Source organism: Melanostigma gelatinosum (genome assembly GCF_949748355.1).
Source record: "Melanostigma gelatinosum genome assembly, chromosome: 4".
In the NCBI taxonomy this organism is placed as follows: Eukaryota; Metazoa; Chordata; class Actinopteri; order Perciformes; family Zoarcidae; genus Melanostigma; species Melanostigma gelatinosum.
In genome coordinates, this window is record NC_136637.1 from 11833293 (window position 1) to 12121650 (window position 288358).

General features: G+C 42.4%; 10 protein-coding genes across 14 annotated transcripts in view; 4 read left to right on the forward strand and 6 right to left on the reverse strand.

Moving 5' to 3' along the window:
* Window positions 1-12460: 12460 nt before the first annotated feature.
* On the forward strand, window positions 12461-18259 carry LOC306776410 (interferon-induced protein 44-like). 3 transcript variants are annotated; one of them, XM_079267085.1, is made up of 9 exons: window positions 12461-12794; window positions 13851-13999; window positions 14522-14617; window positions 14928-14979; window positions 15848-16043; window positions 16205-16357; window positions 16901-17072; window positions 17410-17510; window positions 17824-18259. In XM_079267085.1, exons 1-9 carry the CDS (start codon window positions 12766-12768, stop codon window positions 18013-18015), a joined length of 1140 nt encoding a protein of 379 aa, XP_079123211.1. In that variant the 5' UTR covers window positions 12461-12765; the 3' UTR covers window positions 18016-18259. The 3 variants fall into 3 exon arrangements, with proteins under 3 accessions (XP_079123211.1, XP_079123212.1, XP_079123213.1); XM_079267086.1 differs by having other exon boundaries at window positions 13854-13999; XM_079267087.1 differs by lacking the exon at window positions 14522-14617.
* Window positions 18260-21418: 3159 nt separating this feature from the next.
* On the forward strand, window positions 21419-27368 carry LOC306776407 (interferon-induced protein 44-like). Its single transcript, XM_079267082.1, has 7 exons — window positions 21419-21952; window positions 22298-22346; window positions 22896-23091; window positions 23182-23334; window positions 23441-23612; window positions 26049-26149; window positions 26542-27368. The coding sequence occupies exons 1-7, from the start codon at window positions 21481-21483 to the stop codon at window positions 26734-26736; spliced, it is 1338 nt and encodes a 445-aa protein (XP_079123208.1). The 5' UTR covers window positions 21419-21480; the 3' UTR covers window positions 26737-27368.
* Window positions 27369-28190: 822 nt separating this feature from the next.
* On the forward strand, window positions 28191-33991 carry LOC306776408 (interferon-induced protein 44-like). The gene is made up of 8 exons (XM_079267083.1): window positions 28191-28250; window positions 29018-29560; window positions 29910-29958; window positions 30327-30522; window positions 31291-31443; window positions 31532-31703; window positions 32372-32472; window positions 32845-33991. The coding sequence occupies exons 2-8, from the start codon at window positions 29089-29091 to the stop codon at window positions 33037-33039; spliced, it is 1338 nt and encodes a 445-aa protein (XP_079123209.1). The 5' UTR covers window positions 28191-28250; window positions 29018-29088; the 3' UTR covers window positions 33040-33991.
* Window positions 33992-152320, reverse strand: rabgap1l (RAB GTPase activating protein 1-like). 3 transcript variants are annotated; one of them, XM_079267079.1, is made up of 26 exons: window positions 152256-152320; window positions 148000-148219; window positions 147264-147417; window positions 145276-145480; window positions 144820-144994; window positions 144246-144403; window positions 143383-143493; window positions 141640-141706; window positions 140975-141077; window positions 119202-119368; window positions 115038-115158; window positions 110645-110738; window positions 108685-108835; window positions 71505-71618; window positions 64648-64722; window positions 62933-63058; window positions 60765-60908; window positions 56267-56308; window positions 51250-51378; window positions 41866-41958; window positions 40214-40324; window positions 39633-39737; window positions 39054-39137; window positions 38572-38643; window positions 37719-37919; window positions 33992-37216 (listed from the first exon to the last, which is right to left on the reverse strand). In XM_079267079.1, the coding sequence occupies exons 2-26, from the start codon at window positions 148135-148137 to the stop codon at window positions 37061-37063; spliced, it is 3096 nt and encodes a 1031-aa protein (XP_079123205.1). In that variant the 5' UTR covers window positions 148138-148219; window positions 152256-152320; the 3' UTR covers window positions 33992-37060. The 3 variants fall into 3 exon arrangements, with proteins under 3 accessions (XP_079123205.1, XP_079123204.1, XP_079123206.1); XM_079267078.1 differs by having other exon boundaries at window positions 115038-115161; XM_079267080.1 differs by lacking the exons at window positions 140975-141077; window positions 141640-141706; window positions 143383-143493; ... (4 more) ...; window positions 148000-148219; window positions 152256-152320 and adding an exon at window positions 120853-122636 and having other exon boundaries at window positions 115038-115161.
* gpr52 (G protein-coupled receptor 52) lies at window positions 93082-94248 on the reverse strand (the record flags this gene model as incomplete). Its single annotated transcript, XM_079266956.1, is given in 2 exon segments — window positions 93082-94224; window positions 94228-94248. Coding segments are annotated over 2 exon segments (1164 nt in total).
* A 2335-nt stretch (window positions 152321-154655) lies between the features above and the next one.
* LOC306775989 (protein FAM163A-like) lies at window positions 154656-173976 on the reverse strand (the record flags this gene model as incomplete). The annotated part of the gene is made up of 4 exons (XM_079266582.1): window positions 173931-173976; window positions 156327-156348; window positions 155608-155760; window positions 154656-155054 (listed from the first exon to the last, which is right to left on the reverse strand). Exons 3-4 carry the CDS (start codon window positions 155698-155700, stop codon window positions 154656-154658), a joined length of 492 nt encoding a protein of 163 aa, XP_079122708.1. The 5' UTR covers window positions 155701-155760; window positions 156327-156348; window positions 173931-173976.
* A 13224-nt stretch (window positions 173977-187200) lies between these two features.
* tdrd5 (tudor domain containing 5) lies at window positions 187201-199004 on the reverse strand (the record flags this gene model as incomplete). Its single annotated transcript, XM_079266629.1, has 16 exons — window positions 187201-187383; window positions 187489-187668; window positions 188816-188875; window positions 190871-191005; window positions 191323-191523; window positions 191664-191730; window positions 191843-192052; window positions 194195-194409; window positions 195282-195400; window positions 195728-195890; window positions 196185-196241; window positions 197331-197414; window positions 197557-197726; window positions 197996-198239; window positions 198427-198635; window positions 198761-199004. The coding sequence occupies 16 exons, from the start codon at window positions 199002-199004 to the stop codon at window positions 187201-187203; spliced, it is 2541 nt and encodes an 846-aa protein (XP_079122755.1).
* Window positions 199005-202148: 3144 nt separating this feature from the next.
* On the reverse strand, window positions 202149-212203 carry axdnd1 (axonemal dynein light chain domain containing 1; the record flags this gene model as incomplete). Its single annotated transcript, XM_079266630.1, is given in 23 exon segments — window positions 202149-202280; window positions 202284-202344; window positions 202913-202989; window positions 203989-204167; window positions 206002-206067; window positions 206178-206317; window positions 206690-206781; window positions 207187-207288; window positions 207559-207600; window positions 207919-207993; window positions 208364-208420; window positions 208422-208517; window positions 208771-208824; window positions 209026-209030; window positions 209208-209442; window positions 209734-209803; window positions 210007-210173; window positions 210281-210382; window positions 210616-210688; window positions 210767-210861; window positions 211222-211299; window positions 211372-211529; window positions 212182-212203. Coding segments are annotated over 23 exon segments (2178 nt in total).
* A 266-nt stretch (window positions 212204-212469) lies between these two features.
* Window positions 212470-228838, forward strand: crb1 (crumbs cell polarity complex component 1; the record flags this gene model as incomplete). Its single annotated transcript, XM_079266807.1, has 13 exons — window positions 212470-212545; window positions 215119-215355; window positions 216225-216420; window positions 216548-216687; window positions 216949-217131; window positions 218541-219506; window positions 220123-220673; window positions 221070-221235; window positions 222037-222970; window positions 223586-223630; window positions 224313-224435; window positions 224648-224774; window positions 228620-228838. 13 exons carry the CDS (start codon window positions 212470-212472, stop codon window positions 228836-228838), a joined length of 3963 nt encoding a protein of 1320 aa, XP_079122933.1.
* Window positions 228839-233788: 4950 nt separating this feature from the next.
* The window catches only part of dennd1b (DENN/MADD domain containing 1B), a 97177-nt gene continuing 42607 nt past the window's right edge, over window positions 233789-288358 (reverse strand). Inside the window, exons 6-22 of the mRNA XM_079267040.1 lie at window positions 286365-286434; window positions 284572-284652; window positions 279308-279361; window positions 278657-278767; window positions 271169-271269; window positions 268773-268818; window positions 267063-267164; window positions 258204-258329; window positions 254829-254930; window positions 249207-249297; window positions 247887-247927; window positions 246502-246537; window positions 246019-246075; window positions 243858-243947; window positions 236040-236125; window positions 235430-235646; window positions 233789-235133 (exon numbers count right to left, since the gene is read on the reverse strand). Of these exons, the coding sequence (XP_079123166.1) occupies window positions 234273-235133; window positions 235430-235646; window positions 236040-236125; window positions 243858-243947; window positions 246019-246075; window positions 246502-246537; window positions 247887-247927; window positions 249207-249297; window positions 254829-254930; window positions 258204-258329; window positions 267063-267164; window positions 268773-268818; window positions 271169-271269; window positions 278657-278767; window positions 279308-279361; window positions 284572-284652; window positions 286365-286434 (2272 nt within the window). The 3' untranslated portion in view covers window positions 233789-234272. The remainder of the gene's footprint in view (window positions 235134-235429; window positions 235647-236039; window positions 236126-243857; window positions 243948-246018; window positions 246076-246501; window positions 246538-247886; window positions 247928-249206; window positions 249298-254828; window positions 254931-258203; window positions 258330-267062; window positions 267165-268772; window positions 268819-271168; window positions 271270-278656; window positions 278768-279307; window positions 279362-284571; window positions 284653-286364; window positions 286435-288358) is intronic.

Genomic DNA, 288358 nt, shown 5'->3' on the forward strand with positions numbered 1-288358 from the left:
ATGAAGCTTAGGTAACAAAATCAGTTAGGTTTAGAAAAACCTTCATGAATGCATCACCTCAGAACAACACTTTGTGACGCGCGGTGTCGAACACCAGCCTCTCACTGTGTATTTTGGACCCATCCACCTGCCCCCCCCCCCCATGGTCTTTCTCAATATGCATTGTCACGAGCTCTGACCATAGTCACATGGATGCGTTTAATTTGTGTGTCCACCACGTAAAAGGATCCTAGTTGACTTTCCTTTGGCATTGTTTTTGTGCTAAGCGGCACAAAAATAAAAAAGGACAATATGTCACCCTGTACATTAAATCAAAAGATTTATTTTGTGACTATTTTACAAAATGGCATGAGACTGGGCTGTATATAATGCTAATATTCATCTTATAGTTATTATAACTTGTTTTCAGCATCGGTCTATAACAGAACTGGCTGTGATTCCGTGTTTGCTCTGATGAGGAAAGATATGAATGTAATGTCTATTAATAGAAGGTGTCTGCTCTCCAGTGCAGACAACAGCCAGAATTAACTGTTCCAGGTCAGTCGGTTTAGGACTTGGCGGCTGAGCCGAGCAGTGGGTTCAGTTCGGAAGAGTCCTGTGATCTTAGCTTACATCAAGTGACGCTGATCCCAGAGACGGTGACGCCACTGCCTCTGACCTCGCCGCCCTTCTCTTATCAAGGTTTTCTAACAGCTCTCATCTTCTAAAGAACAAACCCAAATGGCAGAACAACTGCGAGGCCCCTCACATTTCTTTTAATTTTTTTTTTCACAACCAGTCTTTTCTACATTCCTGCCTTGATTCATTTGCTGCATATACACCTTCTACGCCCATTATTTAGAACATAATCATCATCTTTATCAGCTTCTTCTTCTTCTTCTTCTTCTTCTTCTTCTCATAAGCACCAAAGGCAGCCAAATCATTCCATGTTATTACAGTAGAGAAAGTAAAGACAAATCACTTATTTTAGGCAGTAATTGTCTGTGGATCCTCTATGGATCCTCTTACACTTTTTGGGAATGTGTATCCAAATTGTTCCTGGTGACAAGTACATGACGGCACACTTAAAGTTCAGCCAGCCTGAGTCAGAGGAAAGACGAGGAGGAGGGAGGGAAGTGAGAAAGGGTATAAAGCCCAGAGTCAGCCTACGCTGGTTCAGACCGGTTCCTCGCCCCCTTCCCCTTCTTGTCTCTTGCTTCACTCCCTCCTCCTTTCCTCTACTCTACTCATCTTATTGCCTGTTCTGTTTCTTTTCCTCTCCTAAGTTAATTTTCTTCCTCATCTTTTCCTTTTCTTTCCTGTGTTCCCTCTGATCTCTTCTTTACTTTTCTCGTATTTCCCTTTTACAGATGTTTGGCTGCATACTTTAGTCACTACTCCGTGATGATGCACTGCAAAATAGAATAATTCATCAAAATGGTTTCAATGTGTGAAATCCAGATTTTTTAAATGTTCATTTTGTAAACACCGTTAGCAACGCATAGAGCATATTTTTAAGATAAACTTCCGTCTTCACAGGAAATCAGGTTTAGGTGAAAAAACGACTTTGTTAAGTTTAGAAAAAGAGCGTGTTTGACTTTAAGTTGACTGACAAACTCATCACAGGGAGTTCGATTTAGGCAAAATAAAATCTTCGTTTTAGGGAAACTGCGTGGTTGACTTAACGACACGAACAATTCAACTGACTAATGATGGCGTGACAAAATGTTTACTTTTGGTTTTGCAGGAAACTAAACAAAAGTCCTGTTTTGTTGGATCCACGTCATTATTAGACGGTCAGAGCAACTGACGTAGTAGAAAGAGTAAGAACCAGAGCGGGTAGGATGGGAGATGGATGAGTAAAACAAACACAGGACTTACGTCCAGGAGACGCTGTTTGTGTCCGAGGCAAAACTAAAAGGAAACGTTGACATTTTGTCACATGAGTCACTAGTCCCGTGAGTCGTTAGTCGGGGTGATTGTTGCCTAAACCTAACTTCCTGTAAAGATGGAAGTTTATTTTGAAAGGACATTATGCCTGTAACCCTGCCACGTCAAAAACTAACGCAAGAGGGGTACCTAGAGCGTCATAGCTGGAAGCGTATGGCGACTGATCAACAACAGTATTTAATGAGTTGGGATTGAGAATGTGTTGGCAAAGTACTCAAAACCGTAGGTGTAGAATGAGGAAAATAAACTTTGTGTAGAGGCCAATCAGAGAGGAAATAGTAATGTCTGGATGTTGCTATTCAAGAGATTGTTTGGTATTTCTCAGCAAAACTGCAGACACTCGCCTTTCCTTTGTTCAGCCAGAGGAGTCTGGAGATGTAAACACCGTTTCCTCCTCCAGGCTACCGGCCAGACGGATTAGAGACTGTCAGCGGCGATATCTCACACAGAGCTAGAGCTCAGCCAGCTGAGATGAGAGACTGAAGGAAGATTCTTGAACCAAATATGTACTGGTGTATCTTCTGATTTTAGTACAGCATGTTCAAGTATTACAATTAAGTGCACTATAAGATTAAAGTTATATTAATTTCCTGACAGCATGTCTACAAGTGGATGCAGTGCAGAGACACCACAGCGACAGGTACCAACAATGGAGAACAGAAACAAGTTGTAGATTATCACTTTAAAAATCATGACACAGACGACATTCAGACAGACATTTTGAGTTCTACTTTGCTCCGTAAAGAAGTTTGTGCAGATGCTGAAATGAACGCACAACACCAACTAGCGACACATTCGTGCCCAGTTATCTTTGGCTCTTCTCATATATATTCTTAACAACTCTCTTAAAGATATATTCGTTCCAAAAGCTGTTTATGAAAGGATGTTGTGCCAAAGTCCCGTGCTCAAACAAGCGGCTCTGGTGACATGGAGACACTTGATAGTTTGACTCTCCAATTAAGGCTTGTTTACAGTCTGCTTGAGGCGGATTTGCTGAGCATGCAGACCAGCAGTGCGAGGCCTTCCTGTTATACAAGTCACAGTTAATCTTTGTATGTCTAAATGCTTGCAACCATCATTGTTATTTGGCAGTGGGAATCCAGTCACACTCTTCGTCCTCATGGACAAATTCAGTAATTTTGAAGAAGTTAATATTTCTTCTTTCAAAAGTTTACAAAGTTTTCCAAATTGCTGAACACAAGGTGTCTGCTTCTTCACTTAAAAAGTACATTTCCGTGAATGGGTGCTGCGGGTGTTGTGGCAGAAACACCACCATTATGTTGTGGCGGAAATTAAGAGAAGAGACGCAGTTGTTGGAGTTGCAACCAGCGGAGATACGTTTATTCTTGTGCGCACAAGGACATGTTTACAACGAATCCGAAGTGTCAGACTTCCAACGTCTGACTTTATACCTTTGGTGGACTGTACTTTACGTCACAGTCCACCAATCAACATTGGATATTGGACCATGATTGGCTTCCAAACTAGCTGTGACGTCTCAAGATTTTACTTGTACATACACGTCTTAAACGAAGATTTAAGGTGAGCAAAGAAAAACTGTCCACCCACCTTTTCCCCCCTCAGCAAAACAGCCTCCTCGTGTCAAACTGCACATCATTCTGCACAGTGAAGGCCAAACATCCAAGTGGAGCAACATTAACACATTTTTAGCGAAGGGAGACATCAAGGATAAAAACCTTTTAATGCCATTGCTGTAATTTTTGATTTGTCTGGGTAAAAACATCAACTAAATAAGGGGTTGAAAGTGTAAACTGATGTCATGGGAGACATTACCTGTTGAGAGCCTGAGATATTTGAATAAATAACACTCATCTAAACTCTTATTCAGGGGAAGGCGAGGTGCGGAGGTTGAGACTGTTAAACCGTGTATTGGTAATCTTAACGAATTTGTAAGAGTTTGCTAGATTTAAAAAATGACCCAACTTAAAGACTTATTTGGGCCAAATTAAATGATTGGATGGGCTTAACAGCCACAGCCAGGCATTTAATTAATTGATTGCTGTCGGGTCGTAATGACAATTTCAAAAAATATAACTCAACGTTTTTTTTTTTTAAAGATTACCAACCCTATATTTAGATTTATTCAAAATCTGTTCATATGGACTTGTTCATGATAGGGTTCCATATCTATTGTGGAAATCTTATAAATTGGACTTTACTGCAAGATTTTTAATGTCCTGGAATAACAAGAATCTCTGGACCTTCAGACTTTACAGCGAACAAATGGATGCAGGTAAAGTAATAGACATAAACTTCATTTTGCAAACCATGTTTGGTAAAAATGCTAACGGCAAAAGTAGAAATGATCTCTTGCTTTGCATGTATATTTCTTCCATAACACACACTACTCAGCCACATAAATCCCAGTCTGTGTCACACGTTTCTGTAACTGGTGAATGCTTTTGTCCTGTTCAGCACACAGCTGTCATCACTGGTCGCACGAGTAGATATTTAATCTCTAACCCTGGCAGCAACCTGTTGAACTACATGTCCGCCAGCACTCTGCAGCTACATGTTTACTCGACAAACACTGATCTTCTTTGCCACGGCCATCTGTGGCTTTTAAATTGCTATGACAGGTGTAAATATATATTTTCGTCCATTGTGACAAACCCCAGGTATCGACTATAATGACACAAGGTGAGTCACGGGCAGCTGTCTGTCTGAGACCACAACAACCGAGAGACAATCGAGTGACATCATCAAGCACTTCCTGTCTAAATGCATGAACATGATTAACCGTCTCGTCACACCCGTCAATTTAGATTCTCCACCCATAAGCAGACTGGGGAGAACCGATGATTATACTTGCATTTGAATAACACTTTCTGAAAGTAACCACAAAGTGTAAAAATACAAAACAAACATCACATTATTCGTCCATTATCTTCCACTTATCGGGGGCCGGGTCACAGGGGGCAGCAGGCTTAGCAGGGTGTTCCAGACGTCTCTCTCCCCAGTAACTTTTCTCAACTCTTCATGAGGAACCCTAAGGCATTGCAGGCCAACAAGATATATAATCCCTCCAGTGTGTTCTGGGCCTACCCCGTGGCCTCGTACCAGTTGGACGTGCCTAGAAAACCTCTAAAGGGAGGCATCCTGACCAGATGCCCGAACTACCTCAGCTGGCCTCTTTCAAGGCAAAGGAGCAGCGAGTTCAATCCGGACGGACGCTCATTTTGGACACTATCTGCGACCTCATTCTTTCGGTCACTACCCAAAGCTCATGACCATAGATGAGGGTGGGAACATAGATGGACTGATAAATCGAGAGCTTTGTCTTCTGGCTCAGCAACCTCTTCAACACATTGGTCCTGTACATTGCCCTCATCACTGCTGATGCCACACCTCACACTCCATTTTACCCCCACTTGACCCCTGAAATGATTGAACTCCCTCACTTGGGGGACTCACTCCCAAACTACAGGGCGCAATTCTTTTCCAGCAGAGAAGCATGGCCTCAGACTTGGAGGTTACGACTTTATCCCGACTGCTACACACTCGGCTGCAAACCGGCCCAGTGTGTGCAGGTCACAGTCTGATCAACCACATCATCTGCAAAGAGCACGGACTAAGATCCCCCACCCCCAGAGAGTTCTCTTTCCACCGCTCAACTGTGGTTCTCCCCTGTAAACAAAACTACATGTAATTAAACAATCCCTTTGTCATATGGAGATCTCAGCAGATCACTGAGTGTAAACAGCTGATAACAAAGTCAGACATATTCATGTTACTGTGTACTGTAACTTTCAGGGAGAACAGCACAGTCATGTTTACCCATATTACTCATTCTAAGAGAGGAGGAGGATCAAAGTGCCTTTAACTAATGTTTTTACTCAAAGCATTATTCAGCAAAAAAAGGAGGTTGAGGTGTCCGTGTTTTTGTTCAAGGACACTTTGACTGAGGGAAGAATCGTGCCTAAGACCTTTGCATCGGCCCTTTGCCATTCCAGTAGTAAGCCACCCACTTAAGATGATTCAATTACTGCAACACATATGTTGTAAAATGGATCACCCTGAGTGACAGCCATGTAAATAATCTGCAGCAGTCCATAGAGTAGAAGTCATCAAAACACCCTGAAAGTATCACTGCAACAGAACAGACAGTACCGGATCAAGGAGAGCAAATATGTACCGGTATATACACTACTGTATAAGGATGTTGTATAATATACAGGTTTTACTTGCTCCAGACATGGAGCAGGCTTCAGTAAAACATGCAGCAAGGCAAACACACAGTCAGGCTTGTACCTGCAGTGGCCCTCAGGGACACTTTACCTTTAAGCCGTTACTTCTTAGAAAGTGCCTTAAATAAACAGGAAATACTGACAGCTCCACAGTGGACATTGTGATGGGGAATTGTTAATTGTATGCAGGTAATCAAAAATGGGCCATCACTACTTAAAGCTCATTAGTGGGAGATGTCAATAAATCTAACTGCTTGCTCAATAAACTTTACCTCACAAAGTGATAAATATACTTTTTAAGTAGTTTTAAGGTAGGATTTCCTCACTCTCTTTTTTGCTGAAGAAAGTTGTTGCTAAAGAAGAACAGGGGATGATGCATCTCTTTCTTAACCCACAGTAGCTTCCAAAGCCATGCGCCTGCAACCTTACAATCATAAACCACATTTTCATCACATTACATGACTCGATTCCGGGTTCGATTCCGGAGAGGGAGCCTGATCTTAAGCTATCCGCTCTCCATTCAAATGAACGAATTCGACGGCTCACGTTACGCTTACACTTAGGTGTGGTGACTGCCTCTAGCCGGCGGCTCTCTACTGTGAACATGATCAGAGGCTGTCTGTACAGCATTTCCTATCCAACCTGTAGCTGTCTAAACCCAAATGTCACAGAGTTTAGCAGAAAAATAAATCGGAGAAGAACAGAAAAACAAAACTGGATGTATTGAAAAAAAAAATAATGAAAAAGACATTTTGCCATCAGTGATCATCTACGTACAGGAGACAGGAAAACACTTATTTACTGTTGCGTATCACATCCCAATTCCTCTATCCATGATATAAATCATCTATCATTTTGTTTACTAGAGGCATGCATAATTGTTTTAATGTTCCTTGAAGCAATGTGATCCGGACAGCACAGGCACAATAACTGCAAAAGCAAACAGCATCCAATGTGTTTTCCAGTTTTTGTTTTTCCTTGCCCTCTCTTCAACTCTAACCTGTTTACCCAGATCATGGCAGCGCTTTCATTTCAACCCTCAGTGTACTTTAGGGAAGGGTTGCCAGCAGAGAGAGAGAGACAGAAGTTCAGGCTATGTGTGTCACCCAGGGTGGATTCGCTCAGTGGTGGTGGTGTGGGTGCTCCTTTCAAACAGACTGCTGTGTCACACGGCTACATAGTCAGCATAGCTCCCTGTTTAGACGGCGCATGTCCCTCCTCCCATCCCACCTGCAGCTCTCTGCTCCACTGATATCAGCTGGAGCTGCTGAGTCAGAGCGGGATCTGTCTGAACTTCCTAAACTCACAGCCCCAGATTGATGACGATGATGAGAAGGAGCTGCTGTAAAGGTGTTAACAATTAATAAATCATTACTTCTCTACATTAATAATGAGACATATGATCATTGTAAACAAAACACGACTACCACAGCTGAGAGGACAGTAAGCTTCTGCACCTGCCACTGCTTCTATTTTGAAATCTAAAACTCCAGTATGCAAGGTTCTGTGGTATTTATGACCTGATATGATGACGTTTAACATCGTCTAGCTTACGTCATTATTGAATTAGCTTAAAATGTGCCTGCTCTCTACACTTCTATGCTTGCTTGCACATTATACATAAAACAATTATATAACATTATATAACCAGAAGACTACTGAACCAGACTAACTGCAAAGAAACATTTATTATCCATAAAAGTCACGTGCAAGACTCTTGACCTCATTACTTCTAAAGGTCTGGCTACAAGTCATTTCAGAGTACATTACACATATTTATAAATACATTTCACCAGTTTCTGGTGGCAGGACCGTTAAATCATGTGGTCTGTTTTGAACAGTTGCCGTGTTTTGGTTTGTTTCAGAGCAACATCCTCCATCCACAGATAACAACCTAGAGATAGTGTTTACTGTCAAGCCATCAACGGTACAATCACTTTTAATGACACCCAATCATGACCTCAAGGCCGCAGGAAGTTGTATTTTTGATTCGGGTGTTGCAGTCTAATAACCAGGAAGCTCCAACTGATCTCAGGCTCCTCGAATGTTGCATGTTACTGTTTGGGAACATTAAAGGTCAACTTCATCCCATTTCTGGGTTTTTCCAATGGAAATGCCCACTCAAGCGTAAGCAACAAGCAGTGACGGACAATGCTGATGCGCAGAAGCTAAGCAAAGTACAGCTGTCTTTTGGGGCAGCAGCAAAACATATTATGGCCAACTTTACATAGGACCACCTAAAAAGTGTACGCTATATTTAAAATATTTTTCACAGCTTTACCTTTCCATCAGAAAGGTAAAGCTTTCTAGATGGGGAACTGAAGCCGTTGTATCGCTCTCTTCAAAGCCACAAGACTTCTTTGACAAAACCAGTCATTTTACCTCTCATAACGCTGGAGTTGCTGGTTGACGGCTACCTCGATTGGTTAGTTACTGAGTGGTATTGTGTGATTTTCGGAACATGGCGTACATCGCTTAGCTTTGGTGCCAGTATTCCCGTCTGCTTCTCCAAACTGGGAGCGTGCTGACTGCCATCTAAGTTTCTATAATACACTGACTATGAATTTGTACCGTATACAACCACATTAGCCGGGTACATTTACCATGAACTCTACGTTGGAAGACCTTTCTAGAAGGGCTTGGGGGAAAAAGCCACTTGACGCTAAAATGTATTTAATTTCTTATTTACATACATAAGGAACACTCCTGAAAAACCACAGAATTATATAAAAAATAATGGATCCAGCCTTTAAGTATGCAAGGTGTTCCTGCTTGTTTTAACCCTCATGTCTTCATCCAAAACGCAGCTCAACGTCTCCCAGTCTTTCTACATGGGGCTCTGGAAATAGAAACTGTTTTGCTTTCACAGCAAAAGTTTGGCATGGCCACAAGGTCATAATAGATAGCTGTGCCTTGTTGTGGGCTGCTATTACGCCTGATTAGTCGCAGGCGGCTAGCCAAAATAGCCCTGATAAAGCCGTGCTGAATGACAGACAACTGACCTGAAGGTTCCTGCTTACTAGTTTAAAATGTTCATTTAGCTTTGATGACTGAGCATCCTCCTCTCAGCCTCACTATCATCACCTCCGAAAGAGAAACGTGAGGAGAGTTACAACAATAAATATGATTTCATTTGTTATTTAGACCTCATGAAGCCTGCATTACATTTTTCCTCAATGAAGTCTATTTTGGGGGCATAAACGTGGAGATGATTTGGTGATATTTTAACGCATGAAGACCTGATAGATGGGATCTCTTGCAGGATTCCTAAAGGGCTCACTGTAGCTGGAGGCTGCTTTGATGAACACCAGAGATCATGGGGAAATAAGAAGTGAACAAGTGAAAACAACCAAAGTCTGCTGACTGTGCTGAAAACATGGGAAATATGCATAAATATGAAGAATACATGTAGGAGAAGTAGTCCTCCTGAATGAACTTCAGCCAAGCTTCATTTCCTTTCATTCACAGTATAAGCTGCAAAATGAACCCTCTCTCAAACAAGCCAACACACACAGCAAGTTTTCTTATCCAAGGAATAGCAATCACCGCCATCAATTAGAGAGTAATATTCAGGTCAAAACATTCAGTTATGAAAAGCTACTGAGTGATGCCACTGACTGTGTGTCAGGACATGTGTAGGAGTTTTGGATATCAGGCTGTGTGTTCTCTGGAGGAAAGAGAATGAAGGGTGGCCACAGGTGGACCCCTGCTGTCAGATAGCAGGTCAGCATCAAGCTTCAAACACAAGGCTAGAGCTCCCACTAGTGGATAAGATGAGTAGAAACACTACAAACATGTGTCAGGCTGTGTTGTCATGAATCTACTGGGCCCTCTGACAGGCTACATTGTACCTACTTGGGCTAAACTACTGTGGCTGGCCCCTCTGGCTTGATTAGGCATATTCATCTTGATGCCATGGCCCGCTCAGTAGTCCAGCTGTCAATCACTGCTTATCTAGCTTACAAATAGTTACTAGTTATATCAGAAACTTATGAATGCTATTCTCTGACCTAATGTACCTCTAAGACAATTAAAATGCATGCACGTCTTCTTTTGGCACGTTGAAATCATCCCCTGCATGTCTCTGCTGTGATATCCTCGTCCCAATGTCCACCAACACAGTCAGTCTCCCTTCACATATGAGCAACTTGTTGTCCCTCTTTGAAGACAGTCTGCTCCATATGAGCCTACTTATAAGCTGTTCTATTGTAAACGCAGTGTCACTTCCTGCTGCATAAATGTGTTGGAGGAATGAAAGGGCATGTGTTGGGCATGTAAGCTGAAATTGAAGAACATCATTTGCACCAAAATGTGAGGATGTTACTAATTCCTTCGTGAAACCCACCTCCCCCTTCTGTAGGAAGTTTGCTGCTGCCTTTAATTGAACCACATTCAATTCATATATTAATCAATTTCCTGCATTTCTGCATTTTACAACTGTATTTTATTTCTTACACTGTTTTTTTTAAATCTCCTTTTCTTTTGCCTTGTGTTTTGATGCTTTTAATGGTTTTATGTGAAGCACTTTGAATTACCTTGTTGTTGAAATGTGCTCTACAAATAAACGTGCCTTGCAGAGTAGAATAGACACAAAGCAACCATCCATAGAAAGGGGAGGCGTTTGAATTCACGAGGCTACTCAACGAATACTCATAGCACTTTGTCCACCGTTGTCACTTCTATACAAACATATCCAGCTGTTATTCTTTACAGTTTGCAAAAGCCCTTGTCGTAAAACGAAACTGTAGTGTTGTAAATCTTTTCATTCAGCAATTAAGGTAATCAGTCGTTAAATAGCCTACATTGATACTCGGTATGCAAACTTAATCATAAGTGCCCCAAAAGCATTGCGTCGTTTGGAGAGAGCAGCAAGTAGTGATGGCGAGATGAAGCCTCATGAGGCCTCGCAACACTTCAGCCAATTGGTTCGAGAAAGGGTTCATTACTCGATGCTTCATGTGCACACGATACCACCTACTGGCCAAGTGTATAATCACAGGCAGCTGTATCTGAACCACATAATGTGATGCATTGAATTGTTGTGTCTGTTATGGCTGTTGGGAATGACTGAATTACAAAAATGTATGACCAAATAATTTCTGTACATAAATGATCACATATGTGCATAATAAAATATTTTTATATATTTTTTTAATGTATTCTGTGTGTGAATTTTCCCAAAATGGGAGTATCATATGATATGGCAGGTTGTGTAATGATGTTATTATGTCACTTTAGGAAAATGGCATGGGCTTAAGCAGGCAGAGGACAGTGAAAGTGCTTGTGGAACTAGGAAGAGGGGACTGAATATGCTTGTGTAACTTGGACAGTGATGTACAGGACACGGGACATTTGATTCATTTTTATTCAGAAATAACAGTTTCTCAACAGTGTTTGGTTTTAAACGATTCCTTTTTTTTGACACGACCTCTCCGGCCTTTGAAAACACCCTTTCACAGGCTACAGAAGATGCTGGCGTGCACAAAAACGCAAACACATATGCCCTGAATCCAACATCATCCACAAGACTGAAGGGCTGTGTGTCCGTCACTATCATGGAGACGAGGGCTTCATCCAGCTCTTGTTTTCTGGTGGCTGGTTAAAAGAGAATAAATACAGTGTCTGTTACCTGTCTTAATTTGCACAATACACAAAAGTGAACAGGGAAAAATTGTGATGGTGCATTTGTAATATTGTAATGACTTACAATGGCTGGCTGAAGCTCCAGTTTCCTCCTTATTCTCATGCAAGGCACGGTAATGCCTTAGCATGGATGAGGTGTTGTTATTGTACCCCAGCTCCTTGGAGCACAATAAACACCTCACCTTTGAATAAAAGAAGAAACTGTGAAAAATACAGTTCTTGATAAGCAAACCTAATGTGTCTGAAATAGAGTTAGCTTTAGCTTACCTTATTAGGAGTTATCAAATCAAAGTGTTCCCACACAGGGGAAATCCTCCTCTTCCTAGCTGGCTCCATCACCTATCCTTCTCTCCTCACTCTCCTAACTCTCCAAACTATCTCTCTCTCTCTAAACTCTCCAAACTATATAAACGCTATCCAAACTATCTCTCTCTCTCCAAACTATCCAAACTCTCAACTGACCGCAACTCTCCACCAACAACCCACATTTTGAATGGAGCCTGAGTGGTTTATATTGCTGTCGAACCTCCCGGCAAACTCTGAACCACTTCCCGAAGCAGTCACGTGGTACAGCCGGGCAGCGAGGCTTCGGACGTCATCATTTTTGGCTCCTCCCCTACATGAAGCAAGCCTCGATACGCGCTTCAAGGAAACGCCCCCTCCATTACTCGACACACGCTTCGAAGCGTCGGCACATCTCGTAACATCACTAGCAGCAAGCTTTGCCTGATATCCGACAGCGAGCTCAGTGACAGCTGTCACTGAGCTCGGAGGTGGGCGGGTTCTCGGGTCTGGACCGTCTGAAACAACAACAACAGGCTCGCTGTGTGCACAGAACTCGCACAGTGCTGATTGTCTCGGTCACCGTTGACACTGATCGTTAAGTTTCACTTTCCTTTCCTCAGAAAGGGAGTCGCCTCTTCTGTGTCGTCCCGTCTGTCCTCTTCTCGGCTGTTGGTGTTCACGTCTACATGCAGCGGTTATCATGGAGAAACCAACCGCAGTAAAACTCGGGTAATGTACAGTTAATGTTAAATCAGTTAATGTTAAAAAGCAAGGTAATGTTTACCATGCAACGCTACGTTACGCAGGTGAACTCAACGCTAGTTAGGTTTCACGAAGGGTGTGAGAGAAAGTTGGACTGTAAAGTTATCCACTGTGTTGTAGACTTTATCTCATGCTCATCATTGTTCGCCATGCGAAATCTCCGTCTTGTATCAGTCTTTGTAGTGTCGTAATGGATTCAGCTTAACAATAAACGTAACACCAATCAAAAGAGGCAGTTTGATGTGAAGTGGGGAGTGCGTATTGTCCTGTAGTCAAGAGACGTCACATGACGTCCTGAGCTATCTGTAAGGTTGTGAAAAGGGACTAATGTCCTCCAGTAATAGTTCAATCAGGAGTTTCATATCAAAGGCACCAGTCTTCCAGAGGACGAGAGAGCAAAGTCAAAAGAGCCTTTGTCCCAGTTCTGTGACTAATTGGCAGACTTCCAATTTGTGTGGCTTGTTTGGAGTTAGTATTTACTCCATGTCTATGTCAGTTTGATTCTTACAGCAACACTTATATTGACTCAGGTGTTTGCACATTTATAGGCTGTAACATAGTTTTGTAGTGTACGTGTGCAAAGCCTCACCTTTGTTTGGTCATTTTTTGAGATGCATATGGATAAATTCGCTAACATGGTTGTATTAGTTGGCCTACAAAGTTGGTGTCGATGACCTGCCAGAATCCTGGTTGACGTAGTTTTAATTCGTTAATGTAGTTCTAATAATGCAAATATAGAAATAAGCCTACAGTTAGTGGTGGAGGCATATGTGATTGCACAGCATTGGTTTACAAATTGTTAAAAGTAGATTTATGAACATTTTATGCCTCCCAGACATTGGAGTGCACTTCATAACTTTATCAACTTCAGTTATGGGTCAAAGGTTTCAGCTGCATTTTGTCTATTTCCATGTGTTATTTCTGTTGAGCTCTATTACAGATGTATTTCCATCATTAGTGCTCAACTCAAATTTATTCACAAAACTATTTGGGAAACTCACTTTGATTTCTCTGTCTCAACAGCAGCAATTTCAATTTCTGTCTCGGAGCAGCATCTGCTCTGGCTGTACCTGCTATCGTCAAGGTAGCGGGCACCAAAGATTCTTCCAGCATAGCTACAGATGTCAGTTCAACAGAGACAAGGGAGAACAATCATTTGTTTACATTCCCAGGTAAGTTACTTAACAGTTCCACACCAAGACAACTGTCAAATACCAGCACTGCCATTGAATATGTAGGCTACTCTTGTAGTTTTCCTCCATTGTCTGAATGCGTTTTTAATAAACAGTAGACTCAGTGGAAATAGTCCCCAACAGTACTCATACTTGTCTGTCTGTCTACACTTGTGTTAAATGTTGTGCAAACTTTGTGTGAATAGATGTTGTTTCTGGAAATATCTGGATGTGACATTTCAATTCAATTCAAATCATTTTTGTATAGCCCAAAATCACAAATTTGCCTCGGAGGGCTTTACAATCTGTACACATACGACATCTTCTTGTTCCGGAACCCTCACATTGGAACAGGAAGAACTCCCCCAAAAAAACCCTTTAACGAGCAGAAAAGAGGAAGAGACCTGTGGGAGAGCAACAGAGGAGGGATCCCTCTCCCAGGATGGACAGAAGTGCAATAGATGTCATGTGTACAGAATGAACAACATAACAGAGTTACAACACATTCAATGCATATGACAGAATCATGGCAGGAGGCAAGACCAGGGTCCAGGTATAACCAGGATCCACGGAAACCTGCGGGGCGAGAAAGCAAAAAGACTCCGGTGAAGAAGCAAAGTCAGTAATGGGCATTGATGGTATCGGTAATAGGATTAATAATGTTAATAATAAAAAATGGTAGTAGCAGTACGTGTCAGCAGGGCCATGGCGGGAAGGACCACGGTCCAGATAAAACCACGATCCATGGAAACCCGCATTTATCCACAGAAAAATAAAAAGTAAAAAAATGTCAATGTAGAAAAAATACATTGAAATAACAAATGCGAGGTACATTTTGATTCTTAGATTTATTTTCATGTATTTCACTCAGAAGAGGTGAAACATAGCAAACTGAATATTTGATTGAACCATATCATCTTCTCCTCAGGAGCTCGACCAAATTTGGAATGTCAATGGAGACACATGGAGTGGACAGAAGAGTGAGTAAAAAAAAATGGCATTCAAGTCAAGTTTGCAACTATTTTAATCACTGGCAGTCAAATTAATATATTTCCTTTCATTTAAAGCGAAAAGTAAACCTATTTTAAACACTATCAACATATTACCTTTATTCCTTTCAACTCATTCAGATAAAAACACTCTTCCCATGCCTTTATTCTATTACTGTAACGGTGTGTTTACAGGTCTCTGTAAAAAGTCCGTCAGAAAGCTGCAGCTGATTCAGAACGCTGCAGCTCGAGTCCTCACTAAGACCAGGAGGGTGGACCACATCACTCCAGTTATGATGTCTTTGCACTGGCTTCCTGTCCAACAAAGAATTGACTTTAAAATCCTGCTGTTGGTTTACAAAGCACTGAATGGTTTAGGGCCAAAATACATCTCTGATCTGCTGCTACCTTATGAACCATCCCGACCCCTCAGGTCGTCTGGGACCGGTCTACTTTCTGTTCCCAGAGTCAGAACTAAACATGGAGAAGCAGCGTTCAGTTTTTCTGCTCCACATATCTGGAACAAAGTCCCAGAAAGCTGCAGGTCTGCTGAGACCCTCAGCTCATTTAAATCAAGACTGAAGACCTTTCTGTTTGCTGCTGCCTTTAATTGAACCACGTTCAATTAATATATGAATCAATTTCCTGCATTTCTGCATTTTACTACTGCATTTCATTTCTTACACTGTTTTTTAATTGTTTTTAAATCTCCTTTTCTTTTGCCTTATGTTTTGATGCTTTTAATGGTTTTATGTGAAGCACTTTGAATTACCTTGTTGTTGAAATGTGCTGTACAAATAAACTTGCCTTGCCTTATGCAAATGATGCTGAACAGCGAGTATCTTAAATTTGAATCTAGGCAAAAGACGAGCCTGATGAAGACCGTCAGCTCCTACAAACCAAGCAGTGGCGAGGTGACTCAGGCTCAGGTTCTCCTCCTGGGTCCGGTCGGTTCTGGAAAGTCCAGCTTCATCAGTTCAGTCCAGTCGGTGTTTAATGGAAGAGTCACCAACCGAGCCATGGTGGGCTCCTCCTCCACCAGCTTCACCAAGAAGGTACAAGTAGAGCAGTAACATGTAACTGAGAGAATTCACTAAAATAATTCACATTTATTTTGAGAGTGGGGACCAAATGAGCTGAAAGACCAGTTTAAGTTTATTTGTAAATGGTTTAGGCGTCCATCCCATTAACTTTTTGTTGTGTGTGTGTGTGTCAGCTGCAGTCCTTCAACATCCAAGGTCAGAGTGGAGAGGATCCTACTGGACTGGTATTGTGCGATATGGTGGGCCTGGGAGGTGGAGAGATGACCGGACCGACCCTCCATGACATCATGTCCATCATTAAAGGTCATGCGCCTGAGGGACACAAGGTAAGCAGGGTCGGTATAGTCATGCTGTAGTTTGTCAAAAAGAGTTGAGATCCCAGGAGAGCTGCCTTAAATGAGGAATATATGGTCGGCCTGTAAATTCGGCTAAAGGGACACAAAGCGTAAAATTAAGAGTTAAAAGATCAAATCTAATAATCATTTTAAAGCAAGCATGTATTACATAACAAATGTAAAGTGATTTTAACAAATGTCAACCTGATAATAATAATAATACCGGTAATAGGTGTATCTGAGTAGAGTGCCGTCTGTGTGTGTGTAGTTTTATTGACTTTGGTGGTCCTCTGACGTTTCTTCTAGCGCCATCTTGAGGTTAACATTTGTGGTTTTGAGTGAAATGTCTCGACCACCATTGGATGGATTGCCATGAAATTTGGTACAGACGTTCATGTTCCCCTGAGGATAGATTGCAAGAGCTTTAGTGAACCTCTTACTTTTTATCTAGCACCATCATTAGGTCAGAATTAGTTTAGTGCTAATTGCCAACACTCAACATGAGTTGTGTTGCTCTTCATTTCTCTCTCTCAGTTTAGCCCAGATCAGCCAGTGAGGTCAGAGACTGTGGGCTATGTGAAGAGGCCAAGCCTCAAAGACAAGATCCACTGTGTGGCCTTTGTGGTGGACGCCTCTAAAATCCTGAGCTACCCTAAAGGCCTCAGCACCACCTTCCAGCAGCTCCGGGAGCACATCAGTGACCTGGGTAAGAAAAGGAAAAACAAGCAGTGAAACACAAAGACATTCTCACGAACAGATTGAAGTTCCTTGTCAGACAAAATGGGCTTTGACTTTTGAAACCAAAGTGGAAAAGCAGTACTTTGTCAGTTTTTACCTTCATTTAGTTTTCAGACCTGTTTATTTTTGTTGGATTTAGCTGTGGTTAGAACTGTAGAAGGGCAAAACAACTTTGGCTTTAAAACCTTTAGAAATCAACTGAACGCAAACACTGTTGACATCTTGAGTGATGTATTTCTCCGGAATGTAACGAGCTGTTTTATTGCAAAGAAACCTTCATGAAAGCCTTGCATTCTGTCTGTTAGGTGTTCACCAGGTGGCTCTGCTGACCCACATTGACCAAGTTTGTTCACAAACGTACAAAGATGTCACCGAGGTTTACAAGAGCCACATCATTCGGGACATGGTAGGTTGAAATGAACCTCATGCGGTTTGAGAAGTGTTCCATGTATTGTAATACAACTCTCCAGACCGTGAGACTTTTCCTCTAAATTTTCTGTAAATGAGAAATGGAAATGCACTAACCACCATTAATGTATTGCATAATACAGACACTAAGGTTGTCATTTAGTCAACATGCCTTATGAACATGCCTGTGAGGACACAGTGCTGAATAAGTACTTACAATGTATTTTGTAAATTACTTTAAGATGTTGTTTTGATAATGTATTTCCAGTAATGTAACCTTTTAATCATTTGACATGTTTGTGTGTTTGCAGATGGTTAAAGCTGCATCTCTGTTGGGTATGTCCACGTCCTACATCATCCCGGTGAGGAACTACTCATCAGAGCTGGACCTGGATGTGAACACTGATGTGCTTCTGCTGAGTGCCGTCGACCACATACTGCAGTATGCTGACCTGTATTTCCAGGACAATACACGGCAAAACACAGGGCCAAAGACAGACTAAAACATTCATTTGTTTATAAAAGTCATCATTCACATTTAATTAATTGTTAAATCACAACAGTTAAAAAGCAACCTCAGGGATAAGGGGTTTTGTGTACAGGATTTGATCAAAGCTACAGTTAAATCACATGAAATGTTACACATAGTGGCTTCAAACTACCTTGTAAACCTTTACTCTTATGTCTTTTACAAAATTATAATGGAAAAAATGTTATAATTGAGAATAAAACCAGAACTTTGATGTCTTATTTGTAAGCGTAAACTATTCTCTTTATATCAGTGGGCAGTGAGCCTCATGTAAGAACCATTCGTACAAACAGAAGTGTTTGAGTGGCAGTTTTCTCGCACTGTATTTAGCTTTATGTAGGAATGTAGTTTAGAAGTGGTCTGGACCTGTTCTACTATGTCTGCCTTTCTCCAAAGGGGGGGAGATACCTTGTTTGACACAAAAATCACAATACATTTTGAAGTTTACAAATGTCACCAAAATCAAATAAATACGCAACTACTTATCTTCAAATCAATATGCTCTTCACAATAGTATCATCATCATCATCATGGCTGGGCAATTGGCTGTGAGGTTCAACAGCTTTATGTTAGATTGTATGGTTTTATTGGCGTCTCTCACTCTGACAGTAGCTTCTTGGTTTTTATGAGAGATAATTCATTTGAAGGCAAAATTATTTCAGTCTGGTCCAGTTTCATTTCTGCCAGCTGTGGGCAATTGCACATGAGCAGTCTGGCAGACCTCCTGTACGAACATCCATCTACAGTAACTACTGTGAAAGCTGGTCACCTTCCTCAGCTGTCTAGAAGACAACCCGGTAAGGATGAATAGAAGAATATTTATGTATTATTATACATTTAATTAAGGGTTTCGTATTTGGCCTAATTTTAATTGAAAGTTAGTTAATGGGACTTTTAATGCTTTATTATTTTCTGTGACTGAAGGTGTGGCAAGGTTGTGTTGTAGAACAAACTATCATGTCGCCAAGGGTACTGTGTTATTCTTAAACTTGGAATATAGTTTTTTGAGAGTTTGTCCAGATTAATACCCATCCAAAACTGACTGGCCTTGAGCCCCTCTCGATTTTAACCTGGATTGAGAAGTAGTTACATGGATTAAACAAACAGATATTACAGTTCACATATTTCTATCCAGTGAAGGCCATGTTTGTAATTGATTTGATATAATATTCTAAAAGAAATTGGCTACTAGTGTAAAACAATGGGATGATGTGGGGGAAACATTTGGTGTCAGTATTCTGGCTGCAGTCTGTCATGATGAGGGTGTGGCAAACCATGTCTTTGTCAGTCCGAGAGGAAATCAAAAGTAATTGTTCTGACTCAACATGTATCAAGCTGTGGGAAACTTCTGTTTTGTCTGTCTGAGGGGGAATAAATGTCTATATTATTAAAAAGTTTCTCCCTGAGTCTGCGCAGAGATACCGGTAACTGGAAAAAGATGCTGAACTTCCAGTGTTTGAAATAAAAGTTTGATACAGTGAAGAATATTTGTTACTGTGGAAATATAAAATACATTTAATATAACGATATGTGTTAACACAATACAATCACAATATTCACATACTAATATAAAGTAATTCACGTTTCCTCTGATTCACCCACTAACACTCCAGAATTACGTGAGGAGGAAGTGATCTCTGATTCTAAGTAGTTTGTCATGTTATTGATTGAATGGTTCATTTTGCTACAGTATTTGATGTTTGTTGTAAATTCCCAGTTTCTCAGATGTTTGTAGACATATTTACTGATGTCTATTGTTATTCTGCATGTTATTTACATTGAGCAGTGGTGGAAGAAGTACTCAGATATTTTACTTCAGTAAAAATAGCAATACTACAGTGAAGAAATACTCTGCTACAAGTAAAAGTCCTGCATTCAAAGTTTTGCTTTAGTAAAAGTAATAACGTATGAGCATTAAAAAAATACTTAAAGGACCAAAAGTAAAAGTACTCATGTAGAGTGGCACATTTCAGAGTGAGTTTTAGTACTGAATTTGAATTATTGATGCAGTAATGTGTTCATAACTTTCATGTTGCTGGTAAAAGGTGAAAGTCATTTTGATTTCTTCATATATTGCTGGGTTGCTTTATCTATAATAATACATCATAATGTATTAGTTAATTAAAATGTGTATTGCTAATCTAAATCTGCAAAGTAACTCAAGCAGTCTGATGAATGTAGTGAAGTAAAAAGTACAATATTTACCTTTGGGATGTAGTGGAGTAGAAGTCCAAGTAGAAAGTAGCATAGCAGGGCAGACGGACCAGCTGAGGAGCAGTCCCTCTGCGTCAGCAGGTCTTCTGTCAGCAATACGACGTATAGGCTACAAGGTCCATTGTGTGCCTAATATTGGTTGGTAGAATGGCATTAGCATCTAAACTGGCTACTGATTCACTCTGACTTTGTTTTAATCTAAAATGATGTGTTCAGAATACAGTTGGTTATTTAGAGACAAACTTTATTTTGAAGGCAAGATTATTGCAGTCCCGACACTTTCAGTTTCATTTCTGGAACAAGTGCGTGTCACCGTGTCTGCAGAGGTAACGTTACTGTTAACGTTAGAGCTGGTCGATCACCATCCTCGACTACTTGGGGAGAAGGTAAGGCTGAAAACGTTCATGTAGTCATATTATATTAAAGGGTTTCATATCTTGCCAAACTTTTACGTAAATTAGTCAGTGAGATTTTCAACACTCGGTTGACTTTTGTGATTGTGACTGCTGTATCCGGGTTGGGACGTAAAATAGTTAACAAGTTAAAATGAAGTTCCCTTCCGATTGAAGCCACATGTGAAATTATTTACAATTTTAAAATGATTTTAAAAGAAAGTGGAAACCAGTGAAAAGCTGTCCTCGCAGATGCCGTCGGTAATAATTGGGGTGTGGCAAACTATTTCTTTCTGATGTTTGTTCAAACTGTGGCCATGTTAGTCAGTCTGAGAGGAAACATTTACACTTTATATTATTCTGGGCCAGGGAAGCAAAAGAACAAGCAGGACTTCCAGTGTTTTAGGTAAAACTCTCTTTAAGTCTTAACTGTGATACAATGAGGAAGAATATGTTTGAAAAACCATTTGATGTGTGTATTATGTTTTAGCACAATTCATCAATCACAACAGTAATAGACAATATTTTGAAATGTTATTGTTTCAATGTCATGTTATTTTGAATTCTTGAGTTCTTTGATGTTTTTGTTGAAAGTAGTTTTAAAATGATTTCATCAATGGTTTTATTTGAGTGATATTCATTTCTTGAAACCTTGAACATGGGGTGCTACCCACATGCATCTAGTTTATCCAGGGGGATTAAAAGAAGTACATTTTTCTGGATATGCTGCATTTTAATGCAACTGTTTCTTTTTGTATTTAGACACCAAAGTGAGAAAACGTCAAAGGATCATTCACCGTACTTTACACACCTCAGCAGTCCAACGGTCCACTATGAGCTCCAAGCTAACCAGCAGCCAGCAGAAAACCATCTGCTCCCAGCTGGGAAGAGTCAAGCTCCAGCTGCTGTACAAGGCCAGCATCCATGGCTTCACAGGCGCAGCCTTCCACCAGCGATGTGACACCCACTCTCCCACAGTGTCTGTGGGCTATAACGCTTCCGGCTATGTGTTTGGAGGCTACACCCAACAACCCTTCAGTCAGTCAGGGCAGTACGTGCATGATGACCAGGCCTTTCTTTTCACCTTCGATGAAGAAAAGCTCCTCAAATATCCGGTTACTACCCCCGCTAATGCAGTGAAAATGATAAGTAACTCTGGTCCATATTTTGGAGAAGCGTTGGTTCTTGCACATGGAGGCAAAGCAATAGTCTATAGCAATCCAGGGCAGCATTACACCTTCACTGCTGCAGAGATGCATGGCAATGACCTCAACCTGACCGAGTGTGAAGTCTATGAAGTGGAGGGTAAGTTCACTATAAATATTATTATAAATTATAAAATGATTTGGTGGTGGGGGTGGGTTTGGGGCTGAGGGGTTGAACCTTTCGTCATTGTAGTGCAGTCCAGATAAAGAACTTCCCTTCCAACTTAATGCTGCAACTCCGGTAGTATTGTTGAACTCATTGGGTGATATAAAATATTTAATCTGCAGACATCAATGAAAAATAACAGGCAAAAGAATATCATTAATGTCATAAAATATGCTGTGTGATATTGATACTATGTTCTGTTAAAGAAAAGAAGTTGCATAGGTGGGTAATATGTTTATAAAACTTGATAAGATCATCGTTGTTTTTGCTCTTCAACAGAACACACACAACTTGAGAGGCCTTGGAGAACTATCACCTGGGAGTCGGAGTAAGATGGATACCGTCCTGCACGGAATAATATTAACATGCTTTAGTACAATATATGATACAGTATGACTCAAGTTCATGTGTTCCACATGCCATGACATGCAACGCTGCTGCGCTTGACTTACTATACCAACTATTTTAGATTACAATGGACTCAGTGTCTCTGCATAATACTATGCAATGATACTGTTGGCCATTCATACTGTGCTATTCAATTTTTAAAAGCACAATTATTGACTTATTTTCTTATTAGTTTGTTGCACTTATTGTATTAGTTTGTTCCTGCACTGTACTTTTGCTCTGGTTTATGCTCTTAGATGCTTGTTTAGAAAAGGAGATGCACTTCTGGTGACTAGCAGTTCTCTCGAAAACCGATGTTGAATACACTTATTGTAAGTCGCTTTGGATAAAAGCGTCTGCTAAATGACTGTAATGTAATGTAATGTAATTGTATCTGCAACCATGACTACCATCACAGAGGTCAACTGGTTGTGCACAAAATATCTCTATAATAACCAGGCTAATCTTTAATCTTTTCTTGTTTCTACAGGAAGAGGAAGGAGCTGATTGAGAGTATTAAGATGTACAAACCCACAGTTAGCTCTGTGTCCCAGGTCCGGGTCCTGCTTATTGGACCAGTTGGAGCTGGAAAGTCCAGCTTCTTCAATTCTATCAACTCTGTATTCAGAGGCCACGTCACCAGTCAGGCCATCGCTGGCTGCTCTACCACCAGCCTCACCACACAGGTTGGTTCCTTCCACTGATTGATTTCAACATGAAAACCCTGCTCGGCCCCCATTCTGTGGTTTGTAACTCCATCGTATTGTTCTGGACAGTTTCGCACCTACTCTTTGAAAGCCGGGCGAGAAGGAAAACCTCTGCCAATCATCTTTTGTGATACCATGGGACTGGAGGAAAGCACTGGGGCGGGGCTTGATATCGATGACATCAGCAGCATCCTTAAAGGTCATCTACCAGACCGTTATCAGGTACAGCTTTTTGTGACATTGAGCAGGATATTGAATGTGTGAGTCATTGATTTTGTTGTAGTTAACTCAAACTGTCCCTGTCTTTCCCCTCACCTGTATGACTCAGTTCAACCCGTCCGCTCCTCTGCATTCGGAGGTCCACAGCTATCGTAAATCTCCAGCTCTGAAGGACAAGATCCACTGTGTGGCCTACGTCACTGATTCCTGCAAGGTGTCCATCATGCCCAAAAAGCTGGAGGAGAAGCTGGATGCTATCCGCAGAAAGGTCAACCTAATGGGTCAGTAACATGTAGTCTCACATCAATACAATGAAGGCAAGGCAAGGCAAGGCAAGGCAAGTTTATTTGTATAGCACATTTCAACAACAAGGTAATTCAAAGTGCTTCACATAAAACCATTAAAAGCATCAAAACATAAGGCAAAAGAAAAGGAGATTTAAAAACAATTAAGAACATTCATTAAAACATTAAAAAAAACAGTGCAAGAAATAAAATGCAGTAGTAAAATGCAGAAATGCAGGAAATTGATTAATATATGAATTGAATGTGGTTAAATTAAAGGCAGCAGCAAACAGAAAAGTCTTCAATCTTGATTTAAATGAGCTGAGGGTCTCAGCAGACCTGCAGCTTTCTGGGACTTTGTTCCAGATATGTGGAGCAGAAAAACTGAACGCTGCTTCTCCATGTTTAGTTCTGACTCTGGGAACAGAAAGTAGACCGGCCCCAGACGACCTGAGGGGTCGGGATGGTTCATAAGGTAGCAGCAGATCAGAGATGTATTTTGGCCCGAAACCATTCAGTGCTTTGTAAACCAACAGCAGGATTTTAAAGTCAATTCTTTGTTGGACAGGAAGCCAGTGCAAAGACCTCCGAACTGGAGCGATGTGATCCACCCTCCTGGTCTTAGTGAGGACTCGAGCTGCAGCGTTCTGAATCAGCTGCAGCTTTCTGACGGACTTTTTACAGAGACCTGTAAACACACCGTTACAGTAGTCCAGTCTGCTGAAGATAAATGCGTGGACAAGTTTTTCCAAATCCTGTTGAGACATAAGTCCTCTAATCCTTGATATATTCTTCAGGTGATAGTAGGCTGATTTTGTAATTGTCTTGATATGGCTGTTCAGGTTGAGGTCTGAATCCATAACTACACCTAGATTTCTGGCTTGGTTTGTGGGTTTTAACATCAGTGATTGAAGCTGAGCGGTGATTTTCAATTGTTCGTCCTTGGTACCAAAAACAATTACTTCTGTTTTATCTTTGTTTAATTGAAGAAAATTCTGGCACATCCAGTTGTTGATTTGTTCAATGCAGTTACCCAGCCCTTGTATGGGATTATAGTCCCCTGGTGACATAGTTATGTAGATTTGTGTGTCGTCTGCATAATTATGATAACACACTTTGTTGTTTTCCATAATCTGAGCTAGTGGAAGCATGTATATGTTGAACAGAAGAGGCCCCAGTATTGAACCTTGGGGAACACCACGTGTCATTTTAGTCAGCTCTGATGTGTAATCAGCCACAGACACAAAGTATTCTCGGCCCTTCAAGTAGGATTCAAACCAGTTAAGTGCTGTGCTAGAGAGTCCCACCCAGATTTTTATTCTTTCTAGGAGTATGGCATGGTCGACCGTGTCGAATGCAGCACTGAGATCCAGTAAGACGAAGACTGAACTTCTGCCATTGTCTATGTTTAAGTGGATGTCGTTGAAAACCTTAACAAGAGCAGTTTCAGTGCTGTGGTGCTGTCGAAAGCCTGACTGGAAAACATCAAAGCAGTTATTTACGGTCAAGAAGTCGGTCAGCTGTTGGAAAACCGCTTTTTCAATTATTTTACTCAAAAATGGGAGGTTTGATATTGGCCTATAATTTTTCATCGTTGCGGAGTCTAAACTAACCTTCTTTAGGAGCGGTTTAATAACTGCAGTTTTTATGGCTTGTGGGAAGACACCTGAGAGAAGGGATGTGTTTACAATTTGTAAAAGATCAGTGGTCATGCAGTTTGAAATATTTTTGAAAAAGTGTGTTGGTAGAATATCCAAGCAGCAGGAGGATGACTTCAGATGTTGTATAATGTCTTCTAGGCTTCTACGGTCGATTGAATGAAATTGTGTCATGATATTTGAATGGATGTTATTCAGAGATCGGGACAACACATATCCTGTGGTTGATGTGGAGGCACTGACTGCTTGTCTAATTTTCTGAATTTTGTCAGTAAAAAAGGAGGCAAATTGATTGCATGCCCAGGTGGATTGGAGTTCAGCAGCTACCGACAATGGAGGGTTTGTTAGCCTGTCAACAGTAGCAAATAAGGCGCGTGTGTTGTTCTTGTTTTTGGTTATGATGTCAGAGAAGAATGACTGCCTTAATATGAAAGACATATTGTACTGTATACAAAGAAATGCCCCGTATTTTATCAGTGCGAAAATGAGTCACGTGACAACACAAGATGACTAGTAAACGACACAGCGTCTGTTATATCGGGAAGAGTGAATGAGAAAACGAGGGAATGAGTGCAGACAAAGACATAGTAGCCAAGTAAACGTTTCAAGAAAAGTCAGTTTAAGAAATCCTTTTTTTTTTTTACGCTTCAGTTTTAGAAGAAACATTTAAATTGCAACAGAAAAGTAAAGTATTTAAGAAGTGCTAGAATTGACAGCCTGATACGCGGAAATCAACAGCATTTTGGAAATGTTCTTCCTGCTCTGTTGTTTCCAGGGATTCCTCAGCTGGTCCTGCTCACTAGAGTTGATGAAGCCTGCCCTCTGGTGACCGAGGATGTGAGAAACGTTTACCAGAGTGTCTACATTAAGGAAATGGTGAGGATTTTAGACTTTTATACAGAAGGAAAACACTCTAATGTGTTTTTATGTGATTTATCTAGTTCAGATATGTTCAATGTACTTGATGGTGTTGAATTGAAGATGTATCAACTCTAATTTGAGAGTTTTAATATTTTCTGCTTAAAGGCCCGAAATTGTGGGAAATCCAGTATTTTTGTACTTGAGAGAGATGACAGGTAATCAAACCGGTATATTTAATATTTTATGTCATCTGGTTTTTGTTTAAAAGTTATTTTCCTTTTAATGGGTAGCCAACCAAAACAAACACCATCAATATAGCATCAACTTTTCCAATGTTGAACTTACAAATTTAAACAAAATGTAGTTGTTACATCACAAACAACTCTTTGTTGTTTTTTGTGATTCAGGTGCAGGAGGTCAGCGCTCGGCTCGGTGTGCCGGTGTCCTGTGTCGTTCCAGTGAAGAATTACAGCGAGGAGTTGGAGCTGGATCAGAACTGCGACATCCTGCTGCTTAGTGCCGTCAACCAGATGCTTCGTTTCGCTGATAATTACTTTGATGAAATCAGTGACCGATTCAGCAACACTGAAACCAAAGAATAGGAAGTATTTATGCATCGGATGTATTCGACTTTGTCCAACTGGAATATAATGTCCATCACAATGATCCATCTATTTACCGGCAGGTGATTCCTTGTTCTAGTTCGCTGTGCACTTCCTCCTCTTGAGTTTCCCCAGCACCCCTTGGAATGCTGGGAGATGTAGTGCCTGCAGTATGTCCTGCAGCAGCACCTCCAGTTTCTTGTTTCAGAAACTCAGTGAGCTGATCCTCATATTGATCGTAATTATATTTTTAGAAAATCATTACTTTATAAAGGTGCTTCTTTAATTTTTACAATATATACTATAATTTACTTAATATCGTGTAATTTACAGTTTGTTTTTTCCAAACCACTTACAGGTTTTACAAATGACATAACTGCAGCTAAAACTATCGTCTACTAATGTGATGATTTCCACAAAAACATTTACACATATTTTTGATTTCCCAAACACTTAAAACACTTCAGTCTGTTGAGTCATGAAAGTATCATTACTGTTCCAAAGGTTTTTAAGAGTGAAATAAAGTATTCCTGTAGAGACCGACTCCACAACCAACACTGTGTCATCATACTGTTGCATCAAGCGTTGGAGTAATATGTTAATTTTGCTACAGTATTTGATGTTTGTTGGAACTTCCCAGTTTCTCAGATGTTTGTAGACATATTTACTGATGTCTATTGTTATTCTGCATGTTATTTACATTGAGCAGTGGTGGAAGAAGTACTCATATTTTACTTAAGTAAAAATAGCAATACTACAGTGAATAAATACTATGTTACAAGTAAAAGTCCTGCATTCAAAGTTTTACTTTAGTAAAAGTAATAACGTATGAGCATTAAAAAATACTTAAAGGACCAAAAGTAAAAGTACTCATGTAGAGTGGCACATTTCAGAGTGAGTTTTAGTCCTGAATTTGAATTATTGATGCAGTAATGTGTTCATAACTTTCATGTTGCTGGTAAAAGGTGAAAGTAATTTTGATTTCTTCATATATTGTTGGGTTGCTTTATCTATAATAATACATCATAATGTATTAGTTAATTAAAATGTGTATTGCTAATCTAAATCTGCAAAGTAACTCAAGCAGTCTGATGAATGTAGTGAAGTAAAAAGTACAATATTTACCTTTGGGATGTAGTGGAGTAGAAGTCCAAGTAGAAAGTAGCATAGCAGGGCAGACGGACCAGCTGAGGAGCAGTCCCTCTGCGTCAGCAGGTCTTCTGTCAACAATACGACGTATAGGCTACAAGGTCCATTGTGTGCCTAATATTGGTTGGTAGAATGGCATTAGCATCTAAACTGGCTACTGATTCACTCTGACTTTGTTTTAATCTAAAATGATGTGTTCAGAATACAGTTGGTTATTTAGAGACACACTTTATTTTGAAGGCAAGATTATTGCAGTCCCGACACTTTCAGTTTTATTTCTGGAACAACTGCGTGTGTCTGCAGAGGTAACGTTACTGTTAACGTTAGAGCTGGTCGATCACCATCCTCGACTACTTGGGGAGAAGGTAAGGCTGAAAACGTTCATGTAGTCATATTATATTAAAGGGTTTCATATCTTGCCAAACTTTTACGTAAATTAGTCAGTGAGATTTTCAACACTCGGTTGACTTTTGTGATTGTGACTGCTGTATCCGGGTTGGGACGTAAGATAGTTAACAAGTTAAAATGAAGTTCCCTTCCGATTGAAGCCACATGTGAAATTACTTACAATTTTAAAATGATTTTAAAAGAAAGTGGAAACCAGTGAAAAGCTGTCCTCGCAGATGCAGTCGGTAATAATTGGGATGTGGCAAACTATTTCTTTCTGATGTTTGTTCAAACTGTGGCCATGTTAGTCAGTCTGAGAGGAAACATTTACACTTTATATTATTCTGGGCCAGGGAAGCAAAAGAACAAGCAGGACTTCCAGTGTTTTAGGTAAAACTCTCTTTAAGTCTTAACTGTGATACAATGAGGAAGAATATGTTTGAAAAACCATTTGATGTGTGTATTATGTTTTAGCACAATTCATCAATCACAACAGTAATAGACAATATTTTGTCATGTTATTGTTTCAATGTCATGTTATTTTGAATTCTTGAGTTCTTTGATGTTTTGTTGAAAGTAGTTTTAAAATGATTTCATCAATGGTTTTATTTGAGTGATATTCATTTCTTGAAACCTTGAACATGGGGTGCTACCCACATGCATCTAGTTTATCCAGGGGGATTAAAAGAAGTACATTTTTCTGGATATGCTGCATTTTAATGCAACTGTTTCTTTTTGTATTTAGACACCAAAGTGAGAAAACGTCAAAGGATCATTCACCGTACTTTACACACCTCAGCAGTCCAACGGTCCACTATGAGCTCCAAGCTAACCAGCAGCCAGCAGAAAACCATCTGCTCCCAGCTGGGAACAGTGAACCTCCAGCTGCTGTACAAGGCCAGCATCCATGGCTTCACAGGCGCAGCCTTCCACCAGCGATGTGACACCCACTCTCCCACAGTGTCTGTGGGCTATAACGCTTCCGGCTATGTGTTTGGAGGCTACACCCAACAACCCTTCAGTCAGTCAGGGCAGTACGTGCATGATGACCAGGCCTTTCTTTTCACCTTCAGTGGAGAAAAGCTCCTCAAATATCCGGTTACTACCCCCGCTAATGCAGTGAGAATGATAAGTACCACTGGTCCATATTTTGGAGAAGCGTTGGTTCTTGCACCTGGAAGCAAAGCAGTAGTCCATAGCAATCCAGGGCAGCATTACACCTTCACTGCTGCAGAGATGCATGGCAATGACCTCAACCTGACCGAGTGTGAAGTCTATGAAGTGGAGGGTAAGTTCACTATAAATATTATTATAAATTATAAAATGATTTGGTGGTGGGGGTGGGTTTGGGGCTGAGGGGTTGAACCTTTCGTCATTGTAGTGCAGTCCAGATAAAGAACTTCCCTTCCAACTTAATGCTGCAACTCCGGTAGTATTGTTGAACTCATTGGGTGATATTAATAAAATATTTAATCTGCAGACATCAATGAAAAATAACAGGCAAAAGAATATCATTAATGTCATAAAATATGCTGTGTGATATTGATACTATGTTCTGTTACAGAAAAGAAGTTGCATAGGTGGGTAATATGTTTATAAAACTTGATAAGATCATCGTTGTTTTTGCTCTTCAACAGAACACACACAACTTGAGAGGCCTTGGAGAACTATCACCTGGGAGTCGGAGTAAGATGGATACCGTCCTGCACAGAATAATATTAACATGCTTTAGTACAATATATGATACAGTATGACTCAAGTTCATGTGTTCCACATGCCATGACATGCAACGCTGCTGCGCTTGACTTACTATACAAACTACTTTAGATTACAATGGACTCAGTGTCTCTGCATAATACTATGCAATGATACTGTGCTATTCAATTTAAAGCACAATTATTGACTTATTTTCTTAATTGCATCTGCAACCATGACTGCTACCATCACAGAGGTCAACTGTCTGTGCACAACATATCTCTTTAACAACCAGGCTAAAAAAAACAACCTTTTCTCTCAATGGAAAGTTTAAAAAAAATCTTTTCTTGTTTCTACAGGAAGAGGAAGGAGCTGATTGAGAGTATTAAGATGTACAAACCCACAGTTAGCTCTGTGTCCCAGGTCCGGGTCCTGCTTATTGGACCGGTTGGAGCTGGAAAGTCCAGCTTCTTCAATTCTATCAACTCTGTATTCAGAGGCCACGTCAGCAACCAGGCCATCGCCGGCTGCTCTACTAACAGCGTCACCACACAGGTTAGGCTGGTTTCAGCTACTGCATCAACAATCACTGCATCAACATGTATATAGTTCATGTCATTGTAACACACATATCTGATCTTTCAACCACACATAAGCAACATAATATACACCATTACTACTGTGATAATACGAGAAAGTCATAATATTTTTAATGCTAGCGGCGCACAGGGTTTATATTTGTTGTTTTTAATGAACCGTCTCATCAACTATTGGATGGATGAGGTGGAATTCTGTAAAGACCTCCTCAGTATGAATTGTAATAATTGACTCTCTGCTCTAGTCTAGTGCCATCATGGAGTCAGAATTTCTTTTTGATTAATAACAATAAGTAATACATTTCAGCATAACTAATGTCATCCCATCAGCTTTAAAATGTACTTATTTATTGTTAAAGCGTGGTAACACGCTGTCCCGAGATGCTGAACACGAGCATTGCCATTGTGAGCATGTTAGCACGCTGCCATTAGCATGGCTGTAGACTTGTTGAGGCAGGTCTTTAATCTGGCCTGAGATCTGCCCTTAAAGAAAATGGAGGAAAAGTTGGTATTGTGTTCTCCGCTCAGCTTGTTTCACCAACATAAAGCATAACAAGTGCGGTCTTTAGTGCTAATGACAGAGATAGCGGCTGTCTTTGTGGTTGCTGGTCAAGTATGCTTTCCCAGTCCTGCTTATGCATGCTTGAAAAGGCGTGAACGCGTCTTCGTGCTGAATAAGTTTCACCATCCACAATCTTGTGTGATAACCTCGATTATTATCCGACAGTTTCGCACCTACTCAGTGAAAGATGGACGAGGAGGAAAACCACTGCCAATCATCTTGTGTGATACCATGGGATTGGAGGAAAGCACGGGGGCGGGCCTTGATGTCGATGACATCATCAGCATCCTCAAAGGTCATCTGCCAGACACCTATCAGGTACAGCTTCTATTATAATAGATAATAAACACAATAAGCGTTTGTTCTGTGACTCAAACCGTCCTTTTCTTTCACCTGTATGACTCAGTTCAACCCCTCAGCTCCTCTGCATTCGGAGGCCAGCGGCTATCGCAAGTCTCCAGGCCCGGAGGATCAAATCCACTGTGTGGCCTACGTCATTGATGCCTGCAAGGTCTCCATCATGCCTGCAAAGCTGGAGCAGAAGCTGGAAGCTATTCGCAAAAAAGTCAATTTGATGGGTCAGTAAAATTCGGAGCAGATTTTTAAATCGGCTGAATCTTGACAAACCGACCACAGATTTGATGCTTAAACAACTAACTTCTCGCCTAAAATTACTTTCTGTGACTTAACAATAGTAGTATTTCGAAAGTTTCAACAAAATGCATTCTGGGATATTTGGCTGTCCCAAGTACAGACAAGTCACCTCCGATGCATCCCCGGTAAAATGGGCGGAGCCACATCCGGACATTAGGGCCGTGCGTGGCTTGATGTGAACTTTGAATTGGAACAGTACTTGGGCTGAGACTGATGACGTTTCACAAGTCCACGAGTTTACAAGTACAGAGAAGTACGCATGTTGAGAAAGGCCCTCAGAGTGACAAGAGAGAATGGAAGCTGAACTGTGATATGAACTATACAAAAAATAATTCTCTATACACATATTTTGTTTGTTCACAAGCCGTTAAAACATGTCAGGACATAGAACATATGATACTAATGTCCAGAGATCACCTGTCACAAAATGATAGAAAAGCTCAAATAAAACAAAATATAAATGTGGTTTCTAACAGTATAACACAGTAGAGACACAGCATTTTAGAGATAGAGACAGGATGTCTTACCTTTTTGTTTTTTTTTCAAAGTAAAACATGATACACTATTTGAACACGTTTCTTTTTCTTTCCAGGTATTCCTCAGCTGGTCCTGCTGACTAAAGTGGATGAAGCCTGCCCTTTGGTTTCACAGGACATCAGGAACATTTATAGGAGCGGCTACATTGAGGAAATGGTGAGATCCACTTTAAATTGAGAAAGAAAGAAAATGTGAAGAGGCTTGTTTGCAGTTTAATGTTTTTGATCTGTGTTCCACACGGTAACATATCAGAAAATCATATTATTTAACATTTCATGTTCTTATATTAAGTTCTCTTGTCTTGTGTACAGTAACGGCTCAAATATACAATAACATTGTCGATGAATTGTAATCGGTGTCAACTAATAACCTACAGAAACGCATACATGGAACACAATCAACCTCTAATGTGGTAGTAGTAGAAAAAACAACACAACATAAGACTTTACTTAAATGAATGTAATTATTTGTCTTGTGGTGTAAACAACTTCCCTCATTGGCATCTTTTGTGTTGCTTTTGTGATTCAGATGCAGGAGGTCACCGCTCGGCTCGGCGTGCCGGTCTCCTGTGTTGTTCCGGTGAAGAACTACAGCAAAGAGTTTGAGTTGGACCAGAACTGTGACATCCTACTTCTCACCGCTGTCATCCAGATGCTTCGCTCCGCTGATGGTTACTTTGATGACGTCAGTGACCGACTCGGCAGCATTGAAACCAAAGAATGACCCATCGTCCAGCAGGCCAAGATGGCTACCCCCATTCATAGCTTTGTCTGATAACAATGAGCTGTTGTTAATATGAAGAAAAACATCAATATAACAGGTGATTCCAAACGGTAGTGTGCATTGCCCAGATTTAGCTTTAGCTGCTTTACATTGAACAATCTTTTTCTTAAGAGCATTTGATGCCATGGAAACAACTTCCCAGTGTTAGCAGATAAAATCATGCATATTAGTTTGTGCTTCTAGTTTTCAGTGATAAAATGTCATGTAGTTTGGACACTTCCTTTGTAGACCCTTTATCATTCATCATGTACTTCTTTGCATGCTGCAATAGGCAAAACAACTTCTATCACGCCTTCAGTTGGTGCAGAACTCAGCAGCGAGACTTTTAACTGGTACACGCGGGCGTGAACACATTTCACCGATTTTAAAATCCCTTCAATGGCTACCTGTAGAGTACAGAATTCATTTTTAAATTGTGTGATTTGTTTTTAAGTGTTTAAATGGCGCCGCCCCAGTCTATCTGTATGAGCTGCTGCAGCCCTATACCCCACCTCGCTCACTAAGATCTCTCAGCCAACAGCTTTTAGTTGTTCCGAAAACAAAAATGACAACCCGGGCCGACCCGTCCTTCTCTGTTGCTGCCCGGAACAACCTTTCCCTTCATGTTAGGTTGTCATTCACCTTACCAATGTTTAAAAGTCGTTTAAAAATCGATTTATTTTCCCTTTATTTCACCTTTGATTTTAACATGGCACTTTTGTGTGATTTGTGTCAGTTAGTCTTGATTTTAATGTCACTTACAGTTATTAATCCAGTCTTTGTTTGTATGACTGTGTATCTACTGTATGTGCAGCACTTTGGGCAACTTTTGTTGTATTTTAAAATGTGCTATACATTTTGATTGATTGATTGATTGTCAGTATTTTGTTATTCAATAAAAGCTCAAAGTGCATGAATGAACAGAAAAACTGAAATTTATTAATGTCAGAGAGTTATTGTACAGCAGACAGTGTTGAGTCGGACCAGCTGAGGAGCAATCCCTCTCTGTGTATCAGGCCTGTCACACGTCACACCTCTTGTCAGACTTTTGCATCATTGAAATCAATTGAATCAGAGTGGATGATACATTGGCAGCTGTCCTCTCAGTGACAATAAGTTGAAAAATAACTATGCTCTGTGCTCAGGATAACTTTTGAACAAACGCACATTTTGAAATAGTGTTTAAAATACAGTTGTGTCAGTGCACATAAAAGACGAGGAGCTTTCTCCAGCTTGGCAACATCTTACATTAAACTGGTTGTACGACTTTGTACTGCAACGGTCACAGGTGTGACCAACAAGAATGATGAACAACAGGTAAGCAGGAATGTCCTGGAAATACAAAAGCCTCCTGGGATTCAATGAATCCTTCCTCTCCCGTTGCATCATATTGATGCATTTCCTTCCACAGAGCTGCTCAGTGGCCATTGAGAGAGCAGTGGTTGTACTGGGAGGCCCCGGGTTAGAAATGATAATGAGCACATCTGTCAATAGATCAGATGACATGGTTGTTGGTGAGGTTGGTTCAGGTCGTTGGGAGCAGAGGGGAAGCTCTTATGGCACAGCTGGAACTCAAACTGTCAGATGGCTTCCCTCTCATCAGCCAACAGCTTCCGGCATCAACAGAAAAGGCAGCCATGTGAAGAAGAAACCATTTCAACTTCAACCACTTGAGTTACAGCGCAAAACACACTTGTACATACACACATCGAAAAACACACTCGCACACAAACGAGTACACATGCGCTCGGTCAGAGTCCAAAGGCTGAGTTCAGTGACAACCAGAGGAGAATGAAGCGGGACATTTGGCACCTACACTGCAGCTCTCTGCTAACGCAGCACTAGCACGCATTCATGTTAAAGCAAAACACAGACTTTTGGCTAATTGTTGTATTTGTCAACGTAGACAGAAAAACCATCCTTGTGTCCTTTATCACTGGCTGTGGTCCTCACATGTACTGTAGCTAATAGCAACCAGCAATGTAATGTTTGTAGTTTTTGAATTTTATTTATTTTCTTTCAAAGTCAATCAAGCTCACGTGTTCAGTTAGATCTTTTTAACTACATAGTACTAGTTAAAGTACTACTAGGAACCAGTAACTATACGCGTAACTGAGATGTGCACTTGTCAAGCATACACACATTAAAGTGTTAGCACTGAGCCACACAGCCCACTGTCCACCATGGACACAGGGAAGATATGCTGTTCTCATTGCGTAAAGAGTTAATTAAAAAGTGTGTTGTGTCAACCTGACAACGGGAAAAGAAGGTGTTTGGACAGCTGTGCAAAAGGCTTTCGAACTGTTTGGCAATGACGGGGAACACAACTTAATCTTGTTTATTAATGCTATGCTCGGCTTTTACTTGCTGAATTGTGCTATGAAACGGATACTTTAGATCATACACTGTACTATAGAGTTACCTAATTTATTGTGCATGTCACATGTGTGTGAGTAAGCGAGTGAGTGTGCAAAACTGCATTACAGATTGGGTGCTCACTTATGCTCAAATGACACACACTTTCTCAGTGCAGACACACCTGGTGGAGCTCTGCACTCTACTGAGTCTCTAGTTTTCAGTCTGTAAAGAACAAATGCCAGAAACTCACAAGCCCGGATATCTCCAACTATACTGACCGTTTGCAGACACCAGAGACAACTTGGTCACTTTAAAACAACTGGATTAACGGACACATTTAAAAACATTTTCAAAACTGAACATTTACAACTGAGGTCAATATGTAGCTGGTACATACGCACCTCACATTATCACAGAAGATGTGTGGCATTGTTTTATAGTAATTACAACTGAATCATCATCAAAAATATGAAAAGACGGAACGGACTCAAAGGGAAAAGAGACACTTTCTGTTGCGATCATAGCTGTTAAAACAAAAAGATGACGTTAGATGACGTTAGAAATCTGCATGTAGTGAAACACAAAGCGAATTAAAGACGGACAGGCAAGAGCTGGAACTGCGATTAAAGTTTTTTTTTAGAGTGCTCTTGCACACTGAGTCATTTCAACCCAGATAAAGACAGGAGGGACATTAGCATCTCTGCAGGTTGTCACTTTGGTTCGTCAGCATTTAGATTCGACCGACTCGATCACACACTGTGCTTACGTCAACATCTAGAGAGATGACATTCAAAATCCAAACGGTAAAAAATAAAAAAAATGAACAAAAGAACTTCTCATTGTGTTTTTTTTCTTCTCTTAAAGAACTGTACAAGATTATTACAAAAATCAATAATTAGTTATACATATTTATATGACAACATTGTTTACGTTATATTACTATAAAGAAATACAACTTTTTGTGTCGACCTTTAAGACTGAATGCAGTATTCCTTTTTTCAGAGTTTTTGCTGCGATGAAGACGGTGAACGTAGATCACTAATATTTCTATTCGGCAAACTTATAATATCTCTGCGTCTGGAGCTCTATCACTATCACTGAAATATTGTTCAAATTGTGAGACTGAACGTCGCTACCTAAAACATAATCTCATACATATAAATCGACTATAACTCTGCAGTAGCATTATCTGGTCACAAGGTGGAGCTAAAGTATTCACCTGCATGAAGGACGCCATGTATGTGTTAATTGAGCTCTCCTATAATGAGAGCTCAACAAGAACAGTGTCAGCAACGACTGAACATAAAATAAAATAAAAAACAACAACACTGAACTTTGAATTCAGTGTTCGTCAAGCCTCACTGATTAATGCACCGTCTCCCGTCACATTACCAGTGAAGCAGAAGCGTAAACAGTTTGGGAAAGACGGGTGGCAGGTCCAGTCCTCCGCCCGTTTCCTCCTCATGCGTTCAGATATATGCAGTCCAAGGAGCTGGTGAGCTCTGCTGTGCCAGCGGCTGGGGAAAAAGGAATACTGCATTTCTCTGCTGCTTGTTTCTTCAACTTGTGTTCCTCAGCTCTAATGTGCATCCTGCAGGGGAAGGAGCGATGGAGGGAGGGTCCTCTAGGCAGGGCCGTCCTTTGGAGAGGAGGGGGTCTGGGATGTGGAGCTGGAGGAAGAGGAGGTAGAGCTCTTCAGGGAGCCCAGAGTCTTGCTGAACCACGAGTTCTTGGCCGCCTGGATCTCGTTCATCAGTACTCCCCGCTGGTGCTCGAGCTCCTGCAAATACACAAGAGGACCAGAGAGGAGTTGGCAGGAGGCGGACTGAGGAGCTCATCTAAGTCACTGACTTTTGTCATGTGGCTCTGTCTTCTAGCGCTTTATCCAGCGACTGAACATATCTCCAATCACACATGAGCACTTTACGACAACTGCCGATTCAAATTAGCAGTCAAATTAGCAACGGTCTTTTCAACGCACCTGTGTGCTCCAATACACTATCTTCTTACAGGGACAATGTTAACATGCCGATGTCCATCAGATGCAGTAAACATCAGCATGTTAACATTGTCACTGTCAGCATGTTGACGTGAGCATGGCTTTAGACTCGTTTGTGTTTGGTGTCTTTGTTTTGTTATTATAAGTAAACTACAGTTTTATTCTTTGTGATATCTACTGAGATCTTAATGTTAGTTTTATTCATTTTATCTATTCCCTAAAGCTCTCTGCAGCGGTTATTATGATTGTTTTTGATATCACTGTCCCTCCCGGTGCTGCTGACCTGCATGCGACACTTGGCCTCCACCAGCTGCAGTTTGGTCTGTGCCAGCTCCAGCTCCAGGTGCCTCAGCTGCTCCTTCAGCCCGTCCTTCTCCTCGTCCAACGGCTCGGTGGACGTCCTGTCTCTGCCAGGGGACGAAGCCTGAAGGGACCCCAGCGTTGTGAACAGGCCCCTACAGTGGTCACAGCCATTCACTTTACTCTGCACGGGGAACACAAACAAGCGGGCGCATTAGCAGAGGTTGGTGGGTGAAAATACTGTACAGACATACGAGTTCAGATCAATCAAAGCTAACATGCTACAACAGTCAAGAATAGCACATTCATACATTTACAATGCTTATCTATGAATTAGGTTTCCCTTTTGGTCCTTTCAGCTTCAATCTCTTGCAAGTCCTCATTAGTTTCTCACGACGATGTAAATGACAGTAAATCTTTACAATAACTGCTGAAGTGTCATGTCACCATGTGCAGGGTCCTGTGGTGAACCGACCAACACCGAGACATAAGAGGAAGTAATACATAAACACTTACTACAGTATCACTCTCCTGAAGACTCTCGATTATTCCCTTCCTGTGTTATGTCCCACTACAACTTCCTGTTTCAACTGAAGAATGTCCAGATGTCTTTCTTTGATACACTGTCACACACACAAGGGCTAAACGAGCGGTGCTGGATCATTTCTTTATAGGTGTGATAATGTACCAAGCTGGGCTTCTCTTAAGTGAACTAAAAACATAGTCTTGGTCATTCATTTGTTCTTTTGATGCAACATTATGTTTTTAGTTAAGAGTTTGCAAGTCTCCTAACTTGCATCTGCTGCAGTAGCTGTGGATTAACAGTGGGATCTCACCCGGACAATGTCCAGCTCTTCTTTTGTTGCCGCCTGCTGTTTTTCCAGCCTGGTGCTCAGCTGGGAGCAGATCTGTAACAAGTTGAAGATTTTGGGGTGTATAAGAGACGACACATGCGAACTACAAGATAACGGACACACTTTAGATTTATAAACTTGAGTTTCTCGAGGAAAACTCAACTGAGCATTATGATTTTTTCCATCAAAACTGTTTTCACAGTCACACATCTCCTCATATTCAAGAAACAAAAAACATTGTTCTTTGGTATGTAGTTCAATCTTCAATAACATGACCTTTATTTACAAAACACTTACAGAAACAGTGTGAATAAAAACAAAAAAATCTAATCTGTGCAGTTAACAGTTTTGTAAAACCTAAAGTCCAATGCACTGACTGTAAAAGAGCAAATGAGTGAGATGTTTATTTATTTATGTTCATTTAAAATACGGCAGATGGTTTTAAATAATTCAAACGTTCCAACCTGTTTGTATTCAACTATGATCGCCGTGGTTTTCTTGATCTCCAGCTCTGCTTTTTCTAGCTCCCTCCGGAACACTTCCTTCAGCTGAGAGAAAAACAAAACAAGATGACAAAAACAATAAATTGTACAGAAGGGTGAGCTGACATAGCACTGTGACACAATGCTTGTACATATGCAAATGTCAGAGAGATAAATTAGCTGTGGCAAGGATTTATAACAACCGCACATCCGCTGTGCAGACATACAAGTTATTATCTGACTGTGGTTAAATAGCACACTGTAAGAGTCTCTCTTTAAGCATAATAATAAAATATACGTGCATCCCGCTCTCATGCCCGTTTACTGAATTGGACTTTCAGTGGAGTTTAAAATAATCAAAGCCAAACACAGTGAAGTCATTAAGCTAACTTCACAAGGGACACATACCTTGTTGACTCATAAACAGTTATCAATAAATAAAGTACAATAATATAAACATAGCTGTCACTCTACTACCTCAAGATCATTGAGGTCGTAGACCAATTAGGGTTGCAGTTAAGGAGCTCAACGAGGTGACGGTGAACAGATTGCAAATGTTACCTGAGCGGTCTCCTCCTCCTGTCGTCTCTTCTCCTCCTCCGTCTCCACCAGACGTTGCTTGGTGCTCAGCAGCTCTTTGTTCAAAACATCGGCCTTGTCTTCTGCCTGAGTGCACACACACACACACAAACACACAAACACACACACAATCCCTCCAATTGGTCCCAAATATGCAACCTTCGCACATTCAAAACACTTGATAATCTGTACTATTAACTCATGAATACAGTTCTAGAGATTCACACCGACACCTTCCCACTACAGCCGCATTCCTCCAGTGGTGTGACGAGTTGTTAAGTTAAAGCTCATATCAGGAAAGGCGAGGAAACGTTTTTCTGCGTACATTTGATGTTTACGTTGCTGTCAAAGAAAGGACAATTGAATCGCTAGTTGCAGCGCACTTCAAATATGCATTTGGAGCATATTATCCTTCTCATTCAGCTCTATGCATAAAACAACCAATGTTGGCAGTTAGCAACAAATACCACATGTAAACACATACGGACTCAACGAACAAATGAATTCAGCTTTGACACAAAGTAAGCAGACTGTATTGTGGGTGTTAAAACGTGCCGGGTTACCTGGTCCAGGTCGTTCCGAAGGGCTATCTTGCTGGTGACCAGTTCATGGGCCAAGTCGTCATTCTCCTGTTCCAGTCGCATACTGGCCTCCTGGAGACGACGGTTCTCCCTCTGGACAAACACATACACGCAGTTGGACAATGCATCAGTGCCTGTGGTGTTAATGCAAAGCCGTAAACGGATCACATATTCGATGCACTCTAGAGCACACGCCTCTTTTTGATGAACGTCTCTGAGAAGTGACTGTTTAGTTACAGGAGCTGTCAATGAAACAAACATTTAGCATCTACAAAGTATTCTGATAACAGAAGACAAACACACTCACTATACCCTTGACAATGTGTTTTAAGGTAGTTCATTTAATCAGGTTTGTAAGAACAATACGACATGTCCAAAGGTTTGAGGTTTGTAATTCTGAAATTTAATAAACAGCTTTCTATCTGAAACAAAGAGAAGCTTTCATTGATCAGGTAAAGGCAGCGGTCCTTGTTCTATTCGTCTCAATTTATTGTTGCAGCCCTGTAAACCTAATAAGACACACACACACACACACACCATCTTAAAGTCTGCATTGTAGATCATTAGTGGAGTCTCATGACTACTGGTCTGCCTGTAAACAGTCTCACATGACGGCCATGCCTCAATGGGACAGTTGACACGATTACGAGCTGTCACCTGACCCCGATATCCTGTCCCCCTAACAATGACCTCCTCTACCCCCCCACACACACACACAAACCTAAGTAATATCAATAAACATGTATCACGATGACGGTATAACTAAGCAGATCAAAAAGTACAAATACACGTTCCCCTGAACAGCTATACACAACAGACACACACTCAATCACATGTTCTGGAGACAGTTTGTTTGACGCTCTTCAGATTAAATGAATCACTTCCTGTGAGCAGAGAGGTGATGGGTTTCATTTGGGCAAACAGAGGAAAGACCTACAACATCTTCGTTGGTGTGGGAGTGTTTTTTTTTTTTTTGTAAAAACAAAAATGACTGATTTAAAGAGGACCAAGAGGAAAGGACAGAAATCCTGATGCAATAGAGCAGATGAGAGCAAAAGATGCCGTCTGTTGGCAGTTTGTGTGAATGTCTAACTATCTGCCTCACCTCTCCTGCTTTTACCCTCTGAAGATAAAGTCACTCTCAGCAGACAAAAACACTCCGGCAGCTTCGCCCAAAAATAAATGTTATCGATGTTTGATAATGAGAAAAAGCCTGTGATGTGTGAGAAGTCTTTTTTTTCCAGCCAGAACAGTGTCACACATGAGATGTCTAATATTAGAAACATGGCTAATTTTAGCAAATACTTACTCCATGACAAACTTTGAAATATATCAAAGAGCCAAGCGCTTTCTTCTTTCTTACCATCTCTAGAGCTGAACACTACCTGAGAAGTAATCTCATGAACGTACAGGTAACGAGGTAGCTCGCACATGAATACACTGTATGTGCTCTTGTAATGTGGTACAAAACAGGGCATGGGTGCATTTAACTTCTCCACCTGTTAGGCAGATACAAGAATGTATTACAAGTAACTCATGGAAGAAAAGTAAGATATCTTATATCTTAACGTGTGTGTGTGTGTGTGTGTGTGTGTGTGTGTGTGTGTGTGTGTGTGTGTGTGTGTGTGTCCTACCTGGAAACGGTCGATGGGGTCTTCTTGTTGCAGCTGGCTCTCTCTCAGTGTCAGATATTCTTTCTCAAACTTCTTCAGCTTTTTCGTTGGAACCTAAAAAAAACAACAGAAAAGATGTGATTAATTCAAGTCTCATGCACTCAAAGCTGCCTGAAAAAATCTCGGCACCGTCCATTATTTTGAGAGAAAAGTCTGAATTAAAAATCAACATTTTGGCTTTTAATCTTGATCAGTGAAGCTGTAACTTATGCTCAGTTGCTGCCCCTGAGATGTCTCCTTTCTGGCTTAAAGTGTGATTCGAACTAGCAACTGTCTAACAACCTACTTCTCTCACCAATAATGTGACTTTCCTGACTTCTCCTCGACACAAATGCACCAATTTAATTCACTAAGTAGGAGTCAATGCTCACGGACACTTGGACATGATTCTAAAGTTCCAGTGTCACTCATGTATTTATATTACAGTACGAATTCAATCGGGCTCGTCACAAAAATGTACTAATGCAGGTCGACTTTACTCAATGTTGGAAAAAAAGCTTCAGTTTTGATTAATAACCAACACTAAAACAAACTGAAAGGGTCAGAAGTTAAAACACAGACAGATATCCTTGAAACACAAACTCAAAACTAATAACTAACTCTGAATATTGCTGCTCAAACATTGTGGTTTTGTGGTTCGTGCTGCTCAGTTTCTATTTTGTATCTGCTCTATATACGTTTATGACCAGTACATGTTGTTCTGTACATTTCACACTAGATAAGGTTCGGAAGATCAAGAGACCCAATAGCACAGGGGTCTCAAACTCCCGGCCCGCGGGCCGAATTCGGCCCGCCACGTCATTTTAAGTGGCCCGCGAATCCGCCAGCAAAAAAAACAATTTTCATTTTTTTTTATTTTTTTTTAAAGTAAGACTAATAATAATAAAAATATCCCTATTGTCGAAATTATGAGATATAAATTCGAAGTTATTCGATAGAAAGTCATAGCTATGATAGAAAGTCATAATTCTGGGATAGAAAGTCAAAAGTATGAGATTGACAGTCAAAATGATGAGATACTTAAACACAGTCATAGAAGCAGCTCTTTGACTGGTTACTGTACATTTAACATGGAAATGTATTGTGAGCACATTGAAGACTACTTTAAACTGTGAATGCAGAGAGTTATCAATATGTTACGAGTAGTTACATTTACAACCGACCCTTTGCGGGCGACCATGATGCTGATGTGGCCCGGAGTGAAAATGAGTTTGAGACCCCTGCAATAGCACATTCACAGTACTCAGGTCACACTGCACGGACACGTTTCATTTGCTAGTGAAAGCCAACAAGATGAGCAATTTGCCCCACTGTGATGCTACCGATGCAGATTCTTTCAGTAGACACTACGCCGCCCTTCCTGGAAAGTGCAAAACAGTGCAAACTGTGTAAACGATGCAAACAGAAAATCTAAATCTGCATCTTGGAAGTAAAATTCACGTCAACATACCACATAATGCATCTGTCAAAACAGGAAATTTTGTAAGCAAAACATTTTCTGTTTGTTGTAACTGTCTCTGAAAGTAACTTTTAAACAAGCAGCGACTTATGAGGCAACATAGATGACCGACTGAACTGCATCTCTGTGCGTGTGTGTGTGTGTGTGTGTGTGTGTGTGTGTGTGTGTGTGTGTGTGCTTCAGGTGGGTGGTAATGTTATCTCCCCTGTGTGGAAACAGCATTGCCATAGCACCCACCAGTAGGGCTGAGGATTCCAAGTCAGTCTCAGTCACATGATTGAAATCTACAGTGTTTTGACTATACACACACTTTCCGCACATACTGCATTTTGTTGTCTCAGTACTCTGTGTGCAATGACAATGAAGTTAAATCTAATCTAAAATAAAAAACGTCATGGTGATAAATGAAGAACATCCTGGAGAATGAGTAAATAAAAAAACGCCCCGATAACCAAGTTAATAAGATAAGAATTGTCCAACAGATTTCCTCCATTAATAAACAAATAGATGAGGGAAACTGAACACGCTGCTTATTCACACCAGCAGTCATTACTTGTCCTCCTCAGTGACCTGTTGGTTGACTCGTGACGTCTCCCACCCAGGAACCACGGTGGTGGATGAACGCCCCGCTGTAATCTATGCGACACACCAGCAGATACCAGACCTCAGACTCATTCTGTTGTTATCTGTGCACAAAGAAAGAGCAGCCTGGTCTCTGCAGACTGGTTAGTAAAAGATGTTTTATTGTAACAACACCATTGAATGTGGTGTTCCCCTTCAGGCACCAACACATCCACTTACACAGCCAGCAACCTATTAATGAATTCAACTTCACTCATCATGTTTCATCTTCAGCTGTAGATTTCGAAGTGACCCAGCGAGCTGCTGGGAATTTGAGTTTTTCCTACTTCTTGGTGGTTCGTAGGAGTTGATATTCAGTAGATAAGAACATTTGTAACATACAACACAACCAGCGCAGGCCTTAAACGATTATTTGATTCAGCAGATGTGGTCTCTTTTGTTCGCTTCTCTGACACATTTACTTGTGATACACAACAAAACAAAATTCAAGGACCAGCTTCCCTCTCAGCCCACTTGTGTGTGTTGAGACATGTGTGCATGAAACAGTCCCACATTAATACCCAAAAGTAATGCACAAGAGACGAAGAGACGTGAGATTTTAAACACCTCCAGATTTTGTGACTGGAACACACCCACACGTTCCTCAAACCCACCTCCTCTCACACACTCATTCATGGCCTTTAAGCATTCTTCTAAAACAATCTACCCCACCAATTAAACCCACTGGTTGTGTTGTATTTTCCAAGCTTCCTGTCTGTGATGTGATGCTTTGACACTTGCAGCTTACAAACCCAAACTGCCAGTAAGTACGAATTCTTTCAATTTTCCACTTAAACACGTGGAATTAAGTTTTAAGAAAACCACTTGGTTGCTTATATTAGGTGAAAATGGCCGTCCGTGTGAGTGTGTCTTGAATTGACAATATGTAAAAACAAACCACACTTGATGTCATTTTGTATTTTACATGTAAAACCAGTCGTGTTTCAGTGTTGTTACCTTAGAGTTGCACATTAAAACAGGAATCATCGATAGAGAAGCTGAAGTCTAGCGCCTGATTATGCAACTCTCCAACACCCCTAAAACACACAAACACTAAAGCATGCCTGTGTAATGAAACGCAATGCAGAACAAGGCTACCTGATAGAGGCGAGGCCTTTATTCAAGCATACAGACCCACTACAGCGTCAATCACACAGGATCCCCAACACCCTGAGCTTCCTTTCCCCCCCCCCCCCCCCCCCAGGTTGTTGATGCTTTTTAGTCTGGTTGTCATTCTAGTTGAAAAGCATCTGACGCAATGAATATATAAAGATGTTGCGAAATATATTCTACAAAAGGACACGATTACAAAACTCCCTGACTTTAGACCTGCCTTCAGAGAGACTGCTGCCCTCTACATTGATATTTTATGATGATATATTTATCCAAAGTGTCAAACGCCCCCTAATATATTAAGGCATTCCTGGTGACTTTCCCCTTCAGGAAAAAACCTCAAACGTCATGCTCTACTGAGTTACAACTAGTGAGCATGGGTGCAGGGCTCAGCATCACGCTCAAGGCCACTTCAGACAGAAAGCTCAAATGGTTGCTGATAAACACATGCATGCTTGCAGTTACAGGGTTTAAACCTGCTGATGCATCCTCATACGTGCTACGCTTTCAGTGTAAATATTGAAGGCCAGTAGTTTGAGGACAGAGGAGCCACTCTGATTCAGGTAATGCGATTAAAGACGCCTGGTGCTGCAGGAAGTGGTACCAGGCCCACTTATAGATTCCTGACCTGAATCCCTGCAGCAGAAAATGGAATTGGTCCCAAACCTCCAAGCCGAGATCACACGCTGTAAAGTTATATTGGGTATTAAACTACTTGGACAAGACTGTATGCGTGCGTGTGTGTGTGTGTGTGTGTGTGTGTGTGTGTGTGTGTGTGTGGATGGAAATAGAAACACACACACACACATAAAGGTCTCGATTGATTCCAAAGTTGTATCAGTCATTGAAACAAACTGACAGCCGCAAACGAGTGACTGACAAAACTCCGTAACCTCAAACATCACTCTCAGTAGGAACACACCACACACCCACACAAACATACATACGTCTACTCTACATCATCGACCTCATGGAAAGAAACACGTCGTTAGATTCTGTGAAATCTAACTTTTGCCCGTTTATGAATAATTGCAAAGAAATGCCAAAATAAAAAAAGAGAAAAATAATAAATCGAGAAAATGAGACTACAAAAACTACCAACTGAAAAGAATGATGCAGGTGAATTCCTCTTTCCATTTCTCTTATCTAAAAACTACAAAAGATAACGGTCAGAGGGAAAAGTTGGGAAAGTCTCCCATCAGAGTTAAATAGGAATACACCCAATACACAGAGAGGGATGTACGAAGGAACAAAAGAGAGAGAGAGAGAGAATGACAACGACGGCAAAAGAAAGACAAACGTAATGACCAAAGGACAGACCTACCACCGGTCTGGGAGCTCTTAGAGGTCGGGAGTGGGCGATCAAGCGAGTCAGTGTGTCCTCCTCACCCGGTCGGTCGACTACATGAGCGTCGTATGCCACCATTATGGACACCTCCTGCATCATCTTGACGTCCTCTTGCTCCCAACAATAACAAGGAGGTAGAGGATGAAGAAGAAGAAGACGAGAAAGGAGGAAAAGTGGCAGAGAAGGAAGGAGGGGAGTGCAGCTGACAGGTTTGGGTTTCTCTCTGAGAGTGAAGGAGGCGACTGGCTGATTTCAAGAGTCCCTCAGGAGCCGAGCCCCGCCCACTGAGAGCAGGGGGGGGGGGGGGGGGGGGGGAGCCAGAGCGTAGTACAACACACCTGTTTGTTTTCTCCCTCTCCCTCTCTGTAACGCTAGACGTGTGCGACAAAGGATGATGAGTTCGCTTTTTCTTCCTTTCCACTGAGTGAGTCCCCCCCTCTCGCTCTCTCTCTTAACGTCTCTCATAACATCTCTCTGCCTCCCTCCCTCTCTTAAGGTTGTACTCAGGGGGTTTTGTTTTTTTTCTGTTTCCTGCTGCTGATAAAAATAAAGATAAAGGCTTGCTTACACATCTACACTAAGTGTGTGTGTGTGTGTGTTTGAGTTAAAGAGAGATAGGAAGGAAGTTGTGAGATCAACCACAGTGACGAATCGTTCATAGTTCCACATCGTTCCAACAGTAAAACCCAGGAAGTGAAAGCAACTTCAAGGCTGTCCTCGACTGTGCCTGAATACTGTCCTATCCTCCCATAAGAGCCCACGGCTAAAAACTACCTGACGACCTCTCTGTGGATGGCAACAGATTCCCCTGTTGGAGGAGATGCATCAACAACAACGCGTCTCTGTATTTCTCTCACCGTGTGCCTTTTTATGCCCCTGTGTTTTTCCCTGGATCCTAATCCCATCTTGCTGCACCATAGAGGTCCATGTGTTGATGAATGCGACTGTGACAGAGTAAAGAGACACAATAACTGATTTACAAAGGTTCACGCAATTTGTGATGGGCACTATTGTGTGGAATATTCTACTCCACTAAAGATTTGCACATAGGTCAGGTGCATTACATGAGGAAAGTAGTCGTAGTACCAAGTAACCGTTCTAGAGAAATGTCAATGGCAGCAAAGAGTGACCCGATAAAAAAAACGACCCACACTGAATTATTTAACTAAAATACATAAATAATATAAGGGACATATTAATAAAACATTTCTTAAATAATAAAAACCACGATTTAATTACCGTAGCTCAAAAGATAAGGGAGTGGAAATGATAAAATCAATCAGCTATTTTGTGAGCTCTCAGCTTCATTTATTGAACGGTGAAATCACTCTAGACGAGGAGTTTACTCTTTTATTATGACACTTAAAGTGTTAATTTAGCAGAATTTACTTCCTCTGTAAATCTGCCCCTCTCTGTTGCAGCTGAATAAAAGTCAGCTTCGATGACATCATCAAACTGTTTTTCCAATTAGCAAGCAGGTTCATTAAACACCCGAGGCCGGTTTCACCAAATGGTCTGTGGTCTGTGTGAGTCTTCATCCATCCATAGCTCTCTCTCCTGGACTCTACATCTTTACGTCTCTGTACATTATTCTGTCGGCCTCTCTGCTCTCATCCGTCTATCTTCTTTCTCCTCAGTCTATTAAAGTTTAGCTTCTCTGGATTTATCAGTCAAACCCTGAGCGGCAAATGAATGTACGAGATCTCTCGCTCCTTTTTTCTTAAAGTCCCGAAAAGTCATCACTCCGGCTGCGCGGTCGGGCGGATGTTAAAGAAGGCTGAGAAATTCAAATTCTTCCCATAATCCCCAGAAGGGCTAAGCCATCCTACTGCCCGTTGTGTTAATCAAGCCAAGGTGCCAGTGAATTCTTTCGATGTTTTAAGCAGCTTACAGAGTTCAGCTGATCGGATTTAGACGTTGACAGAGAAAAATATGTTAAGAGAAAGAGGGTGACTTGGACAGGCTGGTCTCCCCCTTTTTCTGTGATGGTGTTTGAACATGGCCGGTCTTCCAAGACTCTTCCAGAGAGAGTACTGTCTCTACTGTGGCGAGTCTCACGCTGGTGCGACATGCTGGGATCTGTTGGTGTATTCGTCTGGGTCGGTTAGATGGTCAGTGGAAACGTTGGGGGAAAGTGAGAAGTGGAAGGAACGGCAGACTCTTTCTTCTGTTCTTTTTCCTTCTCATCCACTTCAGTCTTTTATTATTTTCCTCCCTCTGGCTGACTTATATATTTATATCCACAGGGAATATTCTACTTTGAAAGTTAAGAGTAATTGGCTTAAAAACACGGCAGAAGAAAGATGTATTTGAGGGAAAGTAGTGAAAGATCTCAGACTCCAACACACAGTTTTGATGTGTAAACCTTGGCTATTAGGATGTGTTCAGTATTTTCTCTCTAGAGAGAATAATGTTTAAGGTAGTGCCAAGAGAAGAGTGACCAGGCTCGTCTAGAGAAAGAAAAGGGGGAATAGGTACGCCGAACACGAGAAGAAACTGAGGAACAGCAGGGGAATGAAAGATCAGCTGGGGAGAGAAACACAAAGCGTTCCTCTCTGTCCTGAGGCGAAGTCATCCTACGAGACAGACTACCTGTTCTAGTTCAGTTCACCCACATGAGCACAGTCTCTATTCGTCTTTTCATTTGGTATTTGTGTTTTGATGACACTTTAGTCAGTTGCTTGTTGTGTGTGTGTGTGAGTTTCTATAATCCTGTGAATGTGTTTACCCATGCAGACGGGTGACAAATAGAAGGGGAAAAGGGTTTGATGCATATGGCCTTCACATTCACCAGATTAAAATCCAGTTGAACATCTACGGGACATGTTTGGATCAATGTGTTAAATAGCTTCATCGGCATAATCATAATAATAACAACACAGAACAAGGGAATATGTTGAGGAAGAATGCTGGGGATTGAGGTTCATGAATCTGTGTGTGTATGCCTGGAAAGTGTGTGTATTTCAGTTTGTGAGCATGTACAGTACATTACATGTTTGGGTGTGTGTGTGCTCTTGTACAACACAAGGCCTGACATGATGCTTTGCATTTCAACAGGATTGTGCAAGAGTGCCAAAATGCCACCAAACCACGAGCGATAAAGAGTGAGCAACAGTGCAGGATATCCTGTATGTAGAAAAACACAGAATCATACCAAACATGGGGGATCTTAAGCACTTAAAGACATGTGTCTGGCCAATACGCCCTTGAACACAACACACCATATCACAACCTGCGTACTCACTGAAAGTTATTTTCGATAATACAGATGAAAAAGGCCTAAAATGTAAAATATTAGTTGTATGTAGATAAAGAGAGCCATGGAGAGAGAAAGAGAGCGAGCAGGCGAGTGAAAGAGAGGAGGGTGGTGGTAGGAGGATGATTATCTCTTCCATCTTTCTCAGTCGACTCTTTCCTTCCTCTATCACAACACACTCTGCTGACACTGACTGACTGACTGACTGACTGTGTGTCTCTCTCGCTCTCTCTCACACACACACACACACACACACACACACACACACACACACACACACACACACACACACACACACACACACACACACACACACACACACACACACACACACACAGTGTACTGCTTTTGGTCTCTAGTGACCTCGGCAAATTCCCGAAATGCCAGCAGCCTCATTAAGGTCAAATGGAGAATGATAACGAGATGTGTGTGTGTGCGCATGTAAGGACATTTTTGTGACCACACAACCTGGTAACATTTGAAGAAAACTATGGAAGCCATCTTTTATCTGCTGTTGTCAGTCCATACCAATAAACAGAAGAGAAGAAAGACTGATAAAAACAGAGCAAACAAACAGCAAGAACAAATATAAAAAACACAACGAAAATATACGTTAAACTGCAAAACTACTGAGCGAGTAGTGTGCAGTGCAAATACCATTCTGCAGCCAAAAACAACGCTGTGAGAGCAGTGAGAGTGAATCAACACAGTAGATATATACAGTATATAGCTGAATAATGAGCTCTCTAAAGACAAGTGGTTTATACCCTTTCACAGTGTTTTTACATTGTCATTTGATACATTGTTGTGGTAAATTACTGTTTATATGCAGTACTTATAAGAGACATTTTCCTCCCCTCTCCAACATAGCAGAGGTCCAACCAGCATAAATGTTTTTCTTGTTCTAAACATTCGCTGTGTGATAGCTCCTTTTCCGTTGCACAGAAATTCATGTTTTTGCATTTTAATGCTTTTTGGAATAAACTGAATAAGATAGCACAGAGCAGCATCTCCATGCCTGAAGAGACAAAGAAATGACTTAAGGCAAAAGACAGAAGATATCACAGTCCCTCCCCCTGTATTCCTTTAAACTGACAGCTAATATCTCTGTAAAATACAAGGCAATTTAACATAATAATCCAAATTCACAGACAGAAAAGAGATAGAAACAATCATAGAGGATACCAATTAACAGCTCAACCATTACACCTGAGATTTAGTGTTTCATGGACAAATCAGGGATGTCACTGTGGTAGACAGTACAACCATTTAATAGCCACAACAGACAAAACTGTACTTGACCTCTCCCCCTTCTGGTTAAAGGTATTTGTGTCTCAGTGGGAGATGTCAAGACAGGAATTCCTCATTGTGTTTGTTGGACTCATATAATAAACTCATAGTCACTCCAGGAATAATGGGTTTGTGTGTGTGTGTGTGTGTGTGTGTGCGTTTGAACACACATTAACAACAGTTTGTATTTGATTTTTTCACGCATGTGTTCACATATGGTGTAAGTAAGGAATAAAGGGCTTGGGGATAGGTCCTTACCTTGATGTTGCAGGCCTGCTCCATAAGCCTGCGGGCGTTTTCTGCAGCTCTGTAGCGCTTTGGAAGCTGGACTCTGAAGAACTTGAGAGCCCCTTCAAAGTCCGCCTGCAAGAGGTCCTCTTTAGACGTCTGGAGCAAGACATGAGGAGTTGGGAGAAGAGAAGAAGTGGTGGAGAAGAGAGATAGACATAGGACGGTTATTTCAATATATATCACTCGAGGTTATTCTAATGTTGACCTTGTATATAGAGAGCAAAAGCTTGGTGCCTTAAATACAGAACAATAAAACAACAGTCCACCTAGAATTATTGAATTACATTACTCTTGCAAGATACAGAGGTTAGAGCAGAGAGCATTGACGGGAAAGTGCGTTGTTTGGAAACGCGTGTAAAGATGCCACACACAAAACACTCAAGGGGCGGCTCAGTGGCTGAACATGAATCAGAGTCAACAACAATCAATAACACCATTGTGTGGTGTAAGGATGAACTGTAGAATCTAACCAGAGACACCACTATACGTAATGTGCACGGCTGATAAACTGTTACTCAAAGGCCACGTCTGCATGCATGTTTTCCAAAGTGAAACAGAGTAGATCATGTTCGGGCTGTTTCCTTTGTGATGGTAAATTATGAAATATAAAACTTCTTGGCAGCATCAATGCCAGTGATGCCAAGGAGACAGTGAGGACAAATGTCTCTTTATCTCACATGAGATTTCCATATGAATCTTTTCATGTATTTTTTAGCAGAAAGCTAACAGGTTAGCCATCTCTATAAAATAAGTCTTTAGAACAATTGGCTGGCACATTTATCCAGTGTGACGTTCAGAAAAGTCCACATCAGAAGTAGCTCTTTCCATTATCACCACAAGTCAAGCCAACAACCATGCCTTTTCTATCTCTAAACCCGATCATCACTGCATGCTCAGTTTCTTTCATCCAGTGTCCGTTTCCCAGTCCCCTTCTCTCACCGCCAGCAGCTTAGGGACGAAGAGCCGGTGTCCCATCCCAAGGAGATCCATCACCTTGCAGTACGAGTCTTCTGAGGCATGACTGCTTTGGGCCCCCTCATCCGACTTTCCCTCTCCGTCCTCCACCGCCCTGCGCACTGCTGGAAGCGTGGTCAAGGCAGGTATGGGGGAAGGGGAGGGAGGAGGGGATGGAGGCGGGGTGGGGCAGGGTGAGGGAGAGGGGCGGTCCCGCTCCGGGGCCAGGGCGGCAGATGACTCCAGCGTGTCGTCCGAACGTCCCAGTGGGTTTCTTGGAGTTTGAGGACAGCTGCACTGGGAGCAGACTGTGTTCAACTTAGGGGAGCCGAGATCCATCTCGAGTTCGCCGTCTTCTTCTCCCGTCTTAGAAGAGATGCCGATAATGTCAGTGTCACAACAGACTGATGTTCAGGAGGCCAGCTCGGAAAGAAGAGACGAGACGATCACAGGAACACACACAGCGACTCAGGAGAGACAGCACCAGGCATCCAAGGCATACATCCAGTCAGATCCAGTTCAAAGAGGCAACACAGAATTTAGTGGACAAGGAGTCAGTGGAGGCCACTCAGCTTGTACCACTGTCAGAGCCCGGTAACGAGGTGCCACGAAATAACAGTCAGAAAATGATGTGTTGACGCTGCTTTCGGCATAATGCTGAGTCTTCCAGCTACCTGATGCCAGATTCCCTTTGAAATCCAGTCACACTACCCACTCTCATCGTCCCGTGCCAAACTCCCCCAGCCAATTCCAATCCAGTACGCTGTTGCCAAGCAACAAAGCTGCTCAACACGTGGACCGCTGCTCAGGTGAACAGCAGCGATGGCCGAGTACTCCACCTTTTTTTTATTTTTCCTTCGTTGGTAAGACTTCAAAGATGGAGAGAAAATCTCTGTCTGTCTGCGCAACCGAGTGGCCTTAATGCTCAAGGCTCGGCGTGTGTGAGACGACACATCAAAGCGCAGGATTTTAGCTTTCTTTGAAATGCAGAAAGGTCTGAAATAACAGTATGAATCCTTTTATCTGAGGAGACCCAGTCTAAGCCTGAGCCAGCGGTCCTGATGACGAGGCAGAGGCAGACGAGATGTGGTCTGTTTGCATGGGTGGATGGCACTGTTCTGCCTTCAGGAGATGATGATGCATTTGTGTTCGTTTATGGCTCAGTGGATGCTGAACTCGTTGCGTCAGATGTAAGCCAATGATGCATGAAAGTGTATCACGATAGCCTCCCTGTGTCTTTGCTCTTCCTCTTCACTGAAATAACCCTCTGATCTGAACTCTGACCAGATCCAAACCACACAGAGCAGTAAAAGCACAGTCCAGTCAACAGCTCCAGCATGGACCCCGATGTCTGTCCCTCCGGCAGATTTTCATCAGCAGCAGCAGCAGCCAGGCATCCGGTCTGTATCGGTCAGTAGATCCTTTAGATGGGAGTCAGCTCCTTCAAAATGGAAAGTCACTTCTGCCTCTCAACTGTGAGGCTGAGTGTGTATGTTGTGCTATCGAGAGTGATGGTCCTGGCCAGCAGCTGGGGTGAGGCGATGCAAAGAAACCACACAGTGTTTCCTGGCCACGGCTTCCCTCGTTTTCTCTCTCTCAGCCTTCCTTGCTTGCTCTACCTCTCACTTTCTCTTTGTTATGCTAACAGCTAGCAGCTAACAGGGGCGGCTCCATTGCAGAGGTCTGGGTGGTGGACAGAGGTAGCGTGTTGAAGAAATGCATAGCCAGTGAGGTAGAGCAATAGGAGGTAAAGAAGACAAAGAATGAAGAGCTGTGGGTGAGAAGCTCTAGGAAAGCATCCATGGGAGGTACAGATGAAGAGGAAGAAAATGGTAAAAAAACAGGTCCAGATTGCTAACGCTATAGCTTATGCTCCTGTTGTGATGTGGATAGCGACTGCTAAGCAGGAGGGAGGGAGTTGCACACAGATGGAGGGAGGGGGGATGAGAGCGGAGAGGAGAACAGGATGGATGGAGGAGGGAGTCTCGGGGGAGAATGCCGTCATGCCTGGCCAATGACAGGCAGGCAGTGGAAGCCCCTTCCACCACCCTCCTCAAATCCTCATTTGTTCTCCATTCCCGACCATCGCATGCACCACATCTTTCCGTCTGACACACAGAGTACATTATCGCTAAGCTATAGAGCAAGAGGATGTTTTAAAAACCAACCACGGATGATTTATTTAGAGTGGAAAGCCTGAGTGTCGCTGCATATCTACGTAAAACACTTAGTACATTTACTTTTGTTATAAACATCATGAGCCAATCTGCAAACATTGGATTGGCTTAATCAGTCTTTATGTAGTTCTGTTTAATAATATGCTGGTGTGTTTGTTTACCGTGAGGCTATTTTTCCATCTACTGATTTTTTTAGCCTCCTATTTGTTAATCAGCATCTGTACAGAAGCAAAATACTTGAGGATCTGACAAATATAAAACTTATATTAATAAATAAAATAAATAAATTGACTGGACATATTATTGCTTATGAGCTGATTGGGGGACCAAGAATATCTAACGATATCTAATTGTGGTTGAACATGGTTTTACAAGTAGCCATGTTTTTGGGGAAGTGACGCAGCAGAGTGAGTTGTAAAACACTTGATCGTATGATTACTGTTGCAAACTACTCAAAATCTTTTTCTACCTGAGAATTACACTTCAGCATGATATTACCCGTGTTTTGCCTGATTTCCATTCGCTATATGAGTAAGAAAATATTATTTTTCTAAAAGAAGAAGATAGTTTATGTCGAACATATTCTGTAAAAAAAAAGTAATATAAAACAAACATGACGCTAAATTATTTGTTTATTTTATTTCAGTAAAAAAGACGTGGACTACAATACGAGTTTCAGCATAACTTCCACAAGCACTGTCCCATCAAATCAATGACCCCATTGACCAAGCAGACACCAATCCATCCGGCCACAAACGGATCTGATAACACAACGAGTAATTCTAAACCATTCTGCTCTGACAGCAACAACATGCACGTTTAATTCATATATCTATTTAAAAACTCAAGGAGATATTTTCTTTAGATTTCTTTAACTAGACTAAACGTTTATTTGTTGCAACACGTTTCATTCTGGAGTTTTCTTTGTTTTGTTTCTTATTGAAAGTGCAACTAAAATCAATAAAAATGATAGATGCTCTTTTTTAGTATTGTGTGTTTAATGTCTGTATATTGTTTAGTGTGTGTGCCTATATGTTTCCATTTTACTGCACCACCAATGTTTTTTTTTATGGAAAATTACCTTTTCTGAATCTAAATGATACATTACTTTATCAACCTCTGAGGGAAACTGCATGGAAACCCTGTATGCATCAATAACTGTATAGAATGCTATAAATAATGCTATCAGTTTGCGTGCATGTATAAATACATTAGAAACTTTAGCTGAGGGCAGTGTGGGTGCATATTAAAAACATTATTACAATAGAGCCAGTTCGTATAGTACTCAAAACATAAACTACAAAATAATAGTGAAATTAAACATTGAAAGGTTTCCCTTGCTGTTGTGCTGCTTCAGATTAAACACGATATTTAACACATTGAGTCTTTACCTACAAATGAGCCTCCTCACTTCCAGATGCAGTTTCTGATTTGAGCACTAGGGGGCAAGAAATGCCAACAAACTAACTATCGCTTCTCTTCCAATCTCTTCAGACCTAAAGGACTTAACGCACCTCCTCATACACAATGCCTCTTCTGCACAATCATGCTTCGCCACACTTTGATCAGTGCTTTGTGGTAACATTTTCACCAATAACAGCTCCAATAAACTGCTCAGAAAATATGTGTAACTACCGTCTTGATCGTTTTACTTGCAAATAATGTAAAAACAAACGTCAAGACCTTTTTTTTCTTAAAGCCCCATGGGTTTATCTTTGGTACACAAAATAAAATTAATATATAATTGTTCTCTTTTTAAAGCAAAGGGGATCCAGTACTAAACACGATTGAAATTGTGTTTTTGACATGAAAACTGGTAACAGATGAATAAATGAATGAAAGTGAGAACTAACCTTGAGAAGGGCCAGCGCTACATTGAAGATGATGCTCAGACCCTGGAAGATAGAAGAGGATTCGATTTAAATTCAGACACAAGAAGTAGCAAAACTATCATGTTGATGTGTATCGGCAGGTCTTCAACAGTATAAATGTATTTTATTCAGGAACTGAAGATTTTATTCAGGAACTGAACTTGACATGCTGTCAAGTATGTTGATTGTATTGTACCGAATATCTTCCTTGCTTTAATTGTTTATTGCTTTATCGCTTAAGCCATATATTTTACAACTAGATGAAGCCAAAAGTTTACTTTCTTTTATTCATTACATCTATAATGTTTCTATGTGAATCCCAGATTATTGTGTTCAGACATTTTGTTCTCGCTGCACAATAATGCTGTGACAGCGTGTTTCTTCCTTCCCCTCCTGTCGACACAATGCTTCCGACTTTGACACAGAAAGAAGGAAAATGTGAAACTGATGTCAGCGCTGTATGGGAACACCCGTCTCCTTGGTCTCCGTGACAACCAGTTCACATGGCAACACAGAGCTAAAAATATCTGGACAGCTCTAAAAATAACCGGAGGAAGAGAAAAGAGAGGCGGAGCGCTGCCTTCACACGTCTATCTTTGTGGGCCTCAAGATGGTGCTACAGTGCTGAGGCAGGATCAAAGGATAATATCAGTGTGTGTGTCCCAGTGAGACAGATTCATGGGGAGAAAGAGAGATAAACATGCAGAGAGGGGAGACATGACACATCATGAGACATGACATTAGGAGACATGACATCATGACACAGACGGGGGGAAGGTGATGGGGCAATGGGCCATGGGAGGAGTGAAGGTTCAGGATTACATGATGAGCACAAACTAACATTAAGATGCATGTCGAGCAGAGTTAAGTGGAGCGGTAGGATCGACTTACAGTTCAAAGAGGAAATCCTTTGTTAGAAACAATGCTGGACAATACTAAATAGTTATAGACCGATGGCTCTACAGCGACCCACATTTAACCGAAAAAACTCTCCACCAATCAGTAGAACTTAAGTTGTTTTGGATCCGTGGGAAAACAGCCACAAAAAAGTCCAGCCGCTTTTTATTATTTCTACTTATGAGGTAAAGAGATGCTGAATGAGATAATAAAGAAATAACAACAAATAATATTATGATAAATGACAAATAATAATAATAAAAGACATTTGGGTAAGACGTAGTAGAAATGTAAAGAGTAAAATAACTGTTATGGGGACTTCATTAAGGAAACTGCTGACTGAGGGAGTGATGAATAAAAAGTGATGGGAAAAAAGCTAGAGAAAGGGAACACTAACTGAGAGGAGATGCAGGAATGAACAGGACAGAAAGGAAGACGACAAGTACACATAAATAAGAATAAAGAGCAAATAAGTAAAGCTAGTGACGAGGTGAAGCAATGACAGAGTGCCGTACAAAGAGAAAAAATAAAGGATAGACTCACTACTGTTTGAACATTAGATTGAGTCAATAAACACAGAATGAAAGACAGCAGAAGAAGGGAAACAAAGCAAAAATAGTTGTTAAACAAATGTCAGGAAAGAGGGAAATAACAGCAACAGTAAACAAGGAAAGAGAAAGATGATAAAGACAGAAAGCAATGAAGGAATGGGAGAAGATGATGGAGAGAGCCAAGACGAGGACAGCAGACAGAGAGAGAGATGCAGGAGATGAGGATTCTAGTTTAACGAGCAGATTCTCATCATGCGGCTCATTGGGTGAGAAAGACCTGGGAAACTTTTAATTGTTCTGCCTGGGGCCAATAGGAAGACAGAGAGGGAGGGAGGGAGGGAGGGAGGGAGGGAGGGAGGGAGGGAGGGCGGGAGGGAGGATGTGACGGAGGGGAAAGAAAGAGCATTTCACTTTTTATGTTTCATGAAATGAAACTTTCAGAACAACTCAAAATGATCAATAACACGAATAATTCATCACCTTTCTTTCTATTACACACAAACATAAAACGCATAATGGTGTGATGGTGGTGGATAACAAGTTCTGGATCAAGGTCAGAATTTGATACAGTGGATTAGACTATTTTGCTGAGTCACCTGGAGAAATGGGTCAGAGTGATTCTGCCCTTGAACTCAAGCTGCTGTTTGGGTTAACACCTCTTCTTCATCTGCTCATGTTGGACGCGGTGTTCTGCAGGGCTTTGTTCTAGGCCCCTTGATACTTTAAGTTTCTACACTCAAAACAAAATACTTATTTTCCAGAAGGACGCAGCTGCATGGTTCCACCTCCAAATAGGGCCTCAGTCAGACCCTCCTAAGACATTCTAATTACACATTTGGCTTCACCAGGTCTGTCTGGCAGCCTTACCGGCCACCTGATCTAACTCACCAGCTGGTCGTGATCATCTAAAAGCCCCGTTTCACTCTTCACCTGAGTTGGCAAATCATATGGTCGCAGATCAGATGATGCAGCCAAAGACATACAAACTCAGGCGTATACTCCCGGTACTGGAGGTGAGTATACAGTACCGGGTAATGTACTATGTAATGTACTTATGAACTACCATATGCTTGAATTTAGTGTTTGTTACATACAGTCAGTGACAAAACCCAAAAAAACATTGATTAAATGTGGTAAATACAAGATTGGGTACATTTCTATTGCCTCTCACAGGTTCTCAACATAGCGACGGCTGAGCCAGCGGCTCAAAGCTAACGGTGCTAACAGTGCAAAATACAAAACAGTGCTAAAAGAGCCAACAGCGTTTACATGAGGGGGAAAAAAGGGGTGGGTGCTACGCTTTTGCAACGACCGTCTGCTGTAAGAGCCCCAGAGCGTCGGCTGTGAGCTAGCGTGTGGGGCCACGCTCACAGATACGAACAAGCACTAAAAGCCTGCGCTGCCTGCCGACAATGTCAACAAAGTAGGGAGAAATTTGGATTACAACACACACATGGTGGGAGAGCACCTTCATTCTGCCATGACCACGGAGGAACATGTACAACCACTGTTTTAAAAGAGTTTCATGTGGTTTTTCAAAAATTGGTGACCTGTGTGGTCTCAGCGGAAATGCACTTATGTTCAATCTATCGTTATCATATTTTGAAATGGTGAGTCAGACATGAAGTGAACTAGTGGCTTTAGTAAGGTCTCTCCAGGGGCGCTTTCTGTAAAATGTTTTAGAACAAGAAGCAGTGATTGCTATCGGGTCACGTGGTCCTAATGACACTAAATCGATGATGGTATCTGCCCTTCAAAGCCTGATCACATTTGTAAGATATTAGATCAAACCAAAGCTGGTCAGTAGAGTGCAGAGCAGGGGTGGGCAATTATTTTCCCCAAGGGGCCACATGAGAAACAGGGACTGTTGTGGAGGGCCGGACCAACAGACTGAACTCAATATCATGCTCTATGTTATTCCACCTCTTTATTAGAAGCAGTGAATTGCATGGTTCTAATAAGCTGTGAGTGGTAAGAGTAAATGTTATGATCAGTGGTGGAATGTAACTCAGTATATTTGCTTAATTACTGTACTTATGTACTTTACTTAAGTATTTCTATTTTATTCAATTTTGTACTTCCACTACATTTCAGAGGGAAATACTTTTTACTCCACTACATTTGTCTGGCAGCTTTAGTTACTAGTTACTTTGCACATTATCATTTTTCACTTTCCTAACTACCCAAACTGAATAAAGGAGTTAAAATGAGCTCCACCGTAAACATCTGCAGCAGGAATAATGATCCAAACAAATATACATTTGTAATATTACAGTCATTGTTTAGCAGACGCTTTTATCTAAAGCGACTTAGCAATATATCTGCATCAGTTAAGTTTTTGTATTTCTCATTGTGTTTTGTCTCGTAATGGCGATTCAAATTGTAATCCTTAAACACTGCGATCTGTTCTCCACAAACTAAGCACACGGCTTTACCTTTGTCTTCAGTAAATAAATACTTAGAAGTTCATGTTTTGCTGAAAAATCTACACTCCGTGTCAATCTTTCCTTTTTTAACATTAAGGCGCGAACAGCTAACTCACATCTCCTGTAAGCTCAGTTCACCGACACATTGCAGTGAAGCTGCTGCTCGCACACATTCACGAACGAACTAACGTACAGAAATTGAGAAAGCATGATGTACACTTATTTATGTTTTATTCCTAATTTCCCATTGACGTCCCGTGGGCCGGTCGGCGATAGCCAGGGGGCCGGGTATGGCCCAGGGGCCGTACAATGCCCAGGTCTGGTGTAGAGAGTAAAGTGTCACTGTACAGTTGAACCAACTCCTCCTCCTTCCATCCTTCTCTTTCCCCTTTCATGTCTCCTTCCATCTACCTTAATGGTTGCCATACTCCCTCCTAACATACCAGTAACCTCGGCCACTCCTTCTCTCCCTTCAGTGACCTTTTGTCCTAAGTCCTTACTACTCCTCTCATCTTTCTAGACCGTCGACCCTCCCCTCTGACAAAGTAGACCAAATCACTCTCCATGTACTACCAGTACAAAGTAGTGCAGTGAGCCAAATTATACCTCACAGAGCAGCAAGTCAGTGATGTGGAAAACCATGCACAGGGGGAACTTGGCAGTGAAGAGGGTGAGGAACCACTGGGAGGCGTACATGTGTGCCTCCAGGTTCAGCTCCTGGAAGTGGGACCACAGGTCTGGAAGCTGATCCTGTGGGAGCAGATAGAAGACAAGGAGGAGGAGAAAAGTTATGAGATGAAACAGCATTTACAAGAGTAGAAGGATGTGGCTCTGTTTGTCATTTTACATGATTTCATTTTCACTCATCCTTTATTAAATCATGTCATCTCACTGAGATGGTAATCTCTTTCAAGAGAACACCAAGAACAAAAGTGCACACTTTTTTCAAACTACATGAAAAGAAAAAGATACTACATTATACAAAGCAAGTGTGACATAAAATGTCACATCACAAATCTGTAAGAATGAGCGATTATACCTTTTTTTTAACATTCTGTTTCATAAAATGTTCAAAGTGTATGAGCACCAGAACTCATATTACATATAACTCACATATAATAGTCAATATTATTATATTTTTCTGTGTTATTCATTTAATGAGGGTTCCTACATGCATTCTCTTTTTGCACAAATGACTCTCTTTCCTCACCATTTGTTTGTTCTAGTTAATCTGTTTTTACTTTAAAAGAATATATATTTATACCTGAAAAGACAGCTGGAGCTTTCCAGTATAAAGTGTGTCTTAGAGTCATGCAATCAGCCAGATAGCGATCCAATTTCACAGCCAACACTTACCGTGCCACATGACACCTGACTGGATCAGATAGTGAGCTAATAATTAGCAGTCAATGCTAACATCCTTACATTGAGCGCATTTGGTCGATGCTAAATTTGTTGATCTTGATGCTGCGAGACGACTGTTAGCGGGAAGAGGATGGATTTCAGGGCTGAAGTAAACTTGACTCAGTGAGGGGATTTGGGCTGTAATACCTGAGTGGGATGGGACTCAACCAAAACATCAGCCTCAACAGAGAGAGAGGAGGCTGTTTAGTCTACAGAGACCGAAAGTCACACACACACACACAGACTTTATAAGTAATTCTTGTTATATTCCATTACATTCTGTGAACAGAAATGAGTCAACAAGGCAACAACAAACATGTCTTCCCCCACAGATGATGCAATCACTGGTAACATGCTCCATGTATTTTAATACACTTTGTAAGGCTTTTTGCTTTTCTGCTAGTCTTTTCTTTTTAGTGGCAACCAGTATGAGTAATGGCACAAAGCCTGCATTCAATCATTAATTGAATTAAACAGCAACAATAAAGTAAAAATGTTGGAAAATCAAATCTGGTGGAACTCACTGGTCCTTGAGACCAGACTGTGCAGCAAGGATTGCTGGATATGTCATTTTAAGTGATGTCGACGAAACGACGATTTAAAGGCCAAGTTGTTTACGTTTCTGCCAGTAATTAGTGAGACTTCTAATTTCTTCAACTATACCCAGATATGTCTAAAGAAACCTGTGAATAACTAACTGATAAAAGAAACAAAGATAAATGAGCCAACAGGGAGTGACTTGTAGCCGAAGCCTTATAGGATTGCAAATCAGGAGAAGCCATTTCAGGAGACTCTGGCCCCAGAAATAACATTTCCATTCATCTTTTCCCATAGGCAACATTAGATAACTTACAGTTGAAGCATTTAAACGGCTTAGATCAGCATGAAATTCTCCCAGTTAAATTATGAGTACAAAGGATTAACAACTGCGAGTTAAGAAGGTAGAAGTCAACCATGACTCCCAAGGTGGATTTAGCAACAAACATCCAATCACTGAACTTAAAATGTTGTGAGAAATAAAAAAAAAATAAGCAGTTGAGAAAACAAAAAAACGCAATCTGTTTAAATCCATTCAGTCTTAAATTCTGGGCGACTTTAGGGTTAACTCGGAAACTATGGCGCCATGATTCTCAAATGCACTGACAACACATTTTGAGTTCGCTAGTGTTTCATTCTCTGACTGTCTGGGAATACAGTAAGGGGATAAAACACTTCCAGAACCAGCGGCTCCTCCCACTTCTCAACTCATATTCATCCGTCGTCCGTCCATCCATCCAGTCAGGGTCGTCTTCTCAGCGTCATGTTACTTTCCACTGCATTGCGATACATTCCACTACATTTCAAATGTTATAAAACATTGCATCACTCACCTGCATCAGCCTCTCCAGCTGGTAAAACTTGCAGTGAAGATCCTCAAAGTTGTTTTTGTAGAGAGCTCTCAGGCCGTAGTCATACATGATTTTCACCAACACACAGAAAGCCTGTTCCTCTGGCATCTGAAACCACATGGACAACGATGAACTACAGGGACATGAACTTAAACTCTGAACAACTCAACGTTCAAAATGTACATTTGTGGCAACAATGGAAACCATGAGATTTTGTTTGAATCTCCACATGACAACTGGTGGTCTCGCCGTCTTCAAGACAAGAACAGGCACATTTTATAATCCAACAATATGTGCAAGTGTGCACAAAATGTGAGTGCTTCATTGTGTGTTGCTTGGATGAATGAAGATAAGAGGCAGTTTAAAACTGTATGTTTCTGTGTGGGTAAAATCACACACACACACACATACACGATACTTAATCATATGTGTTTGTGGCTGAATGGGCTCCTGCAGGTAAACCTGAACCTGCATTAATATTCCTGACATCTCCTCTATAACTTCTCCCTTCTTCCTCTATATAACCTCTGCATAACCTCCCTTTCTTTTACTGCTGCCATCTTCTTTTTTACAACCTCCTCCGCCATAACTTCCTCCTCCTATCTAATCCACTCCAGTCCATTTTCCTCTGTATATCATGATGTGTCTTAACCAAATCTATCCATTGCTCTCCCAATGACTCTCCCACCATCCCTCCGCACCCCACCTCCTCCTGACCTCTCTTCCCGTCTCCAGTCCTCCTCCGTCTTCCTCCTCTTTAACCTCTGCTGACTTTGTAAATTGGACTTCAACCAAACTTCCTCCTCCACTTAGGCCTCCCGCCTCCATGTGTCTGCTACTCTGTCTCTCCTCCATCTGTCTTTTAACAACTTCCCCGAATACAAATGTGTGTTCAACATGATGCAACATATTTTGAACAACAAATAAACACTGAACAAAGTACTGAAAAGAAACAATGTACTTTAAAGTGTATGGGGACAGGTTTATAGAGCAGAAGTTCTGTAAGAAATATGTGTCTGTCAGTGGCCTTGAAATGAAATCTGTGAGACAGTGAATAAGTGTCTTGTCCACCTCTTTACCACTACTAATTTTCCACTATGGCTGTATTATGCTTTCAGCTTTACCTTCTCCCTCACTCCCTCTATTCATCCACATCATTCTGCCATTAAGTGTGTTCATTCCAGCGGTCAGCCAGAGACGTTCTTTATGTCTCCCTCTCAGCCTCCATTTATTCTCTTGTATTGTCTCAGCTCTGCTTTATTACACCCGGCATAAAGACTTGGTTTCTATAGATGCAGAGAGGTGTAGGTGCAGCAGCACAATGCTGACATGTTTTCTCTCTTAAAATGTTAATCTTGTAATAATTAGTTTGACTGCTGTCCTCAAACACAGTCTGTAGCATCAAGGTACCAGCCCAGCATCTCATGGGAAAAGAGAAAAGCAAGCAAGTTCTTCTGTAAATGTAAAGGAGGTAAATGTAATCGATTCAGTTTTAGGCTTTACTGATGTTGTTGATGAGAATGTGCACGTAAAGAAAGTAGACAAAATAACATTGTTGCGTGATATTGTAAACCGTTGTGTTGTTTTGTTCAGCCCAGGTTTGTATGCATGTATTGTATCCCTCGACTCATCTCTCAGTGCATTGTCTTGACCATGAGACAGCAGGCTCAGTGGATGGCTGGAGGAAGTTTACTCACATGCAGCAGCAGAACAGCAGCGAGGAACGACTGACCCTGGCAATAACCAATTTCTTCATCGTAGACAGAGTAAGCCTTTGAGAGAGAAAGAGAAAAACATTCAGTTTGGTTATTCTAACAGTTTTCAGACCAACTTGTGTGGATACATTAACTGTAATACTTTGTGGAACAGACAGTGGTGACCTTTGACGTGAAGTTGGGGTGTGATGCAGCTAGATTGGTCTTTAAAATACTGTCAGGATCAGCAACAGTCACAAGCTGGTTGCTGATTGTTTTGCACAAGTGCTAATGACACATCCTGCTAATACTGGGACTGTTAATACCATCACCATGGATGTGACGCTACCGATGCAAGTGTGATTATATCTTTACATCCTCGAGTGGTTAAGGCTAAATATTGGAGGCTAAAGTTACTAGTGAGGAACAATACTCCAAATGTATTTATTTAGAAAGTGTGCCACGGATCAATTACTTTCCCTTCATTTCATGAATCACCTAACGTCAGCACTATTGATTCCAAGCAAGTTGACACTTAATTGCCCGGATCCATTTGGTTTGAACCAATCTGACCACATCCACTCAAGTTGCAGGAGAGAACCATGAAGAACCAATGTTACGTTACTTATCGACAGTTGAAAGAAACGGTAACAAATATAATTTAGTTCATTCAAAAACTGCATGTTGGTCAACTAAAAACAAATGAAGTGAAGAGAACATTATGACTTCTTTAGGACTCAAAACTCAAAGTTTAGGACTTGACTTGGGACTTAATGGCAAAGTCCTGAGACATACTTGTGACTTAGTCCCGCCTCTGCCCATTATTTACCCAGCGAGGCAACCTGAATACTTTTCTGTCCCTGCTCGTCTTACACAGTTACACACATTCACACCTTGGGGCTGCACAGTTCAACCACAGTGTGATGCAGTTACACCAGTCAATAATCAAGTCAACTGGAGAAGCTCGGGGATTTAGTGTCTTGGGCTCCAGTGTTGAGGGAGGCGGAGTGTCAGCCATTGGTTTAACAGTTTAACTCCGAGTTAGAGCATTCAATCATGCTGCTATAGTTAATTGTTGTGTAATATAGGTTATAGTAGCACGAACACGGATATAGAACAGTGATAACTATGCTTGAGTCATCATGAAAAATGTGTTTCTTGTGAGCACGTGGATATATTTTTAGTATACTCAGGAATTCCGGCTTCCTTTTCAGAGTCGGGATCAAATCATTTGATCAAACACCATTTGATCTTCCTTATTGATCTAAAGCGTCAGCACATACAGAGACAGACGTAGCGGCAGTTTCCTTCTAGGGCCAGCGGCATTCCTTGTTCTTCAGAGGAATTTCCCACGGGGGGATGTCTCTCTCTGTCTTCAGGTTCTCTCTTTGTCTGTTTCAACCTCTCTCTTCTGGCACTTTTTCTCTCACTCTGAGGCATCTATTCAATAAATGCTGAGCTAAGTCCCTGTATTTAATAACATAACACCAAAATGGTATGCCCACTTTAAGGAACAGACTTTCTTAAGGACAAGTTCAGCAGTGACCAAGAAGTATGATTGTTCAGTCAATGAGAAATTATTAAACATACAGAAAAACTATCAATTGGTTTAATTATCAATTAGCTCTGTTTGCGCCGTTTTTGGTCTCTACCAACTCCTGAAGGAAATATTTGGCTTTTATGTAGCTAAATGCTTCACTACGTTCAACAGCCAGAGCAGCAGAATGTGGTAGAATATGATGGAATATGGTGGTTTTTTTTGGGGTGTTTTCGGCAGACAACAGTTGCTTTGCTGCGCCGAAAACTACACTGTGAGAGTGAACCAAAACAGTGAAGTGGCTGGCCTGGCAGTAAAAAAAATGAAATGAAAATTCACTATAATGCTCCATAAAGCCAAGAGGAGCTGCAGATTCAGTAGCCAATTCCCTGCAAGTTCCTCACAGGACAACCCCTTTCACATTGTCATCTGTTCCATGTTGTTATAAAAACATTGATATATAATATAATCAGATGCCTGTAATCACTATCATGGCACCAATGCAACAACAAAAACTCTCCCTCACCACAGACATTAGATGTCATTGACGAACAAAGCTTAGCTTGGGGTAGGAAGGCCAAATCCACTGCCACTGTTTGAGCCTGATTGATTATGAACAGTGAGGCAAATAAGATCAAGTCATGCCACAACAAAACATTGTCTCACTACTGCAGTAGTAGGAGAAGAGGTGGCCTGTCCAATATAAGAAACCTGGCTGGTCCTGTATGTTAAGTATGGAGGACCGACCAAGGAGAGTAACCTTCAGATGAGCACTCAGGAGAGGAGCCGTCTCAAAACAGGGGGTAGTCGACACAACCCACCAATCATGCTAATGAGCAAATACACAGACCTTTTCACAGTGCAAATAAGGATCAGTGGAGAGGTAAAACTCTAAAAGTATTCAACCTACACTTGACCACATCAAACAGCTTAAACTCTTATCTGCCAACATCCGTGCACGACATATTGTACAGAGCTTAAGAAACCTACATTATCACTGCCTGTCCAATAAATGGGAGGCATCAGAGGTGAGTGGGGCACCACACAGGGCAGGTAAACCACCTCACCTGAGTCCTACTTAACATATAAGCTGGTGGGCAAAAGCGGGAGCAGCTGCAGCTCAACATGTTTGAGAGGTCAGCAGCACCAGAACTGTGCACGGACCCAGAGAACTTAGAACAGATGATCATGTAATCATAGTCATATCCCCCTGTACAAATGTAGGGGCAGTTGTACAGTACAGTTTAATGAAACACACTTTAAATATCATCTTTAAATATTATGTTTTTAGTTCCGCTCTCATCCAGAGCCACTCAAAATGATTCAGCCGGTGACTGTTCAATATCTTCCTCAGATATTTCGGCAGGATGCCCACTCTTTGATGGACATTAACTTCAACAGCAGTCAAACCTCCTCACGTTGGGTGAAAAGAGTCCATCCCCCTTTTGCATGCTTGAAAAATGAGTGTGGACATCCAGAGCTCCACTGCTGATCTGTTCAGCTAATTCGGGGTTTGATGTGGAGGTAATGAAGAAGTCTTGTGGAGCTGTCTGGAGTGTAATCTACAAGCTGACATGCTTGATGGAGTGTGGCATTCACATGTCCCCAACTCGGCTGGGAGAAGTGCATGCTGACAGATGGATGGGATGGGATTTCACCTGGTGGGTGAAATCTAAATTTGTTAGCCTGAGCAGATAATAGGCTCAGAGGGATGGATTGTTACCATCTATATGGCTGGTTTCTCATAGCCCATAAGCAGGATTGTTATATAGCTATATAGCAGGCGTTGGCCACCAGGGAATCACATTCATAACCTTTATTTTAAGAATAGGATAGTGGGACATGTAAGTATATGAACGTTTTGACTGTTACGACCTTACAGCCTGAGGTCTGTTTCATCGGTTATTTTTCGTGATACATCACAGTCTATAGATGAGACATTTTCTAGTTTTTGTGTAGATCAAATGTCAGCGGCGGCTTCAGAGTAGGAAGGGATTCAGCAGTGCAAATCTTTATTCTAACAAACCCTGCTGGGATAGTATTTACAAGTATACACATTTCGATCCGGGTGGCGGTCACCAGGACATCAACTAGTATCTTGAATAATGTGTGCATGAGAGAATTAAGCATATCATCACTAGCAAAGAGCACACGGAGCTCAGGTGACCTACCCTGGAGAATAAAGGTTAAAAAACAAAAGACTCCGGCTTATTACAGAGTAGGATATGAAGATGAATATAAACTTTGTCCTGGATTCTCTGTGCCTGTAACCCACTCATGCCTCAAGATCCAACCAACCTTATCAGCAGCAAATCTACATGGATTTGCATACAAATGAAGGCTGGCTCGCCACTGACCTAGTTGGGTCCAGACTGGATGCTAACCCTTGCTGACAGGTTCTCCCAGAGCGCTGACCGGCCATACTCTACTTCTGCATCGCCAGGAAAATTAAAAAGGAGCAAAAGTTCTACTTCATCATTCGAGAAAACTACCTTTGATTTTAATGAATAAACAAAACACTTCTGGGATATCCATATTTGTGTTTAATGTACCCCCTCTATTCACTCCTTTGATCAGATTTAGCTTTGTCCTCACAGGTTTCTATTCATTAGTCAGTTGATGCAAGCTTTTAGTGTCTAATTGATGTTACAGTTAATTAGACATTATAGAAAGACGACTGAAATATTTTCTCTTCATCTGGTAGATAAAAAAAAAAAGACTTTATTGGTATCTGAAGAATCCCTGTTGGTGTGCAGGAGAAGATTTTAGGGCCACCACTCCTTGCTATTCACTAGTGAAATAGGCTTCCATTAACACAGCTGATAGCATTTCAGGTTACAGGTTACGGACAGGTGCATGTTAACGTGTGTGAAATGTGTTGAATAAATTGTGTGTTGAAGTATTGAATTAAAAAAAGGAGTATTGACATGACATGTTTTCTGTTAACAATAGATGCAAAAAATACAGTTGCGCTACACTACACATGTCTGTGATGATAGGAAATAACAATTTAGAAGCATCAGAAACCTCAATTTAATGCTGACTATAAAGTGAATGACTGAGTGTAGATCAGATAAGGAGAATTAATGAGTAAACCAGGTTTAGAAGGGACAAATTTTCCATATTAAATATACAGATTGATTTGTAGTTCCAGAGTTATGTATATAAATCAGTGTTAGATCTGTTCAAGAAGTGTAATTTACTTTTAATTTAATTAGTTGTTAAACTTATCTTCTTTATTGCATTATGTATATATTTGACAAATTCGGTACAAGAAAATGTTTTATGTTATTAGTGGCCGGGCTTTGTACCCAAGACTATTTGATTAAAGAAATAATAGTATATTGTGTGTAATTATACTGTGTGTGTTATGAGTTTGTGTGCCTGGCGAGCGAAGATGTTTCATCGACATGTAGTTTTCTGTGAACACCGACTGTCCAGACTTGAGTGAAGTACTGATTGTTAATTCGACAGATTGATGAGTCGTCTGCCAAATCTCTGCTGTTACTGAATAAACTCAATAGGTGTTAGAACGGTTTTAGTTACCCAGTGATCATCAGTGATCATAAGATTATTACGGAATTTTCTTGAGATGCAATTTTGGAGAAGTACTCAAAGCATGGAGAGATTGCACCCAAGCTCAGTTAAGTGTTAATATTATATATGCGATTACTTACTAAAATCATACATGCTGACTTCACAAGTATCTTTTTCCTCTGTGATAGAGCTGTTGGATATATTACAGGGCAAGGCAAAGACTCTTGTGCACAATAAATTGTCTTGGTTGAGTTCACAGCTGCAGACAACTTACGAGCACAGTGACAGAGATCAAGACTGGCTTTAATACATTACAGTAGTGCTGACCTTGGCTTTCGTCTGAATAAAATGGACCTCGTGTCTTCACAGGTAATTACCTCAGGATGCGAGTCCACTGGGCCCCTCTCCTTATTTCGTTCATTTGTTTTAAAGGAGCCTCAACTGCATGTTTTTTTTTTTTTTTTTTTTTAAATGGTACCAGGCTGATCCCCAAAAGGACAAGGGGTCTGCAGACAGTTAAAGTTACTACGAGGAACTTTTAACTGGTTATGAAACGGTCTCCATGTCATAAAAATGCCTCATTATGACCTACATAATGTAAAAGAGACCATCAGCGAGAAGATTATCTATTTCTATATAGAAAGTCTCAAATCTTGCAGGTGCCACAGGGGTCTTGATTGAGGCTAGATCCAACGAAATCATGCAAGTTCTACTGCAGGAAACTCCTTCAGATCAGACTCCAGTGGGGTCTCCAGCAGCGAACGAGCCCGCCTCAGACAGACCAGAGGCAGAGCTGAGCGGGGCCGACTGTCAGACCCTGCTGCAGTAGAATTAGTAGTTTTCTATCAAAGGTTCTTTTGTTCTCAGAAACAATAACCGTTATGTCTACAGGCAAACAGCCAAAATCAGAACATAATGAAACTTCCTGGTTGCAACTTTGAGTATCTTCTGTCCATCAAATCACATCTTTATATTGTTATATATTTAAGACAGTACAGAGAGCTTAGCCTGTATTTCATCACTTGTCAAACTGGATTTTAGTTATTAAAAACTATATTAGTGGACACACTGCCCTAACTCACTCGGCTCCTTAAATCAAATGTACTTTTATGCGTGCCTATGCTAATGTGCATAATGCATTGGCATTGCAATCCTGAGTAGATGGCAGTGAATTAATAAGAGTCGTTAAAGGGATGCCTCGAAAACTGTCCAAATCTGCAGCATTGAAACTAGGCTTTATATTCAGAAACTACTTTTGGTGGATCATTTGAGAGAAATCTGCCACCTACATAACAGCAACCATGTTTTTCCACTTTCAAAATTAGAAGAAGAGATGAATCCCTTTCCACTGAGTGGTATGTGTATGTCCGGTATGTCATGTGAAGGAAGGGTTCATGTTGACGTCTCAGTAAAGGCGGGCACTATCAGCCATATATTCTAGAGCCAACTTGAAATGCCAAATTCCTACTGAGCCTTGCCGGACCAAAAGGAGCAAAAAAAAAAAAAAAAAAACATTTTTTGTCTAATAGCTGGCTTCATAGGAAATGGCACAAACTGTACAAGGTCGAGCGCACATTTCAGAATTAGCTTCTTATCTCACGGCGCTTCTCAGCAGGAGAGTTTTCAAAAACGTTTGAACACAGCATGAAAGAATGTGTATCGAGATGTGCCTTCTGTTCCATGATGCCATGGAGAAAGTGAGTTAACATACAGTACACTGTATATTCTAATGTTACTCTACTCGGAAGCCGCTCCACAACCCTTCAGTGTCATATCTCAGGATCACCTTGCAAATCTTGTACAGTGAATCCTGTCCATCTCCGTCAGAGTCCTTGAAGTAGTCGTGAGCCGGGAAGGTGCGGTGAATGTCCCGGGTGATGACACTTTCCTGAGCCGAGTCCTGCAACACAAATGGATTACACGATTTAGACGGGTGACAACACCAAAACCAAATTTAGATACACAGTGTGTACTGGAGGTTGTGCAGGTTAAGATACTGCAAATCCTGATTTATACACTTGTTTAAATGGACTCATGGGATGACAAACAGCAAAGACTTTTTTTAAACTGAGCACCCACAACCCTGATATACACTGATCATGCTCTTACATATCCTTTCTCTGTCTGTAAATATTTATTTAGAAAAGAAGGCAATCTTTTCAACTGTATCAGTCCACAGCTATGATTCAAAGCAGCACACTGCTATGTCTCCGGGGTTTTTTGTTGTGTGTGTATTAGTGTTTGTCCCATTCCTCCTGCAACAGCACTCCCCAGGCCTCAGTCTCTTAGTCTGTACTGTCTAATCCACAGCCAGTGCAGTGTACACACACATACCAAACAGGCCTGCTTGTTTTCTTTTGCGCTTCTCACTCACAAACACATACTGTACACACACAGGCACGCTGCTATTTCCCCCTCACTTTCTTTTCACACACACACACACACACACTGTCGTATGACAGTGTGTGTGTAGTGTGTGTAGTGTGTGTATACACACAACCGGAGAGAAGACTGGCAGCACAGCATTCTCCAACAACTCACTGTAAGCTGCAGATAAACCAACCCTGAGCCTGCCTGGCCTTGATGTGCGTTTGTGTGTATCAGAGAGAAAATGGGTGCGCGAGTGAGAAATTTCATCTTTCTTGCTTCTTTCCTCTCTCCTTGTTTCCGGACAGTGGCGAGAAAAGAAGAAGGGAGGCAGTCTGCAGCATGCTTGTGTAAAACACTGCAACATATAATGCTCATATGAGCTCTTGGTCAGGAGGTCCCTCATTGCCACCATGTATGGGATGCAGGGAAACTCTAAAAGATAAGACCTTGAATGGATTGAAGTGGATCAGGCTCGCCAGCCGATTGCTTGTACAATCATGAAAGTTTTGGTGGCATTGTTTATTTACAGGTGTGCTTTGTGTGCAAAATTTGATCCTAAATAAATGCCTGACCCCAACCCTTATCATACCGCTAACCTAAACCTAATTATAAGATGAACCTTAAAACCCAGTCTGAACCTTAAAACAGGCCTTTAAAAGGTCCGTCACTAAGGAAGGACAGGCCTAACCTTAACCTACACTTATAACGCAAGTCCTCCCCCTAAAATGTAATGATTTATGTTGTGGGGACGTGCATTTTGTCCCCAAAAGGAAGGCGATTCCCCACAATGTGACTGTGTAACAGATGTGTCCCTACAAGGCGGGTAAAACACATCTACACACACGGAAACACACCACAAAAGGGTTTGATAGAAGCTCCTGGCACAACTGTATGTAATGCTTTTATGAGATTTGTAGTGTGGAGGTGGTGTGTCATTCTGTGTATTATGTGTTAGAAATGGAACTAACAGTTTTACATTGTGCTTCTTCTGCGAAAAGAAAACGAGAAAAAAAATGAATGACGGTAGCGCTGTGGGATTTTTCCCCCTCATGTTCATGGTTGTCTTAACCTGAAAGCTAAACAACTGTCCTAAATGGGACACAAAAGATTGATAACGTAAATCATATTTAAATGTATAAAATGGAACGGATATATCCGGATATATTTTGTCCTCTGTTGAAAAGATATCAAAGATATCCATGGACAGTATCCAAGACGGTAGGTGTGAGCTCGGGTGGTCCTACGTTTAAGGGCTAAAACAATTAAGTCACTGAACCAATTAGTTGATCATCGATAAATGAATCAGCAACTATTTTGATAATGGATTCATCGTATAAGTAATATTTTGCTGCTTTGTGTTGTTTTATGCTATAAACCTGTTGGTTGGACAAAATCAACTTGATGACATCACAATGTGACGTACGTTTTTCCTTATTTTCTGACGTTTAATAGATCAAATGATTAATTACTTATCAAGAAAACAATGCTCCCTATTTCCATTAAACTAGACTGAAGACTGAACCTCACAAAGACCAATTAAGTGAGAAACATTAACAAGAGAGTAGAGGACGACCGCACAAGGAACAGTTTAATTAATTACTACATGAGTAAAAACATTACTTTTAAAGGAGTTACAGACGGAAGATTAATAAACTACCTTTTGAGTTAACTACCCATCAATAACAAACACATTTATGACACCGTAATTACCATGGCAACATCAGCTGAGACCAGCAAGAATCTGGTTGACAGTGAAAGTTGTAAACACTTTAATTTAATAAACCATGCATGTCTCTACTAATTAACAGCCTCATTACTCAAAAAACACTGCAAAAAATGAAGTGCGGACGTCCTCTACTCTGCGTAAGCTCCTTCCTTCCTCGTCTTGAACCCATTCTCTCTCTATTAATTCCTCCTGCATAGTTCCCTCTACCCTTGAACCCTTTCCTCCTCTTCTCCATCTCCTCCCTTTTCCTTCTTCCATACTCTCCGCTCTTTTTACTTCTTTTCCCATCGTACCATGACCACTGCTTTCTCCATTTCCTTTTCTTCCCCATTAGATACTTCTCTTTCATCTTCTTTTCTCTGTTCTCCTTTATTTCCTCCCCTCCTCTCCTTACACCTCCATGTTCCTCCTATAAATGTGCCCCTCTCCTCCCATTTTCAATGCAGAAAGAAAACACGCAGACGTTAAAGCCCTATGATCTCAGTGTGCAGCCTGTTCTCCGACAGTGATTCTTTACATATTTCATGCACCATTGTTCTCTATTAAACTTAAAAATGAGGTTTTCATCTGTAATGTTCCAGTGTTCATGATGATTACAATATTTCAAAGAAATTGTAATAGTAGAATTTAGTAATTGTCTTTAGCAACAACTATATATATCAAAACAAAACAGTAAATGGGTTGGACTACTATTTAAAGTGAATCTATTATTGTTTTTTGAATATTTTAAAAAGGATGAAATTATCATTATGTTCGCTTCATCTCCGCAGTCACTACTCTACTGCAGAGGTTATGTAGCACCACTTCATCCAGCTCGTATTGTCTTCAGTAAACCCCACTTTGACAAGTAACATTGTACGTTTGTTCAGTGATCAACAAAGACGCAGTTGCTGTGAGTCTTACCCGTCAGTGTCTTCCAAGTTCATTTTTATATTTCTATAAATGGTCCACCTGAGCTGATTAATGTACATCTCTTCTTGCTATGTGCGTGATGGAAGCAGACTTATATGCTGTGTGTGGATGTGGAGTGTGAACGTATGCGAATGCTGAAGCTGGCAGCTCTTTGATCTCTGCAGGGAGGCCGAGGTGTTCAGGAGAAACTGCAGCATCATCAGCAGCATCAGTTCTCCGTCACAGTGCCCCAGTTCAACATCCCTGCAGTACACTGCTGGCACAAACACAAAAACAAAGAGAATATACCCTATAACCCTCGTTTCATGGGCACGGGTAGAGTGCCCTCTAATAGCCGCTGTAGGTCTGCTCACTCGCTCCTGCACGGACAATTTGCATAGCAGTTTGCCTAACAGGGACAGACCCACTGACTCCTCACAGTACCAGCTGTCAAACCGTGAACTTGCATAAGAATGCCGGCAAATTAACAAGCTTCATAGAGACCAGGTCAGGGGACCCTGTCTGCGCTCATGCTCTCTAGGCTTAACGGGGCCAATACAGATGTTTGCCCATCCAACACCATAAGGGACCACTAGTCATCATCCTCTGGAGCAGGAGAGAGAGCTGGACGTCGTCATTGAGTGTGGCACAGCTAGAAGCAGTGAGTTCAGCATCATCACGAGTATCGAGACCATCAAAAGGATCTTCGGCCTGAATATCTTCCCAGCACTGCCACAAGTGAATCAATGGGAGGGATCAAGAAGGCTGTTAGCGATGGGATTGTTCTATTTCCCGACAGGGGTAAGAAGAGGACAGAGGAACTGTGGCTGCAATAAGACCATGTTAAGAGTGGCAGCATCATATCTGAAGAGAACACAAGGCTTTTCTTGACTGCAGGTAATCCTCTTAGTTTCCATGTTGCTCTTTCAGTTGCTGAAAAAAGTGGATGGTGGTTTGCGGTGTGTGATGATTTATACAACCGGTACCAGAAGGATTGTTGGATCCTTCCTGATTGGCAAAACCAGTACATGTAAATTTCAGTAAGCTGGTCCACAGGAGTGAGAAGGAAAGCCTGTAGAGTGCAAGTCAGAGCCACACACAAATATTTGTGTGTATGCACTTTAGTCAGCAAGCATGCACAGCAATGCATGAAAGCACAAAAGTCAATGCAATAAAGTTCATTCAAACACACACAATCAACTTTTGCTGACCCACACACATGCACAAATAAGCTGCAGGAATGTCACACATCAGCACAGACTCTCTCAGCATTGTACAGATGACATAATAAATATGGAGGTATTCTAAAAAAAGCATTAGCACAGGCAGGGGGATTCCATCAACAGTGTCCACCATCAGTCTGAATCCAACATACCATGGGTGTGTGTGTGTGTGTGTGTGTGTAGTTTGTCGGTGTCTTTATTCTGCAGCATTGTGTGCACCCGTCAGATTTATCCCCTGGTGGCTTTCAAACTAACTGACTGAAGGCGGAAAACAAAGACAAAAAAGGAGACGGAAATACGAAGAGAAGGAGAGAGAAACAAAGAGCACGGAGGGAAAAGAGACAGATCAAGACAGATAACACAGAGAGAGAGTTAAAGACAGGAGAGAGAGAGATATGTACAAAGAGGGGAACGAGAGGCTTCCTCTAATTGTAGCCTGGGGGCTTGTTGGGCAGACGGTCCATTACTCAGGCCTCACCAACAGGTAACCTATTTAACACACACAGCTAAAAATAAAAACTGCTGATTTGACCAGAACTGTACTTCACCTCCACATCCGTCTCCATTCAACAGCAATTCATTTTTACCACACTGGTCAAATGACATTAAGTGTCTGACAGCTGAAGTTCATATGTACTGTTTAGCTTATTCTAATACAAACGCAGTCTCGTATTTCTTGGAAAAAAGAGGGCTAAAAGCAACAGGAGCAGTGCTGAAACAATATAATCAACAATTGTGATAACCGAGCAATTGTTTAAGTCCTCGAACAAGGAAAAATACTTTATAATTGCTGGTTCAAGCCTTTTGAGTTTGAGGATTTGTTTATACAACTGTACATCGAATACCCTTTGGTTGGTGGGATTTGACATCACTACCTTTGGCTCTGGGACATTCTGAAGGGCGACAAATAGCAGACAAACATACAATAATGATGAGCTGAATGAATGCTGGTTATAAATTAAACCAGTGTGGGTTTGCACAACATATGAGAAAGAGCAAGCTCCAATGGCTGGAACTAAAATGGTTTTGCTGCAATCCCAGCAGAGGAAAGCAATAAAAGGGCAGCTGCTTGATGTGGGACATTTTAAATGTTAATCACTGCCTTGGGAACTGTGCTTTAATTTGTATTAAGCTTGAAGGCAATACAAGCAAACACCTGTCATTTTATAAAAACAATTAACTCTGAAGCTGGTACAGCCGAGTTGACACCGGAGTTGTTCCATGTCAAGTGTGCTCCTACAGCCGACAGGTTAAGTCCTCTTTCCACTTAGTGTTTACCTTTCTGGCTATTAGGCTCTGTCAGCTTCCTCCTATCTAGAGGAAGGAAAGATGAAACCAGGGTACCGTCAGGGCCACTGGTCATTAATTTGAGGTCTAGTCATGCTGCCCTGATCCGAGTGTCCACAGTATCAGGTAGACTGGTCGAGTTTTTCCACTGAAAGAATACAGGGCGTGCTGTACCTACACCAGATCCACTACTTCAGTATTCTGTGATACAGTATCAGGACTCAGCAAGTCTGTCTCTAAATAGGGGAAAAAGTCATCAATGCTGATCTGAGACTTGCAACCCACACTGGTCATTTTTAAACATGAGACATGTGAAGCACAAAGTGGAGTGACGAACACAAAAATAATGCCCACACGTATGCGTGCTTTACCACACTGCTACATTTTGCTTTAAAAGCATGAGTCAGTCCGTTGATCATCAGGACTGAATCCTGTCAAAATGTCCTCGAGAAAGATAATGAGCCACCTACCTGCTTTCACATTATTTCTCTATTTCACATAGAGTCTCTCTGAATAAAAGTGGTAGTTAAATGCTCAAAATGTAAAAATGCAAATGTAGAACCTTAGAAGCAGCTCTATCTTCCTCCTCTTTTAGAGAGAGAGAGAGCAGCGAGCTCTCAAGTTACCCTTCTCTTCTGACAGTGTTATGTAATTCCCGGGTGTGGAAGGGTGCTGGCTGGTGAGCCCCTCGACAGAGAGGCAGCCATGCTTTGCTAAACCGATGAGGTGGCAGCGAAATACGCTGGGTTCAGACAGCTGAACACCCAGAGCCCACTAAGTCCTAAAGTGACAGCCCAGCCAATCAGAGAGGATGCTGCTAGCGTTAAACCGCTGGAGGCAAACATGAAGACAGATTGCTGGGTACAAAGTCAAACTGTGTTTACAGAATAATTACAGAGGGAGCAAAGCTACAGACAAAACCTAAATGTTTTACTTCAAAACTCCAGCAACTGCCATTTGAAGGGAAACATACATGACTGGATAAGATAACACGGTCCATACCTGGAGAGATGCGTGTGTGTGTTTGTCACGAATTAATCCAATGGTGTGATTGTTCACACAACAGATGACTGATATGACAACACTGTATATATAGCGTGAGATATTGCCACACTGTTTATACCATAGTGAACCCTTTAACATATCTATACCACAACATTAACAAAACTGCTAACTTGCCACCCAAGTGATGCAACAGAAGCTCCATGAATGAGTGGAGCAACGCAACCCCGTCTGACTTTCTCCTCAAGAGTGTTAGTGTAGTTGTATGACACTACACAGGAACATATCACGACTATACTGAAGGGTAAGACACCGTCTCTGACCACCGACAGATGGACATATATTTGGACATGTTAAGTTTGAATTTGTTAGCCCTACGGAGGATTTTAATCTTTACCGTCTATCCCTAAATGTATTCGTTGAAACATCTAAAACGTCCCCACATACGTAAAAAGAATGTCAAAGCAAGGTTAGGTGAAAGTAGGAATAAGCAGGGTTAGAAGCTGCAAATGATTGAAATGAGCATCATTTACTGGGGCAATATCAATACTATATTTAGTTGAATATATATCTGGACAACCAAAAACAAATAGCAGTAAATCCAACAACGAGAGGCTGATGCAGCCTGCTGGTACTTGAAGTGTGAGAGCTGAAGGAGGAGGGAGGAATGGGTCACGACCGTGTTAAACCAGAACAGCTTTCTGGACTAAAGCAACTTAGCGACAATGTTTTGTGTAAACATTCATCATTTTTGAATTCTTATCCCATTCAAATTCAGTTTTTCTTTCCTGAATCGTACTATTGTCCGTGTAGAAAAATATCTTTAGGAATCAGCATCATGTCACTAAAACTCTCAATCAAATCAAGGAGTAATTTCATTGTCTTCGGTAGGTTAACGGCTCCTTGAGGCAGGTTTCACAGCAGGTTTCACAGTAAAACACTCCTGAAGCTGATGAGAGAAATCGTTACTCTACTGTTTATGTGTTACTTATCTCTCCATACACTGTCAAACCTAATTATTGATCCTATTCTCAGGCTCAATAAGTTCTCACCCTGGCAGAGAGGCGGATCAATTGAATGAATTCAATGCACCATTCTCTCTGATGGGATTGAGAAAACAAAAGCAAGTGCTGCGCCATCTGAGCCGGGCTTCAGCGCGGGTGGGGAGTGGTGCATGATGGGCAGTGCTGGACAACAGAGGCTGTGATAAACCAGCAGAATGGTATGTCAGAGAGCATGTCTGTTGCAGAGCTGCACCCTGGAGTTGTTCCAGGCATAAACCAGTCTCCAAACTGGTTGGAAGAAATGTCTGCTTCAGTGTAACGCAACAGCATTTGTTGTTCACGTCAGACACATTCAAATGGAAGCCAGAGGATAGTAAATGATCTATTAAGTAGAGAATGTTAAGTACAGATATGAAAGGATGGAGAAATGACTTTGAAAGGCAGACAGAGGACGCAGGGTGGATAGGGGAGAGCAAGAGGAAAGTGGTAGCAGAATGACTGACAGCCAGAATATTAGCTACCCTCTTCATCTTTTGGATGGATGGCAGCTCCTTCAATGGAAGGCCAGGACTGAAAGTGACAAACAGGCTGCGTTTGGATCACAAAAACCTTACATCAACCCCCCAAAAAACAGAGGCAGAAGAAGGAAAGAGGAAAAGAAAGATATATATATATATATATATATATGAGATATATACTGTATGTGTGTGTATGTACCATGAGAGATGTCTTAGAGAACATAATCAAAAGGCAATGCAGAGGTGAATTTCGTGTGTGGGAATTTTCTTGTGTTTTCTATGAGCAATCACAGTAATGATGATAACCGATAATTTGGACAATATCCAGGCAGTTTAGTGAACTCTAGAGTGCTCTTTGTCTGAGACAGAGACTGAATGAGGGTTGATTCCGAGACGAGACAGAGACCTTTAAATAGCCGTACTACAACACTGCTACTTGAGAAGCATGGACCAAAGTCTACCCTGCTGCAGCAAGCCTCTGAGCAAGGCATTCTAGCCCCATGTGATGCAGTAAAGACTAGTTAGCCTATGAGGATTCCCTTTGTTCATCAGTGGAACAGTAGACTATGAAGATAGGAGGTAAATAAAATGCTTTCCAAGCCATTCAAAGGTCTACCATCAACTCCCACTGAGGAACCTTCTGGCTTCATGAAAAAATAAATATGATTTGAGAAAACAAACTAGGCTGAATGCGGTATGAACTATATATTACTTGCTAAAGAATTTGAAACAGTGTAAGACATGACCTCTATTTTGTCGGGCAACTATTAGACACATCAGATTCAATTTAGGTGATACAAGAGTTTGTAACTGAGGCTCACGGAGCATGACCTGGTCTTGGAATGGAAACAATTATCCTTTAAAACTGGCCAGATTACTGAAGAGATTGAACATCTATATAAGGAAAAATGTCCTCTATCACACTTCATGAATTCAAAGTCTAGCCTTCAGACAGCCGGACGTGAAATTGACATCCCTCTATGCTGACACACCTGGCTGCCACAAACACTCCTCATTTCTCTTCATTTCAGTGGGTCACAGTGAATCAATCTATTGGTGTGATATGCAGAGGACGGCAGCCCGCTAATTAAAAACCAGCCCCCCCTCAGACCTTTGTCGCTGGCGAGTAAGTTTCTCGAGGCTTCCCTGGAGGGTTGAGGGGAGGTGGGGGGTGCAACAGCTGGCCCGCCTGGCAGATTGCAAATTCATCTGTCTCTGTATCGCTACCGTGGCATTTTAATGGTCCGGCTGGTTCTGCATTTCAATAAGCTGAGTCGGGAGTGCAGGTGCCGTGTTCAGACAGAAAGCAAAAACGCAAAAACTTCTCATTTTGCTTGCAGTGAAATTAGGGAGAAGCAAGCAGGTTTGAGAAAGCATTCGACACGCCAGAGAGCTGACGGTAACAGAGCTGGATTCGATATTATGGTTAACATCTGCATTTGTTTTTAATTAAATCCGCAATAATAGTTAGTCGATTAACAGACAATTAATCACCAACATTGACAGCTGATTGAAGTCATTTATCATCGAAAAATGCCAAACATTTCCTCATTAAAGCGGCTTGATGAAAGGGCATGCCGCCACTCGTTGACCAGTCAACCAGATGTTCAAACACCCAGAAAAACTCTGTTCATAAAATAACTACACTCAATGCTAACTGTCTTACTTTAAGGGTCAGCTCTTTCAAACATATTTCGGGAAAAGACATTATTCACCCCGCGCAAAACATGCATGTCAGTTAGTGTTGATATGTTTTACTTCCTGCTCCTGAAATATGGAGATTTGCTGCTTTTCTCCATTTTATCTCCATTTTTGGTTCTGGGAAATCATGATAGATATTTTTTCAAAATTGTTCTTGTCAATTAAAAAAAAAGAATTAATTGATGTTAATTAATTAATGAGGAGATTAGTTGCAGCCCTAAAATAAAATGTCAGAGCTTAAGAAAGAGTCTTTTTCCATTTTGGATGATTCTTTACATTAATAGAGTGAGACTGTGTCCCTCTCTGACATTTTCCACTGACTTCTCCAGCATAGATGTCACTCTTTGTGTTCAATTTGAATGTAGTTTTACAATGTATTCACTGCAAAAGTAACACGGTGTTCCTGACAGTATTTTGAGGATTTATATTATGGTGCCACAGAGAAGGAACTTATGAAACTAAAACAAACAAACAAAAGAAATGTGATGTACTGTTCCAGTCGGCATTTGGTTGGGAAAAATTTGGATCTGGAGCAGGATGAGATTCTCTCGGACACGGACTCTCTCGCGCGCACACGCACACACACACACGGCATCATTGAGAGAGGTCAGTGGATAAAGTGCATCCCCCCAGATATCTGACATTTTCTGTGTGTTGTGTTTTTTACTGCAGGATGTGTGTTGAGTGTCTGTTATGTGGGGACAGAAGGTCCCAAGGGATGATAGAGGTGGAGTGAGTGGAGGGTCAGACACTCAGCGGGTCGGTCCACGGATGTGTATATAGTTATGTGAATTCCTGTATGTGGAGCTGGGTCTGTGTGTCTTTCATTCTTCTCGTTACTTGTGTGAAAGAAACGACACACACACACACACCCCCACACACACACACCCACACACACACAGACTGCGACCATTTTTGGAGACAGTGTAACTAAATGTTATAACTAGGAGCAGCAGTGCTACTTGCAAATATGCCCCCCCTTTGAAAAAAAGAAATCACTACAGGATCTCATGTGAAACACCAGGAGGGAGCGAGAATCGGTGTGTGTGTCCAAACAAACGGGTTTGCTGTGGTGCTGCTATATTCATCGCATGCATAAAAAGCTGTGATTTATCAACAGTGCTCAGATTGATGTTGCAGTTGCAACCGAAGGTGGACACTAGGGCTGTCACAAGCAATCCCAAAAAAACAATTATGGTCATTGTAGGGTGTAATTGTGTGTTGCTGCTACATAGCACGCACCCAAGAGAGAGAAAGACAGAGACAGACTCGAACACGCTCATTTATGGCGATATTACGTCACGATTGATAAGAGGAAGGAAATATGAGACAAATCGGTCGGTGACCGCTCATGGCAGATCAGCTGAAAACCGTCCGGTTTTGATTAGCATCCGTTTGAATCGGTGCATCTCTAATTGTGTTAGATGTTGACTAAGTGGTGCGCCACAATTTTGTGCCGGTGCTCCTAAAATTGTGATGTCGTGCTCCTAAAACGAGTCATTCAGGAGCCCTGCACGCCCCTCCTTCCCCTGCATCTTCAAAATAAAAGCGCACATAAATTAATAATGAAGAGGCCGCTATTTTGAAGCCAATGTCAACATCCATTTTAATTGCGCTCTATTTATAAACTTAAAATGAACTCGCTGAAGCCGTGGCGCTTCTTCAGACTCAGCTAGGGGTTTCCATAGCGACACAGTGGCTCTTAAGTCCCGATGTTCGGTTGGGAGGAACCGGAGAGACAATGGAGACACTCGACTGTCACCGGAGACATAGTGCTGGATGGGTGGCAGTCTCATGCACCACTGCATACACAGGGAGAGTATTAAATATGCATGTAGAGAATGCATTTCAGTTTATTGTGTGTGCAACCAAAGGTCAAACAAGCAATTTCTATCCTATCATTGTATGTGCACAGTGCAATAACACTGCCTTTGATGAAAATTATCCCAAAATAATGGGAATGTAGTATATACACCTATTATTATATTTTATAGTACAAGGTATTTTTACAATTAAGTATTGAGGCTGGAAACCTGCACTGCAACCTCAAAACTCATGAACCTGATTACTACGAGTGAAGTGAAGCAGGTAATCTTGCGTTGTAAAGACATGCTATTTGCTGGATACATACTGTATAAATATATATATACACACGGCTAAACGTCCTCTAGAGAGATAAAACGCTCTTTAATTCACTTGGATTTTTTCCCTTGTTTGACGCCGACTTAACCTTTTTGTGGTGAAGAAGCTGTGAACCATTTATTATTTCCTGATAAAAAACACAGTTGTACTGATTATACTGCTGGTGGAAATAACTGACTTGGCCTCATATAACTGGTATTTAGGTTTCAAGTGACTATAAGTGGTTCTAATGTACTTTTGGCCCCCCTTTCTCAGCATATTATAACAGGTCGTTTACTGTCAGGCTGTCAGTAAAGTGACTTCAGTCATTGACAAACTGACTGACAGACTCGTGAATGACACACTGGTCACACAGCCCAGCAAACGGACACAGCTACATCTTATTTATATATATTTTTTTTCATTCAGTCACTCCCATCCTCCTACCCTGGCAACAGCAGCAAGGCTAAATGCCACAGAGGAAGAACCACTGTACCCATCTCAAAGATGGCCTGAGGCGAGCTGCTGGACCATCACTACTAAATAACTGCCCAACACGGACAGGTCTGGTGTGCTACTATGGGACACACACACTGCTTCAGGACAGAGAGAGGGAAAGGAAGAGCAAAAATATAATATATATATATGTAAAAAAATATACCACAAAGCCAAGGGGTTAATTTGACTCCCTTATGGTATTTAATTCAGCTAAAATGCCCCGAGAGAGCATTAGTGAAGCTGGCTGTACATCTGCTGGCAGAGCTTCAGTACCTGAGGTCTGCAGGAGGTTAACGATAAAAAACAGGTCTGTCCTCCAGTGTCGTCAAGGTTGCTCGTCTTTGCCCTTTATGAATGAGAAGCTAGAGCAAGACGATTGGTGTGAATTATACTCAATCAAATTTGAAAGGATGAATAGAAAAATAATCTTGAGATGTCCCGTTAGTACAGCAGTAAGGTAAGTGGATTGAAGCAGGTCCAAAGCCAATACTTTAATGAGCTCCATTGTTTTACAATAAAATCCTTTTCCAAGAGGAGAAAGAATATCTGCAGTTCAACGTGCCAGCTGAGGCCAGCTCAGTCGTCTGACAACATTGACCACCGAAAAGCAGGGAGGACAATCCACCACAGTCTGAAACAGACTTAAAAATTCCAGAAATGTAGTTTCATAAAAACATACAATTCGGCACCATCAATTTTATAGCCATTGATTGATTGTATTCATCATCACTTAAAGAGACGCAACAAATGTTTAGTAACATGAGTTAATTGTGCAGAAATGATCTGGTTGATCACATTACATACAGTAACACAAAGTGAATTCCATTGATTTGGTTTTCAGACCGCTGGAAAACGACCAGCATTGGTTGAGGCTAATGAGCAAGAACAGTTTTCAAGGACTCTACATTTTTCACGTCAATGTGATTTGGTTGCAAACCGCAACTTAGCTGCTAAATCCTACACACTGTACCTTTAAGGCATAAAATGTGACACATTTCTCATTCAGATGTACCGAAATTCCAGTATTATTTTACTTCCCTTTATGTGGTCATGTACTGTAGACACTCGATGCTGATGCCCTCTCATTGTCTCTGGTGTGTGCGCAAAGACGGGATCATAAAGGAGTTCTGAGCGCACTAAACTCAGCCAGGGCGCAGAAGGCTGGCAGCAAGGCTCAGTCATAGAGGAGGCTGGCATTTACTGTCTCACACTCACAGTTTGGTATTACTAGGTTTTGGGGGCCCGTTTTATTTATGATGTAATGCAATCCCTACCCCACACCCTTAAAGGGATAGTTTGGATTATTTGAAGTGACATTGTATGACGGCAGGACTGGCAGGAGTATCAGCACATGATAGCAGCATAATGAATATTAAGCACTTTAAAGAAAAGCTCACCTCATAAAATCTTTTATTCTTTTAATCTTTTATTTCTTACGTAAATATCAGTCTACGGAACTTTGTGGAAAAGTTAATAATTTTAGCGCACGTCTACCTAGAGACAACCATGAGCTATTATTTTTGCGTCACCCTTTCCGTCCAACAACATCCGGTTGAAAGGTCACCCAAACTGACACACGACAAATGGAGCAGTAAAGCTACTGTGAGCGATTTACAGTGCTGCAAATCCATTTATTTTTGTTTTGACTATATGTTTACTTTAGTCAGTGAGGCTTACTGCTAAATTACCACATCTTCATTATCAGTCATCAGTGTCCAGGTTTTGGTTGCTTATTAAAAGGCAGGCGGGACAGGAGTGTAACCTCCCAAGCACCTTGGATAAAAGGATGAATGTGGCCCGACTGGTGATTTCAGTGAATTAGGACACAACACGTGAAAAGCCCCTGAAAGTGCTCGTTTTTGCCACCGACAGGCTCATATTTGTTATTATTTAAGCATTTGACAACATTCCAATGGAAGTCACATTCTGATATCTTGTATATATTGTATCTCTTCAGCCAAAAAGATGATGGAAATAAACAACTATATCATACCCATTCTGATATATTTCAACATGTTTTCCATAAATTGTGACTCTATATAGAAGTTCAATTCGAATAAATAGGCAAAGAATTGCTGAATCCGTGAGCCCAACGAGCACATACAAGAGCGTAACCGAGAGTGGCACTTCAAGCGGTCGCTGATGGATAACAATGACAATCATCAGGTCCAAAGTGTACAATGTAACCTCTATGGCCATTAGAGAAATAGTAACCTTTTGAAAATAAAAGATAGCATGCAGTTAAAATGTCATGTTCCCACAGTACGCCCTGCTGAGAGGCTCACACAGTATTCTCATTAAACTAAAGGTACTTTTTGCAGCATCACTGTGTGCTTCCATGACCAATTACTACATTTACTATGTTTTACAGCTAACTACACACACTCTGCTCACAAACATGCTGCAGACTGAATCCCATGCACTTATTAGTTGGATTCTCTCCAGATGTTGAATGCACCAACCTGATATTTCACAAAATACTGAATACAAAATTCTGATGACGTTTGAAACGTATTGGATACTGTTCCACAAAGCACTGTACAAAAGTATGTTTGGCCTTTTGTATTTGGTTGGTTAAACTGATAACTTTTGGTACATTTAAACTAGAGCAAAGATTGAATCAAACACTGAGCCGTGGGATACTCCAGAGGTTGATGCATAAATCCCAGAGAAGCACTAGCAGGCTTAAACCAGAAAACTGGGTAAAGATGAGAAAATAAGAACTTTTCCCTCCCACAGAAACTACTTCATTGTGTTTTTAATCAATACATTAACCCCACATAGCCCGTAGGAGATGGTGGTTATACGGTGAAAGTGTGAGCATGTGTTGTTACTGAAGCAGAGCAAGCGTTTGTTCACATTTCAGCCATGCTAAGGAGGCTCTACGGATGGCAATGATGGCCTGAGTTGGTCGCTCCACCACTATTTGAACAAGTATTGAATAGATTGCCATGAAATTCTAAACGGACATAGAAATCCATCGTCCCCAGAGGAAGAATTCTACTAACTATGCCGATCAATTGACTGTATTTTATGGCGCCACCGTGAGGTTGACAACGTTTTTCAGTGAAATGTCTTGACAATTAGAAGTACTGCATGAAATGCAGTGCATATATTTAGCTCAAAGCCGGCTGTGCCAAACTAGAGCCTTACAGAGCCACTATAGTCTGAGCTTCAGTTAATGGATGAATACATGTTTACATTACATTCAGTAAGAGCACACCATCACCTGATCAACACCTGTTCGCTATCGGATCGTAGTCGCAGCCCACGTTTTCAAAGACTGACTGAGGCCATGCAAGATGTATGAGGGTGTGTTGGTTTGTGGATGCACGTGTGTGTGTGTCCTCCTTATGTCATCAAAGGCTTTTGGTGAGCGCCGCAAGCCTCCACAATTGGCACACAGGGGCAGGAACTGGCTTCCACTCTAATTATGACTTCCCCACCTCAAAAGATGGTCAGGTGGTCCTTTCTCAAATCACGACGGAAAGAGGAGGAGGAAAGTGGCAGGATGGAAAGGGAAAGAGGAAGTAAGCCGAGTGCTGCCATTTGTGGAAATAAAAGGGAATTCCTGATATGGTGCCGGCCATGAATATTGAGCAGGCTTGGACTGGGAAGCTGCAAAAACTAGATATCAAACATAGCAAAAAACTTGGAATGCATCCCAAAAAATTGAACACGAACACACAATAAAAAGGACTCAACACGTTATAATAAAATAGCTATTAAGCTTTGAGCCATTAAACCACCAATACGCCCTTCCATCTCCTGTTGCTCGTCTCTTCACTGCTCGGTGGAGACGGTGGGGTTATGGCTGTTTCAAAGCTGGTCTGCAGTCTAAACGGTTGAGTGTATGAATTTCAAAGGCTAATTTCAGACCAAGTACAAAGGATCAGGCTCTCTAATGAGAATACTTTACACAGCGAGGAAATTATGGTGTGCATTAACTCCCAATGGCAAAAAAGGGAAGGGCTACCCTGCTTAGAAGTTGTTACCAAGCTAATACCACTGGATCAATCATCTGCTGGCTCAGAGGGAAATGAAACACATCTTTGCTTTGCTTATAACTGAGTTGGAGCAACAGTCAGGGGCAGAATGTTTGGCAGATGATCAATCGACAAAATGACAACAGAGTCTCCCTGCTTGGGCTCCATTCTCTGATAACATGGCTGTGAAGTCACAGGGTTGCATTTTTGATCTGCTCACTAGTCCTACATTTACATCATGCATGCTTACTTCTGTGATTATTACACATGAATTACAACTCAAAAGTAACTGATGCTGTATATCAATACCTCTTGCTCAAGTGCACTTTCAATAATGTTTGATGAAGCAGGCGTTAGCTAATGGCACTCATCCGATCAGGTCTTTGGATTCAAACTGGTATCCCTTCATTCTCCTCATTACTTCTTAAGATCGACACAAAGTGGAGGAAATATGATGATGAATTCTGAGAGTTCTACTGTGACTGACAGCTGGCGATTGTTGCTACAGAAACAGACATTTCACAAAAGCAACGACACAGATGCGAATGTCTACTATTTTCACCTTTATTGGGTAGGCAGCAACGACAAAACCATAGTCTTTGACACAATTTAAAAATAAAAAAATATATACTATGTAATTTAACACACACTGCCTCCTATTTAAAACATCAGCAGCCTAGTTGATTTAACACAAATGGATGTGCCATACCTTTGTCAGAATGTGTCTGATTTTTTTGGCTGTACAGCAGGTAAAAACAGATACACACACTTTACATACAGTATACTCATATACAGTATATTGTGTAAAGGTTTTCACATATCTTTATAAATAAATACATATTATCCTGCAATTAATAAAACTCTTTACTAAAAGCCTCGATCAACGCACTTGAAAGATGACTTGTTTGAACAAGTTGACAGTTTTGATTTTCTACCACTTCAGTTTGGTCAGCGTAATACAGACACATAAAAACAATTTATTTTTTAAATATTCATTCAGTGGCTCTTTTGATTTTTGAAACCTTGAACCAAGACACGCATTTCACATTACCCGCTACAAAAAGTCCACCAAAGAAATGAATATTTGTGCAACTTCTGACCAAATACTATAATCTCCGATTGAATGGTATATCCCGACTTTTCTATTATATGGTAACAACTCAGCTATTATAATTTAGGCCATTACAGAACTCTGCTTTCTCCTGCGTTATATTTAGCTGTGTTGTTGTTTGTCACCACATAATGAAGATAATACAGCACTAATTCGGATCCTATACATTTCTTCTACTACCCCAATGCACTATGCTCCAAAGGAGCACCAACAACACAAGCTATCAAAATAAAAATCATCGTAGGTCTAGCATTTGACACGGCTATGCTGTGGTTTCCTACTGCTATTCCTCATATATGCCAAGGCATATGGCTATAGAAAGGAATTCACAAGACTTGGACATCTGCATTCTCCTCTTATTTTACAGATGTGATGTAGACGTCAGATAGTAGAACATGTACCCACTTAAAGGCAAAAATCAGATTGACCGAGAGAAATGATTGACTTGACCTATTCTTGGTTCAAGTGGAAACACATCTGAAAGATTACAAAGTCATGGAAAACTAAATCCAACGACAACGTGACTTCAGATGTGTACACGGTCACAAGGTAAGTTAATGTAAATTTTTCCTTCTTTTATTTTATTTTTTAAAGTGCAGCAATGTCGATGTAACAGTAATTACTTATTTTTTCACTTTTCTTACAAAATACATCTTTAGGCACGTATACAGAACAATCTGCAATGTGTTAAAGCTGCATGAAGCAATATTTTTCATACCAACACTGACTCAAACTCCTGAAGATGTTAAAGGGTGTTGAATGCTGATGATCACCTTAAGAATCAACACCCCATACTGTAGCTTTACACCGCTGCTTTTACCTTACGAGTTTAGTTATCCTAGTTTTCTGAAACTAAACAAAAACAATGCCGGCACATAGAGTACAAACCATGGGCAGCCACTATCAGCATGAGTATTTCAAGTTGACTGTAGGCTACCCACCTCATGCACAACTGCAGAGAGACAAAGTAAATGAATGGCTGGTAAAGAAAGGAGAGTATGTAGTAACCCAAACCAGACATTTTTTTCTGTTAGTGGTATTGGTTTACCAAACCTTGGCTTATAAACAATATTGAACTTACATTCATCAGAATGGTCAGAAAGACTCTTGAATGGAATGATAAGGTAGCGCTGTTTTAGCTGAATGTCAAGTCGCGAATTTCTTGTCACTGTAAAATAAAGCTAAAGGCGCAGAGACTTTCTGCCCCTAGTGGTCAAAAATCACTTAATGCAGCTTTAAAATGAGGAATGACCTGTACAGGCTACTGCTAAGCAGCACAGAATGCATTTACAATATCAAGAGGCTGGGTTTGCTGTGCATGGACAAACATACACTACAAGCAAGGCCTAAACCACAGATGGCACTACTCTATGAGCAAAGAGGGAGAGCAGTAACTTATTGGCTATATTACGTGGCTGTATTCTTTTGAAAGAAATTATGCTTCGATCCCTGATCCAATGATCAAGGGAATGTACAAGGTTAATTGACTGGAGTGACTATACTACTGTTGAAAGTATGAGAATCATAACCAATGCCAGTTTGTGGGTTGTTTTAACGACACACATCATCTGCACATCTTTTATATCAAAAGCCCCAGCCGGGGGAACAGTCTTTAGATTTTACCAAGCTGGAATGGCAACAGTAAAAGAACATTATTATTATTAAATTTTTGCAGAATGGAGTAATTAGGGACTCCATTTCTAACACCTATATTCTATCCTCCCCAAAATAGCCATCTGTTGCTTGGGCTCAGACATCATGAAAACGGATACGGACAATTCCTCAAGCCCAGTTACCATAATCACAGTGTAAGCCAGTTAGGTCTGACCCTGTGAGAAGTGCACACTCATTTCTAAGGTCATTCACAAAAGCACTGAGAAGAATCTAAGACATGTAGGCCTGTAGTTTGAGGGCAGTGACTTTTTTTCAATCAGCAACAGATTTGGGACAGCTGAAAGAGAGTGGGGCAAACTAAAAGTAATTAGGATCGTCCGGCAAAACGTTCTACAAACCGCCACAAAATAAGCTACTGATAGCCTGAAACCTTTATCACAACTAAGCATGTAGTTTCAGATCAGTTCAGTTTCAACCTCACAGCGACCTCCAGACAGATCAGATCACATTAACCTGAGCCCTTGTCCACCGCTGCTGGGAAATAAAGCCCAATATCATCTGATCTGAAGAGAACCGTGTCACTGATGCAAAGCACTCAAAACTAGTCAATATATTCCGGTCTACACTGCAACTACTATAACTTTTCTTACCTTTAAATGACTCAGAGAAGTTTGTGAGTGGCTCAAAACAAACATCCAAGAGGTGCATCTAAAAATGAGATCTATGGCTCAGACACAGAGCTCTGTTTCTGAACTAAACCTAAAACGTGCCGTTTCATTTGTTTAATTCTGTTTGTTCACTATTCAATATACATGGACCTACATGTACAGGGGGAATGTAATATATATTTGTTGGTTAGAAATGGCTGTCATGAGCGCTCATGCATCAAACTGTTAGCAGAATACTCATAACAAAGCCATATCAGGAATGCCACACCAATGGTGGGAATGCTGGCCCTGATGGGCTATTTCATAAACACAAGGGGGGACCTTGGGAAAAATAACTATGCTGGGTAGTTATCTGCTGCGAGCATCAGTTCACTGCCTTCAATATAAAAGACCTCGGTGTCAAACAAACGCATCGTGTGTCTGAATTCTGGACATACGGTGCTTTTTAGTAGAACAAACCATAACCAACCATAATCAGCTATTTAAATTAGTAAACAATGAAAGCAGCATGTCATCTGTGGAAAATCGGATACAGGTCACACTACAGCAGTAGGCAAAGTGTTAAATGTGTTGACAATTAGACAGTCTACATTATAGATTAGTCACCATGTTGCATCAAGTGAAACCTCTTATTTTGGGGACTTTGACTTGATTTAAAAAGGTTTCAACACTCCTTTTACAAGTTTCCATATTTTAACAGTCCCTGGTCTAATGCTGTGATGTAGGGCTGTTCTTTGCAATCCAAATAGTGTTAAATTGGAGTTTTACTATTTAAGATTACTGTGCATTTCTACATTATGTCCTAAGTTTTGCAGAGGGTCTCAGCAAACAACTATATTCAAATTTGAACCAAGTGTCAGATCAGCGATAGGCCCGTCACCATCTTTGTTTTGCATCTCCTGTTCACCTGCACACATCATGTTTACAGACTCAACACAAAAGACTTCTGCAGAAACTGAGAGTGCACTTTCGTCCAGACAACAGTCAAGACCTTACGCCATCCGTTATTTATCGGCAGCTGCCGTCATTGTCACTGTGTGCGTTTATACAACTAAAAAGTGAATCATCCATTTACAACCTTGAAACAGGTTTATTAGCACAAGTAGGTGTATGTTATCTAGTCTATCGTAATGACAGAAAGTATGGAGACATCACATCGAGGGTTGATCCACTTACAAACTACAAACAAAATGTAACGGGCATGAAATAGTGTGGCCACATTTGATGTCTGAAAATATATTTGTGAATCTGTTGGAGTTTACAGTTTAGTCTTCTCACCGTCAGACCTGGTTGACATACAGTGAGATGTAAAGGCTGAGGAAGCCATGGGGAGACTTCTTTCTATTTGATCCACAGCCAAGTCACATACCACAGAATAAAAGCCATCAGAGAGTGACTATCTCATTGAATCTCTCCGTTTAGACACAGCACCCATCTCCTTGAAAAGCTTGTAATGCAATAAACCATGGTTTATTGTGACCAAGGCAATGTCACTGGTGTCAGCCGACACAACAGAACCCATTTTCTGTTCGGTTAAGCCCACCCAATGTTACTGAAAGTTAACTAGCTGCTAAGCTTGTTAAGCTTTTTTGTTCCCCATTTGTAGATTCCAGCAGTATCCTCGTCCTGTAAAAGTCATCCCATCAGATGGAGCACGAGTTTGCCCTCTTCCTAGGTTTAGGCTCCCCAAAGTCCCTGTCATCGGCTGCGCAGTGGCTGAAGGAGCAAATCGTCTGCGAGAGCCTACGCATGCCCAGGCGGAACACACTATTATACAGGCTGTAGATGACACAGTTGCAAAAGCTGTTGCTAATGGCCAGCCAGGTGGTGATGAAGGAGAGGGCAGGGCTATCCAGCACATGGGAGCTCTCTAGCATGAAGTAGATTATGTAGGGCAGCCAAAGCATATAGAAAACACTGGTGATGCGGAACAGCACCATCGCATAGCGCCGATCTGGTCCGTGTCCTCCTTGATGCCCACTGCCACCCCCCTCACCAGCCTCCATCTCCTGGCTGGGGAAACGTGCCCGCCGTTCACTGATCTCCCTGTTGTGCTGCTGGCAGATGCGAAAGATATGGTAGTAGGTAAAACAAACCACAAGTGCAGCTGGCGCATAGAGCAAACACACCACAAAGCCCGTAAAGAGGGCAGAGGTGGGCCAAGAGTGTGCGCACCACTCAAAAATGTCCCCATGATAGCCTGGCTTACCCCACCCAAAGAAGGAAGGCATGAAAACCAGGCTAGAGTAGATCCAAATCAGAGTGATACAGCCTCGTAGTCTGCATGGCGTCACCAGCTGGTTGTAAGACAGGGGTTTAGTTATGGCCAGGTAGCGATCCACACTGATACAAGCCAAGCAGGCCATTGAAACACTCTTCAGAACAGAGATGACGTAGCTGAAAACCTGGCACGTGATGGGCTCTTGAACACCTGCTGGGTAGTGGAGCAGAGACAGGGTGGGCACTAAGCAGCTAAGACCCACCAGTAGGTCGGCATAGGCCATGGTCTGGATGAAGTAGCTGGTGGTGTAGTGGTGTAGTAGAGGGGCACAGTGGAACACGAAGATCACCGTCAGGTTTCCTGCAATAATAAGCACTGTCAGAAGTACAATGACTGCAGTCTCCAGGACGCAGGCCTCTAGGCCTTCGTTCAGCCCCCAGCCCAAGGGACACGAGTGGTTGGCGGCCCTGTAAGGAACGAAGTCTCCATGACTGCTGTTGGCAGTGAGCAGCGGGTCCGTTGTCAGTTCAGACTGGTTCATTGTTCTGGGTGCTGTCCAGGTGGGTCAGGTCTGTGGTGTGTCACCCATACGGCAGCTGGACTGTAACTGGAGAACTGCCTGCCCCCCCCACCGACCCCATCTACACCGAGTGTCTGCAGCCTTCTTCAGTTTACCGAGCTCAATACGCTCTCTAACACACTCACTCTCTCTTTCACCTGACTCTCACATAGCTGGGTCTCAATCAAATGAACACTGACTGGATGAAAATCAATACAGCCTCTGGGAGGGTAGGACAACTCGTTTAGCTCTCCTTTCCCAATCACTCATGGTTAGTGAAAGTAGTGGGTGGGTTACAGTCAGAAATAGTGAAAAAAGCTCTATTGCTTCAGTAAACCAGCGTAGCATTGGTGCTGTGGCCAGCATCTATTCCAAAGGTGAACACCCCTGCTGCTTTGCCTGCCAGTCTGTGGCCTCATCTCCTGATGCTAATGAGGGATGCCACCGGGAGGCTGAGGGCATAAGTTGTCTAAACAAGGGCAGAGAGCACGGCAGATTAGAGGGAGGACACCATACGAAGAGGTTAAAGCATGAAGCGAAGCTCAATGCTCTCCACTCTTGGCAGATCAAATAGGTAAGCAGCACATGGCTCCTATTTCACTCCGAGATCAGATTAAATTGACTGAGGGCAGTTACCTTTCAATACATAGCTTTTTAGCAGCCATTGCAAAGGGGAAAACTTCTCCAGAGTCTCTCTTGGTGTATACCAAAGTCTGGAAAAAACAAATATGACATCCTTCTCTGCGAATAGACCCTTCAATTCGATCCAAAGTTTCACTGTGCCATGGGTGACAGTGTGTTTACAATGTAACAGAAGGCTTCCCTTATTTTGGTGGTCCTCCGGTCAGTGTCTGAGCCCATGCATGCCCAGCTATTGTCTGAATCAAAACACAGACACAGGCTAGAACAACATGGGGATCTCCGCAGGAGATAATGTCACAGCTCTCTCGGCACACACGGCGCTGGGGGGGAAAATGTGTTTACGAGGCATCCCTATGCAGAATGAGGTAGAAACCAATCGCCGCAATATGTCTGGATGAGTTTAGCTATTAATGTGATTTAAAGTTTGAGTCCAAAATCTGCAGACTTGCCTCTCAGTGTTCTGGACTGCAAGTAGCAAAAGACAAACAAATGTAAAAGTCCAGTAGCTGATGAAAGTGCTGGATGTAAGACTCCCATGCAGGCATGTGGAAGGACTCTCCTGGAGCAATGAGAGGCCAGCTGAATAGCTCAGCGCTCCTCTCGTTTAGACTCCTCAGCAATCCTGTGGCCGACACTTGCAGAGAGGGGTGTGGGGATCAATCAGCAATCCACCGATTCATCCCAGAAACATGTTACTTGCATTTTTGTTGTGATTTTCTGAAGCATTGGCACGGGAGGCTTAGCACCTTCTCCTCAAGTGATTAATGCAACCATAGACGTTCTAACTTGCTTTAGTCCTTTGAAGTATGCGCTCTGTTTAGTTGTAGAGGTCCTATAACTCCTTTTCTCAGTAAGTCTGTTGCCCTGAACAAAATACCGGCAGCCCAACAAAAAGGGAATCCACTCTAGCAGCATATAAAAAAGACCAAGTCCCAGTCGGAGTCCCAGTTCCAAGCACTGTCCTCTGCAAACGTCCCCCTGATTCTGTTAAAGCACACAACCCGTGTTTTTTGAATAAAGAAGTCCTTAGATCCTGGAATGCAGATAGAGATGAGTGTAATGCATCTGTCAAAAGCAGCAAGTAAAAAGCAAGAAGAAAAAAAAAGGATGACTGAGCTGATGGAAATGAGTTAAATCTGCAGCGAGGGAAGCGAAGGGACGAAGAGTCCCTCAGCCCTGGTGCAGTGAGCAGGAGAGATGCTGTGACTGGCTTACACTTCCCACCCTCCCTCTCCACACAATCTCTCTAGCTTGCACTCAACCTCTCTCTCTCTCTCTCTCTTTCCATACACACTCACTCACACACACAAACACACACACACAAACCCTCCCTTTCCCTCAGCTTCTCGCTCATTGCCCCGCCTCCTCCCATCCCAGCTGCACCTGAGGCTCCCAGCCACATTATTCCGTCTCTCACTCTGACTTTCTCCCAGGGGTAAATTTGAATACATTCCCTATTTACATATTACTTATCTTTTACAGTCTGTATTTTATTAACCATGGTCCCCCAAGCTCCCTCCTTTTCTTTCCTTCTCTGTTTAAGACCCACTAAAATCTACCTTCTCCATATATCTACCTAGCCCAAGTATGTTTAAAAGAAGAAAAAAAACTGTTCTATTTAATTCATATACGGAAAAAAACATTGAACAAATGTATATCATAGCAAAAAGTAGTAAATATACATGTCATTATGCTGCCTCTGCTTTGGGGGAAGAAGGGCAGACGATGCCCGTTAGTGTCAGTGATCATCAGCCTCAGCTCGCCACTTTCTTAAATACATTAGAATATAATGTTCATGAATACATGACACTCAACCTCCATAACTCCATGAAACATCTTGGACAAGCTACTTCTACAGTGAGTCCCCTCCGTGATCCAGCCAGGCTCTTCTGGATACTTTATTTATTCTTCATATAACCAACAGCTTAGCACGGTTATGCCTCTTAGTTACAGTTGCCTGGCATTTCAGCCAGTTGGGAGCATCCTATGGCGGCAGATGATGAAGATCAAGTGACAGCAAATTAAGCAGAAGGGCGGATGGAGAGAACCGGTCAAGCATCGTGGCTGGGTAGCAGAATCTTGCGAACAGAAAATTTGCAACTTTGCTTACATTATTATTGTAGTTTTTTTAACTATGAGAGCCATTACAAGCGACGAGGCGTGGATGGCTGCTAGTTGGATGGAAAATAGCCACTTTGGAAAACAACACAGCACCTGGCTTCTTCCAGCAAGAGTATTTGATTATTTGGCGCAAACAGGACAAGAATGAAATCCTTCATGGAAAAATATACAGACATCCTGTTAACCTGCAATGTATACTAATACTGTGAACTGCAGATGGACAAAGGAACACATGGTGCTGTTCACCTGTGTCTAGTTTGTCATTGCACACAAAACTATTTATTATACATGCATGTAAACTAAATCTGAAAAAAGTTTCAGAAATATGTTTTTGATGCGCAAACACATATTTCTTGTTTTGCATAAATGAAAAAAAATGTTTTACTGCATTTGTGTGCATTTTTGTCAACAGTGCACCCCGTTCTCAGGTAGTGTTACTAATTGACACTAGCTATGCTAACTTACTTACGTTCACTTAATGTTTAATGTTTGTTTATGGGGTTTTTTTGCCAGATGATGGTCTTTCCTCCAACATCAACCTTCAATCCAGTTGCTGTATAGCTTTGTTTGGATTATTTTGGTGATCCTCACACGCTTGTCTGCCAGGTTCAAAAGAGAGACTATTCAACTTCAGTGAAGTGTAATATGCCTTTAAGGTTTGAATCAGTGCGTTTCATACAATGTGATTGTGAACTGGAGTGCGAGACAGTCTGCCATGCAGAAGGATGGCTCTTTAATTGTCATGGAGAGCAGATATTCTTCAGCATCTGTGTTGATGTTAATTTGGTCATTCAAGAGAAACCGTGTGATGGAAAATGGAGAGAGGGGTCAGAAAGGAAGGAAAGCTAAAAATAAAGACTGAAAAGTACATTTAGACAGTTCTGCTGTCATTGTGGAAGGAGCCAATCAATGGAGATCACGCCGCACAGTGCTCTTTACCTTTGGAGGTGGACACTGACGGAAAACATGACCAGTTAACCGTTAATAATTCATTCTGCTCCAAAACAAAGCCAGCGGGGCCACTTGGAAACAAAGGTGGAGGCTGATTCACCTTTCACTGCTTCCCATCCAACCCTCCTCCAGCCGGGGGCTCCTGCTGAATCCAGTCTCAACAGCTATGTGTTGGCATAAGCAGGGAGTTTACATCAACGCGACCCACGGTAACTTCCTCTACGTACACTGTCAAATGTAATTGATGACCTTACTTTAAAAAAAAAAAAAAAAAAGTGACCGTAACTCATTGCTGCTTAATTAGTTGACTATACTGAAAGAAACGTGGTAAAGAACACTTTCTGGTGAGTAAAGTTGTGGAACTCATCAGCTCAAGTAACCTTTAATATAAAAAAAATCAGTGAGGTGGACCATCCGTAAAGTCCGGAGAAAGACGAGACCGAACCCGGCCGCATTCGACGACTACACATGCGCAGTTCAACACTTCACCTGACTGAAGACGGTCTTTGCTCGAGGTGTAATGGCGGATGCCCGAAGCGACAAAGAGAGTCCTACTTTGTCAAGTTATTTGAAGGTAAGTTTCAGCTACATAATGAAATAAAATGTCACTGGCTATCTATTTAGCAAACCTAGTCGGCCCTTTACCGTATTATCTATCTGTTAATTAGGGGTTGGAGGTTAACTTTATGTCTTCGATTTTGAAAGCTAGCGAACGTTAAAGCTAACGCTAGCCCGTGCCAAACCCCGCTACAAATAAGTGTACTTTTAACAACGACTTGGCAGACGGAGCGTACTTTTTAGCGGGTGCAATGGCAACTGTGTCGATATTTCAGGGCCACTCTTGAATTCGGCAAACATGTCTTTTCTTTTTTTTGAGTCCGTGGCTCCTACAACCGTCTACGGCGCAGTCAAATGGGACCGTCAGAGAAGCGACCTTATCGGGAAACGAGTCAAAATGTTACATCTGTTTATCCGTTTACCAATTTAGAAGTAACGTACAGTACACTTGACATATAACGGCACGTTTCATTTATTACTCTTGATGTTACCGAAGCATTTTTTTTAAAGGCAGACAGGATGGTGGCGGTTATATTAATAACAGTGGCTGTCTGAATCGCGCACATTGAAATACACCGCATTCGATAGATAGATAGATACTTTATTCATCCCCAGGGGGAAATTTGTATGTTACAGCAGCAAGACACACCAAAAAGCAAAGTAACAGAGTAACCAAAATATTAAGTATTAAAAAAGGCACAATATATACAATAGAATAACAGAGTATGACAAATGAAATATCAGAATATAGACTATACAAGATAAAACAAAAATGCACAGTATATACAATGAAATAGAATAGTGTTAAATTATCTGCCTAGGTGAAAAACAGTAATGCAAAAATTCAAAATAAACCCCAGCAAACAACAGTGTAGCGGTGTGTAGTTATGTGGAGGATGATCTGGCCAGAGGTGTTTCATTGTAAAGTCTTATTGCAGAGGGCAGGAATGTTCTCCTGTATCTTTCCTTGTGACAGCGGAGCTGGTACGGGACCATTACGGGAGTCTCACAACGTTACTGTCAGTGAATGAAGATGAAATGTAGTGTTCGGTTAAGCTGAACGAGGAATAATTCTACAACAACCGTATGATGGTGGGCCTCTCGGGCACAGAGTGACACTGTGTCCCAACAGCAAGCGTTACGTTACGGTTTTCAACGTTAAAATAACGTCTTATATTGTGATATTTACTGGAAAGTATGTACAATATAACCAATAGCAAGTTGGAAACTTTCAGCTTCCCAGACATCCACTTGTGGTTGGGTAATTCAGTCATTACAAACAAACACAAACTTATGAATAATAGAGAAAAAAAAACATTCAATATATATCATGGCTAGCAAGGACAAGTATTTGTGATTTAAGTTTTAAAATCTTGAAATCTTCTGTTAAACTGATGGCTAGTTAGCCATAAACATGCAACTTGACTGAGTTATTTGCAGTTTGACTTTGTTGTTTCTTTTGTAGGCTTTGCTGAAACCTGGCAATGAGTTGGAAGTGTAAGTACTGCTTGTTTTCTTCTGAAACTATTCAAACACTACCGCTTAAAACATGGAAGCTACGCCAGATTGACTCCAATTCCATGCCTCCACACAGATTGTTTTCCTGAGGGTGAAGATGAGACCAGTATGGAGTCCAAACGACTGGAACTTGTAGAGGAGATGAAGAAACGTTGTCCAACTGCTGCTCTGCTATCCAAGAATATGGACTCAACGTTTGCCTTGAGAAGAAAAGAGTTGGTGACCTTGGAGCCTCCAGTGAAAGAGTTGAAAGGTGGCCAGCACTCTTTACAGAGGGTCAGGTAAATCAAAATGTTTCAAGTTCAAGTTTTTAGTTGTAATATATTCATTGTATCTTTTATGTCACCGAATTAGCTTTACTGTCATACTATTTTTCAGTTGTCTGAATTGACAATTTATAGTTAACATAATTCATAATGTTGAGTTAACTGTACTACAGTTCACTGCAATGACATGAGTTGCCTTTACTCAGTTACTTTAAGCTTTACCAACTTAAAATGAATGAGCTACTTTACTTAGAAATTTTAAGGCAATCGGTTTCCTGACTTTTTTTAAGTAAGGTCAACTTATTACATTTTACAGTGTAGGACGTAGGCGGTCGAAGGACGTTTTACCAGAATGTGGTAAGAAATTCAGTGAGTAAAGTTTATAGATGCAGCATTTTTACAGAGCAATCATCACATAGTGCTCAATTAATAAAATAACCAACTTCACACATCATGACACAAAAAGTCAATCCAAGGCCACTAGAATGACGGTTTCATATTTAAAAAAATCCAGAAAGGTTATTACAAAACCCGGTGGATATGTAAACGCTGATAGTAGTCAGTAATGTAAGACCAGGTCAGTGTCTGTACAAGACCTGCACAGGTTCTTGGATTGAAACTTACAAAAAAGCAGATAAAAAAGAAAAGACAATAACAGATGACTGTTATATTATAACATGAGTAATTGTTCAATGATCTAAGTGACCAGCGGATGTATACAGTCACACCAATACACATTTTTATGGAAACACTTGTGGGACATTTGCCAAATTGTGTCTGAAGTCTCTCCAGTATTTACTATAGTATAGACTCCAGGTCTAAATTCCTTTAAGGCAAACTTAAAAACACCGGGCCAAAGCTGGTCCTGGTGGAAGAAGCTTGTAAACTCACTACTTTGCCTTGGTGTGATCAGACTAAAATGATGAGTACAAATGCACAAATATTCTTCAAATCTTGGTAGGGAGACGCAGACTTGCAGTGCTTTCCACTACTTCTTCTTGTGTTTTGTTCACATCAGTCAATCTGTGTTTTTGCAAGACCGCCACCTTTGGGTACTTTTGGTCAGTATTACCGTATTCCTGACACAAGGTGGGGTGCTGAAGATATAGATATTGTCTACGCGGCTGAGGCCTAATGTACTATGATCAATTACACAAAGTCATGTCATTCTAGTGCGTTATGCCTCTTTTGCTCTCCACAGACTGCTTTCCTGGATTCAACCAAAGCCTGCTCGAATGTGACGAGTCACTACTTTGACTACAAACGGAAACCAGAACGCTTCCGATGCCAAAATCTTGACGTGTTGACTTCTAAAAGTGAATGCAGAATCGGTTTATAGAGATGGAAATGTAGCTGCTTTGTTTATTCACAAATTGTTTGTGAAGTTGGTTGTCAACGAATTCCAGGTCATTTAATTGCCTGAAGGGTATAATCTAAATCTAGTGGCTTCTGCAGCTCGGATCACTGACTCTTGTCTCAGAGTGGATTTTAGTTCCCATGTTGAGAGCACCGAAGAAGACGACGAATCCCAAGCACCGACAACATTAGTAGTTACTGGCTTACAGAATGCCTTACCTATCATTAAAAAAATAAAAATAAATCTGCAATCATGAATCGGAAATTTGGATGCCATAGATTGAGAGGATTTGCCAAAAATGAAATCCTGGTTTCCATTCAGATACTGTGACAAAATGAAGCACTCAATCTAGTGAAAGTCCCACTGTTGTTAGAAAATGAAGAAGCTGGAATCAGTGAATTTTGTTGTTTTAATTATTTAAACAGATCATTCGATGATCGAAATAGTTGGCAATTAATTTAATAGTACTAATCTATTCATCGATTAATTATTGCAGCTCTGATCCTGGAGTATGACGCATCACATAGCATGGAAAACACAAGAACTGTGCATACTTTACTGAAATGTACTTTTGTTTTATTTTCAATTCACATCTCTTGTAGACAGACGAAATTAAAAGTAAGTTGTGTAAGGCAGCTATAAAGCTGTAAAATAAATGAAAAAGTTATGATTATTGTTTTAGAAAGTAATGTTATGAATCCAAGTTCTATTACTGTTCAATATAACTGAGAACATGGAGCAGACAGTGGTGAGGGAAACATCTCAAGTACAAAGATATGAGCTACCTCATAGCATGTGCAAAACAAAGTAACTATTATCATACGACGCCAATTTATGTGGAACACACTTAATATCTGCAGCTATATCGCATATTAACCTCCAGAACAAAGTCACCATGTCTACTGCGTACACCGGGATTGCTGCAGTTAATGCTAAAGAGAAGCTAAAGGTCAAAGACAGACATGCTGCCTCCAGAAATCACCATCTATCATCTTCATCTAATCTCACACCACATGGCAGTGCAGACCTGTCTGACCGCTCAGGTTAAGATACTTCTATTGATTATTCTGGAGCAGCTATTGTCCCTGCACCATGTAGGCCAGGATGTAACGTGCATCTCTTAGTTAAAAGGCTGAATGTAAACAATAAGTCTATGTGCCTGCATTGATACGTTTTAAACAAATGCCATTGTTTAAAATGTAGGCGATGGCTGAATTTTGCCTTTGCGTTGTTAGCACCGCTAACCCACAGGCAATCCTTTTGTCATAGTGACCTGTTGTCCTGTATTTTGTATGTTGCTCCGGGGTATGCAGTACTATGTTATTGATTATGCAATAAGTCTCTTCTTTAAGCTTTTTCCTGCTTGAACTGGAAAACAAATCCCACTACTTCTATATCCTTTGTGGACAAATCATATCTGAAATGTAGTAATGACACAAGTGAATGTGACTGCGCTGCGAAGAGGAGGATGAAGCAGAGGACTACTTTAGCTGTGAGGCTACAGTCAGTATGAGGACTGAGACAGAGAAGTGTTGTGACCAGAGGAGACACTGCAGGCTGGATCTCCTTAATCTGAGCTGCCAGATCAGTGTCAGCATGGCTAGAAGGCTACGCTAACACAAACACAGTGGATACACTCACTACACTATATGGCCCTACAGTTACAACAAACACCTTTATTCTATTTGTAAATCACACCTTTGGTATTGCATGGTCATTTCCATCTAAACAAGAAATTCTACGAAAAGCTTACAGGCGTGCCATAAATACTCAAAATCCATCATAAACCTCGTCTTATAATCAATTTTCAATGGATAGTATGTTGAAATAAACTGGGTTCCTGCTATGCATATGTGAATGGGAGCTGGAGGGCTGCATTATAGAGACGCACATACAGAGCCGGGATGAGAGAGGTGCTGTGAATAGACCTATATTGTAAGGAGGAGAGAATGGAAGCTTGGCTGTGTTGTGGCCATGCAATACAGAATGTTCCCTACAGATACTATGAAGCAGGATGGGCCAGTGGGGAGTGTGAGTGTGTGTGTGTGTGTGTCTTTGATTGACAAGACTTTCCTCAAGGGGATTTCTTTTGTTTTTTCATCCACGAATGGTGGAAGACGTCAAACTAGCGGCAGGGCAAACAACTAAGCCAGAGGAATTATGTTTATGTAGTGCATGATGGGTGTCTGTGCATGCATGAATACTGTATTTTCAGCAAGGGGTGAAAACCTTGCATCTCTAAAATGTCAATGTTTGAAGACCTAAGCAAAAACAACTTAGATCACACTGCGTGTTTTTTCGACTACACTTGTGGATTCCTGACATCCGTAAGGTCTATAAGAGGTGCAAGCATCAACGCCACCAAAGTTGGAGTTTCTTCCTTCAATAGCAATATTCATGTCAATGTATATACATCACATGTGTGCCTCCAGCATACATCAAAAGAACAAAAGGTAATCCCAATAATGTATCAGAAAAGAAGCAATATCATTATTTTCCTCTCATTTTATGAACAAACTAGATGCCTCCAACTACGGCTGTCGCGGAGGCATAAAAACCTGATTTTGTGTGCCGTCATTAGTGAGACAATGTGATACGCAACCTCAAACAGCTCTCCAGCTCAGTAGAGCTGCCTGGTTTTTATTAAACATTTTAATTGTTACCGGCACGTGTTCACATACTGTCCAATAGTGACGGCAGTGGTTGAAGGAAGATAAAGTGTGTATTCGGAGCTGGCCACCTACACAGCTTCCAATTATCCAAATATCAAGCACCTAATGGACTACGGCAGAGGTTAAAAGACAAAGATGAAAGGAGACACAGAATTGTCATGGAAACAACTTCAAGTCCATAGACCCTGGCAGTTACCATGGCAGCCTATCGTGTGTACATTGTACTCCATGTGTCTGTATGTGGGTTATCGGGCGTGGGTGGAGTATTATTCCAGCCTGGTTGCATGGCTGATGCTACCTTTGATTGCACACCGACGTTAAATGTCATCGCTAAGCTGGCGCCTGGCCTCTATGATTCAACATCAAAATGCAAAGCACCTCACAGCCCCGGACTAATTTGCTCTTCGATTTCATTCATACATGCTGTGTGAAGAATTAAACAGAGCTGGTTCCAGTCACGGGTGGGAATTCCAGCAAAGTTCAGGAAGGAAATGGAAAATGATAGATACATAAAATCTTTACAGCTAAAATAAGTTAACCTTTTAAATTTTTTGTTACCAAAGACCTATCCCTGTCGTTCAAAATAGCATTTCTCTATCAAAAGTAATACTACCGCGGTCAAATCGTGTCCGAATAAGATGAAGGACGGGGGCTGGGGACTTTGCACAGACACAACACCCAAACTAAAGGCCGTGAAGGTCGGTATCTATAAACTCTTCTGAAACTGATCCATAATTAATATCAAGGATTTATGTAGAAACATGCTTTTGAACTCCATTCATCAATACCTGAAAGCGACATTTAACCAAGTGCATCTCCATCTAAATGACCACAAACGTATCCATTCAATGGTGCTTTAGAAGAATTTGGATCTGTATTTATACAATATATATACAAAAGCCAGTGCTTTTTACAAAATAACAAATTATCTTATCCCACTCACTTGGTACCCTTATATTTAGAGAGGCAGAAAGGAGCGGGAGATTGTACAAAAAGCAACGAACAGAAACGTTAGAAAGAAGACAAATCAATCCCCTTGGAGAAACAATCTCCTTGTAAGACCTTGAGTTTCCTCCAGTAGGAGGCTCCGATGACGACCATCGAACCTGTGGAGAAACGCCGACCTCGGTTAACACACCGGCTGTGCCGTGAGTGAGATTGGTGTTTGGAAAGGCAGGCCTGGAAATAGCTGGCTGAGCTTTTTTAAGCCGTTGGTTTAAGTTGAAGCGAGGCAGCACACCTTGGGCTTGTCCGGCTCCAGGGAGAGGAAAAGGTTGTTTAAATGTCACTAGCGACCCCCCCAAACAACCCGGACACAGTGCTGCGCCAGCCGAGAAAAAAAAGTTATTTGTGAATGTCTCCGATGCCTTAAGGCCATAGTGTGTGTGTGTGTGTGTGTGTGAGACGGAGTGTGTATGTGTGACTCGATGTGTGATGACTGTAAATGAGAGCAGTACAACACTGAACATGACACTTGCCATCTATGATATCAAGCTAGCCAGCCACAGGCCACACGCTGCTAAATGCTCAGTGAGTTAGTCGAACCCAGTGGCTCTCACCTTGGGAACGACCTCCTCAAGAGGCGACGAGGTCAATTTGGAGGCTCACAACGGGATTCAGGAGTCGTTTTTGACCTCTCAGTCTCCACAGATACGGAATTAAATAAACTAATTTACTATCAACATGTAAAACAAACCCTCCAAATGTGTATCTGTCCAGGCCTCAATTTTCTCAAGCTAACTGTCCTCCCAATTTGTTGAACACCAAATGATGTCACATGGGGTGATCTGAATCACATACATATAGGAATTGTATTAAAAATGCAAAAGCATGCCATATATGTTGTTTGTCTATTTTCTAAGAGCTTGCTAAATTATATTAGAGAAAAAGTTCATAAGATTCATCCCTAACAATGAAATATCGAAGGCTGAAGGACATTTCATTCTGGGCGTCTGATACCGTAGCTTCCTTGAGATAAACCCCTGACTTTTTAAGACTTTTACAATGAGAGAGGGAGCAGCTGCAAGAAAAAGTAGTTTTATTCAAATAATGACAAACAAATAAACACACGTTCAGACTGTTTTTCACCTTGTTGGGTACAGAATGTGCACGCAGTAGCAAATTTTTCATTGGAAAAAGAAGAGAGATCCGTTTTGGTGATTTAGGTTCAGGACTAAAAACCAGACGTGGTTTAACACCCATCGGCTGGGAGTCACTTACGCAACACCTGAACAGCGCTGATTTACAATAGCGATACCCCTTCCATAAGGACGCCGGTCCAATAAGTTAAAATTCAATCAGCATTAACGTCGTCACAGAGCCCGGACATCACACATTAATAAGCTCCACATCGCCCGCTATCATTTGCCTCTCTTCCCTCCCTCCTCCATCTTCCCTCAGTTCCATTCATTTGGTGCAGCTATTAATAGCCCGGCCACCCGCCTATCAATACCATCACTACTCCAGCAAGACAGAGGCTGTGGGCATGGCCCCAGCAAACAGAATGAGAATAAATGCGCTGAACTACAGAAGCTTGGTCTTATGTAAGGAAAGATGGGGGGGGGGGGGGGCGGGGCAGAAGGACAGAGGGAGCCAGGCTGAGAAATGTGACATGACGAGCAAAAGAAAAACGGTTCCAATTTAACAGATAAAGACGGTGACAGGAAGTGAAAGACAAAGAGAGAAACTTACTCAGTAGCTGAAAAACAACTTCTGAGGTATGTAAGTCAGGACAGATAGAAATCTGCCAGCGCTCCAAGACGTTTACACACATTTCTTTTCTCCAATTCTCCCCCAGTGAATACAACCTCATATTTATGGGTCCACATTCTTCCCTCTCCCCATTTGCCTCCTTTCCATCTACCCTGTCTCTTTCTCTATACTTGTTGATCGAGGCAGGTAGTTTCAAAGAAAAAAAGGCTATTGCATTATCCATAAAAGCACAGATCTCTGTCTGCTTGCGTGTTTATATCACCTCCTCCTTCTGCTGCTGTGTTGCCCGGTGGGGCTTTGTCACACTACCTACAGGTTCACAAACGTCTCGCTAGAAATCCAAAGAGAGGGTCACAGGCCTGGTTTGCACAACTGCTTGATCACATTTGGAAAAATTTGTTTTACTTGGATTGATAACCGTAGAAAACTAGTATAGCAATGCCAGCTTTAGTTGAATCAATAGATCAAGCAAAGTAATATTTACTGGATTACACAATGATTGATTGTTATCTTGTTACCCTTGTGTAACCAAGATACCTCCAAAAGGCAAAAATGCTTTGTCTCATGCAGTGCAACTTGTAATTAACAGCAAACTAATACTTCTAGTTGAACGTGACGTAATTATTTTTTTGACAATGCCTAAAAACAAAAGGTCATAACTGTTTGCTACCCAGTTAGAAGATAACATAGACGTCAATGTAAACTATCTTTCCATCTGTGCTCTTGCCATTGAAGCGTCTACCTTTAACCTTAACAATGGCCTCCCAGCTACTGGTTAACAAAAAATGAAAAAGATTTGTAAATTGCCTATAGGTTCATGGCATGTAGCATTTATAATGCAGGATGACAGTTGCAAAAACAATCCGATTATTATCGTATTTATCGTATTTCTTTGTTTGTTTAGAGTAAACACAAACTGGAGCAGAACTTAAAGGGTAGCAATGACTCTTTGATGACTCTGATCATATGAAACAAACTCGCTGTACAATGAAAGCAACCTTAGTCAGCAGATCCAAATCCAATTTTCCGGCGGAGTCGATGCAGCAGTTTGATACGCACCTTAAACTCAACCCACCAAAAAGTCAAACTGCAACAAGGAAGGTTATATGTGAACAAAGCCTGAAGAACAGCAAACCGTTAAATACGAAAGGTCCTAAAGTTCAAGTTGAGTTATTGTAAGCTCTCTGGGAGGCTAAAGGGCCAATCTGAGTCAGCATTTAAATGTCACAGCTGTTTGTATGCTAAAGATTCCTCTCCAAAGGCAAGCAAGTTAATCGAATGGAACGTAGGCAGAGTACCCGTGTGAACACTGTTTTCCATATTTTAAGTTTACATCAAGTCATGAATACAGCACAGAAGAAGAGGCAACTCCACACATCAACCCGTTTAGTCACTCCGGGCTTTTGTTCATTGGCCTTTTTCTAGCTCATTTTGAGACATGAAATCCAGTGGAAACCAATAACAGCCTCATGGCGTGTCAGCCATCAGTTTATGATTTTAAATAAGTTTGGAAATTGTTTAATCAGCATACAAACATCCTGAAAGTGTTCTGTATCACCTCACATACTTTCACCAAAAGAAAAAAACAACAACAATGCAACTTGTTATAGGCAATTGTCCCTCCTTGGTGTACGTGTGTGTGTGTGTGTGTGTGTGTGTGTGTGTGTACCTTGGTGATGAGGATGCGGTAGTGCTCAAGCAGGTCGTGGTTGTCGTGGCAACCAGCCAGCAGCTGCCAGACCTCAGCTCTGAGTGGTTCGGGAATGCCGCCGCGAACCAGCGAGGGCAAACCCTTCGGTCGAGTGGACAGGTTCCCATGCCTGATGCACAACACGCAGAGGTAATCCATTATTTCACAATCTCACTTAATTCAATTCAGCCACTTTAAATATTAATGTGAAGTGCAGCTTGACAGATTTGATTATTATTTTTTTTATTTTTGTGTGCACTGGCAGTTTGAAGACCAATCAAGTCAATCAGGTGCAGAGTGATACGCATCAACACGGATGCTACTTTGTCTTAATAACAAAGTACTTATTCAGTGTAGTATAATTAGACCAGAATGCATTTAAGTTATGTCCCTCACTTCTCAGGCCAGGTAGGGCTGACTGAACATCCACTTCATTATTCATACTGGTACACACGTTTACAATGGAAGCTGCCAAGTACATCCACAGACTCCTGCTGTGGTTCTGCTTCATGTTCACTAAAGCAGCTCTGGGTTCACGCAAGCACCCTAACATCACAGTATTAACTTCAGTATTGAGTACAGCAGTCTATTAAGTACAGGTTGATTGCATTATTAACTCGTTTTAATCACAGTACGTACCAAATGTATCATTAATCATCATATTGATTACTGTAAACACGACACTGACTTCAGAACCAAATACATTACTGTCGTGCGGTAGAGAAGAGTATTCACCGCAGTGCTGCCATGCTGTAAGAGTTCTCCCACATGAGGAAATATCTTGCTTTTTTGAAACACTGTCAGCTCTTTTTAATGATGCTTGAAATCTCATCATAATGCATTTATTGAGGCCCTATGAAGGCAACTCCCTGATAAACTACTTCACCTCATTGTGCTGATGCAACGGCAAGACAACAGGCTGTGAAATCAAATCAAAAGCCAGAAACATCTTTCATTAACTTTAATCATGCCACACCTGAAGCTGTATGTGTCAACGCTGGTTGTTGTAAAAAGCACAAAGAGTTAGAATAATGAAGAAAGCGTTCGGGATTGGATTAGGTGCAGCGGTAATTGAAACGATCACCGCCCACGGCCGACCAACCAGCCAGACCAAACACCACCAAACTGCCACAGGGAGGAGAGCTGAATTGGAAGCTAAGCTAACCCAGCTAGGAACTGAGGCTACTCCACTACCCAGTCTACTCTGTCTGAGGTTCTGTCGCAGGAAAATCAGATGGCTGAAAGCAGCGTGAGGTCGGTGACTGTTGAGCCCACAGTGTCACAGAGACCCGGCTCCATCGCTCATCCGGGATCAAGCTGCACTTGCCGGGCGGACAGCAGGACAGAGCGCAGGACTCCGGTTGGACGAGAGGAGGTGGACTCTCAGTCAAAGGACAAGGTTTTCCTCACGTTGAATTTTTTATGTGAAGATGTCGGCCATATTATCTACCCAGAGAATTGCTTTTGTTGCTGCCGTTTACACTCCTTATGATGCAAATTCGAAATATGTACTAAAGGAAAGTACTCCTGTTTTTGTTTTGTATTTCATTCATTTTTTCATTGTGCATCCCTGTGTTGCATAATGACAATAAATGATCCTTGAATCCTTAATTAATGTCTGTATCTGAAGGGATGATAAAACAATTCAAAAGGACCCCAGCCCTGTCCAGTAAATCACAGTCGATATGAGTTGGGTGCCCGATTCACCTTTCAGTATTAATGTTTCGTGTCGCAGTGCTTTTGCACAAGATGAAGAAATATTTGATGTAATTGCATTTTTGAATATTCCCATTTCGTTCTCTATACCTTCCACCATTTCTACATTTAGACCAGCTAGCTGTATACAAATCCATATCTTAATTTGTCTCATTCTCCTTGCTCCTCAACACGGAAACATCTACATTTGAATCACTCATTCCTGTCTGTTCTGAGGCTTTACCATCTGGTGAGGATTCCTCCCCAGGACTCCAGGATCTTCTCAGGACAGTCTTTGGAAACGTCTCCTGTCCCACTGGAGATTTCACTGTCGCTATCTGTGGGAAACACAAAACGCACCCAGATATTAAAATACATTTAGAGCACAGATGGCTCATTCCTGGCATCAGTAACCTCTGTCCACATCAAAACAGTGCTAAGACCAACAAAAGATGACCTTTAACATTGTCTACATGAATGTAGACAAGAGGACACATCACAGTCCCAAGCATATTAACCTCATGAAGGAGAATCTTTGAGAGTAGCGGCTATGTGAGAGCCATCGGTCTGCTGGAATGGGATATATACACACCGCTATATCTTCTATAATGTACGTCAGGGCACTCTGAACCGTATTACACATTTTAAAACCTGTTAAGTATTGAGTCCACAGTCAAATGGAGGAAGGAGTAGCAGCGCCTACATTTTCCAGGCAGACAAAGAGGCAATCAGCACAGCGAACCACTTGTGTTTAGATGCAGAAGCACTAATTGATCGTCTGGCTCACTCTGCTGCTGGAGAGCTGAACTTATACCCACACAGATCCACTGGAACACACACACAAACACACACACAGATACACACAGTCGTTCCAGCACACAGTGCACAGTAAGAATTAAAAAAAAAACACAATTGTGTCAATTAACTTCTAATTTCACAGATATTTCAACAATAAATCCGAACAGCAACATCCCTCAAAAGGTTTTAACGCCATCATTCACAGTCACTGAAGCCTTGGCATTCAGACATTTTCTTCTGGAACATGCAGTGCTGCTCCTATACCTTACAGCCTCAGCAGGAGCTTTTCAGGTCCTTATAAATGCTTGATGAGTCCTTTCAAAATGGTTCAGGCCGAGCACAAAGGTGCTGCGTCTGTCCTCAAATTGGCGGAGGACACGTGGCGAGGAAGCGCGAGTCCAATGCCACTGCCAGCTTGCCAGGTGATGAAAGAAAGGAGGACGAGACGAGGACAATTACTGTTACCTTCTAATCTAGAGACGGGCTCTGCATTCACTCTGGGATTACTCTCAAATAGGATCTCTCTGATGTGGAGCCACAAGTGGATTGGTTCTGTCTACATTAAAGTGAGTAGCTATTCCCTACAAGTGCCATGAAGATGTTCTTTAATATTTTACTCTATTTCTATCCTATCATTTTGAAAACAATGTCCTTTACTTTGTCTCGCACTTTGCCTCTTATTTGACATTCGTGTACTAAATCAAATAAGCTTTATGTATGTATGGCTGTGTTGTATTTTTTATGCTTTGTGTTTCTTCTCCTTTTTTGTTATTGTTTGTTTTCTCTTATATTGAGGGGAGGTGCGTTGCATAAGCCTGTGGCTTCTTGACTTCTACCGTCTCGTTTTTTTTTTTCCCCCATTATCTGGATTTGATAATCTGGATTCGTCTTATGTATGTGCAAATAAAAAAATGGATAGATGCATGTGTTTGGGGCAACAACAAAAACACAATGCGCAGCAATCACAAAGCCTGCTGTGAAAGAAAAAAGAAAAAGAAATAGATGTCCGCTTCAGGCCTATTTTCCACATTAAAGCCTCCAAGAAGAAGAAAAACAACATCCACATGAATTGAATGCGTGTGTGGAGTGTATTCATTTTTGTACGCAATGAGGCTGACCTCCAGCTCCACGGCCCTGAGTGCCTGGAATTTTCAGCACTGGGGGAGGAGGCGGGCGTTATAGAAAAAGCCCTGTGAAAAGCTCCTACAGTGCCAGTTGAAAGCAGTCAGCTCCGGCCTTGGCGGCTGACTCGTGACTTTTTTTTTTGCATCCCACTCTGTTCACACCTTTTAGTGCTTCAAGATGGAAAGAAAAAGTAGAGTAGCGTTGACGGTGGCAAAGAAGAGAGAACATTTTTTTTCCTCCAAAATTTGCGCATATATGCAGATTTCTTTTAACATGGGAAATGCCACTAAAAGTAGTCAACAGACTCCTTTTCCAATTAGCACTAGACGAGTATGCCCTTTAAGTTACTTATTTAGTGTCTTTACTAACTCTGTGCTGACCTGCTGGGAACAATGTTGAAGCGCTGCTTGCACGGAGACGGACGGGGTTTGTGGGTGAGATGAAGAGTCGGTCATAGTAGTCAAAGCAAAGCTGCTCGATAACAAAGATGCTGCATTACTCGCTTTGCCAATGGTTTCAAATGGTATACGCTTCGTGCCTCTAAGGTGGGCGTGGCCATAGCGTGTTTGCCTCTCCCACCATCTCGTTTGAAAGTGTGGTGAAGGTTGTGTGGATGTATTTATATGTTCTTTTGTTAACAATAGATATTTACACAGTCAACACCCATATTTAGTGTGTCCACCCTGGTGACATGTTTCCCTCACTGCCAATCTGAGCTGGAGCCGTCGAAATACCTGTGACTACAAAGTCATTTGTTTTCGTAATGAATGCCGATTGTAACCTTTCCCACTAAAGACAGAAGCCAGATGTTCGTGGGTTTCAGAGGGCTTTTTGTGTACTGGAAAAGGGCTTTTATACAAAGCACAACCTTCAATGTTAGATGTATGTTAGATTTCATTTTGAAAAGTTTTCAAAGTTTATATTTTCTTTTTTCATATTCACTGAGGGCTGAGGTTAATATTCCACTGTAGTGCTTGGATCGTCATACCAGAATAATGCAGGCTTTTGCATCCTGTTAAAATGTAGGTGTGACTTATTAACCTGCGTAACATCCACCAAGGCTATTTCTTCATATTTCCACAAAATAAATATGATTTTTATGTCTTTTTCATGCATACTTTAACAATCAAAATATTTCAGACATCGAAATGACCTCCACTTTAATTATTTTAGCTGTGAACGATTATTCCACACAATGAGAAACTTGGATAACAGAAAATCCTCGCACACACACACACACACACACACACACACACACACACACACACACACACACACACACACACACACACACACACACACACACACACACACACACACACACACACACACACACACACACACACACACACACACACACACACACCAGTGGTCAGGTGGAAATGCCAGTCCTGTTTATATTAGTGGGCTGAAAGTGGGTCATGTTTGGAAACCACTGGGGTGCTTTTAATGATATTGCTGTTTTGCCTCCATGCCATAATATTGAGCGGAAAATATCCACTCCGCTCTGTCACATGTTTAAATTGAATGCTTTCAGTTTCTTAACAAGACGTTTGCGGGGAATTGACACCACAAGCAACATGGTTTGAGGATCATTCTGATTGACTAGTTGGTACCAATGCAGTGGTCAAAAGCGACATTTGAGCGAGAACATTTTTATATACACGACACATTTAAACAACTGGCACTATTTGGCTGGTTAGGAAGATCATTGATCTGCTTGACTGAGGAAGGCTGTTCATTTCACCCAAAAAGGTTGTTTGATGGTAGTTTGACACTGCAGTGCTATAAGCCAACGAGCCCCAACAGGATTGGGACAGGCTCCACACAAAACCACTCACGCTTCTCCATCTCACACACCCACACACACACACACCCACCCACCAAAACCCCTGAGATTCTGCCAGCAGTCATTGCAGTTCTGTGTCACACACATGCAACTAAATTTGTTGTAAAAACACACAGAACACCTTTTCCTTAAAATATATGCAAACAAACAAACACTCACTCATTCCCTATAACCAGAACCCTGCCAATGTGTGTGTGCCTAAAGAAAATGAAACTTCACTGTTGATTCATGTCAGTCAATGAATATCACACATGGGCTTCTCACAACAAAAAGAAAAACACAGAAGGTGTGTGTTGGTAAACCGCTATTCTAAACTGAATATCTCAACATAAAATCTCATTTAGAGAAGGAGTTCATGCCTCGAAGAAAAAAAAATGCTGGATATGTGGAACGTAAAGTGAATGCTCCCTCTGCCAAGCAGTTTGCGGTAAAGCAATTATTTTCTTTGTCGTGCCTGTGAAGGTTCACAGAAGAGTCTCATTTTTCTCTCATATAAAAGACAGTGAGGGATTTGTACATCGCCGCACGATGTGAAGCTGCATTTTTGAAACACGCAAGATTTGGAGGACAAATAATGTTGAGCTAGATATATGTATGAATATATGAATTTGGAGGATAGGCCTGCTGATGAAGTATTGCGGTTGTCTGGCATCTTAGCAATGATGTGCAGACAGCAGAAGCCTCATGACTTTTCAAAGATTTATACAATTTGCATGATTGTTGAATATGTCAGTGGCATATATATTCTATATTGTATACGATTAACTCAACTAAGAGTAAGAGGGGTAGAAACCAAGCAACCGAGGAGAGAGCCAGAGAGAGAAGAAGAAAAAAAAAAAAAAAAAAAAAAAAGAGACAGCCATACCTTCATCAGCCTCCTCTTCCTCAGTGGGCGAGGCCAGTCGTCCTTCATTGCTTCTCTCTGCCTCCCTCTGAAGACTCACCACCTCATAAACAGCGTCGCTCTGACCCACCCTCTCCGGTGTCTGCTGTGCACACGCGCACACACACACACACACACACACACACAAAATCAGGGATCATCCAAGTGGAAAAAAATTCTAGGATTTTAGAAGAGTTTTGCAAAATGATTGATGACGCTAATATAAAGTATTAGCGTCGATATCAATATTATATCAGATATTACCAGTTAACACAGAGATGCCTATTTTCTGCAAAGTCATTTTCTTTAATTATACTGTATACACACTGCATGTGAGCTGCCAACAAGGTACAGTAATTCAAAAACAAATTGACTCAAACAACTAGGGTGCATCAGTGCCTGGAGACAATCTGATATCAATATTATATCAGATATTACCAGTTAACACAGAGATGCCTATTTTCTGCAAAGTCATTTTCTTTAATTATACTGTATACACACTGCATGTGAGCTGCCAACAAGGTACAGTAATTCAAAAACAAATTGACTCAAACAACTAGGGTGCATCAGTGCCTGGAGACAATCAGAAGCTACAGGGGCTCGAGAGGCGCAGTGATGAGATTTAAACTCTTTCACGTATGCAGATGACTAATCCCTTAAAGCACAGGAAAGCTAGGAGGAGGATGATCATCCAGTGTGAAAATGTTCACTTGAAGCGTTAAGGACGTGGCAGCCAAAGAAGCAACAGAGTCATGAGCGAGCACAGAGCTCCCTCCGCCAGCATACCATCGGCTCTCACGTCTCCAGCAGACAGCGGTCGGAGGGAACACCTGCAGGTGCGCTCGTGTCAGTGTGAGATTGGCAGCGAGGGTCAATCTCAACAAGACAATCAGCATGACCACCCTTAGACTAGACATTGACAACCTGTCCAAATCGATCAAGCAGGTGGTCAGGCCAGAGCTCACTGTCTCATCAGATGACAACGAAAGAAAAACAGCCGCGAGTGAGGAAGTAGGGGAAAAGCACTACAATCAGCAGCAAAGAGCCTGCTGTACCTCCGCTGAGATGGGATGCAGGCCAGCCCCTAAATTAAACCGAGGAAAGCCAAATAAAACCACGGACAGACACTGGCAGCTAACAAGCTGACTCCGCACTACCTACAAAGGGTAAGAAATGGAAATAGAACAATGTCAAATATGGGTCTGTTTTTCTGTATTTATGGCAAAAGGTTGTTGATTTAGGAGATCATCTTTGTTTGTTTTTTCAGTCATTTTTCAGTCATGAAAAACATCCTGTGTGAAACTTTTAGTTGAAACCATAGCTTCAAATAAATGAAATAAACAATTAGATAATTGTTTTAACTCATGAGGTGGTCCAGAAGGAATGAAACCCAAATGAATACTGGACTAAGATATAAGAATACTACTCTGTTTCTGCTGGGCAGGTACCATTACAAGAGTCTTAGCTAACACATAGTCATATGAACTTCTGAAGTATATCGATGATCGCAACAACAAGTTCGTTTTGAAGTCCAGGGTGTAATAAAACTGCTTAATACAGCTCTTAACTACTCCTTAAATCCATAGCAATAGACTGAAGAAATGCACGAGAGAACAGAGACATCAGCAGACTTGACCTTGGGTGTCATAAGCTACTGATGTTTATTTCGGGTCTATTCAATTACTGTAGAGCTGCTGCTTCTCCTCCACCTGGTAGAATGGATCAATGAGCTGCATTGAGCCGCCCACTCGCATGGCGTCTAATGACTAACTCAAGTCAGTGATGAGAGCACAAATTGGGAGAGAATATCAAGTCTGGCCTATTTGGAGAGAAACTCTTGAGGCTTAGGTAACACGCTGGCTTTGCGATAGCTGGGGGTGAATTGTTAACCCTAGAGGGTGAATTATTAACACTGATAAAACTGTGAGAGAAATTTGGACCAGAAAGGTCCCACTGTTGAAACAGTCTCATATATTGCGGATTTCCAATAAGATTATTCACACATTAAGAAAGAACAGCTCTCTCTGCTAAATGTTATTCTCTGGGTTTAATCGATTACCATTGTACCTCACATAACAGGACTGTTAATGTAAGTCTTTGTTACATTACCGAGCATGTTTCTCTTGCAAAGCCATTTTTAAGCTGTTGTCATATTAAACAAGGACAACACTCTTCTGTTCCATCAACCTCGAAATGCTGGCTCAATATTTTGCTCATCTCAAAAGCATACAAACTGGTAACTCGTATTTTGTTCGATTTCTTTCTGATTTTCCATCTGAAACATGTATGTAGCTCCCGCCTATATTGTAGGTTTACATATCTGCTGATCTTTTAGAAACTCAAAAATCTTTATAATTGCTTTTTAGACATTTTCTTCAGTCCTAGTTTGGACTTGGTCTCAACCACGTCCTTTCGGGACTTCACTCATTCTTGAAATTACCTTGGACGTGACACATGTGATGTGGCCTACAGCCTTCTGTCCTGTAAAGCAGACACCTAATACATTTCCCAGTTAAGCAGACACAGAACGCATTCGGAGACGTTGGCACAAATAATGACTCCCTGGTACTGGCGGTTTTTGGCAAAATAAGGACTGAATATATATAATAATATAATAGGACTACATATTTTGTGTATCACCTCTGATTACCATCCTCCACACAATATTATCTTTTAATTAGCTCTTAACCACAGCACCAGTCCTACACTCTTCCATTCACTGAGGAGATAACTAGAGAAGCAATCAGACCGCCACTGTTAATTACCCACATGCCAATAATGAGACAGAGCCTCTTATTAGCGCCCCACAATCCACTGATTTGCCAGCTCCCCACGGCCGACTAACGGAGATCTGCTTTTTAACAGGAAAGAGGTGGCTTACAGCTTAACTGTAGTTTTTTAAGCACCTGCACAGGCTCGGTGTCCTTGTGTTGGTGGGAGGTAAGTAAATGGGCTTTCTTCACTCTCGCTCACTCAGCACTTTTTAAATCAGGCAATCTGTGAGGAAACTCCGAAGGGAAAGCATTTCAAGGTGTGTGATCTTTGCCATATTACATTAACAAGAGCTTCTTGGATATTGTTTATTTGGTGCTATTTAAAAAAAAAAAAACTCATCGCATCAGAGGATTGTGGTCACTACCATTCGACTGCCAGACATCGGCTCACAAGATGAATGTGATAACCGGGTTGGAGTTTAGCACAGAGTTTAGGGAATGACATGTTGTGCATCGATGCGCCAGCTTGACAATGAGAAGCAGGCAGACTGTGCGAGATACACAGATGGAACGAGAGGAATGGAAATCTGACGAGGAGACATTTGCATCTTTGTGCACATATCTTTAGCTCTCAATACGACCAACTGGTGCAGCTCTCTGGGGTATTTGACTGGTCACTGACACACCACCGTGCTGCTTTGACCTCCTCCTCCACTCCACACTTCTTCGAAGCTGCACATCCACTCGCACCACATTTCCCTGGTCTGCGTGGAGAGCTTAGGCCGGGTTGTGAAGTAAAGCAGTTACTGAGACATATATGATGTTGGACTGTGTCAATTAACTTAAGTAACCTTGTGAAAGCAATATGGCTGACAGCTTTCTGTGCCAGAGGTCTCTACTCAGAATCCCTTTGATCATTTATTCAAGTTATTTCATTTTGTTCATGTTTGACTCCTCCTATTGCAAGAAGCATAGAAAGAGAATAGATTGGCGCTGCTTTATACGTTGACAAATAATATCAAAGGGGTTATTTCCATGAATTTAATAATATCCACTATCAGAATATGTGTAATTTTTATATCAATATACATGTTGTGAGATAGGATGTTCTCTGGAAAATCAATTGAAAAAAAATCAAGAAGGAAAGATATTTCATCAGAGATGCAAAAATCATAAAAATCCAATATGACCACAAAGCAGTGCTGCTTATTGTCTCACTACACCCAGACTGGTAAAGGGACAGCTACCACAGGGTAAACAGGATGGAAAAATCACCGACAGTCGACAAATGTTAAATATCTTACAGTATAAATAGGCATATTGCCCAACTGTCTACAAACAAACCTTGTATTAGCAACCCAGCAAGGCCCTAACTGTAAAATATGAGAATGGGTGCAGGTTCTGTGAGGGTCGTCATAGTTAGTAGAGATACCTGTCTGAGTTTGAGGTAGAAGGTCTCACTGAAGGTCTTGCGGCTGAAGTACCAGAAGCGTTCGTTTGATGGATATACTCTGACCAGAGTTTCCAGCAGAAAGCGAACGGGCTCCACCACCTCAGTGACTACCAGGTCCACCGCCACGGTCATGAAGACCTGCTTATCTGGAGCACACCGGAGAGGAAAAGGAAGGTTACTGTGGAGGCAGTGTGAGAGACTCCTTTGATTCAGTCAGTGAAGCACATTCACCTACCGTCTATACTGTTAAATTACGGTATTATTTTCTGTAAAATACTCAGATCTAGAATAACAAACTTTAATTCAGAAATCCATAAATGCAACTGTAGGCTGAGGAGATTTCACTTTTCATCTGACTGGCCTCTACTAGGAGGCAGGAAATCCACACCACGTGTCCTGTGGGGAAGCCACACCCCCTAGTGGACTTCACAACTGAAGTCTATATTCATGCATTTGTTACTGTAGGTGAAGAAGTGTATTCTGCAAGGCGAGCCCTGGAAGGTATACTTGTTTTCATAGTACAGATGTTTTGGTGTATACAACAGGAACTTCATACACAAAGAGATGTGAGCTGCAAACTAACTGATCACTTCATGATTATGTTAAATAAACAAATGGGAAACAGACATTAACTACCAGTGTCTTAATATAGATTGCAATTACGATAATATCAAGCACTTGTTCTTTTTGGGGAAAGGACTCGTTTGACAATTCAGATTGTTACGTGATATCTGGGGGGTGACCCCTCACGATTTTTTGATTCAATAATAAAAAATTGAAAAATTAATAATTATTAATAATTTTTTTTTTTTTATTATTTCTATTTGGGTTATTAGAACTATATTCCTTATGTAAACCTTTTCAATTCATCTGGAAATAATTAGTAATAAGCAAATAGGAGGCCTTTTATGTGAAACGCATAAAAGAGTGAGCCGACGGAGCTCCGTATCGATCATTGATGCACAGATCGACAGGGGGTCAGCTGGTGATACATCATCCCTTGCGATGCACCAGAGGGACCCAGACTCCACGTGACGCGTGCCCGGTGGACCTGGGACCTCCCTGTGTGAACCCCGTATTGCCGTGAGAGGCGGCGAGAAGGGGGGGGGTTGGGTTTTAATCCGTTCCCTATATGATCTTCACATCTGACCTGGCGGGAGAATGGGGATGAGAGAATTCTCCCCAATCCTCCCTGGTTTTGCCTCGTTGACTGCTGTACCCTAAGATTGATCTTTACCGGGTTATAATATTGTACCGAATATTCTTTAATTATCTGACCACCAGCCTGGTCCAAAGCTGGATTTCTGTCTAATCTGACGTGACCCGCAGCCACTCCTATAGACAGGGTAGTCTGTCGCTCTCACGATTATTTGGTTTTATAAGAGTCCAGTATTTATTCTGTCTCTTTTATTTATTTTGGTTTTTAGATTTTTCTTAATCCTTTCGTAATTGATAAGATCCGGCTTGAGAACCCAAACAGATATAAAGCTCTTTCAAACGCAAGCTGGTCTCTCCCGGAGGACTTCTCTTAGTTTAAAGCGAAAATAATTCGAATAAGGTATTAGGATGTTTGGCGCATGTCAGGAATGCTTATCAGTAGTGTGCCGTGCTGGAGGTCGCTCCAACTTACCTCAGGGGCTGGGGGATGTCCGGTGAGGTGTGACCACCTTTTTTATGGCTTCTCTGGAAATTTGAAGAAATGGAGTCGGGCTAAAAGTACCAATTCGTTTTTATTTATTTGTATTCAAATCAAAGTATAATCTCTTTGTCCAAAATACAGAGAAAAAGTGTTAACTAAAAATATACGAAAAAATCACCTAAGTATTAAAACCCCTTCAAAGCCGTCTACAGACAGAGTCTAATCCTTCTGAGAAAAGATTTCAGCATTAACCAACCGTACCCTCTGGTTTCCCCCACACTTCTGCCTTGCTGTTACAAACGACTCTTATTTATACCAACACGGGCTGGTTCGCTCGCTTCAGGCGCATTCTTCCCATCTACATCAATCACTTCTTCCAACAGAATCTCCAACATCATTTGATTGATTAAGGCAAAGAACCCGTGCATCAGCGTATTTTTCAGAAAGCCGGGTCTCTCTGTGTGTCGCTAAGAGCTCCCCTGCAGACTTACTGCCGCCACTGTCAAGGGCACGTTATTTATGCTCCCCCTCAGGCTAATCTTTTGATCTGACCGCCACCTAGGTTTTCCTTGAAACCGCTGACTTGGCCCTTATGACTTCGTCCGGGGATTTCCCTTCCTTTCTTCTCTAGACTAATGATTAACGAGGTCTCTTCCTCAAACTCCCCCCAGGCCTCTTATGGCCTTGTGTGTGCAATTTGGCCCCCACCTTCTCATGGCCGCTTCTTTGTGTAATACTGCTGCATCAGCACTTGGCCTTCCCTTGAACTGAGGAGCCCGCCAGAGAGAGGGTGGGGGTGTGTGTGTGTGTGTGTGTGTGTGTGTATGTGTTCATGTGTTCCCTCCGTACCCTTCAGGGCCACGGAAGGTTTCTTGGCAACAGACGCAGGTCTGTCTAACCGGTTCAAACTTAGTGCGACTTGTCATATCTCCTGATAACCAGGGCTAAACTGTTTAGAGGCATCGCGATTTCGCATAATCTCCCCCGTGTTCAACACCCTCTCTTGCGAATCGCGACTTGTCTCTACCTTCGTTCTTGTATCACCCAAAATGTAGTTACCATGATTAATTGAGGTAAAAACCTTTGACAATGTCTATCTCAGTGAATGGAAGATCCCACCCCCTTTTTTTTTTTTATGGGGGCCAATTCGCAGCTCTCCTCACTCCCTCTCTCGAATCGCCCCTGATACATGAAAAATAGAACATCTTATACGCTCACACAAGTTATGTTAGACCTCTGTGGTATCGTAAAAATGCACAAACGCAGGTATTCCCAGAACAACAAGGGGAATTTGAATCATATTGGAACTCAACACATGAACTGATATTATAGAAATAAAGACAGGCAAATGAAAATGAATCCTATCCGAAAACATAGTTTAAAAGAAGAAAAAATAACGCTAAAACGTAAAACACTCATCAACCCCAAAAACAAACTCTACTTCTTACAGATATCATTACAGTACAGGCTACACAATGTGGATTATATCATATGTTTTTGAACTAGAGTAAGGACCATTAGTCCTCTCTGAAAACCTAGTTTAAAAGAAGAAAAAATAATCAACGCTAAAACAAAAAAATGCACCCACTCATTCCCCCTCCAAGATATACGAGTACACAATACACCCCGTTGAATATATCAGAAAATACAATGACTAAATACTACATGTCTCAGGAACAACACAAATACTCCCCATTTTAAGGACGTATCCTCATCATAGGAAATACCCGAATATCATCATATCAAGGGACATTTATAGATTGCATATTATCACATACCTGGGTTTTTTTTTTTTTTTTTTTCTTCTTTTTTTTTTTTTTTTGGGGCGTAAAGCCCATAGTCAGTGTCTCTTGATAGCCGCAGTCCCAGTGTTCAGTAACTCAGTAGTTCACGTTCCATCCGCCACGTGGCTCGGCACGCCCTCTGGTCCCAGAGGAGATATTCTTCCACACATTGTCCAGCAGAATCAACGCATGCCACCCTCGCCCAGTATCCAATACTATGTAGATAAATCCAGACTGCACACCGGGCCATGTGTGCCCGGGCTGGTACCCGATCATGAGGAAGGTGGTTCAGTAATATGCTCCGCTCCAGCATCCATGGTGCTCTCGCCACGCCTCTGAACGACCAGTCCCATGTTTCTGAATTGGAATACATATTCGGGCCCATTTCAGCATAGGTCAGGTCCCACCAGGTATATGGATGACTGATCTCGGGCAATGTTGCCTCCCGTAGCGGCCCAAACCCGTCTCGAGGTAACTGACCCAGGTTTTCTGGTACCAGGAACCTCAGGCGTGATCCCCATCCCAGATCGTAACCGGGACCGTAGATATATCGCCCATGTCGTGCTGGTGGGCCCAGGTGTACTGATGGGCCCAGGTGTATGGCAGGGCCAGTGGTCTCGTTCCGCACGCCTGGACCCGGTCTCTGCCCCGGTGTCGGGGCTCCGAGGGCCACTGCAGCCCTCTGAATCATCGGAGCTCCAGGTACCGGTTCTCCCTCAGGTGCTGCAGCCCCGGGGGTTACCGATGCTCCCGGAACCGCAGGAACGATCTGGTCCCCCTCTGTCACAACCCGGTTTGAAGCCGACCTCAAGCGATCCCTGATGCCTGGTGGGGTTACCTCTGAATCTGCTGCGCAGGGCTCTCTCACTCTCCAGGTCCCTGGTTCTGGAGAAATCCCCACTGTCCGGGCCGCGGATGACCGGGTCAGGTGTACACGCGGGACGTCGGCTTCCTGACCAGACTCAGGCTCTGCCTCCGGCGAAGGCCGGAGGGGACTGATCCCCAGTCCGCATACATCGATCTCAGGTGACCTGATGTCCTCGTCCGATACCAGGGACGGGGGAGGATCCCCTCCCACCGTCTCCCAGTTTGTGTCATCGTTGTAGAACTCACCCAGGGCAGTAGACAGCTCCTCCATCTGTTCCGGGCTGAACAGATCGAGTGGGTCAACCCCGTCCTCCCTGAAGGCCTCCAATAATACTAGTCCGTCCTCTGCTGTCATGATCATGGCGTCGCAGGGAGATGAGCAGCGGGGACTAGACATGGGTGCTTCGTGTGATTCCACTAATGGGCTACCCTGACCCTCCGGCCGGGTCCGTCCTGATCTTAGGGTCATGGAGTGACCAGCCTGGAAACATGGTTCGGATGAAGGATTATAATCCAATGTGTATACAGGGGATGACACTAAAAAGTAACAACCAAAATGCAAAAATGAAAATAAAAGATAAAAAATTTAAACAAAATAACATACTGGGAAAAAAATAAAGATGAAAAAGAAAAACCTATTTCTAGTTCCTCCCCTCTGCCCGTCTATATGCCTGGGAATTTATTTATTTATTTATTTTTTTTTTTTTATTATATATATATATATAGATATATTTTTTTTTTTTTCCTTCCTTATGGACCCCTATACGTGTACTTACGCAGCCGGAATAAGATTTACATCCCCGTGACGGATATTGTCACGTTGCCTTAGCCCTCTTCCTTCGGTATGCCATATGAAAGCATTTATCAGAAGCACGCTATTTTTCTGGAGCTGATATACGCTCTCAAATAATCTCATGACTATGATTCCGGCCGTGAAAGCCGTGTATGAAGTCAGCACTTTCTTCATAACTTGTTTATCTGGGTCATGCATTTGTTCGAGGATAAGGTTCCACATTACGACTAGGTTGAAGGCCATGACCGCACCTTCGGTCATGACGACGACCAGGGAAAATGGTCTGAAGCCAGGCAGTAGTATTACAGCCGACCAGCCCATTCCCAAAAACCCCTCCAATCCTGTTAAGGCGATGAAGGATCTATTTGTGAAATCCAGGCTTGCTAAATAAATCGGCAGAATCCACACCGACGCGTCTGTAACCCCGTGAACACCCCGATATATGCTTGTCAGCACATAGATGAAGCCCAAAGTTAAACCCCTAATTAGGGGCCATTGACGCCTGTTAGCTAGCCATAAAAGCATAAAGACAGAGGTGAATAGCTGGCTTACCGCGATCCTGGTCAGTGCAGCAGTAAGCTGGTCGAGAACCTCGTTATGCGAGAGATCGTTAGGGCCAGAGGTGAAATTATCAGCTCGCTGGGCCATGTCTCACTCCGTGATCCTGGTTGGTTTGGAGGAAAAAATAAAAAATAAAATCCGACTAAGATTTTTTGAGCACGTCTCGCCTTAGCGAGGAACAAAAAACAAAAGAAATTAGGCTAAGGGGTCCCCAAAGGTGTTCTTCTTTTTTCTTTCTTTCTCCAGAGTAAATGTTCAGTTTGAGCAACAAAACTGCTTAAAATATTCAAACGCTTATGCCTACGATTCCTGCTCAGTCAACAGGTTTTCTGTTAAAGAGAGCGAGAAAGAAAAATAAACATATAAAAATAGAAATAACTGAATATTCGGACCGAGTCTGATTTCTCAGACAAAAAACCCATAAGAGGTCTAAAAGAATTAAAACTACGTGTTTTTTTTTTTTTTTTGAAGTTTCAAATGTCGATGCGGAAGGTCCAGGTCTGACGAAAAACTCAAAAGTTGATGATAACTCCACTCACGAGAGGTCCAGCTTTGTGAGTCTCGGGAGGCTGTGTCTGAGTTTAAATATAGTCAGGTGTGAGTTCCCCCGTACCTCTCCCTCTCCTAATACCTATCGGAGTGGAACTTCTTCTGATTGGACAGCGTCGTTGAATCTCACTCTCTGGCGTGGTCTCCTTTTGTTGGTAACACCTCTGCTGTGGTTACTCATTACCCCTGCTCGCAGCAGTGTGACCACCAGCCCCAGACAGTATTTGAGAACCTTAAAGCAGACAATCAGAGTGCCTTTAATCAGTGCCCATATTCCCTTAAGGATCTTTCCGACGATAAATCGCGCCAAAGGCAAAAGGCCCAGTCTATGCAGCAGACCCACGACCATGATTACACCTATCAAAATGAGTATCGGTATTATATATTGCAGCCACCAGAAAGCACCAGATAATATACCCCCTAGGCTGCCCAAATTCTGCTCCCCCCAATTTCGGATGGTCCCGACTATATTGGTCGCTGCCCCTGACCAAATAGGTGCGACAGGTGGACGTCCAATTTTTCGCGTCTTCCTCCCCCACCCGTCGCCACCTTGATCCAGATCGCCTGGCATAAAACCCCTCTTGCAATGGGGTCTCGCCCCGTAATCAACCTCGTCTATCATCTCCGCTGGCCAAAACATATTCATATCATACCCATCAAAGTTAAAAGCCGAGGCCAACGCTCCCCATGGCAGGCGTATGTCCAGACCTTGGACCAATGGTTTTTTTTCCATAGGTGTTCCTCCCACCGATTTAGTGCCTACATGACACACTATTTCCTGAATCCAGCTTGTCCTGGAAATTCTCAACTCAGAGGGGGACACCAGATTAAATTCTGGCCATGCTTCGGGGTATGCCGTATATCTACCAGTAGATTTTGGATTCGCAAACTTTGTAATCCATGCATCGTGTCTCCGACGAAAGTGGTTCTCATTATGTGGGAGAGGATTGATGAACTTGTGAGCTGGGTAAATCCCCACCGTTCTGAAATATGTGTGTGCCATGATCCACTCATGATTACTAGCATTCCTCGGAGGAGACCGGGAAAAATGCTTGTATATACTCGCAAAGTTAAATCCTTGAATATATTTTCCGGTGACATGGTATCTCCGATTCCAATTTACCACCCGATTTACATGTCGAGCTGCTGACAGGGTGTTCTGTGGGTAATAATCCCTCTGATAACAATGTCGATAATTGTCGTGTCTTGAGCAATAGAGTTTACCATAGTACCCAAACTTAACCCCATATGCTGCGACCGGAGCAGGTAGAGTGGCTCGTAACCCCAGGGCATAATCTATGAATTCCCCCGTTCCCTCTTTAGCGTGTTTTGCCACTACCGCGGGAGGAGCGACACATCCTACGCACCTTCTGAGCTCTAACGCTGGTGTTTGATGTGACTCTTTTTCTAATTCTGGATTGCGTTCCACTAAGTCATACAAATGGCCCACATGCAAAGATGCCCACTGCTGCTTCAGGAAGATCTCCAGCTGATTACTGACCGGGTCTCTGCTAGGATGAAATGTATTATCGGCAAAGCAAGGTTCCAGCAGTGTGGTCTCATTTGGTAATAGGCCGATCCCTTGAAATCGGTCAAAACCTCCTTTTGGGTGGAGGGGGTGATTATCTGTGTGTGTCATTTCTCTCCACATCAAACCCAGGTGTTTCGTGCCACAATCAGTATATTCTGCCATCTCGTCCTCATTTATATATTCCCCCTGGGTCATACAATACGGTCGTAATTGTTGTCCATAATAGTATAGTGGTTCAATTTTAATCCGTTTTTCCAAGGTGTGGACTGTTTTTAGGTGTGGTTTGTATAGAGTCTGGTTGACACATCCCAGAAACTTTTTCATCACCATTGTTCCATTACTGCTTAACCATTCTTGATTGGCTCTATTGTTGAAATCTGGCACATTCATATAATACAGCACCAAATTGTTGTGGGTTACATTTTTTAACCAATCTAATCCATATGGGTAAGCCTTTAGCGGGTACGTGTTAACGAGGACCTGTAAGCCCCAGGGGAAGAACCTCTCTTTGCTTAGAGAGTAATGGGCTCTCCCAAGCATGACAGGCAAGGCCTCCCTGATAGCATCTATTTTATTGGGGCGGGCGGGTCTTATTTCTGGGGAGCCACGTTTGGCTCGAGAATTCTGGAGGAGGAGTGGTGTTTGTTCACCAGGCTCTAGATTTGGTATTTTTATTTTTACTGCTGGCAGGTCTGAATCCTCTAACAGATCCGGGGGAAATATATCGTCCCAGAGACGTTGCACGTGTATCTTCTGTGCAGGAGGCATAGCCAGGGTCACATGTCGACTAGGTGTCCCCGTGTTATTGATTAACATGGACACTTCATCCTCATCGAGTAAACGCATTGGCTTCAAAATATCCGCCTTACGCAACAACGTTCGATTTTGGTAATTAACAAACGAGCAATTGCGGACTGCCTTTATAGGACGAGTGGAAGGTGAATTGATGAATGAATAATAAGTCGTCCAATTGGTCATGACTGATGCACACGTGCAATTACTACTTTCCGGCGGGGCCCAACCGTAGGTCGTGATTATATGGGCCTCGTCGTCAGAGGTCAACGGGTCAAAGAATAGTACATTCGGATAGTTTTTTAACTTCGGTCGGTCCCGTGCAATGTTAAACCAGGACGAGCTACAGTTCGTAGTGTTAAGTAATACGTCAAGTCGGTCGTTAATTTTAACAAACACTCTTGTTTGATGATCCCACAGCGCGTCTGGCAGTGTCCCGTTTTCCAAAAACCGTGTGTGGTTGAAGAACGTCACGTCCAGGTCTCTAGCCTGCATTTCTCTAATCATATGCGCTCGGTATTCTGACCTGTTGACCTCCCCACAGGGTCTGTTCTCAGAACACTCCCTCCAAGCACTGGTGCATGGAATTTTATGCACTTCACGTACATGTCCAATGATAGAAGCCATCTTAGTTTCCACATTGATCCTCCATACGTCCCACTGTACCAGGGAGTACATGGTGGTCTCTGCATAGCTCATCAGGATTATAGCCAGAGTCGCGCATGCAGTGATCAAGTAAAAACCACAAAAGAGGCTGGATTTAGTCAGTCGGTAACGTCTCCTGTGTTTAGTCGGTAACGGTCTGTGTTCTAAGCTCGGGGTCTCAGGGGTTTGAGGGGGTCTCTCTCGCGGGCCTGTATCAGCCGACATCCTGATTCTCCCCTCCTCCGCTTCTGCGAGAGACAGAAGAAGAAGAGGATGAAGGAAGTCAGAGAACACCCCCCCCCTCGGTAGCCATTCTAGGCTATAGTCTGGTCCCTTCTGAACCAGTCCAGCCATCTCCTTTTCTTTCTTTCCACGGTCTTAACTTCAACTTCATCTATTCGTTTGCTAGACACTGTCACACCGGCTGTCCGGACCTCACCTCTGCTCTCCTTCACCAGAGTCAATCTCACTCTTATCTGAAAATCAGGGCGTGTTGAAGCCGACCATGGATGAGAGCAAGGCAGAGTTATGTCATTCACCCAATAGGTGTACACGGCATCATTCCCTCGTTTTCGGGTTAGCTGTGTCACCCAGTCTAATTCCTTTCCTCTGGGCCTGCGCCCATGATGAGCTGCAGCATATTTGACGAATATCCCTTCCAACATTTGGAGAAGGAGGTTATGAAACTCCATTGTGTAGGATTTTTTATTTCTCATTAATGGAAACAACCCCTCCCTTGTCTCACTTGGATGTATGGTGAGTTTAGAGTCTCCTTTCATGCCCACAAACAGACTCGGTCTCTCATCCCTGCAGGCAGGGAATTGTCTCACTATCATTTTCTGCAGGGGTGACATATTGGGAGTCAAATCGGGAGTTGAGGTATACATACCCCAGTCTGGCTTTTTCCCTGATTTTTTACGGAAACCCAGCCTTTCTGAATCATCTGGGTGCAAGTCTCCCTTCCCCCTCTGCAGAGCCAGGCCGCTGCAAAGGCCTAATTTATTAGCCTCAGGACACGGGATGAAACCTTCAGAGGAGGCTGAGCACAAGCACTCTCCTTTGAAGCCTTCCGGGTGGTCATACCGACCAATGGTCATTCTCAAGGAGTACTGACTGAAACAGTCATCACAAAACACCACCCGGCACGAGGGGAGACCCTCTCTTGGCCATCCCGGCCCAACTCTTTCATAATCTAGGGCTGTGAATTTAATCGGGCGGTCGGCTGCACAGCCCTGCCAAATACATTCGGTAATAGGCTCTTTACAGGCCGTGCATGACCCAGGAATGTATCTTTTCCAGTTCAAGTGGTTCGTTCTCTCCCAGTTCAGTGTGATGGTCCCTTTCAGTGCCAAGTTCAAAATTTTCAAATTCTCTCCGAGCCAAAGCTTGTCCCCTGAGGCGTTGAGGATCCAGACGGCTTGTGAGGTGTATAATGTGAGGTCACACATGTCCAGTTCTGGCTCCGGCCCGATCGGGTATGGGCTTGCCATTCTTGATTCTATTTATCTATTTTATCTTTATTTACTCTAATTATTTATTTATTTCTTTATTTAGTTATTCTTTTTATTATTATTTTACTTATTTATTTAAAGGACTTTTCTTATCTGTTTAGGATGCGTCTTTCCAAATTTTTTCAAGTGCACCACGTTACCTTTCTGGTAAAGAACTGAATCTTGTCCCTCGCACTTGGCCTTCAAGTTTCCCTCGTCAGTGTTGACTTTTCGCCTGGTAACCCACACTCGATCTCCTGGAGAGAAAGAGGGGATTTCGTCAACCACGTCTCTACATATTGGTTCTCTCAATTTAGGTTCTTTTAGAAATAGATTTAACTGAATGAGTGGTAATGGTTCATCCCAATTTAATGGGGCATTTTTAATGATCCACTCTTTTGCCGACCTTACAGCTCTCTCCGCCACTCCATTAGTATGATGTGCATAAGGGACGGTCCATATTTGCTGTACTGCGAGTTCGGTTAACACCTCGTCTACCCATTGATTTTTAAAATGAGTCCCGTTATCCATTCTAATGGATTTCGTCCCTGGCCATCTGCAAAGATGCTCACCAAGGTGTATAGCCACTGTTCTTCCGTTTGCGGCCCGCACTGGATACAGCTGCTTGTAACTTGAACCGTTATCTGCCATGATCAGAAAATATCTGTTCCCTCGTTTTGTTCTCTGAGGAAATGGACCGGCTATATCTGCACTAAAATGTACTCCTGGAGTCTGACACACGATCCTAAGCTGTTCTGGCGTCGCCTTTTTGAACCCGTCTACCATTGCACATTGCCGGCATCGTGACCTCACGTGTGTGTTGTGGGTGCGTAGGTTGGGAATGTGGATTAGATTTTGTTTCAAAAACCTTTTTAACTTTGCTTCTCCCACGTGACCCAAACCTTCGTGCACCTTAGTGACGATTGAATAGGCTTGTTCAACCGGAACCTTGGTGAGTGCGTCTCTCCCTCTCCATTCTGGTGGGAGGATGAGAGAAAGTTTAGCCGTTTTAGGCCTGCTCTGGGCCATTCTATCCACTTGTCTATTTCCGTCGTGATCGAAATCTCGGATTTCCGTGTGACTCTTCACGTGGGTCCATTCTATATACATGGACCTGGTTATCTCTGCTATCAAACCCCATAAATGGGCGTGAGCGAGCGGTTCGCCTTTGATATTAGTGAAATCCCTCTGTTTCCAATATTCAAGCTCCTGGGTTCCTGCTTTGAAACAATAATCGCTGTCCGTTACAAGTCTTAATCTGTTAATCTTCATTTTTTTAGCCATCAGAAGGCCCTCTAAAATGGCCGTAACTTCCGCGGTTTGAGCTGTACCCGCACATTTGCCCGTTTTTTTTCCTATCACCCGCTCTTCTTCGTTTTTTATGAGAAAGGCCCATCGGGCTGTATCGTCGGAGCCCTGTAAGCTACCGTCCGTAAATAGTGTGATGCCAGGTCTCTCTGGTTCCTTTCCCGGACGCGGGTGGGATACTTTAGATTGTATGCTCTGTCCCTCTGTTTGAAATTCAACCTGTGGGTCGATAATCATTAACTGCCATTTTCCCCACCTGCTCATCATTGCTTTTGCTCCTGCCGTCGTCTGTTTTGTGGCCTCTTTGATTGATGGTAACGGGGTGAAAAATATCAGCTTCTGACCCCCAGCTACTTCCTTTAAAGCCGGCCAAAATCTGTAAGCCAGGCAGAGGTATTTTTCTTCCATTGAGTATTTAGCTTCGGTCATTGACCATACTTTTGAGAAAAACAATGTGGGTTGTTTAGCCCGTGAATTTCTGGCCTCTACACCTCCTCCCTCGGTCCCTATCTCTAAGTGTGCTTCAAGATCTATTTCCATTTTTCTTTTTTCCAAATGCTGAGCTGTTTTGTCCACATGATCTTTAAGGATCATGTAGTCCTCCAAGTCCTTGACTGTTAATTTAATTTCCTTTGGTGCATCCTTCCTTCTCATTTTTCCTTTTAATTTGTGTAGAGGAGAAGCCTTCTCACTCATTCGGGGGATATGATTACTCACATATTCGCATGTGCCTAGGAAACGTTCTAGATCAGTTATGGTTTTAGGCTCTGGGAATTCCCTTATTTTTTGTTTATAGGAGTCAGTTATCTCTTTTCCTAGCGGGGAGATTTTAAATCCGAGATATTTCAGCTCCTGGCGGGCGATTTCACATTTTTTAAGGCCTACTTTGAACCCTGCCACTGCCAGTCTTGTCAGGACCTCGTTTAAACACTGTAAGTGCTCCTCTGGGTCGTCATGTGTGAAATATACATCATCTATATATATTTCCACTGGTAAGCCTTCGAGTGTTTTTACCACAGCCGTTTGAAACACATTGGGCGCGTTTTTGTATCCCATAGGGAGTCGTAACCAGCAATAAGCTTCCACTCCCCATGTAAAACAGGTTTTTAATTGTGATTGAGGGTCAAGTGGTATGGACCAAAATCCGTTACTTAAATCCAGACTGGTTTTGTAGTATTTTTGTGGAAGTATTCTCATCGTTCGAGAGGGGTTTATCAGATGCCTAGCGTCTGTATATGATCTTTTATTTAGCTCGATTAAATTATGGACTAATCGGCTGGTGCCATCCGGCTTAGGTACGCCCATGACTGGTAAGTTTGTGGGAGGATTTTGAATTTTCGCTATGATCTCTAATTTTTCGAGTTCATTTATTGTCTGATCTAATTCTTTTTTTATGTCCGGTTTTATAGGATATTGTGATTGCCTAGGCGGCATTCCGCCTCGGATTGAGTGTGTGTACTCTGGAACATATCCCACATCATTTTTAAATTTAGCATAACTTCCCCTTTTCAGAATAGTTTCCAACGTTAGTTTATCAGACAGATCAGATTTATCTACCTGTTCTTTTATCTGTGCGGCAACATCCACTTCCTTTAGGTATGCTACCATCCTACATAGGGCTAAGTCTTTTACAGCTATTAATTTTTCTGGGCCTCGTAGGCCAAGTAAGCCTTGGTTTTCAATTTCATTTAATAATGTTGGGGTGCCATCGGCTAATTCTACTAAAATTTTGTTTCCGGTCTCTTTTCCGTGTGGTTGAATAGAAATATCCGCCCCTGTGTCTAACCGGTAGGTTTCACCTTTGAAATCTGCATAAAACTTGCCCTTATCTTCCCAGGTGTGTGTCCTCAGAAGCTCTAACGAGGGGCGGACTGGGGGATTAGATTTTTCTGATCCCACTCCTTCCTCTGTTTGTCCAGCATATCCCTCTCTCCCGTAGTCATGTTTCGGTAGGTGTCGCTGTCCACTCTGGGCTTTATGGGGCGGCTGGTGTTGTCGATCATGCGAGGATATTGACCTCTTGGTGGTGCAACTCTTTGACCTGGAGTGTGGATCGGCCTGTGCCCTCCATTCTCCCTGGGAAAGGGTGGATATCGAGGGAGGGTTTGATTTAGGGGCTGTCTGTGGGGATTCTGTGGTTGAGACTTGTGTTGATTCTGGCTGTATTGACCCTGGCTGTATTGATTCTGGCGCGGTGGGGGAGTTCCGGGCGCTCTCCAGGCCCGCTGCCCGTTTTTTGACTCCTCGGTTACCTGTGTATCTGGTTTTTTAGCCGACATGTTCCTCTGTCTATTCTCGTCTAGTAATTTCCTGTTTGTGTCCCAAACACATGCTTCTTCCAACTGCTGTTCAGCGGAAAAACTCCGCCACCGAGTGGCCAAGAGCGTGCCACTGGGTAATTCTGTTAAGATTCTTTCCATGTACAAGGGGTTTGGGCTCAGAGCGGCCATTTCTAAGCTTGCTAGGCATAACGTGAGTTTTCCTTCTTTAATTAATTGTGTTAAGTCTTTTACCTTTTTATCTAGTGGACTTTGGCCTGGCATCAGTCTAACACTGGACAGTATGGTCCATGGGCTCATTCCCTGCGGTAATTTGCATCCTCTCATTATGCGGAAAAACCCGGCATTTGAAGGATCAGATAAGAGCTCGGGGGACACTAAGCTATCTTCATTGCATCTGGTGTAAAACTCTATGTCTGTCTCCCCTCGGATCCTCTCGGGGATGAGATATTTCAGATCTTTTAAGACCAGTCCTGTTGGTGAGGCTACTGAGCTCTGTAAGCTATTTGGTAACAGGATGGAGCTGCTCTCGAACATGAGATTAGGGTTCACATGGTGTCTGAGTGGCGGGCTTGGATCGGCCAACGTCGGGTACAGAGAATGCCCCTGTGTCTGGGGTGTAACCTTTCCCGCAGCAGGAGACGTATCCCTCTCTGCTGAAGATGTGACTCCGTCTCGGGCTCCCGCGTCCAAGTGCTTCTGAACCGCGTTATCTCTTCTGAGATTTCCTTCCCTAAACCAATCATAGCCTGAGGCTAAATAGGCCTGTTTCCAGGGTTGTGTTATCTGGGCCTGCCTCAGCACCTCAGAGGCTCCCGGGGAAACTGCTGTGTATTGGGCTTCCTTGTGCGTCACTGGATACCAATTAACTATGTCCTGTTCGGTGTTTTCATTAATGCCGGTCTGTTCTATCTGGTTAGTAAATGACGTTTGGGGATTGTAGGGAAAACCGTCTGCCGTATACCAGGTGGGTTGTTTTGCTGGCATTCTGTGCGGGTCGTACTGTTTTCGAATTATAGGTTTCGCCTGTGTATTTGTTCCTCTAGTTACCGGAGCGACTTCCGGAGCAAAGCTCACAGTCCGGGCACAGGTATTTGGGGATGACTCTGGGGTCCAGGCCACAGGACAGTGGACTTCTCTGGGCCGGGGGGTGGAAGTCCCCCTTGGACCGGTGAGGTACATTTCTCCTGGATCAGACGGGACCCTTACCGAGCGGTTTGAGGGAGTCTGACCCTGAAAGGCATGTGCTGAACGGCTGCTCTGTGGTGTTATCTCCTCGTCTTCCTCACTGTCTCCGTCTAGTCCCACCTCCCATTCTTCATGAGCATCTATTATTCGATCTATTAAATAACTTTTTAGGCTGGGTGTGTCTACCAAAATTCGGATTAACGGGCGAGCACCCTGAAACGGGATTGCTAGGGCTAACCCCTGTAACAGCACTTTTATGGTGATTCCCTGGTAACTTTTTCCCTGAGTCCTTCCACGAATAGTCATGATGGGACATGACTCCTCCGTTGCCCAACTATCAATTCCTTCAATGAGGATTGCCCAAATACGTGCCAGAACAGTTGGATGTGGTTGCTCTTCTCGTGTATGTTTATGGTCTGCTAATACTGCATGGCCGCATGACGTGTACAGTTTCCCTGCCTTATCCCCTGGAGCAATATCTTCCAGTTCACCGATCTCCAGCTGCCTGTTAATCGTGCCCCTCTCTGCCTCTCTGCGGGCTAACACTGCCCCCCTTGCTCTTCTTGCATGAGCCAATCCCATTAGCCTTCTTACCTCTGACTCATGATCAGGAAACGAAGTCAGGAGGGGCTCGTGCAATGTCAGCAGCGGGCCCAATCCCAGTTCAGGATCAATCAAATCTGGTGCTTTTACCTCTATCAACAATCTGGTATTTCCGATGGTGAACATGTCTGTTGCAGGGACCATGTCCTTTTCATATGTCATTTCATCCACCAGATGGGGCTCTCGCTCTACATTCAGATCGTCTGGGTGAGGTGCAGGCCCGGCCTCAGTAACACGTGGGGACAAATGAGCATATAAATAGTCTTCCCATCTTCGAAACTCCATGCGGTCTCTTATGCATATTAGTATGTTTAACTGTGGGCCATATTTTTTCCAGGATTGGGTGAACGCAACCAGGGAGTGGTTGGCTCGGTAGTTGAATTTTCCACACCCGAAGGGGGTCATTAGGATGTAATTCGTTTGTTCCCTCTGGACTAGGTCAGTGACTTTAATTAATGTCGCGTCATAAGCTTCTTGTAATACTTTTACGGGGTCTTCTGCCGCCGTGACATCTTGAGGGAGGAGGACTGTGTGCAGAATAGCCTTAATATGGGCATTTTTACTTTGTCTGGTTATTATAACTTCATTGCGGGAGAACGGGGCAGCATTTGTTTCTCTTAATTTAAATGACTCAGCCTGCATTTCTTCTCCGGCTATCTCTTTTATCCCTCGGGCTACTCCTGCTTTATGGACGAGGTCATTAGTGGCTGGATTAATTATATAACACGGATGTTCTAAACCGATATCTTGTATGCGGGCATTAAGTACTGTAAGACGGCCTACCCCGTTAATCAGTCCCCTAATTTCTAATTGGTTAAATCTTTGACGAGGGTCAGGGGGCAAGGTGCTCGTTTCTTCACTTGTCGGATATAATCTAATGGCTGTGCCTTCCTGATTATATGGTGGCGGAGCATTGGGCTCCAGGGCTTTCCTTAATTCCCTGCAATAACTACCTGGATCAGCGTATTTACGGGGATCTGGACATAATGTCCTCCGCGGTTGCTCAAAGTGGGGGGGAGATAACCCCCCATGAGGAGGGTCCTCACTATCTGAACCCCATTCCGTTCCTTCCTCCTCCATTTTCGAAATACTATTATTTTAATATATAACAGCAATAAAATCCAACGTGTTGCGATATCACTGCGGTAATATCATACACCCTGATTTTATCCTGAGAGAAATCAATCAGTTCCCCTGTTCCACACGTCTTGGCGTTTCAGAGCCTCATTCTCTCAGGTCTCTGCTAAATGCTAGAATCATATACTGATAATACCATTAAGCCCTGCAATAATATTACTGTAATATTACTACGAACAATACATTGAATTTCTCTACGTTATATAACTATGATATAATCTTCCAATATATTGACTCGGGAAGGATTTTGCCCTTTTTCATCTCTTCAGTGCCTGAGTCGTTAATTGCATTGAGGGGCCAGCTCAACTAGACCTTCTCTGTGTTACAGCGGTGTGCTAAAAAGGGCACCCTGTTTTTAGACGGGGGAGGATACTATACTATTTTATTTAAAATCGTATGCTCTCGCCGGGCCTCTGTGTCGACAAGCTAGGTATCCTTTAAACCTATGCGCAGCGATCAATATCTCTGTCCACTAAATCTCTTAAATGCCCTCCCGTGAAGTACTTTTAATTTAAGGGTTTCCTCTCTACTTGGTTCTAAGTTTTTTAACACTAAGGATCTGTCTATTTGTCCCGTTTTAACTGAACGACTCCTTCTCCTGTGAGAAGGACGGTCAAGTTTTTTAGAGGATTTATTGACTGCCTCGATCCCTGGTACCGATTCCTAATAGAGAGAGCAGAGTGATAAAATCTTTTCCTTGACTGCCGGTACTGACGGACGAGTGTTGCGAACGTCGGTCGAGGATTGTCGATTTTTTTTACCACTTCTGGCAGAGTTCAATATATCACCTCAGCTTGATTTCGCTGGTTGAATTCACATCACTTTTCTGTTTCTCCTTGGGAGGGTCCGTGTACTTTAACCCGAGAGGGAACCTCTGTTCTTCCCAGAATACACGTTCTAGTGTCTCTAGGATCTAATCCCTCTCGAGCCCCACGTTGGGCGCCATGTTACGTGATATCTGGGGGGTGACCCCTCACGATTTTTTGATTCAATAATAAAAAATTGAAAAATTAATAATTATTAATAATTTTTTTTTTTTTATTATTTCTATTTGGGTTATTAGAACTATATTCCTTATGTAAACCTTTTCAATTCATCTGGAAATAATTAGTAATAAGCAAATAGGAGGCCTTTTATGTGAAACGCATAAAAGAGTGAGCCGACGGAGCTCCGTATCGATCATTGATGCACAGATCGACAGGGGGTCAGCTGGTGATACATCATCCCTTGCGATGCACCAGAGGGACCCAGACTCCACGTGACGCGTGCCCGGTGGACCTGGGACCTCCCTGTGTGAACCCCGTATTGCCGTGAGAGGCGGCGAGAAGGGGGGGGGTTGGGTTTTAATCCGTTCCCTATATGATCTTCACATCTGACCTGGCGGGAGAATGGGGATGAGAGAATTCTCCCCAATCCTCCCTGGTTTTGCCTCGTTGACTGCTGTACCCTAAGATTGATCTTTACCGGGTTATAATATTGTACCGAATATTCTTTAATTATCTGACCACCAGCCTGGTCCAAAGCTGGATTTCTGTCTAATCTGACGTGACCCGCAGCCACTCCTATAGACAGGGTAGTCTGTCGCTCTCACGATTATTTGGTTTTATAAGAGTCCAGTATTTATTCTGTCTCTTTTATTTATTTTGGTTTTTAGATTTTTCTTAATCCTTTCGTAATTGATAAGATCCGGCTTGAGAACCCAAACAGATATAAAGCTCTTTCAAACGCAAGCTGGTCTCTCCCGGAGGACTTCTCTTAGTTTAAAGCGAAAATAATTCGAATAAGGTATTAGGATGTTTGGCGCATGTCAGGAATGCTTATCAGTAGTGTGCCGTGCTGGAGGTCGCTCCAACTTACCTCAGGGGCTGGGGGATGTCCGGTGAGGTGTGACCACCTTTTTTATGGCTTCTCTGGAAATTTGAAGAAATGGAGTCGGGCTAAAAGTACCAATTCGTTTTTATTTATTTGTATTCAAATCAAAGTATAATCTCTTTGTCCAAAATACAGAGAAAAAGTGTTAACTAAAAATATACGAAAAAATCACCTAAGTATTAAAACCCCTTCAAAGCCGTCTACAGACAGAGTCTAATCCTTCTGAGAAAAGATTTCAGCATTAACCAACCGTACCCTCTGGTTTCCCCCACACTTCTGCCTTGCTGTTACAAACGACTCTTATTTATACCAACACGGGCTGGTTCGCTCGCTTCAGGCGCATTCTTCCCATCTACATCAATCACTTCTTCCAACAGAATCTCCAACATCATTTGATTGATTAAGGCAAAGAACCCGTGCATCAGCGTATTTTTCAGAAAGCCGGGTCTCTCTGTGTGTCGCTAAGAGCTCCCCTGCAGACTTACTGCCGCCACTGTCAAGGGCACGTTATTTATGCTCCCCCTCAGGCTAATCTTTTGATCTGACCGCCACCTAGGTTTTCCTTGAAACCGCTGACTTGGCCCTTATGACTTCGTCCGGGGATTTCCCTTCCTTTCTTCTCTAGACTAATGATTAACGAGGTCTCTTCCTCAAACTCCCCCCAGGCCTCTTATGGCCTTGTGTGTGCAATTTGGCCCCCACCTTCTCATGGCCGCTTCTTTGTGTAATACTGCTGCATCAGCACTTGGCCTTCCCTTGAACTGAGGAGCCCGCCAGAGAGAGGGTGGGGGTGTGTGTGTGTGTGTGTGTGTGTGTGTATGTGTTCATGTGTTCCCTCCGTACCCTTCAGGGCCACGGAAGGTTTCTTGGCAACAGACGCAGGTCTGTCTAACCGGTTCAAACTTAGTGCGACTTGTCATATCTCCTGATAACCAGGGCTAAACTGTTTAGAGGCATCGCGATTTCGCATAATCTCCCCCGTGTTCAACAAGATACTCTTGGCGCTGATGCCGAGATAGTTTACGGTTTGCCGATAATAAAAACATGTCTTTTGATGGTTCGGGCTGCCCAGGTGTTGGTTACAAGTAGCTACATGTCATATCAAGATGCACTTATTTGTAAGCAACCATTATTTTTTGATAACCAGTAAAAGAAAGTTTAGCTGTTATACATGACGTGTCCTAATTCATGTACATATGAACAAGACTATGTCAGACAAAGAGCTCCATTAGCTTTTTCTTGCGAGTTAATCATTAATCCATTAACTCTGCTAATGATTATGCTCAGCAGGAAACTACTCAACAATAAGAGGCCAGTGCTTCCTGAGGGAAGTAAGCTGGTTTCAAAACCTCCACTTTAAAAACTACCACCAGTTCCACATCACACTGAAATGCATTATAAGGTATAAAAATAAAAATAAAGTAACTTTCTATGCTACATAATTCCCTCTAAAATGTCTCTTTTACAAATAATTTAAATATAAATGTATATTATGACGAGGATTCTATCATCAACTTCTGAGCATCTCTGAATTACCTATGCATTAGTGCACCTATGCACCTATGAATTACCCAGTCAGGATGTGGGCAGATTTACTCTGTCTGTGTGTGCATGTGCGCGTGCGTGTTAAAGTTATTCTGGCTTTTCTACTGTCGGAATCACATGAGGTAGACTGCTTTGACAGACCTGCCACCCACCTTTAAGTCAAAGTCTAACAGCCTTCGAGTCAGCAAGTTGCCGAGTGCTCTAACTTGTTAGCTGTGATGTATTTGGTGAGACAAGCTCTGTGCCTGGATACTCTGTGGGATCCGCTCTGAACACACCTAAATGCTTCCCCTTTAAAAGACAATACAATTGGTCTTTTCTCAAGTTCATAATGATCAACTTGCTCAACTCCAATATGTTAATCTGAGCGGGTTTGGATTTATGAACAGACACTGTTTAAAACCTAAATACAACACAAAATGTCTTTCAATATATTTTCAGTACCTAATTCATGAATATTTGATTTTGTTAACTTGTTCAATTCAGGTTCTATATGTCAATATTCAGAAAACAGATATGACCAAAGTATTTCATCAGCCGAGTATATTGTCATTATAGAATACATTGTCTGTGTGTGCAATAGAATAATCCTGCAGGCCTATGTTATCAACTTGTGTTATTAGGAGAGAGACAATTAAAAGAAGGAAAACGTATTACGCTCAAAGACCTGCACAGCAACAAGCCAGACAGAACTGCGAAGTGAATTGAATGAGAATGATTTCCTCTAAATGTTGCCGTTATTTCTATTTCTCACTTGATTGAGTGTCCACAGCTCTGTTAGCTCTGCTGCCTGACACGATTCACGCTTCGATGTGCAAAAAGAACGGCCAGGCTTTGACAAGTACTGGGTCGCAAGGCCAGGTACCATGCTGTATGCTGTGCTGGAGAACGAATGAAGCCAATCATCACATCCAGGCTCCAATGCAAGCGCTGCACAATTCTCAGACGTGACCTCGAGCTTTGTGCAGTCCCACATCAGACGTGTGTGACAATACTGTATGGAAATAATTCGTGAACAACCAGTAAACAAGAGCTGGTGGGTTCCGCTTGACACAAACCGTAAATGCAGCAAAACATTTGATTAATCAATGAATCAAAAAAAGGCAACAAATTGCTGCTATGTGCAATATAATTATGATTACATTTAGGGGGACAATAACTCTCCTCACCTTTAGGAGTGTCTTCATTCAGCAGCTGGAAGGCCGCCATGTTGGGGTTCCATGTTCCAGTGATCACATAGGCCTTCCCGTCAGAGCTCTTCCCCATCGACGCCTGTGTAGGTATTAATGCATGGATTATGTACTAGGTTTTTGTAAAATGATTCATGTTAAATAGCAATACAAGGCGATGTAACGTTTTGAATATGTACCCAATATCAGTTTTCAAAGTGGAACAAAGAAAAATGCAGGTTAGAGAAATACTTCACTCTTAAAATAACCATTTGATGAGCATCAATTACTCACCATCAATTCTTGAAGGAAACTTTGAAGCATGAGACGGCAGTAAACGAGACTTGGATTACACTGCACGAGTTGTTAGTTTGTAAACAGATGTTTTGATATAGTTTGCGGCTGTCAAGGATTCACTAAATGTATGTCTGTTCCTGGATTCTCCATTCACCGTGGAGGCATGTGTAAATAAAAACAAGGTTTTCTTCAAGAGTTCAAGGTAACACACGCTGAGTAATTCATGTAGAAATGGTAATTTCAAGGATGAAGGATTCCTTTAACTACAGTGGGTGAATATATTATTAACCTGAAGATCTATTACTCTGGATATGCTAATTTAGGTGTAAAGAAAGCTGGTTCTATTAGCTGAGGGGAGTTCTGCTCACCATGTCCAGTAGATGCATGCCGCTGTTGCAGACCTTCTGTCCTGGACTCAGCAGCATCCCAAAACACCTAGAGGGAAGACACAGGAGGTACAATCACAAATCAATAATCACTAATTCCACTGCAGAGCTACAGTCTGCAGTCAGCAGCAGAGTGAATCAAAGGAAGTCTTGGGAGGGAAAGGAAACTGGAATATGTGAAACAACTCAAGTGACCAAACTACCCTCATTAATATTGTAATAATGCCTTATAATCTTACATATTAAGCTGAAGGGCTTCAAGCACCAGTATTGCACATTGGTCATAAATACATTATTTTGGCCAATATTAAAATGATCTGAAAAAAAGCTCAACAGAATCTAGCATCGCTTATCTAAGCTCCTTCAGGGTGATAACAGACCCAGCTCTCAGGAAGTTCAAAAAACACGAGTCATTTTGAAATGACAAAGATATAGAACAGGCCAACTTCTGTTTTTAAGACACAACATATCTCATGTCTTGCACTATACTAAAGCAGCATGGTTTACGTTGTTTCCAGGTCATCATAATCACTAGTTACAGTAACGTCCCTTCAGCTTTGGGTCGGAGGTGCCATCATGTGGTCAGCATGGGAATCTTGCAGAAATGCATCGTACTGGAATACAGTCACAGTTAACTCAGCCAACAACCCAGGACTCAGGAAGGCTCATGCCGAGTTATAGAGATATGGGTCAAGTGTCTTGCTAAGTGATATTTCACCAGGATTTGTAAGAGTGGCTATAAAGACTTCTGTACAGCATCCATTAAAAGCGCATAACGCAGAACCACACTGTACCACATTTAAAAAAAATGAACCACTATGACCGTTTTACAAAAACGAAAATGAATGAAATAAAGTGTTGTCAAACATGGGCCGAGCCCCTGAGAGGGTCGGTTGTGAACACAAAAGGAGTTTCCATAGAGGCTAAAAATAAAGGAGAGGGCAGGTGTCTCCCTCCGATAGCGATAGGAGGTGAGGGAATGGAGAAGAAAGGAGGAGAGCGATAAGGATGACCTAGTTCTCTGGTGCTGCCATTCTGCTCGAGCATGTAAACACATACAAATATGAAATTGCAGAAAATGATTTAACTAGTATTCCTCTGTTGGGGCATTGTTTTTATTACGCTCTATTTGGTTGGCTTGACTCATTTTACTTTTTCTTTTGTTGTTCTTATTGCTTTCCCTCTGCGATATTTGACCACCGAGTATATGTGCACTGTCCTTGTGAAAACAAGCCAAACTGGTTCTTTAATCTGTGAAGTCATTGTTTAATTTACCAGAGTGAGGTTTATAACAAGACTATAGATCCGGTATGCTGTGTGAATACCCAGCATGTTTAGAGCAGTGTTTTTGAGCTCTACATCATTAATTCCTTAAGTTAAGCATATTGGTCCCGCTGAGCCAGCTGCCTCACGATCTCTGGTGGTTACAGCACCAAGAGAGATGAAAAGGCAAGTCTCTTTCCAAAGTACAGTAAGTTAAGCCGACCATATACAACAAACAACCACAAAAAGCAAAGCGTTCGTGGAAGCAAAGATAGATATGTAGACATTTGATGTCTGGCAATTCCTAACTTTTGAAAAGCCAAGTGCAACATTACCTGGGGAAATCCTAAAACTATACAGTGAATAAGATTCAATCCCTCCTGAAAATGGAGGGTGACGAATACAAATGGAAGGTTACTCGGAATCGTGTCATGCATCATCTCTTTTCACAGTGATCCTCACCTCTCGATGCCCAGCTCCATGTTGCACATTTGCTGAACTGAAACCACGACCTTCTTCTGAACGCCCTGTCGCAGCTTGAAGTAGAATTTATCTCTGTCCTTAGGCACGGGACTGTAGAGGGGAGGAACGGGGAGGGGGGTTAGATTCAGTGTGTTATTGTTCTGTGGTGTTCTATAATGCAATTTCAGGTGTGTTTTTGAAATGTTTTATATTATTGTTTTCTCCGTCTTAATGCTTGTTTTGTTGCTATATCGTCATTACCTTAATACGAGTAGCCGAGTTAGAGATAAAACAGGACATATATTTCCTCAAGTCCTCCAAATGTATTGTATTTTATGGGTGTCTGCTGTGCATTCAAAACAACTACTGGGCCACTTTATTTCAGAAGAGAACAGAAAATTTAAATCCATCACTAAAATACTCAATATATATGACGGCTTGTGAAAATGGAAGGATTGTCTTACTGTGCCGATAAGCTTCACACTCTTCAAGGATGAACAATAGCAGATAAAACAGAACTACTGCAGCAGCATATTAAAGCTTTCCAACTGTCAACGTATCTGTGATACCAACAGCCCTGAGCTGATAAGAAACACACACAGTATGCATTTATTAATTTAGTAATTTACATGTATCGCAGTGCCTTCCTAAAAAAAAGGGCATAATCGCACCAGATGATCAAACTATATGTAGCGCAATCATTCTTCTTTCATAAAAATGTGTTAAATTGTCATGCAATTTAACACATTTAATGTGATAGGACTATTGGGATATGAAGATACCTTTTGTAAATGTGTAGAAGTATTCTACTCAGAGACACCTACATCATGTACGTGTAGTGTGTCCGTGTGTGGACAAAGTACCTGTAGTTGCCCTTGCCATCATCCTCTTTGATTTCCAACGAGGCCGTGAAGGTGTAGAGGTCGCCATCAGGCAGACTGGACAGCGGCGTGTCCCTGATGTCTGCCGGCCGCGAAGAACGCCGAAATGCCGTGGAGAAACTGTACAGGACACGACTGACCTGGATGGAAAAGGGAAAGAAAAACAGAAACGTTATAGGTAGAAAGACAAGGAAGTCGGAAGGATTAGGAAGACAACGTAATCTAAATAGAACAGACTTTTTGAAAAGATAAAGTAACATGTTGTGAAAGGAAATTAGTAAATAGAATCAATATATGCAGATACAAATGAACAGAACATGAGAACTAACGGATCGTAACAACGACAGAGTAAAATAGAACTGGACATCATTGAGAAGACACAACAGAGGACAACAGTGCCCTCTGTTGTTCTGGTTGTGGGTCACACTGCCATGTTGACAAAGTAACTCACCTTTAAAGCCAACTTGGGTCTAATGTTGTGGGATCGTGCTCCACAGCGGAGTGAAAACCATGTTGCGCTACAGTTTGTCATGTGGAATACATGCATGTGACTCACGGCCTCTTTGATGTGGCAGGAGACGACGTGAATCTGGAAGTCCTCAGAGCTCCGGTAACTCTCAGTGAAGGAGAAACAGTCACTTTCCACCGAACCCTCCTTTCCACGAGCACAGAATAACACCTTGTAGATAGGGAATGAGGCGATTTCTGTACCAGAGGCCTGGTCCACAATCCTGGGGAGAGTGGGTTTATTTGACAGGTGACAATGGCATTTTGGTCCAGACTTACAATCGGTGTAACGGCAGATTAAAGACACCAAGTTTCAATTTATACGGTGAAAAAGTCATGTAATATCCACTTCATCTGTAACTTCAGCAGGCAACCATTCATGATAATCTGGTCTTGGTTGACCTAGTATTTCACACACACAGTATTCTACTGTCCTTTTATCACAGGCCATTTGAATCGCTCCAGGTCTCAACATGCACAGCGTCTGTCTGAATGTGTGGCTGACCTGACGGAGCCGTCTGGTCCACAGGGAACGTGCAGGGTGATGGGGATGGGGACGGCGCTCTCAGCCCGTAGGGTGGCCATGGCCCTCTGCGCCTCTGCCTCGTTGCGAGGGGCTTTGACCCAGGTGCAGCCGAGGTAGGACAGCTTGTTGAACTGGACACTGTCCTCCTCCTGCACTGTGGGGCTGGATGGTGCTGGACATGTTTCTGTGGACAGACGGAGAGATTGTTGATATTGTTCATTTTCCTGAAATGTTGAAACATGTTGTGGGGGTGTTCTGTCCGTAGTCTAAGCTAAACCGATGCCCGCTTCTCTGCTGTGCAGTAAGATTTTAACCAAGATAATATAACAACAACAACACTGTATGGCATGAATCTGGCATGCTATCAAGAGAAGGAATGTTTTCACACCCTGTGGCCTTACAGCTCTACAACGGACCAGTGTATTTAAGAGAAGAGAGAAACAGACAAGAGACAACTCTACTGGGAAGAAGTAAAGACAAGCAGAAGGTGAAAGAGAACGACACAGGAAGTTTGGGGGTCTTCGCTGAAATTACCTTTGGCATGGTACTTTCACACTTTGCAAACAGGAAGCAGAACAATGAGAGCAGCTGCTGGACTTCCAGTGCTGACTGGCTATTATTTGACACAATTGCACTAACCACTTCCTCTTTAACTCAGCAGTAGTAAAACACAAAACACCAGCACCACTGCAAAGAAATAAGAAACTGAAAGTAAAGATGTATAGTCCTTATGTAAAACTTTCCGTCTTGAGTTGTTTTTAATTAAAGTATTAAATTTCTTTATATTTTTTGGGGTTGAACTCAGATTGTACATACAGGTAGAGTTGCTAACAACTGCTGTACGTAAGGCACATATGAAAATAATGAAAGTGTCTCCTGTTTTTTTAGACCATATACAGTATGTTTAAAAGATAGTGACATAGTAACATCAAAATGTTTTGACACACCTTGATTTTGTGTTTGTCGTGCTACAAACTCCATTGTTGACAACATTTCTAAATGTACTGCAGGTCTGAAGAGAGTGTGCTTCCTTCCTCTGTAACACACGGTATCACTTGCGCTTTCATTTTACCTAAACGTAAGCAGCTTCACCAGAAGACTTAATGAAGTTTTTGAAGAGCTGAAGCTGCCGGTCTCTAAAGGAAAGAGTGAGTTTACATCACTCTCCAGACAAGCACAGTGGATGTTGCAGGGTACTAGATATTTGGGATTGAAAGACAGTACCAGGACTGAACAGGAATGCACATGAAACCAAGACTTAAGGATGCTCATAATGCAACCCTAAAGTTTCCCAGAGGGATTCTAGCCTGTACGTTGTAACCCTGGTAGCGCTGCCGCAGTATGTCGTTGAGTATGTTGTTTTTGCACTAATATTTGTTAAGCTGTCAGTGCCAACCTGTCCTTGCCTATTTACAGAACAGTCACGCCAACGTCAGAGAGTTCAGACACTAGCCTTGCTAATCTGATATCGCAATACCATATTTTGGTATGTCAATGCCATGCAGACTACTACATGTTTCTGCTTTGTACATTGTTATTTCCACTCACTTGAATTTCAGTGGAAAAAAAAAAAAAAAACACGAAAGAAAACATTTTTGTTTGCAACATTTTTACATTACGGGCCGAGCGTTTAGTTTTGACTGAACTGATCCATCAAATATTCTATTTGTTGTTATTCATTGTCCCACATGTTTAATATATCGCTACAATATGACAATATGCATACTGTCACAGTGGTATGATCTGAGTTAACGAATTGATTTAGCAAAAACAATTCAGGAAAGTTTAAGCTGCAGTGTTTGTGCCAAACAGAAAGACTCTCAATTCAATCAGCTGCCTTTGGACAGCAATACATTGCTTAAAAGGGAAAGACTATTAATACAGTCGGAACAACATAGTTGATATTTCAGTTTTGATGCCTGTTTAGGTGAATGAAAGAACAGCCGACAAGCTACAATTAGACGGACCTAGACCTGGGGATCGGGGCTCCGGGACTCGGCTCTCTGGGTCCCTGTCCTTCTCCATCTTTTCCACATTGCTCTTCTCCACCTTCACCTCATCGTCATCATCCAACACCTCCTCCATGGCTTTCTCCAGCTGATCACTCCCATTCCAAGACATCTGAGGGAGAGAGGAAAAGAGAACAAAATTGGGGATGAGAGTGAAGGAGAAACAGGGACAGATAAAACAGGGTGAGAATAAAGAAGCAGGAAGACAGATGAAGACAGAGTGGAGCCTCCTGGACTGAGTCAGCACTTTGGCAAAAGGATATATTTAAATTTGTTTTAATTCCTACTCCAATGTCTAAATGTTCTTGACAAATAAAAGGGAATTGCATATGTGTACTTATACTATGCTATTATATCATCATTATATTAGTGGCATAAAATAATTTTAAAATAATAATAATATTTATTGCAATTAATTCTGGAACACAATATCATCCAGCTAAATTATTTCAAGTGACAGGCCTATCCAGGCGGAGGGTGGTGTGTGTGTGTGTGTGTGTGTGTGTGTGTGTGTGTGTGTGTGTGTGTGTGTGTGTGTGTGTGTGTGTGTGTGTTTTATCTTTGACCTTTTGCAATGTAAGATCTGACCACCAGCCACCAGTCGAGTGGCTTCATGTGTGTTCTTTGGGGACTGAAAATGACATATTGGAGCGTTAAAGTAAAGTGTAAAAGTGTGTCCATGTCTGGTTCTCACCTTGAGTCTTGGTTTGCCCTCAGAGCCTTGCGGTGACCCTGCGGCACTAGTCTGGACCAGAACAAACTCCTCACTGGTGACGGTGGCGACGGACTCTGTAGAGCTGCTGACTTTTCCAAGTGAGGAGCGGTCGTCCATGGCTGGCTGGTTTACTCGGGGCCGGCTGGGGAGACCAGGGTTAAAGCTCTCCCCTTCCCTGTCCCGACTGGTCCGCCCAGCTCTGTGGGAAGACAAACATATCGCATTAGACTATACGTCCTACTGAAAGAGTCACAAGATGATCTTAGTGATTGGGAGTACTACACAAGGTAGGCGGTGGCGCATCTGTCTAGGATCTATTAACACTGGCGAATAAAAGAAGGTTTGTCGTGTTGTCATTGCGATGTGTAATGCCAAACCCGAACACACCCACTCAGTGCAGAAAGGAAATGCCAGGCACTGGCCAAACAACTCCCTGGATTGTAGGCCATATATTTCGTTATTTATTTGAAGTTATTCTAAGCCCCCTGTCATCTTTGAGTTGATGACACCAGCCCAGAAGTGTGCACAATTTGTAAGCGTTACCACAAATCTGCTGTTCCGCAATTCTTTGAATTGTTTGCGGTGCTTAGGGTGTGATAAGGGCCTGTCACAGTGTCTGACAAGTCAAAGCTGGCAGCCACATTTCTGTTCGGTCCAATTTTCTATTTCCTCATCCTCATAAATATTGGGAAAGTATTGAAACGCTCAATCCATGGAGAAACGCACACAGCCCGCATTCAGAAACCGTGCCTTTAGACAAACCTCCAGGAGTTCGTTACAGTTGTGACATCACAACTATACATAAAATATGGACCACTTCAAAGTTTCAGACGTAAACATTCTAAATGTGTCTGTTTCTGTTACTCTTGTGGAGTCTGTGAAGAACAAAGACAAAGTCTGTCTGCACATCTGCATCAGCCCGTTGCCTCTACATGTTACAGCTTGCTGGCTCATTCGTTTTGTCAACACGTCTTCAAGCACAGCTGGTTGAAACCTGACTCTGAAAAATTAAGCAAGCATAAATAAACAAAACACCTCACCCGTATAATTAAGGCCGTGTTTTGTAACAGTTCTGTTCAGCAATAATTAAATGAAGCCTGGCGAATCTATTGTTTTGGTTTTAACAAACACTATTGACTATTGCGAGGATATACTGCTTTTCTCCATTTCATATAATTATGAACCAAATATACTTTGGTTTGGACTGTTGGTCGGACGGAACAAGACATTTGTAAATGTATCTTTGGACTTTAAGAAACTGTGATGGGCATTTTCTCTCATTTTATGGACAAAGAGATTCATATTTGAGTTAGGCCGCATTTATGATGCAAACATACATAGTAGAGACCAAAAGCATGAAGGAGGCATTCATTCATACACAGACATGATTACACGCATACAAAAGGCATTCATACACAGAATCGTACACACCCACATACATGAGCAAAGCCAAAGGGTCATGTGCTCAAATCACACTTATTCAATTACACAGCAGCATTTTCTTCACTTATGCATTGGCTCTGTCGGATCATCATCACATGACTCTTCTTCTCAAATCCTACTGGATCTGACGCAAGGGTTGAACACACTCCAGCCACACTGAACTGCCTATTAATCATAATTACTTAATGTTGACTGTAAGTACAGCTTCTCTCTCCCTCCCCGGCTTCCTCTTTGGCTGGAACTCAAACTGTAAACTCAGGAGCTAGTTTGCACCCAGTCATTACCGGCCTGCTCCTCCGGTACAGTGATAGCCTTGCTACATAACCACTGGCTGTACGGAAACTGTGAGTGGCTCATGGCGAGGACAGGCGGAACAACACCCACAAGGCCAGGGCTAAGCGGACACATTACATCTTTGAGGGCGTGTGTGTATGTTTCTATGGGTCTCGCTGTTTTGTTACAGATGTCAACAGACACGTATGAATACTGAAAGACAAAATCGCAGCTTTTCCCTTTGACTACCATCATCCGACTTGGCGTCTCTTTTGGTTGTAGATAATCGTGGCTACACGTCTGACTTGTGCTTCAATCTAACTCCATCTATATATGACTGCTGAGCTGACCTTCGAGTGAGAAATACAAAGCCAAGACTGCCCAACCTGCTGACTGCATCTTTTCTACTCATGGAAAATAAGCACAGCGAGCAGCCCTGTGATTGCAGCGTGGAAAACCTTTTCTACGGGTAGCCATTTTAGGACAGTATTAATTTAATATCTTTACGTTTGTGCAATCTTTCTTTATCGCCTCACATCACCGGGACATATTAACGTTCCTGGGAACCCTTCTGTGCAAAAACATCCATCGCACAACTTGTTACAAGTAACCTCAGTCAGTCGTAACATGAACACGATTGAGCCAGGTGACTCTCCCACAAAGCCCCACAGAGAGGAACCGTTCATTCTCCTTTATAACCGGGACTGACACCTGCTTTGAGGCTTGTTGGTGAACATAAGAGAGCGTCTGTTTTCAGCGACACCTTACACGCTTCATTGAAATCACTTCCCATTGAAGTACAATGTTTTTAACTGAAGTACGATGTTATGACAACCTGTACTACTGCATACAAGACTATGAATCGATTACGTAATGAAGACAATCCTAATGAATCAAGGTGAGATGTAAGGTGACCAATTCCTGCTATACTGGTTAGTTCTCTGGCTGGCTGGCGAAGGCTACTTCAGAATAAACTAGTTCCTACATGACAAAGAAACACCGCTCAATCAAGACACACAACAAAAGGCCACGTTGGTTGAGTGCCAATGCTAAAGCCTGGCCCGTATCGACTACCTGTTTATTCCAGTTTGTTCAAACATCCACAATCTACTGCTGTTCAAGAGACTGCTGGTCAAGGGCTGGAAAAAGCAATTGCTTTTTCTTGAACTTAAATGATTAGTTGATTATCAAAATACATGTGAATATTCAACTTGTCGTAGCTCTACATCATTTTAAAATGTTGCTTATAGCAATCGAAGCAGCTTGAGCAATTCAAAACCAAGTCCAACTCCCGATTACTTCATAGCTGCACTTGCAAAAGGGCTCAAAGTGAAACTCAACTTAACAGGCAGACCCTGATGTTGTTCAAAGTAAGAAAATATCTCACTAAACCCTAAAAACAATGTGGGACTTTATTATAACAAAATAATATAGTTGACCTCAATTGAGTGTCCTTGTTTGGAGCAACTCTCCTCTTATGGGGCTAAATTAACTTCTAACAAACTTCTTATTTTCATTTTGAAGCTCCGGATGAAACGCATTGATATTTGTGTTGATATCTCCTGGTCCTGCTTCACTTATGTCTTGTGGATGTTGAAGTCTCAGCTTTCTCAAGTCACCCAGAGACAAATCCTGGAGAACAAATGCTGGGACAAAATGACAGCAGCCACAGTGAGTTGACAGATGTTGTACTACACACCTGTAAGCCCTCCAGTCGACTAAAACTCAACTGAGTGGAATATGTCAAACAAAAGCCTTGTGAGCCCTTTCTGAAGTAAACACAAATTCTGTGTATAAATGGTTAATTTCCAAAAAAAGAGTCAGCTAATGAGCAATCATAAATTTATATGTTTATGCTCTTTTTATGCAGCCGAGGAGACAGTTGTCAGTGTATGTGTATAGTGCCTGTGGGGTCTTTTCTCACTCATTTCTGCAGTACACTGTTATTGCTGCAGGCCTGGATGGAGCACATCACAGTCTCTCACAGCATCATCAGCAGGCATAACATGGCAGCTTCCCTCTATCAACACGCACGTTTAGGAAGGGCAAAGAAAAATAACAAAAGGTACTTGACATATTGACAGACTCATCTCACAGCAGCTCGCGTTTGTTAATACAAACAACATCGACACTCAAGGGAGAATTAGCTGGTGGCAAGCTAACTCATCCGTGCAGTCACCACAGCCATTTCATAACAACATGAATAGAACAACATTTGACACAAGTAGGTCTGTAGACAAGGAGCTCGCTACCAGGTGAAAGAAGGCTAAAGAGGAAGTACCTGTGTGTGCCAGGCTAGACCTGCGAGCTAAAGCTAAGTTTGGCTAACGCTAACCAGCTCGAAGTCCAAAACACTTGGACCACTATTTGGAGGAGCGAGCTCACTCAGCGACACCCCGCCCGACTCCGGAGGAAGAAGGACGAGAAAAGAGAAGGAAAACAACGTTTCTATTCTCACTGCGTGTGAACGTGACACTGAAACCAACACGTACGTTGAGGAAAAAGAGCTGTCAACTTACTTGTTGAGAGCGTAGAGGAGTTGCTCACTTGCTAGCTGTCAGAGGAGTTGCAGCGAAGATCGTATAGTTTAAGAAGATGAATCACAAGGGAGTTTAGTGACACACCTTCCGGTTTGGAATGTTAGCGTAATTACACGCATGCGCACTACTTCTGCAGAGTGTCCGGCTCACACTGGACAATGATTTCTATTTCAGCTCTGCCATGTAGGTGTATGTACATACTGTATGCACATAAACAAAACATTTCTGTTTGACTTATGTTCAGTCTCTCCTATATAGGAGAGATAGAGAAAGGTACAAATGTTTTATTGAATTAATAATAATTGAATAGGCATAATCTGCGTGTGTGTGTGTATAGTATTGTCAATCATCACACAAATAGGCATTTCAAGCAGTTACAAATCTTTAATTCAAAAGTTAACACTGTCAAATATTACTGTTTCTGTATTCGTCAGGTACAATATCTGTTTTAACCATATTTCTAAAAATCTTTTTTTCTCTTTTTTCAAAGATAACGGGTTAAGTAGGTAATAAAATAGATAGTTAATACAATGCCGAAATAAATGAATGACTATGTATCCTTATTTGTGGTTGTGAACAACAACATGGAGAAACACTGCTTCTATTTCACTGAATCAGAGATTCTAGACATTTCTGACCAGATTTCACAAGTTTTCCAAAAATCAAACCTTTCAACCTTTAGTGATGAACTTTCATTTTACCCGTCCTCTGTGCATTTATTTGTCCCTTTAAATTAACCCAGAGAAGAAGAAGAAAAAACATAATTCTGGTGTAAAATGGTGTAAAGGAGTTTTAAGATATATAGTGTAATGGCACTGCAGTTGGCATCTACTTAACCTTAAAGAAAAGGTAATTGAGAAATAAGTGAGGTAGCTGCTGATCAATGAATTATAATTATGTTATATGCACTGTTGTTTAATGCTTGAATGATAATACTAGGCCTGTCAGAAAATCTTGCAAAATCACCCAACGTTATCACACCATGCAAGTCTTCAAGGTTTCTTGCATTGCTCATTCAGCCTCACTGATTCTTGCAGTACAGATAAATATAAATACAAATATCACAAGAAATATTATAATGTATGACACGCAATGCTGGGTAAGTGTTATGTAGAAAATGAGCATTGTGAAACAGTTTTCAATCACATAAATGTGTATTCTAACTTCCTCACAATATGAAAACAAAAACATGAAAATAAATAACTTGATTATTTGCATTTCAAAGATTCAACATGAGAGTAGTACGGAGTATAGGAGGAGTGCGTGGACAAAATAGCACAAACTAGTAAATCACGCTCCCTCAATCAAAATACATCATGTTGAAATCCTAGGGAGCATCTCCTTTTCATCAAGAACACAATGGGACCAGGTGAGCATTCATTCCTTTCTGGTTCATAATTACACATCAAACTTTTTGCATCACTGTCAAAAGAGAAATTCATCAGTTCGTTTCACGATTGCTACTGTTGCGTTCAAGGGCTCAGGCGTCCTTGCTTGTTCACAGGCTTACACCTTAGGGGACAAATTGGGGGTTCAGTGTGGATCTGGCAACCCCAGAGAACTACTGTATCCATGATCCAGTTTTATATACTTATATCTACATGTGCATCAGATCGTGATGGGTGTGCACCGTGCTTCCAATATTCCTCCAACAAAGAGAAAAACAGCTGAAAGGAGATGACTGGAGAGGAAGAGCTGCAGTAGTTTGCATAGAGAAAGCTCCAGTCGTCCGCCCTCCTCCACCTTTCCTGTAACTCAAGCATGCTTCGAGAGATGCAGAAAACTGCAGAGAGGATGTTGACTTTTCCTTCATGTAACTTTTTCCAAATTAATTTCAGTCTCCATTCTGCTTATCAGGACAACATTGCTTCATATTTACTACATACTATATCATACTATTTTATTTGTCTTTTTGTCATTAGGAAGATGTGTAGCAGGGGAAAATCATAAATGGTCTAAGATAGCCCTCGGTCGTTAAACACACAGTAACAGTCAACAGACAGTTTACAAGTTTACAACCATATCCTTCATGTGGGAGCACAAAGAGACATTTTCTTACAGGAAACCTATAGTTTTATCTACCGTAAATTACAGAATTACTATCTTTGTGAACATCAAAACTTCAAATTCAAGGGGATAAAGTGAGGAGCTATCACAGACTTTAGTCTTCAGCAGTTGTCTTGGAAAATCCCCCAAACCCTAAATAAATGTGATAACCTCCACAAACAGCGGCCCTTTATCCAGTAGATCCTCACTGGCAGCTGCAGCAGGTGTCTAAAGTATGTCTGTGGTCGTAGTGGTGGTGGTGGTGGTGGTGGTGTGTGTGTAGGTGAAGAGAGGAATGTGTGTGTGTGGGTGGTGTTGTTTTTTTTAGGATGGTCACACCTCGGTGCTGATGGCTCGGGTGTTGGTGTAGAAATCGGGAGGCCGGCCTCGCTGGGTCTCCCTCAGCAGGGAGCCTCGGACGATGGGCAGCGGCATCGCCAGCGCCTGGTTCTCATAGTGTGTGGGCATGTAGGTGATGCGCTCACCACCGTTGCGCATTTCATCAGTGGTACGAATGTAGAAGGGCGAGTCATAGGGTGAGCAGGTGGGGCAGTAACTGCGTTGCCCCCCTGTGGGTTTGGTGGGGTCGGGGGATCCGGGTGGCTCTGGTGGCGACATGGACAGCGGGGTGACAATCGACCCGTCCAGGCCGGAGACACTGCAGGCGTTGCACGCAAAGTGTTGCTGAGAGACGGAACCGCTGTCAGACCCATTCTTCTTACAGCAGTAGTACTGCAGACAGAGTGAAGGGCAGTACATTTTCAAGACAGATTTGTAACATTAAACTGGCTCTCAAAACGAGTTCAGAAATGCAAATAGAATGAGACGCAATGCACTTCATCCAATATAATCAACATGCTCCAAGAATGTTTCTTGGTACAAAATTGGTTTCTTGTTTTTTTAAAGATAGTGGAGCCCAATTCTACACTATTCCTAGAAATAGACATGCTGCACTGAGAACTGAGAAAGGCAAAAGTTGTTGTGAAAAAAGGACGCTTTCAAGGCTTATTAAGGTCGAGGTTTTTAGTGTAATAAGCCAAAGCCAATATAAAATGATCTAAACTGTCAAAAGTACTGTGAACTATACTTTCTTACCGAATATTCAAAATACAATTTCCGAAAATATGGAATAAGTAACATTTCTTGCTGCAAGTATTACACGATTATTTTCATATATTTGACGACGATTTGAAATTTTCCCACAGTCTCCTGTAAGGGGATGTGATGATACAATGTGGCAGAAGGTTTAACATTGAAGTGGGATTTAAACATGTTTAAAACATACCTGGAGTCTACAGTAACAGAGCACAGCTATGATACACAGAAGTATCACTGTGGCCAGTATTCCCCCGGTTATGACAACAGTTCCAGCTGTCATCCGACCAGCTCTCCATCAAACTCTGACACAGGAAGTGACATTATTAACAAGAGCCCCCCACTGCAAAGCAAATGTGAAGTTTAATCAAATCAGGCAAAGGTCACCATCACAGTAAACACAGATGGAATATATTTTCTATGAACTTTACTCGAGCAAACTCAAAATGTCATTCTGTAATTATGCAGGGTTAATTAAAACATGCAAAGTGTAAATGACTCAGAAATGATAGATATGGACTGCCATCATAAAGAGACCTAAATGTATATATTTTACTATTCTAAACTTCGTTTACAGTTTATTTACATCCTTTAATAATACCTTGATAACCAAACTGCAACTGGTTTCTTTTGCAGTGGAAATGACCACATTATGTTAATCTTAGTTTGTATAAATATACACATACAGGGAACTTTAAAGCTACCGGTATTTATTTTTAAAATCAGTATTTAACTTAATGTAACTGAAAACCTGTCAATTAATATTCTAAATTCATATATAAAGCATATTCTGCTTAATAAACACTCTGTATGCAAATTTAGATGAACGGAACAAAATGTAAATGCAATTGCCCTGTGGCATAAGTCTTAAAGAGTAAACCTGGTTGTGTTTATTGTTGCTGTACTCACGTTCAGCAACGTTGCTTAACACCTGAAAGCAGAGAAATACAGTAACAGTGGTAGTTTGATTAAATGTCATAGATCTGACGGACAGACAGACAGACTGACTGACTTACATCAGAAGAGTGTTTGTAAGGTTGTAAGGGTGTAGAGAGGACAAATCAGATGTCAAAGGTGAGAGGTCACACCGCTGGATAGCCACACTGTATGAACATCTGAGCAATAGGAAGAAATGGAAAACAGTTCAATTGAAGAAGCGTTACACCTTTTTTCTCCACAAGGTGGCACAGAGAGAACAGTAAAATGTTTCTCACAGACACACAAACATACAGTACGCCTTCTGGCACTAGATCATGTCCTGGGATGACGAGGAGTAAAGAAGAAGGAAGAAAGGAAGTAAGGACACTAGCAAAGAAGTAAATGAGGAGTCATAAAGGGAGGAAAGAAGGAAAAGGGGAAGCGTGGTAAGAAAGCCATGATTATAATACATAAATGTACACAGGGCATAAACATGCACCATTGCACCCAAACACAAACTAATGTTACATTACATACATACAGAGGTTGGACAAAATAATAGCAACACCTGTTGTGATGCAATGCAAATATTTTGTCCCCCTGCAAATACCAATAACAGCTCAATTTATTACCGTGCCACTGTTTCAAAAAAATATCACAGAGTTGAAACAACGTTTCTCTGATACAATCACAACAAGTGACTTAAACTTGCATTCTTTCTATTAGCGAGCAGTCGCAAAAATTCTAGTCGCAAAAATAAGTCATATTGTAAAGAAGGCTATGATAAAATGACCCTACTTCTCAGTAAACATGAGTTTATGGTCTCAATCGCTAGCGTCAATTAAGTTTTCTCCAATACACCAAGACGTTCATTTTGTAAATAATTTGAGTAAAATTGAGAAAAACAATGCGTGTGCCTGTGCGTGTGTGTGTGTGTGTGCGTGTGTGTGAGAATCAGTGAATGTTTGCATGTAGTGTAAAGTCCTTTAAGTGCTCAGAAGACTACAAAAGTGCTACATAAATGCAAGTCCATTTACCAAAAATGTGTCCACCTGCTGTAATCATTATATTAATATTCGGTTTAGGTTTTACTCGTTCCAGCTCTTCTCAATTTGTTTTTTTCCAGTTGTGCTGCAAATAATCAGTGAAACAAAACTCAAAAGGTTACATCACTGCTGTCAGACAAAGAGGAAAGAAACTGAGAATCATTCATGAAAACATCACAGTCCCCCAATCCTCAGATGTGCATATTCTTGAGCAATATGACTCATCCACAGTCAAATCCACACAAACAGATGCATGCAGCATTACAGTATAGCAGAGCAGTAAACGTGAGTTAGAGGCGAGGGGCTCTGTTGTTGAGGGGTTTTAATCTGCAGGCTGAGGCTTGTCTAGGTGAAGTGAAATCTATTACTGCTGATAAAGACATGCCAAATCCATGATTGGCATGGAGGGCATTTTAATGAAAGGCATGCAAGAATGACAAATGAGGGGAAAAAGGACAGAGAAAATAAGAATGTATGCATGTAAGGAAGGAGGAAATTAGGAAAGGAAGGAATTAAGTAAGTAGCACTACGGGTACGGATGTGTATGGATGTTGACACATGCATTAACTTTTTTCCACACAGCTAATTTCTCAGCCTGTCACATATGATTCCTGCTGTTTGATGTCTGGATTGACTAAAGTGTGTTTGCTGTGGTTTCATGTGAGCAGTTGGTCCTTTTGTCGTGACAGATGAAATATGTCAGTCCATCATGGTGCAAAGTGTCAATGAAGTCCATATTTCATTTGAGTTGAGTTTCGTGAGATCCAGCCACCTTACTATTGAGATGGTTGCATCTACTGGTCTTCTCACCAGATCACCACAGTAAGAAGCTCAGAGAAGAGCAAAGCAACTAAACCTTCGCTCAGTGGTACTGACCAAGAACCGTAACTTGTGATAGAAAATATTGCCCAGTCCTACTTAATGCTTAAGAGACTTTAGAACTTCTATGTAAGAGACTCATTCAGAGCACTTGGGCTGTTTTGGATTTACAGTATAAATGAGATGCCTGGTGAGAAAACCTCTTTACATCTGTGCCCTGGTGGCAATTACAAATAGAACAACTGTGACTTTTTGGCAGTCCAACAGGATTCATTGAAAGAGTACTCCACCAATTTACTATGCACTACCATTGTCGGAGTATATCAAAATCAATGCAGCAGAACCAGAGATATCCTCACCCTTTCTTCCTCCTCGTGCCACATTACCCACAATGCATATTGACCACCGACAGATCAGTTTGACACTTGTGTGTAATGGTGTTAGTGGCTAATGTAGCCACAAACCACGAGCAGATATGAGGAGCAGGCAACAACAGAGGTCCAGTGTGAGCACTTCTTTCTAAATGCTTTTGTATTGATTGTGCATTGGGAATAAAAGTATTTTTGGGATAACAGGGGCATCACATGACCTGCAATTCCAACTTTGGCCACTACGACAAAACAGTGCAGCCGTTCCAATATGTCTGACTGGCAATACGTACAGTAAGTTAGGTCGCTGAATAAAAGCCATTCATTCTCCCTGATTTTGGACTTGTATGTTGTTCCGACAACATTACCAATAATTTCAGAGAGACTTTATTCTCTGCTCAGGTAGACATTACTCCACTGTAGCATATAGTTGTTTGCTGCTATATTACTGCTCTGAATGATATTGCTCTTGACAAAAATTATATTTAGTGTCGTGTTTTTGTTTCTCAGCTGTTTGTCTTTTCCCTGTTCATTGTAATGTGGATTGATTGTGTCCATTGTCAAGACACTCCAAAATGGATGAATGTTAGTGTGCATGTTGTATTTAACAGCATTTAAGAGTGACTCCATTTCATACTTTAGTCCAAACACAAAATGACATTGTACTCTCTCTATACAATATGGATGCAGGAACTAACAGCAGCAGAAGCAGATGAGGCAGGTTGACGTCAGCAAAAAACTAAAGGACCAAACTGCATCACCTCCTGAGACGTGTGGAGCATCTCAAACTGATGATATGTCCCAGTGTTATGAGATTTTGAATGGGTTTCTTCATTGAAACACACTGAGCTGGAAGTGCTGTCAGACTCTGAGGAGAAGACAAGAAGGCGGTGCTGCTCCCAGAGGCTGCCGTCTAAACCGGGCTCATAAACCATGTTTCTGTCAGAGAGTACACTGGCCTTCAATTATTTGTGGAGACCAAACGGGATGGCAGCTGACAGACTCCTCTTAACATCGTTCATCATAACTCTCTCCAGTGCATGCAATCTAGATTCAGTACACCAAACAATTTTTCATAATTAATGCCAGAACCAAGACTTGCACTGCATGGAGGAAATGGAAACGGAGTACACCGCTGTCACCACGTCATCCTTTACTCAAACACGAAATAACTGATTTGTTTTTCTCCCTGTTTACATGTTGCTCTGCAAGCACTTTCAGACAAACTTGTTGGCGAGATCAATTTGAGTTCACTTCTTCTAACAAACTACAGAGAGAAATGAGATATCTGTATCAGCACACATACATACAGACAGACACACACACACACACACACACACACACACACACACTGGCATGCAAACACTCATGCTAAGCACAGACAGAAAGAGAGCTGGATCAGTCACCATTGGGTCCAGATTCGAGTGGCCTTCAATCCCCAATACTGCCTGAAGAGCCCTGTATACTGATAAGTCTCTCTCACACACACATACTGCATGCAGAGTTCACTCAGGCAAACATGTGATCATGCATTACCAAATAAATCAGGACATCCGAATAAAACATCCGAATAAAACAGACACCAATGGGGACTTTTAGCCGTTTCATAGTGGTTTTATGAGCTCCTGTGAAACAGACAAACAGCTGTCAAAAATACACTTAATGAGGAATAAGTCCAGATATCTATCTGTCATATTTGCAAGCATAATAATATAAAAACAATAGGAGTGTCTCAGCTGAATTGTACCCTGTGGATGATGAAATCCTCACAGAATCCATTCGGTGTGTCACTTTGTTGTGAGTTGGAGCTGCACTGCAATCGGTTGCTCAGCGCATTTCAGTTTTGAGAAAGCCGTTATTTTATTTATTTAACATTTTAGCCTGAGGCAGAAATACATTTTTCTATCCCACCATCAATGTTCAAATTCCCACTTTGACAGCTGTCAGTCATCTTGGTTGTCTTATGTGTATCCTGCGGCTGTAGATAATGCTGGTGTCTGTTAATGGTTATACTTTGTCTTTCATCTTGTTACACTAAACTGGCAGCATGTTGGGTGACATTTTGGTATGATCCAGTATATGAATGGGTTATTCATTACCTTTTTTATCTGTTTATTTTGCAATTAAAATATTTAAAAAAATCATATAATAAACCAGAATTTGCAGCTTAAAAAAATCAGTTTAACTGTCTCTTTTTGTTGGTTTGCTTTTTCCTTTATAATTACTTTGAAGTTGCCTGCTTCCTAAATCATTGATCACATGTCTTATTTGTTCAGCAATTTAAATAGGTTTACTGTCGTGCTCATTGACGACTATTTCCTCAGGTGGAAAAACAATTAGACCAATTAGAGTTTTAATATGAATTGAAAAACTACTTCCTACATAGCTAGCTAACCACCGAGCTACATCCTTTAAAAATAGCAACACAATTAAGGCAAGCGTGGATGATGTCTTCGCAGATACACATGTTCTTGCATGTCAGAATCAGAATCAGAATCAGAACCGTTTATTGCCAAGCAAGTTTTCACCTGCAAGGAATTTGTCGTGGCGGAAGGTGCATAACATTCAACAATGACATTTAACTGTCAAATAACACTTAACTATCGAATAACATTTAACTATCAAAAACAGTCAGCACAGTGCAGGAAATAGAAACATATTTGAAATGTACAATAAGATATGTAATATAGGATATAGAATAAAGTGCACACAAAAACAGATAACAGGACTGTAAACCAAGTGAAGTGTATGAATGTTAAAAGTGACGAGTGTGTTTAAGTAGAGAGACAGGGATGTGCAGGGGAGAGACCAGAAGGAGAGAGACCAGAAGGAAATGTCCTGGGGGTGACAGAGTCAGTGGGACCCGGGCTCTGTTGATGAGCCCGACTGCGGACGGGAAGAAACTGTTTGTGTGGCGTGAGGTCTTAGTTCTGACGGACCGCTGCAGTCTGCCCTTGTCCTTGGCGGTGGCTGCCGCGTACCAGACCGTGATGGAGGAGCAGAGGATGGACTCAGTGATGGCGGTGTAGAAATGCACCAACATTGTCTTTGGCAGGTTGAATTTCTTCAGCTGCCTCAGGAAGTACATCCTCTGCTGAGCCTTCTTGGTGATGGAGCTGATGTAGCTGATGTGTCCAGATTATAGATTTTCTTTTGTGATTTGATTGGTTACCAACCTCAAAATGATGACGAGGGACAAAGACTAGGAGTAAGATGTGTTTTGGTTTTGTTTCTTTCTGCATCCATTTGTCAAGTTAAAGAACTGGAGCCAACACTGAGCTCGAGAGGGGTCTGTCTGCAGACTACAAGAAAGAGAAGGGGGTGTAACTTAAAGGTGCAGCTTCGGCTGGCTAGTTAGTTAGCTAGCTAGCTAATTCCACCATGCTTTGTGGTTACAGAAAATGATCTGGACGGTCATTTATCTGGCGATAGAAAAGTGATTTGCTCTCAAAAGGTGCATTACTGCCACTACTGTACTGCAGTGTGGAGCAGTAGATTGGCAGAAGAAAAATGAATTTACCCTGTTACTCTTAAAGTTAATATGAGGCAGTTTTAACTGGTTATGAAACCGTCTCAATGCAATACTGATGCCTCTATATGACATTTGACACAGTGGATCACACTATCCTCCTACAGCGCCTCCATACCACCATTGGACTATCAGACTCTGCACTCAAGTGGTTTCAGTCCTACCTTTCAGGCAGAACTGAATATGTGTCACTGGGAAGATACAAGTCCAGACTGCTCCCTGTCTCCTGTGGTGTTCCGCAAGGGTCGGTCCTCGGCCCCATCCTCTTCATTATTTACATGCTCCCCCTCGGTCGTGTCATCAGCAGACATAGGATGTCTTTCCACTGTTATGCTGATGATACACAGCTCTGCATCAAAACTGCCCCAAGCCCCTCTGCAGCCATGTCATGTCTCACCTCCTGTCTTGGGGAGATAAAGGCGTGGATGAGCAACAACTTTCTCCAGTTAAACAGTAGCAAAACCGAAGCCCTCCTTGTTGGAACTCCACACCAGGTTCAGTCATCCTCCATAACTCATCTCACCTTCGACGGTCAGGTCATCCCCCTCGCCTCCACAGTCACTAATCTGGGAGTTAGGTTTGACCCTCACCTGTCCTTTAATGACCATATAAAACACCTGTGCAAAACCTCGTTTTATCATCTCAAAACATCTCCAAACTCCGCCCCACTTTAACCCTGTCAGATGCAGAGAAGCTCGTCCACGCCTTTATATCCTCAAGACTGGACTACTGCAACGCACTATTCACTGGGATCACTGCCAAGAACATCCAGAAGCTGCAATACATCCAAAACAGCGCTGCCAGGATCCTGATGAGAGTCCGGAAGTATGAGCACATAACACCCATTCTGCACTCCCTACACTGGCTCCCTGTCTCATTCCGGATTGACTACAAAGTCCTACTACTCACACATAAATGCATAAATGGACATGCACCTCCCTACCTACAAGATCTCATCACTCCCCAAATCTCCACCCGCACCCTCAGATCGTCAAACAGCTCGCTTCTCCGGGTCCCCAGCACCAAGCTCCGCACCCCCAGCACCAAGCTCCGCACCATGGGCGACCGGGCCTTTGGCTCGGCAGCTCCACGCCTATGGAACAGTCTCCCTGACCACCTAAGGGCAACACAGACACTGGTCTCTTTTAAGACTGGCCTAAAAACCTTTTTATTCAGGAAAGCCTTTCTGACCTAAGTCACTGTCAGTTATTTTTTTTGTGTTTCCGTTCATTCACTGGTTTTTATTTTATTATAGTTTTTTTATGTTTTAACTATGCTTTTTACCAGGTTTTTACTATGTACTGGCTCTGTGGCACTCTGAGATTTAAAAAAAAAAAATGAAAAGTGCGTTACAAATAAAATACATTATTATTATTATTATTACCTACATATTTGAACGAGATCAGCAAAAACATGAGCTATTTCTTCATAGTTATTCTTAAAGCTTGTTATCTGGGTCGGATTCCGTGCAAAATCAGTCGAAGTCCTGCAGGTTCACCAGGGCCTCCTTCAGCTCAGATTCCAGCGAGGCCTCCGGCAGCAACCAGCCCGCCTCAGACAGACCCAGATCCGGCTCAGCTGCCGTCTTCAACACACTGCATTATTTAGATCATGTCACGGTGCATTGCACTACACTAGACAATGTTGATGTTTAAAGTTTTTTACAACTGCAATCATTGGTCTTTTGTAGGTTTTATCAGCTTGTTGGCACCCCATTGCTTCCATTATTGCTATAATTTGTCTTGTAAATGATTCTGTTTTTAGGATAAATAACATATGAAATGTGTAGTATAATGATGTAAAACTGCAGGTTTCCCATATGCTGTTTTTGGTAAATCAGAGTCATGAAAATATCTCATGAGCGACCTCCCTCTCCCCCTCTTTCTCTGATGGAGTGTTCCCTCTGGAGTCTCTCTGCCATCAGTCTACAGGAGAGGCTGAAGGACCTTGACTGGCCTGGAGGATTTTTACAAGATTGATTCTTTGGATATTATATTGCTCAGACCAGCAGGCGGCCAGTGTCAGTCTCTCCTCCCCCAAACACATTAAAAACATAATCCATGCTTGGCATAAATGATACAGGTTCGATCCTGCCAGTTCGTCCTGGCAAACAAATTAAGTTTGAGCAAGACACCAACCTGCTCGCTCATCCGTCAAATGTTTACAAAAATGTCGGTTTATTTTGCAATTCTGTAATTTCAGATGAAGGGTTAATAAATTTACTTTCTGTCTGTAAATGCCCTTTAAACCATCTGGATCCTAAAAAAAAGCATTGTAGCCAAGCTTAATGTAAGACTTGTTTTACTGTTGACATGTTGATGCACGGTTTCATAACCTCTAACTACCAAGAAATCTCTAAAATATCACATTTTCAGGAATAAATATAAGTAATTTCTTACTCACGCTTGTGAATATTGCACTATACTTCCTGTTACACCATTTTTAGTAGCAGCAAGATTCTAAAGGTTACACAAATGAACTTGTGACAAAGCCTTGCAAAGATTCCATCATGAAGGCGATGTTTTGATCTGATTCTGATCATCCATTTTTGTTCCTGTGCATATTTTATACACTGTTGTTGACAAATGGGCAATGTAGATGAACGCAGTCAGTCCAAACTATGCTATCAGAAATGGTTCTCAATACCCAGCCCTTTCATGTCATACATGGTTTAAGTGCAAGTATTCAGTGTAATGAGAATAAACCAGGTACCAGATTAGTGAACGCTATAGGAGTGTTAAGACGATGACACTGACTCACCACTTATTGGTGAAAACTGGTTAAATCAGGTGCTAACAATATAAAATTGAAATGATTCAGCAACTGTGTGACCTGTTTCTCACCACTGGAAGCAAAGACCAAAGGCAGCCCAGTTCTCAGTATGTGTGTCACATCAGTTATGGGAAGAGTACCCTGTCAGTCATGGGCTGTACTTTTATCCACGGCCTTGTCACACCACGATAACAGACGTGAATATTGAGGACTGCCTCTACAAGGTTAATTTCACCTCAGTCCCCAGAAGATGTGAGGTAAGTGGAAGACTGACAGCCTTCCATCCATCAATGTCAATCCAAGCCAATAAACTCAGGACTGTGTTGAGAATTGTACTAAACTTAAACTCGTTTAAATTCCTGACAACTTCAGGAGTTGTTCTCGGCAGCAGCAGCTCAGACCCAAAGCCAACCTACCCAGGCAATAACTCATACAAAATTTCAGCACACATTATTTTGGAAAACCACCATTTTGTCATCGAAGCTCTGTGGCTGCTGTTGTAAATGGAGAGAAAACAAGTCCCACATCCAAATAGGATTCATGGTCACAGTTGAAATGTAATTTGTCTAATCCTGTTATCCGACGTTCCAAAGGCTTTCCTTCTATCCGTTTCCTCTCTCTGTCGTCCCTGTGGGTGTCTGTGTCTGGCATGTGTGTGTGTTTGCATGTTTGTTTGTTTACATGCGTGGGTCTAAAGTAAACACAATTCAAGGGGTATTCGTTTTAATGAAGATTATTCACCGTAAAAGTAGAATCATGGGGAAAATGTCAAAACAAAAAGACCCTAATCTGTTAAAGCTGCATTGGGAAACTTCACACAGCGGAAGCTCAATATTAAATCACAGGATTTTGGATCATTTTATTTGAGTTCATTTTGTAAGGTGACAAACGCAGATTGTAAACGGCTCATGTTTGGTGGTTGCAGTGCAACTCTAACTGTAAAAACGCGACTAGCTGAAAGTCATCAGGTGATTTACTCTACTGTAATGAATGTGAGCTGTCCTCGGTGCTGAAGTGATGTTACTGGAAGCACTATCTATGTATGTAATTGTGTCCATGTTGTTAAACCCATTGAATCTGTTAAATTGTGAGGCCTGGTTGATTGAGCTGTACGGCAGGTTTCTGATTGCTTTAGAAATTCAGTGTATGTGTTGTTCTTGCTGGTGAATACCTATTAACTAACACTTATAACCAGAACCTTAATACAAGGGTTACCAGTCATTTTATTCAGTGTGAAACATTATGTACAAGCAAACTAAATGGAAAAGATGAAACCTCAAAGGAACGATTCTAAACTTTTGGATCTTTACGCCACTATTTTTGACGACATGTTTTTGATGTAAAAATGCTCCAAATAATAAGTGCTAGTGGTGTAACTGACCACTGTCGATCCGTGATCCGTACGGGTCCTCCCCCACGGTTCGGCACGCATGTGAACTGTGGATTAATTACACAGTTCAACGTTAACCATCACAGTGTCAAGTTTTACTGACGATCGTTAGCCGCCAATATTGAGTAAAATATGTGATCAAGACATCGGCATTCATGCATTTCCAGTCGCCGATCTCTGATAATGTTACATTGTAAACAACCAATCCCTGAATCAATTAACAGGAGGAGAGTTCGTTACCATGGCAGCATCGCTAACGGCCAAGAAAGAAGGTTGCGTTAAGTTACATTATGATGCGTTCAGGCTCTGTTCAGTGAAAATGAGAATTGTGCGTTATCATAATGTGCTCACATTTAATCTCGAAAAAATGTAGTGTTTGTGGTAAACTTGAATAAATCCAGTTGTTTGAAGGAGATGTTTTAGAACATAAATAGATATTAGAGAAGGAATTACGACCAATTTAAAATAGCTAATAATACATCAAAACTGCTAATGACAAGATTTGTTTTAATAAAGACAAATACAATCTTTTATTTCTTTATCATTTGAATTGTGTATTTTTATGTAGAAGAAAGGCACAATAGATGACTAACAAAGTAAAAGGATAACATTTAGAATGTTTGATGGTTTACACTGATTTCAGAGCAGTTGAAATCATTTTTGGGACGGATGGAGCCTTGTAGACCATGAAATACATGACCAGGGATCTCCAAAAGTTACATTTGCTCCCTTTTTGCTTTTGTGCTGATCTGATCCGATCCGTGACTCTGATACGAACCGAACCGGGAGTTTTATGATCCGCTGCACTACTAATAAGTACATTAACTTCACGCAAACACTTACACGTTACTCTGAGAGCCCTCTTCGTGAACCGAGGGACCTACAGGAGCTCAACCAACCGTTATCCCATCTTCCCTCTTAAGCTGTCGCAGCAGTTACGCCCCAGTGGTCAGAGATTGATGACACTGAACATTTTAGTTCAATTACTTGATTTTGCTCAAGGTCATTCGGGGCGAATACTGCAATGAATGTGAAGAACCACTCCCCAGAATGATCCTCTCGGCCCTATAAAAACACATGATCAATACAGCCGGTAAAACGGCTTCGGCCCCGTGAAGATGGAGGGAGACGGGACGACAGAGAGTTGGAACAGTTTCAGTCTTTTCCTCCGTCCAACCTGGACCATGTTGTGATGCCGTATACGCTGCTTGCAGATTTATAACCGGTGTACTTTATTCCGCTATGCAGCTCTCCAGGCTACTGTACTCCAGCCTGCCAGCTCCTGATTCAGCCTTTCTACACACTCACTGTGACTCAAGATGTGGTGAATACTTTCACTCGCATGGCAAGCGTAAGATGAATTACTCATGGTCCTTCTCTAATGTTAGACACACACACATACACCAAATTCAACTTCCTCCCTTTCAATACAGACCCAGATATCCAGGCCAGTGGGATGGCTACGCGGGACTTCTACTCTCTGTGGTTCTACTGCTCTTTTACCACTCGGGCTATTAGTTTTGGTCTTAGTCAGCGAAGATTTATTTTGTCAATTAGTAGTTCTTTTAATATTTTTTTCATGCTGAATGACTTATTTCTATGAAACTAACGAACACATTTCTGCTTTTTTGTGATTCTTTGTGGAGAAACTTTACAAATCTAAATTAATTAATTAAGAATTTCTTTGGTCGAGCTCAGCCCCATTTATCACTGTGACAACCACGACTTCTGCTCCTACTATTGTGACTACAACTTCTATAATCAAAACCACGACTATTACTACTACTCTATGGCTACTGCTGCCACTGCTCAAGCATTTGAAGATCCTTTGTGCATGACGAATAATTGCTTTTGATGATTGCTTTTAATACTTGAAAGATTAATTTCCAATATTTTAGACACATCTACCCGTTGCCGTGTCTTTCTCATATATAGCCGACTTTGATTTCATTCACCTCGCTTTAACTTTGAACGAATTAGACTACATTGTTTTTTACCCTAATAAATAAATGGCTGTTGGTAACAAGAGTGGGATCACAACACACACGACACAAAAAGCATGATAATTTCACATTTTCTCAAATTATTCTCAAATTTTCAGCCTGGTATGAAGTTATTCTTTTAGCCTCTGGCTTTGAATTCTATCCGATTAGCCACCGACTTCGCTTGCACTTCAAACTGGAAAGATCAAATTGATTTTCTAGTTAATTTATGTCCAGTTCAGACAGATTTTAAGTGAATAACTAGAGCAGGAAAAGGGAACTGACGATAAACATGCATAGGGCTCTACGTCTGTCTGCTTTACGAGGTTTGCAGAGGTTTCATTACAGCTGCTCAGCTCCTTCTCTGCTGTCCTGCGATATGCCAGCTTCTCTTTCACACTTGGCAGCAGAGCAACATCATTGAACACACACCCGGTACAGGGCAGCCGGGGAATCTGTAACTGCTGTACCTCCATTCTGCTGGTCAGCACGGCAAGTCTCATAAAAGGAAAATAAATGGTCCAGCTTCTATCTTTGAGGGAGTAATGTGCCACGAATATCACATTAGCATACATTCACATGGGCATTGTATCCGTGACAGTGAATAAAGTGAGGGAGCACAACCACAGATGGCAGAGCCAGCAGGCTGAAGACATGGCTGCTGAGGTGCCTTGCTTAGGAGCAGAAAAGCAACAGTAAAAGTTAGGGTTCATTCAAATCCAAGCTTTCTCTAGGGACCTGTAGATGTCCTTGTTTAGCCATGAGGAATTCAACCATCAACCTTACAATTTGCCATTTGCCTGTGGACTGATGCGTGGGACCAACATTTTCACGGTTCATTCCTTCTCTAAAGTATATATCACTGATGGTGGTTAACTTTGAGTTGTTATACAAAATGTATGACACCAACGACTAACGAGCAGCTATTGTAAAGTAGTGCAGCTTGTACTGCTTCTGCTCTAAGGTCTTGTGATCAAACAAACGTTACTGTATTTCCATTATTTCCATTTCCAATCCTATCCTGAATGATGCAAAACATGAGGTGGCACTGTGGATATAAAACATGGCCACCTTGAACAGTCTCTCAAAAGAAAAGCCGTCACACTAACAGTCAAGTCTTCTTCAACTCTATCGCCTTTCCCACAACTGTCAAAATGGATCATTTGTAATCATCCGTCCTGAACACCACACGCTTTGCAGTCAGCCTGAATGAATAGGTGTGAATTTGAGAGCGCTGCTCATGCTCAAGGCCGTTTCAACAGATGGCTGTGCAAAAAAAACACTGAACCCGTGACCTTCTGCTGACAGGACGGTAACTGAATCCACAGAGGCATCCTGCTAGCAGTCAGGCAGACACAGGAGGAGCAACGCCTCCAGGACAGACAGCGACTCAGATCTCCTCTTACCTCTCTGCATTCGTTCGGGTTTTTTCATGCAATAACCCACCGTCAGTAAAACTCATGAGGTAATTTAACACATTGCACAGAGCTTTTAAAGACATATGCATCATCTAAATATGTTCTGTTGTTCAGCCACAACACTTTTGTTCCGAGTAAACGCTTGACCTGTTGCCCGTTGTATGTCTCCATTCTTTGACCCAAGTAAAGATGGCAACTGGAGAGAAAGTAGTTGTTGGTTAAAGCTCTCAAATAATGGAAGCAGGAGGGAACGATAACAGACACGCATTACATCTGGAGAACATCACCTTTACATGCACAGCGATGGCACTTCTCTTCTTGAGATAGTATTCAGATGAAAGGTTTTATGGTTTGAAGTAATGTGATTTCTGCAATATTTTGTTTTGTATGGATTCATTTAGAAATCTACTTGGATGTGTTGTATTTTGAATTAGAGATCTCAAGTTTACTGCGTCTGGTGACCTCTCTGAAACACCTAATGATGCATGTGTAAAGCATTCAATTGGCCAACAAAATAACAAAAAGGATGGCCAGACTATGTTCAATATTACCACATGATTATGTTGTTTAATTTTTCAATGAAAAACATACTTTATCTCTTAAATCTTGCTTTGTTTATACGGAATATACATTTCAGCAGATATTTCCTCCATGTTCACCTCAGGTCACAGGCATATTATCTGGGTCGTGTAACCTCCAACCTTTTCTCCTCATTATTTATATAATTTCATTCTAGAGACTGTATTGCAACTCGTTCTGGGTGTGAGAATCAGAAAAAGACAGTTTTACATATAAAAAAAACTCTGAATCAGAAAAGGCTGGGGAGCTGGAGGGTGGTGACGACAAAGGGCTGACATTTTATGAAAGAATATGCTTTATGATAAAAGGAGGTCTATGCATGAACAGTGAGAGAGGGAAAGGTTTAGGCGAGAGGGGTGGACAGGAGTACGCACTGTGTGGATCTTAAACTCAAATGTCCCTCGTTCAATTCCCAACTGAGGAGTACCTGGTTTCCACTACGAGGGAAGATTTTTGTCCTCCAAAAGACGATTTCCACAATGTGCACAAAATCTTTTTATGACTGCAAATCAAAGTGAAGTAATTCCACAATATTTTAAGTGACGAAGTGTAGAAGGTATATGTTTGTGTTTGTCAATGTCCATGCGTGTCTTTGTAAGAATTCGGAGGATTGTTTGTGTCTGTGTGTCTGCCTCAAGGCACTAACTGTGTGTGAGTATGTATATGTCAAAGAGTATTGTGTCATTTTAGGGGTGTGCACACTTACGTTCGTCAGTCTGATTAAGTCAGGAAGTATCTGTATGAGTGTGTATGTCTGCATGTGTGTGTTTTTGATGAGTCACCACAGATACAGCAGCCAGCAGCAGTAGAGCAGCGTGAGCAGATAACAGCATTTCTGCTCCAGAGGCCTCCGGCTCTGCCAACTAGCCTTCCTCTCACTGGCCTCATCCTCACCCAGCCTGGCTGCGCTTCAGAGCTGCGCTCACATCCACACGACACGCCGCACATCACTTTGCACAACAACACAGTAAGAGTCACAAGCCGGGATCCGAACCACATAAGCAACGGGAAACAAATAAAACCTGCTCAGGCCCGTCTGATGCTGGTGATGGCTTGCGTTGTGGCCCGTTATAGTTTGATAGTCGCAGTGTTGATTAATTACCCTAGACGTAACAACAAACCAAGTAAGAAGGTAACCATTACGTGCAATGTCCAGTAGTTTAAAGGTGTATCAAGAGCCACACATACCAACATATCATTTTGGTGTCATCGTCATATGGCAATCTGCCAGACTCAGCCAGAGAATGTTAAATTGTTATGTGCAGGGTGGATCCCTCATTCTTTGTTGAACACATCCGTGGGTAAAAGTGGATGTTAAGTTATCTTTCTGTCTGCCAAAAAACCAGCCGGCATCTGGAGATTCAAATCGCTGATACAATTATAGCTCGTGCTGATGTGGCTGACAGCTGGAGGCAGACCCAGGAGTTAAGTTTCCCATCCTGCTAATGCTGCAGTGCAGTTTGGACACAGCTCGTCTCACCTTTAAAGTGTAACTACAGTACTCTCAACTCGCGACTGCATGGCAAGAAATACCGATCCAGCAGCAAGAAAAACCTTGAGGGCTTTTAAATAATGCACGCACCACTCCTGAAACACGGAAACACTTTCCCTGGGTAGCCACCCCAACGTCAAACCAACACACACACACACACACACAGCCCGCCTCCAGAAAGCCAGAGAGACTGAATCTATGACTTAAAAATGGTTCCACACAACCAAGAGCGGATGATGTTGGGACTCTTACTTTAAATATTGTATTTAATTATAGCATGATATAGTATGTGACTAACCCTCACATGTTCATGCCAATCTTTTGTGGACATGATGCCAGATTGTGGGTCAAACTAAGAAGTCTTCATTTTGACCAGCCAGCGTCACTTTTCAAGTTGAGGTTCTTTAAAATACAGACATTAGGCCTTACATGAGGCCAGTTCTCAGTGTCTGCATGAGGACAGCGATTAGGATTGCAGGATCGTAGTGGCAACTTTTCCAGTGCTTCATAACGTACGAACATCTGCAGGATGGCGATGACGTATGTGACTAAAATATTGCTGCTTTTTGGCTGGAATCACAACACCAGGCAGTGAGTTTGTCCAACATGTCTTTTGAAGAGGTTTCCTCGGTTCAAACGAGGTCAAACTATCCCAGTATTTCTTCAACTGAAGCGAAAACGTAAAAACTCCTGAGCCATGAGGATTTGCCGGGGTTAATGAGGCCGCTTGGGTTAACGGTTACTTAAATTAGATCAATCAAATATTTAGTTTCCCAGCCAACTTTGCACTGGCAGAGTAAATGTTGCTTACTGCTCGTTGCAATCCCCCTGTTTTGAATTGTTGGCACAGCACACCATTATACAACCTGCGTATTAAATACATTCCGTCTGTTGCTGCTGTGTTAGCTGTGACAAAGCCTGACTGCAGACTCCTCTGGGAAATCAACCCACTTCCTGTTGTATCACAGCCACTGGAGGTGGAGGAATTATGAAGAGTGTGTGCATGCAAGTGTGTGTGTGTGTGTTTGGAGCGAGGTGGAGACAGGGGGATACAGAGAGGCTGCTCTAGAGTTATTTAGTCAAGCTGTATTTACTGTAGCTTCCTCTGTGAGAAATGGGTCAGCTGATGGAAGATCAATACTCTTCAAGTATAGCTGCCATGTGCACGGAGGGAAGGTACACGGCAGCAGAGGTTTTGTTTGTATGTTTGTTGAGAACAGAAACAAGCCGATGCAGAAACACAGGCAGCTAGATTGCAACACAGGTTTTAAACATGTTTTTTAAATCCCAGGATTAGAGATACAGTGATAGATTTGTTTTTCTTTCATCTATTGCAGGATGTCTACTGTATATATAAAGTCAACTAGTAAATACAAGTCGTCACAGTATTTGTATAATTTAAACAGTAACAGCTGGGTGATATGTTTACAGATCGTTATTGTAAAGTGGGACGGGAGATTTGGTGAATTTCAAATGATAAAAATATATGAATTTAGTGTTTTATATCTGCCCAAAATGTCTGTTGTTTGGTTACTGTGCCCCCATTAATGATCTGTTTTTATAGCTAACATCCTATACAAAGCAATCCAGAGGTATTAGGTGTAAAATATAGTGAAGCACTTTCAATCGACCCTTTTTTAACAGGAGTAGCCTCAGTAGGAATTGAACCTCAGCAGTGCCAGTGCTTTGCTCAACTCAGGACCTTCACCTGTGCCCCCTTTCTGTCCAAAATGCTTCATGATTGATTATCATTTAAATACAGGTGACCTAAGTCAACTCCTATCCGTGGCAGTCACGAGCTTACCTTGCTCTTCCTCTTTCAATTAGAAATGATGCAGACTTTTAAAACGAAATGCCAGCAGCAGCAGGCCATCCAGACCAGACTGAACCAGAGTGAAAGAAGATCACAGCAGCAGCGAAATGGCAAAACCCCACGACTCCAGCTGCTGAGCTGCTCCACTGTCACTTCCCTTCTGGCAGCCTTAAAGGCACATTTCGCGTTGAATTTAATTTAAGTCACAAATATATCTGCTGGGCAATGTGCACCTTTACATTTCCACCACTACAACTTAATGGGAGCGAATCCTTCCCATCAAAGGTCCGAGTCAGAGAAGTATCTGCCACCTCTGGCATTTAAATCCAGAGCCAATTTATTATATAACAAACATAAAAACGTGACCCCCATCTCCCCTTCTCATACCTGATCTGGTTACATGGTCCGGTTGTTCAACTCAGGCTAATCCTGTAGAGTTTGACCGTGTAAAGCCACCAGCATCCTTATCGCAGTATAGGAGGAGAGCAGGGACGCGCTGTGCACGGGACTGCGGCGGAACTTCGCCAAGGATGAGCCGGAGGTCCAGAGCGCACAACGCCGCCAGGAAAACCCCGCACTCCCGCTGTGGGACCAGCAGACTAAAGGTCAGAGGGACGGCTGCAGAGACAGCCACGACCAGCAGCCACCGAAAAACGGAGCATAGTCACGGTACGCAAGCGGAGCAAACAAACAGGTAAGGACGAGGACAATGTTTCAGCACTTTTTACGCGCTGTGGAACGTGTAAAAACGCATTAACGTTCGCACACAGCAGCGGTCTTCTCTGGACTCCGAGAGGGTAAAACAACCACCAAGAAGCTTGAAATCACAGAAATTCAAACGGACACATCCAACAAGTGAGGGACGAGGAGGCGAAATGACGGAGTTGGCCGCTGGGCGGACTGGGAGGAGAGGAGCCGCCCCGATTCACACTCCCGCCCTGGCAAAGGACCCGATATTTCAGCGAGATGCTCTAAAAACATGTGTGGAAACATAAGGTTGTTATTAGAGAAAATATTTAAAAAAAAGATATCATAAGAAGTAGGCTGCAGCCATGTTTTCCACTTGTTCCATTTCAGTGTAGATGCCTATGTAAATACAGTACCAAATCATAAAGTACATTACGACCTACTTGGTACGAGTGTTGTTAAAACATGTATATGATACTGGAGAGGAAAAATATACTACATCAAAAGATGACCTGAATATTACAAACTAATAGTATGTACCATTACAGTGATGCCAATCTTCAATGAGGTGATTACGTCACTATTGATAAATACAGACACATAAGTATCCAACAGGCTCATAACCTGGGTATGATGGTTTGTTCAAGATGTTCCCATTGGAAAAGAAAGCTCAAAGAAAGCCCCCGCCCCCCCCAACACAGACCACTGAGCTACAGTAATTGATTTGCCCTCAATCATCTGGCCCTTAATCTACTTACTGTTGCAACCAAGTCAACACAAATATTGACAGAGAGGGAAGGCCTGGTGGACCAGACAGACAAGCTGCACCACCAAACTGAGACACTACAAGAGTCATACTGAGTCAAAGGGCCAACTGGGAAGAAAGGCATTGAAAGTCAGGGAATCTGGTTTGGGGCTCACACAACACCACATGTGGCAGTATTTCAAAAGCCTCAACAATCAGGTTGAGGGAGGTAAGAGAGCAAACAAAGACATGCTGCAAAAGAAGAGGAATTGATTCTGAAGATGACCTTATGGGATGAAATGATCTGAGCATTCTGATGTCTTTTGAAACTTTTGGCAAACAAACAAACCAACAGTCTCAGCAAAAGTCAATGCACAGCAACATTCAGTGAGTTCATGTTAATCATTTTACATTTACCTCATCAAGGCAGTAATTTGACACTCAAAACTGCTATACATGTAACATATTTTGCAATTAAATGAGCCAAAAAACATTTATAAGTCTTATTGTCAAAGCTCATGTTCTGTGTTGAAATATCCATCTGAATTAAAACTTAAAGGGTATGAAAGTTTGTTCGTTTTGCTCCTCAAATTCCTGCCCCAACAGCTGCCATTATACTTCGTGAACTGTCATATTTTCTTGGGCTGATGCTCAGCACGCTGAACACTTGTCTGCTTATCGTTTCCTTCCTTCTCATTGTTGCTGGGACTCCTTCCTCTCCACTAGCGCCACATTCTCAGCCACACCCATCAGCCTACGAGACACTCCCACGGAAAATATAAAAAGCTAATATTGCAACACAGTTCAAAATGAAGGAGATAAGACTTTCCCTGAAACAGCAGCGTCTGCTCCTGGTCGTTCGCACACAGCAGAGATGAAGCTGCAGGGAGTCCTGGTTACACAACTCCGTTCTTCATCTGTGCTCATTCAGCTAGAAAACGGCCTTCACTGCTGCAGAGGGTGATTTTACTCTGAGCCGACCAACAGACAAAGATTGAGTTTGTTATCTTCCAAATCAATCACTGGTACAAATGGTAAAGCAGCCGGATACATCTTGGTAAAAAAAAAAAAAAAGGTAAACAAAATACATTTGACTGCTCTGTCAGTCTGCCATTGAGCAAGGCACTCACCCCCAGCCACTTCACTGTTCTGCACAGTGGACGCTGGTAGTCCAGACTAAAGACTAGAAACAGGGGGAAGCAGCTAGCCTGGCTCTTCACAAAAGTTTAAAAAAAAAAAACTGCCTGTAGCGGAGGTGTTGTATATGCTGGTATGTTGGTGGTGTATATGAGTTAACTGATGGTATTGACTCTGCAGTGAACTGCCCAGGTGTGACACTAGATCTGGGCTTCAAATTGCTGGGTCAGTCAGCAGTGACCTCCCCTCTTTGCATTACATTATAGACCGACTGACAGTGGATTGCCCTTGAGTTGGTGGATCGCAGACTGAAAGCTCAGATGTCACAGTGTCCAGACAGTGCAGATAACACGGGTTCCAAAAAGAACTAACATTCCAGCAACGAGAATACAGAATGTTATTAAGTCACATACGTTGGAAGAAGTTGAAGTGGTGGTATGGTCGTTAACACTGTTGCAACAACATTCTGGGAATCAGGCTGATAGTTTGTGATGAGTATGAATGAGACTGACTTGAACCATTGATCTTAAGACGAGCCCAAGCTGATGAGCTACACATTGGCTCGTGGGGATTGTTCGATTGGTTTGGCAGACAAGCGATCCATTACGCTGATGAGCTCGGGCCAGAGGTTTTAGTCTCATTGTCAAGTTCACTATAGAGAAGAAAAGACAAGAAACGAGAGACTCTGTTCCACGATTGTTAATATCCTCCGTGCATTTTACACGTATGTGTTGTTTTCATTAAACAGAAGAAGAAGACGTGGACGGTTAGCATGAGCAGCGATCGCCACAGTGGCTGAACAGAGAACCAGAAAGCCCTACTCACACCGTTTGATTGACAGGTGGGTTCTGGGAAACGCAGTGCTGGAACCCAATGGAATGAGTTCTGTCGCTGAAGGTGGAGCCGTTGTAGAATCTAATAAAGCAGCGTATCTGCTTCTGTGTGTATATGACATATCAAATGAACATACAACTATTGCACACACACTTGCCTTCACAGCGGTTTGGGAGTGTGTAAGGAGGAAGCAGCATCTCTATGGCAACCTGGGGAGTAAAAGGTCACTGAGTGTTTGTGTGTGCGCGACAACAAAGCTAATGCTATTTCCTGTGCTGGGAGGCAGCTCCGGCTTGATGCTTATCCGGCCATCGTTCTTTTAGAGCCTGGGTTACCGACGAGCTTCATCAGTAGGGCTAAACATGGTCCTCTTTCATATAAAGGGTTTCTTTAAACATAAAATTGGGTCATGTCTGAACAGCACTTTATTTTTTCAGACATGTACTTGCCTGAGAAATTGTGCAAATGGGAAGAAAAAAAATAACTGGATATCTACCAGTTATGCTCTAAAATATATATATAAGAGAGAATGTGATGAAATAGAAGACGATAGGAGAGAAAGGAAGAGGAGAGAGGAGTCGAGGCTGATCATGAATAAGCGTTGAGCTGCAGTCTGTAAGTGAAGCCATTCATCAGGTTACGTTGCTGCTCTTCATTCACAAACACAAAGTTTCATCACTTAAGTGGAGATGGACATCGGTTTAAGATTGATTAGACCCCGTCGGTGAACATCAATATCTATCTATGCTAACTCAAGTGCAGATATGCAACTTTTCAAATCACAATATATGAACAGAGCACATCCTGCATGAGACGAGTAATCTAAGAAGTCAGGAGTAAGCAGTGACACAGGGCACTTTGAGGGAATATTTGTTTTTACTTTGAGTGAAATGTTTACAAACACACAGCATCCCAGCAAGATTGTTAAAACTAATATATTGGAATGTTCAATCAATCAGCTCATCTGTTTTCTCCGCCATCGTGGATGCAGGATGTGGTGGCAGCACACTAATAAGCAATGTCGGCCAAATCCGACTTTCATGGAGGAGGCTTGCCTAGGACCAGACCTTTGAATCCGCCCACTCCACCGAGTTTGAGTCAACCGATTGACAATTCTGTGTGATCATAGCCGGGCCGGCTGCCCATGCTTTTAGTGTGTGTTAGTGCATGAATGTGCGTGTGAGCGTTCTTCACTGTTCAGCTCACGGGCGCCGCTCTACACTGCTCTCATATGGCGGTTACAGCTGATAATGCTGCCCCGACCAACAGCATCGTGTGAAAGTGAAGCACCGAATCTCTGGTTCCCCCTCAGGTAAACACTGTTGGCTCTGTCAGCCCTTTCGCCAGTGTTTGCACTGTTAGCGCAGTTAGCAATGAGCCACCGGCTTGGCGTCGACAGAGCCGTCGAGTGTATGTTAATCCTCCCAATCTCAGATTTTGCGCCTTTTTGTCAGTCTTTCCCCAACTTGAACTATGCACCATGCTTGGATATAGAAATAGATAATTCTGCATCCAAACATGTTGTGAAATTCACAATTGTCACCCCTGACTTATGTTGTACTAGTTCGGCACCATATGGTTGACATGTTCAATTCAATTCAATTCAATTTATTTTTGTATAGCCCAAAATCACAAATTACAAATTTGCCTCAGAGGGCTTTACAATATGTACACATTTGACATCCTCTTGTCCCGAGACCCTCACATCGGAACAGGAAAAACTCCCCAAAAACCCCTTTAACGGGAGGAAAGAGGAAGAAACCTGTGGGAGAGCAACAGAGGAGGGATCCCTCTCCCAGGATGGACAGAAGTGCAATGATGTCATGTGTACAGGATAGTGAATTACAGAACATTCAATGTAATTACAGCACATTCAATGTATGACACAACCACGACAGGAGGCAACACCTGGTCCAGGTTTAACCCGGATACACAGGAACAGTTGGAGTCAGCAGGGTCAGCAATCGTGGTGTCCTCCCAGGGGATCTGTGTTTGGTTTCATAGAATGAATGTCTAAATTGAAGGTCTGCCCACTGTATATGAATGTGTTTAAGCCTGCTCATCCATGATATGTTGTGTAGCTGAGTGTCTACTTGTACAAACCCTGTCCATTGCACCAAAGGGACTGACAGTAGATTGAGCAGAGAGAGTTTTAACTCCAGTTTCGCAGCACATATCGGGGCTCACTCCTTACATGAACATTCATATATACAGAGTATATTCTTCTATCTTTTCCTGTTTAACGGATATGTTTCACAAACAAAAACAGGGGGGATGGGATGAGGAAAAGATGCCGATGGAGGAGGAGAGACAGGATAAGAGAGAGGGATAGTGAGAGAGGACAAACAATGCCCAGTGATGGTGTATATTGTCTCTGTTGTCACTGTGCATGGCAGTTTGATGCATTGCACTGCTGGACCAAAGACAATTCTGGGAACGCGGGGCAGGCTGGTCTATCTGCATATCGATTACTTGTGGCTGCCATAAATACGGTTTAATGGAACTGTCAGTGTGTGCCATCGCATATTAACTGAGGCTGGAGCTCAGCTGCAGCCGGATGCCGCTGCCAAACAATACTGGCTACATCTGCATCCAGGTGGAGGACTGCCATTCTGATGAACCTGCACTGACTTGAATATGGACAACTGGTGTGAAAGAAAGATATTAATTTCAACAACTACGCCGTATTTTTCCACAATGCTGAAGACAGAAATAACAAAGCTGCTGTCATTTTTGCCTCTGTACTGTAAGAGGCTTTTTACACTGCAACACTCAACGTGTTCTAAACTGTATTGCAACTGTAAACACAGTAATCCGATGGAAAAAGCCCTAAAAATAACATGCATGTGGCAGTTATGTTTAATTTGATTTTAACAAAAAAAAAAGAAATCACTGCTAAATATTGCAACCTAGATCAATACCTCGCTGTGAAGACCTTGAAAACTGGTTCACTGGAGGTGTTGCTTTTCGTATTAAAACTAAAAATAATTTCATTTTTGTGTTACTCTTTTCCATGTTTTTCTGTATCATTCAGAGAACAATGTCTTGTGTAGCATTCTGGGGTTTGCTGCAAACAAAGTAAATCATTTAGACGAAACAGTCTAAACTGGGGCGAGCGTGGCTAAGGGGAGAGCAGGGCCGTCCTTCAATCAGGAACAACCTGAGACAACGTTAAACTACCATCAGCAATCAAGGGGTGAGGCGAAGAAATGTGCTTCAGCATTAGTATTCATCCCTCTTCTCTCCTTCAACAGGCAGCTCCCCTCTGGCCCCCAGGGCCTCCTCAAGGCCTCCATTAATTCAAAGAAGCATAAATCCTCAGACTGATGGGAGGCAGAGCTCAGGTCATCACAACAGGTGGCAGGATGTTTCCTTCATCTAAAGTGCTCGTTATAGTTCAAACCACATATCCCAGTAAATGCACTGATGAGTACTGGTGCCCTTTGTTTGTCATGAGGGTGACAATTTAGGAAATATTTATAAAAGAACTAATATATATACAAAATGAGGAGTTAAATAGTTGTGATCACAGTGCTGGTTGCCATAAACATGTATGGGCAAACAATTGATCTCTGACTTAAACAGAAAAAAGTCTTGATGAGTGAACTTTAAACAGAGCCAGGCGAGCTGTTTGATCTGTTCATCGAACACTTGGCAAGAAAAAGAATGAGCACATTTCTCAAAATGTCTTTAAAGTGAAGCAGGGTGTTTTTGTTCCTGATATTGACCTGCGGAGCTCTTTTGGAGTATTCTGCGCATTAAGAGTGACACAACAATGTTACCGTGACAATACAAACAGTGTATCAACAAGACCAATCCTTGCACATGTAGTGCTGATTAAAGTGCTGTTTGGAGTGCAAGGAAAAAGGAAATTGTTACTGTAACTAAGCGTGACATATAACTCCAATGTGTTGAGAGGAAAGGCTTCGTTAGGGGTGCTGGTTCTACTGGTGTGTGTGTGTGTGTGTGTGTAGCAGAACTAGAGGCCTGAGGGATTAGCAGCAGAATTGTCTTCACATTAATACAGCAGATAAGAATTGTGACACAGGGATAAAAATAAAGGCGTCTCTTTTCTAGAAATGATCTCTCAGTGGATGAGTGTGACTTCGTACAACCTCATTTCCACACTCACACTCACACATGAACCTCCTCAAACACTACACACCCTATTAGAAGGCACACATGGACACACATGGACACACACACACACACACACACACACACACAATTACTCACGAAAAAGCAGACAAAAGAAGAGACCGGAGAACAGAGAAACAAATGTCTACTGGCCATCTGAGATATGACATTTCTGTACTTTGTTTTCCTCAACTGACGCTGATTTTCCAAAAGACAGAACCAACAATGAAGTGAGCTCCAATCAGGACTTTTGATCACCTGAAAGTGGAAGCAGTATCGCCCGTTACTTATCACCGATCACAGGGTCTGGTTCAAGGACTCGTGCAGCATTATTTATCAATTTAACGATTCTCAACATTGTATATTGAGTATTAAAATTGAGAGACGAGAAAGTATCATGTGTATCAACTATCAACGTGTGCAAAATATTCCATTCTCTCAGAGACAACTACGGTTTAAGCCATTTTAGCTACACGTAGAGAAATGATCGGTTTTGCGTCATTTGATCGGCCTTTATAGAGACCACCGACCAAACTACTTAGAATATATGTACCAGCCGATAAGCATCTGCTGCCGATCGATCCGAGTATCCTTAATAACAATCTCCTTTGAGATCAATGTAAAAATATATACTTTATCTTCAGATGTTTTGTATATTTTTCTAATGGGTGTGTGAAAGAAACAACTCAGAGAGAAAAGACACCGACAGCATTAGTGTTCTACTAACAACTACTGAACTGATTCTGAACACATTTCCATAAAGACAGGGCCAACAGAAAACACCAATACCACAATGTTACAATACCATGTAGAAGCAGTAAAAGTCCAAAAGTATCACCAGCAAAAAGAAAGGTATCAAGGAAAGTATCAAAAGTAAAAGTACTTTTAAGTAGTTCTGCAGAGAAATGGCCCTTGAAGTGGAGCTATTGTTAATCACGGGACTAAACTGCCCAACTTCATACATTTAGCTGGTTTCGTCCTGTGGTTCCCAATCTAAGGGTCGGGCCCCTACAACCAGTTACCAGTCCTGTGCTGTGAGATTCTGGGTTTCTTTCCAGATGAATAAATATTCATTGGTGGTACAAATTATACATGTGGTGATACATGTGGTGCCTGTGTAAATGTTCCAGGTATTGAGCTACTGATTCCCAGTTAGCTGGGCACCACGTCGGTCTAATCCCTTCCAACAACTGCTCTCTCTACCCGCTAACACACTGAAGGCTACTTTCAACAAAGCTGCTCCGTCATCAACCAAATGTCTAACTTATGGATGTAAATGTAAAACAGGGGAGACAAACTATCCAGATGATTAATAGTACCCGTCATACTCAGCTATTCAGCAAACCAAAACCCTGTGAAACAAAAGCAGTGTTCCTCCGACGGTCTGGTTCAGGGTCTCGACTGTAAATCAAAGCCATCAGATCGTCATGCTTCATTTAGCACACTGATGCTCTGCTGCTGTTGGCTGCTAATTCAGCAGCAACTACATTACTCTCATCCTTAATTAGGTTTACGTGCGCATCTGCCACACACACACACACACACACACACACACACACACACACACACACACACACACACACACACACACACACACACACACACACACACACACACACACACACACACACACACACACACACACACACACACACACACACACACACACACACACACACAGCAAAAAATCAGGATAAGTGGAGAATGTATGATTGGCTTACAAAATATTGTTATTCTGTGTGTGTGCAAATTAGAGATAGGTTGTATTACAAAACAAAGACAGGTGTGTATGTATGATTTCTGTATGTAAATGTATGTTTTACAGTGTCACTGTACAGGAAGTGTGTGTGGGTACAGTGTATAGGTAGCCAACACGGTGCTTGCGGGCACCTGGTCGCCTGCAGGGACCACGTGAGTCGCCCGCAAGACATGTTCTAAAAATAGCACGAGTCACCATGGAGCTCCGTCGAAATTTTTTAGTTGCTGTTAATTTATCAAAAACGCTTGCATTATTGTAGATTTTAAAATGACAATATTTCTTGTCACAAGAGAGTTGGGTACCCAGAGGCGCACGGCGGACAGCCAGGAAGAGGCCGCCGTACCGCACTAGGTTTTCAGATCCCGAATGGCGGGCGCTTCCGTTGGTGCCGGACGCGCGCCGCGAGCGCACCCCGTCGTCAGGTCCGTCAGTCCTCGGAACAGGCCGCGCGCGGGGCAACAACTCAGGGGTGGCGGGGGTAGAGGCGAGGCAACGCAATCCGACCGAAAAGGCCCAGACTAGGCATGCAGGCTTCATTGCGCAATGCAAAGGTGACCCAGACTTCCCAAAATGTCGACATTGCCACTGCATCATTCACCAGCAGGCGCTATGTGCAAAAGTAACCGGCTTTGATCATGTGATGACTCCTGTGGTGAAGATCATAAATGTTCATGATTTGTTCAAAAAATGTTACAAAGGTAGTGGTTAGTACCAACGAGTCATGATTTGAAGATATGACAGTTAATGATTTCATAAAAAATGTTTGAAGTGATCATTTGTACAAAAATATAAGTTGCGATTTTGAACCAAATGCTACAAAAGTGCTTATTCATACAAAACTGTCAAGAAAGATATTTACAAAAATATCAGCGATGTGATACCTCTGACTTTCAAATGTTGAACCAGAGTAACAGAAATAAATGTTGAAATATATCTGTGTTTTCTACCATCATGTTGTGGAAATCATTGTTAATAATTATTGTGAGGAATAATTAACATTGACATGTGATCAGTCTCTTCACACATTATTAAAAGGTGATCTGTGCAACTTTGTTATTCAGGAAGTTTGTATCAAACAAGTAGCCCTTCGTACTGCTGCGTACCCTTGAAGTAGCTCTCAGTTTCAAAAAGGTTGGTGACCCCTGGTGTATAGGCTAATGCTCTTCACTGGTTTGCTGTGTTAGAGTGAGGGGAGGCGCTACTCTCTTTAGGAGCCTTTTAAAAAAGGTGATTGGCTGAGCAAGTAAAGATCAGGGAGCCCAGCTGGATGCAGGACGCCACATTCTGCCTCGTCCTTTAGAAGTCGGAGCACATTTTAGTAAGCAAGCTCCGGCCTCTTCATAGGTTTCAGAAGAAAAAAACGAATTTTGTCAAATGAAATGAAGGTAGGCTTTGAAACTGTGAAGGGGCTTTAAATCTCTATTAGGTGCCGTGGGCTCTGCTCAATAACACAAACACATTTTAGCTCCATACCCGTCAGCTCTGCTCAGTAAAGAGACTCTTATAACGGCACCGAGCGTCACTGAGTTTAGAGATGGTCTCCTCGTTGTTTTGTTTTATTAATCGTTCCTGTGCGCTGATCGCACTTCTCTCATATTCCCTCTGAGACATGTTTTTAAGTGTTGCTGTTCGCATGCTGCCTCTTTGGGAAAGCAGAGTCACCCAAGTCAGATGCAGGAAAACAAGGGAAGTTAGAGTGACTCAGCAGGACGAGGCAAAGTAAGGAATAATTGCCTGTCCGAGGGCGCTCACATTGACGGGTAAGTAGAACCAGGGATGAGGAAAGGCACCACAGCTGCAGTAATACTGGACCACCAATGCTGACATCACAAAACTGTCTGGAGCATTTTCTAAATTCACTTTTTTCAATTTATTTTATGAAAAGGTCAAAGATCGAAAGGTTTGTCACGAACTTACAATTTGTTCTGAGACAAGTAAAACTATAACTAAAATATTCTATCAAATAAGGTTTATTTTCCAAAATAGATTGACATTCATCATGACTTTGTAATGTTCATTCTAACAGTATTTTGAAATGTTTGAACCCTGTCTACAACAGCTGTATTAGTATTTATAAGGAAATTAAACCATTTTATACACCGATGGCTTCTGAGAAAGAAATTTAACTCTTCACCCAAATAAAACATGTTTTTTTTAAAACAAAAAGCATTCACAAGTGTGTTGACATTTACAAAAAAGAACAGCTATCACTTTCCTGTATTTCAAAACACAACTGTTAGGAAAGGGCTACAATTACTCTGATACCAAACTAACAAACAGAGCTTAACAAACAATAAATGTATCTAGAATAGATTAAAACAAACTTCTTATAAAAATGCTTTTTTCACAAGTCTGTAAATAACTTAAGTGCTCGCTGAAACAAATTATTCCAGAATGGACAATATTTTGCGAGCAGTTAAGGAACGAATGCTCCTTCCTTTGCGGTTGGATGTCGGAGGCTCCACCTACCTGGCACCAGAGGACTCAGGATGCCAGAGTTTCACAGACGGAGAAACTGGTACACCTGGACAACAGAACAAAACACAAAATGAATACCAATAAACTATTACTAAAAGAGTTGTTCCGTACTTGTACTGTACAAACAAATCAAAACAAAATGTGTTAAGTGTACACAGACACGCAGTGATGTGCACTTTAAATAAATAAACTGAAGTTGTCAACTCAGCTGTGATTCACTTAGAATGATATTGAAAGACCGCAACAGCCACAGAAACAATCATAATCTGACAAGTCAGTCGTAAATAAGTGGCTAATGAGCTGTTAATGTGCAGACTGAGCGTACTACTGGACTGAAGCAGCACTCAAACACCGATGCGTTCACCTACTGTTGTACAAAGGACTCAGAGTGGTGATGTGAGCGCTTAGCTCATGTTAACAAACTACATAATTAGTGACTCAGTGATTTGAAGCAGCAAAGTAATGTGTGATTTACACCACAACACATTCACCATAAAGAGTTCAATCAATCAATACTTGATATCGTAAGTGATAAATCAGCTGCGTATATAACTCAGTATTTTATTCTTGTGTCACAGCTATTGTGCTACTAACAACTGTTGTCCTTGTAGCAGCTCACCTCAGCTGGTTCATTAAGCTTCCAAGATGCTTCCATAATTAAAATAAATTAAGAAATAAAAAGTTCTCTTCTTTGGTTTTCTCTGAGGAGCAGCTCAACAAGCCGAGAACTGGCCCTTTAACGCGGAACAAATATGCCGAGCAGACAAAACTCAGCTGTAGGTGCATCAAGAGACGCAAGAGAACCTAGACAAGGGACAAGTGCAGACTTTGCATTTGCGAGTGGTTGTCTCAATTTTTGTTGTTTTGTTAAGTCTCAGGTCACGCTGGGAAACAAAATACAGAGAAGTACGAACGAAGGGCAAGAATTTCTACCAAGCACGATACCGTCAGCAGATTGTGCCGTCTGTATGTAGTCACACACACGTTACAGGAACACGCACTCAAACACCACATCGTCTCATCGGTCATGCACTAATTCCTGTTTCTATCTTGTGTTTTTATCTGTATGCGTGCAGCTTTGTGAAGCATTTCTAATGCTACAGTGCAGAAAAGCCATTTGCAGATTAATCTGCCTTGACCCACTTTGTTTTGTATTTTTTCATGAACACTGTGCGAGCAGAGGCATGGTGGAGCAGCAGTGTATCGATATCAGGACAAATGCAATGCAATGAAAGCAGCTTGTTGGGTCAAATAGATCTGGTAACAGGCCTAATTGAATCAGTGTCAGGTTTTCAGTGCAGGTACATCCTCCACCGCACGCAGCAGGATGGAAATCAATACGTCCTCTCTGGAACCGTGGACAGTAATTTCATTGAAGGCTTCTCTCTCTCTCTCACATTGTGTGTACATGTGCAGGTTAATAAAGGTCATTTTTGAATCCTATTAAAACATGTGGGTGCAATAGAAAGGACAAGCCTGTGTGTGCATTAGCCTTTTGTTCCACAATGTTATCTTTCTAAAATTCGGACATAACGGTAACTACTCTTACAAATGATTAAAACTTTATGGGACAACTTGTTAGGATTAAATATTTGTGCGTTTTACGATGTAAAGCATTTTGCTTAACTTAGCGCTTCAGAAGTTCCTTCTCTGATCTATGACCACTCTACTGGCTAGAACACCAACACTAAGATGCAGTGCCAGACAAGAAGTGGTGCATCTTTTCATTCAAGAACTAATTCACATGCGGAAATGATATTTGCTGAAATAGCTTCACGCTTAATCAGACACTCTTTAGCAGCCTGGATTCTTTAAGTCATGTGGGCACTTCAGTGCATATTGTACTTTTCTCTAAAAGTAAAGACGGATGTATATGTACCTCAAGTGTAGCAAGGGATTCGGGCCAGGTCAGGGGTGTGGAGGCTCAGGGCTCTCTGAATCTGAGGTGGCCTGACCAACGGGGGGGCAGCGACTTTGTGCTGGTGTTGCTCCTCTTTTGGTGTTTGACAGCAGGGGCTGGAAGTGACGCTGGATGGAGTTGGTGGAGGAGTCCAGATCAGGGTCTGAGAAGAGAATTAAGTTTATTTATTCTGTTTTTAAAGTGCTTTACAAAAAAGCATAAAGCCAAAGTGATTTTGCATCCATAAAACCAACTTCTGTCTTCTCACTTTAAGATCGGCTTTACAATGAGCTGGTGTCGTCTGGGTCTGGATCAAATCTGGAGGGGCGAGAGGGCTCGGGCAAGAAGAGGTGGTGGGAGGCGATGTGTTGGTCGAGGCCCAATCCATTTCACTGTAGCTGAAGGTTTGATCATTTCGTAGAGCATTGAAGGGGTTGGCGTCCATAGCCTGAACAACGCACAGCAATAAACAAGAATTTAGTACCGTTAGTTTAGGCCAGGGGTCTTCAACGTTTTTCAGGCCAAGGACCCCCAAACTGATAGAGATGGAGCAGGGACCCCCGACTATATATATTGTATAAAATTGTGTTTTATATTAAATGGGCCTAGTACCGTGTATAAACATACCTCTTTATTGTGCATTCAATACTAAACTATTCAAATAATACACAGTTCATATATTCATGTTTTTACTTTAAACATGTGTAAGGTACAGTGAGTAGGGAGGCCGTGCCACTGACATTTAGAAACATACTGTCAGCTGACACCAATATCAACATCGTCCGTCAATTGCATGATAATCATGCACACAAGCTATTCAAGTTGATGTTTCCTTTTTAAACAAAATTTAGTGATGGCCTATTAGTGCCACTACCATGCATAAAGATACCCGTTATCTGGCATACAATACTGAACTATAATAGAAAACTAGTTCAAGACACATTCACTTCATCAATTATATTCTTTTAAACAGAGAACAAAGGAGCAACATGAAAAACTACTCGTTCATTGTAACAAAAAGCAATGTAACAGCTTTAAAGGCGTCTCTCCAGAATGTGTTCTGCTAGTAACTAACTAAATCCATCAGGCGTCTGATTGGACCGATCTGTGTTAATCTCGTCAGTCTGACAATCACATCAGCTTGAGCATTTTAGTAATGTTCTACTTTTGCTGCAGTTTTTGTGCCTTGAGAAGCAATCTTTAGACAAAAAAAACAAAACATTTTTCTTTTTTTTTTAATTGTCTAATCAACTAAAAATTTCACGGACCCCCTGCAGTACCGCCGCAGACCCCCTAGGGGCCGCGGACCCCTTGTTGAAGACCTCTGGATTAGGCTATTGTCTTTTCATCCACATACAGACAAACAACACCATCTGTCTTCATCCTTAGTTGACTTTGGGTGATTGCAGTGTGAACCAGCAGTTCAAAATACAATAACTTGAGTTGCATTATACAAGTAAGTTAAGAATCAATGAAACAACCAGATAGTGAAGTGTCATACAGAAACTGAAAGCATCTCAGTTTCATAAAGACATAATGAAGGCAGTGGTGGTGTGGATGTGGACACTGTCAGTGTCAGGTGGTCATAACCGGACATGGGGGCTGACCTCTTTGTCCTCAATAATCTCCAGGTCGGGCAGCTCTTCATCGTCAACCTGAGACATAAAGACAGTTCCTGTTTCCTTCAGATTCACAAACCAACATACACTATATCCTGTAATTGTGGGTCATATTGCACACGAGGCGATATGATTGGAAGACATTTCAGCTGGTGGCATTGCACATGTGAAGATAAAAAGGCCCCTTACTGTTACTTTAGCTTGCATAGAAGCCGTTCATTTATTGCTATCGATTTATGACAATGTTAACTCAGATATTGTGCAAACAACTGCAAGGTTTCCTGAAATGGCTGCCTCCATTCCCATCAGAGGAAAACAATATTGTTCAAATGAATTAAATGAAACCATAACCTTCTGGGATAAGAGCCACATTGTGGCACTGCAAAGGTCACATTTTCAATTAAGGTACTAGTTAGACCTTCAGCCATTGGACACTATAGAGGAGATACTGGGATGGTCTGTCAGACTAAGCAGGTGATTAATGGCTCACAAAGTAGTTATTCAGGGCAGTGGGCACCATGTTGCAATGTCGGTTACACAAAAGATTGGACTGCAGAAGATTTGTGAGGAATAATGTTGAGTGCAAGCAGCACAGGCTGATAAAACTGCGTTAAAATTTGCTGAAATGTTTGAAAACTCATCTGCTGCACGCACATTTCATATACAGCATGGCTAAAGTTAGCTTTATGCATCCAACTTCAATATTAGCTCCATGTTGATGGGATCAATTCCTCTCAGGGGTTATTTTAGAGAAGCGCAAAGGAACACACTCCACCTGATCTGTGTAACCTTCCTATTATCTAAATTCAGAAGTAGTGGGAAATCAGTAACTTCACTATCTAAGAAGAGTATCACTAAAACAACAGGAAACGATGTGAAACTAAACCCTCCCGAACACCACAGCAAACAATCATCATTCAAAAGCGCTTTGAGTATTGTTGCAACTGGTCAACAGGGTTTCTATTGCCTCGTTCAGTTTGTTTCCTTTATCATGTCTTTGTTCTGTCGCTATTTATCTGGTTGAATCATTTCATAACCAACTTTGAATTAATATGCAAATAAATTCAACAACAACCAGAATAACTGGTGTTTTGCAGTCATCGACGATGACACTGTAAAATGTCCTTTGCTATATGTTCAGTCTACAACTATCCACTCATTAACATCAGATGGACGCAATCTTGTAATCCAATATCCAACAGCCCACTGATTGGCTGTCATCTGATTCATTGTCCGACAACAAGCTGTGACCTTCTCAACAGTGTGATTAAGGGGCATTCAGCAAGAGGATGTGAGTGTGTACACTGTGTGTGTGTGTGTGTGTGGTGCTGCAGTGTGCCTGCGGGAGTGACAGTATGGCTGGTAGGATAAGAGCTATGGACGGCGGAGAATAAAAGCTTTACAGCAACATTAAAAGATTGGGTGAGAAAAGGGAAGTGAGAGGGGGAGGAAGAGAAGAGACAAAGAGAGTGCACTCAGATGAGAAACAATTGAGACATAACGCTGCAAATCCACCACAAATAATCCAAGTAACTCAGTAAACTATTGTTTAGTTCGGCTGTTCTGCAACCTCAAAGATTTTTACAAACAGCTAAAGCTAGATGCGTTTGTGTGTGGCCGTGTTTTACAGGTCTTGTGGGGCATAAATCTGAATTCACAGTCACACTATGGGGACTTGCCTTCCTTATGCAATTCTCCATTACATACATCCTTACACTTTATGGTGAAGTCTTGGTTTAAGGTAAGGGTATGATTAGATTTCAGTTTAGGTTAGGGTTAGTATTAGGCTGGGTATGGTTCACCAGGAAATGAATGTAAGACAATGTAATGTCCCAAAAATCATGAAAACACAACTACTCGTGGGTGTGGGGGTGTGTGTGATTGTTTGTGTGTGTGTCTGGGCATATTGTACCCATCTTGTGGCGACATGAATCTGATTTCACACTCACACTGTAGGGACTTGCCTTCATTGTGGCGACAAAAAGCAAGTCCCAATGACATATCTCATTGCACTTTATGGTGAAGTCATACCTTCGGTGAAGCTGACATGAACTGTTCAAGCACGTTTGCTTGCTTTGGTGAAAAAGTGCCGACCTCTTCTACTTCTGGCAGGTCAACCATTCCCTTCCCCAGGTAGAGAGTCACTGGGCAGGCATGGACACACTGCTAAAGAAACAAAAAGGAAATACAAAGCACAACATCTTTACAAGTGTATGGATCGGGTTTGAATATACATCGACATAAATAAACAGTATTTCAGTACTCATATCATGGTCACATAAACCATGTTGTGTAGTCAGACAGCACGAAGGCGAGGAATGAACTTATAACTAACCTGCATCAATAGTATTGATGATGCCATTCATTATTACCAGGTACATATGCAAGTATATTTAGTACAGTGGATTAACTACATACTGCACATAGACATGTAAGGTGTACATGTATATAATATATTTTCAAAGACTAATATTGATGTTTACCGCTGCACTGGCCGTAGGGCTGCAGGCTGTCCCGTGGCCCTTGCTCTGCAGGACAGTGTGGATGTAGATGTCCTCATCAGTGTGTGTGTCACATAGGTAGAGCTGAAGCACATCTCCAGTGTAACAACCCAAAGCGCCCACCAGGGTGCGATCAGAGCACAGCTTCTGGAAAGAAGCCACAGCCTCAGCAGTCCAGCTGCCCTGCAAGAGGCAAACCACAACACTCTTACTCATTAAAACTCCATGCAACAGAACATTGTGTCTGCAGCTTGACAGTTTCAATTTGAAAAGATGGAAGTATGAGACTGTGAGCATATGATTCAACATGCTGTCAGACTTACAGTGCTGGGTTTAATTCCAGCGAGTGACGACGGAACTGCGCGTGCCGGAAGAATTGAATAACAACACCTGAGGAAACGGAGATGAACAGCAGAGAGCACAGCAAATCACAGATATGCATTAGCAGAGTAGCAGTAGTGGGAGTACTAGTTGGATTGTTTAAGTGCTTAAATGTCCCTACTTGAGGAACATGAGGTTGGTGCTCTGTGCTGTCATGATGTCACCATAGTCGACGTAGTACACCTCGACCTCAGTGAGGCTGATGACCTGATGGATCACCACCCGGTAGAACCACATTCCTATGGCTGACACACAGCAGACTTGACCTGGTCGGACAAATCGCTCAGGGAGGCGGTAACGCGCCGCCACATCGGGACAGGTGTAACATCGTCTAGAGGCGACAGAAGAAGAGGCAGAAAAAGACACAGGGTGTCCGTGTTCATATAGAGCAGGGATTCCCAAAGTCTGGTGCAGCTCAGCTGCCTCTAGCGGGTGCGCGAGAGGAAAAATGTAATGGTGGTCTAATGGTGTAATAATTAATATTAAATATAATTTTCACAAAATAAAAACATGAATGTAACAGACTCTCATGTTTGTCATTCTGGTGTTGACGATGATATGTCCCTTGAGGGTTGCCGTAGCGAAGGCGCAACCCCCGCCTCTGGCTAAAAGGAGAAAACAATAATAGAGTAGCCGTGGGCTGATACAAGATGTATAATCTCCCGACTCCAGTTACTACTGTATGATAAGTGCCCTTATACACGAACCCAAGACGCTCGGTTACATGAATTATAAAAATTCCCTTTGTAAGATTTAAATTTAAAAATGTACAATTTAATAAATAAATGCACTTCTGCTCCTTCCGCCAGACTGTCTTTTATGTAGCTAGCCTAGATTGTGCAGCTAATGTCAGCTAACAGCCAACTTCATTCATTCAGCAACATTCATGCAAATATGCTAAACTGGCTGAAAATCGAGGAAACTGTCAGGTGGGACATCTGAAGCTATCAGGAGAGAGAGCGAGAGAGAGGAACGGAGAGGTGCGTTGGGGAGAGACCGGGAGAAGAAATCGAACGGGAGTCAGAGGAAGATGAGACGGAGGAAGGAGGAAGGGATAGCACAGACAAATGGGGAGCACATCGGCCCATCGCGGAGTCAAGGTAAAAAAAGAGGAAACGAGAGAGCATCAGACTGGGAAAAAAAAGAGGAAATATGATGAAAAGTATCTGTGTCTGGGCTTCACTTGGATTGGCAACGCAGATTCCCCAAAGCCACAGTGCTTGGTGTGCAGTGAGGTTCTGGCTAACAGTCTGAAGCTCTTATTTACGTCGCCACCTGAACACCAAGCATGCCAGTGCAAGTCAAAAGCCCCTTACATTGTTTATATCCAAATTGGAGGAGTTACAAAACAGCCCAAACACAACTGCAGTCTCATTCTATGTGTGGTTAATTGGAAATTAAATGTGATGCAATCTGCCTCTGAATCTGTGCGTGTGTCCTCGCCATAATGATTGCTCTTTAAAAGTGACGCCTTGTGTAACTGAAAGTTATTGAAACTTTGTTGCAGTGTTTCAGGGCGTCTTCACACCTTCAGTTTGTTTGCTTTGTTCTGATTCAGGGATTAATATGATACAATGTTGCAGTTGCCCCTTTGTTCGGTTTGTGTTCACACTGCAACATTTAACAGCGGACTAAATATTGTAAACGAACGCCACGCGCGAGCAAACTGTTCTCTCATTGGTCCGATTTCTATGCGGCTATAAATAGGCTCTGTTGCTTCTTTTTTAAGATGTGTGGGATTGGGGGTGCGTGAACCCAGTCGGATGTAGAAGGGGTGTGCGGCCTAAAAATTTGGGAACCGCTGATATAGAGGCATCAGGAAGCTTGAAATGTAAAAGGTTTATGTTGAGCAGTGTTGCTTAAATTGTGTGATGTTTCACAGCGAAGTTTTGTGATTTAAAAACAAAAAAAACAGTCCTAGCTTCAACCGTACAGCTGCTCTCAGTGTTTGGTTTCATGCCATCTTCTTCTGACAATTCAGAAAATTGTTGGACCTAGTCTACCAGTCTTCCTCTTATTTGCTGTGTTCGGGTCTGTTCTGGGCATCAGCAAAGAGCATTTGGACCTCATGTCGGGCTGGAAGCCCCAGCCAATAAGCAGGTTGCTCGGCACGTTCTAATTCCCGGGTCAAACCCCACCGAAGACTTACTGCCATGCCCCAAGAGGAACTCAATTTGGGGGGCTACATTTCAAACTTGTACACATATATATGTATTATTCCTTAGTCAAGATAAATTACTATTTTGTTTGATGTTATGATGAACCCTGCTCTGAAAACAGATATTTTAACGCCCATCAGATAGTGTGATATCGTTCGACATAGAGAGTGCCAGGCATGATGAAATGGTAAATACATTATGTATTATATTAATGACTATACTGCAATTCCAAAGAGGACCCCTATGTTGCAATAAGCACAGGAATGTGTGAGTACATTATCATTGGAGTAAGCTGCCACTAGCGTGTCCACCACCTCATCTCCATCATCATGTCCTCCAAAACGCGGACCTCATCACTCCCGCTGAAGCTGATGTAGAAATGTCCAGGCGACTTCACATGTTCCACCACGACTTCTACCAGCTCTCGAGCGCCACGGCGTGTCGGTGGTTTGAGACGTTGACTCTGCAGGGCATCCGGGGGCACCGCAGAGCTGCAATGCACCTGAATGTCAGGGTACATCTGAGACATCTAAAGGAGGACAGATCAAATGTGAAGTGAGAGTGGTGACCGGCACACAGCAGTGTTAAGGTGCGGTCACGCCAATTTGCGCCGCGTTACTCACGGGGGGGCTATTTGTTGTCATTCGCACCATTTGCGCCGGAGAGGGGGCGTGGCTTATCGCCCTGGAAGCCGTTATTAACTTAAGTAATTTATTTCCACCATCAACCATGGAAAAAATAACCTCTATTTCTGCTTAGTACTTGTTGTGGAAGTCCCAGATATCCCGGGAAACTAAGGAGGAACATCATCGAGTTGTATTCACTGTGTCTAGTGAGCCACACATCGGCTGGTTTACTACAGCTGTATGAACACAAGATAAACATATTTTGCTGCGATTTAACTGCTATGAACGGACAAAAAGGGATGCCAGAATTAACTAGGTAATGATGCCGATTTGTAAAAAGTTTGAATTCATGTTTTGTTTGTTCTCTCTGCAAGACGACACGCAAATAACGTTTAAAATACTTGTCAACGTTAATCGCGACGTCGCAAATTCGCGTCACTCCAGTCCCATCGCGTCTGTGCAGAGACTTTGTAATCTACTCGCGCGTTACTCTATGTTCAGTATTATTCTACAGCACTTTTAAAAAGTAACAACAGGTTTCAGAGTTGTCTAACTTGCATTTATGGACACAATCAACATTTTACACAGGGTACACTAAAAATGGGGCATTGACATCTGCTGGTTAAGTGCAGTGAAAGTTCATGATTTGCACTGGTATCACACCAAGTGACGCTCCGATTACTTGATAAAATCTGTATTTAGGTCTCTGTTTTTTATGATTGTTCTTTGAGCCTAGTAATGTAAAACAACACGATCAATTAGATTATTGCCGAACCATTTCATGGGTCTTGGAATAGTTTCTGGTCTCCAGCGCCTCGTTCTCATCATCTGCTGTGATGTCATCATCATCTCCTTCCAGTTTGCCTTCCCAAGAAGACTCAGTCAACTTTGAGTCTAAAAATGAAAGAAAATACATTTCCTGCTTAGTTGAAAGCCATTGTTCACTAGTAAGCTTTGTCACATGATATCCCAGACACTACCATTGATTACAACATGTCATCGATTAGACAAGTATTGATTACAGAAACAAAATGTTGTCCTCGTGAGACACTGGTTGCCTCCAATCATAATATCTATATTTACAACAATATTAACCAATAGCACCAAGTGTAAACACCAATTTAATTGCCCATGTCCAATATTTTCCACCATTTTGACATTCCATGCCTTATGAAGTAATTAGGGTGATATTGGCAGCTGGTTTCTGAAACACATACACACCTGGTTGTGTATTGCCACTGTCCTGTACGTCCATGACTGTCCAGTGTTGCCCAATTTGACTCCCAACAGGTTTCAGGTGGAAGGTGTCACTCATAGCACCGACCAGTTCGATGACACTGACAAAGCCGTTCGGTTGCAGCGGGAGTTCCTCACCGAAAAGCCTCTGAGGCGCAAAAAACATCTTTCATCATCACCTGAACCGAAGAACAGCTTTGTCACTTGCTCGCTTCCTGATCACTATTGGGAGCAGGCGGGCTAAATGTCAGAGAAGTACTTCCTAGATCAGTACGGTGCTTCAAAAAAGCAAGAATGAAAACCAAAACAGTGAACCCAACGCTTTTTATTTAGCTTGATCAGGAAAGGCTTAAGCCAGGTCCTCGCATGAATGAGTGCTGAAGCTCCCAACCCCATGACCTCATGTGACACTATGAAGGAGAACTGCATGGCTATCTTTTACCTTGTACTCCACAGGCAGAGCGTTCACTGACAATCCACCACTGGTCTGACCTACAACCTGCAGAGTCATGAACAAACAAATTTAGGGCTGCAACAACGAATAAATCGATTATTAAAATAGTTTTCATTATCGATAATCAAATTTCATTATCGATTCATTGTGTCGCGCGATTATTACGCCACTCAATAAGTCGGAGATGTTTGAGATTAAAAAACGGAAATAAAAGAGCGGAACACGGCAGTTGTGTGAAGTGGAGCTTCTAATGACGACCAAGACACGTCTGGTTTTGAACGGAACACTTTACTTCCTGAAAACTGCAGTTTAACAACTGTTACAGTGAACCCGACATACGTTAGGTTTTCACTTATCGTTATCATTGTTGTCGTGAATAATCGCGTATCATGCTACTTCCTGTCTCTTCACAGTAAAATCACTTCTGTATTCACGCTCTTCACAAAAGTAAACATGCGATCAAACTATTTACAACGTAACGTTGTTCTGAAACATGGCGGAGGCAGAGAAATCAGTACAACCTAAGTCGAACAAGGTGTGGGAGCATTTCACACTGAATAAATTGAAAAAGTGTGTTCATTGCAAGATATGCAAAAGCGACATAATATGGCACGGGAGCACCACGGTGACGATTCAGTTTGTGAGTGTAGTGTAGAGAACAAGTTCTGACGTTCAAACAAATCCTGTTCATTTTTCTGATTTGTATTTTTCTTTATTTTTTATAAATTATTTATTGTTCTGACAGCTCAGGTCCCTTTAAACTAAAATATACATATTTTTGTTCACATGTGTATGTTTTTTGTGTTAGTCAATCTGTTTTTTTGTTTTTTAATTATTACTTTAACAGCTCAGGGATGTTCAAGGAGCAACCTGTTTGTGCACTTTCTGAAGATCAGTTCTGTTTTTGAATAAAGGGTTGGAAATTAATGCTTATTTGTTTTTTTTATCCGCTGGATCGATTAATCGAAAAAATAATCACCCGATTAATTATTAAAATAATCGTTAGTTGCAGCCCTAAACAAATTACAAGAATTGTAACCATGGTCCTGGTAACATTTGAAGCAATGCATATTAAAAGCTTATAGTCACTAGTGGCGCTAAGACATCTGCTTTGAAACTGGCAGTAATTCTGACCTCTCGTAGCTTGTCCTTCAGCTCCGGACTAATGGTGCCAGCGACTCCATTCTCCAGGATTCGCTGGCGAAGCGCCTCCTCCAGCTGACACAGAATTCAAGTAGAAAGACCAAAGATAATGCACTTATGTATATTTATCCAGGAATACTGTCCATGTGTCCTTTTCCCCCATTTCAAGTTCATGTCTTGTTCTAAGGAACAAGTTACAGGTACGAGGCCTTCTTACCTCAAGGACACGTTTCTCAAAGAGCTGACCTCCCTGACATTGCTCTGGGTTCACTTCCTGGTTCTTCTCAACTACCTGTGCCTTGTGACCAGTTGTTGACTCTTTATGGACAGGGCCAAAGGTAGTCTCAGCGGCTGGCTGGTTCAGAGGACTTTCCGTCACTGGGACGTCTGTTGGAATAAACCCCAAAAAATATTTCAAAAATAAAAAATGGGTGCCAACGATAACTTGAACGCTACAAAATATGAAAAGCCCCTGCTCAATGCTTTTCAGTGCGTTAGTTTGACATTACTGACCCAAATTAACAAACCATTCCCTTTGGGTAGATAAACAACTATCCAATCTCAACACCGCTCATGTCGTAATGCAATGAAAAAACACTGGTATGGATTGCTTTTTGAGACGCCTTCTAGCAAGATGTTCAAAATAGACGCATCACCTGAGGTTTTTATTGGTGGCAACTCTGACTTCATGGGTCGAGTCCTTGATACGCTTGTCTGTCTGGGCTGCACATGTTCCCTCAAGATCACAATTGATCCCAGCCTGCCCTGCTGAATAACGACTAGGTCCGCCACTGCCTCCAGCATCTCTCCAGCGGTGTAGAAGCCGTAGTCGCAGACACGCAGCGGGAGGCCGAAGGCGCGCAGGAAGCTGGACTCCAGGTCAGACAACCTGAGTGGACCCTGGGAGAGAGGCCGCTTCGTTACAAGAAACATTCTGCAGTAACAGAGCTAAATGCTTTTTGTCAGAAAAAACAACATATAGAACACTACTTATCTGATTTAGTAGGGTGTGGTTGAATAGTAAATTTCAGTTTAGACATCATTTGTCAAAAAAAGCTAAACCTCACAGGTTACCTTCAAGTCATACCTGGGAGAGCAGTATGGCGAGCTGTGCCTTGAGCTGGGCGGGAACAGCCGGAGGAGCACGAGCTCTTCTGGGGAGGACCACAGCAGACGGGCGACAGTAGCGGGGCGAGAAGTAGCTCACACCTCCCCTCCGAGTCTTCTTGGTGGACTTCGGCAGACGCTGATTAGCTACTAGCGCCTCAATGTTTCGGGTGGTATCGTCGCCAACAGCTGCGATTGCAGACATGTAAAAAGGTGACAGAATGAAGTATAGGAAACTTGTTCAAATGTTTGAGAGGACATTCATGCATTTCTTTCCCCTCAATGCTGAATTGACTGTGTTCAAAGGACGTTACCCTTTAAAAATGAGCTGCCATCTACCCTGAAGTGAACAGATACCACGTCAGGCATCTCCTTCACCATATCCATGATCTCTCTGAAGCCCAGGACATTCAGGGGCATGGGATGCCCCATCATGGAGATATAGTCTCGCTTGAGCTGATCGGCGTCCATGCCCATCTTTGATGAAATGAGCAAGGAACGTACTTCTTTCTTCAGCTTTGCCAAAACCTCCTCCGGGTTCATCCTGCTTGCTGACATCTGGGGAAGGCAGCAAGACGACATGATGGAACAAAACACGAACATCACTGCACAACCTGAACCCAAGCAGGTGGTTGGAAGACCACCTGGAGAGAAATGCAGTCCTCAATGCTGGAATAAAGTTACTGTTGCTATGCTATTTGATTGGGGTTTGCTGCCAAAAAGAGCTTGTTACATTTTTATAAATATAAAATGACATGTTAAAATTTTGCACTGAGATTCATTTAGAAAAAGGAAAAACAAAGACTGTCAAGAAATGTTAGCAGTGGATGTCATGGCGTTAAACTGAAACTATTCGGCCACCTTTTAAGAGTTAATTTACACCACTGCCTTACACCTGCACAGCAGCAGCATGCTAACGTTACTTCTGTCAAACCTTCTTGAGGTAATGTTAACACACCTAACGGAGTTGTACCCCAAACCGGACAGTTTTTAGCTAATGTTTCAATACAATTCACTTACAATGTTGATAAAAATGATCGTGTAATGTTTTCAGTTGATTTAATGGTGTTAAACTGAAGTTAAACTTCGTACCTTTCAAACGAAATATTGTTATAATTATTACAGTTAGCTTTGCCTTTACCAGAGTCGTTAAAACGATGCTAACACCGGTGAATTAATACACCATGAACACGTGTTACCTTTTGCTATGCCGACACACCACCACCGAATGCAAAATTGTTGAAATAAAAAACGCGAACGTAAGCATCCAACTTGAACATGAAATCCAGTTTGCTGGATGCCGCTGCTGCAATTTGAAATTAGTTCACGTGAGCTAGCGTTGCCTTTAAATGCCGACACCGACTAGAACGGGCCTGTCTCGTTCAAATTGTTCCAAAAATGTTGTGCACACCACCTTACCTCAAATAGTCAACCTGTTCGTGTCCTTAACCTCCACTCTGCACACACGTTGATAGACTGTGACGTTAAAACAGCAAAAACAAAAGGGACCGTGGGACTTGTAGTCAACAAGTGGCTTATCTGCACCAAAACCTGTTCAAAGATAGCGTGCAATAAATAAAAACACAGAGCCGTTATTGCTTCGCTAAATTAAAACAGATCGCCAGGAAAACTCTTGCAGTCACCTCACCAACACTGCGCGTGCATCGCAGCAGCACTGATGACCAACGAAGAAGACAACCAGAGAACTCGTGCACAGTGGCTTATTTATAGATACAACTAGGTATTAGGTGTTGGAGCTGGACGATACGGCTACGAATATAATTTCAAGATTTTGTAGCATTTATGTGGCTTTACAAATGGATAAATAAAATAAAAAAACAGTTAGTGATCTGTTTCGACTGAAGAAGCAGCGGCGCCCCCTGATGTTTGGAAAGAGAAGTGAAAAAGCGTACAGCACCTGGTACTGGAGAGGTGTTTTTATTCTGTCTCTACAGATAGTAACAGTCAAATATCCTATTATTATTATATTATTATAATAAGTTAATAGTCACAATACCAATCACAAATGTAGTGGAGTGAAAAGTACAACATTGCCCTCTGAAATGAAGTATAAAGTAGCATAACACTAAAAAAGTACCTCAAGCCTTCACTCAAGTACCTCTTTATCATTCATAGGAAAACTGTATCACTGTAATAAGAGCTCTGAGTCCTTGGCAAGCACTATAATGTCCCTATGTACACACATTCACAAAGCTGTTTATGATGGTGATGGTTCTTTTCGTTCATTATATTGTCGCTTACATCCATACCACCCTGAACCTCCGAGATTCATCATAACTCCACATAAATGACGACAATTGTCCAGCTCACTTTTTGTTTCTCACTTCTGTTTTTGTGCTGTATTTGCAGGAATTATTTGTGTACGGTTTTTATTTATTCATTATTTTATTTTCCTGGAATTCATTTTTGTCTGAGTTATTTTCGTGTCTTATTTGGTTTCTGGGCGGTGTTTGTTTTTGGGGAGTATTATTTGTTTTGTAAATGGGTAATATTTTTCATGTGAATATTGTGTAAATAGCATTGAAAATATTTTTCCTTTGAGTGTTTAAAGTTGTATTTTTGATAATTAAAAGTACCTGCCTGTGAAAATGACGAGCTGTGATTTGACAATGCGCAATTTTTTAGTTTAATTAAGGATCTATTAGGGAGGAGACTGTGTGTCATGCCCTGTAAAAACAGAGGAAAAACCTCCATCAGCTCTTGGGAAAGGAGAGGCCTGAGTCTGCACATTCCAAATGAAGACACTGTGACTCCCCCAACTCAGCTGACACAATTTTTCCCAGCAATTACCTTTGAATGGCTTTGGATTTACAAGGGAAGAAGCAGAATCCCAACAAATGCACCCAGTGACACAAATATTGAGAGTTCTTTCATGCAATTAGTGTGCCTGTTTTATATTTTATATGACATTCACTCAAGTAGCATGTTCTATGCATGATTCAATGGCATAAAAGTAATTTTTTCTCTTCAGGACACCCTTTGCCAAGCGCCTCCACTAACTTTCCAAAGCAATGATGTCAGATATTTTCGTGGGCCATGTATACCAGTACGGCATGTATAGTATATATGCTGGGAAATATGAGGATGCGGCTATTGTTGTTATTGATGATATTTCTGTGACAGAAACAAGGGCTTCCAAGCTGTAACAACTAAAGAAAACATCTGATTGAGTTAAAAGAACCCAAAACTTGAAACTGTTGTTGTTTTTTACCCTTGTTAGAGCTTTTTGATGAACATGAGCAAAGAATAATGCTAATAAATTAAACAAAATAATGCTGTAATGACCTGTACATGAGAACCTATCATTATTACTGTATCTTCACGCTTCTCCCCCAGATTATTATCCTTACTTAATGTTTGGTTTGCTGCTTTGACAACATAAAGCTTGTTGATACCATGCTCACAAAAGTTATTTGAAAATGATTTGAAAAACAGAGAAGGTGGTGGGTGTCACTCCCACTGCTGTCCTACTCCCTAGACAGTCAGCCTAATTTACCATCCATGTAGTCTGTGTGATTACCACAGTAGACAGCAGCACCACTGACTCCAGCTACAGACCTCCAGCCAGAGGAAGCAGCTCACAGCAGCAAAAGTCCCTATATTTCAGTTCTCTCTGCTTTCACCCAAAAAGAAAACCATCTACAAACCCATCGAGCAGAAACATCCCAACAGCCATCACTCCTATATGCTCTTCACTGCAGAGCCTCCGGCCAGTATGGACAAGTCCTCCGGTCCCCACCCCGGACTCCCATCGAGATCCAGAATGACGCCCAAGAGGGAGAGGGAGAGCGGAGCCTCTGTGCCTCCCAGAAGTCACAGGCAAAGGCCATTGAAGGCAGGCCGGGTCCCCGGGGCAACATCAGTGAGGAAAGAGAGGCTGCAGAGGGAGAAGCTAGAGACAAATGAGGTGAAGGTGGAGCAGGAGACAGAAGTGAAGGTGAGAACCACTGTGGTGGACATAGACAGCGTGAGAGACAAGGAGGTCAAGGAGGAGAACCTGAGCCTCCTGGAAGCAGCAGAGCCGGAGGAAGGTCAGTCAAAGCCTGAAGGAAAGCCTGGCACATTGTATATGCAGTTGTGAGAAGCTCAACAGTTGTTCAGTTGTTCCCAGTTCGGTGTTCTTAGGAAGAATAAATATGTAATCTTGTGATCGGAAAATGTCTTTGTTAAATGTCTTGAAACGTTCTGGAAAAGAAATGATAGATAATAAGATAAAAAGTATTCAAGAATGCAATGATACAAATGAATTACATTTTCATTTCAATTTTGCAATAACATCATTCTTCTTGGTAGTGACAAATCACAACAAAAGAAAAAAGTCTTGGGACATTTTTGGAGTTTGAAAATTGCAAAATGAATCAAATGATATTTAGTCTGAGTATCTTGGTTGGGTTTCTTCAAACCAAGTGTGGATGTGGATCTCTGCAGGTCTGAAGCGCAAGAACCTGGGAGTGTTTGAGTGGCTGCTGATGGTCTTCGTCTTGGCTCTGGTTCTCCTCATCCTCCCTCTTTCCATCTGGTTCTGTGTCAAAGTACGAACTACAACACAGACCGAACAGAAACCAAACACATGGATAATAATCTACTTTAAAAACTAGTGGGGTTTCTTCAACAGAAATCATGCAAAACAAACCAGGCACAGGGAGTTTGTGATGGAGACGTTAACGGCTGAAGGAGAACATCATTCATGATTATTTTGAGACGACTCTTTATGGTGAAAATGCTGTTTCCAGTTTTTCAACCGAAGTAAAATATTTGGAGAAATTAGTGAATATTGGGGAATTTTAAGCATGCCAATGGGCTATTTTAGAGAGTCAGCATTTTCACCTTTTAGCCATTGTTTTAAATCGAATGCAATGTACTCGAGTCACAGCCAACATAACAAAACGGTGTCAATGTTCTAATACTTTCTGACTCCATTGTTATTGTGCAAAAGTATTGCATAAAACACTGGCCTACTTGTCCACTTGACTTACAGTCAGTGCAGCCATCACTGTCTTCCATTCACATGGACTGACTGATGTCTGTCATTTCGATTGACAGATAGTCAGGGAGCATGAGAGAGCAGTGATCTTCAGACTGGGTCACCTACTGCGTGGAAGACCCAGAGGACCAGGTTGTCACCAATTACTGTACTTTCTTTTATGCAACACAGTTGACTTGTCATTTCTGAGGATGTGTCAGTGATTTTAATTACTGGTGGGTTAGGGTTGGCTTGTGATCATATAAATCGTGTTAAAGTTTGGACGACCCTCAATTAGTTACATTCTGTTAGTCATCATCAACCTTTCTCCCTCGTCTCTCCAGGCCTTCTGTTCTACCTTCCACTCCTTGATGTGTGTCACAAGGTTGACATTCGACTGACAATGTTGAAGGTTCCTCCTCACACGGTACAGAACAATTCCCACTCAGCTCCATATGTAGAAATGATTACCATTCGACTGCTGACTTCTCATACGTCTGTACCCAGGTGGTGACAAAGGACTTGGTGAGGCCGGAGCTGAGTGCAGTGTGTTATTACCAGATAGAGAATGTGGCTTTGTGCAGCGCAGCTCTGTCCAGTCTGACCCCAGTGCTGCAGACTCTGGTCCAGGCAGTGGTCAGAGACATACTCGCCCAACACACATTCAGCCACATCCTGCTGAACAGGAGGAAGATCGGACAGCAGATACAAGCAGCTGTTGACTCCGTTGCTTGCCGCTGGGGCATCAAGGTGGAGAGAGCAGACATGTAAGACAGAAGATAAAGATGATTTATTGTAATTAACTTTCCTCTGCAGCATTTATCTTAGTGAGTTTCATTGGAAGCCAAGACTTAAACACGTTACATCCTGCGGTAGCATCGCATTCTGGTCTACCTCACGTTACTGTGGCTGTAGAGTCTGGTCCTCATGTCCCTACTACTAATGTCCTGGGTGAACATTTATGATTGAAGCTCTTGCAAGGACTGGCAGCAACACCTGATATTAACAGCTGATGCTTTAAATGGCTAAAGCTAACCAAGAGGCAAAACAAGAAGTGTCTGTTTTGTACATTACAAAGAGTTCATAGAAAATGCATGACTTTCTGTGTGCCAAGTGTTTTTCCTCTGAAATCTTTGATTTTTCCTGGTAAACCATAAAGAGAAATGTAGAGATTTGTAGTGTACTGTGATCTTCCTGCTGACCAGGCTTGTGTTTGATTTGCTGTCAGAGACGAGCTCAGTTTTCCCGTGGAGTTACAGCAGAGTCTGGCTGCCGAGGCTGCAGCCAAAAGACAACACCAGGTCAGAGTGAGTTACTATGCTATACCAGTGCATTATAAAACACGGTTCTACATCGTAATGCCTGCTTTTCAATATTATGTGTTTATGTTCATCGACTTTCATGTTTTTTGGTCAAACATTGGCATTTGACTCGGGAACTTTATTATTATCAGTATTATTTGAAACACTTTTGGAAGATAAGTAGAAATACACAGAAAGACCTTTATGTTTACGATGATATGTCTAACTTTGGCAGATCCTTGCGGTAACATAAAAGACAGTAGCTGACACCAAAGATTGCTGGTGGCTGATCCTGTTCCAACACTCTGCTCAATGGACTAGTTTCTGTTTCCATTTCAAATCATTTAGCTGTTTTTCCAGCCCAGAGCACAGCCTTGGTTCATCCTGTGAACTGAAGTTTACCTCTGCTAGTGAGATCATTTCTGCATCCCCAGTAATATTTCTGTACAGAAAACATATTTCCAAACAGCAGTCTCTCTCCCCCCCCCCAGGTAAAAGCAGCAGAGGGGGAGAGAGATGCCTGGGAGGGGTTGAGGGCTTCTTTCCGTCTCCTCCATCCTGCCCTGGTCCTTCCACTCCCCCAGGATCTCCTGAGAGTGACCCCTGACCTCTCATCTCTACCACTCCCTCCTCCCCCTGATGTGGAAGGAGAGGGTGGGACGACAGAGGGGGAACCAGATACAGACTCACCAATGATGTGACTGTTGTGACGTGAACGTTTATTGTTATTGAAATGTTATATTTCATTCACAATTCCCATGTAATGTCTGTTTATTTTTTGGAAGGAAACAAAAACTGATTTGCCTTTACTTGGAGTCAAACATATCACAAGGTCAAACAAAACCACATCAAGCCATTATAAAATGATAACATCACTATATTCATTCTCATACACCAGACTAGCAGTAGGAATATTGGACAACCTCCTGATGATAGTGGCAATATCTTTCTGTATTGTCTTTTACTTCCTATGCGTTATACTCATTCGTAAACTTCTGAAACAGTACATTTGTTGGTAATATGCAGCAGACGTGATAATACCTTAGATCGTTTTCCTTTACTGGTTTTATGAATGTGACTGCGTTGGACTGCAGGCGATGAGCCTTGTTACAAGCCAGAAAATGCATTAACACTAAAATTGATTTCAAAACTAGTTTACCCAATATTTAATGGAGAGCTCCACACATAGATGTAAAGCTGTGACAGCTCCTGATCACGTCACATCACCGTTTCTTGGTCTTTTTGGTGCTGCTTGTTGGTTTGGCTTCAGCTGCGGTTTTCTTTGGAGGAGCTGGAGTTGCTAGTAGTGGGGAGGGTATTGGTGTTTTCTTTCTCTCTGCAACTAAAACAAATGTACTGTCCTACATGTACCTTTATGTTTGAATACTGTATTATTGTCTCTCTGTCTCAGTTACAAGATTATAGAATATTTTGTTTAGGCGGTACCTTCATTACCTTTGGGCTCCAGGCTGGGCCGACCCTGCAGTTGTCTCTCCAGGTCCTGAATCTTCTCCAACGCTGCTCGCAGGGCTTCCTCGGCCTTGAAGGCTCGCCGCTCGGCACCCTGGACACGCAGCTCTGAATCACTGGCACATACATGGAGAGAAATCTAACCTGGATGCATTTTGCACAGCCGCAGGTCCACTCTCCATCTCCATCTCTGAACAAACACAAACTCAGCTAATATGTGGACATTTACCAAACTTATTTCAATGCAAAAGCATGGATGTTCAGCCATGTGTGGCACATTGAGCTTATAGCCAACAAGTGTTTACAACAGTACATGCACAAACAATCTATTGACTGTTGTCCATTTTGGAGCAGTCATGAATAAAACATTGACAGCTTGGGATATAAGAGGGAAAAAACATAGATTTCCCCTTTAAAAGGTGATGTGATTGATATCATGTAACAGTTTTACAAAAATATTCTACTTGACGTTAAGAGAGTTAACTTACTACAGTTCCTGCTGCAGTAAACCTACTGTGGTCAGATCACTAAAAGCAGTATGGGCTTCATCCGTTGCTGGAGACACAACCAGCTCCTCAGTCTGACAGACAGAGACAGACAGACAGAGACAGACAGACAGACAGAGACAGACAGACAGACAGAGACAGACAGACAGAGACAGACAGACAGAGACAGACAGACAGACAGACAGACAGACAGACAGACAGACAGACAGACAGACAGACAGAGACAGACAGAGACAGACAGAGACAGACAGACAGACAGAGACAGACAGACAGACAGACAGACAGACAGAGACAGACAGACAGACAGACAGACAGACAGACAGACAGACAGAGACAGACAGACAGACAGAGACAGACAGAGACAGACAGACAGAGACAGACAGACAGACGGTCAGAGAGACGGACCGTTTGTTCAGCTCTAGAGACGGTGAAAGGCATGACACTAACACTGGATAAAGTGTGTGATTTCATTTCCTGACCCCGTTTAGGTGGACACTGCTCTCTTCCAGCTTTCTTTGTGTAATGTTTCCGTCATAGCTTATCAGCTTCACCACTGGGGTCTCAAAAACCGCTAGCCCCCCCTGCAGGACAACAACAGCAACACTGGTATTTTTAGCAAGTAAGTCATAATGTGCCAACAATATGTGAAACAAATTTTGTTCCTTTAAAAAGACCCATTTATAAAATCCTCTTCATTGAATTCATTAAACTGCTCTATCTTGAACACAATTATACAAACTCCAAGATACTCCAAAGCTCTATAACCGTCGCAATGATCCATGAATGTGTAATTTTACTGTTGAAAGAATTGAGTAAAATCTAAGTACACTTGATGGAAACTGTATTAATACCTGATAAACCTCTTGTTGTGTATCATGTCCTTCAGCAGTGCCCTGTGGAGAAACAAGAGTACAATTCCTGCCCTCATCATTAGCATCATGATTACTATTGAATTGGTAACAGATGTTGAATATCTTATCTAGAGCATATTATCATTTAGAAAAAGAAGGATGCATATTATCCAAAAAATGGAAACCAAACAGCACAGGTCAGTAAAATAAAAGTCCAAGTTAATGTCATTCATCAACCTACATAATAGTTATTTATACGGTCTCTAAGCCACACTTATCCAAAATATAGATATAGTCTAAATGGTTACAGGGCGTCATTGAGCTCTTTACTCGTAGGCCACAGCTGTTAAAATGACTCACCTCTCTCTGCTCTGCCTCAGTCTCATCTTTGACCTCACTGTCTGCTTTAGGCTCTGCTGAAACCTCTTCGTTCACCTACAAACACACTCAAAACCCCAAAAACATTTTGTTCCTCTTGCAATTTCCAGATCTCAAACCTTTGTGATGAAGTGATCACAATGTATTTGGGTAACTGATACCAGCATCAGACCCTGACTACAGAAAAACCTGATACTTGATCAATGGCAATCTTTCCTCTGAAGTCTGTGCTACATTACTGGAGTATCAGTGTCACTGTCAGTCAACTGACACCAGGCTTTCAAGTCATTTCTCCAATAATAAAGAGATAACTGAGTTGAAATATAATAATAAACCACAGCCATGCTCATCTTCAGCAAATATGTTTTCAAAGTCAGAATCCAAATTAGGTGTATCCATGTGGGTTGTATTTGAATTGACTCCTCACCAGAGTCTCCATGCTGTCTGCTGGAGAGACCGGGACGTCGACGCTGGAGGCGGGGTCAGGCGGGGTCAGCCTGTCGGACAGACAGCTCTACAGGACCACCTGTCACTCCTGAGAGCAGGATTGTACTGCTCTCCACCCAATCAGTGCACTCCTTCTGAGGACGGACACGACAACAGCATGTACAGTACACATGTAGGTTTGTTTCGCGCATCTTCCTCTAGTCTGTAAAACCACTATAGCTCCCGCTCCTGGAATTTTTTAATGTTTGAACACAAAGTAAAAAACAAGCCGTTGGAATGTAGGGTGGTGCGTATCGTGATTTTTCTACTTGCGAAATGTATAAACACGCAGCCTTGATGTTACTATCAAGTCTTTGCCATCTCTTTAATTCTGTATCATAACTTTACCTGCAGCTTTCTGCACTCATTCATCTTATCTTCAATCTCGACTTCATGTTGCTCCTGCAGAATCAGTTGGCAAGAGCTGGAGTCAAAAACAAGCATTTCCTGATTAGTAAATCCTGGAGAGAAAATGCCCGCTACCGATCCTTTCAATCTTAGAGTATAACTCAACATGCTTAGCCACCATTTCATTTATGTGTGTTGTTAGTTACAATGTAGAGTGTGAAAAGGTTATCACTGCCCTCTGATTCAGTTCAGTACTTGTGCTAGACAAAAAAAAGTAGACTTATTTCACTGTGGACAAATTGTGAGTTACGTTGGTAAACAGCATCTACATGACGATAAAATCTAAAAGATAAATTGTAAAAACTTCGGGTACTTCGGCCTCAAAATCACAGCTAGCTCATTTTGAATTATTCGACATGGTGTATATCAGCCCTCACCACTGTCTCCACTGACTTGGGTGTCCAGCTGTTTCAGGAGCTCAGATAGGACCTTGTCCAGCTCACTTAGGGCCCGTTGGCCTTCACGGGGTTCACCATCGGGAGAAGCGTGTCTTCTGAACAGCTCAAGGCTCATATTCCGCCTGTTTTCCTGGACACGGCCGAGCTCGATGAGTGTCTGCTGGCTGCAAAGCAGCTTCTCACCTTGATAGCTGTCACACTGGAGGGCCAATGTCTGCAGAGAAACAGAACACAGAGGACCTTAGGATAACAACAGGAAACATAGCAGTTGACTAGACATACTGTATGACTCAAATTTCAACATATCCACGAGATAACTGGAATACAATCTGAAAGATGGATGGCAAAATGGAAACTACTTTACGAGGGACAAACATACGCATGCTTTAAAAATAGCTTTTCCTGGTCGAGGACAACATCAAGGCAAGTGTCCACAGACAGATAGATAACATCAATGACCACAACGAGAAAAACATAGACAGAGGAAGTCAATGTGCTGTCTTACATTCGACCAGTCCTTCAAATCAGCATGGAACTTTTCCAAAGAAGCTTCCTCATAGTTTGGTTGAGGACAGCTTGAAAGAGAGAAAGAGCATGTTTGGCAGAACACACGCACAGATCAATCTCTTCTTCCTTAAATTGCTCTCAATTACTTCACTGATCATTGACACCATACTGGGCAGTAAGTAGGTTAATACAGTGAATCATATTTTCTTCAAAATAATGGATAATCATGAAATCTTACATCATCTCCCTGGGTATCTTAGCTTATCCTTACTTGTTCTGCATGGTGCAGAAAACCAGCCACTTAGCGATGCCTTGCTGGATTGCACTGATCTGTTCACACTGAGCATGCTCAGTCTTCTTCAGCTGGGACATGAAAGCAATCAGATGCATGTTCCAGTCGTCAGAACGCTCCATGAGGATAGTCAGGTCATCTGTGTCCTATAGCAGGATGGTCACTATCACAGTTAGAGTGTAGTTGAACCACCAGGGATGTTTTTGCCATGAGCAATACAGAAAGTGTTCAGAAATAGGAACTGCATTGTTACCGTCGAAGTGAGGTAAAGGCAGCATTGCTCAGCTGTCTTGAACCAGCTCTGCGCAATGATATGGAGCCGACTGATCAGCTGCAGCTTCTTTACACTGATCACCTGACAATCACAGAGACATGTTATTACCAACACGCACAACAACCCAAAACTCAAAGTGAGCAAACGTGTGCACCATAGCTATTTATATATTTCTCATTCCTTCCGATTGCGCTGGCAAAGTCAGTCAATCTATCATCTATTCGGCACAACAGCACATAATCAAAATCACAAACAACTAACACATGATGCGAGTCCAATAAAGAAAGAAAGAAAAACACGACATCGTGGCTCACACACCTTGAGGGCGAGGCTGTGTGCAGCTTCTGCAGCTTCTGCTCATCATCCTTCAGCTGCACTGTGAACGCACTGAGAAGAGAAGCCAGATGAGAGTTTGTTTGAATTCCGAAAAATAAAATGAGGGTTCACATGAGAAAGCACACTCACTCCTCGAAGAACTCAAGGCTCCGCAGCCCTTTGTTTTTCACAATGTGATATTCTTCCGGGATCAGACTTTCCGAGACACATCGCACATCTCGTCCCTTAGGTTATCTGCAGATTGCAGACATTTAAGACCCTTTGAGACATCGAATGTTGCCCTGATTCTAGAGCAACAGTGTAATTATCTGAGTACAGATAAATATTCAGAAAGAACCTAAAATCCATTTGGCTTTACAAGATGTCCAGTTATGAGAATGCAAAATAAAAACCAAGCTATTTGTATTCATACTGTGCTGTATTAGTGTCAAGAGTGAACATGCATGTCGGAGTAAAGAATACAGTATATGCAACGTTGTATTGGTTGACAAAACACCACAGTTTAATATTCATTTCAAATGAAATCTTTGGAGAAACTTCCTTGTTGCAACAACAGCATTGTTTTGTCGGTCCAGCTGACCTGCCTGCTCCAGAAGGAATTTGTATTTATTGCGTCCGAGCCGGTGATGCCAGACTGGATCCGGCCGCCTGATTTCACTGCCCTGTACACAGAATCATCTTAGGAACTGCCACACAGAGAGAACCTTCTTGGGATTAATGGGGGTAGAATACACCTTGCAGTGCTGATGGTGTGCAGTGTGCCCCAGCGTGCTCCTGCTGCTGAGAGTGGAGGTAAGGCTGACCAGCAGTTCATCTGGGAGGATGTGGTTGTTGACAGGAGGAGGTTGTGTCATTCTGCTCTCTGCTGGGACTTGGCAATTGTGTTCCACAACTGAGAAAAATTAAATAACACTCAAACAAACCAGTATAACTCTCCTTGGTATGAGGGGATGTATGCACACATAAAGTCTCACAACATCTTCCTGTGATGATGAACACTATTGTTGTGATAAATGAGATGATGTCTTTTTATGTGTTTGAATTGTTTTGTCAACAGGAGGGACACTGTATGTTATTGTTTTGAAATCAATAAATGCAGCATAAAAAATAGACAAAAAATACATACGTTAATGAATCGATTAATTAATCAACCAATCAAACACACAATATATATTAATGTATTGTATTTTTTCCCTGTGTAGCTACATGTCCCATGAGATCATTATATATAATATTGCAGGACAATGCCATGTTGAAGACAAACATTCTCTTACACTCTTTATTAAATCAATAATTCAATTTTAATCATCGATTCAGAAAATAACTCATTATTTGACTCAGTCATTCCCATGTCTATGTTCTATTCAGGCTCATGGTGGAGATAATTGATTCATAGGCTCATTTAAATTGATATCAAGATCAATATATCACATTGTGATATTTTGATTTTAAGTAGGCTAGATGCAGACACGTGCTGTATAAGCTATACATTTAGCGACTTCAAGTCAAATGTCGCCTACATATGAATTATAACATGTGGGTACTCTTATAAGCATCTAAACCCATTAATGTGACGTTTCAATGCTATTCCTAAACATCCTTGTGACATTGCTGTAACTCCCTCCCGCGTGATTCGTCACGGCCCGGCTCTGCGCGGGAGGGTGTGTGCAGCTCAACGCACGCTGTGGTCTTTCTTATTATTATTCCAGAAGAGAAGTGTGCATCAAGTGGATCTGGAGGTGACAACAGATGGGTCGCAGCAGGCAGAAGCGGAGAGATCCGTGCATGACAAGACTTCAACACAACGATCAGGATGATTTCCTGTGACGATTATGGATTTAATTCGCTGTCATCATTTTGAATTACTTGCATGCGCTATTCTCATCTCGTCACTGTTCGTGATAGGTGGTAAGTGACTGCTTCTTCTCCCGTGGCTATGAGTTGAGTTAAGTTGTTTACCATGAAGAAGTCTCGTTTGACGTGAGCTGTAGCTGTATGATCATCATACATTGATTTCAGTCGTTGATGTGTAGAAGTAGATTTTTAGGGCTTTTTGCATTTGAACACCTGCAGAATTAGACTGAGTTGTGTTTGCATCCTCTCATTTCCCCACAGGGCAAGTAGCTCTACAACACTCATTTAATACGTTTATAGTTCCAACACTTTCCTGCAAAAGTTTCCTTACAATTAAGTAAAGCCTGTGTTCAGATTGATAGCAGCTTCTGTGTTTTGAATCTGAGTTTAAGAATTGGCTTGCATGTTGACAGTCCATGCTCGGAATATCAATTAAGACTGTGGAAGTTGACATCTTTGAGGTAATCTTTGCACATCTTCTATGGACAAAAATAAATCGAACACAATGGTGGGCAGCGTAGTGACCCATGAGGGGGGTTGAGGATTGGGGGGGGGGGGGGGGGGGCTATATGTCTCTGTGGCTCTACAAAACAGCCAACAATAACACGTCTTCTTATCACCACTGAAACAAACAGGCAGACAGATACACCGGCAACACGCATCTGTCAGGTGCCCCACATGTGCCATTCGAGGGCCTCAGATAGGACCAAACAAAGAGCCGTACAAGTGATTTGCATATGAAAAAGGCCGTACATGCTGTGGGAGGGGATGTGGGGTTGGCTGGGCTGTGTCTCAAACAGGCAACAGGCCAGGCTCTGAATCATCTGAACTCTGCCTCAGGGGAAGACTGAAGACCACTGGATTCAGGAAAGAGCAAATCTTACATCAGACACCACCTGTCATGGTTTCCTAACATATACATGGATCGTCTTTTTTTTGTCCACGGTTATGAGAGTCTATGTTTTTGTAGACATAACATATATACTATGCACTGCTGCAACATGCCTCTAATCTGGTCTGAATTACTGGCTGATCCTTGTTGTAATGAGAGCTGATATAGGCATATGGTCAGAGCATCGCCACTGATACCCGTGATCTCCATCACACCCCCGGGACAACCGGCCCATACCTCCAAGTCCAAGTCTAGACACGTATAAGCTGCTCCTGGAGAAGCCCAACTGTCTGTGAAATTGATTGACCTCCACCAATGACTGAAGATTGGTGCCTGAGTTGGTGAAGATGGAGCACCAAGTGTAATTGCACTCTTTTACTTCTTTATAGTCTGCACTCAGCCTGATTGTGCTCTTGAGGCATGATTACTGTGCGTCATTATCATCTGTGATGGATATTACTGGAACATCTCTTTTCATATCTGTGTGGCTACATGTGGTACCCCAGCGGCATAATGATGTTGACTCTTTCTTGCACCCATCATGCAAAACACACTTTCACACACAGATGTGATTCAGTCTGATTATCATCTAACAGAGGCAACACTTTTCCAGCTGATTTGAAGCCGCCTTTTTGTGGCATCGTGCATCTGTGGCCCCTTATGCACATTCCATAAATTACGAGGGTTGCTGCCTCTGAGCTGGTCCCATTGGTTCTGCCTGGAGTATGGCAATTGTGAGATGCCTCGTGGTAGCAATTGGTCTTTGATGCTTTCTTGCATTTGTAAAAGCTGTAGGGGGCAAGTCTCAAGGTGAACATGATATGCGTCAGGAAGAGTGAAGCAATAAGCATTGCACCATCATAGGATTGAGGTTCTCAAGAAGTCTGTTTTTCAGGTCACAGTGAAACAGTTTAACCCTTCAGATCTTGCATCTTGCCAAAAACAGTCTCTTTCTATTTGTTTGCATGTGAAAGATGAGGTGCAGCAGAGTTCTGTCTACGATGAGATGAGAATCCTTGAAATGGAATATGATTAGTTTTTTCTTTTCTAAATGTGTGATACATTTTATGATCATGTAAAGTAAAAAAAACCCCACTATTTTTTAGACGCACATGATTAAGTCATACACAGAGCGAGGATAATTGCTTTTCATTGTTGTCACTGGGGAGGATGAAGTGCTGATCCTCTCATTAGTATGTAGAGCATGCATTGACAGAAATGAGACCTAAAGCCAGAGCAGCGTGGCCTTAATGTCCTGCTGATCAAAACACACCATTAAGTGTAAAGAAGTAAATGCTTCAAATCTTCGGTCAGCTGCGGTCACCATGGAAATAGATTGAACACTGAAGCCAAACAGTGTAATTGGTTACCATGGCAGTCAGCCATGACGCCTTGAGAGGCTCTTAAATTGAAAGTCCTTGTACCGACATCTGCTGGGTTGTTTTTATCAAAGCTAAACAGAAAGGCAGCAACTGTACAAATCCAACGCTTAATAATCATTTTCACAGTAAAGTAGAAACAACCAGATGTTATAGAGTAGAGGGCATTTTTATCATACGTCACTGATGTTCTTTTAGTTGTAACAAACTATTGTCTTGCTTCAAAACTAAAATTCATCAATATGAGAAGTAGCATATTGAAATTCAAGAGGAATGACAAAGTTTTGTTTCAGTCTAAGTACAGAGAGCAATGATATTCTGTGAGATCAATATTTCTAAATGTGATCTGTTCATAGGTGCATCTCCTGACAGGCTGCCTTCCCCAGTGGACCAGTGCTCTCCAAACCCGTGTCAAAACAGGGCGATATGCAGACTCCGCGGGGACGGCTACTCGTGCTTCTGTGTGCCGGGGTTCCAGGGCGCTCGCTGTCAGATTGACGTGAACGAGTGTGCTTCACAGCCCTGCTGGAACGGAGCCACATGCGTGGACAGAGTGGGCAGGTTCTCCTGTCTGTGTTCTCCTGGGTTCACTGGTGAGTGGAAGTAACGCTGCTAGGTCTCCTCAGAGCATCTCAAGAGCGAGACCACATCATTTCAATGCTGAATTGACAAAGGGCTTTATGAAAAGGATTCCTGGCCATTTTAGATGAACAGAGAAAACGACGGCGCTTACACGTGCAAATGACCTCTGATTTGGATGAATTTGAACAAATGTGTGAAATGTTGAATGGGGTGAAACATATAGGTCATGTTGTTAAAGAGCTGCTCACGTCACTGTAGACTCTTGTTTTCAAAGAAGTCTGGTCAAGTGAGAGTTCAATATGATTTGTTATTGATTTTTAAAGTAATTTGGAGTAAAGAGTAACTCTGAAAACCTGAAACCAACAGCATGTGATGATTCATTCAATCTCTGACTAGGATGTAGTTTAACTTTATTATTTTGGATGTCTGAGTCTTATCTTTATTTTACATTCTTTTATTATCTATATTAATATTATTTCCAATATCAAAAAAAAATCTATTATCTATTATGACACAGGCAAATAGAGTGAGTGACTCAAGTGTCACCCATTTAATTGTTCATTTACTACATTTCGGCAGTCTAAATCATGTCTTGTTATGGTTGTACTTATTCACGTTCAACTTTCATTCTCATCTTTCTTCTACATCACACGAAGACCATACGATGTTTCCTTTTGTGCAGTGATGCATTCAAACGTATATTGCCTACAATGCACTGTTTTTAAAATTTGCGAACAGCTGCAGAAAGCATTGCTGTGAGCGACCCACTCATGATCACAGCCAGCACACATGAAAGCTTTGCTCATCTTTGGCCCCTGCCCTCAGTCTGTGTAGCAGGCTCACTCGCCCTCTGACATCTGAACTGCTTTGATGTTTACAGGGGCCATTTGTGAGGTTCAGATTGATGAGTGCCAATCACAGCCATGTCTCAATGGCGGCAGTTGCCAGGACTACGTCCGTGGCTTCTCCTGCACCTGCCGGCCCGGTTTCCAAGGACATCGATGCGAAATCAACGTTGACGAGTGCCAAGAGCATTCATGCCAAAATGGGGCTCTGTGTGTTGATGCGGAGAACGAGTAAGTGGCCCAGACAGTCGTTGGAAATAGTTTATTAAAGCAAAATTGTTCCACGAAATCATTTTAAACCCGTTCACACAGACTTGACGAAATACGGTAAATATTCCCACGAATGTGATTTTCTCAGCTACAGCTGTGACTGCTCTCACACAGCCTTCACAGGCAGGCTCTGTGAGACACCACCACCACCGTGCCTCTCTGAGCCCTGCTTCAACAGCGCCATCTGTAAGGACAACCAGGGCAACTACAGCTGTGAATGCTGGCCAGGTACATGAAGCACCTTCTCACTCAGCTAACAGGGAAAAGATTGTGTTTCTGAGTAACAGAAAACAAACAGAGAACGAGACAAGTGCTGCAAACACAGACGTGGACTGAAAACAGCGGTTGACACCTCATGATCAAGATAACAACTGCATGAAGCTGCATACAAACTAAAATGCTGACCCTTTTTACTTAATCTATCGACTGTGTGTTGTCAATCCGACGTCTCATTGCCATCAGAAACACTGTCTGACTTCCTCATTCCAGGGTTTGAGGGGCGCCAGTGTGATATTGACATCAATGAGTGTGGCAGCAACCCCTGCACGCATGGAGGCCGCTGCATTGAGAGGTCGTGGCAGGTTCTGTACGGCAGCGAGCCTCTGCTTCCTGAACGCTATGACCAGCAGCATGCTGCAGGCTACATCTGCAGCTGTCCTCTAGGACCGACTGGTAATCTATTCTGATTCACCAAGCTGAATGCATTATGTCTTACACAGATCTCACATTGTGTGCAGTCAGGTGTCTGATCAAGGGAATGAGCAGTTTCTGGTTGGTGACTGGGTAAATTAGAAATGGGAATGTTTAGCTATGTACAGAACTAGAAGGGTGATCTCAGTAGCTCTGCCTTTAGCATGTTGCCATTTTTTTTAAATAAATGGAAGATGCTATAGTCACACAGCTTTATGTACGAGTTTTAATTGTAATGCTGTTTACAATTGATAATACTCCACATCATAACATTGACATATTCCGAGTATATTGTTGGTGCATTGATTCCCAGAGACGCTTTGCATTGTTGCAGAGATGTTACATCCAATTATACTTCAGTTGCAAAAGCAGAAAATCCAGTTTTTGTCTGCTTACACAAGACTTGATCTAACAATGAGGTGAGACTGTGAGCTGCTGAGAGTTGTGTCCCTCTGCCAGTCGCTGTGGCACTGACTCAGTAAGGTGACTAAATGGCATTAGTTTAATCCCCAGGATCTGGCTTTGCCGGTCTCCTGACTGGAGCTACTCAGCCCTACGTTGTTGTAGAGAAGTAGAAACAGAGCAGACCTCCACTGGAATGGCATGTACGTACACAGACCAACATGGTGCAGTTTGACACGTTTGAGGCTATCCTGGGGGACAACGTGACGGCATGATGTGGACACCCGCACCATGGATTTGGGGGATTTTGTTGCTTGGAACAGGTAACATCAGAAGACATTCCTGTATAAATAGATATTTAGGATATCATTACGTCATAAGTATTTAATTCCTGTGTTTTGTTGTCTTTTCTTTCACCAATATAAAACAAATACACCTGTTGTTACTGTATTCTTCTGCAGTATGCTGTACTCCTTATGTGCATTTGTTTAAGCTTTTAAATCCCACCATTTGTCTACTGTACACATTTTAAATGCTGATAGCAACCAACACATGACAAGATGTCTGGAGACAAACACAAACAAGCAGACAGACAATGCGGTAAAGATAACACATGGATAAGTAATAGTTGGGTATGGTGGTAACTTGACTTGGCAAGTGTTTCCAAGGCACCAAAGAAATTTGATAAAACAGGAACCATGATATCATGCGTTGGCAAAATATGGAAGCTGGGCACATGTCCTTTGTTTTGTTTATGTAACTTGCCCCCATAATAAGTGCATGAATGTGACTTGTTTGTAGTAAACACTGAGCAGGGAAATCTATTGTTTACAAGACCACTGAACAAGGAATAATGACAACAATTCCCTCCTCAGTGAGCATGAACATACGTTGCTTAAAGGCAGCAGTAACAGAGTTTAGGAGGGTTTGTTTCTTCTCTTGCTGCAAAAACACAGGCTTGGTGTGACTTTATATTTTTCTGCTGACAGGTTCCCTCTGCCAGGAGGTGGTAAACCAGTGTGATCCCATTCCCTGCCAGAATGGGGGCAGGTGTGAGAGCCATGTTGAGGGCTACGTTTGCCACTGCCTCCAACAGAGTCCTGATGGTGTCCTCTATGGAGGTGTAAACTGTGAGACGAGGCTAGTGGGCTGTGAGGGACATGAATGCCAGAACCAAGGCTCCTGCTCTCCTTTCTTGTTGGATGGGACTCAGGGATACACCTGTTCCTGCTCACCTGGTCACACTGGACCCCTCTGTCAGACCCCCACCACCTTCTCCTTTGAACGCAGAGGCTACCTGCTGCTGCAGAGTCCCCTGGTGGACGCCGTAGAGTCCTGCAACATCACCCTAAGCTTCAAGACTACTCTGCCCAAAGCGTTGTTGTTCCAGCGCAACAGCAGGGGGCTGCTGCTGAGCCTGGAGCTGGATGAAGGGCAGCTTCGTCTCTCACTGAGGAAGGATGCCTCTGCTGGGGCTGAGGCAGAAAGCCCAAACCAGGTCCTGGAGATTCCACACAATGTCACAGATGGAGAATGGCATTCTGTGAAGGCTGTGCTCGGAAGTGGGATGCTCAGTCTGACGCTCTTGGATGATGCTGGGAGCTGTAGGAGCCAGTGGTGCCACAAGGTGGCCCAAGTCCACAGCACCCTGGCCATGCTGGTGTCACCTCCTCAGGACACTTTCATTGGAGGAGTGCTTCAGGAGTCAACCGGCCCCAGTGAGGACTCTCCACTTCCAGCATTTATTGGCTGCATGCGGGATGTGTTTGTGGACTGGCAGCTCGTGGTCCCAGAGGATTGGCTGAGCGACTCTGCTGTTAATGTGTCCCCTGGCTGCAGCCACAGGGACCGCTGCCTGGACGTGCCTTGCCAAAATAGAGGAGAGTGTGTCAACCTGTGGCAGAGCTACCAGTGCCGATGCCTGAGGCCTTATGAGGGGCAGGACTGTGAGGAGGGTATGTTCACAGCTGTGAAATAATTGACTTCAACAGGTCAAATAGCAGCAACGCAGAGTAAAATGGGAGAAGATTTAATTTTTTGCTCGTAGTCCCCTTAAACAAAAGAAATGTAAGGAAAAGTTTGGTACCGACAATCATCAAATGCAGAAACAGGACTTTTTGAGATAGAGACAATAGAGTTTTCATGAAAGGGTACGAGGTCATTTTCACCAAATTTCTTAAGTGGCTAATTAGATCACATCCTCAGTTGCTGTAACAGAATAAGGGCGTAGAGATGAGGCCAATCAAAAGCCACAGTGAAGGCCGGAGGCATGAGATCCTCTTATCTGACGCACTGGATTAAGGATACAGGGGATTCTATTTTGGAAATACACAGAACATGCAAGGAAAGAGTAGATGGTAGAATACTGTAATCAGAAAACATCAGAATCTAAATAAGAAATAGAAAGTTGTAGTTTGAATTTGTCACTGAAGTTACTTTGAACATGCATGCTGGCCAAGCTGAAAGGATTTGTTTTCCTAATGTTGACACCGAGCCAAGTCACTTTTCTCTCATCGTTACCCTGAAACATTTCTCGTTTCATCTCATTCTTATATTTTCCTCTTTTTGCAGAACATGTGACCGCCCGCTTTGGGAATGAGGACTCCCACAGTTATGCAGCGTTCACTGTCACCGATGATCTAGATGACGACCTGTCCGTTTCCCTCTTCCTGCGTACGCTGAGGCACCACGGACTCCTGCTGGCGCTCCTCAACAGCAGCAGCCAGTACCTGCACATGTGGCTGGAGAACGGCACGGTCGCAGTTCAGCTGAATAACTTTGAGAGTCTGAAGGCACAGAGTGCAATTGATGACGGGGAAGTCCACTTTGTGAGTGTACGGGTGGTGGAGCATCGTATGTCTCTGTATGTAGACGCTCAACAACAGGGTGTCGTGGAAGTCAGGACAGTCAATGTCCAAGCAGGACATACTGTGCATGTGGGAGGCCTGTTGGCCAGTTGGAACACTTCAGTGTTTGGTGGATATTTTAAAGGCTGTATCCAGGACCTGAGGATCAACGACAGGCGGCTGCAGTTCTTTGGGTTGGACACCTCAGTGAGATCTTATCTTCAGGAGCTCATGGAAAATGTGACTGCTGGATGTACAGGGGACAATGCCTGTGGTGTGAGTTTCTTTGAACTTTGTCAACCTTATTCTCACTCTTTAGTGTGAGCTGGTTCAGGGCGTTAAAATCCTGCTTAAATTGAGACCTCACTCATGACCAGGAAATCATTCAGATACAATTCATACATGAAATTGAAATAGAAATTTTTATTTATAGAGCGCTTTTCACAGACATGACATCACAAAGTGCTTAACAGCAGAAATTTAAAAACATAAAAAACCACAATGTGACCCTAGGGTCAATAAATTACATACACAGAATAAAATAAAATAAAATAAAAAATAAAAAAATAAGTACACAGTAAATACATACCATAGTTACATATGATATAAAGTGCAAGGACATCAGATATTACTTGGTAAAAGTAAGCGCCTGTGTCAATGTTTCCTCCTCAGACGAACCCTTGTCTAAACGGTGGGATGTGTTCCTCCATGTCGGATGACTTCACCTGCACCTGCCCTCCCACGACAGCAGGGCCGCGCTGTGAAGAGGTCAGGTGGTGCGAGCTGTCACCCTGCCCCACAGACTCAGAGTGCAGGATGCTGAACCGGGGATATGAATGTAAGTGGTGTCCACAATTTCAGCAGTTTTAAGCAGGAGTGTTTAAAACGTCCAGAGTTGTTTGAGAAAAAAAAAAGATTAAAGTTATTTTAATGATTTATTGTCTCAAAATAATGAGAAACCTTCTCATCATTTTGAGACACTAAGTCATTATTTTGATATACTTTGATGACTGAATGGACTTCCATCGTAGTAAAGTTTGTTGCCTTGTTCTACTTGACATCATTTCTTAGTTACATAAAAGCTCAGACACAAAGTTGTTTACCTTTTAGACTTACATTCAATTTATGCTACGTCCCCTAATCTTTGGCCTTGTTTGTGGAATCGGTCATTGTTGACTTAATTGGCCACGATGTAACCGAATGACACAACATGCTTGATTATATAGGCCTCAATCTGCCCACACAGTATATTCTATGTGCTCTGTAAAGCATGATTGGCCTTAGGCCAGCTTATCCTTATTTTTGTTGGGATTCGTGATGATTTGCTGGGTTTCCTCTCGTGAACCACACATGTACAGTGATTAACTCCAGGATACCTGCTTGTTTCCGGATATTTCGGACAGATGACCCCATCTTGTTGCCTAAATGGATTGCAGTGTTGTAAAACAGCTCAATGGCATGCTGTAAGAACACCGAATGTTTCTTTACATCACAAATCTGTGCTCTTGCCTCATGCCTTTGTTGTATTGTCATGAATAAAGCCGAATCTAAACAAGACACCAACCGGCAAAAGAGTTTAAATGGTGCGTGTAAATGTGTAAAAAAATACACACAACATATATTCTCTCTAATCTCCCAGGCTACGCCAATGCAACCTTCCTGAATGACAGCACTGCGTTGTCCTACCGGGGAAACGGTCACATATCCCGCAACCTAACTCACCTCTCCCTGAACCTACGCACGCGAAAGCACAACACAGCTATTCTCCATGCAGAGAAGGGCTCAGCGTTCATTACACTCTCCGTCCAGGGCGGTTTCCTCTTCATGGAGCTGCAGAGTCCCACCGAAGAGGAGGAGGAGGGAGAGCAGGGTGTGTCTACGGTCAGCCTCAGCAGCAGGACGAGTGTTAGTGACGGTGAGTGGCACGGCATCCACCTGTTCATGGCAGCGCCATGGGCACAAACCTCCCGCTGGACTCTGGTGCTGGATGAAGAAATAGAGGACGCCAGCACTTCCAGGAGCCAAGGAGGCAACCTGAACTTCCTCAGGCAGGGGGTGGACATCTTCTTAGGGGCCCTGGCCCCTGACGCTGGGTGGTCCCTAGTCGGGTGCCTGAGCACAGTAGAGCTAGGTGGCATTGCCCTGCCTTACTTTGGCTCCTCCGATGTGAACCTCCCACGCCTGCAGGAGGAGCAGTTCATCCCGACGTCACAGCAACCGCCGCTCCTCGGCTGCAGCGGGGGCCCCGTGTGCGAGCCCGACCCCTGCCTGAACGGAGGGGAGTGCCAGGACCTCTTCAACACCTACAACTGCAGCTGTGCCGAAGGCTGGGCCGGGAGACGCTGCAGCTTCTTCAGTGACACCTGCGCGTCCAGTCCCTGCGCTCACGGCAACTGCAGCGTGAACGGGCTGACCTACGAGTGCACCTGTGAGTCCGGCCACGCAGGGGACGACTGCGATGAGGAGGTGGATATATGTGAGAATCACCTGTGTGCCCATGGAGGCACCTGTCTGCATGGGCTAGACAGGTACGCCTGCCTCTGCCATGAGAACTACACTGGACCCCTTTGCAGGTGAGTTCAGAATAGAACGAGTGTAATAGAATAAAACAGCGTCGTCACAGGCTTGTGTGAAACATTGACAGATCAATATTGTATGCTCTGAAGAAAACTTTTCTCTTCTGTTAACAGTTTTGGGAGCTTAGTTACTAAACACAAAATACACAAATAAATGCTCCAATTTTCACAAACAAGGGACCGCAGTACAACACAAATAAAGTACTTCAATGTAAATGTCTCCACATCGCTGCCTCTGTTCAGCATTTCAACCACGCCTGCTGTGAGCGTCTCAGATGTTGCATTGCTATTCGAGTGTCAGGCAGAAAAGGCCTCAGTCTGCTGTGGTGTCTCACTACACAAACGCCCTGTCATCTACCGTTTGCCTCGGAGAACCAGCAGGGGAACGCCTCCGAGCATTTATCCTGTAAACACACAGCCGCTTGCATTTGGCCTCTTTTGCACAAGGAAAACCTTTGCAAGTGTCTCGCTAAGACAAGCTGCACATCACCTTTTACTGGGAACATCTACGCTGTAAAGTTTTCATCAAAATGACTTCTTTTTTTTGTTTGTGACTCTTGTTTGTGTCTCTTTCTACCCCCTTTCCCCGTCTTTCTTTCTGTTTCTCTCCAGTGAACGCATTGAAGAAACGCCGTGGTACATTGTTGTCAAAAGAAAGTAAGGTTGTTTTTCTTCTTCTTTTTTACTGTTTCTCAGGTGTGAGCTATTTGTTTCCTGTTAGATATTCATCTCTCAAATGTCATGTACCACGTCGCCTGTTTTTTTGTTCGGCTGTGTGCAACAAAATGCCAAGCAAAGCTAATATTAACACTGCCTGCGACATCGTTTTGTCTTTAAATGAGATACCGACTGTTTCAAATGAGTGACAGCTGGAGTTCAACATGATTCCTCAGAAAAATAAAACTTCACCTCCAAAAATGGTACGCTTTCCAAAGTAACGAATACAGTATTTTGTAACCATTGATGGATGAATTGACAACAGATAAATAACATTGTGGAACAGAACAGCTGTGCTTCAGGCACAACACAAGGTTAAAGAGGCCAAAGAGAAACGATTGGCTGTTTCATTTGATTTGTCCTGCTGCTGGTGAATAGTGTCCGGAGGACTTTCATGTTATTAACCCGGTCCTCTCCTAAGCCTGCTTGTCTCCCCTGTGGGGAGCAGCAGGAAGCTGAACAATACAGCTCCTGCTTGGCATAAAAAACACGTAAAAAACACGTAAAAAACGTCAAACTCTGCTGAACATGACCTGCTGAACGCCGCAATACCTGTGGTACGAACAAACAACACAAACACCACATGTATTAACCCTCTTACATGTTTGTCTCCTGTAACCAGACGGCCTAAGCTGCCTGTTTCTGTGTGCGGCGATGACATCAGAAACTACACCTGCTTCAATGGAGGCAACTGCACTGACCGAGCGCTGTACTGTGACTGTCAACCTGGCTTCATTGGACACCGGTAGGAAAGAAAACAACATTAATATGACTCAATGAAAGGCCTACCTGTACATAAGTAAAACGCAGTTCTCCCAGCAGAGCTCGGATTCTTTGAGAGCTCCCTCACAGAGCAGAGCCCTTTCTTCTTCAGAACTTACTGTATGACTATTTGCTGTAAGTGGTAACTTCCTTGCCATGAGCGTCCCTGACTGCACTGTAACTCTGTGTTGTTAGGTGTGAGCAGGAGGTGGACGAGTGCAGGTCCAACCCCTGTCTGAATGGAGGCTACTGCCGCAACCTCATCAACCAGTTTGTGTGCGTGTGCGACATGCGCTTCGCTGGAATCACGTGTCAGACGGACGTAAGCGACATTTACTTTTACGTGGCTTTGCTGCTGTGGCAGAACCTCTTCCAGCTGCTCTCTTCCCTCATCCTCAGGCTGGACGACGAGCCGGAGGTGGACTGGGGAGGCAATGACTGAATGTGTGTGTGTGTGTGTGTGTGTGTGCAGGCGCGTGTATCTCTGCACTTCTCTTTGGACTGAGAACAGTGGGTGCAGAATAGGGGTTTGCAAGTTTGTCAGTGAATGTGTACGGGTGATTTACTGATCATGAAAGATGAGAATGTCCAGTGGTTTCCAATACAAAGCACGAGGGATCAGCAGGTATTTTATGAGAGCACGCTGCAAACATTCGGGTTTTCTCTAGTTTGACGAGCTTATTGGTACCACAGAGCTGCTTCTGTGCCTTAAAACTATACTTTAGTCATCAGAAGCACCTTATTCAGTATAGTGATTTACATATTACTCTATTTATTTGACTTATTTAAGTAGCTATAGAACACAGATGCAATAATCTCTCGCAAAACCAACACCCACAAATTACACATTAGGGTTGTAACTAATCATGTTCATTGTCAATTCATTTGTTTATTATTGTCTTGATTACTTGACTTATCGCTTAAAAACTAAAGTAATACACTCAAACTGCTTGTTTTGACCGGCCAAAAGTCCAAAACGTAAATAAAGACTTCAATTTGAACTGATATGAAATCAGAGAATTGCATCTTAACTCACTTCGAAGTTTAATCTTATTAATTAATTATCAAACTTGTTGGCAGTTAATTGACGAATAAATAATCAAATAAACAGTGCAATATCATTACTGCGGTCTAAAGGGTAGGACAGCCGACATTCAAAAGATCACTTCCTGAAGCAGCGAAGAACATTATAGAATATGTTTTATTTATAATGTTTCTCATTGAAGACATCCTGTCACTCTTGTCTGAACTGGATTTTGGGTGCTCCACACGGATGGATGTGTGAACTATCAAAAACAGTGTTGTAGTTACAAAAGCAGCTGGCGGGGCTAGAAGACGACAAGATGTCTAACTTTGTTCTTGATGTGCATTCAGAGCGCCGTGGTGACTGACTCACTGCTGTGTGTTGTTTTGTACCCAAAGAAGACGTTTCCGTCTCTAAACCTCCCTGACTGATATTTAAAGCCTCAAACGGTACGAATCAACATTCACCATGCTGTTGTGGTCAACATTTCATCACACTATAAATCAATCTCTGTTCCCCAAGGACTTGATTGTGTCTTTTAGTCTCATTGTGCTGACATCACGCTGGATGATCCATGTTTGACGGTAACTTGTTGTTTGTCTGTCTTTCCTTCATCGTGTTCTGTCCTCATGTCATGTCTCGGTTTAAATCCAGTCTCTGTCTTTGTTGCTGTCAAATAAAAAAAACAATCGTATCATCCTTTGTCTGTCTTCTGTCCTCTTTTCAACTTGTTCAACTATTTTTCCTCTTTCATCGCCACACATTTTGCTTTCATTTCCAATTTCTTCCCTCCATTTTCTCCTCTATGCGACTAACCCCAGTTGAAGGTTAACTGCTGTACAAATCCAGCACTCCCGCCACCGTTTGCTGTGAGCCGCCGGCTCGCCGTCGCCATGTTGAGAGCAGTTGAGAGGCAATCAAAACGCTCCCAATCTGGGATCTTGCACCTTTAAAGGATAGGTTCACAATAAACAAAAACATCCCAAAACATCCAAAAAACACAAGATGGAAGAGAGGACGCAGGTTCATGAGAGAGGAGTGCAACCGCATACCGACTACATGGTCAAAAGAAACATGGCTCCCATTCACCTACTGATGCTGAGGTCGGGGCGTCGTGCAGGTCCATCAACTTCTTCCACATCAAATTCTGAAAGCTATTTCTTCATTGAAGGATAGGTTTCAAACAATAGACAAGTGCCTATATGAACATTTAAACATGTTTTGCTTGCTGTAATCATTCTTCCTGTTCACACTGTCTATTTAATTGTCCTTTTGTCCTATTTTGTACCCCACCCCTTACACAGGATTCACATTAGGAAGGATTCTTGTAACGAGCCACTGTGATCCAGTGGAATGATTAAAGCAAAAAAACAGTTTCGATTTCGGTTTGTATGGGCACCTGACAATTGTTTCAAGACAGACTTGAAAAAGGGGAAACCTATATCCTTTCGTGAAGAAATAGTTTTCAGAATTTGATCTGGAAGAAGTTGACTGGCCTTCACAACGCCCTGACCTCAGCCTTCAGTGTGTGAATGGTAACCAGCCATGTTCCTTTTGACCACGAGGTCAGTGTGCAGCTGCACTCGTCTCTCGGAAACCTGTGTCCTCTCTTCCGTCCCGTATTTTTGTACGATTATTTTAGTATTTTCCGTCTGTGTGTATGTATGTGTGCGAGTGTCCTTTGCAAGCACAGGTAGCCCTTATGGTGAGGAAAAGAGGGGGAGGAAATGGGAAGCAGCTTTTCAGTGTCGGCACTGATATGGCCGTCCTTTGAGAGAAGCAGAGAGGGAGAAATGTGCTTCGCCAGCGAAAAACAGCAGCATCTGGCGCTGAAGTGCAGTTTCAGCAGAGAGCTGGTGGCATTCACAGAAGTTTGGTCTGCTTCACAGAAACGTATGAGAGCAGCTTATCTGGCAGGCACCTACACACACACACACACACAGAGCAGGTTGATAGTGCTGACAGCAGGGAAGCACTGCTGCCGTCTCTCTGTGTGTGTGTGTGTGTGTGTGTGTGTGTGTGTGTGTAGCTGCTCTGCCGAGGCTTCAGGGTGGCCTTACCTTAGAGACTGGTTCGTTAGACATTTCCGTGTCTGTGTGTGTGGCAGTTGGTGACTGATGGCGGGTCCTGGCTTCAGGCTGCTCCAGCTCGCTTGTGTCACACTCACTCTGACAGCCAACTCTGCTGCAGTGACAGGTAAGCACTTTCCAGGAGTCAACAAAGCCTGTAGCAAGGGAAAGAAAGTGTAATGTCTACAGCGTCGGGCGTGAGTGCATAAGTTATTTTTTGCCTCAGGATATGGATGGTTGTATTTTTACAAGAATTACGTTTCCATGTTGATTGCTCAGTGTAAAGTTTGCTGACTTCTGAGAGTCCTATTTTCACAGTCTCGTGTGACCTGACGAGCTCAGTAAGAGGCTCTAGTTATGAAGATGTTGTCAGCTGACATGTGAAGTGTAATGGAGTGGTACTTACAGCTGTTGGTAACCTTGTAGCTGCCACTCGGAGTGTCACGACTATCACACCAACCAGAACTACTGACGTAAGTGCATCTGCTGCTGGCTAATGAACGCCACCAATCATTCACCGGCTGCACTGGAAGCTTGATTGGGAAGGGTTTGACTTGCGAGGTCAGAAATCTGTGTTTGCATGACGGGTAGTATGAGCTATTTTTGGGTGTGTGAGTGAGTTTCTGGTGGTGTTCATGGTAATGGGATCATCAGGCAGCATCTTGCCTCTGTGTGTTTGTGTGTGTGTGTGTGTGTGATCCACAGACGGAGCGTGCTCCATACAGCTTGCGGGTGGCTGCCGTGCTGGCACCGTGTCTGGTTTGCCTGGCGATAGTGGTGATGCTGGGGCTGGCGCTGGCCGTTGCCAAACTGCGAGAGAGGCGGCAGACGGAGGGAGGTTTCAGTCCGCGGCAACTCGAGGCTCCTGGTGGTCTCAACCCACCTGCTGAGCTGGGAAACGCATCCATCAGCACTTTGGCAGCTCGCGTGGAGCGCCTGGTGTAGTGTAAAGCAGCGAGCAGAGGAGAAGTGTGTGTGAGGGTGTGTGTGTGTAAGAGTGAGAGAGACAGAAATAAACAATGTATCATGTGAACGAGGTTCTTCAAAACAAAACATTTGTCTCTTTCCCTCCAGTTGACCGCTGAGGGTTTGACCTCTGACCTCTTACTGTCCATCAGTCTGGCGTCTGTCGTCCTGCTGCTGGTTCTCATCCTCACCTCCGTCAGCCTGGTGGTGGCGCTAAATCGCCGTGCCACCCACGGCACCTACAGTCCCAGCCGGCAGGAGAAGGAGGGATCCCGGGTGGAGATGTGGAGCATCACCCAGCCGCCGCCTATGGAGAGACTCATATGAGCTGCAGGCGGGGACTGTGTTTACATGCAGGGTGCTAATGTGCTTTTTGGGTGGTAATGAAGGAGCTGATGCTAGAAATACAGCCTGCATGTAAACATGGTCTTCCCCCTCGCAGTACCTCCATTTTAAATTACTGCTGTCTTTCTTCACAGGCGGGATGACTGCCTGAGATTTTGTGACACTATTTCTGTGTAATCGTATATATATCCCAGTGCTGCATCCATCTTCCTGTGATGTTCTGCACCTGGCTTCACCACCCAGGAGTACATCCATCAAAATGCAGAAAGATTTTTATCTCAGAATGTATCGGGTCTGCCACAGGTTGTGTCTGATCCATATTGTTTTAGGATTGATGGACCGGTGAGCACTGAAAGGAAAATGGTGGCAGAATTTGAGACACACAAGAACTTTGTGTTAGAGCGTCCTCTAGAAACGGGCAGAATGAGTCAGAACGTTCTTCGTTGAAAGGAGAAGGCTGGTGGTATCCTACGGTTTTCTTATTGTCACGGAATGATCGAAAGCAACGATTGGTTAGTCTGTCGAAAACAACAAAGGTATTTTAAAACTGAAGAGTAAAAAAGGCTCAGTAATTCTCTTAGATATTTGGAAACTGTAGTTTTTAAGCAAACATTACTCAAACAGAAGTAAACTGTTCATTTATAGGAGACTATTTTCAGCAGAGGATTAATAAACATTTGGTGCTCAAGTGAGTATTTACTTCAACAGGACAGCGTTTGTGCGATTGGCTCAAGATGAACTCGGCCCTGAATCATCACAGTGAAGGAACACGTGGAACCATAATGGAGCTCTGTGGCTCGGAGGTAAAAGGCTAAACTTGTTAGTAAAATCAACTCCGTGTTTGTATTGGTCTTTTCATGGGATTTGTTCCAAGAAAAATGTAGAATATCATGTGTGTGTATTTACTGATGGAGAACACCTTTGTAGCTCTAGCTAGTTGCCAGTTTTTGGCAACTGCAGTGTAATTATAAGTGTATATACCATAATTATAATTGTTTGTTTAAAACTGTGAATTTCATTTCTACCTTTAATTGATGGAAACTGTACATAGAAGTTGTGCTAGTTAACAAAGTTAATTGACGGTATGTGGACGCGTGATCATAGGTCTATTTAGAAACCGTGCGGTGTTAGAGAGGATGAGCATTTCTGCTTTCGTGTTTGCCAAATCAATAAGCCAATGCAATGATATGAATTATCTCACACACAATAACAATAACACTGCGCTATTAAATAAAGCAGCACTCTGTGTGAATACACAATACAGCACCCTGACTATAAAATGCGTCGTTTCTTTCCACATACTCTGCTTCTATCTGTTAATACACTCATTTTGGTATTAAAACAACGAGATGTGTCAGCATTAAACACGATCATTTATTTTCAGTTCACAGTGCATACATTGTGTGCAGTTGTACCAAGTTACTCAACAGCACATCAGATTGATCTCAGTTGTTTAAGACAGTTGTTTTCTCTGCAATGAGAACATGCAAGTGAGCACAGAATCACAGAAATCACTAAATGTAATACCGAAGAGTTAATCATCATGACGACACCCAAAAAGACTGAAATAAAGTTGCATCCTGTAACTCGTCCAAAGCGGTCACTATACTGGAGATGTGTTGTTTTTTTTGTCTTAAATGTGGAGCGAGGGGCAAGTAATGTTGTAAAGTCCATAGTACCTCTGTAAACACAATCACCGCCAACTCACTCCAAATTTGTAATTTCAGGACATTTATACTTTATATTCATAAATGACTTCACACTGGATTGTTTGCAGTGATCTTTAGTTATCACAAGCCTTCAGACGTTGAAACACAAGTCTTTTCTTTGTTACGCAGTATTTCTTCAGTTCGATTGACAGTAGAAAGTAGAAACGCATGAAATGCAAGGCAGGTGACATTAACTCCACAATACCCAATGCAAGGCAGGATGAGTCTGTGGTGCCAGACCCAAAGTTATTTCCGTCATTCTCGATTTGACGGAAGCTCTAAATACTGAAATAATAATTAATACCAACAGAATAAAAATCATAGCATTCAACACATACAGGTACATACATGCAGATACAACAATACGCATTGTACCGCGTACAAGCAAGTGTCACTGTCTGCTTATTCTGATTAGAAGGTTTCAAATGCTTCTGAACATGAACGGCTACGTCAGACATTTGTTAATATTCTCTCTATTTCTTCTTCCAAAAATAAAATCTAAAACATTCAAATATTAGGTGTCTTTCATTTATTTATTTTGTTTAAATATAGAGCACCAATCATATATTATCCATGTAAAATAAACTCAAGCCAGCAAAAATACACGTCTATTCAGTTGAAAATAATTCTCATCAATATGAACTCAACTAGAGAGACTCCTCCGAGAAACGTCGTTCAAAACAAAAAGCTCAGAATGAGTGTTTAAAAAGAGAGAAAAGAAATAGAAGCACACACACAATACAAGGAATCACCTCATCGTACAATCAAAGAAAGAACCGAACTGACAAAAAGTCAAATAACTCAGAGAAATTCAAAAAGGTTCTATTCAATACAGGCAGGAAGATTCCCACCGACCACCAAAGCAAAACACTGAGTACCTCCAGCTGGACTGCAGCCGGAACACAGAAACAAAACCGCTATAAAAACAATGATAGGACCCACGTTCTCTTCAGCTCAGTGTTTAAGGACCGAACCCGGTCTGTTTATATTCATAAATAGCAGAAGGATCAATGTTCTTCCTGTGATCTACGGTGGTGGGAAAGCTTTGCACACACCTCCCTTCTATAATACTGTACCATGTTCTGACTCTACTGGGTTCTTCCTGTTTAAGGCACACTACACACACCGTTCTGTCAGAGACACACCTCCGCTCACACACAGTTCAATACACGCTCATGTTTATGCATTCAGGGACACATGAAGCTCACTCCTACTAGAAACTAGATCGATTGTGATTATTTTTCAGGTAGAATCGTGCATAATCATGTAATTACTGTTAAATAAAACTGACCTTTCTTTTGAAAATGTTTTAAATATTTGCATAGTAAATAAGTTTTAAAGTCTTTACAATGACTAAGGCCAGAGCAGAGATTCTTCTGGAGTCGTTTTTTTCTTCTTTTTGGGGTTACTAGGACTGGTTCCTGGGCTTTTAGAAGCACGCCAAAGACTTTATGAGCAAATCGTTAACGCAGAGCAGCACTCAAAAAAAAAAGCGGCGAAATGGCTGCTATTAAACTGCCACAGCGACTGGCGTCTGGCATAAATCATAAGAACAACGAACCATAAATGTAACAATCCCAACACGAGCACAGGGAAAGCTTTCTTCTTTTCTCCGGGTTCGTGGCAGAAGGATGGGAACCCCCGACCTCCGGACGCCGCGTCTCTCTCCACAGGAGAGTCCGTCACAGAAATACTTCAGTCTCTGCGCGCTTTACATCCACCTCGCTACTCTCCGAGGCCAACCGCATTGCTTCATTACAGTACAATCATCAACCGCTGCATTGCATTACAGTGTGTGACTCTAACCTAGAAAGGACAGAGATTTGCATTTCCTCCCGTGAGCAAAGAAAAGGGAGACAGACAGAAAGCCAAGGAGCGCTGTGTGATAAGTCTGGTGGCATTGTATATTATTCTGACGTATTCATCCTACAAACAGGAAAGCTGTCCCCAACAAATGCACTGTTCACTTGTGTTTGAGTAACATTTGCTGTAAGCTACCGATCCCAGCTGTTTAACTGAAGCTATATATTCATGATTCATTTTGTTTTCAGTAGGAACGGGTTCACAATTCATTGTTTCGTGTGATTTGCTCACAATAAGAAAACACAGAATATCACCAGCCTCATCTTTTAAAGTCTAAAGTCTGAACCACATGAGCTCTGCAACAACTGGCAACCGTTCTAAAGATTGAGAGTGAAAGTGCTTTTACACAAGTAGACAACATGAGGAGGAAGAGTGATGATGATGATGGTGGAGAAAGAGAAAGAAAAGGACATGGGGGCCTTGACACGGCATTTTCAGACCGAACGCTGTTTTGACTTTGTTTGCTTCTCTGCAGAGTGACGGAAGCGTTCTGAAGAACACACAGAGAGCCAGAGAGATGATTCTAATCTACATGCACATCTCATCATCTTATCAATTTAAAAACAGCAGCTTAAAGCACATCAGGTAAATATTAACTGCTCTATTAATCCAGAGAAGAACTGTGCTGTTTAAGTACTACTGAGTGTTGTATTTATGATCTGAGAGCATCAGAGACTCTGATGACAAAGTACCTGTACGGCATCACTATCGACAGAGTAAGACACCAGAGTACCGAGAACAAATCACGTGTCCATTTAAGGCACGGTGATAAAAAACAAACACGAGTATCACACAGTGGATGATTAGTTTCAAAAGCCAGAGTGGACTTTGCGTCTGGAAAATCCTGTCTCACCTTGTTGTTGTTTTTTTTGCTCAAAGGACCAGGTTTAGTACCAGGTGGTCAAGAACGTGTTGATCTACAAGTGCAAATGTAACCTGATCACGTCAAATGTTTGGAACGCGGAGTAAAAGAGATCATGTGTTGGAGACATCATCCCTTCTTCATCCTCACAAGTACCGTTTCTTAAATCCTGAAAGTCAAGATGGTTGGCTTCTTATACTTTATCCAAAATGCAATTTATGGGTTTCGTGGCTTTTTGTCTGGTAGAACATTGTGAAGCTGTTACAAGATGAAAATATACAACACGTGAAAATACATGTTGTCCATGAATGTAGATGATTACAGACAGAAACACTTTGTTTTATCAGTAAAAGACTGCAAAAATCTCCTTATCAAGTCTCTGTATTTGAGTTCATGAAGTTGTATGTTCTTAAAACAAGTGAAAAATCTTGCTGCGTTTCAAAAACACAAAACAATCTCAACATTCTGGACTCAGCTTGTGTTTTTGAAGCGCTGCTCTTCCGAGTCACAAGAAAATACAGATGTTTAAAGAAAGCAAAACCACGTTGTTGTCACTTCATCAGTGTTCAGCTCACTCAGGAGAAGTACCGAACTTACATTCGATGTTTGAACTTCTTTTGTAACTCACATCATGTGGTTTCTTTTTATCAAGTAGAGTTCACATTTACTGGAAACGGGTTAAAGTATTCTTTCAACACTTGCAGGTTTTTTCACTTGTTTTAAGAAAGTTTTTGGGGAATTTAAAGATGGAGCGTTGTGCAGTGGACCAGTTTCTCTCTTCCCGTGTCCTGCTCTTCAGGCTGTGACTGTTTGTTTCTGCCTGTTTGACATCAAATCTGTTCATAATGTTTCCTGATAGCAGAGCGCTGAGATCACAAAGATCCTGCTCTCTGAGAGTGTAGCTAGTTGTAATAGAGGAATTACAGTGAATAGATTGCAGTGGAACCTATGGCATTTTACAGACACCGAGTCTGTGACGTGCCTATGACTCGTCTGTGGCTTTGCTCTGGACCGGCTGGTGACTGTTGTTGCAGTGAACCTGGGAGAGCTGCAGGCTGGTGCGGAGCACTGAGCCGAGGCAACACATGGACTCAATCTCCTCGAGGAGGCCTTGATCCTGCACCGCAGCCTCCCCCGAACCTTTACCCTGACCCAGGCACAGGCCGAGCCCCAGGAGCCCCTCCTTGGACACCTCTTTCTCCCACGGGACCTGCATAGCTGACGGGCTGGGCCTCGACGGGCTCCCCCGACCCTCCTGCTGGGCCTTGCTGCTTTGCCTCTGGAGGGCCTTTTCCTGGTAGTGCCTCACGGTTTCCTTGGACAGCACCTTCCTCCTCAGGATGCCGGTGGAGGCCGCCTGGTTCTGGGCCTCAAGAGGCTCCATGTTGCCTTGTGGGTCCGAGATGGTCCGAGGCCGGCCCGTCGGTTCGAGAGAATAGTTTGGGTGAGAAACGGGTGCTGGGGAACTGTAGGTGTGACAGAGAGTGGGAGACGGCAGCGCAGGTGTAACTCTATGGGACGCTGAGGGCGAGTAGGAGAAGCGGTCTTTTGGTCGTCGCCCTACAGGTAGAGGGTCATAGTTGAGCTGATGAGGGTATGACCTGGAGATGTCAGCCTCCTGGGCCGGGGGTGTATTCGTGACGATGGGCACTGCGGAAGCTGTCGCAGGTCTCTTTGTCACCTTCAGGCTGCTCTTGTTGGGCTGTCTGCGTGGGGACGGGGGGAGGTGTTTTCCGTGTACCGCAGTGTCATCCTGGCCCATATTCCAGCCGCCATGATCCCTGCCGCCATCACAGCCGCTCTCATCGGCAGGTTTGGATGCGCTGGGAGGTGCGGGCTTGCTCTGGAACAGCAGAAACAAGGAAATACCATTAACTTAATACCTTTATGAAGAAACACAGATCTGCCCTCCTGACGTGTGTCGGTGAAAACAAAGCTTCCAGCTTTCCTCACAATGTTGCCAACATCAGTGCATGTTCTCAGCCCTTAAGTTTCTGACAGATGAAGCAACAACTTGACAGGTTTACTTGATTCATTTGATTACTGAGTTCTGTTCTGACACCTTAATAATTGTAAAAGGTTGTAAATGCTGACTGGCCCTCTCATAGCCATGTCTTCCTCCACATCTCTCTTGCGTACCGGGGCCTTGTAGTCTAAATCATCCATGGACCTGAAGAAGTCCAGGCTCTTGGCAGCGCTAAGTTTGCCTTGCTCCACAGTGGTGGTGCTCAGAGAGTCCAGGATTTCCTCCAGCAGGTTCATCTGGCCCGAGCGGGCGGAGTCGATGTCGAGCTCGAGTGAGTCGTCGCTGTCCTCGATGTAGGAAGGGACATCCCCGCTGTCCTCTGAGGAGATCCTGAGACAGAGGCAGAGTTAAACAGTGACTCGTGTATCCTTTCAGAAGAAGTTCTTTAGCGAGCATCAAATGCTAATCAACAGTGGGGATTTTCAAAAGTAATATTTCATGTGTATAAGATGTTATTGTGAATATCGCTGTGATAACCACTTCCTTTGAGTGACGTTTCTGTCGACTTCAGCTGTTACCACATATGTCCACCTGGGGGCAGTATTATCATGGGTAACAAACAAAAAGAAAAGATTGAATGTGCTCAGAAAAAGAGAACCTGCTTTTTCTTTATGAAATGAATCAGTCAACCAGCTAAAGTTCCAATATCTGGACAAACATACATACAAACAAACAACATGAGAATGGCCAAAACGTTGCGATCATAAAAATCGGAGCACTTACTTGCTCGCGGTGTCCAGCTCGTCATCATCGAGCCCGTAGCCAAGATCTCGAGGGCCCATGCTCATGGGATACTTGTTGAAGTTTTGCTGTTAATGAGAACAACACAGCAAGTGGATGTCGTTATAAAAGCAAAGCATTACATGATAACACAATGGAAGTGGACCCGAGGGGGGAGGGGGGGGGGGGGGTTCGCTTTAAGATACAAGGCTTCGTGATAAACATGGAGTCAGACAGAATGGGGTGTTCTGCTGAGGTACAGCATTTCACTAAACGACGACTTGGAACCTGATAGAGACGAGATGCAGGTCTGCGTCTGGTGGGTCCCCATAAGACACAAGCAGCAGCTTGCTTTAATGAGCCTGAACCCTTAGGGTTGAGACTAAATTTGTCAAATTCGGGTCTAGGGACAGAAATCTTTAACATCCCCTGCAGTATTTTGTCAAACTCAGCATTAAATGGGAAGTTAAAGCCACGTACACACTGGGAGTGAAGATGTGGGGTAGCTACATTTACCATTTGCATTGCGACACCGGCGCATGTGATTGTATTTGTCATTTGAGTGTTGAATGATCAGTGTGTAGTGCAGTTGTCTCACACAATGGGTTTAATAAGCCACCTGTGTACCGTATTTAATGGGTGGGTTAAAGAAGAGACAGAAGCTTTACAGAGCCGGGCAGGACTCTCCCCATGGGAGCCCAAATCTGCCCCAGGCCACCTATTAACATGCCTTCCACTGTGACGCGAACAATATCTCTCACTTTCTAATGTACACTCTTTCCACTCTTGCCCATTTACCTTCTCACATATAGCTGCACACCTCCGGTGTCTATTGTTGTGGTAACATCTCAAACTGTCGTTCAGTCTCTTGTGTGTTTTTGTACACAAACAAGCACTCATGTGGTACAGTTAGCAGCCCCCCCCCCCCCAGGCTTTTTTTACACCAGCTTTGCTCCACCCCTCTAACTTCTCTGCATTTTTCTCTTTAAACTCACGTTAGCCAATTATCAAAGCTCTACACTGAGAAAAAGGCTCTTCACAACCCGAACAGCGAGCGGAGAACGGGTGCGTGTGTTTAGGGAGTGAACGCTGGAGAGTTTGTGTGCTTGTGTTGTGGTTGTGATTTGTGAGACAGAAACACAAGAGCACAATAACTAAGGAGGAAGGGAATTCATGGAAAAAGGAAGGAAGGAAATGTTTAGAGGTGAGGAAAGATTCCTCAAAGCTCTGAAGAATGATGGGAAGGGGGGGGGAAGTATTGGAACCGGTAACCAAGCTGGTCTTGATTAGCCGACGCCGTGGCAGCCAGACAGGCGGAATGTAACGTGTGGCTGGCCTGGCCTCATTTAGGGCCTGTGTTCGGCCAGGGAAGACATACACACACCCACACTCAGTCACATACGCACCCTATTACAAAAAAACACAAAGAGTTAAAGTGCCATTTTCTCCATAAAAGTCAGCGGAGGAGATGTGTGCAGTAGCCACTTAAGCCTCTCAGCCATCGGGCTAAACATGAACACATGTGGCGGCGCTGCTGATTGGCCAAGCCGCTCGCCTTCCATGGCAGCGTGGAGCTATAATGAAAGAGATTTCAGAGGGGCTCAGGCCTGGGATCCCTAAACAGCCTTTAATGGATTCCTGTGTCAGGGCAGTAAATCTGGGGCCGGGCCGACGTGCCAGCCAGCCGGAGCAGAGATGCACCTGTGAGACACTTGGGGAGGGTTTGGACAGAAGCACTGCATGTTCACGGTGCATGCAGTTATTTAGACTGTGCATTTGTGCAAGAGAGCGGTGTTTTTGGGAAGCAGGGCCTCTCTCTCTCTCTGCGTCTAGGTGTTTATTAAAGCAAGGTGAACCCAAACACAACCAAGACACAGGTCATGTGTCCCGGCCCTCTGATCTCTGTTACAGCTCTGATGCAGTCTACAAAAGAAAGTTCCACAGGGAGCCGTAAATGGATGGCACCTCACTTCACAGCTTTATCAATTTGTCACTCCCTCTCTTCACGTGACCCTTGAGTGCAGCAGTTAAGATTAGAATATTTACAGCAACCGAGCATTTTACGACAGAAGGAGTGGGTTTATCACACTTTTTTTTAATGGCCAACGTACTGCATTCGTTTGACTGGTAATGTGAGATACAACGTATGCTTTTGTTAGTCACTTGAATATAATATCTCTGCTCCTTAAAAGCTGTTGAAACCATCAGCATCAGTTCAATCTGAGATCTAAAATTAGATGTACTGTACGTCAATGTAAAATGACGACAGAAATAGAGAGAGACTCTTCAAATGTGCTCTGAGATATTCTCAACCAAAGCTGTGACAGCTGTGCCACCTTCCCATACCTCCTCAGGCCTGACAGGACAGGGGAAAGCATGAAATAGCAGAACAACAGATTATCATACTGCTCCTTCATTAGCTTCTCGCTGTCGGCTAATGGGAAGCTAAAAGGTGAAAATGTAAAAAGGGATTCTCCCCTACATGCCTCCCCTGTCTCCCAGTTCCTCCATCACTCTGCTGTCAGGGACAGACGTCACTGTTTCTGTCGGTCTGGCTCTCGCTTCCCTTCCTCTCCGCCACAAGTGCGACTGTACAGATCGCAGGGAGCCAACGAGTCAGGAGGCGATGCAGCAGAGGAGGCACGGAAATAATAACGAAACGATGGGGTTGTTTCAGTTTTGGAAGAGAGAGAAAAGCCTCGTGTTTCTTCAATCAAGGAGAAGATTTGACATCTGAGCTCCTCCTCACAGTGTTATTTTAGTTTTTACCTTGAGAGAAACATTTATTTCATCATTTTAATATTATTTTGTAATCTTTTTATTTTTTTTTGACTTTGATCAGAGTACCTGGCTCAAGAAGTTAAAGAATCCTGATTATCACCAGTGTCGGCTTCAGACACAAAGAGCCGCACATCGTCTTACAAGCCTTCACAGTCACTGATTGTGAGTAAACTGAATAGAATTGTAGACGTGAGCAGCTTATCCTTTACTCTCACCCTTTATATCCTGGCCGTGTAATAAGCAAAGGTATGAAATATATCCAAGGGGCCTCCGATTTGATACAACAAATTACATTTCATTTCTGTGTTCATGAGGGGAAAGTAGTCATCACCATCTGCATTTGGAGAAACAAACTTTCCCCTCCTCTTCCCTTCCTTCCCTGCATGACCGGTTAAGCGGAACAACTATGCCTCTCTGTGACGGGGCCAAACGCTAGCGGACTTTAATAGCCAGTCTTACATTATACATTTCATATGGTATTTCTGAGTGGCCACTGATCTCACAGCTTGGCAGTGTATGTAAAGAGATGCCGGCAAAATGCAAACAAACCGTGGGGAGAGGCAGAGCCTTTGCAGAAGTACGGCCAAGTCTGTTTAAGAGCTGCTCGCTCAAAGAAAAAAGAAAAGAAAAGAAAGAAAAAACGGCATTTGATTCACTGCTCGACGATCCAACTGGCTGTTGCTGAAAGCCCGCTTCCCTTCCGCTTAAAAAAAGGAGGCATTTAAAAGAAGGAAAATGTGAATTATGCTCATTCTGTTGGACTAAACTCATCCAGTAAGATCACCTGGTGTCTTTCTGTGAACGGGTGCAGTGCAGTACTCTGAAGGTGCCAGGAGATGGCACTTTGGGTTCAGCGAGGAAGTCAGTTGGTCTCTGAAGTGGGAACAAACTAAGTGAAATGGAAACTACAAACGCATACAAATAACCGCACACACACACACACACACACACACACACACACACACACACACACACACACACACACACACACACACACACACACACACACACACACACACACACACACACACACACACACACACACACACACACACACACACACACACACACACACACACACCAGTACATGAATAGGCTGTGAAATAGTTATTAGCTGTTCAGTTTGCTCAGAAAGTATTGCTTTAGCATATTGTTCATATGATAGCATTTTCAATCATGTACTGAATATAACGCACACACACACACACACTGTCTATGTAAGGCTTCATGAGCAATATTTCAAGTTAAGTGTATTGTACTAAAAATAAATATTATTAGTAGAAGCATGTTTAACTCAAAGACAGATGATCCTGAAATCATAACCAGACAAATACAGTCAGTGCACGTACGTGTCCAGTGGTCATGAACGCAGGAGCTGTCTCCCACTGATCGAGCACACATGCACACACACTGAAGTATGCGTGTGACTTTGTTCCTCTGTTTTACATCTTTGTCAGCTCCCTGATTCCCCTCCGCCCTAAGCGATGTGGTGTTTTCCGGGCCGGCACTGCTCCTGCCTCACCAGGTGAAGAGTCCAGAGCCTGAGGCTGAGCCGGGCCACAGGCCTGCTGGCTGTCATTGTCCATAACACTGACCCAACCTCTCCTCTCCTCTGCTCTCTCAACAGCTGTCATTGTGTTGTCTCCAACCTGAGGCAAGCTGCTAAATGCATGCGTGTTTGTGTACATGCAGTACACACAATCAAAACCATGCTCGTGTACAAAAGGGCTGAGGTACAGACACGCACTCTCTGTTTGCAGATGCTCACAGCACAATACCACGTAAAACACACACACACACACATACACACACACACACACACACACACAGAATCTCAAAAACAGATGTGGCACTCACACAGAGAACCATACAGGAGCCAGAACAATGGTTGTTGTTTGTTGTATCAGACGAGGAGTCAGCGGTCCAATTCAGTCTTGTTTTTGTCAAACGAAAGGATTACTCCTACATTCTTAATCAACAAGCTCACCAAACACTGACAATCACCCACATTGCCAGATACGGCTGAAATATGTGCACAAATGACAGCAGCACCTTCACTTTGGTACATGTGTGTTGGCTGATCAAATAGAAGAGGAATTTCATAACTCTGATTATTTTTTGCTGTGATTAATTAAAAGGAAGCTAGTCCAGGATCATTCATTTCATTTCAAGGACAGCCATAGACGAGTTTGTAAAAAAAGAAAAGAAAAGATGAATGCTAAAAATGTTTCAGGCTTCGTCTTTCAAACAGGAAGATGGAATGTCTTTCATCAGATCACCATCATCATGTTTGGAGCGCCAGATGACAAAATGCGTCTGAATTTATAATAGCAGGCGGATGAGCCTTTGTTGGTCACTTGGTCAAAGGTATGGATGCGTGAGAAGGACCAGGGAGCGGGTTTACGAGTGTTTGTACTGTAGCTCAGGACACAATGCAAAAATGTGTCAAATAAAAAAATCCAGGCATGAATACGGTTCAGTAAGCAGCGCCATTGGACTATCTTTAATATACACTCCGTTGCCAGTTTATTAGGCACACCTACAGTAGCTAAAACTAATGGAGTACTACCTTAAAGAAGGTTTGAATGTTCAGTTTTTGTTGAACTTTAAGAACTGAAGAGTGCTGATTCAACTTGATGGTCAGTTTGGAGGTTGGTTTTTTTGTCGTTGTGACGAGTTTCTAAAAATGAGTCTCGGGTAATAAAATTGCGGTACAATGTAAATTCAAGAAAAGTTAAGACATATTTATTTTAGGAAAATAATATTTTAGGATTGAAAAAAAAAAAATGAATGGCAGAGATGGAGTGGGATATATTTTAAGGAATAAGCATGGCGGAATAAGAGTTGGTACTGCTATAGGTGTATGTGTGTGGGCACAAGAGGCGGTAAAGGAAGGTTTTCTATTATTTTCCCACTTTGCTTAACCTTTATTTAACCAGGTTAGTCCCATTGAGAGCAATTTCCCGTGCAAGGAACACCTGGTCAAGACAGCTGTGGGCAGAACACAGTATCAAGATTTCATGGGCAGCAATTGAATACAAAAAAAACAGATAGAAAGGAAGGAGAAGGAAGGATAAGAGGGGGTAAGAGATTCCTTTGAACTGAAACTGAAATGTAAATACGGTGTGCTTTAAACAGTCAGGTGAAAGTAAATAAAAGGCTCGCAGTGAGAAAAATAAAAACCTAAAAAAAGAGTCTGTATTTAATTCTGTACTTGCCAAATGATTTTCCAGAGGTATTCCACAAACAAAAAACATTATTTTTAAACTGGACAAAAACATATTTTTGTGAAAGAATTTGTTATTTTTTGAGCTTCTAAGTAACGTGTTTTAATTAGTTTATAAGGACACAAACTACCGTAAGCAAATGCGACTGTCTTGGAAAAACAACAACACAATTTTGAACTGTTTTGAAGCGTTTCAATCTTTCAGAGGTTACTGCACACTGACGGGCCATAAATTATCAAGGCTTTCTTGGCTTGTCTTAGTTTCAGTAGACAGAATGTCAGAGTGCACTCTCCTACTGGGGTCTATGTCTTCAATATGTAGGCGTCCGGGAAACATATACGAGTCAACTGTACTTGAGCTAAAAGGTAGAAGTAAATATATAACGCTAATGTGAAAAGAGAAGAAAAGCATTGTGTTTGGCTGAAGAGGAACTGATGGACTAAATATACAAACACACAAAATCAGTGCTGTGGGACGCGTGTCCAGTGCGTCCCTCCTCCAGTGGTCTCCAGGGAGCCGTTACTGTGGCAATGAACAGGCCTCAATGGCAGGGGTGTGAGAGTGTGTATATCCTGAATGCAGTGTGTATGCTTGTTTGTGGGTGTGTGCGCACATCAATTGCATGTTAACTGTTAATCTGTGTGTGTGTGTGGGGCTGGCCCGTCTTTGTGCGTGTGCTTGCTGGGGGGGAGGGTGTCCGAGGAGGCCTTTAGAAAAGCCCTAATTGCCGTTCCTCCTCTCTCCCTGGCCGTCACACCTTCCTCTGCGCTAAGACTTTCCAGCCTCATCTCACACACACGCACACACACACACACACACACACACACACACACACACACACACACACACACACACACACACACACACACACACACACACACACACACACACACACACACACACACACACACACACACACACACACACACACACAGCTAATTAGAGACGGCGCAACCTCTCCTAATCAAACTCCCATATGACTGTGACCAAAATGTCAGTGTGTGCATGCAGGGATGTTTTTTTTGTGTATTTCTAAGACAGAATTGGCAGTCAACTTGGTATTTTTTTCATTTAGCCAAAATTATTGGAAAAGCTCCAGCTGAGAGTACAGAGGTATAGATATTAGGTGGAAGATTTAACTAGTAACCTGAGGCTGTATGCATGCTTTTAATACTGTACTTAAGTGTGCAATTTTAATTACGTTAAACTACACTTCCTTCACCAAGAACTATATGTCCACGTTTTCATCCACACCACAGTCTCTTCTTATTTTCTAATGTTTTTACCTCTCTTGATACATTTATTGATGAATGTGTATTTTGTGAGCGTGCATGTGTTTGCATATTGTATGCCAGCTCTGCACGAACACACACACACACACACACTATCCACTCATGGGGCACAAGCAAATTCTTCAGAGGAAATGCTGACCAGCAGATGAGTTGCTTCTACTGTCCGTGCTGTTCAGAGGAAAATACTGAATGTATAACATGAGTGCGTTGAAAGAAAAAAAAATTGCTTATCATTACATTTGGCACCCTCACAAACTACTGTACTTCCAAGAGCTGTTTCAAGAGAGAGAGAGAGAAAGTAGGGGGAGAAAGAAAGACAGGAGGATGGAGATTAACAAAAAAGAGAGAGTGGGGATGAAGAGAGAAAGAAAGACAGAAATGAGAACAAAAAGTGGACGGAAAGAGCACAGAAGTGGAAGACCGCACCCATGTCGATCAAGTGAAAACTGAGCTCTCGTATGATCAGTCAGTGTACATGTAGTTAACTTATTTACTGATGTGTATCTGTGTGTGTGCCATACCCGTCTCATCTTCTGCAGTCTCCTTGGAGACAGGCTCTTGGTGCTGGTGGGAGACCCCTCACAGACCATCACCCCCTCTTCTTCTTCTTCCTGAGAGAGAAATGAAATGAATGTAAAATGATCTGTGTTGTATATGAAGTAAAGGGACTAGTATGTAGAACGTGTTGGTGGGAGAATAATGTGTTTTTGCATTCAAACCACATCACAACAGGCTCAATGCATTACTCCCTCGTTCAAGTTAATCCGTTTCAAGTGAAAGAATGAAAGAAGCCACAGAACTAAAGTAAAGACGCTCTTTGTGCAGTTTCTATTTCTCAGTGACATTTGTAAAAGTTAAAGCAGGGGTCTTCAACGTTTTTCAGGCCGAGGACCCCCAAACTGACAGAGAGATGGAGCAGGGACCCCCGACTATATATATTGTATAAAATTGTGTTTTATATTAAATGGGCCTAGTACCGTGTATAAACATACCTCTTTATTGTGCATTCAGTACTAAGCTATTCAAATAATACACAGTTCATATATTCATGTTTTTATTTTAAACATGTGTAAGGTACAGTGAGTAGGGAGGCCGAGCCACTGACATTTATAAACATACTGTCAGCTGATACCAATGCCAATATCAACATTGTCTGTTAATTGCATGATAATCATGCATACAAGCTGTTCAAGTTGATGTTTTCATTTTAAACATAAATCTGGAAACTAAAATAAGTGATGGCCTATTCGTGCCACTTCCATGCATAAAGATCCGTTATCTTTCATACAATACTGAACTATTCAAATAATGGACAGATTCATGTTTTTTTCTTTTCTTTTTTAAATTGTCTAATCAACCAAAAATTTCACTGACCCCCTGCAGTACCTCCGCGGACCCCCTGTTGAAGACCTCTGAGTTAAAGGATTAGTCTGAGTTAAAGGATTCGTCTGGTGATAGTCTATATTTTTCATACTACCAACATCTACTGTGAAAATATTTATTGATCCTTCTAATAAGTATTGTTTATCTGCACCATAGATCAGTTTGATGACACGATGAACGTGGCCACTGTGGTCAATCTCACACACACTCCGTCCTGTTACTGCGAATACTCGGTCGCGCACCAAATCTGCCCCTAAAAACAGACCCTTACAAATGCACCGTGTATTTGAGTTTGGACGACGTTTGCTCAGAGCTACAGTGCCCGGCTGCTTCAGTAAATCACTGAAACAATTAGAGCATGTACTCATGACCCGTCTTTCAAAAGAAAGATCTTCAGTAAGAACAAATGAGTTCTGGTCTCTGAGCCACGGACATGGTATCACAGTTGGAAAACACAGAGAGAAGAAGTAACGCATTGGTGGTTTTGGCCTTTTAATGGAATATTTGGATAACAGCACATATATTTATTATCACCGGCCTAATCCTTTAAAATGTTCTCTAGAAGGTTAAAACAATTATATTCAAGGTAGCCACCGCTGATGAGCTTCATTTCAATGCGTTTGTGCACCGGGGTCCTTGTTTAGACATCTGTGGCTGGCAGCAACATAAATGCACTGCAGATTAAGTGTGATCCTGAGAAAGTCGAATTAATTCATTTCTGTATTTGAGAATTAATTCATGAACGCACAGGAAATCTGTTTCACCTCAAATCAAATAGATTTCAAAACCTCTCCCTTCCTCTACTGTGTGTGTGTGTGTGTGTGTGTGTGCACACATGCACAACACTGCAAACTCCTCGTGCTCTTCATCAGTGCCCTCTCTGCTCAGTTTCCCACTGACAGATCAAGCTGCTATTGCCTTATCAAATCCATCAGGCTTATGGAAACATACACCTCGTTACATTAGCTTTGAGGAAATCACAGGCTCACTGATGAAATATGCAGACAATAAAAGAGAAAGAGGGGCCGGGGCCTGGATGACATGACAGGCCATAGCCAGAGGGGCGTTGCTTCAAAATGTACAGCCCTGAACAAAGCGCGAAGCAGGCTTCAACAGTCATTAAAGGGCCCGGCGTCAGAATCACACACTTCATGTACAGCAGCCGTCCTGTCTGTTTATATGAGGGGGGGGGGGGGCTACTGTATCTGTGCGCTCTCAGAACAGAATCATGTGTGCGCACACAATTTCTACGAGCGTGTGCATGTGTGTCAGGGAGGTGTGAAGGTCCGTGCTGCTCACCCTTGCTTTAAGTCTGCCCTTAATGTCTCGGATGCCCCTCTTGGCATGACTCTTGGCCTAGGATGAAAAACAATGAACGCACGCACACACACACACACACACACACACACGCACAGAGATTACTAATCAAAACATGTTGCATTAACATTCTGTTCTGGTTCCGTGTAACATCACGAGAAGCTTTGATCCCTACGGCAAAAACACAGAGACAAAAGAATGGATGAGAGAGAATCGCACACTAACAGAAGGCGATAACATGAAAGGGCACCCGACCACCTATTGTACAGCACATGACGGCATGGTACTGCTCATCACACGCAGGCTACAAAACTCCCATTCCCTCCACCGTCAATTACTAAACACAAAACAACCGGCAAAATGTCTATTTCAGTGGAGTTTTAAGGACTCGATGTTTCAAGTTATGTACATATAGAAACATTACATTGAGCTACATTTATTTGACCGTTTTGAAGAAGAACGTACTTTGGTCACAGCTGTGTTGAGAAGTGCTCCTCCTCTCTGTAATAGACACAGAACATTATTAGTTAGTCACTTTGGGTGAGTTTCCACACACACAGATTGATTTAAAAATGTCAAATATTCATATTATGCACACAGCATGCAATCATATCGTGGTGATCGTCAGCATAAATGGCTCAGAGCGAGCTGCATTGCGGTTCGATTTTTGCATACTGTGAAGTATCCTTATCAACATCATGAGGGTTATTTCTACCATATCATTTGACTGTCAAACACAACCAAAAATCCCCGTGCAGCTGTAAATAGGATCGTAATGCAACTTTCATATACAACTGGTGACAGCAGGCAAAGTATCATATCGCTGAGCCATGATAAACTGCATGATTCAAAGCATTCAGGAGGTTTTTATTTAGAAGCAGCCTAAAACAGCGATGGAAGGGACTGTGCGTGATTGATTTCTACTTTGAGTTCTGCAGACTGACATCATGGCACCCAATATCTCTCGGTGCCTGTCTTCTTTTCTCTCTCTCAGAGGTGCTGCATCTCTCCTCTGGCGTCTCGCTCTTCTTCTCCGTTTGGTCTTTAGTGTAAGCACAAAGCGTCGGCTAAATGGCTAAACAGAGTAAATGGCAGACAGCGTTTTAGAAGTCGGCAAAGGGAGAAGAGGAGAGAGGCCGAGGTGAAGGCCCCTCTTATAGATCCCTGTCAGTCAGGAAATGTGAACTTTAACAAATCTTTGAAGAGCACTCTAGAGAACTAATTCAGCCTTAGCTGACGGCGTGGGGAGAGAGGGAGGGGGGAGAGAGATACTCTGTGTAAGAGAGAGAGAGAGAGAGAGAGAGAGAGAGAGAGAGAGAGACAGAGAGAGAGAGAGAGGGAGACAGAGGGGGGGCTGTGACAGAGATGAAAAGAGGGAGAAAGAGAAAGGAAGATAAAGTGAGAGAGAGAGAGAGATAAGGGGAGCAAAGAAGAGGAGAAAAGAGACAGGAGATGAAGGAGGAGGGAGATCTATGTTCTTGGGTCGGTTCAGCAGAGTAACGCCTGTGTTTGCTGCCAGATCAACATGTCATTTCGGAGGACGTCTTGTCACGTCAAATCACTTCTGTCTCCCTCCCTGTCTGTCTGTCTCCGCTGTCCTGCTGCACGCGCCGCTTCACACACACACACACACGAGCTGGATCTGTACATTCAGGCAGCCCCTTCATTCCAAAAGCAACACCAGGACTTCAAACGCTGAGCTGTGTCAATCACACTTTCAATTAAATATAACTCGGGAATGAAATGAGTGAAAAAAAAAAAAGAATGCCGTAGATAAAAGAATGCCGTAGATAAAAGAATGCCGTAGATAAAAGCGTTTAGATACGACATGCAGGACATTCTGTGAATACCTTCACAGTGTGCATCCATTGCTGGTAAGACCTTGAATTACCTGGAGGGATGTATAAAACACAGAGAACATGAATTAATCATTTTGCACTCGATAGCATTGTATTACCATTGCAAAGCAAAGGTAACTCTGTATATTACACTGTGACACAGTCTCATGGCTACACACACTCGCACATTACTGAGCATTTTTTTTAAAAGTGGTGGTTTAAATTGGTTGAATATAACTACATTTAGTGCTATAAGGCTCTGTGATTGTCGGTTTTCTTCTTCTGTCCCTTTTGTTACACAATCGATAATAAATACTGTTGAATATAACATTAGTGTGAGCACCTGGATGTGAAAGACTTGTGCATGCAGAGTGGAGGGCTGCTTTAAAGGAGATCTTTCTGTGGTGTCCGGGGCTCGAAGATGTTTACAGAACAGAATTACTGACAGTGTGTGTGTGTGTGTGTGTGTGTGTGTGTGTGTGTGTGTGTGTGTGTGTGTGTGTGTGTGTGTGTTTGGGATCAGAATTCAAAAGCCCAATAATATGATGGCTCTTTAGCTGCAACATCTGGATACCATCTCTTTTTTTCTTGTCATGTAAATAAGACTCAAACCTGAAGTGATCTGATCAAAATCATATAATTTGTGCGAGCGCTCCGACGGGATTTCAAACCTCTGATGTCTCCACATGTAACAACGCTCAATCCTGCCAAAACAATACTAATTATTTTGTCACATTCAATCACATTAACAAGTAACCTTTGCATCAGTTCCAATTTTTATTTTTTTTCCAACAAATGACAATCAAGATACATGTCAAATGTAAAAAAATAAAAATCTACCTTTTCTTTTTTTTTACAGTTTTTAGATTGGCCAAGAGTCACTTGAAGCCATTTTGTTGTAGTTTTTAAATGGATAAGAAAGACAATACAGTTCATTGGTGCATTCGTATTTGAAAGTGCCTCATGTGGTCATGAGATATTTAACAGCAGCCTTCAAACGTTACTCAAAGAATAAGAAGTTCAGCACCTGGAATGTTATAAAATATATACTTGGACACGAGTGTACTGTATAACTACCGTCTATTTAATTGGTTTATCATTGTTTTTAGAAGACTTTTGGTCATTTCAATTGTTTTGAGAGCAAGATACATTCTATTTGGGGGGTGAAAGGCTCTTTGCTTTCAATGTTCCTAACTTTAAAGACATCTCCTTGTTTTGTTCACTGCTTTTACTGTACATCTTACTATAGCACTAATAACTACAGCCCGCTGCATGAAATATGGCAAATAAATATAATGTGGCTAATTGATAGACAGGTCTAGCACTACTCACTTCCACAGAAGCCCCCCTCTGTGATCTCCTCTTCAAACACGTCGGAGAAGCCGCGGCCTGCGTTCAATTTGGCCAGCCGTCCGTCGATGAACTACAACCATAAATTACAACGTGCTTATTAAAGAAGGGGGGGAGGGTGGTGGTGGTGGACACACTGAAACAGATACAACACACACACACACACACAGATTCAAACACTCAGGCTGCAGTGGGGTGTTATTAATCCTACCTGACAGAAACTACATCCCAAGATTAGGTGGGTTGCAGGTAATAAGGATTTGGTAATGTGGAGCAGGTGAGGGATTAGGGCAGCAGACGACATGCTGCACACTGTCTGAGACATGAGGAAGTTTCATTTCCTCCCTTTGTAACATGGAGCGCATAAAACTCCATCTCATAAATACTGACCTAACAGCCAAGACAGCTACACATTTCAAAACCTCCACAGACACAAACTCACGTAAATATGTTGTGCAAATACAAGCAGTCACACACGTACCTCAACCTTTGTGATTAAAACAATACAAAATGAACGGCATGCTTTAGACATTAAAGCATGAGAAATATCTAGTTTTACAGGCCACGACCAAATAAGGCCAGTTATTAGAGTGGAAGGGAAAAGACAAAAAAACAAAATGGTGTCAAACTATCGTTTTTAACACATTTCTGATCGTTTTTGGGCCCTTATAAAAGCTCTGGTGCCTCCTCCGTACAGTGTACAGGCTCAGTTGACCGTCATCGTTTTTGCAGGAAAGAAAATCTAACTGTTTATCATCTTTTTACATGCTGAACATGAAGAAAATCTCTAAAACAATTATGTGAATGTAGATCACTCAGTCACACATATGGTGCGCTGTTTTCTATTAGCTAAATCAAACCACATTGACCCCCAAGTTGCTGTTAGTTTCCTGTCCCATCGCTTATAATATCAGCAAATCACTGGGTGGAAATAATACGCTCCAGTCAAATCCTTGGGCTAATCTTGGCGCGTTTATAGTGTTAAAAAAAAAAAAAAAAAAAGCCAGCTGCAGCTCTTATATTTTATTCTCAAGATGTGGGCCCAAGTCGTGAAAACTACTTCCTGTGTGTATATTTATTGAGCTAAATCTTTGGAGTCCAAGCTTAAACTAGAATCTATCTTTTTAACTCTTCAGTTTATCTGTGTAAAGGTGGGAGGGGAAGCATTTAACAATCTGTTGTGGTGTCTATTAGTATATATAAAGGATTTGGATTAAAAACTAAAATACATATTTGACTGATGATTGCATTAAATAACAATCAACACCTCCTACCTTTCCAGCACTATTTTGGTACACTGTTCTTTTTAACACTTTAAAGCAACATAAAGACGGTATCGCTCCTCCTCCCACCTCTGTGACTGTGTCCAAAGTGTAACAACAGTGTAGGTTGTTTTAGGGCACGTGTCCTCGGGGACAGACCGCTAACTAGCGACTGACACGGCCGCCCGCTCCTCTGGTCAGAAGAGCCGGAGCCTCATCATGAGATCATTTTAATGAGAGGTGAGACTGCAGGTTTCAACCACTGCTCCGCTACGTGGCTGGCCCAATTAGTGCAGATAATCAACCCAAATCATCACCTAGCCAAAGCCTCCACTTATCTCCCCCCTCGTCTCCCTCCACACACACCCCGGCCAGATTACCTGCCTCACTGTGGGCCTTAATTGGACATTACTCAACAACGGCAGACTGTGATCACCACACACTCTCTCACACAGACACACAAAGCAACACTTGTTCATGCACTCGTGCACATGCACAAACACAAGAACACAATGGCTCATTTTCTTTGTTTTAAAAGAGAGAGACCAAAAAGTAAAAACTCTCTCAAAGAGTTCAAACAAAAAGTAGGAGACCTTTAAATACATTGTTTTAACGCTTTGCCAACACTTGTTGATTTACTCCATTAACATTGAAATTATTCTGCTGAAATAGTTTGTGTGTCAATAAAAGCACAGCAAATCCTGCTCCATCTCTCCATTTCTACGTGTCCTCTTGTTTCCTGAAGCTGTTGTAGCAGGGGACCGTAGACCGTGAGAGTTATTCCATCTGGCTACCAGCACATTGACTCACTCACAGGTTGGTCACAGTGCTCGAGATTTATTTAAACTCTGGAATTATGGAGCCAGAAGATGGGATTGGGACTCCACAGGGGTTCATGAACAGAGATATATATACACACACAGACAGCCTAAAGGAAATGTAACTTTTGCAACCTGGAATTTAGGCCCATAAAGTGTGGATACTAAGGGATATAGCGGAAATCATGTCACTCATACGGCGCTGAAAGGAGGTTTTGAAGGTTGGATACTGAAGCATCATCTTGTGTGTCAGTGACACACAAGAGGACTTCAAATAAGCTATGGAGACCTCAATCTGTTGTAGAAAAATAGATTTTGTATTGTGAGAATGTAGTCAGAACTATCTGAAATGAATTCTTTACAGTAAGAGAGTTTGTGGAGCCAGCATCGAGCAGCGGTGCATTTTAAAGCCCTGGCTTGGACATGGAGGAGGCAGCTACTTGTATCCATTACTCCTATTGGTTGTAATAAAATGTAGTTTTCCAGCTTACTGTGACTGCTGTGATACGGGGTGGACGGAGCAACTACATGATCAGATTTTAAATCAGATCATTTGGTTTTGCAAGGACACACCTTTTCCCCTTTCGGTAAACGGCTCGGCTACTGCATTCTTACACGCGGAGAATGACGGATGATTATTGATTGATGGGATGCACATGGTGTCCAAAGGCTCCTGGCAGTAAATTATCAGACTACAAGTCTCCCTACTGACTCAATAACACTGTGTACGGCTCAGTTTTGTCAATAAGAGGAAGAGACTTCGTTTTATCAGTCTCTGCTAGCACAATACACACACATGATGTGCTCTTGTGAGTGTGTAGGAGCTGAGAATGGTTGATAGGAAGCAGGTTAACGTCGACAGGCTTTCCCCCGCATTCTTTGAGAAGACTTCTCCCACTTGTTCTGAACAGAGATGGGCCGAGCACACAGGAAACAGGAACAGAAGTGTGTTAGAAGGTGAAACTGTGACATTTTAAGGTGTGTATGTGTATATATATATATATATATATATATATATATATATATATATATATATATATTTTAGGGTTGGCTTGGTGCCTATATGTCATAGAGGCAAAAGATAAAAAGACTGTTGTTCCTGCTTTTTGTCCCCTAAGCACACAACGTAAATGCACTTGACATTTACATTGTTCACAAGAAGGTGTTCTTATCCAACATGTTGCAATAATGCATTTTAATAAGGCTATTGAAAGTAATTGATGGCCCTAATGACATATTACGGCACACAATAGTCTCTCTGTCTACTCGGCCACTCAGCTAATAAAGTATTACTAATGTTTCGCTGAATTTGCATAAAAAAAAACTTCACGCTGTTCCATCTATAAAACTGAAAATACTTGTGAAGCAAAAGAACTGCTTCACAAGGAATGAAAACAAAATCACCTGTAGAAAAGCAATTTCCTGCTGAAACGGTAACACCTCAAACTCAGGTAACACCTCGACATTCTGCGTGTGTGCTTCCCCGTGTGTGTAACGTGTGTGGTGGTCGACCAATTCCTAGAATATGGTTTGAATTTGGCTCAAGTTTGACCCATTATTGTTGGCGTATAGGCGACAGTGACAAATCCCATACTTTAAAGGCCATGGTGTGCAAGTGACTAGATGATATACAGTATATACTGAAATATATATATTGTATTAGACATGTTGTTGCTTGATAATTGAGCAGCCCAACCTGTTTGTTTACACATTCCTGTCAACAATCCCATTGGGGAAAAAAACCCAAAAATTGTTAACTTCAAACTAAATCATGAACTAAACTAAACTTTTATAAAGTAAAATGTTCATCCTTGCTCCTTTTGAAATGTTAGCATTGCAACACTTTGGGATTTTATTCTAGTTTATATATATATATATATATATATATGACAATTTATAGCAATATAAGTGTATTATTCATTGTGTGTGGCCAAACGCCATTCATGTTTTTTTAATTCGATGACATACTAATAAGAGAGCAGTCCTACTGTCAGGCCTATAAACAATGTGCAATATGCCGACAATGAGGACAATATATTGGAATTTTGGTGCAAAAATAACACATTGGTATAAAAACAGTCAATAACAAAACAAGGAGCAGGAGAAATGGGAAAAAAATCCAAACTTTCGCAGTCCATGAGTGTGTACGCATGTGTATAAAAATGAATGTGAATGAATTGTTTGCGTGTTTGAGAGCGGATGTGGGTCATGGCCAGAGCAGGGCTCGGGCGGACCGCTGGCCTCTCTCACTTTAGTCGAAAGAGGAGTGGAGGAGATAAGCTCAGCCCATCCACCGCGCTAGAGAGGAGGAGGAGGAGGAGGAGGAGGAGATAAGGGCCTGTTTCCCAATGCTACCGCTGAGGCAGGAGCCAGCCCGGGAGGATGCTTTGAACTGCTGCTCGCTATCTGCTCTGCCTGGGAAAATTATAGACGGGGCAGTGTCCAGAGAAACAAAAGGCTGATTGAGGACTGCTGTGCTGTAACTCTCGGGGGTAAATCACAGCACTATCACGGGTCAGAGAGCACCGAAAAAAGAATTCAAGGGTTGAGAGGACATTTTCTTCGGAGCAGAGGTGTCTCTCCACTCGGCTCAGCTAAGTTTAGTATTGCTGGAGGGATTTGGGGATGAAAACATATCAAGTATACATGAGTGATTTTAAAGGGAAACTCGTGTAACCACACATGAATAAAGGATGCCTGCTCACACGCTCACAAACACACACATACATTCACTGTACATAAATACAAACATGAACAGTGGATTATTTACTTGCGGTGGGTTTTACATTTTCCAAGGACAAAGTTTTTTTGTCTGTATTTTACAGGCACGTGCATACATGTTGAAGACAGAATACAACCTCGATATGTTTTTTCTCCAGTAAAATACATACAACAGGCCTGACTTATCGTAGTTTTGTTTGTACACCAGGAAGAATTGAGCAAACAGAGACATTAAGAAATAACAAAAGCGTTTTGAGAGATAACCAGAGTAAACAGTTTCTCGGGGTCAATAACCGTCTCTAATCCCAGGCCTCTCTCTTCTCCTTAGTCTGAACAACTGAACTATCAAGATAATAAATGCTAACTTTGCTCAGTTGACAGTTTGCCGAGCACAAGTGGTGCTGGGAGACAACTGTAAAACTGCTTTTACCCTTCTAGATATAGAATCTGCTCCAAAAATAAACAGCTCAACAATAATCATTGATGGGAGAGGACGGAGTAACCTTCCCTATGAGCACTCATTCATCTTTTCATATTGGTGCTGGCCTACAGCTTACGGGATAGTCAATGTAGCCAAGTACGTGACATTATAAAATACAATTATGATTTAAGGAGGATTCATGGTTCCGTATTGATGCATAAAGGTAAATATGATGTCCGAAATTTAAACATTTTCTATGGTCAGATAGATTTTTACTTGTTACAACATGACATAAATGAGTAGTTCATGCTGGTTTTATGAAACTGACACACACACACACACACACACACACACAGGCAGAGAGACAGACAGCGGTTTGTACCTGTTTGAAGAGCTGCAGGTTGACGGCCATCGACAGGAAGTTCCTCATGGTGCCCGATCGATGGTTCACAAAGCTCTCCTCACAGAAAGTGATTGGCTCCCCCTGAGGAATCCACAGCGACATTATTGGCAAAAATTACAATAAAAATATAATACTTGGCTCACTTTTCTTTGTACCAATCTGTTTATCTCCATGTTTACTTGAGTCACAGGAAACAAAGTCAGATGTGTGTGTGGTGCCGGGGGGGTAGGCTGGGGGTCTAAACTTAACAATGTTGTTTATAACATGATTTACAGCACGAAGAAGATCGCATCATTTATATTTACCGTATATTATGCACTGTAAAAAGTCTTCTTAAAAACCAAGGAGTATTTCAACTGATTTCTTCATTAGTGAGATCACTGGGCTTAAAAGAAAACGAGAGACAGGAAGGAAGGAGGAAGGATCAAGAGAGATGAGGTGAGTATTAACAGAAAAAAACAGTCCCTTTAAAACGGTTTCCATGGAAAAGAGCGATCTCCCCTGGACCAGAAGACTGGGTCCCAGTAAACTCTCCAGTACTCCACGTGAACACATCATCACATTATTACTATTTCTTACATCATGTCTGTTGGCCTGTGAGCTATAGACATGGAGGATGACAACAGAACCACTGCAGGCCAATCACAGGCAGCCCTACAGTCATTTCCAATTCAGTTTTTTTTCATAATTAACATAATTCTCACATATTTCAATGATGCTCTAAATTCTTCCAGCGTAAAACAATGTGCTTTGTCTGTTCTAGGCTACAAGCACAGTGTGGCGCATAAAAACAACTTCACAACACCAGAGACTAACTACATGTTCGAGGATGGGCGGATGATACCAGTGGCCCAAATTACATCACAGGAATACTGCTCCACTTACATCACGAAAAGTTTTTATGGCTTCTTCTCTCGTAAAGCAGAGTTGAAAGTAGCTTGTCGTAGTTTAATCAGCTTGCAGTTTCCATCTGGCTGCTACAGCCTCCGACCATACTGCAGCGACCACAACCGAATAGCATGCCGAGACAAACAGCTAATTGCTACTGAAAAAAACTTCCAAAGTCAACTTTAAGGCTCGGTCTGTGTACGCATCACTGTCCAACAAAACCCTTTAGCGCACACAGGCCACCAAAGAAAGAGAGCCGTATTCATTTGATCTATTTTAAGAGGGTCATCATGGCTGCCCAGCATAACAGGACAACTTCCAGTTAAAGTGAAAAAAAGAAATATGTCTTAACAGTATGTAGCCAGCCAATACCGTTGATGTAGTGAGACACTATTATATAGATGTTCTATACATGCAAATATGCTTTGTGTAGGATTGTGTGTATAAAACAGTCTTGACAGCTTTTAAACATGCGATGGCACCGCGGCCTCTCCTCCTCAGAGTGTTCACACCTGGTTGGATCTCATGAACTGGTTACAAGCCCATTTAAACAGAACGTTGGCTAATTCTGCCCCTAAATAGTACCGATGACACGCCGATGGAATATGCACATCCTCACACTCGACTTGGCTTCATCAACGGTGGTGAAAACTAATTTGAACTGCTGTTTCAGGTTATTTTAGCCCGACATGTGCGTGCAGCTCTGAGCAGGTGAGAAGCACCTGGGAGAGAATCAACGCGAGCTGAAATTGATGACCGAAGAAATGGTGTTCTAATCAGCCGATTGCTTTTCAACGCATTATCATTTTCCAGTATTGTTTAATTTACAACTCAGCAAGACTCCAACCAAACGTCCACACCCCTCCTTCTGTCGAGGCATATGGGCCTGTGAACCACAGCGCTCGGCTCAGCTCGGAACAATCACTGGCAGAGTGATATTCCACAAATATCAGAACGCAGGGAGCATCATCAGCATCTTCATGCAAGCAGATGTGCATGTTTATGTGTGTGCGCATGTATGTTAACGACACCGATTTTGAGCGTGAGTGAACTGAGAAATGACTGCATGCTGTGCTCGCACATACGCTAACACACACATAACACTGAGTCTCAGTGCTCGTGTCAGAGGGGAGGCAGTTTGTTCATATTCTGTCTGTATACAGAGAAAGGAGAGACAGCATCAATAATGTAGCATCTTGACTCCGGGAGTCCACAAAGTCAAATTAATCTCAAAGCCAAAGGAACAAAGGCTTCGCTATTTGACAAACAGGACATGCTGTAGTTTGTTCTGCTCTGACTCAGACTTGATAAGCAGAAAAGATCCAGAAAAGAACAGTTAGGGGGGCTTAGTAAAGGAGAGTAAAACACCAAAGGTGGCTAAAAGGGATCTTCAAAGGGAACGTCCTGACTCTTTTCAGCTCCTCTGACATTTCACTGCCTCAGACAGGCCCACCTTAGCTCTGCACTCCAACCGAAATACACACCTTTTACCTTCAGTCAAAACTGCCCCAGTCTAACCAGACTTCAGTGAAATTTGACTCAACTCACCCAAACTGAGATTGCTACTGCCTGCTACACAGTCTGACGAGCAAATACATCATATTCTTGTCTGTGAATATTTAATTCTGCCTGTGAATGAAAATGTGATCTATGGCCTTTATACTTCATATGTTATCGATAAATGTTCATTTTTAAAATGCAATCCATCAGAGGATAAGTATGTAGAATGAGTCATAAATATGTTTGTTTGATGAATATAAATGGTCACTTCAGCCAAATTATAAAAACACAACATTCATTGTCACTTACCTTGAGATAGTGCTAGGTTTAAGTTTTTAGACATCTGTCTCTGTGACTTCTGCTGCCACCTCAGTATAAAAGATGTTACTGGAATTTAATTTGTCAGTATCGAAGAGATATAGTGTATAACGAACTATAGTCTATAAAACTAACCGTGTGTTCTCTGATTTACCAGAGTAGAGGGGACATTTTTTTCATGAATAAGCACAAGAGTTTTACATTACAGTCATTTAGCAGACGCTTTTATCCAAAGCGACTTACAATTCAGATTCTACCACATTTCTACACCGTAGGCACAACTACGGGAGCAATGTTGGGGTTAAGTGTCTTGCTCAAGGACACATCGACATGCGACTAGTGGAGCCTGAGCCGGGGATCGAACCGCCGATCCTCTGATTGAAGGACGGCCCTGCTACCCACTTAGCCACAGTTGCCCGTGCCATTTACATCCATTGTATTGGGGATAAATAACTCCAAACACTGGATTCTTAAGATCAAAACTCTCTGTATGGCTCGATACCACGAGAGGAAAGTGATGTTTGCGTAATAAGGTTAGCTCAAACACTGGATGTATGTATCACGCTCTGGATTTGATAGCAAAGAAGCAAACATACATGATTTCAGAAGGTTTGACAGGTGTGGAGACTAATGACTCTGGATCCTTACAGGTTTATATCTGAGGGCATCTCGGTAGGATCCAAACAGAGCGGCCTGCACTCTCAGGAAGGCCCTCGCCACACCACTTCCTGTTGCCGTGGACTGCTTCTTCAGCTTGCTCTTCAGAGAGGACACCTGGTGGAAAACATAAAGGCAGGATGTGGGAGAGAAAGTGAGGGAAAGGGAGCGAGAGAGAGAGGTGGGAGGGTGATAAGGGAGAGATGGAGGGGTAAAAGTTAAATTATCACCTCTGAAATTGGGAGAGGAAACAGCTAGCCCATTCTGGGTGTGAAGTGTCACATTTGCAGGTCATCTCAAAATAGGAAAGAAAAGAAAGGGAAAAGCTTCAGCCTTTCCTCCTAGCTTATCTGTTGTGTAGCTGGGAGCACCTGCTGCTTTGCTAATTGAGCAGAGGACAGGGGGGAGGGGGGGGGACAGCAGAGAGGAAATGGAAACTCGCATCCTTGCTCTTCCACTCTCACCCTCTCCATGCTGCCACCCCCACTCTACTCCCCATCACCTTCTTGCTTTATCGCTTCTCCCTCCATCTCGTGCTCGTCCTCCTGTTTTCCCCTCCCCTGTTGGCTCTCCCGAACTCTCTCTAGAAAGGGACTCTTGACATAAAATGTCTTTAATTATTTCCCCCTCTCCTGGCTCTGTCTCCAGGACTCCAGGCGAGAGTGGAGGAGCAGCAGGCCCAAGCTTGTTTTAGGATGACAAAAGATTCACCCTGGCCACCGGGCCCTGGGGAGTCTTAGAAAGAAGTTGTCAAGAGGCTCTCCTCACCTGACTGTGTTGTGGCAGAGTGAGGAGGAGGCAGAGACAGCGAGGGACTGCTGCTCTCTGTGTGGGCTGTGCCAGCGTAGCACAAAAGCACAACGTTTGATTGGGTTGCACAGGAGGTCTAGATTACTGTAATACAGTCTGGTGTGCGCTGTTAGCAGGAGCATGGGCTTGGATCACGATTTTAAAGGAAAACCTATTAATTTAACCTTTAACCTCAGTAAGTGGACAAAAAAGAAAAATGGAACATCCTCACTAAATAACTTTGCAATGTTATATATTTAATTCTATACTGCATAATATCATATTATAAGATAAAATGCAACAATTAATGCCAAATCTTTGTATATAGAACTCAGAAGAGTGTCTCCTACACAGTACTGTGCCTGTGGCTGGTTCGGCTTTGGTGTCTTGGTCATGGGAACTACAAGAGGGCAGATAAAGCCAAAGCGCTCCAGGTAACAATTTGCTATCTTTTTACTTCAACACTCTGAATATGGGGGAGAGAAAACTGACTCCACATGCAGAACTGATAAAAGTGTGTGTGAAACAACAAGGATTTTGTTTAACATTGTGTCTGTTACATTTAACACTGCACTGCATATTTCACCAGTCAATACAATCACCTGTTTATACAGTGCAACATTGTGTGGGCTCTGGTGGTTGTTGGTTCAGAGTGTGTGTCATATATTTATGTGTGAATTGTCAGGCCTCTGTGAAGCAGCATCGAACATTTACTCCTAATTCTATACCATTATCAATATCATTAGTTTTAATGGAGTAGTATTTGTGGGCAGGAAGGAAAGAAAGCAAGACAATTTGAGGTTGTGTCAACCATTAAATGACCCCATTTCTTCTGTAATGTGATAGGATTTTGATCAGGTCTACTTCAATAGGAGGAGGGCCAGAAGTATCACGCTGTGTAGCTGCAGCGTTGGAGGGATATCGTGGTCTGGCATCTGCAATTAGCCTATCTAGAAAACTTCAGGGAGGAGAAGCAAAGTGTTAGCACACAGCTCATACAGAGGACCGGCGGAAAGAAACAGAGGAGGAGAGAAAGCGAGACAGAAAGAGTGGCAGTCTCAAACTGGGACAAAGACAAAACGAGCAGCGTGGATTCCTCTCCCCTGGGCTTTCTCACTCTCCACAACGTCCTCGCGCTGCCATTGCAAATGCTCGCAGGCATCAAACAAGAAGTTTATCACGGTTAAATTAACAAGTGTCATCTCCATATTCACTCATTGTGCTAAATGCTTTTATGTTTATGTAAAGGCCTTTTTGGAATTAATATTTCATGTTAATGTGCGTTTTCACTGAATTTCTTTTTTTTCATCCTCGCAAATCATTACACTGTCTTTTCTTTCAGGGGGGGGGGGGGGAGAATCAAAGCGAACACAATGTCAGTCTAAGTGGGGGAGGCATACCCCGAAGACTGTCAGAGAAGACGGGATAGCGGCGGAGTTTACTCTGCACACAGAGTTCTGTGCAGCAGCTTTGAACGGGTGAGAGCGCTGCAGTGGCAAACACTTTTTAATGAGGTGGGGACACAATCACTTGTGTTTTGTTAGCCGGAGAAAAATGGGTGATAAAGTAATAAGTTCAAAGTTTCACACTTATTCACAAGCAAGACGAGGCATGATGATGAAGATATTCTTCTTTCATCACATGTGGTAATAAATTTAATTGTCACATATAACATATATATCGTAGGAGTGCATGACAAATACCAGAATATCATTTTTGCTAATAGAGAAACAAAGCACAGTCTATCGGTGCGCTCCTTCACATAGACGCAAAAAAATAAATGTGTGTTCAGTAATTGGATATGGAATATGGCGTATATACCACAATCATCAGGTATGCCTCCACGGTAATGGTTCTGTCAAACTAATTAACTTCTACAGTTTGAGTGAAGCTAACGAGATGCGTACAGGCATCAGAGGAAGGCCAGGCTCTACAGGTGATAACCCTATTTGGCAGTGACATTTTTTAGTGTAAAGTCACAGTGGCGGTGATGAGATCAAAGGCAGAGAGTCCCCCATTGGGTCCAATTAGAACTGTAGCATTGTACAGGGAAGGGGCGGCAGGAGGAGAGAGGGGAGTGGGTGGTTGGGGGAGAGGGAGAGAAAAAAAAAAAACTGTTGAGTTATGATGTTCATAATCTATGCAGAGAGGCCTTTCCAGTACAGGTCCTCTCCCCATAGCTGTGATCTTTTCAATTTACATCAAGGGAAGATGGTCGGGGATGAAAGTGGGGCATCCGAGGCCCACAGAGGGCAGACGTGGGGCCTCATTAAGACCCAGCCCAGCTAGCCCCAAACAGGGTTTTGAAATGCGTCACATAAAGAGCATGGGGTCAGAGGTCAGACATAGAACAGATCTCCATTTAACTCTCCAGCTGGAGATGGTAATTAGCAGGTGCAATGATGATCCTTGCCTGACTGTACGGGATGACACCGCTGTAGGTGACACCAGGCATCTGTGTGTATCCGTGCATGTGTACACATGGACACACGCGGTGCCTGGTGTCACCTACAGCGGTATCATCAAAAAATTTACTTGACAAAAAAACAAAACGCCTCCGACTGTCTCTGTAAGAGATGAAGTAGCCTACGACTTCTACTGCCTTCTGACACTCAACCTGATAATAGCATATAACCCGAGCATATTCTTTAATCACTTCATGTTCTGCAGAACAACAAGCTCTATCTGCTCATATAGTCAGTCAGACCACACGGCATATGATGGTCATTGCTGTTAATTAATATCTGGACACGTTAACTTTCACTTACAGTTAACAACACAACACAAAAAACATGACAAAAGGTAAGAGCCATGGCTGACAATATACTATTTACTACTGAGTAAATGAGAAACACGTAAAAAAGTTACTCACAAAACTCTGAAAATATATTTAGAATTTTCCTCTAAATCTTCACTAGAGCATAAAAACCCTCCTAAATAACGACCCTGACACTTGTCTGTTGTTGGAAAAATAAATAAATAAAAAGTTGGGTTTTCTTCTCACAAAAAAAAGAATGTTTTGTTTAAGATTCTGTCCAGGGAAAGAAAGCCATGGGGACGCAATTAAAGAACTACAAAGAAAAGAAATAGTTATGAAAATCTCCCACTTTCTTTTGATGTGCTGCAGTCTGAACTGTACACACACACACACACACATCTGAACAAAGACACACAGAGAACCGGCAAATACTCTCATTCATGCACACACATACTTGTGCACAATGAGCATATAGCTTGCAATCTATGAAATGCATTCGTTCAATTCAAAAGAAATATTAGCTGTTCAATGATTTTTTGTTTTTCTTTAATTAGCCTCCATTTTCAGTCTTGCAGTAAATTGCACAATAATGGGGATATTACTTAATTTAATGGGGTGGAGTTTACTACAATCTCTCACAACTAACACATAAGACCACTAACCTCTAGTCTGGTATGATCGAAACTATTATGAACACTAAATTAGCAAAATTATGTGATAAAATAAATCGTTAAAAAACGAAAAAAAGACTGAAATAGACAAACTATTAAGGCACGCCGTGAGACATATAATTCTGAGTCGTTCACTATGTTGATCTGCTGTTAAGTACATGCAACACAATAAGTTAGTCAAGCGAAATGAAAAAGAGTGAGAAAGGAAGGGGGAGAACAAATTCAGTGTGTGTGTGTTTTAATAGGGCCATCTCATTGCCATGAGACTCTCCCCGGTGTGGGGTTACTTTGTCAAGCTGACCTCTTATAGCAGCTGAGCGGCTGAGTTTTGCATACATAATTAACTACAGCTAAATGTCATCTCTCACTTCAATAACTAACGCAGTGGGTGATGCTGCTCTCTCTTTTTGACTCCTAATCCAGAGTGAACCGCCGGCAGAACGAGCATGTGAAAATGAAGTGCGGCTTTCAAACTCCACATGATTAAATGGGGGGCTGTAACACTGCAGAGAGAGAGTGTATGCACAGTTCAGCGCCGTCTCAACAATCATAACCTGTAAAATAATGTCTCAAATGAGCACATATCAACATTTGCAGTCGGTCGACACTCAATAGCAACAGCAAAACTACTTTGGATCTTGCTATTATCTGTTGTAGACAGCAGGACTGGTTCTGGTAAAGTACAGTATGTATCTGAGGTGGAGCAACCGCGTTCCCAGCACTGAGCGAACGTCAAGTTAGTACAGCATGTGAGGGGCTTTACTGTAGGTGGCTCCGCTATACTGAGAAGACAACCAATGAAATGAAAAACACGCGGCTGTATCTAAAATGAAAATGGGACAATCTGGTGGACGTACCAAAAATCTGTGAGTAGCAAAAGTTTACTGCTGAACTAGATCTGAATGTCATTGATGAACATTCCTGGCCGAAAAACGTGTAAGTGTCCCTGTGTGTGTGTGTGTGTGTGTGTGTGTGTGTGTGTGTGTGTGTGTGTGTGTCGGTGCATCTGCGAGTGTGAGTGTTTGCCTGCTGTCGGCTGTACTCTGTTGTAGATGTTGTTTTCTGGGAGCATCGGAAACTGAACACCAAATTAAAGCCGCAATGTTTGATTAAGTGTGCCAGGTGATCTCAGGAGAGGCGCGCAGACACAACCTCAACCCCCTCATTCATTTGTAAACCTCCAAATGCAGGCTTGAAATACAGGAAGTAGGAGTGTACGCTTTAAATCTCCCCCTTGATTGGGAATACAAATGATCAAATGTATGAAGGCTAGGAATGTATGGGTACACGGTGTCAGCAAAGTAGCGGGAGGCAGAGAGGAGGAGAATAGAAGGAATTAGGCTGTGATGTGAAAGAGAGCATCTGAAAATAAAGATGTAAGCTGCATTGTAGCGCCTCACCTTGAATATGTGGCACAGAAAGAATAATACATGAAAAAAAATTCCCGTCATTGGTTTGAGATCAATTGCCGGGATCAAATAAAAGTCTGATTCAGCCACACACTGTTTGTTTTCAGAATTAACAGACTCCTAATTCGCTATTCTTGGATACTTTTAATGACGAGCGCGGTAAACAGCTCCACCAACCAAAAGCCAATTATAACTTTATCAGCACCATCTCTGTGTGGAAGAGGAATTGTGGATCTCAGAAAGAGAAACATAAATACCTTGATCTTCCAGGGAAAGAAATGTTTTTTATTGAATATTTATTTTCAGTGCGCTTGTCAACACATTGATTTTACTGACACGAGCATTCTCTCTGAGATTAATATGATTTATTAATGTGTAAAAACTATTGAAACTTTCAGTTCAACTGAGGCAATCTTAAAATACGCAAACTCCAGCTAAATATACACTACGTAAAATAAATTTAAAAGGAATATATTTCTCTAATAATATCTAAAATAACTAGCGTAATAACAAAATAGCTCAAACAGAAAAGCACAGATGAAAAAAAAATAAAAAAATAGTTGATCTGCATTATTTTTTTTATACCAAGATACGTAAATATACTGGTTAATATAGGAAATGCTTAGATTGACTTTCAATAAACACTAAACGAATCGTACAGGTTAAGAAAAAAAAAGAGATTGATTTTAATGCCGCTGTCAAAAAAAGCTTTAAAAAGACGAATCCAGAACAAAAGATCAATTAATGCTGATCGTTTCATTCATATGACATTTCCAATTTTAAAATGTCAATCGTTATTCTCAGACTGTTGCATCCTTTTTTTGACCCGTTACCAATTACTCTGCTATTCAGATCTTTCCCTTTTCTGCTAAACGGAACCGCTACTGGCATGGTAGCATTTGTAATAGTCAATAAATCTAAAATATTATGTGAAGTTGCGGGAAAAGACCATTAAGGGGCGGGCCCTAGTGGAGCCGGTGCAGGGGTCCTGTCTGAAAGAAGGCGGCTAATTCAGGACAACTGTGAACTCTGAACCTGCTAACAGCTCGGCCACTGGTCAGCCGAGCCACTTAATAGAGTCCACATGTGCTCACACAGCCTGCATTGCCATAATTAAACGGATCTCTAAAGGTTTGCTTGAATCTAAATCAGAGTGCTTTGTTTTCACTTTTAGTTCGACTTGAAAGACGGACAAAAACTGCCTGTGGCCTTCACCTTTTAATCCATTTCATGCTTTATATATATTCATGCAAAGTGATGCTGGGCTTTTTAAAGTGAGAATAATCATTACTTCATTGGTCTCAGGGCTTCAGTTTCACACTGCATAAAGCCTGAGTGTTAAGTAGCCAGTGTTACAGTGAGAATTAGAGAGCGATGAAGAGTGTTTTAATAGCTTCGAAACAACGCGCGGCGGCTCAGCCCAGGCACAGAATCGCTCGGCATTAATCAAAATTTCAGGCCTTTTTGACAAACTGAACAATGCCTCAAACATCTCCTCGTGTGTAAACACAAACATCAAATGCCATGTGGCACGTCCTCATCACGAACACGCTAACTAACAAGAGACCTGGAATTCCACTCAATTAGTACCTGCTCGCTTCCTTATTAATCTACGAGCCCCGGTGAAAAGATGAGAGGAGACAGGGAGGAAAAAAACAAAAAAAATTAATCGGAATAAAAACAACAACAACCATTTGTTGCAATAAATATATTAATGCCAGTGTGGTTTTCGTTTCAGGTGGTGTAATTTGACATGATACGTGGGCTATGTTCTGTCATTAGTAAGGAAAAATGGTGAGTAGGGGATCAAAGCAAAAAGGCTCAGAGTCTGCCACTTAATTTATCACACGGCAAAGACAAAGGCTTTTCTCACGGCTTCTGTCGCTTTTCAAAAGCCCTGACTCCTTTTTATGACAAACTCACTTTGCAATTTAATTCAGGGCTCGAGTCCCTGGGTGCAGAAAAGCAAGCAGGCAGGAAGTGAGAAGAAGGCGCTGCAGCCAGACAGACAGACAGACAGACAGGCAAAGGAGCAGGAGAAGCAAACAGCGGGCGCAAGAAGCGTCCAGGCTGGTGGTAAGTACTGTGCGAGAGAGACAAGAAGGCAGACAGGTGTCATGAAACTCGAGCAGCCAGGCAGCAAGGCAGGCGATAAGGAAGGCAGGCAAACAGGCTAATAAAGAGTAGGCAGGAAATTGTATAAAATGTATAAAAAGGGAAAGATCGCATCACTGCAGGTTGTGAGGGGGCATCAATACACACTAGCAGCCGTACTAGGCTGAGCAGCGCTGCTAAATCAGGAGAACCAGAGAAGTGTGGGAGTGTGACAGGGTCTGGAGTCTATTGGCCAGTGGATTGAATTATATATTGCGGGTAGGACAGGAGTCCGGTAGGCGGTGTAACCTGAGAATATACTGTTAGCAGTGCAGATAAAAGTGAGTCCGCAGCCTCAGCGGGGGGCCTCACAGAGGGGCTGTAATATATACATCCATAAAAGCAGCTAAACAAATAAATTCCTTCGACAAAGACGGGGAAGACAACCGTGTGTGTCGTTCTCTGTGTTTGTGTGTGCATATGAGAGAATGTGTGTGTGTAAATGTGTGAGTGACCCGCACATCGTGGTGATGCTTCCTGGAGCACTGACGCCGGTCAGTGCTCCATTAATTAAAGAGACGATGCACTGGCAGGTGGCTTCACTGCCCACACTGGTAATTGGCCCCCTTCTTCCCACTATCTCCCCCTAGAAAATCACCCATCTCTGCCTTTTCTTTTCCCTTCTCTGCCTTGTTCCCTCCTCCTATCTCCCGCTCTCAGAAAGATGCCAGTGGGCAGGCAGAAATGCAAGACTTTGTGAAATAATGATTAGAATGGATGGAGATGAAGGGAAGGGAGTTGCACATTTTTCCACAAGCCTCTGATGGTCGGGGAATGCTGTTTGCCTTCAAGCGTCATACGACGCGACGGGAGTTTACTTTAGACAGCCACAATCTGAGGAGCCAGTACTGCAGTCATTAATGATGCGGGGAGGGGACAAAGCTGTACTTTGACAAGTTTCTGCATGTGTATGTGTTTGTCTGTGTGTGTTTCTCTGTTTGCGTGTGCACACGGGCGTGAGTCTGGATGTGAAAGAGGAAAAATGAACCTTCTGTGTGTCATGCGTAATGAGACAATAAAGGTTGAGAAGCTCGGAAGGTGTGTGCGTGTGCGCGTGTGTGTGTCTCACCACGTCACTGGGCAGGTTGTGCAGGTCATCAAAGGGACTCTCCAGGGTGTTGGTGTCCACATTCAGAATAACCACATCCTCCAGTGATCGACTGCGTACTCTCTAAAGGAGGAAATGTCCAGTGTCATCAGCAACAGTGCACACGCCGCCACAGTAACGAAAACATCTCGCAATATGGAACAAATCTCCAATAGTAATAGTATTACTACATGTCCAATTTTGCATTCAGAAGTGTTTATATTATTGACAATATAAAAAATATTTTTTTACATAATCAAATTGATCCATTATTTATTTACAATCTAGCATTTCATAGCAATTTATTGTGGTAACTGTTGAAAATTGGTAGAATCATGTATGGTTTACATATTTTAATGAACAACGAACCTGAGAATATAGTTTGGTTATTAATTACTCAAACAATAAGGAGAAGTGTGGCCCAGGTGTGTTTGGTAGCAGACAAAGTCTTCTCTGTACTGAAGCCCCAGGAAGGAGAAAGCACAGCGGTCACATTTAAAACCACACTGTCATCGCACTCCTTTACGATTAACGATGAAATATGGCGCGAAGGAAAAAAATATATATTAGGACATATTTATTGTAACACACACACACGCTAACAAAATGAAGAATGGCACTGAGAGGAAACATTTGGATTGCGCAAACATTTTCCACAGTACCAAAACCTCATGCATCAACAACAACACAGTGATGCTGTGCTGTGCTGTGCTGCGTGCATTCTGATGGCGACAAATTCAGCGATTATTTCAGTGTGGCGCAGGATGCAGGCAGGTGTGGGTGGGTGGGGGGGGGAGGTAGCATAGTGTGTGAATTTCTAGTTTGTCACTTTTGTGACAGCCTGTGCAGTGGAGGCTCACATGCTGATCTGGACTAATTATGTAGTGGCGGAAAGGGGGTCTGTCACGGATGCAGAGTGTGATAAATACTGCCACTGCTGCAACTGTCAGACAAATATCACACACACACACACACACACACACACACAAATATATGTGCATTACAACATATGCATTTGCACAATTTACACACGCACACACACACAAACACTTACATACCAACACTTACACATAAGTGTAAATGTGCGCGTGCTTGCAACATGCATTCACACACAACAGCAGTGCTGGTGAAGGCTTGCCCCCCCAACCAACACACAGGGTTTAGCAATGAAGTAGAAAGGCTCTTTGTTCGCAGATGCTTTTCTGCCTTTCTCTCTCTGTCTTTTGTACTCCTGGTTAAGAATGCACACAAGCAAGACAGGGCGATAAAGAGGAAAAAAACAATCTGTCACTTTTTTGATTCAATGTGTTGCAGATGACAAAAATTGCCTTAAAGAAATATTTTATACCAAAATTAAGAGCACAACGCACCGAACGAGGTGCAGCATTTATACAGCTGACCATACATACTGTACAGAGGGAATAAGAGGACTTGACTATACACATTTACTATATACATTACATTTAATTCCTAATGCTATTTTGTTGTTCTTTTTAAGAAAATCCACTGAAATTCATACCGTGTATCTGATGCAAAATAGAAAAAAATCATCATTTTACATTTCATATACAGTACAGTTTTCAAAATATACATCAATTTGCAGCAACATGTATAAATATGCACACACAGTACAATGATGTACATTTAAACACATGCACATTTATATGCATACCCAGAGATTAACTAACGTACCTCCAGCAGACTGAGATGAACACCCACAAAGTATGGCATGGGGGCACTGTGGATGGAGAGAGGAAAACAAAGCTGTGAGCAATACCAACCTCAGATACATGCAGTGAGGAAACATTTATAGAGGCTACACTATACGGCACATTTCACCCGCCCATCTGAAAAGTAAAAACTGAATGTGGAGGATATCGTTTGATCAACATTGTACTTAATCAATGTGTTGAAATCTGATTAATCTTTAGTTATTCATCAAGAGATGAACTGGAATAAATCACAGCCTGTTAAAGTGAGGATTTGGTGTTTTTCTTTGTATTCTTATATCATTTTAAACAGAATGCTGTTCGGGGTTATACCAAATGAAGATATGACCTGGCTGTACCATAAGTTGTGATTATTTCAACTTCTTATACACTAAGTTATACATTTGAAAGATCAATCAATCAATAGATCATTAAAACAAACATTATTGAAAACCCCAAATGATATCCACATATATACCGAATGATCAAAGCTAAGAATATAAGCCGAAACTATTTCTTAAGTAAAATGTATTTATATAAAATGTATCAAATATCATATTTCATCAACTGCTGGAAATGATGTGAAACTACTAGAATGCAACAGTTGTGCACTGGATGCATTGAAACTAACTAACCTCGCATGAGATAACATCATCGTAACATAGGCAGCAAAACTGATTGTCGTCCATATGTTGTTCTCAATCATATCACATGTACGGCACAGCCGCTGACACAAAATCAGACTTCAAAATCATTTCCCCAACAAATAACATGCGTCTCAAATTGGGAAACAGATTAGGTGTGTGTGTGTGTGTGTGTGTGCGCGCACGTGTGGCAGTACAGGCAAATGTATGTAGTGCTACTAATTTAAAGAAGTTACCAGAAAACAAGTTTCTCCTTCATTCTGACTCTGAATATTTTGGATTTTCCAGCATTAACTTGTTGCTTAAAAAGGTTTTGTAAATTCTGTCTAAAACGTTCACCCTCAGCGAACAGTAAGCTTTCATTTACACACAGAAAGAAACGTTATTCTCATGCTAAAACTCTTATTCCGAGCACTATTTATTAGAATGATAAAAAATAATCTTAACAGTATCAAAAACGCTTTTGCATAACATGTCATGAGGTTTCTAACAAGATGCTGGATTCAGAGAGTAAAGACAGACTTGGAACTCTGTCTCAAAAGCTAAAGGGTAGAAGTGTGAAAATGTTTTCATTTTACTCTACAAATATGCTTTTCATGCTTATTATCATGCAAGTCTTGTTTTATGTGACATTTATATCCAGATTGAAAGTTGGTGGCAAGGAAAGACTGAATCATAGAGTACGTTTCCCATCCACCAAGACCAAGACAATCAACAAAAACAGTCAAATAATAGTAACCATTTTTATGATGAGGTTTCCAGAGGAGGCAATAATCGGATCGCTTTGGGTCAGCGTCGTCCGAGCCAGAATGATTCAGAGGCCACAGGCTTGTAATCAACTTAAAGCTACAAAACAAACAGCAGGCCTGTAGCTCTGAACTTTAGCCGCCGCTGTCTTCTGTTTCATGAATGTACTGGCTTTCAACATCTACACATGCACACACACACACACACACACGCACAGCATCTAATATAATCGAGTTATCTAATCAGTGCATGGAGGACACCCCTGTGATTAAATAAGATAACGATGAGTCTTCACAGAGTGTTGAAAATCACATTTTACTGTCAGTGATGAATAGCTTTTTGAAGCAGACGTGTCCCTCATGGCTAAAGCACTGTACCGTATGTGCTATCCGCACTGATTCGACAAAAGCTTCCTTTCCCACTCTTTTCTTACATGTACATATCTGAAGTTGATATGAACACATGTAGATTTGTAAATGAGCTGATGCTCTCCAATAGAGTCCATTCAGATGACTTGGATTTGAGTTGGATGGGTGGTAATGAACCCCTGTGAGGCTTACGATGATGCGAGTTCGGCGCTAGCAGTGGCATGAAATATGCAGCAAGGTGATCCGGGTGGTTCGTTATGTCGAGGGGCCACACAGGAGAAGGCGCACACCGAGAGGAATCGTGAGAAACGACTCGGAGAACGGGCGTGTGCGTGTCTGCACTTTTACACCGAGGTTTTAGCAACAGAGCCCGGTGCATGACCAGCACACACGGCGTGATGTGCGATTACGTGTCTATAATGGCAGGTATGTGCGTGAGCGTGCATGTGTGTGTGTGATTTAGAGGGTGGCTGGAAAAAGAGCGAACGAAGAAGAGAAAAGATGGGGGTGTAAACATGTATTATGATGATCCTGATGGTTTTCTTGTGTGTGTGTGTGTGTGTGTGTGTGTGTGTGTGTGTGTGTGTGTGTGTGTGTGTTTCAGAGGTGGTCAGCCTTACCAGCAGTAGTCCAGAAGATGCGGGGGCAGTACAGGGATGAAGATGTGCTGCCAGTACATAGGAAAGAGCAGAGCAGCTGCACCGTGGACACATGCAGTTAACTACAGAGAGGGAAAGAAGCGAGACATACTCAACACAACTTTCCAAGGCAACGCTAAAACTAAGAAAAGCAAAAACATTTCGATGCTCTATGTTTACTGGTCATTTCAATTATTTGTCAGTCTACAAAGAAGTAGAAATAGTAGAAAATATATTTGAAAAAAATACTGCTAGTCTTCTTTTCTTTCACGTTCATTTCTTTAACTTATTCAAGTAACTTCCGACACAACTAAAGTCCATCGAAAAAGTCGAGAGAACAGCAGCTCTATTTCCTTCTGAACAATATTCTGTTTATTACAAATAGAGAGGTCTGATCAAGGTTGTTGCTGTGGTGACGCTTCGTGTTAAAATATGTCTGATTTCATCGAGTTGGCTTTTAATCTTGCTCACAAAAAAAAGACAAAAGCACTCGGAAAGACAAACGTGGTGCACCGACATATGTCTGGTGCTGTTGTGATGAACACGACCTGCGAGCTATTGTTGGAGGAAGAGAAGAACAGACTGAAAGCTGAAGATCAACCAGTTGATAAACACAGTCTTAAACACATGACGGAAACACAGCAGAGGAGAGACGGAGTGATGAGGAGGTGAGAGGGAAAGTACTGAAAAGACTGACATGAAGAAAAGGCAACACATGCTTTACACACATGGAACCAATGTTTCCTCCACATTGATTCATTTGTGGCGGGTCATCACTGCAATAATATTGCTGCTTTTGCACATTGAGACATTTTAATAAAAAAAAGAATTCAAAGCACAGATTCTAACCTGTTTTTGCACACAGAAATGAGAGCAAATACAAGCCCAGCGTTCATAATTAACTGCTTTTAAATTCAATGTGAGAATTGTGCTGCGACCAGCACAAAAACAACAAAAGGAGCCCAAAACAGTGCCGACAGTCATCATAAAAAAATCTGAATTACACCAACTAGTCTGACTTCCAAATTAAAGAGAAAATAAGCCCTTTTTCAACAAATAATGAGAAGCAATCACATGAATATGGCATTCCTTTTCAAAGGAGCTCTCTACATTGTCAAACAAACATTACACATGAAATTAAAGTCATTGTCTCCCATTGTCTTAAAACCAGAACCCCCCCTCTTGACATCCCATCTCATGAAAACCCAGATATAGTAATGACCTGCAACACACACACACACACACACACACACACACACACACACACACACACACACACACGGCAGGAGAAAGAGGCGTTAGCTCATCCCCCAGATTAAAATAACATGATTAAATATGGAAAGAGAACAGAGGTCTGAGGGGCTCCTGCGGGACTTCATTAGGGCAAATTGCCAAAGAATGAAACATGAGTTAGCCAAGAGAGACTGCGGGCTAGGCGAATACCGCCGGGACCCTCGGAGCAGCAGCCGCCGTTATACTGCTGCAGCTTCACAGTCAATGTGTGAAGCGGACACACACACACACAACTACCAGGAGACCCCATGCTCACTCACACATACACAGTGTCACAATTGACCGGCCAAAAGCGGATGAGCTCGACAACTGAAACCCACGGCGGCCAGAGAAAGAGGAAGAGAGCCCCACCCTCTGAATGCACCCCGGACATCAACACCGGACATCTGAAAGGCTTAAAACAAAAAGTGTGTGTTTGTGTGCGTGTGTCCATGTGCATCCCTCCCTGCATGCTTGTTTTAACTGCATTCATTTTTCATATCGGCTGAAAAAAAAAAGGCAATGATCTTTTTTTTATCGTCTCTGTGCTTTTCCCTCATACACACAGTCCCACAATAGTTAGGACTTAATCAACATTTAATTGGTGTCTTGCTCTGTGTATCTGCATATGCATATTCCCGCTGCATGCCGTCTTCAAATAAAACAATGCCACGCTCCTGTCAGGATTAATTCCCTGGCAAACAGTTTGTTTTTTTTTGCTAATTCTGAAAATAAATCAATGCTATGAATATTAATGTCTGAAAGTGAGGCACTTGGTGGAAGAGCCAACAAAACCATCACACCCTTCTCCCTTTTCCAAAGCGAGGACGGTAAGGGGCCATTAAATTGTGATGAAGAGGTCAGTAATCCGGCTGTGGATATACATACGCACACTGAGCGGAGCGCCAACAGGCGAGTGTATTCCTCCTCTGGGAGTGCAGACAAGCCCCAGTCATTCACTGGTACCAGGAGGTAATGGCACAGAACACCTCGCTAACCAACTCCAATTATCTCCACCAGGCCTCAAGGTGAGCCCCCCAACTGGCATGATTTACTCTCAGGTTGAAAGGGAAAACAGGAGTCTCTCTCTCTGCCTCTCTTCTTCTCAGGCTGGGTGGCTGTAGGGGGGGGGGGGGGGTTACTGATACTAAGATAATGATTTATATGGCAAAATCTAGATTTCTGTTTACTTTTATTTGCTATCTACAAAGCAATGGAGGTGGCAGTGTGCCTGAGATAAGGCATTTGGAGGGAGCTCCAGAGGAATAGTTCACATATTTGCTTCTCTAATTCAGCTTAATAGAAAGCTCCGTGTCCTTGTTCAGGTTTTATAACGAACAAGGCAAAAAGGAATCTAAACTGGAAAAAAGAGAAATCGTACCCCTCGTTCTTTTTCTTCATTTAGAGGGGGGGGGCTTCACATGAGAGTGGGTCATGAGAGGCTAAGGCTGATAAAATATTTGCCAGGCTGATAAATAATAGATGAGTGGAGCCAAATGGCTTACACGCTCCACAAAAGACCTGGGTGCTTAATATTCCATTCAATAGAGAATCACAGATACAGTCCCCAAGAACAAAGACAGGATTAGGTGCTGGGTCCAGTCCTCAGGGACCAGGGCTCTGCCCTGTAATGAGGGGCTGCCTGCCTCTTACACTGTGTGCGTGTCTGTGTGTGCGCGTGTGTGTGTGTGTGTGTGTTTCCCCCTTCCTCTGAGAGAAGCTAACCGATTATACAGCGACAGCCTGCTTCAAAAAGCAGTCAAGGTCTTTGGTTCTGCCCCGAGAGCTCTTTTCAGTGCGCTGTAGCTGAGACAGAAAGTATCCACACTAACACTGGTTTTCCAAGATCCATTCAACGGGACTAAAGGAAGGAGAGGCAAAAAAAGAGAGAGGGAGAGGACGACGTGAAAGCGGGAGAAGAAGAAAGAGAGAAGTGAAGAGCTAGAATTTGCAATGCAACTTTGAAGTTGGTAGCAATCAACTTAAGCTAAGAGGTCACACACCAGTTTTGTCAATAATGGGGTCCGAGCGTGAGTCAATGGCTGTGTCCCATTCAATACAACATACATAATAGTACACAGGAAGAACTACCCAATGTCTCAGCATACTGTTATTTGCAGTTATTATGAAAAACAAATAAACATAATCAGGATTTGAAACAATGTGTGTGACGTGATGTCAATCACACTGGGACTTTGGGATGTCACTACCAATTAAACCTCACAAATAGACATTCAAATGTTTTTCAATGATTCAACAGTAAACTTTTCTGCTGTGTTCACAAAGCTGTTTTACCACCATCTACAATTTGTTTTAATACTTTCCAGGTGTGAGCAGCTCCCCCATTTCCTCTGTGAGTTGCATTGTGGGAAAATAATGTTCATCAGCGGCACAGTTTTTTTTTTTTAAAGCACACTTGTTTGATTTACTGAACTGTATCACTTCTGCACAGTGAACACACCACATTATACCCTGCTTAGAAGTAGTATGTAGTATGGAATAGGGATTCAGCTCATGCGTTTATGTTCTGCAAGAAATTAACAAAAAAGCTGAATTATGACACACACACACACACGTTTACACATTAAAAAAAGACATGCGAGCAGAAACAACAACTCTCCATATTCATACACAACTCTTCAACACGGATGTTTCCTTAAAGAGCCGGACCCACCAGAGACCTCTTCTCACCACTGCAACTCTGAGCTCTGCAGACTGTCAGTAAGCTTCCACCTACACCATTCCTCTTTACCTGAGCAACCGGACATGTTGAAGTGAAACGCAGACAGAATATGGAGAAACTGCTACCGTGGGGGCCGAGATACACCTCTTTCGCATATTTTTCATATTAAACGGCAGTGTTATGGAGATTTTACTGGACTGAGGACATAACAGCGCTCGCTCCCTCTGCTTAGATACTCTTAAGATGAGGGAATCTCTCGCACATGTTAAATTACAGTGAGCGCAGAGTGTGAGACAAATAGCTGCTGCTGCAGGCAATGTAATTCAATTTGACAGGAGGAATGGTATCAACAGAGTCGCTCTTGACCTCTTCACACCAGCCTCAAACACTCATTTCCCCTCCACTAGCCTTTCCTTCCAACTCCGTCCCTACGCACTCTCCAAATTCAATCCTCTCTTCTCCTTTCCCAGCCTCATTTCCATTCCCGTTTCTTCATTCCTTATTCCGTTTTCCTCCTCTCATCCTGCTGCCTTCTGTCCATTTGCTACCTCTCCCTCCTTTCTCCTGTTGGTTTACCACTGTGTTAGCCTTCCCCCCCTCCCCTCCCCTCCCCTGCACAAAGTAAGTCACCAATTACGCGCACTCTGCTTCTCCCTCTGTTGACAAATGCCGGTGTCAGGCCGGGCACAACGCAGGTGTGCCACAAACAAGTAGGTGGCACAGGGAGAGAGAGAGAGGGCACACGGGACGACACAGGTAACGGCTAACGCCAGGCCTCCCACACATGCACACACAGCCAGCGACTCGACACAAGACATAAGGTACAAACACCTGTGAGCGCAGAAGACACACAAACAGATGCATGCCAAAGAGACACAAACACCCACAGCATGCACATGCACACGCACACAGTGGCACAAGTCAGACACATGGCATGGGCCTGAGATAAGTCTATCGAGGAGAAGGATGTCCCGATGTTCTGCAGATGCCCCACAACAGAGAGACGCATTAAGACACCCAGGAAGAGGGAGGCAAAGGCAGAGAGAAAGAGAGGCGTAGCCAGGGTGAGTGAGAGACAGGTGGACAGAAAATAATAATGTCAGCGAGGAAGAATAACTCAGATAGAGAGAAAGCAAAGAGACGGAGAGAAGTCATGGAACGAGAGGAGAAGAAGAACAGAGGAAAAGGCAGGAAACAGAGAGACAGCTGGCACTCTAGGGCATGGTGGATGGATAGTTCCTTGTTAGCATAGGCCTGACAGGCTGATGAGAGGGCTGCTGTCAGCCGGTGCAGGGGCCGGGCTGTGTGAGTTTGGGCGATAGGCAGGGCAGAGGCTGGGCTCGAGAGCTGGGGGGCCTCGGCAGATGAAAGACACGGAGGGTGGTGGGGCGATGGTGGTGGGGGTCCTCCCAACTGACTAGTTAGAGGAAGGACCGATGCAGCCCTATTATACGGCCCTATGACAAGGCTGCACGCTCGGCTGGCTTCCGCCCCAGCGCCACCGCCGACCAGCCTTTTAAAACAGTGGTACCATTCACCTCCGGTCACGAAACAGCAATAAGTCAACTGACGCATTGTTGTAAGATCATGATTTATTCCTTTGCTGTTGGCTGCTTGCGAGACGCGCCGGCCATGTACCGGCAGACTGACACACTGGGTTCACCGGGGGGCTTTAACACAGGCAGCACCTAGAGCAGGCAGAATAAATGCAGAATAGCTTTGTGTGTCTTTCTCTCTCGCTTTCCACTTTCTCTTTGCTTGGCTGAGAGGCTGGACAGGCGGAGGTGGTGAAAAGCAGCTGGATGGTACTAACGATGTTACTAACAATACCTTCTCTCATACATCCTCTATCTGTGGCAAGCAGACTAGAGAAACATTACGCGTCGATTCAGTGACCGCTAACACTCACTTTCACAAACATTTTGACAAACTGTGACGTTAATTATATATTTCCCCATCTTCAGATATTTGATCACAAGGCAGTGGTGTAGATAATGAGCTGGGCTTTTTGCACCTAAGCATGTATAGAGCACTTAGATATCTGGCCTACAGAATCATGGCAGAACTAGGAGGTCATTCCACCCAACAGCAAAAAATAACGCATCACAGGAGCAGTAATAACATCAGTCCTGCTAGTAATCCCAGTGGAGATGTGAAAATACCTTTGTAATGCAGTGCCTGACATGTATCGCTACCAAACCAAAACACCTCTCCCTGAGGAAGATGGATGGACAGACAGATGAGTGCATGAAGGATTGCGGAGGATAAAAAAAGGTTTACGGGGGTAAAGGTCTGACGTGGAAGCTCTTAAAAAATCCTGTCGACATAAATTTGTGGAAAAAAAAAACATGCCAAGATTAGTCTCAGAGCTGCAGAAAACTATAAATCACAGACAAATATCGCCTCCACCCACTCTTCCTGCTAAAAAGAAAAACAGCTTCACCCTTGAGTCTGATCATTTACATGGTGTAACCCTGGTGTCACAGCACAGTGTGCAACCTAGACCCCGAGCGCAGTGCTGCTGGTCTGAGGAGCTGAGGGGAGAGACGGGTGATATTCTCTGAGGGCTGGGTCATTCTTTACAGCTCTTTCTGAGTGTAGATCCTATGGGAGACCTTGGGTACCGATCCCTCCAGCACCCATCACCAGCCACAGGCCCCTCCGGCTGTTCAGTGTTCTCCAGCCTTGGAGATACCAAGGCAGGACCAGCTACACTACAGATACAGAGAGGACTTGGATGACATCACTTCCCTCTCCCATCTCATCTGTCATAAACATTTGGCTCTGCCTCATCAGCCACATAGATAACAGGGGGGGGGGGGGGGGGGGGAGGTTGGAATGAGGACCGGAGGGAGGAAGAAAGACACAGAGAGATCTCCTCCCTCATACAGACAGAAAGAAGGGACTTTAAATTATGTGAGAGGGTTAAGACATGTAATAACGGATAATTTAAGGCTCTTTGGCCGTTAATATGTTGCAGCTTTAAGACAAACAGTCAGATATAATCCAGCTTTAGTGTGGACTTCCCAGCTTGTCAGAGCGTGGTGATAGTGGTGATAGTGAGCGTGGTGATAGACACCCGGGCAAAGGGGGGGGGGGCAGATCTGTACAAGTAGCGTAGCCATGTCAGATAAATATTCTCATCGTATTAATTAGGGTTTGATATCCTGCTGGATTATTGATGAAGAGAATCATGTTCAATCTCGGAAACATGAGAGCTATATACTTCTTTTTAAGAGGGCACATCGGTTGCTGAATTTGTAAAGAAGCCAAAAATAGCAACCGTGACTCTCCATGACTGCAAATTAGACAAACAAAGTGAGATAGCCAACATGAATCCTACATTACGAAACATGACATTTTAGGACTGAAAGTTTCCCCTCAACTCGAATGCAATGTTTCGGAAACTCGTCCTTCAAGTAGTTGCAGTATTTGCTTCCTAACCTTGTGCCTGACAGGGCAGAGCTGATAACTGACTGCAGCTTGAGAGAATGACTTGGAAGGAATGGACTCACAGTGCTAAGCTTGGTTGAGGTAATGATGATGCGCCGTTCATGCAGCATACTGGCGTAGAGCTGGAGCATGTTGTTGACATCCACAGCCACAAAGTACTCCGTCAGGTTCCTCTGGAGATAGACAGCAAGAGAGGGATGTGCAGGTTCATAACAAACTGTCCTTGTTTACAGTAACGTGTCAATGCTACAGACGGTGAGAGCGCCAGAGTGTGCTAAAAAAGAGATGCATACAGTACTGGCTGAAAAAGAACCTGGACTTCTATCTCTGCACATGTTTTTTTGCAGCGAAATGTTGGAGAAATAAAGTATATAGTAATGTTTGAAAAAGCGTCAATCAATGTTGCTTGAATTTGTCAGATTGATAACGCATAAAGACTGTGGCTGCTCCGTGCTTGAGCTACAATTTAAATACAAAATGTTTTTAAAAAAAAACGATTGTGTGTTTAATTTGAATCCTCTAATACCCACGACGATCACTGAACTACGACATTAAAAGTACAAGCACCACACGAGATACAACTGAAACAAAAGGATGATGCAATGATTTCAAAAGGTGACAGGTGTATTTGATTAAAAAACGATTGGAGGCGAAGATGTTTCCAGAAGAAAACACCTCTCTTCAACTCCTTTTCTTTTCCCATGAATACTTACGCTCTCAGGGATGGTTGGCAGTCCATTGATATCCGGGGCGATGAAGTAGGAGTGCTGCGAAAACACAAACATGCAGGAGAAAGAAGAGAGAAGGTCACCAGTGAAGCATACCACTCACACAGAAAAGAATGAGGGGAATAGGGGGGGGGGGGGGGGGAGGCCGTTCACTTTGTTCTATGATTTATGGCTCATCTTCAGCTCTGTCTATATGAATTGCTGAGCTGGTGTCTGAACTGTGGCAACGCTTTTATCAGGCCTGCAGAACAGAGAAAGCTCAATAGCAGCTCAGCTCCCCATAGACACAGACTGGGGTGATGTCTCCGGTGGAAAACTGAGTCTTTATTTAAGCATTAAAAAGGCTTGGGGAGCACCAACACACACAGACAACAATATGTGCACATGTGCATCCACACAGAGACACTCACACACAGGTTGTTTAGAGGATCACAGGGCTGCCTGTCTCACTTTGAGAGAGCAGGGCAGGTTCAGTGCTCAGATAAAAGGGGCCTGAGAGAGGTGGTGTTTGGAGACAGGTAGACAAAGCATCAACTGAAACACACCGTTGTGTTCCTCACACACACTCTCCTGTATGCTTATTACACCTGCGTTTCTCAAAGCCTTCACTCTACCATCTGTTGCAGGTAGGCGCTTAAATTGTAAATGTAAATCATGTAAATATAGCGCCTACAGTAGATACTTGCACAGAATTTAAAATGTTAAAATGTGTTTAATCTTCTAAGACTTCTCAGTGTTTAAACTTGTGACCACTATTTCATTTATTTGTGATGAAAATCATCGAACGAATAATGTCTTGTATGGGCTTAAGGCATTACATAACAAACAATACAGTTAAGAGTATGCAAACATAAGTCATTCAGAACCAGCAACCCCACCGTAAGCATCACCACCAAGAAGGAACGATGTGAAAGCCCGTCACAGTCGGACAGTAAAGATCTGGAGTTTAAAAAACCCACAACAATGGAAGAATATTAGCTTAATGTACTGAGCAGGGTCGTGACAATTGGACTTGATTCTGTGCTATTTTGAGCAATGCTGGGTTAACCCTATAGGTCATGACATTGTTCGCTAACTCATTCAACAATGTCCAGGAACTATAATGTTTCGTGAGCACAATTATTAATATAAAGTGCTGCTGGTCAGTTTTGTTTCTGGCGACCTACACAATTTCTCAAGATGATTTATTCATTGGGGGATTTATAACAACATTACCATGAGGATTACAGAATGATGCTTATTCGTCTTAAGTGACAGTGTTTGAGAAAACATTGACAGACTGTAACCATGAAGAAAAAGCAATGACAGCACATAACTTTGCCTGCAGTTGACATCGGCCCATTCGGTTTCATGTAAAACAAACTAAAATGTTTCACCTCAAAGTGCATTAAGTAGGAAAAATGTGAAAATCATTATCACGAGTAAACAAGAGTCATATTCCCAGAGGACGATTGTTGTAGTCAGCTGAGAGGAGATGAACATGCAGCAAACATTCTTTGCCTTTTGAGGGTTTTTTTATGGGCAATGATAATGTTTTTGAGCATAAGCAGCTCCTACACCCCCCCCCCCCCTTCTTTATGGCAAGGGAGTTTCTTTAAATGTTTGAATTGCATATTATGGACCGCTACCACTACACCGTAACAGAGTATCTACAACAAAACATAATTGTTTACATGGCCGTGAAAGAGAAAAGAGGAAAACATATGCAAGGAAAGCATTTGTTATACTAGAGCAGATGCCCTCTTCCACTGTTTCCTGTTTTCAACAGCAGCAGGCTACATGCAAACATTAAACACACAAGTGCATTTGATGTTAAAAATATGAATTTTTGGCAGATTAAACATTTCAAACAGAAGCCAACCTGTTGTTCTGTAGCAAGACAGAAACAACACTACCAGGTGTTTCTGCGCTGGAAGGATGAGCAAAAGGGAATTATTATGTCATTATTCTAATGACAGCTACTGTATGTTGCTGAATTTTGATGCGTTGAACGCTGGTGGTTTGTTTGTGTTTATACTGTACGAAGCAGAAGTTAGCATTGCAGCTATTCGCTTACTGTGATTTAATGCTACTACACCAGTAACTGCAGCCATCTTCTATCTCACAGTCATAATAAATGTTGCCATTGTACGCTTCTGCAAACCAACAGATGAATTTAAAGTTGACGTTTCTGAACCAAAATACGATTTCCTAAATATGTTTATCTAATATCATATATCAGCCTCGTATCACGCTTACAGAAACGCTCACTGACTCGTGGTTAACGTAGTGAAACGCTTGGTTAGGTTCAGGCAGAGACCGTTCAGTAATGGCATTTTCCAGACAGACTAATTGAGAGAAAATGAACTTCGTTTGAGACCTTTCTCTGTCTCAGCAACACACTCTTGAGGCTTCGTTCGCAAAAAAAAGGATTATTTAACCCAAACAGTGTTGTTTCCCCAAACCTAAAAGTTTTGGTGCCTTAATGTGACTGAACTGAGACTATTTCGAGGGCGCCATGTCATTAGCTTTTGGTTTCACAAGGGACACGAACAGAGGTGAAAAGGGGTGAAAGTCTTGTGTTTGTTTGACCCATCCATCATCACTCCTGCCCGGCCTTAGTGGACTTTGTCACTTGTTATCCTCAGAATTATACTACGCGACTTTCAATAACGGTCGCTTAACACTACGTCACTTGCTCTGCGCGTTGCTCGTTGCACCATGTCGCTTGCTTTGACCTGATGGAGAAAACGTAGACATTCATCATATCAGTGGTTTGCAGAAACGTACCATGCCAACATTTTTCCTGGCAACTTTATGAAACACAAATACATAGCAACTGATACAGAAACGCTTGTGCACAACTTTTAAATGATTTACACTTGAATGAAGTCAAACGTTTCACAGTAAACCTCACTTATCTTCACCTCCTTTTTGGAGCTCCCACTGAATTTTCACTTTCCAGTGGCACTTAAAGAACTTCTTAGTTTTTGTAAAATAATGAAACGAAGACAATAGATTACATTTGAATGACTGTTATTCCTATCACACCTGGTTAATTAACTCTCACTCTTACATTGGTATACAATGAAGGTACAGATGAGCGGAGTTCTGCTTCCACCTCATTCATAACCTGCTTTGCCATTTTTCACTTTACATTGAGCTGAATGCTCCACCGCCGACAATCTTAGATATCTTTATGAACAATGCTGTATGTGGGAAGGGAAGCTTGTTCATATACAATAATAATGGAATAATGGAAATGAAACAAAAAAAACAATTGTAACTGAACAAATAAAATTGCAATCAAAGATCAGGGACTCGAGACAATACATCTGAGGCACGGAACAACCCTCCATAAGCATACATAGTTACTAAAGTACACTGTAAATTTCTCCGTCTCTCTTTTCCTGTGCTCTGTGCGCTAAATAATGTTTCCCTGTTGGCCGACCATTTCATGGCACTGTGATAATCACAAGCCATGCTCCTCAACACAACCCGGGCTTTCATTGGCTGTTTGCTTGCTTATCTGCATTTTTCTTTTTCTTTCGAAGACATGTTTGTATAAAAACATTGAAAGTGGGTTAACTGGAAAGGCATCAAGGAGACTTTTTGAGCACAATTGCCTTTGCTTTAAACATAAAGAGGGGAAAAAACTTTTGATATTCAGAGAGAGAATATAGCAGTGTGGAATGGCATGAATCATTTACAAAGTTTGATTGTTTTCCAGAGAAGAAGAAACATACACCAAGGCCCAGGATAGTTTGTTTTTGTTACATTTAAAAAAGATAGCGCAGCTTATTTGGCCAAATTGGAAAGCCGTTGCTCCCATGCGATTAGTACAGCAGCGGTTTCATATTTCACAGCAGCCTCCTTCCCTCCTCCCGTTTCTGCCGTTCACTCATTCCCCTCCACTCACCGGCTCCTTGCTTCGCCCATCTCTCAGTACTTGCCCAGTGGCAATATACAACTGCTCATTCTTGCACAATGAGAGAGGGAGATAGAGAACAAAACAGGGTTCACACATGAAAGGGGACAATGATCCTTCTTCTTGGCTGCCATGATAAAACAAAAAAACACTTCTTTAAGGGAATAATTCGGCTTCATCAATTAAATATCAAACTAGTGGCTCCTCCAGAAAAGACATGGAGCCTTCACCTCTGTTCTCCGGGGCTTCTCTTCCAATGAAGCTCCGAGATGCAGATGGAAAGATTTTGTTCACACACTGTTCATATACAGCTGATAAAAACAGAAAAAAAAAATCACAAGGAATATTAATTGGCCTCGTTAACCTTCATATAGATATATTGATTATCTCATAAAAGTCTTGTTATGTTGTGGAGTCATCTGTGTCATTAGATGTGTATCCTTCTGAGACGCCACAGAAAAGACCCAGAGTTGCTTTTTTTTTTTTTTTAATTGGTCCAAAAGAAGGAGCAGAGGTCCTCACGGACAAAAGCTAACGCTGAAATTCTTTTGATCCCATTACTGTGCGGAGTCTAAGCAACTCGAAACTAAAGATATTAGTGAACAAAACATTACGCGTTTAAGCAGAGCCCCTATATAGTCCAGGCTTATGTGAGCGAACTCTGCTCAAGAGTGAGTGTTTTATGTCGGCGCTGGAAACGCACAAGGAGAGATTGTGTCAGAGGTAACACTAACACTGGCTGACTTTGAGGGACCCGGGCTCGTTAAGCCATTTCAGTTTTTGATAAGCAGGAGACATGACGAGTTGTGAAAGGACCCGTCCGGTTTAAACATGTGCGGCTCTGGCTTATCACACAAAAACCTGTTAGCGCCACTTCTTGTTTCCAAACAGTGTCAGTCCGGAGCCCTCTGTGTCTCTCTCTGTTCCTACAGAGTATCTTAACCTCCTCCTGCTCTCCCCTCTCTGTCTGCTCTGTTGTTCCCTCATTTAGCTCGTCCATTTCAACCTGTTTTCTCCATCTCTCCCTGTTTCTGCCTGTCTGCCCTATTTTCTTTCAGTCAGTTTTTATGCCATCTTTGTCTCCTCCTCTCGTCTTTGTGTCAATTTCATTGTATTTCTCATTATTCCTCCCTTTGTCCCCACCTTTTTTCCTATTGCCTCGGTTGTCTTTCGTGTCTCTCGCTCTACTTTTGACTTCTTTAGCCAACGTCTCCTCTTCCTTTCTACAGTCTCCTTCCTGCTGCAACACACTACTGCAGTAACCTGTCCCCCTTTCCCTCCTTCTAGCTCGACTCTCAGCTGTCTTGCCTCTGATAAGGGGGAATATGAGATCTATACCTACCACACTCAGGTTGACTGGCGTGAAGGGCTTTGGCACAGGCAGATCATAGAGAGAATTCAGCATGTCATTCAAGTCATTTTCCTGGGGGAGAGAAACAAACAAAAGAAAAAAAAGAAAACACATAAAAACATGGGACACATGAATTTTATTTACTTGTTTTGCTGATGTCACGATGTTATGTGTCAATCTTAACAACGGCGCTGGGACAGGCGCTGGTGCAGACCAGAGGGCAATCCTGCAGCGAGGCCTGAAGGGCTCCAAAACTTCCGACTGACGCATGTTTAACGAGCAATGGTGAGGTTAAAAGACGGCTGAGTGTAGGGGCTGCAGATGCTTATTATCCGGCAGCGTTGATTTACGGCCAAGAGCGGGCTGTCAGTAATTAAACAGGGGTCCCCGCTCCAAAGGCAGGGTCTTTAAGAAGCCGTCAGAGAGCGCTAGCTTGACCACAGAAACAGGCCGAGAGATTATTCTCCCAGCATTTATGAGCTCTGCGACAAGATTAGTATTTACACTCAGGCCTCTGGCTGGAGAAGTGAAAAAACAACAGTTTGCAACTAACTGCCGTGAACACAGCGACGGCGCTTTGTTCTTTGTTTTAGATTCTTTTTCTGTTCGCCCTCTCGGGGAACTTAGTTTTGGCTTTCGAACCGTGGCTTGTTTGAGGACATGAGTGTATATGTATGCGCGAGCCAGAAGGAAATAGCAACTCGAGAGGAATGGGCGGCGATATACAGTAAGAGAAGGAGCAGGGTGGGAGGGAGGGGGTTGTGTTAGGGTGTGTGCAATCGAACAGCCTCCTGTCATGAGAGGCTCAATGCTCACACGCATGGTCAGCAACACGGCCTGGGGAAACAGTTCATTTACCCCTCGCCTTAAACCCTCATCGCTCTTCTGTCTTCCCTCGTCTGTCAACATCTCCCTCTCGCCCGGAACGGACAGCGGGGTAAATAGAAACCAAATCATGCACACTAACACTTCAGTCACCCAGGATTTCCACCAATCTTTCCGTCTCTCTCCTCCTCACACACACACACACACAAACTGGTCTATTCTACTCGTCTGGCTCTCTCTATATTTGACTATCCCGCCTCTCAATCACATTAATGTGAGTATATGTTGAATGGTTTGTGATTGTCTGCTTTCGCAGGCCTCTCTTTCCTGATCATTGCTCTCGAAGGATGTAGGAAGTAGCAGCGACTACATGACAATTGAAAGCGGTCCCAAAGCGCTCTGCATCTCTCCCTTGCTCTGCCTCCCTCCCTCCCTCCCTCCCTCTCTCCTCTTCTTCTTCTCACTTCAGTCTCAACATGGGAACATCACCTACACCCTCTGTGCTAGACGCCGCACATCTCCCCAGTTTGTTGAATATTTTACATTTCCCCTCCCTTTGCTCGTACAATGCAGTGAATAGTCAGGGGAAAAGACTTTTGTGAAGTGCGAGCATTGTGTATATTTGTGTATGTGTGTTTTTGTTAACGATTTGTTTTCCAGTAAATCATCAGGAATAACTTCCAGTGTCAGATCAGCGTTTGGTCTGTGAAATGTCAACATTGTTGCTGCTAACAACAGGCGCCAAGTGGAGCCCAAGACGGCGAACAAAACTTGCACGCAAAAGAGAACATGCAGAAGAAGAACATGGAGGAAAAATATTTCACCACAGTACACTTTCAAAAACATGAAACTGTGCTTGTTTCCCAGTCAAATCAAACCACCATGTCTTATTTCTCATGTACTTACCCTGCAACATACATACACGTACAATTGTAAATACCTCCCGAGGAGATGATTACCTGTTGTTTTGTTAGGTAGTCTGCCAGAGTATTTAGCAACTTGTAGTAGATTTCAAACCATGGTAGATAACTGAAAGAGTCAGAGAGACAAATGTATTAATGACAATGTTTTCATTCACTTTATCATCTTCTACAATAAACAAACTGAACAAAAAGATTTAGTCTCCTGAAAATGATTTGTGTCCTCTTTCTTTGCCCATCACAATGTAGATAAATAATTTCACCATCTGCTGGACAGTAACATATTGAAACAGCACTGAGTTTTTAATGTATAAGCTGCTTTATGACTGTGTTATTGTTAGTGACCCATTGTTTTTGGATCAAATGCACTCAGGACATTGATCAGGGATCGTGTTCCCAGCTACTCCAAAGCATAAAGTCTTTCTTACAATGGGAAGAAATGAGACGCTATCTAGTCCGTACAATGACATTCTTCGACATCCACGGCCCTCCGCATGCTAAGGATGCTGAGCCAATAGGGAGGGCAGGAAAAAACATTCTTCAATAAAAAAAAACACCACAGCTTTCGTGTGATGTGGAGGGATGCTAAGGTTTACAAGCATGCTGCTCACAGATGCAACCCCCCCCCCTCCTCCTCCTCCTTCTGCCCCTCTCTGTGTTTCTTCTTATGCCCTTCACATTAAAAAAAGAAATCTTTTCCTTATGCAATTAATGTTAAATACACTATTTCATTAACACACTCAAAATAATTTATGCTGCAGTGTTTGTGTTAAAGCTAATGTCTGAGCACACCCACCATAAGCTAAAAGCATCTGCAGCGTGGCTTTCTTTACAAAGTTGACATATTCTTGGCCAAGTCGACTTGCTTTCTAGATGGAAGATGGCCAACATTTTCTCTTGGCATAAAAGAGGGCTCAGTTCATTTAATGTTATGCAATCAATAACAATAAAAACACGGTGTCCCGTCAATGTATTGAATTTTTATTTAGTTTGGGGTTTTTAACATGCAGTTTTGAACACTGCATGAATAATGATTCCAGATAAGGACTTCTTAGCATTACGATGAAATAAACAGAAACTCCCATAAATGCTTCATTAACTTGCCTGGATGCACGGTTGGAAAATAAATGAGTGGCAAAATTAGCCAATCAATCAAAAGTGGATTCTTATTTGCTCACCAATCTCAGCGAGTATTTCTTAATGTCAATAAGTGAAACCGGTGGACAATACAAGTCATTAAGACAATCACTTCAGTCAAGTTAAAAATCTGCCAAAGAGCTTACATCTGCAGTTTCTTAGTTATAATAGATTATACATGTGGCAGAGTGAAGCTTTGACTGCGTGCGAGTTTATAAGCCAGTGAAGTCCTGCTTATGCAATTGGCTGGAGACTGAGGAGTTTCCAGGGCATGGGTCACCGGCTGCTCTGTAGACTGGAATTAACAGACAACAAGAAAACAATGAAGTGAACCTAATGCAAATTTTCATATCGCTAAATCCGCGAGGGGCCAATGACAGGCCAGGTTCCCGGAGAAGTGCAGCCGAGCGCACCAATCAGAGAGGCCGAGTGACCATTAGCCTGAAACAATCAGCCTCTTAACATGCCAACATGTTGACGTCTGTGTAGAGATTTAATGCAATCAGGTCACATTCGCAGGAGAGCCTAAATTCAAACATGCGTATGTTAATTCACGTGCTGACCGGATATCAAGCTTGAAGACCTATTTCTGCCAAGACAACACAAATATCTGCATATAGGGTCAGTTTACATTTAGCAATTACACAAACAGTTCAGTTGATAAAATGACTTAACGGGGGAGGGCAGAGCCGTTGTATTATCTGCCTCCTGTATGTGTGTGTTTAAAAAGCCAGGCTTCTGGACATTAACCCTTCATTCTTCAGTTGAAGGGGATGTAAATAGGAGTCTTGCTGTCAGGGAAGCAGTCAGGCCTCACAGATCTCACAGTCATTACACTCCTACACCAAGGTGCTGTAAATCCTTTGTTTTAGAGGAAAACGCATGATCGCTGGTGA

What these genes read in the sequence shown, in the direction of transcription:
- LOC306776410 (XM_079267085.1), top strand. Translation starts at nt 12,766, where the DNA reads ATGGAGAAACCAACCGCAGTAAAACTCGG. An exon ending in CCACCAGCTTCACCAAGAAG is followed by an intron (nt 16,044 to 16,204) that starts GTACAAGTAGAG and finishes TGTGTGTGTCAG; the next exon opens with CTGCAGTCCTTCAACATCCA. An exon ending in ATGCGCCTGAGGGACACAAG is followed by an intron (nt 16,358 to 16,900) that starts GTAAGCAGGGTC and finishes TCTCTCTCTCAG; the next exon opens with TTTAGCCCAGATCAGCCAGT.
- LOC306776407 (XM_079267082.1), top strand. Translation starts at nt 21,481, where the DNA reads ATGAGCTCCAAGCTAACCAGCAGCCAGCAGAAAACCATCTGCTCCCAG. An exon ending in CCACCAGCCTCACCACACAG is followed by an intron (nt 23,092 to 23,181) that starts GTTGGTTCCTTC and finishes TGTTCTGGACAG; the next exon opens with TTTCGCACCTACTCTTTGAA. An exon ending in CAGAAAGGTCAACCTAATGG is followed by an intron (nt 23,613 to 26,048) that starts GTCAGTAACATG and finishes TGTTGTTTCCAG; the next exon opens with GGATTCCTCAGCTGGTCCTG.
- LOC306776408 (XM_079267083.1), top strand. Translation starts at nt 29,089, where the DNA reads ATGAGCTCCAAGCTAACCAGCAGCCAGCAGAAAACCATCTGCTCCCAG. An exon ending in TGAAGTCTATGAAGTGGAGG is followed by an intron (nt 29,561 to 29,909) that starts GTAAGTTCACTA and finishes GCTCTTCAACAG; the next exon opens with AACACACACAACTTGAGAGG. An exon ending in GCGGCTACATTGAGGAAATG is followed by an intron (nt 32,473 to 32,844) that starts GTGAGATCCACT and finishes TTTGTGATTCAG; the next exon opens with ATGCAGGAGGTCACCGCTCG.
- rabgap1l (XM_079267078.1), bottom strand. Translation starts at nt 148,137, where the DNA reads ATGGACGACCGCTCCTCACTTGGAAAAGTCAGCAGCTCTACAGAGTCC. An exon ending in TAGCGCTGGCCCTTCTCAAG is followed by an intron (nt 51,379 to 56,266) that starts GTTAGTTCTCAC and finishes GTCTTGCTCCAG; the next exon opens with ACGTCTAAAGAGGACCTCTT. An exon ending in TCATAGTTGAATACAAACAG is followed by an intron (nt 38,644 to 39,053) that starts GTTGGAACGTTT and finishes AACTTGTTACAG; the next exon opens with ATCTGCTCCCAGCTGAGCAC.